Genomic DNA, 240,788 nt, shown 5'->3' with positions numbered 1-240,788 from the left:
ATGTATGTAGGGTATGCTCTAGTCGACCAACATCTAGAATTGTCAGTCATGCATATTAAGTGCGTTGCTCAACTGTTTATATATTTCAATTATTGTCAAATCAATTATAATTAAACATTATAGGGTATAATCAATAGTCGATCAATAACTAGAGTACATGAAATATGCTTATGAATACAAAAAACTTTGATATTTGCTTTTTTTATACATTAAACTTTATTATTATATATATATATATATATTTGCGTCGATCAAAGTCTGGAGCTGACAGTCACAAGACATGTATATGCATGTTAAAAGCTTTACACAATTTTGTAAAATGATGTTTGTGACATGGTAACCTTAAATGCTGATTACAGGGTATAATTAAGCCATTCAACATTGGGAGTTGACAGTCTCGAAATATATATTTGCATCGCACAAACTTTGCTCAAGTACCTCTAGTTTTAATAACAATGCAATCTTAAATGGCTATGAATGGGTATATTTAAGTCGATCAACGTCTAGAATTGATGACACAAAATATTTACTATAATAAAAGTCTTATTAAATTTCTTATAGTTTTTTTTTTTTTTTTAATTCGAGAATTATGATACATACAGGGTATGTGTGAGTCGGTTAGCTTTTTTTTTTTAACCGTTTCTGGTAATTTCGCAGTTTGAATCTTTGATGGGCTAAATTGGCAAACCACATTAAATAATTTAATTATGCAAATTTCCGTTGGCCATTTAAAGTCGAAGCGCATCTAACAACAAAAGGGCCAAAGTGAAAGAAATAAATGCAAATAATTAAACAAAAAATAAAATCAAATAAAAAAATTAAAATCAAATATAAAAAAGAAAACATTTAAAATGCAAATGAAATTCAAATAAAATGCATAAACAAAAGCCGTTTTTTAACATATGTTTCAATTATTTTCTTTTTTTATATCTGCCCTGAACCCATTGAAAATGGGAAAACAGGGTATAACAGTTTGACTAAAATGTATGTAACAGGCTGAAGAAGGCGTGGCAGTGCCCAAATATTTTTATAAATGATACGACTTAGCCCCTGCCTGATATCAGAGCCCTTAAGAGCTGTATAACTCGAGTTGGCTTACAAAATAATCTCGTTTTATTTGTTTTGATTAGAACCCTATTAAAAATTCAGTAATCAAATTTGATCTCTTATATGTTAAGAGATAGAGCTGAATTGAATTTTTCATAAATACTCATGTGTATTTTAATAGAATTTTAATGTTTCCCGTTTCCTTTCAAAATTTGCAAAAATCTTATTTTAAATACTAGAGACTGTGATTCCATATACTCGGATATTAATATACACATATAAATGTCTTTATCAGCTCTTTATTGGGCTTAGGGAATCTCGTAGTCGAGCAGCCTGGACTAAAGTTCTCTTATCTATTTAGCACATGTTTCAATTTTTACTTTTTTATTTATATATATATTTTGTAGATAGATATAACATTATTTATGTATCAAGAGATTTGTGCATTTGCCTAATTAACAAAATGCAATTCATAAACATTTGTTGTTGCTGCCTGCTGCTGTTGTTGCTGTTGTCACTAATTCAGTTAATAAATAATTAAAATGGTTTTTCTTGTCTCTTTGGCAACTTTCGCAGCTCGCTCGCATAAAATTATATGTAAATTTAATAGCATTTTGATAATGCAGTCGATAATATGCAAAAGTTTAAGCTATGCATTTTTGTTGTTTTTGCTAAATGTAAAATACATCGAATGAAACATAAATGAAGGCTGAGGGCCCAGGTGATACGCTCAGTATGATGTGTTAATTTTGCGCTCAAGTAATTATTATAATTAATTATTCACTTAATTCTAATTAATATTAATGCGCGTAGCATTAATTTGCATTGAAATGTTGCCAAACATCTGTTTATGAATCCAAACATGAATATGGCTTATTTCTTTGTGCAATCAATCAAAATACTCATGCATGAATATTTCAAGTCAAGTTAGTAAAATATTCAAATTGTTTCTTTTTTCTATGCACAATCATTCAATCAAATGTAATAGATGTCTGTGTGTGTGTGTGTGTGAGTGTGTGTGTGTGTGTGCCTGCGTTTGACAGCTGCATTCGCTTTGTCTGATTCCATATCATTTTCAGCTGTCATACAACTTCCGGCTAGGCCACAACTCACTGCATTTCTACACACTTATACTCACATATGTATGTGTTTGCTGTGTCTGTGTTAACTGACATCTATGCACGTAATTGGAATATCAGCTGTTGGCAGGCTCACATACTCCCGTCCCGGCACAAGAGGGTTGGGAGAAGTAACGAAAATGAAATAGAATAGATGCAAAGTATCTCAGTCTCAGTCTCTCTCTCTCTCTCTCTCTTTCTCTCTCTCTCTCTCTCTCTCTCTCTCTCTCTCTTACTCTTCTACCACAATCAACTTCAGATTCGCATTTTATTCTTCCATTTTATTGTTTCTGCTATGATATCTGATGAGCTATCGAAAGTGAAAACATTGCTATCGAATGCAATTGCACGATTGAACAATTGAACGCTTCTTGTATACATTTTCAAACCGAGTTACAGTTGGGCATCACCGACTGCGCTATACTTCGTTTCTACTTTGTGCCCCATTGAAAATGGAAAAAATTTTGTAGCCGACTTGCAACGCCCCAGTGGGTGCACACATATAATTTCGGACAAGTGCTCTAAAGAAGACTCAGGTAACATACCTGTAAAACTGAGATGCTTACGCTCCATTAATATGCAAGTTACAGGGTATTTTTCGAGGCGCCATGCCCCAATACCAATATATGTAGTTGGGTTATCGATAGAGAAGATTATTAGTAACTCAACTGTCTACTTTTGATATATAAGTTGGTAAGCCACGCCCCCTGTGGGGGGGCGATCTTGTATTATCAACCCTATAATAACATTTACCAAGCTACAAGCTACATCAATACTGCCTAAAATAAAGCAGAAATAATAAAAAAAAAACACTCCATATTCAGATCCGATTTGGCATTTTCTGATTTGTCACGCTCCGAGAGGGCGTATCGGGAAAATCTCTTCCGGCTACAGAGCATATTCTAGTTAATCACAAGTCAAAGTTCTAGGTTGACTTTGTTTACGCGCTAAATACATGTATAAATGTATGTGTGTGTGTATGTGTGTGTACTCGTACTAAGAGAACTGGAACAACTTTGATTCCATCTATTGGAAATTTTTTGGGGGTAGAGGCAGGCAAAAGCAGAACAAAAAGCTTTCGCCAATGGGGTCAATAAACCAGAGCACGCGTTAAGCTCGAACTACAGCTGTGGCATTGTTTGAAACCTGGCTATAGCTAGGGCTAGCACCTCTATTTATGCCTATTTTGCAAAGAGCTTTTTGGGACAAACATATTTTTATGGCAACGTTGCCATAACTTTGAATGGTTGGGGTATGTGCTAATGCGTTCCACACTTAACGACTGTAAAAGCTAACGAAATGTTTACAAGTGTAAAAGCTGAGATTTTGATGTATGTTAACAGAATGTTAATAGTTGCTTAAGCATAGACACGAACCCTGTTAAAAGAGTTTTAAATTAATTTTTTATTTTTTAATTAACAAAACAGATATTAAAATTGTTTTTTTTTTAACTTTTTTTTTTTAACTTAAATTTTATATTCATACATAATCATATATATTTTTTATTTTAGAGTTTTTAAAATTTTTTTTTGTTTTTAAAGTAAAATGTTTTTTTGTTGCACTTTAAATTTATGGGCTCAATTTCACCCGCTTGGCTGTTGTTGTTGGGAGAACCTTTTCAATCTTTGCTCTTGGCTTGCTGCTTCTGCATTTCGTGTGCCCTCTCTCTGGCTTGCTCTCCCTTCTCGCTATCTCTCTCTCTCTCTCCCATGTCCTGCCAGCCTTTCCGCTTGTCAAGGAGCAGCGCTCTGTGGCCATTGTCAATGGATTTGCTCTGGCTTCCCACTTTTCTAAATATCGCTTAATTGCTCATTAACTTAATTAAAAAAAAAAAAAAAGGAGAAAAATAATGCTCGGCTATTAGCAGCTACTCGACTGCAAGATGCTGCGCACTGCCAGAGATCTCTGGGCGAATGAGATGTGTCAAGTGCTGATAAGCCCAATGCAACGGGTCCTATGGAAGCCCAATCTAGCTTTCTGCTTGGTCATAAGACAGGGTATTCCAGAATGAAATGTGTGCCACGCACGTTCGCGCCGAGAAGCCATCGATTACAAACCTTTCAACCTTCCTTGGACCCTTGCTGCCCTTGTTGCCCTTGCTGCCTTTGCTACCCTGCCCATTCAGCAATCCATCCATCCGTCTGTCCGTCCGTCCAAGTAGTCGTCCAACCTGTTCCGCGCTTCAAGATTGCGCGCGATGTTCAATTAAAAGCTGCCAACTTTTGAGCATTTAATTATAGCAAAGAAACTTTTTCCCAGCAAACAATTTTTAACTGCGATTCCAGTGTTGCGAAATGCCTTCGCATTAAAACTTTGGGTCTATGCAGAAAACAATTTCTATTCAAATGAAATTTATGATCGATGGAATCTCAATTTAATTGATTTTGTTTGCAAGCTATAATGCTGCTTTTGTAGTGTTGGAAAATGCTTCCAAATGTATACAAATCAAACAATACTTTTTAAGATACATGTAAACTTTATAATAGTGTTAGAAAATATTTAAAAGTCAATTAACAACAAACAGTGTTGTAGTGCTGGAAAACATTTTCATTTATTTCATTTTGAATTTAATGATTGCCCAATGAGTGGATTTGCAATGTTGGAAAGCGTTAACATATATTAAATAGAAAATTAGTGATAGCCTAGCGTTGATTTGAATAATTATGAATTCATAGCTTAATTGCAATACTCGAAAAGACATAAAGATAAAACATTTGAAAGATTTAAACTTAATGCAGATATATTTAAAAAAAAAATAAACAAAAGTAAGGGTATACAGAGTTCGGTTGCTATTTGTAAAGCCACAACTCATGGAGGACCTGTACCTCTTTCTATATTTAGGAGACTTAATAGATTAGATATAGAGCGCGTGGGGCGAGAGCTTTAATTTTATAATTTACAAAGTTTAGCTGAAATTAAAAATGAAATAAAGGCGCAGGGAAATGGAACACCCCTACTAACCCTTGGGCCGCTGGAGCTGCACGTGGCAGCCGCCGCAGCATGAAATGAAACAAACGCCAAGAGAAAGGCGAGAAAAGGCGATGGAGCGATAGCAGCAGCGGCAGCAGCAGCAACAGAGGCAGCGACGCCAGCAGCAGCAGCAACAACAACAACAACAGAGCAAGCGACGTAAATCTTGCGTTTATTTGTTTATATTTCGTAACATTCCGGCTGCTGTTAGCTAACAGAGCGCCTAACAGCGGCCGAAGCACGCCGCTGTTACGGCTCGTGCATGAAGGAAGCTGTGCGGCAATCGCCGGCAGCGGCCCGTAGCAGCCCGTAGCAGCAGCCGTGGCAGCATCAGCATCAACATCAACTAGGAATCGTTGCACGTGGCTCAGTTCAGTTCAGCTCAGCTCAGTTGAAAATTGCGCTTCAGTCGAAGCAGAGCAGACAGCCAGCGAGCCAGCGAGCCAGCGAGCCAGCGAGCTAGTTGATTGTCCGTGGTCGTGTTGCCGTTTGCTGTTGTTGTTGACGTAGTCGTTCGTCCGTTTGCTCGTTCGTTCGTTCGTTCGTTCGCCTTGGCTCGACGCTGTTAGCGCCGTTAGTGCCGTTAGTGCCGTTAGCGCCGTTCACGCCGTTCAGTCGAGGTCGTGGTCTCGCATGAAGCGGTCGGACAAGTCGCATCGAGAGTCTTCAGCCAGAGCATTCACTGTAGCGCAGCCAGTTGAGTTAGTTTAGTCAGCGTAGTTCGTGCCACGTGCTACTGCGATTGCCGTTGTTTTGCCACACACGGAATCGCCGGAATCGGAGGCGCGAGGTCCTCAGGCGCAGCGACGCGTAAACATCAACTTCTTGCGGCCAACGAGAAGATCAGAGCCAAGTCTACATTTTTTTGCGCTGTGCACGCCCTGCCAAATGGTTCGTTCACAGTTTGTTGTTTGTTTGTTATTTTTTTGTTGTTCCGAAACGGTGCTTTTGTGAATTGTTGTTGTTGTCGAAGTGGGTGCAAGCTGGCGAGCAAATGAAGCCCCCCCTCCCCACACCCCGGCCACTGCCCCGCTCTGTGAGAACTCGCAACTGACTTGCCAAGACTCAGCCGCATTCCGGGCCCCCGCTTGGGCTGCCTTTATGATTGCATTAATTTTCGATTATTCTTTCTCCAACTGTCAGCACTCTGACGGGCACTTCAAAGCCACTCGCCGTAGATCGAATTAATTGAAGCCCCGCCCGGGCGGCCTAATGACTTTCAAAAGTATTTAAAACGCCAAACTCGAACCCGAGCATCACCAGCAGCAGCAGCAGCAGCGACAGCAGCAGCAGCAGCGGCAGCAGCAGCAGCAGCAGCATTTTGCCTAATTTCTTTTCGGGCCGAATAAACTTTTCGCCAAGTGCTAAACCAAAATAAGAAAAATACAAAATACAAAAATATAAATAAAAACAAATTACAGCGAAACACGAAGCAAACTCTCTCTCTCTCCCTCTCTCTGTCTATCTATCGATCTCTCCATCTCTGTCGCGCTGCCTCCGCATCTGGTGAGTATTGTAGTCCTAAGACTTTGCATTCCGTTCCGGCCAATAGCCAAATAGCCAAATAGCCAAATAGCCAAGCAGCCCACAGCCAACGTCAACTTCAAATGCCAAATATCATAACTAAGCTAATCGAATCAAACATTTGCAACAATTTCAAATAATTTGCAAGGGAAAGTTAAATAGAAGAATTTGCAAGTTTTCTGCACTTAAATCAGGCATTCGCAGTTGGAAATTCAATTTACTTCAATTTCATTATATTTCATATTAATATTTATTTTATTTTTTGCATATATATATTTATTTATATTTTAATTTTGTAAAATATATATTTTTCATTTGTAAGCTTAAGCATGAAAAGTAAGCAATTTAAAAAGTGTCTAACATAATATAATATCAAACTTATAAAAAAAAATAATAATAATAATTTTTAATTTAAAATGCGTTTTTAGATTTTTGTTATTATAATTTGTATTATATTCAATTTATATTTTAGCATTGTTACATTAATAATTTGTTTTATTTTATTAACAATTATAAGCTGAAAGCTACACTTTGAATACATAAAAAAAAGTTAATAAAAATTTCTAAAAAAAATTATGAAATTAAATTAATATAAATTGCTATATAATCAACTCAACAATGCAAAGATGCGAATATTTCATCGTCGTTTCAATTTGTTGTATTATTGTTTATTTTAAAATAAAATGCTACACAGCTAAATAAAAATTCAGATTTTTCAATAGTTTTGAATAATAAAAATAAAAAAAGCAAAAAATAAAAAAAAATATATATATATATTCATACAATTATTGAGTAGCAATTAATAATTAGTACTAAAAAATATTTAATTTAAATTTAATTAAACAAAATACAAATCCAACTCAAAAATGTGAAAACAGTTTGATTCAAATGTTTAGCGAAATAGTTTGCTGGATTGTTTGATTGGTATTATAATAATAAAGAAGTCCCTTATTCTATGTGGGTATTTTGAGCCGAAAACAGAAAACCACTAAAACTCACTTTAGTATTCCGGCGAGCTGAGCTTTAGCCGCACTTAACTTTTGTACATATATTACTGATCTTACACAAAATACATAAGTGAGCAGAAAGAATTATTGTTCAGTGTTAATTTTATAATATATAAAGTATTCAATTGTGAAAGTGAAAGTGAAAGTGTTAAGTCTCCTTTGTCAGACTTAAGAATCTGAACTGAATCACCAGGGGGTTTAATTCTTCTCATCTTTGACTGGAATTAATCTGATCTGCTTTAGTCAGCTTTATTCATACCTGATCCTTAGCTATTAAAGTAAATTATTCTATGTGAATCTTGGTGGCGTTCACCCAGATTTGGACAACGTCCCTCCAGGTTGGAGTATCCCATTCTACAGAATGGCTTGCTTTCTCTTTGTAGCATCCAGGAGATCTGCTTAGGACCTCTTCGACAGGTAGCTGCAGTTGCCAGAAGTTGGAGTGGGAGGTTAAGGTGCTTGTCTAGTCTGGGTGCCAATTATTTCACCATTCTGGTTTCTCTCAGGCGAGTGTTACTGAGTCGGGTGCCTCCCGTCTGAGTGAGCGGCAGAGGCTTTTGCTTTTTGGGGCGCTGATTCCATCTCCGGGAACAAAAGAGTCTCGGGGAATTTCTGCATCGCATCTGTTAGGGCATCTGAGTTTCTCCGCAATTTCATGTGATGTGCGGCTAATGAGTATAAAATTTGATGCAATTAGAAGGAGGCAAATCTAATCGTGTTAAGCATTCTGAGCGTTAAATATTTGATGGCGCCTGAGAGCAACAGAGATTCAGTTTGCCCCGCAAAGTAGGCAAGAGAAAGCCTCGAGTTCTCCATAATTCTTAAATTCTAAATACTTGCGCAACAAATGTTTTCTTTGCTTCTGTTTTTGTTTTTGTTGTTTCTTTCTCTAATTATGAAGAAAATGAATATGAAAATGTTTCATGCTCGTAATTTCCTACGCTGAATGCTTTTTAATTGCATTTATGCCAACTTGATATGCCAAAGATACATTTTACGCTATATATATATGTATATATCTACGTGGGTGAGCGAGCGTGGTAGGCGAGGTAGGGGGAGACAGAGAAGTAGAGTATAATAGGTGAACATGCAAATTCATGTCAACACATTTTCATTAACGCTTCAATTTCACATGATACGATTTGAATGTTCCCTAATTGTTGCTCCAGCAGCCGACTGCAAATTGCCCCAATTGAAGAGCGAAATATGCATTCAAATATGACTGCCTGCCTGTCTCCCCCTCACTCAGCCTCTCCCTCTCTCTCTCTCTGTCTGGGGCTAATGTTGGCGATTAAGAATTTTAATTGCTGCACTGGGAATACGAAAATCCGCTTGTAATTTCAACAGCTGAAACTTTAATTTCGATTCTCTACAATCTACATATATATATGTGTATCTAAACAAACGTGCAATATATATGTATATAAATTGCTATATATGCATATATACATACGTATTTATATATTTGACTAAACACTGATTTGTGTCTGCTGTAATTAAATACATCCAAGTCCAGGCATATGTGTTTACTCTCTCTCCCCTTATCTTAACCTTTCTTTCTCTCTCTTTCTGTTCCCGTCCTCCTCTGACTCTTCTGATACCACTTGACCAACAGCTTATAATGCTCGCAAATTATATAAATTTCATTTCTAAGCTCATTCGCCTTCCAATTGGAAGCATTTTGCTCTAAACTAATTAGTTTATTGATTGCATAATATATTCTTGGATATGTAAACGACTAGCAGCAGCTCAGCAATTAGCTCGTTGTCGTCGTATGCACATGTCATCCATAGCCGAATCTTGGCCCAATGTATGCGAACTGCTGTTCAACTACATATTACGTATACGCGCCGTGTGCACGCGAATTACTCGGATATGAATGATGTTATTATTATTTGTTAATTGTAGCAAAATGCATCTATTGCAGTTAGCTTAGCTGTATATTCTCAAGTAGATTTTATTGACTTGAAAACACTTCTCTGTGAAGCGGAGCATATTTGCCGTGTACTTGCACCTGTATAGAGGTGAGCTGTGCTCATGAATATTTATATAATATTTATATAAGTTATTATATGCGAATAAGTTGAATTATCGCTGATTGTGCCATCTCAATCAGCAATTTTTCACAAAGACTTCTTTTTTTTAATATTCCCTAAATTGAGAACAATTTAAAAAAAAAAAAAATTTTTTTTTTTTTTTTTTTTCTTAGAGGTGAAAAAGAACAGAGGGAAGTAGTCAACTTTTCAAGGCTGTAGCTGAAATGATTTGGAAAATATATAATCTTAGCGGAGAGCGAGAAATTCAAAAGAATTTTATAGTTTCGTTTAGTTCGTTCAAGCTCATGTATTAATTGCAGGGAACAAAAGTTGAGCATAAGCTATCTCTATATAACTTATATTTGATGTTAATGCTCATAAGCAGCTTAACAAGAAATATTATATCTAATGCTAATCCTAACAAGAAGTAGTTGAGAATCCCATGATTGTGGGCTGATATGTTTTCGATAGTTCTATAATAACTGCATATACAGTAATATGCAGAAAATCAGAACTCATCAACTCAATAATATTTCACTTTTATAAATTCTTTATCATCTAAATCAAAGGAAGACAAGAATCCCTTCTTCTAATACCAAAAAGTGAAAAAAGTGAAACAAACGCCCAATTCACTGGCAATTAAAATGTTTATATAAGAAGCAGAGGCAGAAGAGCATATAGAAAGGGAACAGAGGAATAGAGAATAGAGGTGAAGCTGGTGTCAATAGAATCGACAGCGCTTTGTCTGGCAAAATCACGAGTGAAATTCATTTATGAAAATGCGCGCAGTGTGCCCGCATTTGTTAACAAGTATTTGCTGTTACACACACACACAGACACACACACGTATGTCGAACTAAGCAGCCTCCTCAGCTCAGCTCATCAATGTGGGGCAGACGGCAAAGGGATGCCATCTCCCAGAGATCTGTGAGCCAGTGGAGCAAGGCCCGCATTGGTTGGTAGCCTGCTTGGCTGTTTCATTTCGTTTCGTTTCAGTCTCAGTCTCGTATCGTTTCGTTTTGTTTCATTTGTTTGTTTGTTGCCGTCTCTATTGCTGTTTGACTACAATTTACGTCATTCAGCCGCAAAACACCTGAACCGCCCCCTTCCTGTTCGTCGCATTAACCCGCTCTCAACCCCAAAAGGCCCCAGTCGTCGTCGTCGTCGCAGCCGCCGCCTCCTTTTCATGAATCCGCCCACCAGCCCACCAGCCCACCAGATGGCCACCTGCCCCAAGTGCCCCGCCCACAGTGCGCACTAACGCCTGTACATACATAATTAAGGCGTGTTATCCTTGTTGACTTTGTTATTAATCCACTCCAGCAAATTGTTGTTGTTGTTGTTGTAGTTGGTATTGTCATTGTTGTTGTTGTTGCTGTTGTTGTTGTTGCTGTTGTTGTTGTTGTTGCTGTTGCTCTGTTGCTCTTCTGTTTTGTGCCATATTATTATTTTTCTCTTCACTACGCTGTGCAATACTTCTTTTATTTTGCTTTTTTTTTTGTATGTGTGTGCGTGTGTGTGTGTGTGTACATGTGTGTACATGTGTGTTGGAAAGGTTTCGAATTTTATTATGCGGAAAAAGGTTAATAAATGGAATTTTCAAGTTGTTAAATTGTTTATTTAGGATGTTTATAACACACACACACACACACACACACATGCACACTCACATTCACACTCTCACACACATATAGCAACACTCATACATGTGCAGCCGCTCATGGCTTGCAGCAGACTCCATTGCCACTCTCACTGATACTCTGTAGACTCAGCTAAGCCAAGTGGGCATATTGAGCTAACAGATTGATTGACACTGATTGACGTGAAGCCCCCTGATTGCTAAAGAGTCGAAAGTTTGTACCTTCGCATGTCTCTAGCGAAGAGTTTATCAAACTCTGATTTGACTCCTTTTTCTCTCAGTTCGAATTGAAGTATTTTTATGTATTTTCTTCGTTTTAGTACTTTGCGTGGTATTTGCTAGTCTATCATCTATTACACTCTCACACTGCTATTCAACTGTTTTGTTATTTTTTTGGATTTTTTTTTCGATCGGCTGTGCACTTTCCTGTTGTGCTACGCATTTTCCCAGATTGAAACCTTTTCGCCTTCATGTGCGTGTGCGTGTGTGTGTGTGCGTGACTGACTGACAGTGTGTGTGTTGTTTGCGTAGTGCGTGTGTTAAAATATTTTTTGTGTTTCGCTGCGTAAACGGAAGGAAGCTGCTGGCAAATTTTGACACGTTGACATTTTACGGTTATTATTATGATGCCCTTTCGACAGCACCGACAGAAGGGTATACCCGATTAAGCAGCGATTTTATATTAGATCAATCAATCTATCAAGCTATGATATATAAATATTGGATATATATTTATGCATAGCACGACAAAGGTCTTAGAAATTTAAGAAAAACATTTAGAGATTGAAATCAGATAAAGTATCACTGAATTTTTTTTAGAATATTTGGTAACATCTACTGCACAATAAATATATTCATATAAAACTTAATAAATTTTTAGTTCATTCGAGAGAGAAACTAAAATTTGTTCAAAAAACTTTTTCCTATTTGACTTTAAGTTGAATATTTAAAGGACTCCAATTTTCAATTTTCGTCTAGCATGGCTTGTGTGTGTGTGTGTGCGTGTCTGTGTGTGTGTATTGCCTCCACGGTGCAAAAAAGCTTGGGGCAGCTGCAAGCAATAACGGCGCCTTTCTTTGGTTAGGGTTTTAGCTTCTGGTCCGGGCTTCCGCTTCTGCGTCATGGCCGAGGCTTAATTCGAGGCACTCACTTGATTTTTAATAAATGCTCCAGATTTATGGACAGAGATGAGACTCGAAAGAGAATAGCAATAGATATAGAGCTCGCGAAGTGCGAGAGTGAGATGGGTTGCAGAGAGAGAGAGAGAGAGAGAGAGAGAGGGGGAGAGAAGGCGTTTCAAGATTGGCAAAAGTGCGAATCAGTAAAAGTTGACAGACAAACGTAAAACTTGAGCTATAAATAAGTACAAGTGTGAGTAGCTGAGTATAAGTGAAGCGTCAAGTGGGTAAAAGCATGAGCAGGCACAGAGTTGAAAGTGACGGTATAAGAAAAGGTAAAAGTGAGAATCCGTAGAGAAATAAAAATGGGAAGCTGCAAGAGTAGAACCACTAATGAGTAAAAGAAAAGTTTGAAATGGATATACTTATAAGTAGAAAGTGTGCTGAGAGTGAGTATAAGAAAGAGAGAGATAGAGAAAGAGAGAGAGAGAAAGTGTGTGAGAGAGAGAGAGAGAAGTGGTATAAGTAGAAAAATAAATGAGTATGAGTGTGACTAGAAGTTTACGGAGTATAAGAGTATAAGAGTAGAAAGATACAAATGGGAAGAACAGTACAGTTATTAAGAGTATAAGTATGAGTATAAGATATAAGTATAAGAAGGACTCGCGTTAATAAGTATAAGTGAGAGAAAGAGAGAGAGAGAGGTGGTATATGTAGAAACTTAAATGAGTATAAGTGTGAGCAGCTGAGTATAAGCAAAGCATCAAGTGGGTAGAAGCATGAGGAGACAGAGTAGCAAGTGAGTATAAGAATAAAGTATAAGAGTAGATAAATACAAATGGGAAGCTGTATAAGTACAGTCATTGAAAGAGTATAAGTACCACTAAGTGAGTATAAGTAAAGCTTGAATCGGATATAAGTATAAGTAGAAAAAAGAGAGAGAGTGTTAAAAGTGAGTATAAGTTGCAGTGAAAAGTGGTATAAGTAGAACTAGAAAGGTGTCAGTAGCTAGCTGAATAAGAATAAGTATAAGTAGGCAGAGAATCGAAAACAGGCATAAAGAAGACAAGTGCAAAGCTATATATTCGATCCACAAATGAGTATAAGTGTGAATAGCTGAACGAATAGTAATAGTATATGAGTTAAATGTGAGTTCAAGTAGGCGAAGAAAAGTACGTATAAGAAGTATGTAGAGGAAGTAAAAGTTGAAGCCAAAGTGTTGACGTAAGTGGAGTAGGATAAAAGTAAATACAAGTATAAGTAGATATGCCTTAGTATAAGTATAAATTGAGAGGGAATCGAGCGTATGAGTAAGAGAATAAGAAAAGTTTAAATTGAGTACAAATGAAAGTTGGAACAAGTTTCTCAAGTGTGTCAGCAGAAGGAAGATAAAGCAAGTATAAGCTGAACTACACATAAGCAGGAATCGGGGGAGATTTAAGAGTTGGCGCTGACAGAGCTTAAGTTGCATTGAACTAAAGGTGGATATACATATGTATATATGATACATATGTATATGTGTGCAAGAGTAAAGACTGCCGGAATTGAAGAGGAAGAAATGATTTTGTCGACAACTTCTACTCTTGAGTTAATTTCAATTAACAATTCTCTTTCGAATCCTCTGCGAAGTTGTACGAATTGAACAACTCTTGCTCTCTCTCTCCCACAAACTTTGAAATATAACAAATGCATATATGTGGATGTAAGTAAGAAGGCAGCATAAGCACTTGCAATGTAGTTTTCAGCTGGGCTTAGCTCTGCTGGGCATTTGCTAATGGAAATATGTCACGTTTCACAGTTTTTGATTGTGAGCAGCTTTTGTGCGCTTTCCAATTTGTTTTGTTATATGCAGTCTCTATATATGTACATATACATGTATATACTATTTTTATTTCACATATATAAGTATAGTGTTAATTACTGGCTGGAATGCGCTCTTACATGGCGCTCGTCTTGCAGGCTTTTGGGGCTGTGCCCAAGTTTTCGCTGGCGAGTTGGCTTGGCCCAGATAATTTAATTAAAAATAGCAACCATTTGATATCAAACAAAATTGTGCGCAGAGCAACATAAATGACTAACCGGAAAGTGGCCCCAAGGCGCCTGCAGCCAGAGTTCTCTCTGTGCGTGTCCGTTCCAAATCTCCATCTCCAGCTTCGGCTCCTGCTCCGACTCCTCGTGTCCGTATGCTGGATTCGCGTGCATGCACATTGAGTCTAGGCTGTGGCTGGCTGGCCGCGGCGCGAGAATTCATTAAACTTTAAACCGTAATGAATACTCAACAAATTTGAAAGACAAGTAGAGAAGACACCGCGTGAGGTGTGCCCAAAACACAAACACCACAACAACAACAACAACAACACAAATACATAAACACAACATGAGCAACGCAGGAGACAGGAAAGGCAACAGCTATTGCTGACATTGCCATGGGCTTTTGGCTTTAGCCGCAGCTCCGACTTTGACTTTGGTTCCGCCTCTCGCTCTCGCCGTCTCCTTTTCCTCTAGCCTTCCCCCCTTCGCGGGGGGTCTGCCAGCAGCCAGCAGCCAGCAGCATAGGCGACAGCGCCAGGCACCTGCAATTGGAAAGTGCCAGCTTTTGGCTACCACTTGGCACCACATAATCAGCACAGTTTATGCTGTCGCCACTCGCCGGGATCCAGGCGCACTGGCCCTTCCTCCAGATGCCAGACGCCAGACGCCGGCTGCCGGCTGCCGGCTGCTGGCCGACTCCTGCGCTGCCAGCTGCACACGCTCGAGCAATATAAATATAATTTACAGCGGGTAATAATCATAAGAAGCAGGTAAAAGTGCGATGCGCAAGAAAGTATGAAGGGAGTGAGAGAAAAACAAGAAGAAGAGGAAGCAGAAGGGAAACAACGGCAAACGACCAAAACGAAATTGAAATCGAGCAAATGAATTTCCCAGCTGCGACAGCACGAATCGGGCATGCTCTACGCACAAAATTATAAATAGTTTTTAATTAATGTATATATATATATATATATATATATATATATATATATATATATATATCTATATATATATATATATATATATTTAATCTATGTACATCTTTAAATATATATAAACCGACCTTCGGTTTGATTTGAGTTGAGCTTTGAGGGTTTTGGACAGCTTAGCCCTAATTTGGCAGTGACATTTCGTAGCTAACATTAGCAACTGAAGTGCATGTGGTAGCCGACTTGCGTATACCCTGCACTTAAGATATAAACTATAAGAGTATTGTCAAATAACTATATATCTCTTTATTAGTTGTATAGCCCATTGCTGGCATGTTGAAATTGTCTGTTCGTGTGCATACTCGATACCACTTTCGTTTTTTATCGACCTCGATAACTGATCTCGATAATAGATTAAGCTTAGGTATCAGCTGTTCATTTGCCGATAGCAAATAAAGCTACAAATTATGCCAAAAAATGATAGATGTGCTAAAATGGTTCTGCAACAAGTATATCCATATATACTACTATACCTACTATCTTAGGGTTCTCCTTGCTCGACTAAGTCTAGTCAGCATCTAGCTAATGCAAGGCAACGTCTTTCACGCATCCAGCTTGCCAATTTCAGAGTAACCACTGATTGCAGGGTAGCGGCAGTGGCCGTAGGCCCGTTGAATAATTGAGGGCGCGTGTCGTATACGCAACATGCGTACGTTTTTAGTTGCTGTCGCTCATACGCCGCGTGTGGCAGTGGCATTTTTATTTAAAATACAATTTGCATTTCGGGCATGTGTAAAGTGCTTGTGCGAGTTAAGTTAAGCTCTTTTATTTATTCTTTGGGGAACAATCTCTGAATCATCGCATCAGCCGTCGTCCGTCCATGTCCACGTGCTCGTCTCGCTCATTGCCATCGCCATCGTCATCGTCATCGTCATCGTCATCGTCGTCATCGCCATCGCCATTGCCATCTTAATTGTGTGGAAATAAGCGAGTGAGTGGCCCCACTTCGTAGCAAGTTAATTGCGGGCTTTTGAGTCATGTGCTCATATTAAATATGCATGGGGGGGGCACGCCAAATGGAAATGGGCCAGGATGCGGGCCAGTCTGAGATAGAGCTCCAGCTCTCGCTCTGGAGCACGGGAATGCCAACGGCAAGCGCGAACGTGCTGCCTACACGCCCGATCGACTGCTGGCTCAGGCTGCTGCTGCTGCTCTGCTGCTGCTCTGCTGCTGCTCTGCTGCAGCTCTGCTCTGCTGTGAGGCAATCCGATTAATTATGCATGAATTTACTTAGCCGCCGCCGCTCGAAAAATATGCTCCCAATTATACAAGCACACGGCCGAGGCACTTGCAAACGCCACGGCCAGTTGAAGAGAGTGGTGAGAGGTAGTGGGTAGAGGGTGAGGGGAGGGGAGAGCTAGAGGACGGGGACAGAGGCTGGGCCATCTAGCAAGCAGCTTTACGTTTTCAAGTGCTTAACTCAATAATTCAGCAGATCCATCGCCTAATGTCCTGGAACAAAACATTTGCGGATAAATATAAAATGGCCAAGTTTTTTTTTTCCTTTTTGCTGTTGTTGTTTCATTAAAAGTTTGGTTAGCTAAAATGTAAATTTGAAATAAATTTAGCTTGTTCACTAACAAAAATAACAAACAATTTACACATTACTTTATAGACTCTGCTTGGCCATTTATATTTGAGAATTTTGAGAATGGTTTTATATCTCATATTAGTTGAGAATGAATAGTATGAATAAAATGAATGTAGAATGAAGAGAGAGAGAGAGAGAGAAGGAGAGTTGAATGTACGCACTGACTTATGAATGGACAGACGGGCAGGGCTAAAGCAACTCGGCTATATATTATGTGGGCTCTGCCACGCCTCCCTCTGCATATGACATAAACGTTAAAGTTCTACTTGAACTTAAGTGTGTCTATAGACTATAATATAGAATAATACACATATACATATAGAATTATGGACAAGCTTCGAGTCGAATCGATTTAATATTTCGTATTTAATATTTCAGAGTTAATCTGTGCACGATAAAGGGTATCACTCCGGCCGGCCTCACATGTTGCTTGTGTGATTGCCGCAAGTGCTTGCCGCTAGGGTATACGAGCAATTTAAGTTTCATGGCTGGCCATAAAACGCAGATAAAAAATTGTTTAGCAACAGCACCAAAGAGGACATTACTTTCCTCCTTGTCTTTTTTTCCGGGCTTTTTTTCTGGTTTTTACAACAAGTTGGAATTAAGCTTCGCAACGGGTTCGAACTCGCAAACATTTTGGCTGTGGCCCGCTCCAAGTGGGTCAACATTGGCATTTGGCAGATAATCTGTGCAGCCATATATATAAATATATATATTTTATATTTATTTAGTGGGTCACTTGATTTAAGTCAGTTAATAAGCTTCCATTGATCTATTTATGGTCTTGTGGCTCAGAAATATTAAGGAGAGAGGCAGAGCAAATATATATGTGAGCTAACATTTAAATTTTTGTTTGCAATAGCAATCGAGCAATAATGAGTACAAAACATCTGCAATAGCTATCATCAGTTGAGGCAGGAGCCGAAAAAGATATTCATGAATGAATGAATACTTTTTGAGCAGGTCTCGAATACAATTGTGTTATACGCATATAATATGAATATATTGCTCTCTCGCATTGGGTCCAAGGCATCATTCAGCAAAATGTTAACATTTGCTCAATCAGTGCAAAGCCCATTCGAAATGAAGGCAGTTAGTGGAGTGAATAGCGTCTATGGGTATTGTTAGCTGGTCGAGAATGGAATCTATAGATGGCTATATTTTCTTAAATAGTCCATGCTTGTCTTGCCCTTTGCGGCTTGTTCGTGTGCCGTGCCGTGCTGTGCTGTGACTGTGACTGTGGTGCGGACCGCAACAATTGCAGGCGACAGGTGGAGGCAAATAAATAAATTTGTGTCCTGCTGCCAGCAGGACTGCTGCTGCTGTTGCTGCTGCTGTTGCTGCTGCTGTTGCTGTTGCTGTTGCTGCCACAGTTGCAGCACTACTCGTTAGTATTGCTGGCAGTTGCTCCCGGGCATGACCACATGGAATATTACTCATACGCGCTATTAGCCAAACACTGCAACAAACACACACACACACACGCACATACACAGGGAGAGAGAGAGAGAGAGGGGGAGAGAGACACACACGCACACCCTCAGCTCGGTTGCATTGGATGTAAAAGTGGGTTTTCGGAATTGGATGTCGCTAAGGTTTTGCTCAGAGATGCCAGTGAGAAGAGCTTGTGCTTTGCTCTTGTTTGTTGTTAGTTGTTATTGTTATTGCTGTTGCTGTTGCTGTTGCTATTGCTGTTGCTGTTGCTTTGCTGCTGCCCAAGTGCCAAACGAAGCGTGGCAACCTCAAAACGTAAATTTTAACGTCCTTGACATTTTATGCCGTTTGGCGTTTGGACTCCTTGCAGCGTCGTGTGGCGCCTATATGTATCAAAAGTGCGTCTATATATATAGATGTATACATATAGATATATATAGCTTTACGTTTGTATATGGCATGACAATCTAATAACGTGGCCAACACACATTGGCAACCGCACTTTATAGCGCTTCATTTATTCGTGCCCAACTAATTGTTTACTTAAGGTCCTGGGCCATAACTAGTTAGGAATTAAGCCAGGTCAGGCTGGGCTAATGCCCAATGGTAGCATAAGCACAAGCACAAGCCCAGCATAACACACGCACACGCATAGACAGAGAGCGAGAGAGAGAGTGAAAGAGCGCGAGAGGGAGAGGGAGAGAGAGCGGGGGAGTGCTGCCCAGAGGATTACTGTCAGCTAACCCGGCTGGCATTCGCTCGGAAAAAGGTCAATGCACAAGATTTTACCTTTTTTTACTGTTGCTGTTGCTTTTTCATTTTTTTTGAATATCATGCAAAAAAAAAAATAAAAATAAAAATGTGACACAAATTCGATTTGTAAAGTCGTCTGAACTCCAAGCGCCAAGCCCTCAGCCTCAACCTGAACGTGAACCAGAGCCGTGGCCGTAGCCATCACCCAAGTCCGATGAGCGTGTGGCGTGCGTTAGATTTTGCACCAGGCCATGACGCGATTGCGTCTCTGATTATGTTCAGTGGCAGTGGGCCAAAACAAAACAGCAACAACAACAACAAAAAGGTTGCCCAGCTCTATGACCCAAGCACAGCCCCATGGGCCGCGCCATGCCCCAAGGCCGCCCTCCAATGCCAGCCAGTCCCATCGATACCTATATAGTATATACATACATGCATACATACATACATATATATATGTTTGATGTGGGCCTAGTTTGTAGCTATTTGTACATATGCTGCATATCGTAATATCAGCGATTTACAGTTAATCCATAGATTTCCTTCATTAAGTGGATTTTACTTTCGAATACCAGCTGAAAGCCCGAGCCTACGCTCTGCCCCCAAATTCAATGTGAGCAACGGCTGCTCCGCATGTAATGGAACTTTAATTGTACTCTTCAGATTGACAGAAAAGTCTGAATAAGAGTTGAAGCCTTTGTATTTTTTTCTATATCTATTATATTATGTATTATCTATATATATCTTTTTTATGTATTTATTAATATTATTTTTTCAATTTTATTACATATATTACATATATCTAAATGTAGATTGAGTGCTTCGGTTGGGTACCCATATGTAAAGCCGATGGAACGGGCTGCTCCTCGCAGGGTTCTATCCTGTCTAGAGCACTTTTTACTCTACTTCTGCACTCTTCTAGAAGCTGAGGTATGCATATAAGAAGCCTTGAATGATTGAAATATCAGCTCTGTTCAGGGTAACCGGTGTCTCCTAGTTTATACCCTTTTTTCCTGTGCTGGATTCTAAAAAAAAAATATATTATATATCATATTTCTGAAAAAAATTTGTTAAATTTAACTTGCAAATTTTTTTTTGGAAATATTTTGTTTTTATTTACATTTGATATAAGCTCGTATTTACCAAATTTAAATAAAATTTTTAAATAATTGTTTTGACCTGAATTTTTAATAATTTATTATTAGTTAAATTTAGGTATTTCCTGATAAATTTAACAAAGTTTTTAAAAGTTGCGAATTTTATTTGCAAATATGCAAATTTTTGAAAATTTACAATTGTTAGCCAATTTAAGCTGTTTTCCACTTTACGCCCTTTGCAGCTTCAGCTTGGTTAATTCGCACACGAAACAGCACAAAACAAGTGGGAATCTAATTTTTTGTTTGTTTTGTTTTTTTTTTTGTGAAAGGGTTGAAAGTCGTGCGAAAATTTCGTATGCATAATTCTTGCGGTTTGCTGCTTTGGCGTTTCACTGATTAAGCTTTTGTGCTTCCGTTGCTGCGTCGAGCTCTTGTCCACTGCGAGATGAGCAGTTAGCCCAGCGTGGCAGCTGCATTCCCTCCTGCTGTGGTCGTGGCTGTCGCTGGCAGGAGTCGTTGCTGCAAAGGGGCCGAAAATCGAGCTAGCTTCAATCAATCAATCATGGCGTCAAGCAGTGCATGACGGGATGCCTGTTCGGCCGCACCGCAAACAGATGCAGCGACAAGCCGCAAAGCGATGATAACTGGCCGATAGTCGATAGGCGACGATAGGCGACGATTGGGTTTGGGGGTTGTGGAATTTGAATTAGAAATGGTTTTCTCAGGGCGCTAGCGGAAGCAATAAACCTGATTTATTTCAGCTCCTCCTCCTACTCCTCCTCCTGCTCCTCCTCGTGCTCTTGCACATGTGTGATTTCAGCTGTTTTCATTTTGTAATATATTTGCAATTGTTGTTGTTAGTTTTCTATTTCGATTATCCTGCTGGCGAGCAGAGAGCAGGGAGCAGTCGAAGGGCTAGCAAAAATGTTTCCTTAATCCAAGAGGTCTCCTGCTTTGAATGCCCTTCTATGCTCTCGCCCCCTCCTACACCCTCTCTCTCTCTCCCTCTCTCTGTGTGTGTTGGCGATGTTGTAAAAAGTTTTATTTGTCGCTGATTTGAGTATCGAGGCCAACGCCTATGTAGTCGCATTCGTACTCATCCGTACGGCAGTCGTGTGTGTCTCTGCCTCCTGCTGCTGCCCCTTTTGTTTTGTTTCGCTCACAAGCACAAAACAAAAATGCAAAGTAATGCAATTTATTTGAAAACTATGCTGCCACGCCCACTCAGCACACTCCCCCTCAATTTCAACAAAGGGGAAGGAGAGGTGAGAGAGAGAGAGATAGAGAGAGACGGAGAGAGAGTGTAGGCACTAGCAAGCAACAAAAACATGCAACATGATGCACAAATTACATTGCTCGATGTACTTGTAGGACACAGAAAAAGCAACAGCAACAGCAACTGCAAAGAGACAAATAACAACAAAAAAACATAGAAAAAAAAAAAGAAAAAGGACACGAAAATTTAATGTTCTGTGTCACAGCGATTTCAATTAACTTTAGTGAACCATTTGGATTAAATGAGCACGAATCGAGCTGTTGCATATTTGATGGCATAGCTGAAATGCCCGCCTGTGTGGCCAAACTAAATTTATTTCTTCCGCTCTCTCTCTCTCTCTCTCTCTCTCTGTCTCCCTCTATTTTTTTGTTTTGAACTTTTAGCTTTGGTTGCGGTTGAAAAGCGAAAACTTTTTATGGCTTTGCATAGAGTTGAAATCCGTTTCGGACTTAAAAATTAACAGCAATTATATATACATGTGTGTGTGAGGGTGCATCTATGTGTGTGTGTGAATTTGAAATTTAAAAATCGAGCATTAGGATTTGATAAAAAGCTGAAAATAAACTTTCAATATGATTGTAAGCTTCATGTGATGCACATGAATGTTATATATGATGTAGGACCCAACAAGAGAGAGAGAGAGTGTTTTCGATAAATATAATTGAGCCGCAGTTATCGATGAATTTTGTTGTTATAAGTATTCAATGGGATTTGCCATTTAACCAGGATTCGTTATTCATTTACCGAAAGTGTGTAAATAAGTTTTAAAATTATAGAGAAATTTCGACTTGACTGTTATTTATAGACTTTCTCTTTCAGGCAAAGTAGAGCTCTGTTGAGTCTTGAATCAACATCTATACAACTATTGGGGGGAGGTATAGAAAAAATAGTTAATTAGTTAGTTACTAAGAGTATTGTAGAAGATTTAGTCGAATCAACTAACTTTTTGAATACACTTCGTATACTTAATATCATCGATGTAGTGCCCAAATTAGGAAGAGCAACAAAGGATGCTTATATTCATTCAAAATGGGAGAATTCGATAGATCTTAACTAATCTATGGTTTTTATAAGCTTAGCCTGTTTATAGAGGCTTGTGATTGGGGCTGCTGGAATGCTTTGAAGAATTTACTCATTGATTCAGCTGCTTATTCTCAGCTATCTATTAAAACAGCCTCAGCTAGCGGGTTGAGGCACTCAAGTGAATCATCAATTGGAACAATTTCTCTTTGAGTATTTTTGCACTCTGCACTCCATTAATGTCAGAGCTGAATAAGTGAACAATAACCGTCTATAATTGAAACCAAAGGCTTGGGTTCTTAAAAAGAACAAACTGAAAAGTTGCTCATTCAGCCACAAGCAATAGTTAAGCTTGAACACATAAATCGAATACGAAATTCACCAATTATAAAAGAGAGAGAGAGGGAGTGGGAGAGAGAGGAAGAGAAAAGAGGATGAAAACGAAAACCGATGAACAATAATTGCATTGGAGTTAATTGATTTTGTCTTGAATTTATTATGTTTTCCTTTTGGTATTTTCTCGTTTATTTTTTTTTTTTTTTTTTATGCGACTTTCCTAAAATTTGCTATTGCACAAGGCACAAATTAAAGAAATCCGAGTTTATTTTGCAGCTTGTGCGAGTATGCAAAATGTGTGAGGATAATAAACTGCTAAATATGCCCGAGTTGCCTCAGCTGTTGGCACACAACAAATATTTAGCACACACACGAGAGAGTGTCGGTGTGTGTGTGTTTGTGTATGTTTATACACATTTATTTCGTTTGCTTTTTGCCTACTCAACAATAGCAGTAGACCTAGAGTGAAAGAGTGTGTGTGTGTGTGTGGGCCACCTTTGTGCTTGTCGTTTCTGTGTGAAAATATTTCTATGTCCTTTAATAAAAATGATAAGTCACAGTATGGGAATAACAGAAATGTGAACACGACGAGCTGAGCTATCTGACTGACTGTGTGGGAGGAGTGCGGGGCGAGTGGGGCTCCATTGTAATGCTAAAACCTGGCAAAGCTAACACATGCGAGTGATTTAATTAAAAGACAGAAAAATACTCATACACACACACACACACACACACTAACACACACATGCAACTGTTAGCTTTTGGCCCGAAATATTCGAGATCTCTGCACATTGCATCGGTTTCAGAATTCAATTAGTATTTATCAAGCTTCGCATTGCTGTCTATGCGCTGCTGCCAGACAATGAAGTGATACAAAAAATGTTTATTTTCATCTTGTTCTATCCTTTTTGTCTGCTTGTTTGTTGCTTTCCTCTATTTTTTTTTTTTTTTTTGTGGCAGAAGTGCATGCCTGCAGGAATTTATCGTACCTCGATGTGGGCGATTGCACCGAAAAAGTCGAAAAGCCGATGCAAAGAATGCGTGCAAAAGGAAAAAGATTTTCAAAATAGAAACTGATGCTTAGATGCAACTGAATTGGTGCGATTGTATGACTTAAATATCATAAAGATTTCCATCAAAAATATTTAGAGAGTTGAAAAAGCAAATTACAGTTGGTGAATGTGAATTGAAAAAGGAATTTGGCTAGAGAAACAGAATGCATTTTTGATGAAGAGATGAAAAGCGTTTTCTGAGAGTAAAGCTTGGAGTTATTTGAATGATTAGACTAAAAAATCAGTATCAGAAATAAATGTAACATTCCATCGGTAATCGAGAGATAGGCACTAGACGGGCATATACTTGGATGAGTAAACGTTGTGCAAGTCGATAAGTTTTATCGACAGTTTTTATCGATTGCTGATCTATTGAATTGTCTATAGACAAGACTTCAAGATCGATATTATTATTATTAAAGATCGATATATTATTATTATTGCTAAATGTTATCGATTCCCGATACGTCAATAGTGAGGACAAACGTGACTCTGAGAATTCGACTTGATTGTACTAAAATGATGAGAATTCAGACAAATCGATATATTATCGACAGCTTTTAACAGTGGAGAATGGAAACGTCATTCTTAGATTTAAGAAAAATCGATAAGTTTCATAGGCAACTATCGATGGCTATTGACAGCTCCTGTCAATCGCTAAGCTACACTATGACCGCAACTTAGCCAGGAAGTAGCGATTAGAAGTCGGTGTCCCTGGTCTTAGCGCAGACATACAGAGCTTTGCTTTATCGTTTTCGTCAGATTAATGGGGTTTTCTTCCCATTTCTTTAGAATGTCATGCTCGATACACAGACTGATTTCACATGTCACCTCAAGCCATCCGGCTGTATTAGAAACGGGAAAAAGCATGACAGCGAGTCGTTAACTTGGCCCGGCCAACGCTTCGCTTCTCGCCTGCGTAATCCTAATGAACGTCCTGTCCCACGGATGTTGCTTTTGCTGTTGTTGTTGTTGTTGTAGCTGCTGTTGCCGTATATCCGTACGGCATAATTGCTGCACACTTTTTCGCCGGCTTACGGCCGAAGGCTGTGACGGCCTAAGGCGAACGACTCTCTCAGCCCTGGGCGCCCTTTGGCTTGCCAGTTCAGCGTCTTTTACGCGTCGCTGGCATCGAACAGGGGAGACGATTCCAATCCGATGCCTCAACTGATTGTGTGTGTGGCACGCGATGGTTCGTTTGGCGTCGCTTTAATTGAATAAATAACTAAATATTGAATGAGTCAGGGAGCGCGCTTTAAAGCCCGGAGAGCAAGCTGATTGAATCTAAGTTAATGGTTTATTTATGTGCCATATTGCTGCTAAAAAAAAAAGACGAAGAAAAATGAGAGCACTCTCTATATTGTCTGCTGTTGGTAATTTAGATGGGGCTCGTTTGGCTTCAGGCTTTAATCAGCAAACACATAAATTGAGCGGGAATCGGAATGCCAAATAGTCTTGTGCCGACTGCTCAATGCGAAATTAAACATAATTTTGAGGCGCATTTAAGCGAGCGACTAAAGATGATAAATGATTCACAACTGACTATGGCAACAATGCCAAAGACTGAGAAAAAAGCCAATAACGCCAGAGACCCATTGCCACAGAGTGCTAAAGACCCACAGCAGCAGCAACAACAGCAACAACAACAACAATATTGAGACAGCAATCAGCAGACGCGTGGGTGGCCCTGGCGCCCCAGATAATGCGTATGCTATACGGCGTGTCATTCAGTCAGCCATTCAGTCAGTCAGTCAGTCAGTGAGTCAGTGAGTCAGTGAGTGAGTGAAACAAATTGAGCTACAGGCAGGACTCAGGCAATACAGAATCAGCTCGTCAGTCACTCAGGAAGAGTGCGTTTACTGAAGGAAGACGCTTGTAAAACTAACGATAAGCGTCATGTAATTTGTGATACGAAACGTTTACGGCCCTAGGTGATTGGGTGTGTGTGTCTGTGTGTCTGTGTGTGTGTGTGTGTGAGCAAACTCACATTATGAGGCAGCAAATTGATTTATTGTAGTTTTATATATACAGACACACTCACGCACACATCTACTACATATATGTATATACATATATGCAAAAAGGTGCCTTCCGACCCAAAATAGGCCCGGGGCAGTGACCTATTTGGTCAGCAAACTTGAAAAACGTTCGAACAAATGCGAGCAGACATCGCATCATTTATTAAACTGTGTATGCAGTGTATGCATACTTACGCACAGCACTGTTGTTGTTTGCCATGCTAACGGCTTATCGTATTAGTTAGCATACTTCAACAAAATTACCTCAATATCAATGCACTGGCTGCTCTCCATCATTAATCGATTTATTATGCAAAATTTTAAACAATTTAGCCTGCATTATTCATGGATTTCAACTTGTGTCGTCTCGTCGAGTCCCGTCACTCATTAGATGCAATTATTGTTTGGGCAAATTCAAATTGTTTTCGGATCGGGCCGGGTCGAGCTGTGCCGGGCTGGGCCGCACCGGATTGGGCTGGTAATTATTTGCGGTTTGTCATTGGCCAGTCGCCTGGCTCGCTTCACAGTTGGCGACATGCGGTGCATTCGCATTTGCATTGCCTGTGGCCGCTCGAAAGGCCTTCGAACTGATTTTCAATTATCCAATCAATTCAATTTGCTAATCAGCAATTATACAAACCGATAATGTTTGATATCCCAGTGATAGATGACAGCAGTTTGTAGCTAGAAAATTGACTGCAACAGCGAAGACCCAATACCAAAGCGAGCAGAGAGAAGATCCAGCAACAAGTAGAACTGCAGCAACATTTTATTATTGATTTTTGGGATTTGCATTAATATTTCAAGTGTAGTCTAAAGTGCACTTTGAGCTATTAATACTTTTCGTCAGAGTTTCCTACTTAAGTTTTATTTTCACAAAATATTGCTCATCTATGGATCTACTTGGGTATTTAATCCTTAAGTGAACAAACTACTCAAAAGTAACTTTTGGCAGGTAAGTTTGCCTGAATCCATAGAGTAACTCAGGCACACATAAACTCGCACACATATACACTCACACACACCCACGCCTATACACATATAGCGGTTGTTAATGGCTTCTCTGTGCCTCTTATACTTCTTAACTGTAATGTTTATTGGTCGATCTTATTGATATGGTCATGGCATGCATTAATGTAGTAACCAAATGCATTATCTTCCTAAAAGTTCCTTGGGGAAAAATTGATTAAGGTATACAAAAAGTGGATGGGATAAGTTATACACTAAGTGGAATGCATTGTCTTTGCCTTTGGGTTTGATTAGCATTCAGAGATATAATTTTGTAATTGATCAGCGCATAATATAGGTAGAGTTACCAAACAATGTTTCGGGTTTAAGTCGACTCAGTCTCTGAATCCAGTAAAAAAGACAAAATGAAAGAATGAATGAATGATTGAATGATAGAATGATTGAATGAATGCATGAATAAATGATTGAATGATAGAATGATTGAATGAATGCATGAATAAATGATTGAATGAATGAATGAGTGAATGAATTGAATGAATGAGTGAATGAATTGAATGAATGAATAAGTGATTGAATGAATGAATAAAAGAACGAGTGAATGAATGAATGAATGAATTCATGAGTGAATGAATGAATTAGTGAGTGAATGAATGAGTGAGTGAATGAACGAGTGAAGAAATGAATGAATGAATGAGTGAAGAAATGAATAAGTGAATGACTGAATGAATGAATGAATGAGTGAATTAATGAATGTATGAATGAATGAATGAGTGAATGAATGAATGTATGACTGAATGACTGAATATGTGGATGTATGAATGAATGATAGAATGGATGTGTTCGAGACATACAATGCAGCTAGATTAAACATTTACACTGGCCTGCATAAATATCACTTATTCACAAATTGGGCATCCATAGTCAACTAAGAATGCAGCAACTGCAATAACATTAAGTAAATCAGATTTGTGTTGTGGAGATCAATTTGCAGCTGTTAATATGAATATTTCAATTGTAGCTAGGCTCAGCTTGGAGCTGATGGAAATTTAGGTTCACTAGATGGAAATTTGTTGGTTGGCTGCCAAATGGTTGGGGCTTTTGTTGCAGCTCTAACTGGATGTCAGATGCACTTTGATCCTTTTTGCTAGGCCCGCATCCGGCAAATGTGAAAATGTGTTCCTCCTTCAGTGTGTGTGTGACAGTGTGTGCATGTGTGTGTATGTATGTGTGCATGTATGTGTGTATTTATGCATTTGTAGGGCACAGGCTGCAACGTTGGCTGGACACTGATGGAGAACGATGCTGGTTCTGGCTCTGGGTTTGTGGCTGTGTGTGTCTGTATGTGTCTGCGTGTGTGTGTGTGTGCGTCCCATTGGGACATATTTTATATTTAATGCAAGACATTTGTCATGCGGTTGGCGCATTTATTCAAAGTATTTGCTGCAATTTTAATGCCAAAATGAGAGCGCAATTTCAAATACCAAAAAATGCACACGAACCGCACCGACTCGGACCGGGCTGGAATGGGTGGGACGGATGGAACGAGTCGGCCCAGCGCCTGGGCCACACTATTTAAAAATGAATTTATGCGAACATCTGTATGCGAATGCGTATATATATATAAGTGTATTTATATAGCTATATACGTATACATATGCCTTTGATGCAAAGGACAATATGCTGTCATTTGCATGTATATATAAATGTCTGCATATATATACATGTATACACATATGTATATGTATATGTATGTATATGCTGTTGACTTAAGATCATTTTAATTAAATTCTAACTGGCGACTTATTTATTTTGCGTGTTTTTTTGAATTTCTCTTTACAGAACCACTTGGAAGATGCCAAATTGAATCAATTTTGAAATATATCAAACATATATGCGGGGCAGGCAATAACCAAATGAAACTTTACAAAGCTAACGCTACCCCAAAGGGCATCAATAAATAAGTGTGCATATACTTGGAATATATATATATTATACAGATATATATATATATATTTGCTACTCTTTTTCTGTAGATGCTTGCATAGCGCAGTCAGCATAAGAAAGGATAGAAAACACAAGCAATCAAATTCTATTTCCAAATTGAATTTTAAATGCACTCACACACTCGCATTGCCATTGAGTGGGCAGCGGATGGCAAGGAGTAGGAGGGAGGCCAGCTGAAGGGACATAACGACAATATTTGCCATCAAAATCGAAATTGAAGCACTGACAAGGCTAGCTAGCTGGTCTACTTGTTAGCCAGACAAAGTAATCAAAAGCTTGCCAAGCAGCAGAAATAGAAACAGCAATAGCAGGAGCCGCAGGAGCCGCAGGAGCAGCGGGAGCAACAGTAGCAGCATTGCGGTCCGGTAAACAAGCACCGGAAGTCTACGAACAAAAAAGTACGGAAACGCAGCTTGCGATAGTCAACATCAAACAAGCGGCAAGCCGGATAAAGGGGCAAACGAGCCGAACAGTCGAAAGAGGCGTGGCTCATACATAATACATGCCACACGGACACATATAAAACAATTGTGTAACAATCATAGCAACAATCAATCAAGAGTCCGATTGCCACATAGATTTCTTTTGGCGTTGACAAGCTAAATAGTCAAGGTCAACGGCCAAAACCGACCGTACGACCGAACGACCGTACGACCGTACGTCAGTACGAACGACCAACCGGAGATGCCACAAATGTGGCCACCAACCAGCCGTAGCCGTGTCGTAGACAGAGACTGAGACTGAGGACCGAGACTGAGACCGAGGCTTAGACTCTCAAGAAACACAAACTCAAACATACATACACACACACTCACACACACACACACTTACAGACAGAGGCAGTCAGCCAGACGTAGAGACATAGCGACAAGGCTTGCCCGCCCTCGATTTCCGGCCAAATATAGCCCCGCAATTGCAGGAACCCTTGCGCCTTGCGCCTGCGCCTCCTCCTCCCGCCAGTCCGCCGCTAACAGTCGGCGTACAAAAGAACATTTTTGATAAATGGCAGTTGGAGTAAAAAAATTTGCGGCAAGCCAAAAGTAAAAGTTTACGCCAGCTTGCAAAATTGAAAGGCAAAGAAAGGTGGCACAGATAAGGGCCACAAGCAACAACAACAACAACAACAACAACAACAACAACAGCAATAAAACAATAATAACAACAACAACGACAACAACAAAAAGAACAAACAGCAACAACAATAACAACAACAACAATAACAACAGCCGTCCCATCACGAACAGAAGTGGCATTAGCAAGCGTCAGCCTCCACTTTGATAACAACAGGCGACCAAAGAGTATAAAAAACGAAAGCGAAAGGCAACAAACAAAAAAATAAAATAAATAAAAAAAAAAGAAAGAAGCAAGCAGCAAAAAAGTAAATAAATAAAAAATAAAATAAAATCGAAAGAAAATAAAAAAACAATTGCCGTAGAAAATTGTTTTCCCTGCCGTACATCAGCCCGCTCCGGCAACGGCAACGGCAACAGCAACGCCTTCGTCTCCATTTCCGCCTCCGGCAGCAAGTCGGCATACGGGTCTCGGGACAGCCGGTGTTGCTGGTTATTGATTCAGTTGACCGCCTGATCGATGCGCCATATGTCTGGCTAAAAGACGTCTGCCACAGCCACAGCCACATAGCCAGAGCCAGTTGGGCGCATGCCACAGGTTGCGACAGTTGCCCCGACTCGTATTGGAGTCCGCCTCACGGTTGAGTGATTGTGACTTTGTAGTGTGCCGCAGACACTGCTCGATACCGACAGATGACTTGCCAATCGATCGGGCTATTTAAGTAAATGAATGCTACCCCCGATTGCCATCTAACTGCAGACAGAGCTAGCGACCGAGGCTCCAGCCAGATTCCCAAATCAATACACTCAGCTAACCGGATGCGTCCCACTGCGCCCACAGCGAGAATGAGTCGTGCCACACGAAGCGTCCGCCTCCTGGCCAGCGCCTGTGTTCTGGGACTCCTAATCTTGTTGCCAGGTAAGTGGTCACAGATGATAACACTATATGATTATATTTCATGATTCGGAAGTGTTTATTGCGTTTGAGAGCAGATACTTTAAATTGAATTATTATTATTATTTTTTAATATTTAAAACATATTTTATAATAATTAAATACATGCTAAGATATCAACCAAAAATGGTTCCACAGTTGAATTTAAGCACAGGTTTCAAACGTATATAATTTGGGGAATTCTTATACTTTTTCATGCAAAATGGAATACCGTATAGAATATTTCTGATATATGTATGTGACAGAGTTTTTTTTGCTCTGTAACTCTTCTTGAACTAGTGAAATTTTTAGAGAAGAACAAGTCAGAGCGCGGTATCCGGTGCTCAACCAAGAAATAACTGTATTTTTTGAAAAGCTCGTCTCGGATGAACAGTTCAAATCATTCTGGCTCAAATTTCTATTACCGTAAATACTTGGATAGGCATGCAAAACCCAAATTTTACTAATTCTCTGTATTGATCATTGAAGCCCACGCAGTAAAATCGAAATCTTTAGTATTTGTGGATTGTTGATATGCTTAAAAAAAAACAAACGGATCGATATTATCGATAAGTGAGGTTATGAAACTAGCTATCGATAAAATGAGAAATTCAATAGAATTCGGTTATAAAGATTCCGCTCATAGCGTTTGTACGCTTATAGAGATGGAAATTCTGTTCCCCAGATAAACAAACTTCTACGGTTATAACGCCTTCCGGGTATAACGACGGTCCCTTGAATATCGCTATAACCGAATTCTACTGTACTTAAAAATTTCAAGACTGTTGCTCAGATACTTATTTCGAGGGGACAATGCGATAAAAGGACGTACATGACTAGATCCACTCAGTTCATCATCCTGCTCAAGCAGGAATATACTTAGGTGTGCTGCTACTCCTGCTTCTCATTGCTTTCGCATTTAATAGGAGGCTAGATCGACTCAACGCAGCATCTCGATCAAGCAGGAATATACCTTATGTGTGCTGCCACGCCTCCGGCTGCCTGCTGCAGATATTTTCCACTAAACTGTCATAGCTCAAATTTTAGTCTAACTTATTTAGCAACTACGAATAGAGCTCGAAAATTGGCATTTGGCAAGGCAGTTCAGGTAAAATATTTATTTGTGTTTTTGATGAACTTAATTGCTTAGTCCAATGGCAGTGGCAAATGCCAAATAATTGCATTTGGCAGTGCCGACTTATTAATTTTAATTAGCTGGCAAAAAGGCAATTATGCTTTTCAATTAACCAGCGAGTGAAATTGCAATAAATTCTATTAGCTCTTAATGGAAATACATAAATACATACGTACATGAGTATATATACATATGCATATATGTATATGTGTATATTATATATGTATATATACATTTAGCAGACTTGAGAGTTTTTCCTGATTGCTCTTTTTTGCTGTTGTTGTTGTTGTTGTGATAGCTGAATGCTGGCCCCCAGCTGGCTATTTTGGCTTGAAGCACAATGCGGCATGGCCTTAACAAATGTTTATTACGCATACACCGCGTGGCAACAAATTAAACATGACTCGCTTTGTGTTAATGCCTGGGGCGACTCGGTGCGCTGCTGCTGCTGCGGCTCCTGCTGCTGCTGCGACTCCTGCTGCTGCCACTCTCTGTCTATCTGTCCGTCTGTCTATCTGTCCAGCGCTGTTGCTGTAGCTGATGGCTGATGGGAACGTAAACGTGAATGTGAGTCTGCTGATTCTGACGACTGGCAATTTGTTTATTTGATTGCATTTTCTGCACTCACTCGGGCCAAGGGACAAGGGCAAAGGCACAAAGGTGGTTGGGTGGCTGGGTGGCTGTGTGGCTCGTGGGTGGTTGGGGTGGTTTGGTGCCGTCTGTTTGCCTGACTCTGCGCACAAATCAAAGTCAACTGCGGTAAGTGGAACGACAAATAAAGTGCAGCCGTTTTATGGTAGCAACTGCCTGCAAGTAGCCCTGGCTGCCCCACTGCCCCACCGCCCCACCGTCTCAGTGCCTGCTCCACGGCCCCACGCACACAATTGAGCATCGCTCAATGCTGACTGGCAAGCAAATTTTTTCGGCTGCTTTATGTTTAGATGCAAACGAACGGCAATTAGATTGATGAACATCGAACATCGAGCATCGAGGCTGAGCGACGCTGATTGCGGTGTCAGCAGAAATGCGAAACGCTCTCTCCGTCCAGCATAATGATGAGATTGATGGGCTACTAGTGTCTGGCAATAGATAGCATATACTTTGGCCAAGTTGCCTCATAAATTTATGATGCTCCAGCGCCGGAGGACAGCAGCTGCTACAGATAAATGATATGATGGCCGTAAGCAAGTACAAGTACAAGTAGTTTGCTAGCTTAATCCGGTTATTGTTATTGCCGCTCAGCCCTCCTCCTGGCCATCCTTCTGGCCATCGTCCTGGTCCATTTGCATAAGCTGCAACTCATACTTCATGCCACAGCGTTGATGCCCAAATGCCGCATTCTGCAGCAGAATTTGAACGTGGCTTCGGATTGCTCTTAGTTATGCATAAAACAAGTTTTGTGGCACGTTTCAATTCATTTTGCCTGAATGCTTTTGGGCAACTCAGCAGCTGCCCCTCCCCCTCCCCATCCCCATTCCCATTCCCATTCCTATTTCACTTGCCCCTCTTCCCTCTCAACCGCATCAAAAATCCTCCGAATTTTTTGGCTTGAGCCTGCTTGGAAATAATTCCTGTTTGCTTCAAGTATTTTTTTTTTCTCTCTCTCCTCTTTTTTGCATATTTTCCCTGTGTTTTCTTTCAGTTTTATGAATTTGTGCCACGCCCACGCCACCGTCGCCCACATGCAGGCCCGCATACACGTGTATGTTATTATATGAATTCCGAGCGGTGTTTTCTTTCTTTATTTTGTGTTTTTCTTTTGTCAACCCGGTTTTATCTACACCCTTGCACAAGAGAATTTTTTGGTTGCTCTCCCGCACCCGCTGCCCCCGCTCACTCACTCACTCACACATTCCCCACAGACTGACACACATAGCCACAGCCCGAACTACCTCCACATTCGCATTTAAAGTCGCATTCACATTCGGATTCTGGCGCCAGGTGCCAAACGCTGACCGCCTTCAATATGCATGCTAATTTCGGGCAGCCACTGACGTGGCCCAAAGTCCTGAACCCTGATCCGGTCTCCAGTTGCCACTCACCAGTCACCACTCGCCACTCGCCAGTCAGCAGTCTCCCATACCCCATACCCCTCACCCTTTACTCTTTCCTTTGTCCCCGTTCAGCGGTTGCCTCAATTTGATTTTAGGCATAAATATTCATGAATTGGTGTCTATGCGATTGCGATACGTTCGTGTGCGCCGTAACTGGAATATTTGCTGGCCAGCTCGCTGATAAAACAATGCAACAAATTCCCGCAATAACAAATTTCCATCGCAGCTCTAAGCCGCACCACATGCAGTGTTTGTCCATCGAACCGCCGGAACAGCGGACTCGACTGCACTTGGCTGGGTCATTCACCATGCTCGACTAGGGAATGCTCGCTCACAATGGAAGGCAATGCGTGGCAAAGCTATGTGAACTTTGCTGAATGTCCAGAGAGTCCTCTCTCTTAACAGTCGCTGAAATATGTCCTCTCCCTGCTTAACAGTCTCTGCAATACATTAGCTTTTCAATAACAGTTCACATAGTAATGTATACCAATACTTAACACACTGCATGCCTTCTTCAATGGCATGTTCATATTATATATAAAACTAATACAACCTTTTTCACACGGCCAGCGAGTATTACCCAATAATAATGCGAAACGAGTCTAGCCCAGCTTACAAGCCCTCAAAATTCAATTCAAATAATTGCATTTAGTCAACCAATAGCCATTTTATTTAGACAATTTCAATAACATTCGTCGTCGGGGTCGGTGCTCTGTGGGTATTCAAGTGCTTCAGTCAGCAGTTAGCGCTTGGCTTTGAGTGAGGCGCGCACATTTGATTCGAGCTCCTTGCGCACGCCCGGGGGCACCAGGAGCCTGGCCTTGGGTATTAGCAGCTTGCACATCTCCCTATAGGATGAGGGCTTCATGCCCAGCTCTTCCACGGCGTCGCGCGCCATAGCTCCCACCTCATCGTAAAAGCCGCAGTCTCGCAGACGCTTGGCCACCATTTGCTTTAGGTAATAGTTCGGATCCCTCTTCAAGCGGGTGGTTAGCGGCTCTTCCCTATGCACTGAATTCTTGCTGCTGCTGGATTCCATTATTTCGAAAAGTTAAAAAAAGAAATGAAATAAAAATAATAGTAAATTCTGAAAAAATTCGTATACAATCAATTCGAAGTGATTTCGAGAAGAGACTGAAGCAGACTGAGTTTAGTTTTGACTGAGTTCCTTTATTTTCAGGCGACTCTTTGACAGGAGTCGAAACTGAGCAAACAACGCAACAACGCTTTAATTGTCTTCATAATAAAAACAGAAAATTTTGTATTTGATTGCTCCAAAAGTTCTGCGCCTTCTATTTGGGCTTGGGTTCCATGAGGGAGCGCATGACTTCGTGCATATCGCGGAGTACGCGACTGGGCACCAGCATACGTGCCTTCGGCACTATCTCAGCGGCGATGTCCTCGTAGCTGACTTTGTTCACGCCGCGATCGTCGAGCAGGGCGCGTATCAAGTTGCGGATTTTTTTGCGCCAGCCGCACTCCTGGAGGCGCCGCTGGAGCTCCACCCTCAAGACTTTGGTGACTTCGCGAGTCAAATAGGGTCTCTCCATCTCCGAATCGGTGTAGGCGGAGAGCTCGCTGCTGTCATCCATGGTACCAGATCAGGCTTTATAATTCGGTCAACTGTTTAATGCAGGCTAACAACTCCGCTAGCAAATCAAAAGTAAATTTTTTTTTCTTAAATTCCCGTAGACAACTTGTCACTTCGCCGGTTTTCTCAAAAAGAAATTATGTCCACGTACATCGGGCTTGCCCTTATCGATATTCGACTAACCAGCTCTAGAGATGTTATGTTATATTACTCAAAAATCGACTGAAAGGCAAAAGCTTGCTTAGATTCTCCACGACCTCGACTTGACGTAGAGTCGTGTTAGCAATCGCCGAACGTCTCACTCTCGATGTGAGTTTTGGTCGGAGTTACTCAACACTGATTAGTTCCGACTACTGCATTTCTAGGCAACACTGTCTTTGAGTTTTCATATGTCTGTCGACTGTTTTCTTTTTTTTTTTTTCGTATGTTGATCTGTTTATCTATAGATAATACCTAAAGAATACTTTCCTTATCATACTTCCTTGTTATCGATAAGTATCGAATGACTTTATTGGCACAAGTTGATAACGATAGATGCAAATTTGTAAAATACGTCGATTCCTTTCTGGAATATTCTAAAGATGACATACATCTATATATACATATATGTATGTATGTATTCCGATATTAGTTAATACTAGGTGCGTAATAAGGTTTTTTCACTCGCTTATATTCCTAAAGTAGGCTCATTGAACTATACTTAGGGTATCTGCTAGTCATGCTGATCCCCGCCCCACCACTAAAGCCCACTTGTTCAGGCTGTGTGTGCGTGAGTGTGCCAAAATATTTGATTAAAAGCAATTAGCTCAATTGGTTATTGGCAACAAATGGCGCTAGTTGCGATAAATTGCATAAATTAGCACACATTATGTATACGCAATGTTGGCCGATTGCAGCTAGTGCAAATGACGCAGTGTTGCTGCTGCTGTTAATGTTGGGTACTCTGTGTGACAAGAGACAACAAGCGCTTTGGTTTTCGAATCAGGACATGAGCAAAGCAACATCAGCAGGCGGGATCTTGAATAGCAATAACAGTGCAAAGCCGTAAGCGTTGCGTGCGGCCACGCCCAGCCACTTAATGCCCGCCCAATTAATGCAGCTTAGCGGCTGTTGTTGCTGCTGCTTCTCATGCTGGTCCTGCTGTCAGCAGCAGCAGGAGCAGCAGCAGCAGCAGCAGGAGGAGCAAAAACGTTACTAACGCAACTTCATGGCGTGTTGCAATTAAGTATGACAAATTACTTGACAAGCGCCTCTGGATGCCGCAACAATGTTCAAGTTGCTCTCCATCGGCAACGCCTGGCTGCATCGCACTTCCTGTTGCTGTGGCAGCAGCAATGTTGCTGCCGTTGCTGTTGTTGCTGTTGTTGCTGTTGCTGCTGTTACTGCTGTTACTGTAGCTGCTGCTGCTTCTGCTGCTCCTGCTGCTCCTGCCATTGCTGTCAAAGTGCCTCGGGCGTTGATGCGTGTTTAGTTACTGACACTTGTCGGCCATGTGTCTGCCATGGCATCCATGCCTGCGCTTTATGCTCACGTTCTCTGATAATTTTCTAATGTAAGCCAATATCACGATTTAATTACAGCGCACTCGCTGCACCTGCCACACATTGCGTGGCAAATGAGTTGCGCCTGATGCGCATTTGATTAACTTCCTCTCTCGCTGCAGCAGCTAACAATGTTTGCTCTAATGTCAGCCGTTAGTTAGCCGATAATTAGCTGAAATTTCTGCGTTTCTTTGCTTGTTCGAATTAGGAAGCAGCCAGAGGGTGAAATTTCATCTCCACATGGCCTGAGTAAACTGTGGGTTACATTCTTGTCTTGAGGTCTTGGAATGTGTGTGATGGAAATATTTGCGTTTGACTAGCGTTAATGAAATTCAACATCAAACACGATAGCGCCCTACTTGAGTTAGTTAATCAAAGGCGAATCAGTGCTGATTAGTCGACTGGTTAGTCTGCTTCTTATAGAGGGAGACTAGAGTTAATGAAATTCAACATCAAATATATTAGCGCTATACACAGCTAATCAGAGCCGAGTCTGTCTTCAATAATCAACTGGTTACTCTACTTCTTATATAGTAAGACTCTCTCATCACTTGTTTGAGATCTGATATAACATCTCATTCTCTATCTATTTCTCTGACACAAACTCTAACTGTAACTATACCTTCAGTTTTCAAGGCAATCTTTATCTGAGTCTCAATCTCCAACTCAAATACATACTCTACAATAATCTCTATCTCAATCTGTATCTTAATTTCAGTCTCTGTCTTGTTCTCTACTCCTATCATAACATCTCTAACTCAATCTCTATTTTAATCTCAATCTCTACTGCTATCGTTATCTCTATATCTATTATTAACTCAATCTTTATCGCTATTCCAACCTCCGTTTCACCTCTATCGTAATTTCTATCTCCAACTCAGTGTAACTCACAACTCTCTCACTTTATTTCTCAATTGCTGCTTTGTATTACTTTTAATCGCAATTTCTAACTAATTCTTAATCTATTCCCCATTCTTATTCTCCATCATAGCTCATAACTCAATATCTATATCACTCTCACCCTCTAGCTCCATATTAAATTCAATCTTAATTAGAATCTCACTCTCAATCTCTAACTCAATATCTGAATCAATTTCAATCTCGCTAGCCCTCTCTATCTCAACTACAATATCCTTATCAATCTTAATCTCAATCTCAATCTCGATCTCTATATCAGTCTCAATCATAACCTCAACCTCAATCTCAGTCTCTACCAAAATATCTATCCTATCACTATCGTTGGCTCCTTTCGTTGGGCTCCTAAATGAAGCTAATGTAGAGCTCCTCTATAGATTATTCTACATACATATATAGACCGTATGCTATCCATTCTGAGGCATATCGAAAAACAATTTGATTTCATAGTGGATTCAAAATGAGATGTTTCTTGTATCTTTGTGCTTCCCTCAGTTTCATCGATAGCTTTTGTGCGAATGGCAGTGAGTAATCGATACTTTTTCAGCTTTACAACACTGCAAAGTGCTAGCAAATTGTAATTGATGGGGAACTGCTACGACTTTTGAGTGCATTGCAGACATCGAGTTGTTGTTGTTTGGCTGATATTTATTTCAAATTGGCAATTTAAGGACTTAGTTCAATTAACTAACAGCTAGGGAGTGCTGCTCGTGCATGCACTGCAGTAATAAGCAATTAGCGAGGTCTAATTAGCTAGCCAAATGTTCAATTATTCAGCTCAGCGCTGCCAAAAGCCACCGGGCATGGATACGGACGTGGACATGAATGGGCATGGGCACCGACATAGACATAGACATGGACATAGACATGGACATGAACATGGTCATGGAGATGGACATGGAATATGCTATGGAACTATTCCGGTCAGGTTCGGTGAAATATAAAAACCACTTTTGCCGCATTTCGCCCAGCGAATTGAGTTCAATGCTCAGTCGAGCCGAGAGCAATGAACCGAATGGCAGGCATCGCAGTTGGCACACACACACACACAGGGGGAGAAGGAGCGAAAAGAATGAGAATGAGAGAAAATGCCTGTATGCAGAGTGAGCTTTGGCTGAGCTGCTGCTAGTGTCGCCGTCGCAATGGACCGCTTCAATGTTTATGGGGAAGCCAAACGAATCTGCTGCTAACAAAACATGGCTAAGCAATGCGCCGCCCGCTGCCGCCTGTTTTCGGCAGCCACGCCTACATTTTGCCTATTGCAACGCGCTTGAATGGCCTGGGAGCGGCGAGCCGTTGCAGCTTGCCGTGGTAAATTTCAATTTGGCAAACGTGCGGCGCATTTTCCTTCAGCCTTATTTTTCTCTCATTCGCTTGTGTCTTTTCTTTCTTTCATTTTTATTTTTATTTTTTTTTTTTTTTTTTGGCTGAAACTTTGAGCAGAAGTCGGGGCTGGCGACTGCGTTATTCAATGCGTTAGCAGCTCGGCTGTTGCACGTGCACCAGCAGGAGGAGGAGCGGGGAGCGGGGAGCGGGGAGCGGGGAGCGGGAGCGCGGAGCAGCAGGATGAGCAGCAGCAGCATTCGTATCAGGGCGCGTTCCACGTTAGTGAATGCAATCATTTTGTTGTTTGTTTGCCGAGAAATGCAGCCGGACTTAGCTGACTTAGCAACGGGCCGCACTGCACTCGAGCCCAATGCGATGTCCTCGCAGCGGCATCATCAAATTTTGCAGTCAGGCGAATCTAGGCAGGCACTGGCTAAGTTTACATTTTACATTTGCCGTTTTGTTTTCTTGCTGCTCCCCCCTCCGCCCCCTTTCATACTCTGCTTTTTTTTTGCGCTCCCTTTTGAGGGATAGAGAGAATATTTGTCGGACGGCACGCGCGTGACACTAAAGCTTCCAACTAAGACCGCCTCTACAGCTGGTATCGATGCCGCTGCCGTTGCCGTTGTCGATGTCGATGTGGGCGCCCTTGCCCGGTGTTGCTCCACGGCCGAGGGGATATGTATTGCAGCATGCCTCTGGTAGCTATCAATGTCTGTAGACACACAGAGCGACAGAGGACACTGTGCAGAAATAAGTTTACTTAACAGAGCCGGTGCTTGCATATTGAAGCGCATTTGCTCTCAATGCTGCGCCATTACGAATAGTCCTGGTCTTATTAAAATCTTTTGATCCTTTGAGTGCAGTGGATCTGCTCGCCAGCTGTGTTTCAATACAAACGCCACTCGTCTCGTCCCCTCGGCACGCCACCCTGCTCTACAGCTGAGCATCTGTAGGGAGCAGATGTCTTAGAGAGCCATTGAATTGTGATAGGAATAGGTTGTCCTCCATCAAAAGTCTATGAATTTATTTCTCATATGTTAAAACTAATTGTAGTTAAAGATAAATTTAACTAAGCACTTGACCTATGTTTTGTTCCGTAGGTAGAAGATATATCAAAATAATTTATTATATATATTATAAATTATTTAAATGTGGCAAATAATAAAATAGAATTATATAGAATCATTTAAGCTATCGTAGCTATATATAGATCAATTAGAAAATGTTCTTTATATAGAAACTTTATTGAGTTGAGAGTTTTTTTATAATGAGTATAGTTAGTAAAGAATATTCTTATATACACTTTACAAATATCTTAGCCTTAATCACCTGAACATGACTCAAATGTAATTTGTTATATATATATAAAGTAGATCAACTATAGACTGTTGGCTCAACAATTGCTAATGTACTTGTCTGGAGCACTTGGGAAGGGGGCGGAAATGAGCTGAGATCGATGTTTTTGCACGCCTCTGGCAAGTGGCGTATGTAAATGCTTGTTGTTGTTGAAATGTTGTAGAGCCGCGCAGCGTTGTCTTCTTGGGCCATATTCGGCTGGCTGAGAATCATGTTAGGAATGCATGAATTTGCGCAGAGGCAATAAATTATGGTCCTGGCTGTTGCGGGCTGCGACAAAAGCATCCTTTATTATCCTGTCACACGCATGTCGACAATGTATGCGCACCAACATGTTAGCAGGCCTGCCGACACTGGGGGTGGCCACACAGACCGATCAACTCACTAACGCACAGCGACAGACGCCAGTACATGCATAACCATATAAGCATGCCCCATGGTGGCACCTCTACGAGTGGCACAGTGGCATCACATTCACGCCAAATCGAAATAGCGACTATAAATGCCGGCAGCTAAGTGCAACCGTCGAATGCAGACATGGACAGCAGCAGGAGGCGGCAGGAGGCAGCAGGAGGCAGGCAGCAGGCAGCGGGCGGCAGGCGGCAGGTCATGCCAACTCCTTTTCAGTCATCATTTTCTGTATTCTTGTTCAAGTGCACAGTGGTGCCAGAGTGCAAAAAAATGTGGTGGCATTAATATAAAATTAACTGATTTAGTAAATTGAGCTAATAAAATTCAGGCGTGAAATTAAAGAACAGAGAGGGAAATTTGCAAAGGGATGAATGCTTATAGTATTACAAATTAATATTACTATAATTAATATTTACTATATGAATTATATTAAGCTAAGATTATAGCTATCAAATCTCGCTCTTTCATAAATTTCAACTTTAATCTATATTATAAATATTTACCAGACACTTTGCCATGTATAGTGTATTCATAATTTTATCTTCAATGTATACTCTAAATTTTTGCCATACACGTTGTCAGTCACTTTATAATGTTTAGTATTATAGATGATTGAAGGGAATATCTTAGAATAATATTAATATATACTACATTAATTATTATAAAATATGTTTTTCGCTATCAAATCTCGATAATTCATAAATAAATCTTAAATCTATATTATACATATCACCATTATATATAAATATATCTAAATTTAAAAATTAAATTTAAAAATTAAAAAATTTTTTTAGTTACTTTTCTATATTTTATTATACCAGAAAAACCAATCTCGTTCGTTCATAAATTTCATCTTAAATCTATATACTAAATATTTACCAGGCATTTTGCCATGTCTAGTTTATTTATAGATATATCTAAAATTGATATTCTAAATTTTTAGCAGTCACTTTGTCAGTCACTTTATAATGATGCTATAGCTAAATAATGGAGTAAATATTCGCCTTAATTTCTTACAATAATCGTTAAATATGCAATAATTTAAACTTGTATTACAATAGCTCTCAATAGATGTCGCTCACCATTGTTATGCTGGAGTAATTTCAATCAATCAATCAAAGTGGATGCATGCTGTATATGCAGTCGTGGCCTTTATTGTCAGAGTTTTTAATTTATGCGCATAATTAAGTGGCTTGGCACCACTGTGCGGCCCCGGATTGGCTGCGGTTTAGTTTCGCGTGTATTTGATTGCCCCTTTTGCCTTGTGCCGCGGCAAAGATTGTGCTAATAAATCAAAGTGTTTTGTTATTGTAGCCACTTGGAGTGTGGTGCACAAAGAGGCGCAGCCACCAAATGCTCCCGCATTGCCCGGCGCGGCCAGCCCCCCGCTCCGGCCATCCGGCCATCCGGCCCATCCCCGCCGTCTCGGACTCGGCCCGCATTTTGTCACATGCCGCAAAGTGGAACATTATATGTATGAGAGTGCAGCTGCAGCTGCAGCTGCAGCTCGGATAGATGCTGCCAAAGCCGTTTGATGCACGTGAGATACTTGCCAAGTGCAGTGAATGCGAATTGAAATCAAGTCCAATTGAGTTGCACTGCTTCTGAGGCCGTGGCAGTTGCATTTACTGTTCATGCTCATGTTGATGTTGATGTCAATGTTGTTGTTGTTGTTGTTGTTGTTGCTGGTTTGGGTTTTGATTTTGATTTTGCTGCATGCACTCGCATGCCTTTGACAGGCTTTGGCTTTGGCTTTGGCTTTAGCTGTTGCTTTGGCCCGGCTCAAGACTGATTAAGCTGAAGATCCGACGTTCGCCCAGAATTAATCAAAATTCATTCGGGTATGCCAAAGGCAGGCAACGTACATAATTAATTTTGTAAAACTTCGGCTAGCAAACTTATCTCATGCAATATTTCATTTCCTGCCAGTTTGTGATCAGATTCTTAAAATCTCTTCGAGCAGCAGCAGCAGCAACATTATTCACATTGATTTTTGCATAGTTTTGCGACTTTCAGCGGAAACGGCGCCCGACGCCCTGCGCCGCCATGTGGGAAGCCCCGTTCGCCAAGTTGGGCAACGGGAATTTGTCAAAGTCAAAGTTACTTCCACGTCTATCGATTTTGAGCTTGAGTTAAATTGAAAGGAAAACACAGGATGTGCTTGCGGATGAGCTCAGCGCCGGGCCGCTTCCAACTACCAACTGCCAGCTTCCAGCAACCAGCTTCCAGCAACCAGCTACCAGCTACCAGCTACCAACTGAAGCTGAATGTGTGTGCCCTGCTTTAAGCAGCAATTGAAAAACATTTCGGGCAACTTCTGAAGTGGATGCTTCCAGAAGAATGTGACGCATCACCGGGGCGACAGGCGCACACAGACATCAAACGGCAGCGCCTAGCCCACGGCACTTAAACTGCTCTAAAGCTAACGTGAATAGCTGCTAAATAACCGCAAAGTTGAACCTCAGTTGAAGCTGTTGGCGGTCGATTAAAATGTCTTCAGTTTGTGCGCCCCAAAAACTAGGAACCGAGCCAAGCCCTTCTACTCTGTCTCTCTCTGTCTCTCTCTCTCTCTCTCTCTCTCTCTCTGTCTGCCACGAAAAACATTTCAGAATGGCATCCCAAATGCATTGTAAGCTAAATTATGGCTGGGGTGGCGCTGTGTCTAGCGGTGCTTCCGTTGAGTGTTGCTTGGCTTAAGACAGTCACGGCCTGTACACAATTTCGATGCACTGATTTATAGAGCAACGCAGTTGCACATCAATCTCCCATCGACCACAGGGAAACTTTTGCCACAGCGAATGATAAAAGTTTCCCAGACTATATTTAATCTCAGGCATGTACATATATGCTGCACAATCTACATATGCTCTACCCAATACTTTCAGTTAGCTCAGAAGGAGAAATTCTGAAGAGAGCCTACATGTTATATGCTTAATAAAACCTATGCTCATTTTAGTCAGTTATTTGCAATCTGTGATTGATTCAGTCAGTCTAGCTTACTAAATTTCAGTAAGTCAATCATCAATCAGTGGGTTGACTAGAGAGTCTTCCAGTAAGTCAATTCGCCATCTGTCAATCATCAATCAGCTAGTAATACAATTACTGGGTCAGTTAATCATATATGTTTATTAGTCAATCAATAATACAGGCCATCCATCAATCACAGAGCCAATTAGAACTCAATTCGCACTCCGTCAATCATGCAGTTGGACATCAAGTTAGCTCATTAATCAGAATTATAGAGCAACTAATCATCTTTCCATCAGTCAGTGAAATGATGTATCAGTCGATATACATATAGGTCAATCAATCACTTAGCGACTTCACCAATCAGTTGAAAGTCAGGCGCTCACTTATCAAATAACTTTTGAGTAAGTTAGCCAATCAAGTTATAAATCACTTGGCTTCTTTGTCTATGAGTCAGTTAACCAATCTGTCAATCATCAGACTGCATATATGCTAATTAGCAAGTCTTTAACTAAGTTCATTTCATAACCCAACACCAACGTTAATCTGTCAATCAATGAGCTAATCAGCAGTTAAGTAGCCATCAATCAATCATTCTGTTAATCAGCACTTCAGTCTATCGGTCAGGTAATCAATAATTTCACCAATCAGTCAGTTGAAAACCATTTAATAAGTCAGTCAATCACTCAATAAATCTGCTAGTATGCCAATTAAGATGCCTTTGGCAGTAGTTACTCAATCGTTTAGTCAGTCAACCAGTCAAAAGTCTTCACAGCCAATCAGCTTATTAGCCAATCAGGCAGCCAATTCGTCAATCGCTCAATCAGTCAGTTGAAACTTATTTGCATATTTGTTATGCATAGATAAGTCAACAGTCGCATGTCTTATGCTGGATGGAATGATCCAACAATTGATGCTCAAGCCACCACAAATGGAATACACCCAGTGTAGACTATGTCAATAGGATATAATGTAATGTATGAAGCTCGCATTGACAAGACAGAGGCTGCGGTAGAGGCAGGGGCAGAGACAGGGTAGAGGCAGAGGTAGAGGCAGTGGCAGAATCAGAGACAGAGACAGAGACAGAGGCAAAGGCAGAGGCAGAGGTAGAGGTAGAGTGGTAGAGGCAGAGGTAGAGGCAGAGAGAGCGGTTGGTTTGGGTAGCGATAGGGTTAGCTGTGGCGAGGCTGACGGTCGGTTGGCGCTGTCATTGTACTGCGGAGCATTTTTGACATTTGCATAAGTAGGCGAGCGCCTTGATATAGCCCAATGGCCCAGACCCAGCCGGAGTCGCATCCCCAGCCAGATGACACCGTCAACGAAGCAAACGTCTCTAGAGTTTGCCTTTGTTTGGTGTTTGTTCTTTGGGGCCTAGGCACGGGCCAGGGCCTGGGCCAAATGAGGAAGTTACTTGCAGTGCCGGAAGACTTCAATGAAAACTAAACTACAAATTTCAAGCACAATACAAAGCGGTTGCGGGCAACCTCCCGCGCACAGAGTATCTGTATGGGTGTGTGTAAGTGTGTGTGTGTGTCTGTGTTTGTGTGTGCCCGCATGGTAAGCTCATTAAAGTCTTACTCACACACACTGTGAATATTTCATTAAATTTGCATTGCTTGCCAGGGCGAGGCAGCACGTGTTTTAGGGCGTGGGGATATGTGCCAAACATTAGCATAAGCATTTCCATGCCAAGAAAAAAAAATAATGCCCCTCCTACACCGACACCGGCTCTCCCTGCCGGCCTCTGCCAAAAAAAAAAATACTAAAACTAACAGGCATGAACAGGATACGTTGGCAAAAAAGAACCGGAAAATCAAAAAAAAAAAAAAAAAAAAAAAAAAAAAAAAAAAACAAAATGAGTAAAAAACCGAAAAACGAAATTGAGAAACTGAAGAAAAAAAAAAACGCGAAAGAGCAAAAGCGCAAAGGCCGAGAATACGCCGCGAGTAGATTTGCAACAAAGGCGGGGCTTGAAAACTGAAACACGGATACGGACACGGCCGATGATGGCCCGGGCCTGAGCCCGTGCATCGCGTTGCTGCGCGGCGGCGGAGCTGCTCGTATTTAATAAATTATGCAAAGTAACCAAGCTCTTTTTTTCGCTGTATGTGTGTGTGTGTGTGTGTGCCTGAAATGAATGCAATGAAAATAAAGCAAAGTCGGCTCGCTTGCTGCCTGGGCTGCCTGCCTGGGCTTGCCTGCATGCGCATATTGGTGGCCGTCATGTGGGCGTGGCCCAATTGTATTGTAAGCTGCATTGGGCATAGGCATAGCCGTAGCCGTAGCCGTAGCCGTAGCCATGAGCCGGGACTGCGGACGTGAGCGCTTTGTTCTTTGTAAATGGTGAATGCATATCTAATGGATTAAACGGCTGCCAAGTTGGGTTCGGGGCCTGGCGTTGCGCCTGGCCGCCACTTAGCTACAGTCCCGCATTGCAAAGGACTTTGATTGACGAAACACACACACACACACACACACACACATAAGCAAACCATTTCTTTTACTCGACGGTGTCAGCTCTGCCTTGCTATTTTGCACTTTTTGTGCCATTCGCGTCTGTCAAAGCGAGGCAAACAGCGCACAACAGTGTTTGATATGCAGATACCCTGTAATTAGCATACCAAAAGAGTGCCATCGAGCCGTGCATAGCCCACTGCTGACTGCCGTCCGCTCTCTGCGCAGTATTCACATTGCGGAACTTTCGCAGGAAATGAAGATTGAATTTCCAGCTGGAGGAAGGCTCATCATCCAGATGATGAAGTAAACGTTTATCAAATTACAAGAGTGGCCACTGGCTGAATGCGGCTGGCGATTGCCTTTCACCTCGCCGAGCAAGCACTTTGCTTGCTTCCCTCGTCATCTTCTACCTGGGCGATACGCAAATAATGATGAAAAAGCGAAATTAAATACTCAATAGCAAGTCGAGTTATAGCTATCGCTGGAGCGCGTGCAGCATGAATGCAAAAGTGCGATAGAAAACTTCAGCTATCGGAATTTAATTATATTAAGTGCAAAGACTGGTGATAGTTGGGGAGAAGAAGAAGAAGAGTATGGCATACAGATACTTCAGGAGTCCATAATGTCATAATGAAATTAAGTATTCAATAGAAAAATTGAATATTACGTATACGCCGTGTGCGAGAGAGATCAAAGTGTGATAGAGAACATCAGTTATCAGAAATTAATTGCAATAAGTGTGAGAGCTGCGAGAGTTGACAAACAATTGGCATATTACACTGGACGGAGCGATAATCAGATGAACGAATCAATCAATGGGCGGACAGTTGAGTTGGCATTACGTATACGCCAGGCTATGCAAAAAAGTAATAGAAAACTTGAGCGAAAACGAATTAATTGAAATCGGTGTGGGAGCTGTGGGACTTGTGGGCGTTGACAAATTATCATGCAATGCATAGCAGTTATAATGGGAAAAAAGCCATTAATAGGAGATTACATGTACACCAGGTAGAGATGGTATGGGCTGGCAGGTGTTGTGTTTTAACGGAAAAGTACAAGGGCAAAATTTAATTATTATAAAACTTCTGAGCGTAAAAATAATTAATGGTTGAGTTATTACGTATACGCCAAGTATTGCAGAATCTATTATTCTTCACGTCGATCAGAATACATTATAGCTTGTGAGCAACAATGAAACAATGGAATATGTCAATGAAGACCAAGTTCGGTTATTACGTATACGCCTTGTAGTGCAAACGAAAACTTTGCTTATCAGAAATTAATTATAATGGAGAAACTTCTCATAGTTGACAAATTATTATATAAAATATTAAACAACTTAAATGAGATAAATTAATCAATCAGTGAGCAAAAGGCTGTGGGGCATTGCGTATACGCAAGGCATGGCAAAACTTTGGCAATGAGAGGGAGCGAGCGAGAGAGAGCGAAGCGTGTGAGAATAAATCACCATATAATACATAGCGAAGCTATTATGAATCAAAAACAATTACACAAAGAACAGTAGAATGAGATATTACGTATACGTCAAGTAAGGCAAACAAGTAAGACGAAACTTCAACTATAAGGAATTAATTGTAATAGTTGAGAAACTTGTGACAGTTAGCCATAAAACACTCTAGAAATATATGAAAATCGAGATCGAAACAATAAAGAAATATAAGATCCAGTTGACATTACGTATACGCCAGGTATGAGGCAAAGTATAGATCCGAATTGAAAAGGGAAACATCATTTAAGAAATATCAGATTAATTGCAAACTTGTAAAAAGTCTTGCTATGGATTTCAACTTTTCTTCAATTCGAGCTTAGCTGAAGCAAAGCTGGCAATTAGTTCTAATGGCAAAGTCAGTGACAAAGAGAGTGGATTTCGCATGAAAATCGCTGCAGTTTGTTGCCAAGTTATGGGATTTAAAATGTTGAGCGAAAAAAAAAAAAGAAAACACATAAAAGAAATATATGAATAAAAAATAAATACATTTGCAAATGCGCGCATATGTGTGCGTGAATGTGTGTGTGTGTGTGTAAAGCATCACATTTGGCGAACACGAAGCGAAAAAGATTCGTTAGCAAGCGAACAAAAAGCAATTTTGTATAAATAAACGTAAACGGATATGTAAATAATAAATAAAACACCCACGCACACACACACACACACACTATTACACACACATCCGCAAACAAACATATATATTGGGCCAAGGCACGGGTGCGAGCGAGTCGGGCAGAAAGAAGTATAAATAAATGACACTAACATGTCCTGCACCGTGGGGTGTGAGGGGGGAAGGGGGGGTTGAGTCAGGGGCAGAAAATTTCAGCTTGCATAAAAAGTTCCATTGAATTGAAATTTATTTACGATATTTATTGAGCATGTGGCACGGAAGGGTAACGGCCGCCGCGAGTCGAGTGGGCGACTGCCAGATACCCTGCAATGACTGCCCCACTGTCCGACTGTCCGGCAACAAATGCGCATACTACTAAGTCAACAGTGAGCGTTAAATGTGCGCGCCCCACTGGGAGGGTGCGGCCACAGTTTATGACGGCGCAGTCGACGCTGGGCCAGCAGGTAAAATGTGCAAATTGGCCAGGGAGCCAGGCCGAGCGGGCCATATCAATTGTGCAGCCAATCGATAGTCTGTCTGTCGATAGTTTTAAAAATGTTTTAACAGTTTTAACGCAAACATTGCTGGTATTCCTGCAATGAAAATGAAAAAAAAAAAAGAAAACAAAAACAAAAACAAAATGCATAAAACAGAAACAAATATAACAAGTTTACATATGCACATATTCATTTGGGAATCTGAATTCCATAAGATATTTAAAGAAAGATCTGTGATATAAAAAATATTTGTTGAATGCTGAATTTGGAAATGTTTGGAATTTTCAATGGAAAAAAAACGAGCAAAGCCATGAAACAGCTCAGCTTGAATGTATTACACACTAAAACTATTATGGCTTTACTCTGGGTCGAGCCATATCTGGGGCATTGGAGTTTTAAGATAAGGCTCAGGCTATTGGCCAGAGTCCTGGTTCTCATCATACCCTGCCCAGGCTCTCAGTTTACGCAGCATGTGAGCCGAGCAGTAAAAACGTTTCAAGTGTTTGGACTTTTGGCTGCTGCTGGAGGCCGTTGTCTGCCAACTCACATTAAGCATTTTAATGACTGCGGCGCCTTGGCCAGGCCAAAGCTTATTCACAAATGTCTTAGAAAACACCAAGCCGCATAAGTAGCTATAATTTTGCTAATTTCCCAACACACGCACACACACACACACACACACACACACACATACACACACACACACTCTCAGACAGTCGAGTATTGGTAGCAAAAAATAAAAAGCGACTTAAGTATTTTGATATGCGAGTGAGTCAAAAGACAACGGAAGCGGAAAAGCAGCACGCGTTTGTGTGTGTGTGTGTGTGTGTGTATGCCTCAACTACTTTATGTCTGCCTGCCCCTGACCCCTCACCCGCCGCTCCACACCCTTTGGCTGTCAGACATTCAAGCATGTGTTGTCCCAGCGGTCTTTAGGTCGGCCCACAGTGCGTATTAGTAATTAAAATCATAAAATCATAATTAGTGCACGTCAGAAGCTGTTTAGTTTTCGACATAAACTTTTAGAGCTGACCAGAGGGATAGATAGAGACAGAATGAGAGTGAGAAGAGTCGAGAGTAGAGAGAGTGCCGCCGGCCTAGCTAATCTCATATGATTTTATTGCCCACTTTATGCAGATGCAAATCATTTAGATAGCAATTAATTTGATTTCCGCTACAGCCTGCCTCCAGCCCCTCGCTGCAGCAGCTAGTTTTATTTTTAAAACACGTCCCGAATGAGAGGCTATGGCTCGACACTTAATTTAGCTCGACTGAAGCTGAAGCTGGCCTGAACGGAATGTCGAGCCAGCAGCGCGACATTATTAAATGTAGCCCAGGTAACTTGGCCAATACGGCGAGACTCCGTCCAGCAGCGGGATTAATTGCAATTTCGTGCATGGCGTAGCAAAAAACTAGATTGAGAAGTGCCACGAAATGAAGTAGTTCACGCTCGAACGGAAACACAACTAGGAATCGTATAAATTGAAAGACGTTTGATAAGTTGCCATAACGTGTTTTTGGCCATTGGCTTAAAGAGCAGCTCTTCATTGAAATGTTGTGTGTTTTAAAGCTTAAGTGTGTGAGTGTGAGTGAGTGTGTGTGAGTGTGTGGATGCTGAGCATATAAAACGAAATGCCTGGATTATTGCAGCTAGCCAAGCAGCGCTTGAAGTAGTTTGAACAACTGCTGCCACAGGGAGCTGGAATAGAGAATAAGAAGGAAGCAGCAGGGCTCGCGGCTAGTTAACCAGTTTGACTGTAGATATTGGTGGGGCCAAGTGCCGCAGGGCCAACGGCGTGGCGAGCATGCTCGGGCGCCAGCTGGAGCGTATTGCTGGCGATGCCAATTGAAACTGCAAATGTGAAAGCGGAATAAAAACAATTGTCCGCCAGCAGCTGGGCCAAGACTGTGTGGCTGGGCCGTGCATGCCCTGTGCTCGATAGGGCATATGGCATGAGAGATGTGAGAGCTCCATTGATTTCAGCAGGGTATCACGAAAGTCGACTCGACTCACTGCTCTTAGCCAGACACTAGAAAATATTTTTATATTTTATGTATATACATAATTGCATAATATTATCCACTGTGTGTGTGTGTGTGTGTGTGTGTGTGTGTGTGTTTATCTATACATATATGCACATGTGTGGCATTTACATGCATGCAGCCTGTCCGCAAAGCCTGCCAACATATTTATGTGGCCATCGTGCTCATTAGTCGTCGCATGCAGCAAACGGACAGTCGAGCGAACCGACTCTAATACATATGCAGTAGGCTGCAATCGCAATGCTATTCGAATGCCTGTATGTATATGTGTGGCTACATAAATTTACAGAGCCTCAGCGCGGGGCGAGCGGGCTCTCGGCGTGTGTGTGTGTGTATGCATCTCATGAATATAAAAATGAATATTCTGCATTTGACATGCAATGAGCAGAAATTTGACGCAGCCTCAGAGAACCAATTTGCTACGCTTATTTCTGTTTGTCTGGCATTAATCAAAACTCCATTTAATGCAAGTTCAGTTTGGCTTGCGGCGGGGCTGACCAAACATGACTGATGCCACTGCCAAGTGGAATAATTCAGCTGCTGTTTAAGCTGTGCCATGTGTTGAGCTGTGGCAACAATCAATGTGAGTTGGCATTTAATATTTAATTAGCTTACACTGCATGTGCGAGAAAGCATTGAACAAAATTTCATAACACTCTGACTCGGTGTTTAATAAGCAAAGTCATGGATTTCTGTATGACCCATAAACTTATCTAATTCCTCTACATATAGGGAATTATGTATATAGAAAATCTTAGCCACTTGAGTCGTCTAGAAGCTGCGGAGACTTTGTTTAAAAGGAAACTTATTTAAGACCTCTACCCAGCATTGCATATCCATACTATATTTGAGACTATGCTCTTGCTTTCCACAACTTGTTTTCATATTGTATATCAAATTGTATTCCAATATCCTTCAGAATTTCACAAATTTGGAACAATTCGAGATTAATGCAAATTTTATATCAAATGTAAGCGTAATGATATATTCTATATTAAGACAATTTTAGAAGAGATCTCTTTCTTTTAATCGTTAGAATATATTATTTTTTAGAAGATTTTATTTTCACAATAATTTAAATTTTAATTTTTTTATTTTTATTTTTTTTTTATTTCCATAAGTAAAGACAGCCAAGATTCAATCAATCATGGCAAATAATTTTTATTTTATTCATCACTCATCTTTAGATCGTTTTCCCCCACTATATACTTATATAACTGATATGTATACGATTACCCTAAAGGCTTGTCTACGTTGAGGCTTGGTCCATTCAGATTTATCTGTCGATTTGCTAGAGTTTTCATCAGCTGCTGTTAAGGTAGAGGCAATGTCAACTTTCCACAATTAGCTCGTTTTTTCGATCGGGCAAACAGGGCTGGCAAAATGATTGAAATTGTGATTCAAGCAGCTGCATGCTAATACCCTAACAAATGCACTAAGAGGCTATGCTGCATGTATGTATATGTAACAGACAATTGCTAGAGCTAACCTTGGCTATTTGCCTTTAGATTCGAAATCTGGCAAAAGCATATTCAATGCCTCAGTCAACTGTCAGTTAGGGTATTTGCTAGTCAGTCATATGCGACAAGTGCACACATTACCAGGAAGCTTTATTTTGTGTATTTCTATTTTTATTAGTATTTTTTGGCTTATTCGTTCGTTGGCATTGTCTGCAGTGCCGTTGACCCCTCGGCTCGGCTCGGCTCGGCTCTGGGTCTTGTCTGCCAGGCGGCAAGATGGCTGTCGAAATTATTGTAACGGTGACAACAGCAGCTGGAAACCATTTATGCTCTCTCTATTTCTCTGTGTGTGTGTGTGTGGGTGTGTGCCAGCACGTGACTGTGTATGCTGCTGCAGGTAATCTCAGTGCTTGGCTTCATGTTTCTGCTAGGCATGGCAATTTTGTTTTTGCTCCTCCTTCATACTGCTTTTATTTTTTTTTTAATTGCGCACAGTCAGTCGACGTCAGACAGGTGGGCGCGAGGGAGGCTGACTGGCGGACTGGCTGACTGGTTGGCCGGCAAATGCAACTGTAGCTCCATTTGTATGCACTGGTTAGAGCACAGCCGCAACTTTAAAAGATGGGCCAACTTAATGCCATGCTCGACTTGAGCATGCTGCCGGTTGTTGTCATTGTTGCCTTTGCCGTTACCGTTGCCGTTGCCGTTACCGTTGCCGTTGCCGTTGCCATTGCCGTCGTCAGTGCCGCTGACAGGTGACGGTGACAGTCGACTAATTGGCCCAGCATCAGACCACGACCCACAATCTGGACAGGCAGCCAGCCAAGCAGCAAAGTGGCCGCCATCCGTTACCCTTTCCCGCAGCTGAGGCTGACTGAGTGGGTGTTGGATGTTAGGACAGCTTACATTTACTTTACCAATGCTGCTCCTGCTCCTGCTGCTGCTGCTGCTCCTGCTGCTGGTCGTTCCACTGTCTATGATGTGACAGCCATTTTTCAGCAGGTGCCAGCTCGTCGTTTTGTTCGCTTGTCTTAAATTAACAATTCATGCGCCAATCGATTTATCAAACAATCAATTAAGCCAAATGCCCTGCACTTGCAACTGAATAAAAGTTGCTTCAATGCCAATGCGAGTCCGAGTGCTGCTTCCGCTGTTGCTCCAGCTAAATATTTATTTCTCTCCAGACTACTTCACATTCGCTACCATTCACACGTGTGTCCACCTGTGTGTGTGTGTGTGTGTGTGTGTCTATTCCTTTTCTTTGTGCTAATTTCATGTCAATGCTTCGCCCAGCTCAAGGCTCAAATTTAAATGTGGCTATGCATGGCCAAGTGGATATTCAGAGAATCAAGCTCGAATGTTCGATTGTCATTTGAGGGCGAAAAATTCTGTCTAGCCTGGCGCATATTGTTGTGCCCCAACTGTTGCTTGGCACTTGACTGGAGTGTGTCTAAGCTGACTTGATTGGTTTTCCTGGCTGCCTAGCTGAGGGCATTTGGCCAAAGTTCTTGTCAACGAACATTCTTAAGAGGGGCTGCGACTAGTTCCCTTTAAATGTCTTCGACTGGTCTGCTGAAATTTCATAAATCGACATTTTGTATTTCCTGAGCTCATTGCAAACAGACATTTTGGGTATATTGGTTCTGTTAATATGTGTATTACAGGCAGAAGGGGGCGTGGCAGACCTCTTAAAGTATGCACAGTGGTCAAGACGAAAAGCTAAGTTACGGCGTTATAGCCTTGGGCATCTGTTCGTTCGTCCTTTCATCTGTCCGTCTGATACTCCGTCCGTTCATCCATTTGTCCGTCTTTCCAGTCGATCGTCAGTTCGCCCTATATCCAATCACCGCTTCCTTCATCCATCCATCTGCCTTACTCTCCTTCCATCCACTCGTGCTTCTATCCATTCGTCCTTCCGTCCATTCGTCCTTCTGGCCGTCTGTCCGTCCGTCCCTCTGTCTGTCTATTTCTCTCGTCCCACTCCTCGTCATTTCTACGCCTTTCCGTTTGATTGTCCATTCGGCTGTCCAACCATTCATCCGTCTGTCTATAAACTCTCTCTCTCTCTCTCTCTCTCTCTCTCACACCTTTTCCTCTACGAGCTTATTAAGAACTCATTCAAAGCTTGACTCACATCGCCTAAGATTTGCATTGGATTGGAATATCAGATATGCATCGTGATTAGGTTATCTCCTAGTCGGCCACTTCCAGCCAGATCTGTCTTATGTGTAAGCGGTCTTTCAAGTGATATTATGTATGAGTACTACACTCAGATTTGGCAACGATTTCGAATCGCTTTTCAATTGGAAATTCGTTCGTTTTCAATTCAATTTTCATAATTGTTCTTCATTTGCGAGAGAAGCATAGTTCAATTTAAGTGCAGAAACCAAGCAGCTTAATATTAACAAATTCAATTTATTATACACCAAGTAGCTGAAAGACAAGGTTCGTTGTGTAAATACTTTTGACACGTACTGTCTGTTGAGTGGCATGCATACATGGCTTAAAGAAAACAAATTCAGCTGTGCTGGAATTGTTCAAGATTTCAACAGAGAGCTCAAGTGAATGTGAGAGTGTGCAGGTGTGTGTGTGTGTGTGTGTGTGTGTGTAGGTGTATTAAATGCCATAATCCAATTATCATCAAAGTAAGCGCGTTGCTGTCGCCTTTCAATTGGCTCAAATGGCTCGCCGCAACTGCCAAAACTTATTTTGCGTTTAGCAGCTTGTGAGCTAATTTTGCAGCCAGCAGCGATAATAGCTGCCAGAGGGCCTGGCTCACCTGGCAACAGGCTCACCTGGCAACTTTCAACTTGCAACTGGCAACTTGCAACTTGCAACTGGCAGCTGGCAACAGTGGCACATAAAATATTTACACGCGGCTTCAGCAGGCCGTCGCTTAAATGGGAATCCGGCATTGGGGCAGCTGTCGTCATAATCGTACGCTGGCAGTCTCGGCGCTTTGTACAGCTGCCCTCGCACTCGCACCTGTGCAGGTGTCTGTCAGTGTGCGCCGGACGGACGTGCAGCATGCAACATGCAGTTGGCAGCGCTCAAAGCGTCGTCTAAATTATTCAGAGAAGGCAAAACACTTGATGTCCTAATGGTGTTTACATGCCCGCTTATAATGCCGTGAATGGCAGCGATAATGCATTTAAGAGTCGCAGCAAATGCCAGGCAAGTGGAAACAAAGCGTTCGCAGCGCAATCACCTGCACCGCCGCCATGCAGCGCCAACCATGTGGCATCGTGCTCCAATCCTATCTATGTCCGGGCCAATTCCGTATGCCCTTTCAATGTGTGTGTTTGTGTGGGTTTACCACCCCCCATCCCCCATCCCCCTCCCTCACTCACCCACTCTCTCCCTCTTTTTCGCCCTCTATCAGTCTCATGCTGTGTGTGTGCTCCCATTAAGCCTGTTTGTGCAGCCACTGCTGGTAAATACTCATACTTGGGGGGAGAAAAAGGGGGAAAAAAAGAAATAGAAAACCTGCTGCGGCATTTATGTATTTCACTTCACTTTGTATACATGCATGTGTGTGTGTGTGTGTTTGTGTGGAGCCAAGTAGACAACGAGTGAATGTAACTGTTGATCAGGGAGGGCACAAGAGCTGCCAGCTGGATTAAACATAAAACGTTTCAATTCCCTGGCATCAGCTGCTCTTTGATTCCATTAGTTACACATATTTCATACATGTATATATGTAGGTACATATATATATAAAATATATAATTTTCTATATTTAATATTGTATTTAAGATGCAGTTAAGTAGCTTGATCTAAAAAAGAAAAGGTTTCTATTAACTAATAATAGTTTATAATAATCTCAGATCTAGTTCAATCCAAATGTCTTTCAAAAAATGTGAAACATCAAATGCTAATTTGGCAAAAATATGCACTATATATGTATGAATATGTGTGTGTATAAGTGTGTGTGTATAAGTGTGTGTTTATACGCATGTATATGTATGTGCATATTTGCATGTACATGTATATGTTTGTATGACTTTATTAAATTCAAAAACTTGACTCTTCATGGCTTAAGCTATTTTATTTCTATTAATTATCAACATATTAATATAAATTTTTGCGTTAAGTAAAGTTGATTATTATTTATTTATGGATACTAAAATTAAATTATACTAAGCACTTTATTAATATTTAATTATAATATCATTAGGTAAACTTAATATTAATATGAAAATAATATAATATATAATGATTAGTATAAATTAATTTTAATATACATAAATAAATAAATATACTTCATCTATATGCAATTATCAAGTGCGTATTAAGTTATTAAGTTTTTTAATCAGCTTAATTTATTTGAGCTATGTTTGTTGTCAAAGGGAAATGTCTAACATAGAAGACTTAGTTTATATAGAATCCTTATGCTCTGCTCGAGTATATTGAGAATGGTCGTTCTGCTTTTTATCTGCACTGCGGGAGCATTCTCAGGCCATTATCAACTCAGCAAACGATTGAGTTTGAGGTTTATGAGAAAATCAAATGCGACCTAAGCTCCAATTGCACGCCATGGGAAACTAAAGATGGGGTAGAGGAAAGGGATGAGCGGAATATGAAATTGTTCCTAGTGGATAGGGAATTTATATAGAAGACGTCACTCTGCGGAGCTGTGAGCAGTTCAGCATAAATGATTTCAAAATGAAGACGTAGAGTCAGAAGTAAAGTCAGCTATTAGCAGAGTATATGAAGTCAAGTTAATATATAGTTGTCATAGTATATAGATATATGTATATACGTATATACATGTCTATGGCTCTGCTTATCTGAGAGCGAGAGAGACCGAGTGGGACTCAACTGGCTCAAGCTGAAATAAGAGCTAGAGTCGACATATAAGACGAGATTGGACATCACAAATTTGCAATAATAGAATTGGAAATGGAGTCTTGGCTGCCTATTGGGCATATTCCCAGCCCCAGGTCCGGTATATGAAATGACCCCTAAATAAACAATAGAAATAATATTATTTCTTGGACATTTTTGCTCCATGCCAATTTGCATACCATTTGCTCAGTTTGCATATCATAAAAATTAATCAGAGCTTTAGGTCGACCTTTGACCTTCGTCCACTCATTATGAGGTAATGTAATGTAAGACATTTCAATTAAAACTATATTTAGCTGAAATTCCCTTCTAACAGCACTCAACACATTCAGTTGGCTTAGACAAATTGCAGTCATACGACAAAATTAGGCTTTCATTGTAAAAGTTTCACTCGAATAGGTGACTCCCAGAGGTAGAGGTAGAGGCAGAGGCTGAGGCAGAGGCAGAGGCAGAGGCTGAGGCTGAGGCTGAGGCAGAGGCAGGGGTAGAGGATGATGCTGAGGCTGAGGCTGAGGCAGAGGCAGGGGCTGAGGCAGAGGCTGAGGCTGAGGCTAAAGATGAGGCAGAGGCAGGGGCAGAGGCAGAGGCTAAAGCTGAGGCTGAGGCTGAGGCTGAGGCAGAGACAGAGGCTGAGGCAGAGGCTGAAGCAGAGGCTAGGGCTGGGGCTGAGGCTCCACATTTTTGCAAATTGGTGAATGCCACTTGTGAATACTTTTAGTGCCTTGAACTTTCGTCTCAGATTATTGGGCTGCTTGGGTGGCTGACTAAGGGCCTAACGAGTCCTGGGTCTATTCAATTTAAGTTTGTCAAAGAGCATCAACTATGGTTAAAGAAGTAATAAATTTCGCCTCGAAGCAGTCAAAGGTTGTCCTTGCAGTTGTTGCTCTTGTTGTTGTTGTTGCTGTTGTTGTTGGCTTCGCTCCTGGCTGACAGCCTCCGCACAGAAATTGTAATAAAAAGCCAAGCGAAAGTAAAGTAAACAGCATTTGGCCTCGAACCCAACTCGACTCGAACCCAGCTCGACTCAACCGACTCGACTCAACCGACTCCAATCGTGGCTTGTGGCGTGTTGACAACTTTGACTCGGCGACTGTGCAACGACAACTTTATAAACATCAATTTGAAGTCACTTGCCCTATGCATGTATGTGTGCGTGCACGTGAGTGTGTGTGTGTGCGTGTGCGTGTGTGTGAGCAGCAGCTGGAATATGGCATTGGCAGTGCAGGCAGCATTTCCACAAAAATTGATTCTGTGCGAATGCGAGTGCAGCTGCCACGCCCACAGACAAACATGTTGCAACAACAACAGCAACACACACACACATACACAGAGAGAGAGAGAGAGAGAGAGAGAGAGAGAGAGAGAGAGAGAGAGCGCATAGTAAACTAACCAGAGCGACCATTCTTTGCACTCATACAAGGGGGTGGGGGGTGGCATACCCCCGTCTGCTGCTCGCTCACTTTCACGCTACTTGCAACATGCTCAGCTGGCATTCAACCATCGATCAAAAAATTTTCAAACGCCGCTCATAAAAACAAAAAACAAACAAAGGAAATGGAAAAACGAAGCAAAGAAAAACTGAAGCGAAATTGAGCGTAGATTTTTTTCTTTTTGTATTCCTTTGCGCTGTTCGCACTACGTATTTGCCCACTTCACAGGGAGGGGCGAAGACTGCGTGGGGGCGTGGCTCTAGCTAACGGGCTAAGCGGGGTTTCAATGGCGAAATTTGTTGCAATATTCGCAATTTGAATTGGAAATATGCTGCAGGCGTTGCATGTTTGCCTAAGTGCCACATGGCTGCTGTGTCACTGCGTGTATGTGTGTGTGTGTGGGTGTGTGTGTCTGTGTGAGGATGTTGCTGTGTGTCAGAATATATCAAGATAAGCGACATTTAACGCATTTGCCACACGCTTTTCACGATGCATAAGTGCCCCGTGTCAATGTGTGTGTGTGTGTGGGTATGGGTGTGTGTGTGTGTTTGTGTGGTGCTGCTGCTGCTGCTGGTGGGAATGTCAAGTGTGCCGCTTGTTATCCAGTTGCACAGCAGCTGATGTTAATTTTCCCTAGCAACATTTTTGGCGCGTTGGCAAAATTTCAAATTCAAATATTCTGAGCCAAAAAGAAAAGTATAGAAAATTCCAATTCGTTCTGGTTTGGTTGGGCATGCCTCAAAGTCATGCTAAATAAGAGTATTATGGCTAAGAAAAATTTGAAATCCAATTAAGATTTGTATTAAATCTAGAAATTTATTTAGATTTAAGAGAGAGAGAGAGGGAGAGAGAGAGAGAGAGAGAGAGAGAGAGAGAGAGAGAGAGAGGAAAGAGAGAGAATGTGAGAAAGAGAGAGAGAAAAAGAAAGAGAATGTTAAAAAGAAAGACAAACACAAAGAGAAAAAGAAAGAGAAAGAGAAAGAAAAAGAGAGAGACCAGGACATAGACAAAACACAGATAAAGAGAAAGAGAACAAGAAAAAGAAAGAGAAAGAGAAAAATAAAGAGAATGTTAAAAAGAAAGACAAACACAAAGTGAAACAGAAAGAGAAAGAGAAAGAGAAAGAGAAAGAGAAAGAGAAAGAGAAAGAAAAAGAGCAAGATAAAGACAAAAACACCGACAACGAGAAAAAGGAAAAGAAAGAGAAAGAGAAAAAGAAAGACAAAGGCAAAGACAAAGACAAGGAGAAAGAGAACGAGAAAGAGCAAGAGCAAGACAAAACCAAAGAGAAAGAGAGATATAGAAAGAGAAAGAGCTTTATAGATCTACATTTTCATATCTAAAGACAATGAGCTGAATAATGTTTTCTTTGAGCATACATATATACATATATACATATGCATACATATACACAATATATATACTTATATATATAAGAGATTGCATAAATATATATATAACATATAGATACATATATTTAGTTAGGTAAAGGAAGACTTATTCGCCTCGCCTCCTGCTCTTCGGTAAATCGAAATCAACTACAAATCCAAATACCTAAATAAATGTAAAAAATGCAGTGAATTCCTTTCTGGCATCAACTTATTTCAATCAAAGTTTTTGTTGATTTCCATGCATACTTTGCTCTACTTGAGCCGATTGAAATGAGAATCGAGAATTGAGAATGGAGAGCACAAATGAGAGATAAGAATTTAATCAAGTGCAAGCGGCGCATATTTTGGCTTCGCTTCGAATACACTTTGCGAAATTTCGTCACTTTGTGCTTGAATGCTCAGATTTCTATCTCCGAGTGGCAGTCCTAGGCCTGGCCGGGCTGATTAAGTGCCGCAGTTTGTATCTTGATAAGCTGAGGCATCAACTGCAGCAGCAGCAGCAGCAGCAGCAGCAGCAGCAGCAGCAGCAGCAGTTGAATTGCCTTGACTCGATTACGCGATTCGCCATTGCAAATGCAATTTCAGTTCTGGCTCTGTCAAGCGTTCCGTCCCAAGTCGAATTACAGTTTTTCCCACTCGCTCTTTAGCTCGCTGGCTGCTGCTGCTGTTGCTGCCGTTCGTTGTACGCAAAAATGCGGGCGGGCGGACAGTGTGGAGTGGGTGGGGAGGGCAGGGGGCTCGATGGGTTGGTGGTGGTTGGTGGGTCTGTTTGTCGGTCGCCTGGTCGTTCGGTCGTGTTATCGGTTTGCGGCTGTGGCGCTGTTTGCATTACTCATACGCCACGTATGACAGGCGCGCATTTCGCGCTGCATTGTGCTGGCAATTGGCGGCAGCTGCTGTCAGCGACTTCTTCTGCTTGCCGCTTAAGTGTGCCCACTTCCGCCACAGCCGAACAGCAGCTACAGCAGCAACAGCAGCAACAACAACAACAACAACAACAACAACAACATGTTGGCACATTAATCAAGCGTATTTCATTATGTTGCGTAATTAAAAAATGGCAGAAAGAAGAAGAAGACGAGGAAGAATAACGCGAACAACAGCAACAACAGCAACAAATTAAAAACTCTTTGGCTTTTAATATTCACTCGCACCTTCGCCTTCATTATGCATTTTTAATGCAACGTTTAAAATAATGAAACACGAAGTTTTTCCACTTTATCATCATCGCCATTATTATCATCATCATCAGCATCATCATTATCAGCAATCTCAGCTGAGACTCTCGCCTGAGCAATGCCAAAAATTCCAATAGGAAAATGTGTCAGAGCTGGAAATTAAAGCAAACATTTTTGACATTAATTCTGACTGGCTTTTGTTGTTGTTATTGTTGTTGTTGTTCTTGTCGTGCAATATAATTTACCGCCAACCAAATTTTATTGCGGCTGAAACGTGCGGCGGTGCGGTGGTGCGGCGGTGTATTGCTAAGTGGTTTTACACAGCTTTGTAGATATTTTTCGGTTAATAACATTATCAATGTCATCAGGCTAACTTCCGGCACAAACTTTATGCTACACGTATGCCTATGTCTCTGCGCGTGTGTGTGTGTGTGTGTATGTGTGTGAGTGTGTAAAACTGTATAAAACTTTTCCAATTTGTTCTTTGTGCATGTCTTTCGAGTGTAACGAGCAACAGCAACAGCAACAACAACAACAGCAACAACAACATTATCAACGGCCAGCAAAGAAAATTAAAATAAAATTCGTCTGCATATTTATGGCGCTGGCTGTAGCAAAATAAAAACACACGCACACACACACACACATACACACAGAGAGCAAGAAAGACTGTTAAAAAAAGTTGGCGCTTACGCGTGAACAACTGCAGAAGCGGAGCAACAGCAGCAACAACAGCAACAACAACAACTAAAATTGTTGGTCAATGGGGAACGGTCAGTGGCGAGGGGCGGCGGGTGAGTGTTGCAAAGGGGCGCACGAAAATTGCGAGAAAATGATGCAGAATGGCAACGTGTGGCACAAATAAACCAGCCGAGAGAATTTCGCACGCGACGACAACAAAAAGCAAGTGCCCCGGAGTTTTGAGTGGAGCGCAGCGGCTGAAAAACAAAATGAAAAACAGCAGCAACAGCAACAAACAAGAAACTGTAAAAAAGCAGCAACAACAACAGCAACAACAGCGAGCGCAGGAGCTGCGGCAGAACTATCACAGCTTCCGCTTTATCAACACCCTGAACTTCCGCTGCAGACGGGACGCAGAGTCGGCAGCTGGGCAACTGTTGGCCAAGTGCTGGGCGGGGGACTGTGAGGGGGCCGGTGTATGCTGCTGCTGCAGCGGAGATTGCATGGCCAAAAACTGAACTGAGCCCAGCGGACACTGTCGCTGCGGCGACGCGGCGTATGCGCAACTTTTGTTTTGGCATTTTCATTTATTGCGCGAAATCTTTTTTGGCGCTGTTGTTGCGCCACGGCCACGGGCCATTGAACCCGCGCGCACAAGGGTTAAACACCACAATGTTGACGGCCTGCCTGACCCGCACGCACACACTCGCACACACACGCACACACTCGCACACTCACGCACATTGTTGCAAATGCATTCAATCTTAGACAAACGACCGAATAACGCACATCGAACGAATGGAAAAAGGTGTCATGAACTGTGCCACGGCTATAAAAATTCGAGTGGCAGGTGTGGTCCGGCCCGTTGCCTGCTTTACGGCGTATTTGTGAACTTGCCGAATGACTTTAATTTTGCTCCAAAACGAAAACGAAAATGAAAATGAAAGCAACAAAAAGCTAGTGTATTTTTGTGGCATACTAAACCGCCAGGCGGCAGCACGCGGCCATAAAGATAACCGCGTACGGCCATTGCCATGGCCTGCCCAGAGTGGCTGAGTGTAGGTGTTTGTGAGTGTGACTCTCTCTCTGTGTGCGTGTGTGTGTGTGTGCTGGAGTGTTGGAGTGGCTGCCACAAACCGCACAAGCCGCCAACAGCTCACCTCAGTCGGTGTGCGGCTGCATGGACAACGTTGGCGTTGATGTTGCTAATAATTTTGCCTCTCATGGCCTTCAGGCCTGGCTGCTGCTGCCGCCGCTGCTGCTGCTGCTGCCAGACGACTCTGGCATGGCGGGCCAGGCATTTTATGTGAATCAGAATCAGTGGACGCATAAATCAAAACAAGGAAGCGCCCTGCCGCATGGCTACTCCTGGCAGCAGCACGAGCAGCAGCAGCAGGAGCAGCAGCAGCTACTCCTGCGATAGTCGTTCTGCTCGCACCGTTCATAACTCTCCACTCGACCCGGCCCGGCACCTTAAGGGCCTTCACATTACATTAAGCGTTTTATTTAAGAATTTAATTCATAAATTAAACATAAATATATAAGTGTATATGTATACACACATACCTATACATATACATGTTATTTATATGTTTATACCGAATGCGAGTAGCTTGGGGCGGTGTTACTTGAATACTTTTTAGGCTGTCGAATTCAATTATTTGCCTTATTTTTCATCTTAATGGAGGACATGTTTAATGTGTGGCACATTAACATTTAGATATGCACGTTTACAGAGATTTATAAACTAACAGCAATGCAAATTTTCGACTCGAACTATGTTATATATAATTGAAATTTCATAATTGATATACCTACCTACCTAGTCGGAACATCATTTTAGCTTTAGTGAATTCCCAGTTGACTAACATATGCCAGTCCCAGTTGAAACTAACATAGCTCTAACATAAGCAGCAATAGCAGCTTTACCAGCAGATTTGCATATGTTACTACAAGGCTTTTAACATAGCTTAAATGTAAACAACATTGGCAGCTTAACAGCTGACTAACATATGTTTACATAGCGATTAACATTACAGATTACAGATTAACAGACTAACGTACAGCTTTTGCATGAACTACAATACCATTTCTTTGCATCACTTTAGCATAGGCAATATATTTTAAAATAACAGCTGCCTAACATATGCTGCAATGCAATGGCTCCAAACATAGCTTTACGCAACAATAGCAGCTTTAGCAACTGAATAATATATGTTAATGTAAGGCTTTTAATATAGCTTAACATAGCTTAACAATAAACATATGTTTATACAACGATTAAGAAGTTATAGATTTAAAGACTAACGTAAGTAAACATAGCGTTAACATAAGCTACTCAAGCAGTTGTTAACATCCCTTTAACATAGGGAATATTATCAATATAACAGCTGCCTTAAATATACTAATGGTATGGCTCCAAGCATAGCTTTAGCATAAGCTACATAGTATTAACAGATAATAATAACATATGTTAATGTCAGTCATTAAGGCCAATGGAAGCTCAGTTCACTTCTATACAAATCTATTTCAGCTCAGGCTGACCCAACAAGAGAATAGCAGAGGAATATGTAGTGCAATTATAACATTTTGGGGGTATTATATTATTTATTTTAAATTATTTATAAAAAATGTTAACTCAACTCGTTGCCATTTCAATCGATCAGTGATCGTTACCCAACAAATTTTCTCAGACTTTTCATGCCAAACAGCTGAATCTTTTCTTAGGACTGAGCTTAAACTTCTTTAACTTTATGCTTCATATATACTTAAATATATGTTTATAGCAATGACGTTTAAGATTTACTCTTTTCTACTTTTGTTACTGCTTAATTTAATTCATGTTGATTTGCATCAGCTATATATGTGTGTGTGTGTGCGTGTGTGCTGTCTTCGTTGCATAGATTATATTTGGGGTTGCTAAATCACTTATGCACATAAATATCATGGCTTGTCAGCCATTGACTCTTTATTCTCTTCAACTCTCTCTCTTCTCCCGTTTCTCTCTCTTTCTGTTCAGCTGTCACAAATGCGCATTTTGGTGCATTTTTTATGGCGTCAAGTGTGCTTAAAGTCTAACCAAAAGGCATGGCACGTACGCGCAGTATTCCCCAACTGTGCCTGTCAGCTGCTACCGCTGCTCCTGCTACCGCTACTCCTGCTGCTGCTGCCACTACTCCTGCTGCTGCAGCACAAACGGCATTCAAGGCGATTTAACTAAAAGAGTGTACAGAGAGAGATAGACAGGCAGGCAGACAGAGAGAGAGAGAGAGACAAAGAGAGAAGGAGAGCAAGATACAGACTGCTTGTTGGCATCTTATATACACAACTATTAACTGATGCTGCCGAGTCCTGGATTAGGATGAAGAGAGCGAGAGTTGAAAGAAGTTAAGACTGAGATGAAATGCTGCGCGTAAATCCTCATTAATTGCACGCACATTATGAAAACGAATTCGAATTGATGAGTTTGGCTGTAGCAGCCGGGCAGTGCTGCCCATTCCTCAGATCAGTAACGAGCCAAAAAAGCTAGAAGCAGCTAAGCATGTAACGTCTTCTTTATTATACTATACATATTTAGGAAAATTGTCGTATTATTTAATCCAGTTAAGTCCTGATATTGCGTTAGGTCCCAAATACATTTCGATTTTCATACATGAGCATTCGACTCTGAGTGGATTGATTGGATTTATAGATCCATTAATTCTTAATGTAATGCCTAACTAGAAACAGGGTAAATTTAGCCATGAATTTGTATGGTTTTCCTAGGCTTAGGAGCTGCAGTCTTTTCAGCCTTGGTTATAATTTGTTTACTATGAAGAGAATAAAATCTTTTTAAGATATTTACGAAATATGTGAGTAAATCAAGAAATTAAAAGTGAGCGATTCAAATTATTAGGGTGGATAGAGTGGATGGCTAATATGAAGAATATTTGTTGTCTAACATAAATGCTGAAGCAGCATTTCCCTCCATCAGTTGCATCAAGTGCGTTTAAGGACTCTTTAGGTACAGGACATTCAGTTTCATCTCACTTTTCATTCATAATTTATATTCAGAATTCAATACATTCACTTAAATACCTTGATTGAACATGAAAAAACATGAAGCTTTGAGTTTGTGCCGCTACTTTTGTTACGGCTAGAAAAAGGCTATTAACGATTCAATATAGCTACAATAGTTACTGCCAGCTGCTATTGCAAACCTGAAGGAAAAATGGCCAGGCTGGCAGCACTATTTGTAGCACACACACACACACACATACACACATAGACTTATGCATATAACAAATCAATTTGACGAGCTTAGCATGTGAATTGCCTGGTTATAAATGCGGCAAATGTTTGCCTTTGTTGTGTGTGTGTGTGTTTGTGTGTGTGTGTTTGGGTCGTGTCTTGTTGCCGTGTAACAGCTGCCAGCTGGCCAAGTACCTACATTTTTCGTGGCCCGAAGGAGGCAGCAAGTGAAATCCTTTAACAAATGACTTGGCCAGGCCCAAACAGCTTCTCTAGCCAGAGCCAGAGCCAGACCCAGAACCAGAGCCAGTGCGAGTGCTAGTGCCAGACTGCAACTCAATCTCAGTGTGTGTTTGTGTGTGTGTGTTACCGTCTGCTCTTTTGCCTGCATGATTTATGCACATTACGCTCCAAGCTAGCACACAGCTGACTCTGTCTGTGTGTGTGTGTGTGTGTGTGGGTGTGTATCTGTGTTGTGTAATGCAAAAGTGCCTGAACACAAAGCCAAAATAATGCGCAGCATTAATGCCAACAATCAGTTTAGCACTGAATGCTGATGCCCAGTGCTCAGCTGTAAATAGAAACTGAGCCTTGGCTTGACTCGCCTCCAAGCTGAATCTGAGACAGAATCTGAGCCGGAATCGAATACGGAATCGGAATCGGAATGGGAATTTAAGTCTGAGGCATGTGCATGACTTTAGTCGTTGCATTTTTGATTGCGACACGTTGACAAAATTGCTGGCATCAGCAACGTAAACGTATTTGTGCAATGCACAATTCATGTTCCGCCTCCTGCTGCTGAACCTGCTACTCCTGCTACTGCTGCTGGTGGTGCTGCATTCAAGTGCCAACTGTGGTGCCACAGCTGTGGCATACACAATTCTCCTCCTGCGAGCCGCATGCAAATTTTGAATGATTGGCAGCGTTTTGTTTGTCAAAGACTCACTTTGCAAAATGCAATAACAGCAGCAGGAGTAGCAGGAGCAGCAGCTGTACAGCTGCCCCAAATGAAGGCGTAACGGCCCGCTGGCCCGCTGGCCGACTGGCCAAAGTGATTGTAATATGGCAAATACTATCTGGCTAACCACAACTGGCTCTCCGGTTGCATGTCAATGTAAATGGCTCGGAAACGCTGCAGCAACAGCAACAGCAACAGCAACAGCAACTGCAGCTACAATTGCAACTACTACAATCTGAGCCCCGTTTGGGGGCAACAAATTTGCTGAGCTGTTGGGATGCCTTAAAGCTTTTATCTGCATGCTGCTTGACCCGTTGCTGACTTTCATGTTAGTTGACAAAGAGTTAAAGTTTTACTGTCAATGAAATTGGTAAACTTGTTTGCTTGTTGCGGCAACTGAGGCTGCTGAGGCTGCAGTGGCTGCTGTGGCAACGCCCCAGCCGCAAACAAGTCAGCAAATATAGGCTTTAAGGTTATTCAAGGATCAGCATATCTGGGTGATAGCTAGTCAAATATTTGACAGCCATTGCGAAATCTGACAGCCAAAAACTAACGGTCGGCCAATATGTTGGCCCAATCTGCATATTAAAGGCATTATTAGGCTTGACAGTGACATGAAAAATCATTGAGTCAAATATTTCCTGCAATTGTTATTCACTTTGGCGTCGAATTAAATGGGCACACATGTTAGATTTGACAGGCAGTTAAACTTAATAGTTTATTGTGATAATCTGTTTCTTATTTTATTCTGTTATTCGGTTATTATTCACATTGCTGTGATTTTAAATGTGAACTCTAAAGTGTCTATTAAATTTGACAGCAGCATGAAGAAAAGATGCCTTAGATAGGCACTGCAAAGGATTTACTGAAGTTGATTTAATTTAAAATGATTTTAGCTTTAAATTTAATTGACAAAAAGTAAACCGTTTGATAAATTTGTCAAGCACTTGTAGTTAAAAGTCAGACAAAGGTAGTTTTGACCTGACATTCACATTGTCTCTATACTTTTCTTGTGTATATCAATTCATTACCAATCCAATTGTCAATTTTCTTGAAGTGAGCTTCAAAGTATTTGTTAACTTTGACAAGAGCATGGAAGAGCATTGCCACTTACCTAATTTTGCGTATTCCTAGGGGACTGTACGAAAGATTTATTGAAGTAGTTTTTATTTTAATTTTTCAGCTTTAAATTGTAATGTCAAATATCAAACTGCTTGTTAAATTTGACAGACTCTTAGGTAAGGTAATAGTCAGCAAACTAGCTCTGACTGAGGTAATCCACATTAGCTTCTATTTTTTGCATCTGCTTCTATATATCATCAATTTGCACTTCAAACCGTATAGCCAAACTTGAAACATCTTGTCAAATTTGACAGTGAGTTCAAGTTAAAGTTACTCTGACTGAAAATCATATTTCTTTTGCGGACTCCAACTCAAATGCTTCTAAATTTCAACTTCAAAGTATATTGGCCAACATTAAATCGCTTGTTAAATTTGACAGGCAGTTAAGGACAGGCGCACAATACAATAGCAGCTGTGGCCGGCCACTAACTCGAGCAGTCACGGAGAGCGGAAGAGAAAAATGAATGAACTTATATTCTAATGTGATTTCATAAATCATGCGCAACTTTTTCTGCCTTCGCTCAGAGTGAGGGCAGCTAAGTTGAGTCAAACTGTCGACTCTGTGCTGAGATTTGCTGAGATCGGATGTGGCTGCGGCTGCGGATGCGGATGCGGATGCCGTCAGACGGTCTGCATGTGTGCGTCCACATGCGTATGTGTGATTATTATCATTGATTGCAATCGATGATGGGGTCAATTGTTAAAAATAGTTATGAATGTGGCTCGGGGGCAGTCAGCCGGCCCAAACATTCATAAAAAAATATTGCTGTTGGGGTTGTCGTAGTATTTCTTTTGCTTTCTCAGCTTCGGAATAGATTTTTATTGCGGCGGCGGCGAGTGCTGCTGGCTCGACCGTTTGATGGCGCTTATTACTTGCAGCATTTGGGGGCGCTCGTCCTGTGGCAACGACAAAGGAATTCATAATTTCACTTGCGCCAACAAATTGTCTGTGGCACTGAGTTGGCGAGCAGCTGAGCTGAGCTGGGCGAGGCGCCGTTGGCTGGCCATAGGCAGAAATGGCAAAAACACTTAACAAGTTTATGAAGCAGTTGGGGCAGCAGCAGCAGCAGCAGGAGCAGGAGCAGCAGCTGTAGCAGTGGTGGCTGCTGAACGGACACATAAATAACTCAATGCGCGTTGAGAGGAGTCGTGTTTCGCGACTGACATAAATTTTAATGCCGCACTTGAAACGCACGAAAGGCGCTGACTGTGCCAAAGATGGACAAACAGTTGCCAACACACACAGAGCGAAAGAGAGAGAGAGAGAGCGAGAGAGATACAGATACAGATACAGATGTAAAGCGGACAGTGGGAGTTGTTAAACTCAACGGCATAATGCCAAAATGCTGCACAGCAACCTTAACTCGACCGTTAAGCGCATAAAGCGACCGCCGCCTGCCTCGACCGCGTTTGCATTTTGCGGTCCACAATTTGGCCCCCGCAATCTCACCGAATCCCTGTGTCGTCCCCAGCCGTTCGCTTCCGCCTTCCGAGTCGGCTCAGCCAATGCCATAACAATCCCATTCCCGTTCACAATCCGCATTTATCGCTGCATGGGCATTAAACTGTGACTCTGACTGTCACAACAGGCAACGGGCGACGGGCGACGGGCGATGGGCGATGGGCAACAGCGTCCGCACATAATGGAAATAAATATTCGTACATATACATATAAAATGCCCAACAAAATAAATAAACACAAAAATCAACAGTGTGGCAACGCTGTGCCCAATTGTGCTCATTCTGCTTCTCTCTTTTTTCCTTTTTTCCTCTTCCTTTCTTCCTCTCTGCTGGCGCAGTTCAATCAATTTAGTAAAGGAACAAAGCTGGGGCCACTGGCTCCACCGGCTCCTCTGTTGCCTATGATAAATAAAAATAAAAATACAACTATCTCGAATCAAACTAAACGGAAATACTCTTTCAATTATGCGCCCTGTTAAGAAATCTATAAAAAAAAAAGAAAACAATAATAAGAAGAAGCCGAAGAGGAAAGACTATAAATTAACTATACTCTTGACTGGGTTTCAGTGGGGCTCAGCGATAACAACTGTGGGGGGCGACAGCACAAAAAGAAGAAGAAGGCTGCACATAAAACATTTCCATGTCGATTATCAAATGGACCAGACTTACGGGGAGGCCAGCGGCTCTACAGAATACTAGATGACGGCAGATTGGAGGGAGAGTAAATATATGGCAACTTCAACTGGCGAGAAGCTCTTTGGATTATGAAGAATATCTTCCAATATATCATTATTATTAGTAGAGATTTACAGAAAATAAAACATTTACTTTAAAAATGTATTATTAAAGAAAACTAAATTAAATTAAAGGGAAAATATTTAAGAAATAAATAAGAAAATTGTAAATATTCTTTCACATTTTTTTTTCTATTTTTTCATTGTTGTTTTATTCATTAAAAAAGGTGGAACATAAGAAAAAAATAAAATAATAGAAGGAATTTTTTAATAAATTTATTTTTATATTTTAAAAATTATTAATTACATAGTTTTCGTTTTTTTTTTTTTTTTTTTTTTTTTTTTTAATATTTCTACAAATTAATTTTAAATTAATATAAAAAAAAATTTTTTATTATTATTATTATTTCTAATAATATTTAAAATTTTATTTTTTAATAAAAATATTGACAGAATAAAATTTGATAATTTAATTATTTATTGAACAAGTAAATATATTATAAATTCTTAGAATTATTAATATTGTCTTATGAAATAATATTAAAATCAGATATATATACAAGTTCTTAAGTAAGGCTCTTGTACAGGGTATCTGTTAGTCGTTCACATGCTACTCACACTCACATTATTTGCTTTATTTGAGCACTCTTTGTGGCTTCAAAGCGGTTGAGGCAACAAAAGAAACAACTCCGTCAAGCCATAAAAAATATTAATAACGAGTAAAAATGTTGCAGATAAAAACTGGACAACAAACAGAACGAGGAAAACAAATAATGCACACACATCCAGAGAGAGAGAGAGAGAGAGAGAGAGAGAGGGGGGGGAGAGGGAGGGAGAGGAAAATGGAGAGTTTTGCATTTTAAGCCGATTTCTGTTGACAGTTCTGCTGCCACATTTATTGTGTTGCAACAAGCCACACGCAGAACGTTGTGTGGGAGCCGTCACACATTGATTGGCTTTGGTGTTGGCCCTAATTAGACTAAGAGACACAGCGAGAGAGGGAGAGAGAGAGAGTGAGAAGGAGATAGACTTGGTAAATAGAAAAGCCTTATTCGAGTCGTTAGTTCCGCGTGCTGTGCGGCTTCAATTGAATTTGCCCATCAATTTGCGAGCAGGCAAAAGTTGAGTTGAGTCGAAACTCAATTTGGGACTACAGTTTGAGTTGTGGCCGGCGGCTAGACTCGAGCTTGCCCTGTGCTAATGTGAGGACTGCAGCGCATAAATCCATTAAGCTAATCACAAAAATTGCAAAATATGTTGGCAAACGACGACGGCGACGTTGTCGGGGAGTCCCCCAGCCCCGCCAAAAAGTGGAGCAGCAAAAGAGCTCAACGGCTCAGCAGAGGCAGCGACTGGCTGGCTGGCATGGTCAATCGCACAGCTTAAGCCATACAAAGCCATGATATGCAAAAGGAGTGGCTATCCAATCGCAACATCACCCCCAACAACCGCCCTGCTCCCTGCTTCCTGGTCCTGCTGCATTTGCTGTAGCAGTTGCTGCCAGCTCGCCAGCATCAGCATCAGCATCAGCCATCTCACTGAGCCGCACTAAGCCGACATTTAAGACTTTTCCATCATTTTATTTCATTTCATGTGCACCCGATTTTCCGACAGTCTCCCTCTTATCCGGGCTCTTATATATATATTATATATATGTATATACATACATTTTTTTTTTTTTTTTTTTTGAGAAACTGTTCAAGCACTTCGCTTTTAATCTTGCAGCATTCAGCATGACAGCGACAGCAACAGCAACAACTGCGCTACTTGGGCACAGTGGGACCAAGCGATTCGCTTTGGTATATTTTAAAATATTTATTATTTATATTATATTAATTTTTTGTACATTTTCATTTTATTTTTTATATGATTTATAATGAGATTTCATCATGCACAAAAATGAAATGACTATATTAGCTTTATGCAATTTCTGTTGATATTTGGAACATATACTTGTGTTGAATTATTTTACCAATCATTGGAGGCGTGTAGAATCGGGCAATAGGTTTTTCTTCTTCTTCTTCTTCTTCTTCTCTAGTTTAAGAGCTAGAAAGATTAAACAACTAAATTACTTTAAGTATTTTAATTTGACTTGCACGAAAATAATATATATCTGTCAATTGTGGGCGTGGCAGGTCGGAAAGTGAATTTCGCAGCGTTCGAGCCGTGAATGAGTATTCTATAGTCGATAACACCCGACAGCAAGCTTTCTCTTATTTTTATGATAACAAATATTATTCATACTCAGAGAGATACTCACATATGATAGGCTATGATATTACTCAAGTGATGCATGTAAATATTTATTGTCTTCATTTATCAATCTGGTACCACTGTGCGCTGCCTGACCATTGGTTTGGCTTCGCCCAGCTGGCGTGGAGCAAGGCGACTTGAGGATTTTTGAACAATTCACTGGATGCCAGCCCAGGGTAGCAGGGCAAGCAGTGTGCTAGCAGCCAGGGGCTGAGGCAGGGGCAGGTGCAGAGGGGACGGCTGGTTGGCTTGGGCATAGTATAGGCATATAAAAATTACATAAACCAAGATTAAGTAAGAAATTTCTGCACATTGAGGCTGAAGCGGAAACGAAAATGAATATTGAAATTGGTTTGGCAGCTGTGCATGTGTTTTTTCTTCTTCTTTCGCCCGCCTCCCACTCCTTAACCTTCTGTTGTTGCTGCTGAGCATTTTTTGTATGCAGCGGAATCCCCAGTATGTGGGTGTGGCAGCCACATGAAAGGCTTACAAATGCGGCGCCATAACATATGCAGCGCACAGCACACACACAGCAGGCGAGCCAGCAAAGTGTGTGTGTGTGTGTGCGGCACATGGCAGATGGCAGATGGCACAGGATGCGCAGGACACTGGGCTGGACTGTGGCCTGTGGACTCGACTGGAGCTGGGCAAAAATCGGAAATAGGCTGACCAAAGTCACGAAAGCTACAACCGTCTGGCTGCTCGCTACAAATCTGGGTTCCATTTGGCTACTCGCACTTACGTGTACATATGCGGCCACGCCCACTGCGCCCACAGCCCACAGCTCCCAGCTCCCAGCCGATGGGCCAGAAGCAAAGTTGCACAAAAATGCTCATGTCAAAAACTAATGCACTGAGAGATGAGATGAGCATCTCTCCCTCTCTCTCCCTCCCTCACCCTCTCTCTCTGTCTCTGCTTGCTGCTGCTCCTCCTGCTACTGCTACTCCTGCTGCTGTTGTGCACATTTTAATTATGTGCCCGACTATAATGTCAGGGCAGAATTGCAAAAGGCGTGGCCATGTCTTTGCCTATACGAGCATAAAGTTTGTCAATCATGCAACAATATTGCACAGGGACCGTAACAGGAGCCGTATAACTGGAACTGGGCGGGTTCAGTGGGGCTCTTTGTGTGCGGGTGTTTGTGAATTTGCCAGCCAAATGGCAGGTAAGCAGGCATTAAAATGAAATGGAGACTCGACAGAAGATCAGACAGTTGCCTGATGCCTTCTCCTGCTGCCTTCCCCTGCTGCTGCTGCTGATGCTGCTGCTTGCTGCTGCTTGCTGCCTGCTGCTGGTACTCATTTAGTCGATTAGAATCTCTTCGAGCTGTCGTTGACAACACCCAGTTGTCGTAATTTAATTAACGCAGTCACAGCAACAGCAGCACACGATGTCAACCATCTGCTGGCCGTAACAAGCATTTATGGCCAGCATGAAAATGTAAATGAAAATGGAATTGCGACAGAAGATAAACACGTTTGGCCAAATTACATATTTTTGCCTTTGTATTTTGTTTTTCTGGATTTGTATTTTGCATTTATAACCATCTATGTATATCTCTGTATATCTATCTCTGGTTTGGCTTTACGATGGATGAAATAAGCGGTTTACGACCCAATACTATTTGCCAAACACTATTCCAGCAGCAAGTGCTAAGTCTTATGTTCAGTGTACTTAAGTTGATGAGCCATAAAGCTAAATCTCTATATGAGGATTTAACTGTTATTGGCGGGCTGCTAGATAGTTGCGCAGGTAACCATACGATATACGATAAGCTAAGATTGTAACACACGGTATACGATAAACTGCAGAAGGTAAAAATACGATATTCGACATACGATATACGACATACTAAATACGATAAACTAAGACTGCAGCAGGTATGAATAATTATTGATGATAGGCAGCATACAAATACGATATACGATATACGGTATACGACATACGATAACCAAAGACTGCAGTAGTTAAGAAGACGATGCACGATATATGACATACAATATATAGCATACGATAAAAGACATACGATACATGAAATATAGCATACGATAAAAGACATACGATATACGATATACAATAAGCTAAGAAAACAATTGGTAAGAATATGATACACGAAATACGAGGAATCACATACGATATGCAACATACGATATACGATGTACGATATACGATATACGATTTACGATATACGACATACGACGTAAGATAAGTTAAGAATGCAGTTATAACAGAGTACTTACTGTAGGATGAAATTCAATAAGAATATGATAACAGTTTTCATTTAATTTCATAAATACGTCTTTCCACATTTACAACTTATCAGTAGAAATAGGGTTACCAGAAAAGGAATCACCGTTGATGGGTGAACTCACAGTTGCTTTGGCCTGTTAGGCATATGGGAATGGAAAAAACTAATTTGGTATTGAAACCTTACTAAGATGCTCGCCAAGAGCCGACGACTTTCATCCCATTTGAAATGTATTGTAATGCTTGAGCTGAGATTTCATTCCAGATAATAATAAGTAAAAGAGCTCTGATGGGGCTTTCGCCTTTTTTTTTTTTTTTTTAATGGCATCTACTCGGTTTACCTTTGCATATTTGCGGCTGCTGCGGTTGCTGCTGCTGCTACTGCTGTGCCCACAAATCTTGAGGCAGAATCAGCTTGCAGCTCGCCCGCTCATAAAACGCAGCCTAAGGGGTGGGCCACCACCCCCCGCCGGTTATCGTAAAAAACTAACCAGCCATTTGCATGCAAATACAACCGAGACAAGGACACTCGATTGGGCTGGCCTGGGCCGGGCGGCAGCCTGGAGGGGGTAGGCGGTAGGCGGGGCTGGTGTGGTGGGTGTGTGAGTGTGATCTGAGCTTGACGGCTGTTTCCGGCGGCAGGTTAGTCTGGTTGCCTACGGATGCTGTTGGCGATGATGATGATGATGATGATGGTGCTGATGATGGCGATGATGAAGCTGAGAAGCCGTTTGCCTGTTATTAATTGCGCTGTTGCACTTCACAATTCGGCTTTGCATGCAGAGTGCATGGCAGATGAGTAGCACTCCATGCCCAAATCGCGAACAGCCCGCCCACACACGCACACACAGATAGAGCGAGAGAGAGAGGGTGGGAGAGAGTCACACAGACAGACAAGATTGCCAAGTCATTTGCCAACTGTGACTCTGTATGCAAATTACTTTTGCGAGCATCCGGATGAGCGTTGCGGCTGTGACACAGAGCAACACGAATGGAGGCAGCGGAGAGGCAGCAGGTGCACTCTATAAGCTAATGCATGGCACGGTGCATCAACAACTTGGCCAAGAGAGTCAGAGAGAGAGAGAGAGAGAGAGAGAGCTAAATATCTGTTTTGTTTGTCTGGCGCGAGCCAACGGCAATGAAGTGCAAAGTATGTAAATTAAAATTGGAATTTCGATAATCTGCGTATCAAATGAACACCCGATGCTGTATCAGCGGGTGGTATTTATCTCTATATGTGCTGCAATAGCCACAAACTATATACACACGCACACACACATACGTATTTGTATGTATATTTCAAGAGCTTTTAAGTCCCTCTCAATGTAGAAACTATGCGCAGAATTGCGCATATTTTTACAGCAACAGCAACAACAGCAAAATCTCTGCGAATTTCGCGAAAAATATGCAAATGTGCAAACGCCGAGCCGCTTAATAGCGGCCACGCCGGGGACAGCAATCGAACTATTAACTTAATTTGAGTAAATTAGAGTGACCAGGCGACGTCCATAATTGCAAAGCTCATTGGGTGGCCAAGAGCCTAAACCGTTTACGAATGGCAAGCGCGTTGACAAAGAGGTAAATACTAGTAGGTGTCTCTTGAGGATCTAATTCGATTAAAACTTATCGATAATGTGAAGATGGCTTCAGGAAAGTCAATTTACAATATGTATGGGTAGTCTTGCACCATGTCATGTGTCGTAGTCTAAGTACTTAATCAACTGCAGGATATTCGATTGCCAAGAGTATCGATAACAAGCTATCAATAGTATACAATTCTGTTCTACAAAAGCTAATAGCAATACATATATCACTTACCCTCTCAGCTGTCATCATTAACTACAACAGTGTATCTGCTTATCAAAAGTATCGAGCATAGTTTATCGATAACAGAATAAGCGCCTCTAGAGCAACTAATTAAAATACTTGTAGCGAGCTCAATTTTTATCTATACTATACTATACAGAGGCTATCAGTTTATCAAAATTATAGATGAAAACTTATCGATAATATAAAAATCAGTTCAGCAACAGCAACTAACAGTACAATACAATTATCGATATCATATTAAGCTATAGAATAGAAGAGAATTACAAATCATAAGAGTCTCTATAAATGTTGTGATTTATTGATCTAGAAGTGCTTTTAATATTTCCCTCAACTACAGAGTATTAACTTGTTCAATCATTCGATAATACATCGCTTTTATAACAATATATATTTATAACAATTAAATACATTTCAATTACATCATTTCATCGGTCATTCGTCTGCCTGTCAAAGTCAAGTTTTTACTAATGCTTATTTGCTTATATATAGTATCGATCATTATTTATCGATACCATAAAAGTCGCTTCTAGTGCAACCACAAATAACATTGCCAGGCAGCCCGCCCTTCCCCCGTTATACGTCACAGTCAAGGCTTACAATCCATTACCGTAAATCTGTTGGCCATGCTGCAAGCTAAGCTACCCCCCCGATAAGTTTTCTGATGCATTATTTAATTACGGCCCGACTGCAAACAAAAGTTGTGCAATTGTTAACTGAATTAGGGCCTGTACGGCCTGCCAAAACTTGAGCTACTTAACTGATGCTGGCCAGACCGCAGCCTGCTCTCATTTGCCGCACAACAACAAGCTGGCTGAGAAACAAGAGCCGGCCACAATGGAAGAATTGCAGCAGAGCTCGGTACAATTGCAAGAGCAGCAACTGTGATTCCGGCGCGGGCCGAAAGCATTTCAATTTCTATAAAATAGAATCGCATTAAAACAAAAAACTAAACTGCCAGCTAGCTGACTATGGATTACCCCCCTCGGCCCCTTCCTGGGCTGGGTGGTTGGGTGGTTAGGTGGCTCAGCCCAGCCTTTGCTTGTGCTTTAAAAATCGATGACAGAATCTGCCGCTGGCCGTCTTTGCTGCCGCTGCTGCCATTACAAAGACTTAAAATTTTTATGCTAATGCAATGACAAAACCGACATGAGTTTGTGCTCTCAGTGTGAGTGGGCGGCTGTGGTGTGAGTGGTGCGAGTGGTGCGAGTGGTGCGAGTGGGGGCGGCAGGCAATTTAAGCATACGTATATTGCATAACATTTATGTAGAAGCGCCCGATGCAACCGGCCCGCCGACAAGGCAGCTGCTGTCATTCGAGTCGACATTGTAATATGTACAAATAAGTAGAGCATATGAGGCGTATGATTAATATTTAAATCATGGCACAGAGAGAGAGTGCGAGAGCGAGAGAGAGGGAGAGAGAACACAGAATGAAACGAAAACAAAAAACCGACTGTGGCCGCGATGTAGTTGAATGCGAATGTAAATAAGAATGAGAATGTGCAAGCAGAGCACAAAAATGAAATTGAAATGAAACAAGAGACTTAAGTAATAACTGCCGTTATTAACAGGCAGGACTCTGGCAGGACCCGGCCACAACTAACAAGTTTCAGCTGTGTGTGTGTGTGCGTGTGTGGTTCACATTTTATTGCCTACATTCGAGCGTCTACATGTTAATAATGATGTTGTGTCTGCCTGGCTGGGCATGTGTGCGTATGTGTGTGTGTGTACATTGGAATTGCTGCCAACAGGAAAACCTACTTTGCAAACACAAGCAAACGCTTCGCGGCAGCCGCAGCAGCAGCAGCCGCAGCAGCAGCAGCAGCAGCTGCCAAATAAAAGACATCAGAGCAGCAGAGCCAACAACAAATTGCTTTTGGTCAAGAGCGCGTTTCGGCAGATGTGAGCATGACATACTGTATAATAAAAGAAGCCAACTAGACTCCACTTGTCTGAAATTTCTCTTTCGCAGCTGGGACGCTGTCGCCCAAGGTGAGCGCGCTGCGCAGAGGGAAGCGCATAAATATTAACATTTCTGAGATAACAAATCATTTGTAGTGTGCAACTGTTTGTTTATTTATGCGGCTCTCGCCCTCTCCCTCTCTCCCCCTCCCTCTCGACCTCTCTGTGCTGTTTACCTCTTAATCTGCAGCCAAGTCCCAGGACCCAGGCTGGGTGAGGGGGGCGTGGCCATTTCGCCACTGGCCTTCGCTTCATGACGGCCGCAACTGCATTTGCTATGCGCCGCATTAATCATACGCACCGTTGTCCGGCTGCTGCCAGGCACATAAACACGCCAACAAGCGAATGTCAGTCAGCTTGCCAGCTCTGGGTGTTTAAGAAGAATGAAAGAATGCAAGAAAAGAAAAGCAAAGCAAAGAGAAGAAACTACTAGCATCATGGCAAAACTTTATAAGTTCAGCAAGTAAAGAATTATATGAAGTACGAGTTGTGCTTTCGGCGCTGCTGAAGTTAACGTTCAGTTGTTGTTGCTGTTGTTGTTGCTGTTGCTGTTGACTGTTCAGTTATTCAAGAGTCTTAGTGTTTGCGTCGAGTCGACTTGACGCGACGCAACGTCGAAATGCAACTCCTAACAAAGAAGGGACGAAAAAAAAAAATGGGGAGCACAAACGGAAGCCGGAAAATGGCAAAAGCGCAAAGCGAAAAAAATGAAAAAGAAAAATAGGAGAAACACAAAATTAATGTAAATGTAAATAAACTCATAGTTCAAGTTGTGCCGCAGCCAACAGCAGCCAAGAGCCAACAGGCAACACCAGCAGCACACCCAACAACAACAAATGGTGTGTGTAAATAAAATGGCATGCATTTAGCATTGCCGCTAAATTAAAACCAAATAAAGCGTCCGCAATATGTTGACCATAAAAAAAACATCAGGCACCGTCTGCAAAAGTGAGCAGCCGCCGCACCAGAAGAGCAGCTCGAATTGTGAAGGAAGGAAAGCCAACTTGATGCTTGGATTACATTTAGCTTTTAGTTGTATATATCATACACATATATTATGTATATTTGTATATATATATAATGCATGTCTATGAGTAATGCATTTGAATCATAAATTTTGGCTTGGCATGTTGAAAGGCTTTCGTGAAATTGATAAATGCATGGCGTGGCATAATATATTTTTGATATATTATTAAAAATAAGTTTTGACGTCAACTAAACTAGAAAATTAAGTGTGCTTTTAAAAGTTGTGAGGAGCATGCGGCTATCAATCAGTGAGTCCATCAAATTGCTAGTCGGCGTCTAGCTGCAGTATTAGCTACTCACTTCGCCTACAATGAATCACTCAATTCGTCGGTCAGGGAGGCGTCTATGAGCCAGTCAAGTGGTCAGTCAGTCAGTCAGTTAATCAGCAGAGAGTCCGTTAGTCGAATTAGCCAGTCAAGCAGATAGACAAATCGTCCATCAATCTGCTATTCAGTCAATCAATGTGGTAATCAAAAGCTATAATTTCAGTCAATCAGTTAATCGATTGGAAATCAACGCAATCACTCAATCAATATGCCAGTCAATCAGAAATTGAAAAGTCAATCAATCGCCTAATCAATGGGTCAGTCATTACATCAATCAATATACGAAATCAAATAATAGGTCCATTCATGAATCAATCAGTCAATGAAACTGTCAATCAGAAATCAATCGGAAGTAAAATAGTCCATCAGTCAATCACTTCTTGGATCAGTAAATCAGTCACCCAGCAGCTAAACAGTAAGTCAGTCACTGGCTAGGTGTGAAGTCAATCATTGAGCCAATCAATCAGTCAGTCACTGAGTCAATCAGTTAAAAAGTTAGTAATTCATCAATCAATCAATCAATTAATCATCATCATCATTAGCTACTTAGCTCCTCAGTAACTGAATCAGACTGTCAATCGATCAGTCAGCCTGCCTCTGAGTCTGTCAATCAATGAGCAAACTGTACAGTCAGTCAAACAGTTAGCCAACTACTCCACTCATCTGTCAATGAGCCAGTTTGTAAGTCCGTCAATCTGTCAGTATCACATCAATCAGTCAGCCTGCTGTCTGTCAATCAATCATTTCATCTGGTAAACTGCACAAAAATCACGCCCCACTGCTGTCCACATGAATTTTTATCAAAATCTGACTGTCCAAATATACATAATATATATATAGGGTATATATCACATCATCACATCAGGCAACAAACGTGACCCAGTAAATATAATTGTGCTTCAGAAATTACAGACATGGATTATGCATACGCATATATGTATCGATAAATCGCATTGATATGAAGTTGATGTGCTCAATGTCAAATGATTGCAGTGGCCAGGCGAAGCTGATGGCAATCCAATATTTTCATGTGTGCTGCTGGGCTGGGGCGGGGGAAATTGACCCATTTCCTGCTGCTGGCAATACAGCACCGAAAACAATGAACAGGAAAAACAGCTTAATTTTCAAGTTCATTGGCGCGCAGACAGGATCAGCCAATGGGGATCAGGGGCAGTAACGCAGACACTCTACATCATTGTATAGCTCTCGCTGCGTTTGGGACAGGGAGAGGGACAGTGATAGGAGCTGGGGGACATGGGGCAGGGGGCAGGGTACAGGAGACATGGGGCTGGAACGTGTGGTATGCCACTTAATATTGCGCCTGAATGGCTGAATGGCAGCCACTAAACAACTTCCGCACTTGAATGGCAGCTACAAAACCGCAGACAAGGCTCATGCCACCAGCAGTTCGAGTAGAGCTCTGGGTGAGGTGGCATGTGAGCCGTCGCTCGAAAGCCAACTTAAAACAATATTCTGCAAAAACAAGATGGAAAAAGAATAACGAAACAACAGCAGCAGCAACAACAACAACAGCAACAACAGCAACAACAATAACAACAACGGCAACGGCAAATCTGTTTCACAATGCAGCAGCAGCCAACAAAGGCACTAACAATGGTAGTTGCATGCATAATAAACTCCTCTAGCTGGGGCTTTAAGGTTGCCATCTTACTGGAGCGAAAGAAGGCAGCAAAATAGAAAGAGAACACAAGCGATAGGAGAGAGAGAAAGGGAGGGGCGAGAAGGAGAGCTGAAGGTGGGGATAGAGACGCTGGTAGAGGCTGAGGTAGAGGCGAAGGTAGAGGCGATGGTAAAAGGAGTGGCAGGGCGAGCAAGCAGGCGACAGATGAGCGCCAAAATGCAGTCGAAAAGAAAAACCGCTAAGAAGGCGCGGCATGCAAGATGCACAACTACAAAATACCCTAGATAGGGTATATAAACGTAAAAGCTTAATATACAAATATGTGTATTCCACTTATATATTTCATAGAAATTTTGTTTTTTTGTCATTATTAATTAAATTCATAAACATATGAATAGCAACACAACGAGTTAAGACTGTAAGAGAGTTCCTTTTATGCATTGCTAGTGGTAAGGAAAACACATCGAAAATTCGTACTTCCTCTCTAGACTTCTTCTTTACTCTTGAGACTGTCACTTTCGTCTCTTTCGCTGCTTCTTTGTCACTCATTGTGATTGGTCTACCATGGCACATGTAAACATATATACCCCTCTCCTGTAAATATCTGCAAAGGGTACAGGGTATATAAACAGAGACAGCGAATAAGACTGGGCACTTGAGCACAAAAAGAGTCAACGTCAACGCATTTTGAAGAGTGTGCCATTATGCACTACACACACATACACACACACACACACACATATAGTGAGAGAGAGAGAGAGAGAGAGAGAGAGAGAGAGAGAGAGAGAGAGAGAGAGAGAGAGAGAGAGAGAGAGAGACGCAGTGGCATCTGTGAGTTTTAAGCTGGCTTTTCCTAAGCGTATTAACATTGTTGTTGTTGCTGTTGTTGTAGTTGTTAGTGTTGTTGTTAGTGTTGTTGTTGTGTTGCTTGTCAGCCAAGCAGTCGCTTATTGCTTTGCTCATTGCCTGCAATTGCATAGTTGTATGTCAGCTTGCCATACACACTCTCACACACACATACACATGCAGTCGCACATCCGTTATGTATGTATATATCCGCTTATCAGCGCACGCCTGCCTCTACTGGGTTTCAAATTATTAGTAGCTCTGTCTATTTGACTGGCTTGCTCTATATACATATACACACACACACACACACACATGCGCAGCTCACTTCAGACGCTTATCCCCTGTGCAGCCCGTTCGCAATCCCTGTCTGCTCGCCTCACCTCTCTCCCTCTCTCTCTCGCTCATCGTCGCTTGGCAGTGGGTCGCGTCTGCTGCCATCCACTTGACGCGCTGTTTGTCACGGTTAATGCGACACTCAAACATTTACAGCGGCAATCACAGTCGCAGTCACAATTACCTGCCCGGTCACAGTCACAGTGACTGGCTAAGAAATTGGCGCTGGCTTAGATACCTAAAGATGTCTTTACATAAACAAACTCACACTCACACACACACACATCTATTGGCCTAGTCGCAGCTTATGTGTGTGTGTGTGTGTGTGTGTTTGGGGGGCTTCACATGCCTTGCTACACTCGCCACTCGCAACACTTTGCTCGTTAGGGTTACATTCATGTCATACGCTAAGTGGCTAAAACTTGTATGTGTGTGTGTGTGCGCGTGTGTGTGAGCCGCCAAGACGTTTAATAAGTTTCTTGAACCTTGATGTCTGTCAACACTTTTGCTGTACTAAACAAACAACACATCTTTAAATGAGTTTTCCGGCCACAGTACAAATCGATTGTAGCGCATTCATGAATCAAACTGTAAATTGCTAGATACATATAGAGAGCTGATCAGTTACGATATGATAGAGAGTGTCAGACATAAGCTCAGATTAAATTTCATATATAGATTCAACTCAGCTTTTAGTTTCTCTCAGATCAAACTATCACTGCAACTTTATCGGGTATCAAACTAGACGGATATGCCCCTATAAATACTCTACTCTAATAAAATAGGCAACTGATTATTTGATATGTCTTGTATCTAATCATAATTACTATATTATTTTTATCATTATTAGTTAATTTTATAGCAAACTCTCATTATGACTTTACCGGGTATCAAGCTAGTCGAACATGATCCAATAAATACTCGATCTACTCTAATAAATTGCTTTGTATATCGGATAAACAGCTGATCATTTGATACACTTCCTTTCTAATCATCATTGCGCTGCATTCGCTAATTTCATTGCAAACTCTCATAACGAATTTACCGGGTATCAAGCTAGTCACGCATAGCCCTATAAATACTCGATCTACTCTAATAAATTGCTTTGTATATCGGATAAACAGCTGATCATTTGATAAATTTCCTTTCTAATCATCATTGCGCTGCATTCGTTAATTTCATAGCAAACTCTCAATACGAATTTACCGGGTGTCAAGCTAGTCAGGCATAGCCCTATAAATACTCGATCTACTCTAATAAATTGCTTTGTATATTAAAAGAAAATTTTAACAAATTTTCAATTAGCGAAATAAATTGTTGCCGCATGGCTGACAGCTTGAAGATCGAAATCGCTAAATAAAATGAAAGAGAGAAGGAGAACGGGAGAGAAAGAGATAGAGTATGTGTGTGTGTGTTGTGAACAATGGGCTAACTGGCAAGACGACATTTAAAGTACAAGAACGTGGCAACAGCACGAGGGTGCAAAAACTTTTACGGCCAACAACAAAGCGCGATGAGAAAGATAAAAATTAAATATTTTGGCTCTAGGAGGGCAATCGGGTGTAGGTGTGGGCGTGGCGGGTAGGGGCGGCTAGAGTGTGGGTGTGGCAGCCGGAGCTGGGGCACGTGACAAAGTGAAATTGTTAAATTGAAGGCTGTTAGCGATAAGCGAACACGCAAACAGACAGCCGAAAAGGGAAAGGGAGAAGAAGGAGAAGAAGAGAAAAAACAGGCATGCAAACAGGTGAAAAGGAGAGAAAAGGTGAGCAAAACTTTGGCGCAGCTGATACGAACAACAGGCAGTGACAGGTGCCAGAAAGAGAGAGGGAGAAGGATAGTGGGAGCGAGAGAGCGAGAGGGAGACAGACGAGGTAAGATGTTGCCGTGGCGCATGTGACTATCACTTAACCCGTAACCCGTAGCCCGCATTGCAGAGTCTGTCAGCTGTTGCTACTCCTGCTACTCCTGCTGCTGCTGCTGCTTTTGTACTCGTGTGTGAGTGTGTGTGTGTGTGTGTCTGCTGCTAGAAACAATTTAACCATTTAACTTGGCTCGTTAACATTAATTTGGCTGCCCGTTTCCGGGACTGCTTGACGGGCATGCCCCAATGCCAGCACACCTACATTGCCACATTTTGAGGGTCGCCGCTGGCCAAAGGCAAAGCACACTAACGAGTTGTCATCAACAGCAGCAGCAGCAGCAGCAGGAGCAGCAGCAGGAGCAGCAACAGCAGCAGCAGGAGCAACAGCAGCAGCAGGAGCAGCAACGCCTGCCCCGGCGGAAGCTGTTGAAATGCTTGCGGATGTTATGCTGACGGATGTGACGGAAGTGACCGTTACTTGCGCCATCCTGGCCAGGCCATTCCAGCATGTGAAGCGTCAATTTGAGTGGCGCCAGCAGCGCGCCTCGAGCAGCCTCGACTGCTTAATCTGGCCACGCCCCCACATGCCAGCGTCTCGGGAATTGGTAAAGTGCTCTATGCAAATGCTTTTGATACACCCCCAGCCCAGGCCATGTGCCACAGCGCCTAGATGCCGCACAATTATTATGCGTATCTAAAATTAAATCAGTTGCAGCTGAAGACAGCAAGGCAGCCACAAAGAGTGAGAGGGGGAGAGAGAGAGAGAGGGAAGCAGAGAGGAAGACTGCAACGGGGCAAGGCCAGAGACAGTCGCCCACGCAAACAGCAGCGAAACTATTTAGCAATTGTCGTCGTCCTCGTCCTCGTCGTCGTCGTCGTTCTGATTGTTTGTTATTGCGTATTGTGGTGTAATTTATGTGCGCCTGGCGGTTTCTGTTTCACTTTTGGCAAATAAACGCAATGGCGTAGTGGGCGTTTGGCAATAAATATTATAGAAATGTTCGAGCCTTGAAGCTAGGTAAGCTAGCAACACGACAAAGATGGAGAGAGCAAGTGAAAGAGAGAGAGAGAGAGAGAGAGAGAGAGAGAGAGAGAGAGAGAGAGAGAGAGAGAAGGCAGACAGAGAAAGAGCCAGAGCATAGAGTCTTTGCAATAGGACTATGAGAATCAATATGAGAATATACAAATATTTACACAGAGCCAGGCGCTCGAAATGTAAATTCAGTTTAATAAATATGCTAGAGGTATAAATAGAGATTTAAATTATTAATTTTATTTATTTATTTTTATTTTTTTTATTTTCACTAATTTATAGTTATTTTGGGTTTCATTTAAACTTAAATTATTATCTGTATTCAGTAATTTAAAACTTCAAGTACAACTTAATCAAATACAAAAGCAAGCAAGAGCTTTGCTGTCGGTTGCGATGCTGTAAGATAGGAGAGAAAGAGTTATTCTAGATGACTTTATGCAGATGGGAGACGAATCGGCAATACCCTGCGATTTTCATTGAACCAATTAAAATTTCGGGTCATCAGTTCAACTTACTGAGATTGAAAAATATTTATATTTCTGATAAAGATTTCTTTAATTAAACTTGTGGAAAAAGGGAATGTGTGTTCTCGAATTATCCGGTCTAGATATGGATTTCCGCTAGTAGTAGTAGTAATAGTAATAGTCGTAGTAGAAGTAGTAGTATTAGTATTAGTAGTAGTAGTAATAGTAGTATTAGTAGCAGTAGTAATAGTAGTAGTAGTAATAGTAGTATTAGTAGCAGTAGTAATAGTAGTAGTAGTAATAGTAGTATTAGTAGCAGTAGTAATAGTAGTAGTAGTAATAGTAGTATTAGTAGCAGTAGTAATAGTAGTATTAGTAGCAGTAGTAATAGTAGTATTAGTAGCAGTAGTAATAGTAGTAGTAGTAATAGTAATAGTCGTAGTAGAAGTAGTAGTAGTAGTAGTAATAGTAGAATTAGTAGTAATAGTAATAGTAGTATTAGCATTAGTAATATTAGTATTAGTAATAGTAGTAATAGTAGTAATAGTAGTAATAGTAGTAATAGTAGTAATAGTAGTAGTAGTAATAGTAGTAATAGTAGTAATAGTAGTAATAGTAGTAATAGTAGTAGTAGTAATAGTAGTAATAGTAGTAGTAGTAGCAGTAATAGCAGTAGTAGTAATAGTAGTAGTAGTAGTAGTAATAGTAGTAATAGTAGTAATAGTAGTAGCAATAATAGTAGTAATAGTAATAGTAGTAATAGTATTGTTAGTAGTAGTAGTAGTAGCTGTTGTTGTTTTATTTATATCCTTTTCTAGACCAGATGATTACAGAACATACATTCCCCTACTACTCATACCGTATTCAATATATCGATAAATGCCACGTTAAGACTTGACATTAAGGCAGACTTAACGCCTTGGCTGACTGGAGAATCTGAATTGCAGACTCGAGATTGTCTGGCTCTTGTTAACTTCTGGCACGTCTTGGTGGAGCCACTGGCCTCCGTGAAATACATACAGATATTGATAGTGTTGTGATAGACACACCCACGCGCACAGTTATATCTTTGTAATTATATACACACACACACACACACACACACACAGTCACCCGAATATAATTACAATGCTATCATAGAGACCTTTGTGGAAGCAATGTGGGCGACATAGGCCAAGGCAAGCAAACAGAGACTCGCACAATTAGAGAGAGAGAGAGTGAGGGAGAGAGAAAGAGAGAGGGAGAGGAAGAGACAGTCACACACAGGGCATTTCGATTAAATTTCTGGCACGACCGCGACTTATCGGTCCTGGGCGGACGAGTGGGCGCTGGGACAGCGGCTGCTATCTGTTGGGTGCGACATTAGTGGCTGCTGGGATGCTGGGACGATGGGAAGCTGGGATGATGGGCTGCTGGGATGCTCATTTAAAGCGCCATCCAAAGGACATTACATTTTATTTGAGCAGCGCGCACGCTCTCGAATTAACTTGCGGCCTCATTTATTGCATTCCGAAAATGATTTCGTATAATTTTGCCGTTAACGCGTAAAATTTTAATGCGGCGCGAACTCAACTTTGGCCGATTCACAATGGGCGCAATGGCCGTTTCATTTGGCATAAACTCTAAATGTGGAGTTAGAGATTTGTAATGTTGTATGGTGCTCTTGAGGCAAAAGTAACATTTTGAATTTTTATTCTGAAATACTATTAGTTGACGTCCTAGAGAGCTGCACTTTGGCATGTAAAGGAGGGCGTGGCAGATCGAAAAATAGATCTGACAGAGTTTGGGCCGTGAATGAGTATTCTGCAGTCAGTAATGCCCAACTGCAACTTTATAGCTTGTTTCTAATTTATTTATACTTTATTTGAATTGAATTTTTTGTCAAGTTATATATCAAGTAAAAAATATTTAATGAATAGGAATTATATTTAAAAATAGAATAGGAAATAGGAATTATATAGAAAAATTGAAAGTTTATAAGGAATCAGAAGCTATTTTTCTGGCAAGGATTTACATTAGCTATCATAACTTATATAATAAATAATGCAAAGGTTTACCCTAGTAATTGCAGAGATTCTGCCAGAAAAATTCTTCATTTTCGCCACTGTACGGCGGTTGGTGGCTAGCGGCAGACGGCAAACGGAAGGTGGTGTATTTGGGCCAATTTCGAGTTATAGTAACAGTTTTTGTATTAGCTGTATAATTAGCTAACCAAATCAAGTTGTTTTTAATGGCTAACAGCAGCTGCTACAGAAAGATAGAGAGAGAGAGGGAGAGAGAGAGAGAGAGAGAGAGAGCTCTCAGCCTGAATTGTGCTTGGACTGAAATATTAGATCAATTGGTATGGTAATGGATATTATATCAAGTGCTTAACGAGGTGAGGGAGTGAGAGGGGGGCAGACAGAGCAGACAGAGACTCACAATATGGCATAGGTAATCAAATTTATTGCGATTATTACATATTCTGCATGATAATGCAGTGCCACTTGGCACTTGCCACATGCCACATGCCACATGCCGCTGGCATTTGCCACGGGGGCCACTGCCACTGTCAGTGTCAAGTGGTATGTGTGTGTGTTTGTGTGTGTGTGTGTGTGTGGCATGCATAATTTATGGCAAACAGTCTTTAGCTGCGGGGCCACTGCCTGCAGTCATGCAACTTGGCCACGCCTCCCCCGCCTCTGTGGCTAGCAAACAAATGCACAGCAGATGCGTCAATTTTGTGACAGGCAAGCTCAAGCCGAGGCCGGGCCCGAGACCGAGACCCAGAGCGAGACCAAGCCCTTGAGCCCGGGCGCACTGTTGTGCCGGGGCGTGGCACTTAATTGAGCAATTAATTGCAATTAGCCATTAAATGTTGTTGTTGATGCCAGCCGCAGCAGCAGCAGCAGCAACAGCAGCAACAGCGCCTGGATTTGCAGGGAACTCAACTCAGCTCAGCTCCTGCTGCTGCTGCCTGCCACTAGCTGCTCTGGCACATGCAACCGTTAATGGGCGACACTTTAGTGCCTACAAAGCTTCGATTATGGCCAAGAGCAAATGGCGACAAGGCCGCACGTAGTCCGCTAATGGCATTCATTAATATGGCCACGACAAAGAGATGCTGCTCCTGCTACTGCCCCTGCTCCTACTCCTGCTGCTGCTGCTGCTGCTGCTGTTAGCCAAATGGCAATCCACACTTGCCACGGATAATCAGACATGTGGCCAACTGAGGCGAGACTCTAAACACTTCAAGGCGTCGCCTACGTGATCTGATTTGCTCGCTTTATGGCCACCAAATACGAAATTCAACGAATTCATAGTTGAGCATGTCTGTATATGTGTGTGTGTGTGTGTATGTGTACGTGTGTCAAGGTCAGAGAGCGCAAAGAATTGCGTATACGCATAACTGAATATTTGAGTATTTATTATAGTCCATACAAACAACATTAATGTTGAGCTCTTCAATGGATGACCGTTTAGGGGCGTGGCCAGTCGAAAAATACCCAGTAATTTTTCACAGCTGGGGGCGTGGCACGCTGGGGGTGTGGCACATCGAATCTGACTATAATCTGGTTTTGCAGATGCAAATGGCAGTCTCGAATAGCTGATGCAATCAACTTTAAAGAGCAAAACTATTGAAGAATCAAAGATTTCGATTTGGACCTGCACATAACGTGGGAGTTACAGATGGCTAAGCACTGCTGGAGTAGAACTCAGTGGGGTGCCATCTCAATAGATAAAAGTGAGTTTTATGGGAAAAGAAATGTTTACTTGCAAAGAGAACGTTCCCAGTTGATAAGAAATCTAAATAGAAGATCAGTCCAATGCAGCTAAACTCAAACACAAACACTATCGCTGCCAAAGCTCTCTCGCATTTGGTTCATTCTGTGGCTGAATTCGTTCTGGGAATGCTAATTGAAATGCCGAATCGATTACGAAACTAATACAGTTTGCAAACTACTGCAGCAGAAATTATAAATGCGTTGCCCCTGGGCGTCAGTCTATATGGCAGCAGCCATTAAAAGTCTATCAATATTTGCAGAGCAAATAAATTTATGTAGATTCACACACACACACACACACATACACACATGCAGACAGGCACACACATACACATGCGCGTACTTGAAAACTTTTGGCCTATGATTGCTGCTGGCTGACAGCAGGAGTTGAGGTGAGTTGAGAGAGTAGAAAAGGAGATGAGATGAAGTGTGGTGAGGTGGAGTGGGCTGGAGTGGGCTGGAGTGGGCTGGAGTGGAATGTGGTGAGCTGAGCTAAGCTGGGCTGAGTGGCAAATAGTTATGAAGTCTGTGCATGTGTGTGTGTGTGTGTGTGTGGTGTTTGTTGGTATTGGTAAGTGCGAACAGTTCTGAAGGCAGTTCAATGCCGTTCAGCGGCACCGCCGGCCCGCCCCCCTCGGACAGCAGCCTCACGTGCTCCAGCATGATGCAAAGTTTTTGGCACATCAATAAACTAAACTTGAATGGAGTTTGGGGCGCGCCGACAGCTGGAAATGTGCCTTAAGCACGCCATGAATTATTTAGTTTCTGTTTACCTTCCACTCCATGGCCGTCGGCCGCTTTCATTTTATTTCGTTTTGTTGCCAGCCAGTTGCAACTTTTGGCCAATTGCGAGCACGTGCCGCACTGGCCACACTCGCCACACTCGCCACACTGGCCGCACTGGTCGCCGCCTTCTTGATTGTCCTTTAATATGCACCGCAAGGCGCCGCAGTTTGCGCCGTTTGCACTCTGCTTCCTTAAGTAATTGTCCTAATTGACCCGACGGACTGCCTCCTGGCTGCCAGCTAGGCCGCCTCTGGATGCTCCAAATTACCAGTCAAAGCTATCAAATTAACTATCCAATTTCCACAAAGTTTCGCCAAGCCGTCCGGCAATCACAATCGAAATCACATTAAGAAATTCGAGTCGCAGTCGAAATTTCATTAGGAAATTTCGAAGGACGAAAACAGCTGTTAAAGCTGCTTCAACATGCGCTCGAGTGCAAGAGAATCGCATAAAGAGCCGTAATGGTATTAGTGCATGGAAAAACGCAAAAAAAAAAAAAAAAAACTTTAAGAAACTATCAATACTTGTAGATCTCATTGGAGTGCAGGACTTACATAGGGAAGTACTAATTTTTTATTGATATATCAATATAGGTCTCTATTGAGTAAATGAGAATCACAGAGAAAGGCTCTAAAGTAACATATGTAGAAGAGCTATTTTATAATTAATAAATGGAAAGCGTAATAGTTATATGTGTCATTAAAAACCTCACTTGCATGAGAATCGCAGAGATAGATAAATACTATAATGTAAAGAGCTTAAAGAGCCCCATATACATATATAACTATATCATCTTTCTCTGCGATTCTCATGCATGAGAATATAAGAGATATATGTAAGTATTGATCTTAAAGTTATTTATAATATTTATAGTCCAAACTTAAGTAGTAGAGAATCGCATAGAAAGGCGATGCAGTTATTTATTTACTTGGAAAAGCTTTAAGATTACCAAGATTATTATTAAAAACCTTTGACAGTCCAAAATAATCAATAGCTAAGGGCTTATTGAGCGAATTCATAATTTTGAAAGCTTTAAAATCAAAAACCCATTTCTAATTTGGCACCTGTGGCTGGGCGCACCTAAGCCTAGGCCAATTTAAGGGCTTACACGCTGTTTGGCTTCTAACAACTACACATCCTGCTGCCGCATGCCTCCCCCTGAGGGCTAATTTAGATGCCGGCTTAAAGTCAATTGTGGGGCTTGTGGTGGGTCACGAGAGGGGGAGTGGGAGGCGGAGTGAAATACTAAGCTCATTGGCTTCAGCTCAAGGTCCGATCTATGAATATTTTTCAATAGCAGCGCAGACCCACCAACAATTACAAATGTCAGAAGCCGTTGCAAAATAAGAAAAAATAATAAATAAATAAATAGAAAGAATCCCCTTGCCAGGGCGTGCCACGATGCCCTTTATAAGCTGCAGGAGCAACATCAGCTGGGGCGAGAGGCCACAAAACGCAGAATCAGTAGCCAGGTGCTATTGCTGCTCCTGCTGCTCCTGCTGCTGCTGCTGTGGCTGGGACTGCGGCTTTGGCTGTGGCATAAGCTGTTGGGGCTAAAGCTGTTGCCAACGTCAAGCCAAACCAAAGCCACTTATTGGTTGAACAAATTTAATTGGCAGCAGCAACAAGCAGGGCCAGCATCGAGGGGCGCACGCTAGGGCTGGGAGCCGTGCGCCCGGAGGAGCTCGGGGAGCTCGGGGACCTCGAGGAGCTGGTGGAGCTGGGGGCTGTGACAGCTACAATGCCAACGATACGTTAATGCAGGCTAAACTGCCGCCACGGTTGGCTGGCCCTAAGCCCGGCAGAAAGTCATTGCCAGAGTTTCATAAAATTCAATTGAGCTGCAAGTCGAAGTTGAAACATTTTTCTTTTCTCTTTCGCTCGTTTTTATTTTTCTCTCTCTCTCCTTTTAATGCTCCAATGACCTTAGCTGACAACTCACCTGGCCACACACACATTTAAGAACTTCTCGATTTCATCTCCTCTGCTTGCAGCCTGCTCAGCTGGACCGCACGAGAAGCGCCTCCTGCACGCTCTGCTGGACAACTACAACAGCTTGGAGCGACCCGTGGTCAACGAATCCGATCCACTGCAATTGAGTTTCGGTCTAACACTTATGCAAATCATCGATGTGGTGAGTACACACTAGAATAGTTTCACTCCATCTCTGTGCCGTGTTGTTGCAACTTGCAAGTGCACGGAAAATATAAATCGACGTAAATCCAGACGGAGTCAACAATCGAAACGTTATTTGAATGCTGTGTGATTTCAATATATATATCAAAATATTATTATTATTATTCTTATTGTCTCTTATTCTAACTGAAGTAACATTGAACAATATTTGCAAGTACTCCCAACTCTCGAAATCTCTTGCTTTAGCTAAATCAATCGCCGCTCTATGTGATTCTCATATTATATATGAATGTTGAATTGAATTTTTTGAATATTGATTTAGCGTGGCATACATATATTGGCAAAAGTTTCTATATTTCTCCCTTAGTTGCCTCTTCCTCTTCACCTAATCTCCAACGCCGCTCTATGTGCTTCTCATATGGTGTTTAAAGCGTAGCAGCCTAATTTTACTTGATCAATGATTATTTCTTTCGGCTTAAACTATGTTTCATATATACAGAGTATATTCTAGCTAATACAAACTGCCGTTCTATGCAATTCTCACACCTTATAAACATATATACAATTATTATATAATATCTCAAATGAAAATTTTCAATTTTCTATAGGCTTTCGTTTTTTTTAATACATTCAGAAACTTTTCTACTCCGTTCTATGTGATTTTCATATAGCATAAAGAGCATAAGAAACTCCAATGTCAAATTTAAATTGCGTTCTACCTACAAATCAGCTTATCGCCTACAGAATGTTTGTTAGCTACCGCTCTATGCAATTCTCATATAGTATTTCTTGCCACCTATGCGAGTATAGGGTATATTCTAGCTGATCAAGCTAAGCGACCAAGCTGAACCGAACTCGAATTTATTTTGCTGCGCGTCGATTTTTGGCTTGGCTAAAAGCTGAGCTCAGCTGACAGTCGGCAAACATTTGGTAAAATGATGGCACGACACCAATATCTGGACTGACATAGTGCCCCAGTACAAGCTACACTCTCCCTCTCTCTCTCTCTCTCCCTCCCTCTCTGTGCGTGTGTGTGTGTGTGTGTGTGAGTGTATTTATGTGCTTTCTGCACAGGCTTTGCCGATAAACGACATTATGCGCCAGAGATGCCAAACAACTAGCAAAGAGCCCGAAAACTCCAGCGACGCGTGCAAGACAACGGCACAAAATTATGCCATGAGTGCACATTATGGCCATTAGCCAGAAGTGCCAACTTGCCACCGTTGCTGGATTATTGTGGCAGCATCAGCAGAACGGAGCCCAAGTGCCGCCACTTGCCGCAAGTCGCAAAATTCGACAATTTACTCACCATGCTCGAGTTAAGAGTTGAGCCTGAAAGTATCGCCCATCTACCCGGCTCCCTAGAGCCAGGACCACAGCAGCAAATCGCCCGACTTCAAAAGTTGCCGGAACAATTCACAAATGGAGCATACGAGATGCTTTCACATCAGTTAATGGCAAACGGATTTGAGCTGAAACTGCTCTCAGATCTTTAATTATAGGTTGATGGCATGCTCAGATGCTTCTAGCCAGGTATTGTCCTAGTTGGATTCTAATTGGAGTTGCATCAAGTGGAGAAGCATCGACTCACTCAGCAAGAGTCATTGATGACCATTACTTGGGTAATAATTGTGTTATCCATAATATTTATATGCTGGAATTTTGTATAAGATATGCCATTCAATTAACAAATCTTAATTTTTTAATGAATGCTTCAATATTCAAACTGCTTTCGAATGATTTGAATACCTTAACAATTACTTAAGTAATGAATAATATTTAAATGCCTAAACATTCAAAATAAATATTATTATGCGATTTAATTTAATGGCATTTCATGTCTAAAAATTGTTCAAAAATATTATCAAAATTCCTATTAAATTTCATTCAATGTTGCCAACTTTAAATTGAAAATAAAAATCAATGGCAAAATATGGCAGCAAAATTAATGGAATCATCAACGCGATGATAGGTTGAACTTTTAGATGCCGTTGGCCTCTATTACACTCGATGGTCTCCTGGGCTATCTATATCTGTGTGTATGTGTGTGTGTGTGTTTGGGTGTTGCACTCGTGTATTTGTGAAATGTTGCAAGTTTGTATAAGCTCACCAGCTGAATGCAAATAGTGACAAAGCGACCGTAATTGGATGAAACGGAAATGAGGTAGAAGGAAGCGAACGGACGGAATCTCTGCTGCTGGTGGTGGTGCTGCTGCCCGCTGTGCATTTCACCTGATAAAGTGAGCTTCGAAGTGCGCTAATTAAAAGTGCCGTTACCCGCAAAAAACAGCTGCTCACGCCCGCTCACCTGGGCGCGCCCCTATTCGCCACAATTTACAAACGGTTTTTGATTACAAAGCAAGCGTTGAGTGTAGACTAAAAAAAAAGAAGAACGCAGGGAGATGCTGTTGCTGCTCCTTATAATCGTTCCCAGCTTTAGCTAGACAAAGGTGCACAGGCGAATGAGAAGAAGAAGCGACAGCAGGTGGAAAAAAACATGGCAGACAGCTTAACAAAACCACAATACAGCAGCCGCACGAGCGACGATAACGGCTAACGAGTAACCAGAAGCCAGTGTAGAAAGTGGAGAGTAGGAAATGGAGAATGGAGAGTGGAGAGTTATTGGCGGTTAGTGGAGAATTTAAAACGAAGTGCCGAACGAAGAGTGGAGAGTTCAGATTGGAGAGTGTAGAGTTGATAGTTAAGAGTGGAGTTTGGAGACTGGCTAGTAGAGAGTGGCTGTTGGAGAGTAGTAAGTGAAGAATGTTGAGTGGATAGTGGAGAGTGGATAGAGGATAGTCTGAAGTAGAGAGGAGAGTAGAGAGTGGAGAGGAGGTAGTTGATAGTGGGCAAGGGAGTGGAGAGTGGATAGTCGATAGTAGAGAGTGGTAAGTGAAGGATGAAGAGTGGACTGTGAGGAATGGAAAATGGATAGTGGAGAATGTAGAGTGTAGAGCGGTTCGTGAAGAGTGGTAAGTAGTAAGAGGAGAGTGAAGAGTACATAATGGATAATGGAGAGTGGAGAGCAATTTGTCGAGAGTGGCAAGTGGAGAATGGAGAGTGGATAATGGAGAATTGGAAATGAATAGTGGAGACTGGAGGGTAAAGAAGGGTTAGTGGAGAGAGTTTTGTGAAGTGTTTGGTGGAGAGTAATTAGTGGGAAGTGGAGAGTGGAGTATTCTTTATTCCTATTTCCTTCCCTCTCACTCTCTATCTCTCTCTCTCTATCTCTCTCTCTCCAACAGTCTAGTGAAGCAAATGAGCTTCTCCTTGGGAGCAATGACGGTCAAGTGTGTCGTGGGAGGCCAGCGATTACACGCAAAGTGAAGATAGCATTGTGTGCTTGGCCTTGGCCGGCTGCTAATTAAGTTGGAAGCCTGTGCCGAATCCCAGAGCCAGTTAATAACATTTCGCGGGCTGGAATTGAACGAACGTAGGCGACGGCACTTGACAGTGCTGTTGTAATGTGCTGTGCCAAGGGACAGGGCAACTGGCATTGGGAGTGGGGTTGGTCTGGGACCGGAATTGGGTTTTGGGCTTGGGTAAGCGTTTTGGTTCTCGAATGCCCGCCAATGGCAATTCAGTGCTTTGACTTTGGCTAATAAAAGCATCGCATTGTTTGACAATTTGCCATTGCAGACTTTTGGGACTTGTGTTGGCCCACTAGAAGGCAACACTCGCTCTCCCACTCCCACTCCCACTCCGACTCGCACTCCCACTCCCACTCTCTCTCGCTCTCTCTCTTTTTCACTCTGCCATTCTCAGTGTAGTGCACTAGTAAATTACAAACATAAATCACTTGATAAGTGACGCTTACGCTGCCCCCAGGCAGCCGGGCTGCCAGCCTGACTGGCTGCTGCTGCTGCGGCTGCTGCTGCTGCTGCTGTTCGTGCCGCATGTGCAGCGGCTTGTAGGAGCAGAAACTTATCAGCTAAACAGCAATCAGGTCAGCAATAGCAACAGCCAAGTACTCATCCCAATGGCTATATGTGGGCGTATCACATGTGCATATACATGTGTGTGTGTGTGTGTGTGTGTATGCGTGTGTGTCTTTGTGCAGTTGCACATCTTTTTGTTAAGTTCACTCGAACATAAATTTCTTTAGAATTGTCAATGGTAGCAGCTGCAGCGCCGAAAACCCGCCAGGTCTCCAGTGCGTGTCATACTCTCTCTCTCTCTCTCTCTCTCTCTCTCGCTTCGATTCTTGCCTGAACACATTTATATGTAGTATACACATATATATATGTATATATATATAAATACTCTGTGTGTGCTTTGCTACATACTTGCCTTTTTAGTATCCACCCACAGACGCGCTGTCATTTGTGCAGCACTTTTGTTGCACTTTGCACTTGGCATTTAATGGATGCAGCATTGTGCTGCAAAGAGAATGAAACTAAAAAGTAAATGTTGCAAGTAGGTGGCAACTGGCGACGACGACTGTGCGGTCGCAGCCACAAGGAACCAACCGAACATGCTACACGCTGCGTATGAGTGATTTTTATGCATCAACAATATTTGTCACACTCGAGATGACTGCGACAGCTGAGCCCTGCGTAAGTGCGTGGGCGTTGATTGTTTAATGACATCATTCAGTCTAAATGATTTTTTCACTGCTTGCACTCAATTTTGTATTTATTCTTATTTTTTCGGTGCAGCATTTCTTTCGTTTCACAAAACATTTCGCATCGATTTTGAGTGCAAATATTTAAATTTAGCTTGCGGTCAAGTTAACTTGTTACTCCCAGCTGATGTCCCGCTGTCAGTGTCTATGTCCTTCTCCCTCTCCCTCTCTCGCTCTCTGTCTGTCTGTCTCTTTTGGTGGGTGGCTTTATAGCCTGCGTCATGTCTGCGGCAGAAAATTGTGTGTGTCTCTCGGCTCTGTCTGTATTTTAAAGTAATTTTTATGCTGCTTTATGTGGGACGTGCCTTTTACGCAATTTGTCTACATTTAGACCACCCCTGCCGCCACCCCTGCCGATGCCAGCCTCCTGCGCCTGATGGCCGCCCTGCTGTTTGCAACACCTGCTCGCTTGTCGGCTTTTGTTGGTTTATGCCGCAAATCCCAGCTAGATGAAGTCCATAATACCGAAAAATACGAAATATTTGTATCCGTTTCCGCCGCTCATGCACCATCAAAAACAACACGTAGGAGTGATCTAGTCGGCACTGACCGACTAGGAAATGCCCTTAGCCTTTCAATAAACTCGAAAATGATTTGTCTCGATAGAAAATGCTAAGGAAATCATGGGGACGAACAGACAAGCGGACAAACAGATAGACGGACGGATGGTCGGACAGTGGAATGGAAGGAAAGACGAACAGATGAACGGACGGAAAGACGCACAGACGGATGGAAGGACGTATGAACGGAGGAATGGGTGGTCCTAGGGTCGGATGGACAAACGGACGGACGAACAGAGGGTCCGATTGAAGAATGAACGGATAGACGGATGAATGTTTAGCGTATAAGCGGATAGACGGGCGGACGGATGGACAGATGTACAGTTGAATGGAAGGAAGGATAGACGGATGATCGAAAGGACAAACGGACAGGCAGACAGATGGACAGACAGACCAACGGATGGTCGAATGGACGAACGGATAGACGGGATGGATAGATGTACAGAAAAAAGACTTACGAATGCACGGATAGATGAATGGTCCAACGGATGGACGTATGATCAGATGGACCACCGGACAGGATTACAGAAGGACGCACGGCTAGACGTAAGAACGACCTCTAGGACGGAGAGCAATTTGTAATAACTAGGCTCCTCTATATACATATATGTATATGTGTATGTATGTACTCTATGGGGTCTGACTCGCGTCCCTCAGCATATCGTATACATTAGCACAGAACCAATATACCCTACATCACATTTTCTATATGTTTAGGGTATACAAATTGTGCGTAACTCTCAACCCCAATTCACCCACTTACCCCGCTCTGTCTCTCTCTCTCTCTCTCTCTGTGTGTGTTGGTATGTGTGTGTATCGAGCGATAAGATGCAGAGCTTCCAACAGATTTGCTTGTTTTTTATTGTGCTGAATATGTGCGTTTAGCTGCCGCGTTTGGCAAATGCGGCCTCAATGCGCTGCCTCGTTTATTTCATTTTTTTTCTCATTTTGGCACATATATTTTTGGTATTTGTTTTGTGTGTGTATGTGTGTGAGTGTGTGTTCTGTTTGTTTGTCGAGTTAAGCCCAGGAACTTGGATTCGGCACCCCCTCCATAGCAGCCCAGCCACCGGCGTATTTATTTCAACATTAGCACAGCAGCTGGGCAGCGGCTCGAAGACGCCGAGTCGTCGTCAGCCTCCAGCTACGCGCCATTATTGCACGGATGCTGACGTATGTTGAATACTTGTCGTATTTCCGCCGATGACTTGCCATTGATCATCAGCGCCACGGTGCGGCAGGTCAGCTCCAGCAGGCCGCGCATGTCCAGATAGTTGGCGGCCAGCATCAGCTGGAAGAGCATGGGCTGGTCCACCTTGCTGATGAACTCCTTGTCCCAGGGACTGATGGCGCCCTGCTCGGGCATCTCATTGTCATCCGTCAGCGGATCATCGTTCTTGTGATGTTCCGCCCAGAAGAGCACATAGCGCAGCGTATTCGAGCTGACGTTGGAGAGAGACACCACCGTGTTGTCGTCCTCGTCCAGGCAGCAATCCTCCAGCATTGTCTTGAGGGTCATCGAGCACTTGGCCGCCTGCACATCTGTCTCGAAGATTTCCCCCTCCGAGGACTCCAATCTGATTCGCTCCATTTATGCCCTAGCGAGTCAACTGTACAAAAATCTGATGTTCACTGAGCCCGTGTATACAATTTTAGATCGAAATTTGTTCTCGTTTTGCTTGTATATATTTCAAATATTTCATATATATTTCGTTGACTTAGTTGGCATAGGGTGCGTCTGCAATACTCACACCGTCTCGCATCATTACCAACTGTGATATTAGCCTTTGATTTGCCCTGATATCGAGAGCCCCCGGCCTACTACATCTGGTATGATGGATGTATTATTACGTTGTGCTTGTGGCGACATTCCAATGCACATCACGTCGCACACCTCATGCCGGCAAATCACTATAAGCTCTCACACACACACACACACACACACACACACACACACGCGCACACAAACACAGAGAAGAACACAGAGGTTCGGCGTTTCTTTTTCCTGGAGTGCAATGGCTTTCTGGCATACGCAATTTGCAACTGCTTGGGGCTGGTGCCAGCCGTATTTCGACATTAATTGAGAGTGTTATATGCCAGGCACACACACGCACACACACGCACACTGATTGAACTTGGTTTGCCGTAAAGCCTCTAAATATTTGCCACAAAGGGAGAGCCGCGTGCCCGCTGTAAACAAAATTGTGTATAAAAATATTGTCTGTGCTTATGCATATATAATAATAGTATCTGCCAGGCCATAAATAAACAAGCCCGAGTGGGTGAAGTGCTCGACTAGGAGATACCCAGACGCACTTCACACGGTATTATATTTCAAGCTTTGCCCTGGGCAAAGGGTTAGTGAATAGCTGCGATTATATGTGTAATATAACAATGGAATGTGGAATGAAACACAATGGAATGGAATGTGGAAACATAATAACAATGATAGTTCTAACCTTTGGAATCATATTGAGTCTTTAGCTCCTGTAGCTGCGAGGCAGACAAACAGGTGAAGCAATCACAATCACAAAACACGATTCAAACGATTCTATTTCTTTATGCAGGGTAATTCACAGTCAAGTCCTCGATGTCCTTGCATATTTAACAAGGTTTTTTTGCTCTTTTTCTATCCATTGGCAATAGAAAGGCCGGGTATAATGGGTATACTGTGAAAATGTGTGTAACAGGCATAGCTCCATATGCACGAAATGAACGACATGGGTCGAGTAATATTTCAAATACTACAAACTTGAGCACTGTCAAACCGCTAATGACTGTCTTTATCACAATATGTAAGTTGTTAAAGAAACTCCATCGAAAAGAAAAATAATTATTATTCTAGATTCCCATGGTAAAGTCAATAAGCTCGGCCCAAGCTGAACCGATGTTTGGTCTAAGCTCAACGCAGCCACTATGTATTCAGGGTGTCTCCTATGGTATATCCTAGTCATGCATTCCCAGTGCTCTAGCACTCTTTCTCATTTGTTCCGGTCGTTGTGACTCCTGACACTTGCCACTTGCCAGTCTTGCACGTCATATTGTCGCCAGTGCGCCCCAACTTTCGCAAACACAACGATAGTGGGCGTGGCAAGGGGAGATGATGGCCTGGAGGCGATGGTGGTGTGTGTCATTGAGCAGGCAGCTAATTAATATGTTGAAGTAGTATTAATTACGCTGCCGTCCGCACTGGTTTGAGGGCGTTCAATCAACACAAGTGACAAGTGACTCTGGGCACGCACGCACGCACACACACACACACGCACACATACATGCATAAAAGCTTGTCCAGCAGACAGTTGAAATATAATAATAAACAACTAGTTAATGCCTCACATATCTAATTGGCAATTAACTTGATGCGCCTATCGTTTTATAACGAATGACTATTCAAACAATAAGCCCAATTTAACCAGCAGACATTGAACACGCCCCCCACTCCACAAATAAAGCCAAGCGAGCAGACCGAACACCCAGCCACCCATTGGTTAAGATGAGCGCAGATGCTGCGGTCGGTTGACCAACGAAACGAAATAGTGATGGAGAGAGAGAGAGAGAGAGAGAGAGAGACGGAGAGTGACTGTAGTGGAGATGAGTACAACTCTATCTATCTCTCTCACTCTCTTATGCCATCTGCTCTGCATATGTGTGTGTGTATGTCTATTGTGCACGATTGTAATGCAAATGTGGATTGGCAACTGTACGTTGCATGCCCCAGAAGGGGGCGAGCGGACGGGCGGTCGTTGCAAATGTCGTAAATTGTGCAAAGTTGAGACTGTCAACTGTTGACACTTTATGTGACAAAATAGCAGCATTTATGTTCACTAAAACTAATGTTTGCATGTCGCAACTGCTAGCTCGCACTCACACACGCACACACACTATTTCTATCTATTTGTCTCCCTCTCTCTGTACAATACTGCTTCACATAATGCATGTAATTGCTCTGGCACGCACCGTTATGCTGCACACTCGCAGCCTGACTTTGAGTGACATAGCTTAAAGTAATGGCTGCTCCATGGCATTGTCTGGCCCATTGGCCAATCGATTAAGCAACAGTCAATGTAGTTGGCATAACAATTTGACCATGGTATAAAAGCCAGCAAAGACAGCAAAGTCTCTGATTGAGCTAGCTGATTCGTGGGAATTTATATGCGTATGTGAGTACCAGATTTACGGTCTTGTGCTTGGTTATGGTTTTAAGTTTGCCTTAGATAATTTGTAGATGATTTCGTATACTAATATGAATTTCTGAAAGTTGAAATTGGCTTAGAGCTATTCACATATCAAATTTGTGCTGTCGTTTGCCATTTTCTGAATGACCGTTTCTATTCGTTTTTTTTTTCATACAATAAAGAGACCAATGGTCATAGCAACACTCTCGCTCAGCAACACGATCGACTGCATTTAGAAACAGCTGTGCTTGTTTCTCTTCCACTTTCGGCATGCATCGTCTGCTGGGATACTTGTGCAATAGTTGGTACTATCTTTATCTCCCTCTTTCTCACGTAGTTTGAATTAGGAGCTGCTGTGATACTTGTGCAACAGCTGGTAATATATTTATTTCCCTCTCTCTCACGTAGTTTGAATTAGGAGCTACAGCCCAGCAATGCGCTGTGCTGGACAGCAGCGCAAACTCAAGTTGATACAATTCTTAGCTCTCAGCATCACACTAACACAACTCCATCAGTTGCAGCCAATTAAGAAGCTTTGAAAATGTAATTTTCATTTTCGTTTCAAAGATCATGTCATAATATATGCATCATATGAACAGAATTGTTCAGTTTTCTATCAATCCCATAATCTGGTCTTATTTTACGTGTTTTGAACTCTCTCCCCTTAAGAAGTAAACTCAAAATGCTTTGTAGCATATTTGATTAAATAAAATCTACTTTAATAATATAATCAATTAAATCATTTACATATTATGGAGTTCATTATCAAATTTTCCAACACACAAAAAAATCTATAATCAGTCTATCACAATCATTGAATTTTGAATAATTTACCAATATAAATTCGAGTAATTATATAGAGCGCCCACGGCATAACAATATGAATAAATTCGTGAACGTTAATGAATTACTCTGTATATTTAATGACCGCTGCCCGATCATAATTGTTGGGTCGCTCAGGCGGTCGATTCGCTTTTGCCATATGAATTCATAATTTCGCGAGTTGCTCTCTCTTGTTTCATATTGCACATGTTTTTGCTGTTGTATTATTTTACTTTATTATTTGTGTTTCTTTTTGCTGTTCTTTTTTTTTTTTTTTTTTTTTTTTGGGGGGGGTATTCCGGCTGGCGGCATTAAAACAATTAAATATGCATGAAAGCACGTTGCTGAAATATGCTTCACTAAGTGTCGAAAAACTTTGGCATATCAAATTACGCGACGCTCTAACAAATAGAGAGCACACACACACGCATACCTCCAACTGTGCGGTGCCACATGTCCAGTTGTCTTTGGTTGACCACCGCGAAACCTATTTGCCATATGCACATGTCAGGCAACTGCTGCTCCTGTCTCTCTCTCAATATATATATATATATATATATATATATATATATATATATATATATATATATATATATATATATATATATATATATATATATATATATATATATATATATATATATATATCTCTGTCTGTCATCTCTGTTTAACATATTATGGGCATAAAAGGCATTATTAAAGCACACACGCAGCCGTCGCAGATAAGTATGCTACACATTTTGCCGGGCTTCATATACACGTGCGTAAGTTTCTTTCTGTGTGTGTGTGTGTGTGTGTGTGTGTGTGTGAGTATGTGTGTGTGCGCTTATGGATGCATGTCAGATTGTCAGCCGCATATGATACTGTGGCACGCCCACCGCGCAAAATGGCCAACAACCATAAATTATACAAATAAACAAAAGCACTTTATACTACAAGCCGCAAACGCCCAAAAACTCGTCACGCCCACCCCAGCACGCCCCATTTGGCTGCTGCAACCCACCTCATCAGCATCTTTGGTTCTTGCAATTGAAATGCGCACCAGCGAAAAAATACCATATTATTATTTTCTTTTTTTTTTAATATTTTCGAGCTATTTGTACCCTGTTAATTATACAAATGCAACAAGCGGGTATGCTAATGAATGAAAATATACATAATATAATGTAGTATAAATAGTATTATCTAAATAAAATTAACAGTATTTAAGCCCGAAAATAAAGTAGAATTTATTGAATAATATAATGATTAAGGAGTATCATACTGTCTATATAGACAGACACATATGTACATACACATCTCCATACATATGTATGTTTGTATTGCATATGAATCTGTTTTATATGTTTACTGTCTGTGTGTTTGTTTGTGTGAAGCGTTTATTAACGAGACTTTTGCTCGACTTGTAAACCAAATTTGTGCACAATTCATGCCATTTTCAGCAGTTCTTGTTGCTGTTGTTGTCATTAACAGCGGCCACTTGTATTGTATGTTTGTTCGAAAAAGAAAAACAACCGAAAAAAACAGCGCATGCACATATTTAGCATGAAGTAAAGCAAAAAGTTAATATCATTAATTAATTGCATGCCAAGCGCATAAACGCTTAAAAGCCCATTCACTTACTTATGCCATATTCCATTTTTATTTTTCATTTTACCCTGATGGGTCAAAATAGTCTGTAACAGAGCTATAATAGCTCTTTATGTATATTCAGTTTACGCCATTTGTCATGGGATTTCAAGCACTTGAGAGTGAAAGAGAAAGTGCGATCAGCCATCAAAATTTATACATGCAAATATTAACAGGCATCTTCATATATGGACATATTCATAGCAGCAGCTGTCTGCACTACTCCAGCAATTGACAGCAACGCTTGAGCAGTTAATATGCTTGTCCCGCTCGCACACATTCAACTGCCAATGGGCAGTAATCGCAGTAAATGTGCAGTCGAATTTAGTTTTGATCGCGATAAATCTGAGCAGAGCAGACATATTTGTGCTGTATTATGTACATATAGTATGTTTACTACAATGTTTGTCTCGCTTCCACACCTATAAACATGCAACTTCCAATGGGCAAGCAATAATTGATCGGTACGAGCCAGACTAGAGCACACACAGCTGTGCAAAATTTCATACATAGTTTCTGTAAAGGTAGATACAAAATGTTTAATTATAAATTTTTAATTTGAAAATGCAACAAAACTATGCAAAGCCAATTCCTTAATTCGCCATCTGATGAGCTTTTATACCAACTGTAGCTAGCTCTCTCCAGCTTCCTTTCTCTCTCTCTTTCTCTCCTACTCTACCTCTTCTTCTACACATTAAACGTTGACCGCAGCATCTGTAAGTATGTGTGTGTGTGGGTATGTGCGGTCGTGTGGTTTGTTTACCGTTCTAATTAATTGTTGAGTTGCTTTCACCCACTCGCACGCCTTTTCGCCAGCGTTTCTGCCCTTGCCTGTATGTGTGTGTAAGTGTGTGTACATGTGAGTGTGTGTGTCTGGCAGCTGCTCATTTAAAATTGCATTTGACGCTGAACAAAATGCGGGCAAATTACAAAATATTTATCGCCGATGCCAACACGTCCGACGCAATCAACTGACCCCTCGCTGACCATCACGTCGGGCCGTCCCCTATTGAATTTAGCATATATTAGTTTTATGCAATGCCACAAAACAAGCCTCCTTACCCCGGTGCACCACTGCGGCCCTGGGCTGCCGTTCCATGCTCCTGCCCCGTTCCATGCCCAGTTGTCTTTTGCCATTTGCCACTATGCATTTGCAGTTCCAGTTGCAGTCCGAAAAACAATCATTTCTGTCAGCAAGCATTCCATTCCATTCGCCTGCTTCTCCGCCATTCTCCCAGCACTCTTGCCCAGTATGTCGGTCTCGCTCTAGCGCTTGGCAATGGCGGCGCCCGCCTCGTATTTGCGTTTCGTTTCGCTATTTCAAAGTTTGCTTTTTTCTCCTCTTTTTTTATTTTGACAAATTTGCTCAACAATTTGAACTGCTAACTATGGAAATTTACAGTACGAGCACACATGCATTTGTCAGGATGTGCGGTGTGGGCGTGGGCGTGGGTGTGGGTGTGTGTGTGGGTGCGTGTGTGAAAGCTTTTAATTTAGTGCATAATTGCGTAATCATTGTGGCGGGGGCAAAGACAGGGCAAGCAATGTTGGCAAAGCTCGTCCATCCGATTTGTGTTTCTTTTTTTTTTTTTTTTTTTTTTTTTTTAGTGCGGCTAGAAATAAATTCAATTAAATCCAATTAAAATAAATAAATAAGCCAGTTTCGTGGCGGCGTTAAATTAAATTTTGGCACAGCATCAAACAGAAAGGCGCAGGGAGAGGGGCGCTCGATCCGGAACAAGTCCATGAATAGTTCGAATGTGGCACAAATTATTTCTGAATTCGGTTTCGTATGCACAATTTCTCGCCTGCGCATCCCATTCCGCCTTCCCCTTCCAGCAGCTACACAATTATGTGTGAGTGAGTGTGTGTGTGAGCATATATGTATCTATCTACCGCTAGATAGACAGCTATGTCTATCCCACTCTCTCTCTCTCGTCCTCTCCCCCAATTCCCTTTGTGTGCACTCTTTTAGGTATTTAATTAGTTGTTTTGCTTTTGCATTCCTTTTTGTGTTGCGGTTTTTTTCCCCAGTTTGAAAACGATTTACACAATGCAATCAAAATCAACATTTGGCAATAAAAATAATGATTGTAATGACAGTAATGATGATGAGCAGATTGGTTAGATAAGATTATTGAGAAATTAAAAGCAAAAAAATGCTGATTTTATTTGTAAATAATTAAAATAATACTTTAAGTGATGATAGTGAATTTGATAATGTAAACGCATGAATTTTAAATCAGCTTGAGTAAAAACGGGATGTAATTTTACTACGATTCACGAAATGTTTTCTAAAAAAAAACTGTAATCATTTCAATTTTAATTTTAAAAGTAATCTTAATAAATATAATAATCAGACTAATCATGATAATGTTTGTTAGCTGCAACTAAATTCTTAATGGTCTTGTTTTCTCATTAATTAAGGCACTTTCATTATATGTATGCAACGCCATTTGATATCAAAGCTCTCAGCAGTGCCAATGTCAATGCACTTAAATGCTTGCCAACACTTCTGTCAGTGTTTTGCACAGTGTACTACAAACATGCATAGAAGCATTCAAAAAACACTGTAGCAATCAGATCCGCATACATATGTTAGCATGTATGCAGTTGTCTACTTCCATGTGCATCTGTGTGTCCTCTCTCTGTGTAAGTGTACGTCTCTGTGTTTGTGTGTGTGTGTGTGTGTGTGTGTGTGTCTGTGTGCACCTTACACAAGCGAAATAGGTCCGTAACATAAACAAAGGCGCTATTTTTAAATAAAGCGATGCCGACACACTATACACACGCACACACAGCCATTCACAGACACAACACAGCACACACATACACACACACACGCACACTCGCATAAATACACTTAGTTTCATTCAATTAACGTTGGCCAGAAAACGAGCTGCCGCGGAATGGGAGCGCACGAGTGTGAGTGCGAGGGAGTAAGCTTGTGGTTGAGCATGGCATGCTGAGAGCATACTCTGTCTGCTCTGTTGCACTGCTCGTCTAGAGTTTCGCTTACTCGCTCACTCTTCCCACTCTCCACACTCTCCATACTCTACACACTCTTCACACTCTCCGTACTCTACACACTCTTCACACTTGCTCGCTCGCTTGATCCATCTCTCTTGCGCTACTTACTGCATCTGCGGCTTGGTTTGTTTGTGTGCAATTCTGCTGCCGCTGCTGTTGTTGCTGTGTTTGCTGCTGTCGTGGTTTCTGCCGTTATTCAGCTTTGCATACGCTGCGTGCCGTTTTTTTTTTTTTTTCATCGTTCGCTTTTTTTAGTCTGTCACTGGTGCTGCCACTGCTGCTCCAGTTTGCATGTTTTTGTTTTTGTTCTCGCTCCTCGTGCAGTTGCTGTTTGCATAGACAATTGTAAAACAAAGCCAGCCAGCAGCACGTGAGCTTAAAGAGCCCGACGCACCGACAGCGACAGCGGCAGCGCTGTCGATGTCGATGTCTGTGTTTTAGCACTGTAAGCGCTTTGATTGTTTATTTGCGTCAGCTCGCACAATACTAATTTCTCTATTCTTACTCTCAATACATGCACATGTATCTGTCTCCCTCCCACTGGCGCGGCGGACGACTGTCTGGTTAGCTTTTGCTGTTGCCTTTGATTTGCATAGTGGCCGCAGTGGTCGCTGCCGCAGAGTCTTAAATGCACATGTACATGCAAATATATACATGCATATGTATAAAGATTTTTATATGTGTTTTTACGTTTGTGTGTGTGTGTGTGTGTCTTTACCAGTCGCACATTAAATGGTTGGCCATTTATCAGCTGCCAATTGGCTTTAAAGCTGCAGCGCTCAACTTTTCCAATAAGCAACTTTTATCGCCAGCTTGTGTTGCCATATCAGCTGCACAAACACACACACGCATACACACACGCACATTTGGCAAATGTATGTAACTGGGGGCACACAGGTACGCACGCTGTGAACTCGACCGAGTCAAGGTGAAGGCAAATGTCAGCAGCCCACACACAACGGAAGTGTGCAAGCAGCAGCAGCAACCGCTGCCACCGTCGCGGCCGTCCGCCTACCAAATGCGGCGCTCCTCGTTTCGCTTTTAATTTCCTTTGAAGAAAACTTATCACCCAGCACGAAATGCCAAAGAAATAGCAATAAAAGAGAGAGAAAAAAAATATATATAAAACGAAATGCCACCGGAACTTAAAACCTAGTCCTGCTGCAGAGCAAGAGAATAACTTTTGCTTTTTAAGCAGCGACAGCAACAGCAGCAGCAGCAGCAGCACAGGCAATGTCAATGGCAACAACGTCGCTGCCGACGTCGACGCAGCTGTGTGTGTGTGTGTGCGAGCTGAGTTTGTGATTTAAAAAGTGCATTTGATACCCGTGGCAATGGCAATGAATTCTGTCTTAGCCAAAGCTTATTCTCTTTGCGTGTGTGTCTGAGTGTGTTTGTATGCCTTAGCCGCCCACGCTCACACTCTTGGCCTCGCTCTTGCTCCTGCTCCCGCCCTTGCCCTCTTCATTGCCCTTTCGCTTGCCTGCTTATGTAGCGCTGTCATTTGCACGTGGCCAGCGGGCGTGCGCTGCGAGCTTTTGTTCTCGTCTTACTTTTCTTTTTTCCTCTTTTTTTTTTTGTCAATTCCACTTCTTGGTGGCCAAGTCCTGTCCGCTTGTCCAGCGGCAAGGCCAACATGATAACGTGACTGGACCAGCAGCTCAGCTAGCTCAGCTGGCAATCGGATTCGCTTGGCTCATTAACGAGGCGCACAGCAGCCAGAAATCCGTTCATAGGTGCATTAAATGCCATTTGCTGAGAATATAACAAGAAAAAAATTGCATTTCAAAATTAAAAAATAATAATAATGATAAATGAAATATTGCAATTTTGTATGCATTTCATACACAGAGATTTAAGCTCAATGGTTTCAAAAAATTATGAAAAAATAATTCAGAAACGAGGTCTGTTCAAAGAGTACCGGAAATGTTGAATGTGAGTGGACTATGCATATTCGATTTACGATAAGCGATTTGCGATAATCTATTTGCAGTATTCGGCATTCGATTTTCAATATTCGATATTAGTCATTCGATTTTCGGCATTCGATTTTCAATATTCGATATTACTGATTCGATTTTCTTTATTCGGTTTTCGATATGCAATTTTCCATGCTTGGTTTTCGATATTGGATTTTCGAATATTCTATTTTCAGTATGGCTCTTTCGATATTTTATATTCGATATGCAACTTCGACTATCAATATTATGATTACTTTCAAAGGGATAAAACTGATACTGTTAAATAAATGAAAACAAACAATTCAATTTAAACTTAATTTTAAAAAATATGAGCTTCTCCAATAGTTTTTGAGTATACCTGGTACATCTACATATACATATATATTGTATGCAGCTATTAGGATTGTGAGGAAAAGTCATCGCCTCATCGAACATTTTAAATAATTCATAGCGACTTTAATGCCGTTCAAAAGGACAAAAAAACAAGCGACAAACAACAAATAATAAACAACAAATGAAACGCGCACGCATCAATGAAATCGTGTAATTCCGTGGGCATCCGCCAACAGTGAATAAATTGAACAAGCAAATGCTGTTCATGAATTAATTCAACTGCTAGTCGAATATTCATTGCACTCGTTAATTGAGCGAAACAAGAAATAAATTTGGCATGGATTTCTCGATGATTGATTGACGTTGATTGATGATCGCGGCAAGCAGACCGAGCAATAAATAATAAATAATAAATTAAAATATATATATATGCCATGATTTAGTGTTTGATTGAGTGATTGATGATGTCCACATCCTTCATCATCAATCACTCAACAAGCGAACAAAAAAATAAATAAATAAAAATTTATAAATTCATATGAATATTCACATATGCATACTGTATTGGAATTCGATGGATTGATTGATGATTGACCTAGCAGACCAAATTATTATATATGAAAACGTCATCTTAACATTGTTAATTTTTATGTATGTACATATTATAAAGTATTAAGCAACATATAGAACTATGTACATATATTTGCTGATTGAATGATTGATTGCTAGATGTATGTAGACAAATTATTGAAGACGACTTTATAAGGATTGAGTTGTATAGTCAAGCAAAAATAAGAGTAAAGGGAACTACATTATGTTAAATGTTACTTTATGATTGACTGATTGATTGATAATGGACCGAGTAGTCCAAAGCCTTAGGAACTAGGGCACATAATGATGATTAGATTGCAAAATAGTAATTTGTCAATTAAAATATATATGTTCGTACATAAAAGTATATGTCCAAATGATTGAATAAGTTTTTGATTGATTGAAGCTAGTGTTTAGAGGCCTTTAAATATGAGCTAGAGCTTAGATCTTGGTTTCAATCAACTAAGAGAAGCAAATGAATAATTAATAATCTTCGATGTGATTATTACATATCATATACCATGGTCTTTATATTTGAGAGCAATTTGATAGACTGCAGTGCTTTTGCTCGATTGACAATTGCTTAGCCGACAATTTTTGCAATTATAACTAAATGCTCCACATTCAATAATAGAAAATACTTAATGCACACACTGTATAGCTAAATGTGTGTGTGCGTGTGGGTGTGTGTGTGTGAATGAGAAATGTGACTGGCAAAAAGGCAAACAAATTTTACGTTGATTATAATGTGTGGATGATTTATGAGATGAATGTGGGCAGGGGCTGTGATGAGGCAGTGGCAGGCGGGGGTTGAGGCCTATGTTTGATGACGAATACAACATGTAATTCGCATATACATGACAAATGACTTGCCATTTATGGGGTTGGCAACAACAGCAACAACAACAACAACAAATTGTGACAACGTTGACACAAATAAAAAGAGCCAAATGTATCGATAATCATTGTAAAATCAGAATCGAAACTCATGAGAGCCAAGCAACAACAACAATTAAACCTATGGGAAAGGGAGAGAGAGAGAGAGAGAGCGAGAGAGTGCTGCGTTTGTATAATATTTTAATGACAATTTGCAATGATTATTTTCATGTTGCAACTGTTTCACTTGCCGCTGTTGTGGCATGCCCCACAACTCGGCCTAAACACTTAAATTGTTTGTGCAGCAAAAGATAGATGAAATATTGAGTGTATGACACTCTCTATAAGAATGAATAAGCTGGACCAAGATATATCCAAGATATATTTAGCATGCATATTTTCGAAAAGTTCCTTTCATGCGGTATGTTGGCCTCGTTGCCCTCTATTTGACCTCTGCTTGAATTTGATTTCAAAAAGTTTTTGTTTTCTGACTCTTTGACGAATTTCTGGTCAGCTTCATTAATCCATTTGGCCATTAGCTGCCATCAGAACGTTGATTTTTGAGGGGCACTGTGCTATGACGAAGATGATGAAAAGTTGCGCAACTTGAAAGTTTTTCATATCAAAATCTGGAAAATAATTAATAACCGTCTGGGAAAAACATTTGTTTATGTCTTGTATAGGAAATGAAGAATTTTATGCAAATCTTAATGAGGGCTTTAACAGCTATATGTATATGAATATAATGTTCAAGAGTGATAAGTGATAGAATTTAAATTTAATGGATTGAGCACCTAAAATAGAGATGAAAATGTAATGCCATCAAGAAAAGAATTTACGAAAACCCAAATTCCTGCATCTCTCCAGTTTCATCTCCATAACAATCGTCTATATCTTACTTCATTCAGTTAGTTTTATTTCTTCAATAAATTAAAATTAACTTAAAAATGAAGCACTTACAATTGTGGCCTTGGGCTGAGCTAACTTCATTTTCAATCGAGGGTACAAAACGAACTTTTATTTGTTTTGCTTGGCTCAACTTAAATTATAATTAGAATTAGTTCAGAGTTAACAAAACCAAACTGTAGACACAGGTAAATTTAACAAGCACACACACACTCACACATACATACATACATTTTCAAGCCTTTGCTTTGATTGTGAGTTGCACATTTCAGGATTCACCTCATCCAAATGCCAATTTGCTTTGCTATTGCGGTCATAAGGGTGTGTTGTATGTGTGTGTATGTGTGTTTGTGTGTGTGTGTGTGCCTGCTTGGAGTTGAGAAACCTTTTTACAATTTATAACAGATCTTGTACAATTTCCTACTCATGCTCTGGGGGCCACGCATACTTCCGCCTTTAAACAGCAACATTGTTGTTGTTGTTGCTGTTGTTGTTTGTTGTTGCTGCTGTTGCTGTTGGGTTTGATTTCCTGTTTTTGGGCAAGCGCTTTTAGTTTGCCATTTAACAAACCGCAAGCACACATTCGTCACCTAAACTGAGGATTTGGCCAGCGGGCAGAGGGAGGAGCCGTTGGCATTTGCCTGCTTGTCGATTTCTGTTGTTGCCACTTACAAATTGGCTTCTGGCCACAAACTGCCCTCGTTTGGTCACAAGCAGCAGCAGCAGCAGCAGCAGCGCCAGCGCCAGCGCCAGCGCCAGCGCCAGCGCCAGCGCCAGCGCCAGCATCTAATAAGCCAAAAGGTCAAACAGTGTTGCCAGAGAAAGGGAATGAAAGAGAATCGTGAGTCCAGAAAACGCTGCAATTTGGTCGACAAACAAACTTTGAATGCCTGGCACGAAGGGCACATCATCATTGGGAGGAATTCATTTTTTAATTTATATGTTAATCATATCGAGCTGGCGTAGCGAACCGACTGAGCCAGCTGAGCTTCAACTGTCCACACGGTTTGATTATGAAAATGTCATGTAAACAGTCAACAAGCCTGTTTGTTGGCTAAATGAATCGAATGCTGCCAGCGAACGCCTCGAATGCAATTTAGCCAGCTCATTGTCTATTTTGATTTCCGTTCTTTAATGAGACACAAACAGCAGCAGCAACAACAACAGCAGCTACAACAACAACAGCAACAACAGCAGTAACAACAACAATCTCTGGCCCTGACAGACGCTGAGCCACGCTTTTGTGTGCGCTCTCATCAATGCGTCTAACGGTGCGTATACATAACCGAATGATAATCATTGAATTCGAAATATATTGATTCACTCGGCAAATATTATATTTAATCTAGAGCATCAAAGTCAAGCAATGCCTCCACAATTCAATGGAGCTCAATATAAAAAACAAAATTAAAAAAATTTCTTCTTCTGGTTTTTCTTTTTACTCTCTCACTCTCTCGCTCGCTCTCTCTCTCTCTCGCTTCTGGTCTGCCTCGCCTAATACCATTAGCAATGTAATTCAGTAATTTGCTTGAGCTTGTTTATTTCTTTCCGAGCTATTTATGTGTTTCACAAATAATATTGAGGCCAGGCATGCGGCAAATTGTGCACAATACTTGACAATTCTATAGGTGAAGGCGGCAAATAGAGCGCAAATCGTAATAAATAACAGACAGTGCAAATATGTACTTATATATGTATGTATGTGTGTCTGTATATATGTAGTTCCAAACAGCAATTATCTTAACTTGCGGCTTATTAACGCAGACATCATTTAAGTACAAATATATGCCGAAGCTGGCTCTGGTTGGGCACTTTCCATATTCAGATATATATATATATACATATATGTATATCTAACCAGGCTCTATGACGAGTTGCCTGTGATTGTTAAGCCTCTTTTCTTAGCCCTCCCTATCACTTGCTCTCTTTTGATATCGACTCACAATTCTTAGCAGCTTCTTTTGTAACGCTCTTTTCGTAAGAAACCTTCATGCCATCTCCTTCTCTTCTGGAACTTGGTAAACATAAAAGCGCCCTTCTATGTGATTCTGTGTGACTCTGAGTGGTGCCACAGCATAACTTTGCTTTGATCCTTTCCGTCTTAAAATTTGATGTGAGCCAGCAGGAGTAAGAGTAGCTTCCATAAGTATACTCTAGCGCTGCTAAAGTTATCGATAACGATTAGTTATCGCTTATAAAATTATTATGAAAACTTAGTAGTCCTTGGGAATACAAACATACACATAACATAGAATCTGTTCATTTCGATTCAGTTCAAAATTATGTGTACTCAAGTGAGCGAGTAAAAATTGTAGAAAAAATTTTGAAAAATTTTGAAAAATTTTTAGTAGAATTCGAGCAAATTGTATAAAAAATTACCTTTTCATATCCAAATACATGTATCCCCCAATTGCAAAGGACACAGAAAACTTTTTATAAAAACGAGTGGTTCAAATGGAAAGTACACAGAAAACGGACTTAGCCGGAGCTGTAGATGCAGTCAAACCGAGTCTAAGGCACATGGCAGGACTCCAATTTCAAGACTCATGAGGGGTAACACCTAGTTCCAGCGCTCCAAGGAGGTGGTCACAAATGGAGAATAGGAAAACTAAACATTTTGTATGAGCTGTACCAAGCTGCCTGAAGGTAAATGAATACACTCATGATGCCGAGCTGCTTGATAAGGCAATGCAGCTCGCCATAATGAGTTCAGTTCATATATCGTCAAGTGGCTGGATGGCAAAGGAAGAATCTTCTAAATTATCCAGTTGAAGTGATATGCTGATAGTGGCATAAATAAAACCAATATGAATAATGAAAATTACAAAACAGTTTTTTTTTATAATCAATTCTTTTGCAATTGCTTTTATTTGGTCTGGCATTCTGTAGGTAAGATTAACGAGTTTGAAGATTTTCTTAATTACACTCACTGTTGGCATTCTCCTCTCTCTCTCCCCCCCCTTTCATCCCCTCTTTATGCACTGACAAAGCCCCAAGCTGTGAGCCAAAGAGCTTTGCTCGTTCGCTAATCAACCTTGACTGGCAGGCAAAAATTATTTAAATGCACGTCAAGCAGAGATGAAAATGAAAATGAAATTGAAATTGAAGTTGCTCAAAAGGATGTGAAAATTGCAGTTTTACGCTTTCATTGGGGCTGAAGGCGGATGTCAGCAAGTGTTTGTGGTAAACCGTTTGAAATTAAACAAGATTCAGTGATCAAAGTTAACTTGAATCATAATAATATTCGATGTGCCTTACTCTCCCTGCCTCCCTCCCTCCCTCTCTCTCCTTTGACAATGGCAAAATGTTTGCTAAATGCCAATCGAGAATGTTGAAATTTCATTTGCATGCCATTAACTTCGAGTGTGTGTGCAGAGGACTAGGCCCGGCGCTATTTTGTCGAATAATTTCGATTGACTTCGCTCAAGTTGATTTCAATTTGTCCACCTTGAGCAGACAATGTGGGAACAATTGTTTCTGTATGTGTGTGTGTGTGTGGGTGCGTGTGAAAACTTTTAAAGTCATTTCAAATTGTCATTTTCATAGATTATATTGACGACGTAATGTCTACGCATTCATTTTCAATTTTCTCATTTCTCTGTTTTTTCTCTCTCCCTCTCTCTCTCTCTCTCTCTTTGCAGGATGAAAAGAATCAGCTGCTCATCACGAACATTTGGCTCAAATTGGTAAGTTCGAAAGTCGTTTAAACTTGAAGTATTAAACAATATGGAAAAGAAGCATTAGTCAAACCGAGTGACTCTAGCTTTGTCTGTCTCGCTCTCTCTCATCGGCGCACATATGAGTCTTGGCCAAAAGAGATTTGTTGCCATTCGAGCCATAAATTTGCCTCGGCCTAAGGCCTCAGTGCAACAAATGAAATTGCCGCAATTTGTCAAAAGCCAACAACAACAAACATAAGGAAATATATATATATACACACTGAGCAAAAAAAAAAGTGGCACTTGCCAAATTAAATGAGAGAAAGAGACATAGAGATAGAGCTAAAGAAATCACTTAATAGCTTGAGAGATGCGTAAATTGCGTAAATGCCACAAATACCAGCAGCCATGGCATTTGTTTACCCGCTCGCTTAGCTTTTCATGCGTTTTCCCGCACATTTTCCATTCGCATTTGCATTCGCAGAGCCAGCGCCACAGCCGTTCGCTAAATCCTTAGCCCACAGCTAAATCCTTTCTATCCCACGTCTTTTCGCCATGCTCATCCTGGCGAGCTGCGGGCGAGGGGTAGCGGCATGTGGCATATGGCATGTGGCAACTCAGTTGCAACAAATCAAAGGCCTTGCCACTTAATTGGCAAATCATGCGGCAACATAATTAGCCCGCAAAGTGCTGCTTTCATTCAGATATATATATATATATATCGATAATAAAGTCCGCTCGCTTTTAATGCAGTTGCGCAAATATTTTCAGCATATTTGCAATAATTGCAATTGCCCAGAACTCAAATCTTTATTAAAATCACTTCAAAGTTTGTGCAAATATTTCGTCAAATTGTGCATGAAATGAATTTGTCAAATACCCAGTAAAGTTGGGGACATACCAGGGCAGAGCAGAGCTAAGAGGAAGCTGGTGCAAATAAGCAGAAGCTGAAATAATTATGATAATATCTGGATAGCTTCGAAGGGGAGTTGTCTGTATCCATTAAAAATAATAAATCTGGCCATATTAAAATGTATATAGCAGCAGAAGAAGGTGAGGCAAACCGCAGAAGATTTCGCTCTATTCATCTTTGATCGCGTCGATCTCAAAATCCTTCAGAGTTAGAGACTTGAAATTTTTGCTATAGATTCCAGTAAAGCACATCCAGATCGAGTTTATTTCAAAAAATCGATAACTATTTTCGTTTTAGTGCTATCCACTAAAACCTTTAACAGAAAACAGCTATAAAATTATATATCTAATATATTTAGATTTACAGTGTTCTGCATATAGACGCATGTATATTTTATATTGATAATGTATCTCATATTTCTTGCCTAGGAATATTCACTGATTCATAAGTTAGATATCTGTCCAACAAATTATGTGCATTTAGGTCTTCCTATTCGACCTAGGGTAACTAACAAATCAGACATTAATTTCATATAATTAAGCATGGTTAGCACTCGTATAAAGCTTCTAATTATTGCTATTATTGGATTAAATCTATATACACACATATATAATGATATATTTATATAGATGTGTATTTGGATGGCAACACTTTCTGCTCAGACAGCACTTAAGAGTTTTGCCATCAAATTAATTATAGTGCCTTTGGACTTAGAGCGTCTGGGGCTTACTGGGCGACGTGTCCGGCCGTTCCGCTTTCGAGGGCAATCAGAGAAGCGTTTACGTATGTTTGAATGATTAATATTTGTAATTATGCGATAGGTAAATGGATGGCAATTGCTTCTTGTATTGATTAATCGCAGCGATCAAATGCAAACACGACAATTTCTGCACATTAGCAATGGCCAGCAAATCGATGCGCTAATCGCCTTAAGCGTCACAAAAGCAACAAATTTAATTACGATAACGGGCCATGCGCCAAAGAGTATACCAGAGCACACCAATACACACACCAACAGCCACACACTCTCTCACTCAGGCGCAGCCATAAATGCGCACTTAACGATGATTGATGATTAACACACCTTCCTGCCATTGCATATGGCCGATCAATGGGACGAGGTGTGTGCGTGCATATATATATGTGTGAGTGTGTGTGTGTGTGTGAGGGTATTAGAGACTGTGCTGTGTGTAATTGCCTGTGTGTGTGCCTGTGGTCACGGCTAATTGATATTTTGGTTGATTAAAAACTCACGGAATACGCTCCAGCATTGAACAACGCATTTGATGCGGTGCTAAGTACCGTTTGGAATTACAGTTTGAAAACTGCATTTGATTGAGGAAGGCTTTCACCATATCATACTCAATTACCTCTGCCGTTTTCTAGTCTTGTTAACATGATTTTGTTGTGTTACTCTGTCGGTCAATCAATCAATCTGCCTCTCAATCACTGCATCAAGCATTGTGTCTGTTAGTCTAACAATCAATCAATTATTTAGACAGACATCAATCAGCTTGTACATTAGTCGATTTGCATATTGGTTAGTTTCTCAATCATTCAATCAGTCTGTTATCAATTCAATCCATCAAATTATTTATCAAGCACTCAATCATTATATTTGTTTATATATTATCCAGTCAGTTAGTCAATCTGTCAAATTGTTAGATGTCAATCAGTTGGTAATTCAATTAAAAAGTTCATCAGTCTGTCAAGCAGTTAGTCAATCACTTACGACATAAGTCAATCATTCAGTCTGCCAATCAAATCAATCAGCTGATCTCTAAGTCGTTTAATCAAATATTATTTCATTGACTCGTTCAATCAGTAAGCTAGTAACCCAATCCAACCCTGTAAATCTTGCAGTCAATCTTCATCAATCATTTTTTCTTATTGGATATGGGACAGGATGTTTTGTCATGTTAGATCAATCGGTTACATATTGCCTCTAGCTGGCAGTAGCTCAATCTGTAAATGATTCAGGTCATCAATCAAACCTCTATTTCAAGATGACTCAATCAAACATTTTGTCTCTTATTCATTTCATCGTTCAGCCTTTCAGTCAAGCAAACTTTTATTCACTTTTATTCAATTAGTCCACCCTTTTTTTAGAAGTTGAATCAATCACATGTATATGGAATTCCATTATACTTACCTTGGCACAATCGTATTATCGCTTTAAATTGAAGTCTCGTAAAAAATCAAAATGAAAAACCCATTTGGTTAGCATAAACAATTTGCATCGTAAAATCGTTTCGTTTCGCTTCGTTTTGTATTTGCTTTGGTTATTTCACAAATGGACTCTAATTAATTAAGTCGGACGTCAGTGACAGAAATCCTTTTGTTGCTTGGCATTATGACCCGCTCTCGCTCCACCCACTTCTAAAGTAAACAAAAGGCCGCACATCAATTTACTATCTCAATGCATTAACATTTTCCTTTTTCTCTTTATTTTTTTGTTTCTCTATTTTATAGGAATGGAACGATATGAATTTGCGTTGGAATTCCAGTGAGTTTGGAGGTGTAAGAGATTTACGTATACCGCCCCATCGATTGTGGAAACCCGATGTGCTTATGTACAATAGGTGAGTGCAAAGTATCTACTACGCAATCTATTTGCATTATTGAAATACTGAGTGAAACAAATAAAAATAAATAATTAAATAAATGTAAAATAAATATATATAAATCTATATATCTTTAGTATATCATAGATATTACAATAATTAATAGTTGATGTTGACAAAATAGAGTTGAAATAATAAAGTTTGTTCAATAACGCCTTCAACGTAAAACACACAACTAAATAATAATAAAATTAATAATAATAATAATAATAATAATAATAATAATAATAATAAAAAAAAAGAAAACATTTACTAAAAGCAAAATTAGGCGTGTCCAAGCCCAGCTAGATTGTATACATAATTCGTTGGTAAGAAATAATAATATCTATCTTTATATAGCGCAATATCCCTTTCTACTCCATGAAGTTGAAATAGAACTTCATCTGTTTAGGATTATCTTCAATGGTCTAATGTCAATAGTTCAGAAATACCTGCTGATCATTTCTCTCTTTCTCTCAAACTTTGTAAAAAACTCAGAGACTAGCTGATTGCATTGGTTCTTCAACGAGATCGTTCGTGATTGAGCAAAGTAGGTTATGTGCCAAGCACATCGCTCCCGAAACGATATTCGTTAAAAAAGCGTCATACGAATAGATCAAATCTAGGCGATCAACTGAAAGCCAAAACGAAGAGAATCCAAGAGTCTTCGTCAGAGCGAGGAGATTGAATATGGATTCTTTCGAATCACTCAGAGCTCACCTCACCTCACCTCACCTCACCTCACCTCACCTCACCTCACCTCACCTCACCTCACCTCACCTCACCTCACCTCACCTCACCTCACCTCACCTCACCTCACCTCACCTCACCTCGCCTCACCTCACCTCACCTCACCTCACCTCACCTCACCTCACCTCACCTCACCTCACCTCACCTCACCTCACCTTACCACACCTTTTCACAGTTATTTGATCCCATTTCCAATACTTCGCAAGCTCAAGTAATAAAATGCTAAGAATGATATTATTTTCTGATATCTTATCTTATTACCAAGTCAAGTCGACTCCCTAGAGTACTTGAGCACTTTCACTTATTTTCCACTCTCAAAGGCTGTCAATTTCCAATTCTGGCTGCAATTGTATTTCTATCCTTTGTCTTCCTTTTTGCTCAACATGATATTGACTTAGATTTAAGATGCGAATCGAATTGAAGTCCCCTGATTTATGCACAGGCATTATTTAGTAAATGGCTTTTCACTTACTACTCGACTGATTAAAGCCCCAAAGGGTTCGCCTAATAATATCAACAATTGCAATTGAAAAAAACAAAAAAAACAACAAAAACAAAAACAAAAACGGAAAAGGCAAATAATAATGACATCAATGAGGACAGGCAATAAAAATGATTGCGAGTCGATAAGGGGAGGACAAGAGTTGCCGCACACCTGTACTCGGTTGGGTGGGGGTGAGGGGCAGGTGATGATGATGCTGCCACCTTGATAGACGGCAGCCAATTCAATTCGAGTTTCTACTCTGTTGTCTTTTGGTTTTCAGCTCCTTTTATGGCTCCTGTCCGCTCCTCCTCCCCACCGTGCGATGCTTTATAATTCTGCCATAAACGAGAAGAAAAAATCGAGCGATTATTGCTGTAGCCGTTGCTATTATTGTTGTTATCATTATTGGCTTTGTGGCTGAGGCTTTATTGCTTTATTCATATAATTTTATTTGCATTCGCAACTTGTTTCTCTCTCTCACTCTCTCTCTTTCTCTCTCTCTCTCTCCCTCTTGCTCTTTTGATAATAACGAAATTGTGTTTATTTTGGAAAAATCCTTTTCATGTTTATGAGCTGCCATTTGTTTGCCAACGTTTCGGCCTCGGTCGCCCCCTTCGACCCCCCTTCCCTCACGTTGCGCTCTTTTGTTGTTATCAATTTTATTGTGTAATAGCGCTATCCCTTCTGTTGGCCACGCTCAAGCCCCAATTTATCCCAAATTGTATGCGTGTGCGTTACATATATGCTTACGTATATGTAAATATGTTCAAATTTGCTAAAAATTACGTGAGAGTACACTGAAAACAATGCGGTAGGCAATGCAAAATCAGCTCAATTTTTATGGCAATTTAATGAACTATAAAAAATATATAAAATAAAAATAAAAAAATTAACTAGCAAAAACTGTATTTATTTTAATTATAATGGCAAAAAATTTTAAGTAATTATAATAATTATTTTAGAGTTTATTTACGGATGTCTTATAAAAACTTTAAATTACCATGCACGCCTTAAATACCATCCAATAATATGGGAATGAATTAGCTCAGAGTTGATTAAATTAATTAATTAGATTAAATTAATACTTGAGAGAAAAAGTATACCTATACAATAGACATATATATATTCCCCAATTTCCCCTTTTTAAATAGGCTCTCAATACTTTTTAAACCAACCTCGCTTAGGCTCTACTGCTGCTATGCAACATTCAAGCTAACTACTACAGAGTTGTTTTCAGTGTAGTCACGGCTAGCTGAATTGATGAATTTAGCATATTTGTGTGCAGTTTTCAAAGTTGGCCCAAAACTCGCTTTAAAGCCAAATATTTTGTTGTATTTCTTTACTGTTATTTTTCAGCTGTGGCTCGGCTAAAAAGAGTGTTTAATCTATTGGCTGGGCAGCTGGACGAATAGTCTTTAAATTTTGTTGAGTTTTTATGGCAAATAATAAAGAGCGCCAAGGCTGCCTCAGCCTAAGCCGAGGCCGAGCAGCTGGCAGCGCAGTAAACGCACAAATTTTAATGCGTATTTGGGCAAGTTTTATGACAAAGTAAATGACTTGCTGGAACAATGGCCGAGTGGCCGGAGGAGCAATTAAGAGGAGGGGGGATGGCGCACTTAAAGGGGCGACACAATGCCAAATTGTAGCAGTAGCACAACACACACAACACACGCACACACACACACACACATAGTAGCAAAAGTATTTTATGATAGCTACTTGCATGTGAGGCGAGGTCTGGGCGTCTCAAGATGGCTGAGATTTTGATGATGTGCCTACAGTAGATGGCACGCCCGGCATAATGAATCATAATTTAACTGTTGACATGACCAGCCAAGCGAGACGGCCAGGGGCGGAGTAGCCAAGGGGGCTGGGCTTTGACTTGTGAAAATAATGACAGTGCGAAGAACAATTCACAGCTGCGACTGTTTGGGCACTTAGTGTCTGAATGGACAATTCAAACGGTAACGATATACCCGGCAGCACAGCGTGCGAATTGAACTGGGTATAATTAATAAATATTAAATAAGTTCTGGCAGCGCTAAAAATTGAACCGTACAAAATGAGCAAACGCCGCTCACGCGCCGCACTGCCTATAGATTAATCATTAATCAGTGCCAGGCGAACGCACACACACCAGCACACGCACATGCGGCAGAAGGAGCGCCCAGCTGGCAGCAGTGCTGCCAGAATTTTGAAGGCAAGAATTGCTAGAATTTCAAAAAAAAGTTGCGAAAATTGCTAAAAAATTTATTAAAATTGCTAAAAGAAATGGCCAAATTTTGTTAAAATTTTATATGTTAAATTTATTACTTTTATTTATGATTAAGTTTTTAAATGATGGTTAAAATGTCGTCCAATTGTTCCAATATACTTTCTTCATCATTAATAGCATATTTGGAGCTGCATCTGCTATGCATATCGCGTCGCCCACTTCAATAAGCTCAAGGCTTAGAAATGTTGAGACAATTGTGCCTTTACTATTGCTGAAATAGTTAATAGCAACTCCTAAAGATTTAAGAAAATTTAAACAATTCATCTAGCAAAAGACTGAATCACCAATATCAGCCCGCAAATTTTCCGCAAAGTGCTCGGCAAGAACATTTTTTATTATATGACTTCTCTTTGTTCTGCCCAATTTTATGTTTGCTGCCGATTGGCAAGCTGCAAATTGGTGCGCACATAATTGCGACAAATGATCGCTTGTCACTATTGCTGCGTGTTTTGCAATGTATGTATAGGCACAGTGCAGCCTCATGCTCCTCCGTCTTGTCACTTTTTACAACAAAAGGCAACTTGTTTTTTTTTGTGTACACGCACCCATCGCACTTATATGTTTTTTTGTGGCAGCGTGGTGGCGCACATCATAAAGCTTCGCGCCAATAGTGCACTTGCAATAGGCGCAATAGGCCCTTGTTGAGTCTGTGTCATCCTTGCGAATCCACTCTTTAAACTCGCCACTCAACCACACATCGCGAAATTTTTGGGTATACGTTTTTGGCGTATTTTATAAAACTTTTAATGAATCTAACAAAAAGGCATACAATTTAAAGCTCAGCGCACTAATGACACTCGATCACTTTCGATGAATTTGTAAACTACTTATTGTTCACAACTATTGAACTATTGTTCACAAGTTTGTGCATTTATCGATATTGTTATGATTTTGAACAAGTTGAGTTCTTTTTAAGATGATGTTATTGTGAGATCACAAAAATCACAAAATTGCTAAAAGTTGCATAATTTTTTTTTTAAATAGCTATATTTGTGGCTAATAGCAATTTAAAAATAAAATTGCAAACTCAAATTCAAAATTGCTAGATCTAGCAACTTAATGGCTAAAATGGCAGCACTGGCTGGCAGTGCAAAAATGATTTATGCTAAAAAGTATGCTACATAAATTTCCATATGCGCCGCGCCAAGTATCCGACTGTAAAAAAGGGTCTTATTAAAAGCGTCAACGTGGCCAGCACGAGATTCTAACACACACACACACACACACACACATGTACCATACACATACACACACTCTGTCATCCAGCCATACCATATGAGATTTAAAGCACCTTGAAGCCCATGACTTATGCATTGCCTTTGCATTCTGCTTGCAGCGCGGACGAAGGCTTCGATGGCACCTACGCCACCAATGTGGTTGTGCGGAACAACGGCAGCTGCCTGTACGTGCCGCCCGGCATCTTCAAGTCCACGTGCAAAATCGACATCACCTGGTTCCCCTTCGACGATCAGCGCTGCGAGATGAAGTTCGGCTCCTGGACCTACGATGGCTTTCAGGTGAGTTCAGCGGCAAACTAACACCTGATTATACCAGATACATATACCAACCTACCATATATGCATATATAACATGTATATATAGTATTGTGTGCGCCTGCAACGGGCAGCATGTAATAAATATGCTGTCAGCTCTCGCTTGGCACTCGCAATTAATATAAATCCCATGCATAAGTCAGAGCAACAGCGAGAATATTACAAATAAATTAATTACGGGGCAAGACGGAATCATCGTGAAAGTGGAAGTCATAATCTGAGCTGATATTAATGACTTTTGCAGCGGCTGGAAAAAGGCAACGAATAGAGCTTAAAAATCCATATAGCTTATATTTCATTTTTGTTATACCCTGAACCCATTGAAAATGGGAAATCAGGGTATAATGGTTTTGTGAAAAAGTATGTAACGGGCAGAAGGAGGCGTGGCAGACCCCACAAAGTATATATATTCTTGATCAGCGTGACGAGCTGAGTCGATATAGCCCTGTCCGTCTGTCCGTCCGTCCGTCCGTCCGTCCGTCCGTCCGTATGAGTGCGTCGATCTCAGAAGTTATAAGAGCTAGAGAGCTGAGAGCATGCATACTCGTGTGTACCATACGCAGTACGAGTTTGCTTTATTTTTTCGATAAATCGTCCGATAACTTTTTTATCGAGAATAATCGAAAAATTGATTTTGTTTTTTTAGCCTAATTTGAACACTTTTAAACCTGGAGTCTTCAAATTTGTGTTGTATATAAAGTTAATAGATACAAAGATATTGTAATTAACAGATTTTGGATACCACGCCCCCTTCTCCCCCAATTTGTAAAAAACGCATTTCAAGTACTAGAGACTTGTGCTTTGGAATGTACACACATTATAACCATATGAGTACACTCTGAAAGTTTCATTAAGATCATATGTTTACATAAGAAATTATTCGACAAATAAATTCTCATAATATTGCCCACACTGCAGCGCAGCCCAAGCGCAGTCGCTGCTTACTGCGCAGTTAGCAGAGCGCAGGCTTATGCGTGCGTGTGGATGCATCTGTATGTATGTGTGCATAAAAGAAGTGCAGAATGATTAGAATATCAGCTTGGAGGGTTCAGGGTATCTCCTAGTCGAGCAGTCTCGACTAGAGTCTTCTTACTTGTTTATAATTTGATTTAAACTCGTCTTAAATCTGGTTTTATTTTTGCTTTTCTTTACCATTTGAAGTGCTCCTCATCTAGTTTAGGGATAGAGCACATCTACAGTAACTACATTATCAAAACTTGGAACTTCCTCCATAGAACTTTAAGAGTCAATCCCATGTGTTCGAAATTTCAAGCTCTTAAGCTCTAAATAAAACAGAATTTTATAAATCCCTATATAGTTAGATCCAATAGTCCATGTCCTACCCTTAAAACTGTAGAATATATCGCATTAGATGGTTTGATGATGCCCCCAATGAGCGGGTTTCTGCGATACCGGAAATAGTATTTACCGAATCGCCACGCCCCCAGGGAAGGCTACAAAGCAATAGTTGAAAAGTCAAGACCAGACAGGAACCAGCCTACATTTATGAATACAATAAGCAGCCCTCGTATATGTCTATAGTAACTGAACTTTCTCATTATATAACATCTATATACAATTCCTATCCAATTTATGCATGTAAATTTGAACATTTCTCTAAGCCAATTTGAGAGAATCGTAGCTAAGGCAAAAACAAATTTACTGTTACCGTTTACTCTTTATTCTCTTCATTCATTTCTCTATGTATTTGCTTTTATCAGACAATTAAATATTTGCCAATCTTTTTTTTTTTTTTTTTTTGTGCTATTGATAAAGCTGGCAAATTAATTTAAATAAGTTGCCATCGATGCTAACATCAAGATGTCGGCTCACAAATTAATTAGAAACGGAGCTTGATTTATTTTCTTATTTACTTTCGATAAGGGCGCTCATTAATTATGTATGTAAAATATTCACATATATGTAGATCTATACATATATGTGTATCTGTGTGTGTGTGTGCTAGCAAAGATTCACTAGAGTTAGTTGAATTTATGACAAATTACATTGGCTGCCATTTGCGACTCTTGTCCGATTTCATGGGCAATGAGTCAGCTTATTCATGAAAACAAATTGTTATTGCATTAATAAAGTGACCATAGCGAGTGGCCACTGTGTGTGCCAGCGGCGATTGGCCAAGGGCAAACTGTAATTGGGACAAATTTAGATCAATCTATAGACGATGAGGCGATGCGAGTGGGAGAAGATGATGATAGAATGTTTCTTGAATGAAGTATTCAGAGAGCATTTAATAGGATCCAAGGACAACTATATCCATTAGAGATTCAACAGAGAACAATGCAGTCGGACGTAACCAACTGCAGAATACTCATTCGCCTTTTGCCATGCCCCCAATTGACATATGCGTGTTATTTATATTGAGTCCTATGAAGAGTTTAATTGTAATTCGAGGGCGGATGGAGGGACGAGCATGAATAGATCTACCTCCTTAATATATAGAGAAAAGAATCCTTTGTAAGGCAGTCCTATATCTCGCAGACATCTCTCTCTCTCTCACTATCCCTATTTTTTATCTCTCTCTCTTCCTATCTTTCTCTCACTGTCACTCTCTCTATATCTCTCTCTCTCTCTTTCATTCTCCCCATTTCTGTCTCTATCTCTACCTTCATCTTTCTTTCTCTATCCCCCTTTTAATCCAACTCTCTCTCTCTCTCTCTCTCTCTCTCTCTCTCTCTCTATCCCTATCCCTCTCTTATACCACTCTCTCTTCTTATCTTCCTTTCACTCTCTCTCTATAGAATCTCTCTCTATCTCTCTGCCTCTATCTCGCTCCCTCTCTCTCTCTCTCTCTCTCTCTCTCTCTCTCTTTATATTTGTTTCCCTATTCCTCTTTTTATCCAACTATCTCTCTCTTTTCTTCTCTATCCAACTTTTTAGCCAACTATCTCTCTATCTCTCTCTCTCTCTCTATCTCTACCACCATCTCTATTTCTATTTCCCATCTCTTTTCCCAATTATCTCTTGTTGAGCGAAAAAAGAAATGAAAAAATACACGAAGCCTTAATTCGTATTGTGCAACATTTAATTAGAAGCTGATGAACGCAATTTGGATTGGCGTCAAATTGTTAACAACCGAGTAAACTAATGGCAAACGCAATTTATTTAAATAATTTAATTGTGGACGCGTCCACATTTCAATTGGCCTTCGATGGGTGCTCGGCGCACCCGTTGACAAATTAACAAACATTTATTTAAATAGTTCACTGAACAGGCGGAACAACTCTAGCAAGTCGCATGTGATGCGAATGCGAAAATATCCTGTAAGGATATCGCAGCGCGATATGCATGGGGATTACTTTGTGGGCGGAACGTGATGCAGAATACAAAGTCCGATGACATGACGTGAAATGAACGTGTTTTTCAGAAAGATATACATATATAGTTGCCTACAGACGAAAGACAAACTGCGGCAATGTTCTGGAAACACCGCCATCGCTGCCGTCTTTGGGATCTCAATATTGAAAGTCGAATATAGAAAACCGCATATTAAATATTGAAAATGGTATAGGTAAAGTCGAATATCGAATGTCGAGTATGGAAATGGAATATAATATATTTCTAATTGTATATAGAAAATTAATTATTGATCATCAAATATCGTAAGTCAAGTATACAAAATGGAATATCGTCTATTAATAATTGAATATCGAATATCAAACGCAAAATACTTATTAGTGTATATCGCAAATTGTTTATTCAAAATCAAATATCGAAAATGGAATTTAGAAATGGAATATCGAAATATTAAACGGAAAGGAAATTAAACATCGAAAATCGGTTATAATGGAAAGTCGAATTTAATTAACCGAATCTCGAAAATCAAATATCGAATATATGAAATCAAATATCGCAAATCGATTATTTAAAATCAAATATCGGAAAAATCTTGAAAATCAAAAGTTGAATATGGAAAATGGATTATCGAAAATCGATTATTTTTAACTCGAATATCGAATTTTACCATTGAGAACGGAAGCCTACTTTTAGTAAATCGCGTATATACAAAGCATTGAAGCAAAAGCAAGTCAATTTCATTTAAATAATACAATTTTATTTAATAATACACACTTATTTAAATAATACACACTTAATATATACCCATAATAAGTTAAATAAATAATTTACTTGATTGATATGCATATATTACATTAGCTGACGCATCACTCCAGCGCAGCGTGTATACCCAACTTCAGACATCGAATAATATTATACAAAAAAAAAAATAAATAAATAAAATTAATGCAATTCCCATTAATAATTGACGCTATATATAATTGTATGGGGCACTGATTAAATTATTGAATTTGAGAAGTTTGAGTGGGTAGAGGGATTAAAGCGGATTGAACTGGCAGCTGCATTAAATGTAAACAATACAATTGTATTTAATGGCAACGATAATTAAGCCTGACATTTTGGCAAACACACACACAGACGCACACATACGTGTAATTATATACCTTTTAAGGATCACACACATACGCACTGAGAGAGACAAGCTACTTAGGCATATCTCATTTACCGAGCACATAATTCGTAATGCCGGATATCCGGCGAGGCAATCTATAAATATTTTGCAGTCGCATCGATTTCCTGCAACAGCCAAAGCCTAATGAATATAGTCGAAGCGGGGCGTAGGGCGTCCCCAAGGGGGCGGGCTTCGGGGAGCTTTGCCCCAACTGCACTTTCAGAGCCCCAAGATTCAAGTTGATGCTTTGATATCGTTGACTCGTATAAATGAAAATTGAAGTATTTAAATCGTGCTTAATTAGTTAATTGGCCTGGCCGGCCATTGGGCAAATTATGATAATTTATGCTGCGGGCTCTTCGACTCGTAAATGAAGTCGAGAGTCGATTGCAAGAAAAATGTAATTCGATTAATTAAATTATTTATTTATGAGCCGTAGCGCGGGTGAGATGTGTAGCTGCGACTAGCACATACCCAGTGCTACTCTCCAGCCAGTCGAATGGTCGTTAGGGTAGCTGCCAGTTGAGCGTATGCCCCGCCCCACCCCACCCAGCCAGACGATGTTTATCCGCATTATTATTGTTGCTTGTAAAAATCAATTAAGTGCTTGGCCGAATAAAATGGCCAAAAATGCAAATATTTCAGTTGAGTGCACAATTTATAATGGCCACTAAAACGCACAGACACACACGTGTATATACATATACATATATGTATATAAATGTAGAGAAATAAGTAGGAGAACTCTAGTTGAGATTGCACGACTAGGAGATCCCCTGAACCCTTGGAAGAACTGATATTTCAATCATTCTACACTTTTATATACATTATGTTTGATATATTAAGTCAAACTTTCAAAATGTGATAATAACATTCAAATGTCGATTTGCCAATGCACAAGTGTCTGGTATTTGAATAATCGATTATTATCGATAAAATGAAATGGTAACCTATAATAACCATTTGTAGCTTACAAGATACCCGCGCTCATACGGACGGACGGATAGATGCACAAAGGGGCAGACGGACACACGGTCATGGCTAGTGCTCGAATTATCGATTATTATCGATAGCAAATTGAATAATGTATTAAAAAAGTGATGACCTTTACGGGATCCCTGCGCACATACGGACCAACGGATAGATAGACAAAGGGACAGACACACGCGAAGCATACGGACATGACTGAATCCACTCAGTTCGTCTAGACTCCGACCAAGATCATTCTTCTGCCTGTTACATAGATTTCCCCCAAACCATTATACACTGATATTCCCTTCTCAATAGTTCTAGGGTATAGTTAATTGAAAATTCAATATGAGTTTGTATCTAACGAATGTGTTTGGAAAATGTACTTGAGAACTGCAGTGAATATATTTCATAGTCATCAAAGGCCTCAATTTGCTGCTTAAAATATATGATATATATATATATTTGAATAAATTGAAGAGCAGAGCAAATTAAGCTAAAAGACGCTACTGAATATTTTACAATATATAATTTTTCATTGAATACTGAAGAGCAGCGAAATGTGGACTAAATGAGGCTGCGATAAGTGAGTGTGCTATAATCGATACAGCTGGCAGGCATATATATTAATAAGCTATTCATATGTATATAGTCGCATACTTTATATTTTATTAATAATATTTTATTAGCCAAGTGGACGAACAGGCAAAAGCAGCTACGATTCACCAAGCAAAATCAATATACATATGCGTATACTTAATATTTGAAACAAATTTCGATTCTGGGTAATGCATCATAGCCGATTTTTATGTGTAGAGCTGACAAATCAAGGCTATTCATAATATTCATAAACTAAATATTAAATAAAAGTTATTTGCCATAAAATTTCTGCACTGAGTATATACATAGTTAATCTTGTCTTCCGATATCAAGGAAAAAGCGGTTTTTACAAAGGCCTCAAGAGTGATAATTGAAGCAAAAAATTCCTTAAAAATGCAGGAAAACGAGAAAATACCAAAGAAGCACAATATATGGAAGACAAACAAAAGTAATATATAGAGTCAGGCATGGGCTTACGATTTGTTGCTAAATGCCTATATGGTATATTCAATCAGTTGTTTCATGCATTTGCAGGGTATAGTAGACCTAGTAAAATTTTAAGTAATAGCAAAAATTCGACTTTAAATCAAACACAAAGCAACACTCACACATGGAATTACAAAAGGATAGTCAAAGGACTCATGTGCCAAGCAAGCAAGAGATAGAGCGAGGGTGAGGGAGAGGGGGATATGAGCTAAATGCAAATATGCAGTTGTATGTGTGTGTGTGTGTGTACTCTAATCAGCAAAATTTCATTGGCAGAAAAACTGGCAGCCAACTTGGCATGGCATGCCAAACTCAAGACACACACACACAGACATACACACACACACACACACATGCAGTGACTCGTCACATACCATCGCACAGTGCATTAATTTGCATGGTAAGACGCGGACATGGGAAGGCCAACGAGCCAAAAGTTCGCTGCCAACTCAAAGTCAGTGCCGGAAAGACACACACAGAGAGAGCGAGAGAGAGAGAGAGATGGAGAGGGAGAGAGAGGGAGGAAGAGGGCCAAACAGGAAGCTAGAGTGTCGATTCGGGTGGGCGTGGCGAGGCTGAAACCGCTCATAACCATCTACGCAACATTGTTGCCACCATTCTCTTAGCCCGGCACACATTTTTTGGCACACAAAAGTTGACACGTAAAATATTAAAAAAAAAAAAAAAAAAAAAAATTAAAAAAAAAAATATATATATATATATAGGGAGCGTTAGCTTACAACGTTTTTCAAAAGTCGTGTGCAGCCTCAACTATGCGGTTCGCACTCACACACACACATGCACACGCACATAAAGCAAGCTACATGCATTCCGCGTCTTGTGTATTAAATATGCCAAAAAGGCCAGGCTACCAGGCAGTCAGCCAGGATGGATGCCAGAATGCGTTGAGCTGCTTTGGCTCAGCGCGGCCACCAAAGAACAAGCTAAAGAAAATGCCAAAGGAATTACACCAGAAACACGGAAAGAAAGAGTGGAAGAAAATATAAAAACAGATTTGGCACTAATATAAGATCTAAGCAGTCGTTAATCTCTGCCAACAAGGCCAGCCAGCCCAGGCTTAAAACAATTTACACCAACAAACCGTAATTCATTTGAAAATACCCTAGAATTAAGCGAGACTGTCTAGGCCAACATTTAAGCATACATATTTGTAATAGAGCGGCAGTCAAAAGTCAAGAATTGTTTGAGTTCTTCATTTTGACTCATCTATAAAGAAACAGCAAAGATATTTTGACAAGCAAATGTTATCGATAAGTTTAACAACAACTTGAATATTTCTATAAAAAATATGACTACTGTTGCTTGGCCTGTCTTTGCAAGAAGAAGACATGGACTGCAATATACATAGCATATAAGTAAATACAGTCGCACCCATCTAAGTCGAAAATCGGGATAGATCGAAAAAATCGATCGCCTTGAAAGAAATTCATTCTCAATAATTCTCGATAAATTGAATTTCTGTGTAAATCGGAAAAAACTGATCCATTTGCCATTTCGAATTATCGGGATTCTACTGTATTATATAAACCATATGAAATTAATATATTAATATCAAATGGAAAATCATTTTAAAATGTTATGTTATCGATAACTTTAACAGTTGCTTTTACGTTGTTATTGGAAATAGTATCACTCTTACGCGGTCAACCTGTAGTTGCCAGAATGAAATGGGCAGTAAAAGTATTCTCCCATTATGTGCAACATTAAACATTACTGAAATAACTTGAAGCTCTTTAAATTGAATGAAATATTTTTACATATAAAGAGGAATTCGTTACCATCTCAGACTGCATTTTATTTTCTGTAATTGGCTGTTATCTCTTCTCTCCTCATATGCCGACTCTTGTCTCTCGCACCGTCCCTTTGCTTGCGCCCCCCTTTCGATTCCTTTTACAGCAATAATTGTGCCTCCTGTAGTCAATGTGACTCTGTCAAGCCTTGTCAAGCTTCGACCTCGCCTCTTACTACGTTTAAGATTGTCCTTTAAAATTATCATTGGTGCGTCATTTTTTACTTGTTTTCCTGAGGCGAAATACTACTCAACGAATAGTCGAAACTTGTATAACATAAAACTTATGTTATGCCAATATTTTATGTAAATTAAATAACTCTCTGATATACCTACGATTCTGCTCAGATTCTGTTCTGCTCCATTGTCTGGAGCTGAAGCTATTAGCCTAAGATAACTGAGCAGATAAAGCACAGGGCGCTCCATGGTAAACTGAGAGTTGTTCGCTCTCTCTATCTCCCTCTTTCCCCAGGACTATACACAGCTGTTCTATATAAATCTATGTATATGTACATATATCTATAGACTAAAGTCTGATGGCCTTGTAGAGCGGAAATTGAGTTGTGTGAATCAGAGTCGAGGCGTCTGCTCAGGCTGCTCAGACTGCTCAGACAGCTCAGCCTCAATTTGAGCAGCTGAGCCATTCAATTTGGTGAGCCGTCCGGGCGGAGATACCTTGACTGTGCCTGTCTCTCGCTGTGTAGTTTTAAATGAATCCAATTATAATGTGCATTGATTGACACTGATGGAAGCTACAGACGGGTTGCCCGAGGCTCGCACTGATGCCATCAAATCGATATTAAAACTAAATATTTAATCTGCATAAGCCATTTGGAGTATGAATTTATAGTTGTCGGCAATTGTTCGGATATTGATTACGATTCATATGATGCAGCTAAGCTGCTTAGCAATATATTTATAGGTATACCAATGTTTTTGTTTTTGTTTTTTTCTATATTTTTTCACTTTTGTCAAGCGTGCAAAGTTAATCAAAAACAAATACGAGACAAATACATACAGTGAGAGTGGCAGGGAGAGAGGGAGAGGGAGACATTTTTGCATGACAGGCAACCAAACGTGGCAGTCCGAGCAGGTCTCGGCCTCGGTCGTTCGGCGCTGTCAAGTATTTTAATAATATCAACGTAAATATTACATTTATCAACTGGCAAAAGGACAGTGGCTGGCAGAGGGGCAGGAGCAGGAGCAGGAGCAGGAGCAGGGCCCAGGCAGGGCAATGTCATGCCCAGCTGCGGCTGGCCGACAGCACACCTGACATATCACGAGGCGTTGGATGCCGTCAATCGAAACGAGTTGTCGGGCTCAACGGGCGATATGCGACAGTCGACATGCTTAAATCAATATGCAGAATAGTCGCAGCCCGGACCAGGGATGCCAAAAACTTGATAATCAGACAGCAGTCGGCAGTCGGCAGTCGGCTGTAAAGCAATTGCCAGTTGCCGCCATTTCAATTTATCGCTGCCTTAAATCGAGCACTGACAGCAGCAAAGTTTATTCAATAAATCCTTTAGCCAAAGTTATTGACAAAGCTTTTAATTGCTTTCGAAAATGGCAGCGAGCGATGTCAGCTAAGCCAAACGCCCACGGGCGCCCACAGTTAAGCCCACCCACTGGCCTTCAGCTAACGGCCTACAGTCGACAGCAGCCCGGCTCCCGCCTCCTGCCTCCTGCCTCCTGCCTCCCACCCCCTACCTACTGCCTCCTGCCAGCCGTCTTCCGTTAGCTGCATGTGCTTTTGCCTGCCACGTTTTTAACTAATTGCAATAAAATGTCCGCCCCTCGCCGCGCTCATGTCAAAACTGTTAGACAGTTCGTCAACGACAGAGACAAAGGCAAGAGCCCCAGCCACGCCCCTTCATACCCATCAAATGACAGCGCAACTAGGGTATTCACTGACATCTCGACACGGAAATATTAATGCCTATAACAATCCTAGCTCCATATAGCGGAGAGCACGGCAGACAAGTCAATTTTGATGTGAAATTCTCTAATCTTATCTTATTCCTCTTTATTTACTTTTTTTTTTTTTTTTTGGTGGCAAATCTGTAAAAGTGAAATGCGAAAATGGCTTCAGCAGCCAGCCAAATGCGCATCAGCACAATGACATTGCCAGTTGAGCGGATATGCCATCCACTTCGGTTTATTGAAATGAAAGTTTGCCTTTGACTCCGATTACTCCTGCTTTTGCTCCTGCTGCTGCTCCTGCTCCTGCTGGTGCGCTGGCACAGCGCATGTGACTCTGCGGCTGTCGTCTGACATTAGCGCCGATTAGTTATGTTGGATGTTGTGCGCGTCATGGATGTCATACAAACAGATTTTCGGCATATTGAAGCGACAGTTCGCTCTGCATTATGCATGGAAATTTCGTTTGCTCTGTTACTGTAATTTCTCTCATTGGATTTGCATAGAGTCGAGTATGGCATCGCCTGCCACGCCTCGAGACATATTTTTAACCCATTTGCTCTTTCACTTAACTTTTAGCTTCATAATTTCCAACTAGATACCAGTTGGCTAAAGGAAAGGAGGAAGAAGTAGGAGCAGGGGCAGAAGCAGGAGTGGGAGCAGGAGCGGGCAGCACTTGGAGCCGTGATCATTTCGTGAGCAACTGCTGGGCCGCACCCAGCTAATGCCGAGTGCCTTAAAAGGTTTATAAGTTATGCCCCAAAAGGGTCAACATCTCGTTGGCGCTGCCGCCATGGGGAATTGTCAGCCGGGCCGAGGCTCGTAAAGTACGCACAAATAGTAGCTAAGGCATAAGGGCATAAGCACGAACGGCTCTGTGCTGTGCCGGACGTGCTTGACTCTTATAATAGATGGTCAACACGTTGTTCGCAGCTCCCAACTCACAGCTTTCAGCTCTCAGCTCTCAGCTTTCAGGCATTCGGCTCTCAGGAGCATTTTTGGCAGTAAATGGACCGCAGGGCCGTCGCCACTTACTGGCGTTGCCTTTATGCCCATACACTCCTTAGTTTACGCCGTGCCATGTCGAACGCACGCACACAGTGGATAATCAATATCAATTAAAGGTGCCCGTTGCACTCACCAAGTACTAACGGCTCCTTCGCCGGCTACAAATTATGGCCTCTCAACCTGAATGCATTGATCCTAAAGAGTCGAGCACTAGAATTCGACTAGATAGCTACATACATGGAAAGGAAATCAATATCAGCTATATTTCAGCTGCACATTCAGATTTCCAATTCGATTCATTCACACATTCATAATGCCAATAGCACAATTTCCTATACGTAGTTATTTTGAAGTTGTTGACTTTCTCTGCGATTCTCATAAATTCAATTAGCTTACCCACTTTTGAGGCCTGATTGAGCAAATATTTTAGTCGCCATCAGTTTTCATCGTCAGTTATCATATAATCTGTCAAGAAATCAATCATTCAGTCAGTTCAATTCAATCAATTAATCAAAACAATCAATCATATAATCAAGCATATCGCCAGTCAGTAAGCCAGCGAAGGAATCAGCCTATCATTCAGCTAATCATCAGATTATAAATCAGTCAGTCGATCTGTCAGCCAATCAACCATACATCAAATAGTCAGTCAGTCAATCAATCAAGCGGAAAGTTGGTCAGTCAGCTAGTCAGTCCATTAGTCATTCAAATAATCAATCATTTCAACAGTCAATCAAACAGAAAGTCAGTCACTTTGTCAATAAATTAATCAGTCAACCACTCAATCAAATGACCAATCAATCAAACAGTCAGTCAGTCGATCCGTCAGTTAGTGAACCAGTCAACCCATATATTAATCAAGCAGAGAGTTGATCAGTTAGTCGATCAGTCAGTCAGTCAATTAACCAATCAAAAAAAAATAGTCAATCAAACAGAAAGTCGGTCAATCGATCAATCAATACAAAAATGTGTCAGTAGTCAGTCAATCAAGTAGTAAAACAGTCAGTCAGTTAATCAATCACCCGATCAATCAATTAATCAAAACCCCTGTCAATCAGCCAATCACGTAAGCCCAGCCTTAACACGTTCTGTCTGTGAAACGAAGCAAATTACATATTTCCCTCAACTTCAGCTCGTATTTGACTTTCTGTCGGCATCCGAGGAGCACTGACAAAGCTCAAATAAATGGCGCACAATGGCACGAGTGGAGCTATATGCTTTATGCCTGCTTAAATGGCAAAAAATAAATAAAATAAAAAAAAAACAATTTAAAAACTGGCAATTACAAGCCAAAAACTTTTGCAGAGCCCGCATTTGGGAAATGCTTGAAACAAACACAGACACAGATACACACTCCCATACACACACACACACACACTCCCACACATACACACACTCTCACACACACACAGTTGCCAGGCAAAAGTCATCTCGTTACACATACGCCGCGTACGCCGTCATCAGGGCGAACAAAGCGCAGTGCCACGCCTACGCTGTGCGCCCATTGGAGCTCAGTTGGCGGCTAATTAGCAGGCGGCAGCCCGAAGATGGCGCTGCGCATAATTGCATGTTGCATTAAATTAAAAAGCTCTGGCATAGGCGTCCCACACACACACACACACACACTCAGACACACACACATACGGACAAAGTTGAAAACAACAGTAACAGAAACCAAATTGAAAATTATGAAAAGTGCAGAATAATATTAAATTGTTGGCAGCAGGGGCAGCCGCTTCGCTCAGTTTCGCTCAGCTTCGCTCAGTTGGCACACATTGTGCGTTGAGTTGTACGCTTCTCTCTCACTCGCTCACGCTATTGGCGTCTCGCTCTATGCTTTCTATGTTTTTGTTGCAACAGTTAAAAAAGTGAATGCGAAATGCTTAAATCAGCCTCGAGATTATCTGGGTTAGTGGAATTCGCGCGCATTTCCTGCTCATTTCAACCGCATTTTAATGTGACAGAGAAAATTATAATAACACAAGTAAGGGAAGAGAAAGCGCCGTAAAGCAAAAAGTGAATACTTGCAAGACCACAACACATAGTCGACGGGGGAGTGCGGGGTAAGGAGTGATGGGTAGGGGTAGTCAACAACACACACACACACACACACACACAGGCTCAACAAATTACGAGCAACGAGTATTTTTATAATTTACACTGACTTTTTCCCCAGCACCAAAAACGGAACAGCCAAGGATCGAGTGGGCGCAGACGGGGGCTGTGGGCGGGGAGTGGGGAGAGGGGGAGGGGTAGACTGCTGCGACTGCTGCTATTGTCTTTTTCCGCAACGCTCCGCAAAAATTGCATCGGCAACCAAGGCAACCGGCTCGACTATGTACATGTATATGTAAGTGTATGTGTATTTGTATATGTATATGTATATGAATGAGCAGTGCCAGAGTATATGAAATGGGGGTGGCAAGTAATCAGGCGCAAGCAGCAAACTTTTACTTATAGTTAAATGCTGCAGCTGCAGCTGAAACACTGACAAAAAGTCTCGGACAGACCAGAGAGCTGCGACGGACGGATGGACGGTTGGACGGTTGGACGAACGGCTAGGCGGGCAGGCGGACAGGCGGGCATTGGACAACGGCCGCTGACAGGAAATGGTAGCGAGCAAACGGGAGGGGGCAGCGAAGGGGCTGAAGTCGGACCGACAGCCTGACTGCTGGCATCATCTAGGCATATCCCATAGCCCAAACTATCATTTCTATTCCCCAAAGCCGACGCTGTTTGGACTGCGCTGTGTGGCGCCAACAAAACAGTCATTAAGCCCTTTTGCCAGCGCAGCCCAACGCAAAGCATTAACGTATATACCCTTACATATATATATATATATATATATATATATATATATATATATATATATAGACGGATACACAGTCAGATAGAGGCACAGTGCAAATCTGTCTATAATGAACAACAACAAATCCGCCTAATGCGAAATGTTTTGAACTATATGCAACACTGGCCCTAAATGCAAAGCTCTTAAAGCCAAATTGGTGAGTCGATATAGTGCTAGAGGGAAAGAGACAGAGAGAGAGAGAGAGAGAGAGAGAGAGGAAAAAGCGAAAGGAATGAAAAAGAAAGGAAACCGTACAAAGATTAAGCAAAAAATAGAAGGATAGAAAGATCGAAGAGGGAAGAATAAAGTGGGAGAGAGAGCGAGAGAGAGAGAGAAATAGAAAGAGAGAGAGCTAGAGTAAAAGTTAGAAAGAGAGAGACAGAGAAAGAGAGAAATAGGTAGATAGATAGAATGACAGAGAGCTAAAGATGAAGAGAATTTGAGGACGAGGAGAGTTTGAGAATGACAAAGGGAAAATACAGAGAGACGGGCAAAATGGGAGAGACTGAGAGAGAGAGAGAGAAAGTGAGAGAGAGAGAGAGAGAGAGCTAGCGAGAGAGATAAAGAAATAATGATGATGAGGGATATATAGAGCTAACTCACAGCCAATGAAAGAAATAAAGGAATAAAGGGCGAAAGATGAAAAAATAGTGATCTGGAGAGATAGAGTGAGGGGAGTCACAAAAAGAGAAAGAATGACTTAGAGAAAAAAGGAGAGGAATAACAAGAAACAAAAGAAGAGATAGAGCTATATACTCTGAGAGAACCTCAGAGGAGGAAACCGAGGGTGCTATCCTAGAAAAGAAAAAAGAAAATATGGAAAGAGAGAGAAAGACATCTCTCTTTGTCTTTCTCTCTCTTTCCATATTTTCTTTTTTCTTTTCTAGGAGAGAAGGAGAGAGAGAAAATATAGATCTGTTTTGAGTACCTTTACCAAAGAGTGATACCAATTACGATAACTATATTTTATAATACTAAATAGAGCTAACCCAATGATCATAAACTGTCTCCTGCTAAAAGAAATTCATGAAATTCAAATATCAACGCTTTGAGAGTGACTCTGTATATAGAATAGCCTTATATCATTTATCAGTATTACTGATGTATCTATAAAGTATGCCTGCATATTAATTATCTCCAGCTCTGAGATTGCTGCCCAAATTGATTTGCAACAAATAGAGCTCCCGAATGAACGGATGCGTCGCTTGTTTATTTATTGATTCTATAGATTAAAAAGTAATGTAATATAAATATGATAATTTCAATGCACACACACACACACACACACACACATATGTATATATACACATGTACACATGTATAAACTGTTTATGATTGGCGGCTGTGAAAGTGAGTGGACTAATTAAATTGAACTGGTTAAACATGCAAAAGTCAATATTTTGTTTGCACACCAATAAATGCAGCATGCAAACAATATGCAATTCTGTTATTGTAAGTGGAATTGCAATAGCGCCTGCGACGCATGTTCCAGTTGCTAATCCCACTCCCATACTCATTCCCATTCCCATTCCCATTCCCATTTTCAATCCTCTTTCCATTCTCATTCTCATTCGCTCGGTCAACTCAGAAATGCTTGAAACAATGCCAATGTCGGTTAGAGCCATGCGGGCATGCTGGCCAACCAAATGCCAACCATAATGTTGACATGCCAAATGTGTCATAAACAACTTTGTCTGCGCACTCTCTCTCTCCCCATCTCTCTCTCTCTCTCTCTTTCAGCCTTACACCCACACACAGACAACAACTAGTTTTGGCAATTTCATTTCGAGTTTTATTTTGTGCCTCTCGTATCGCATATTTCCGACCAAGACAATTCCTAAGTCATTTCATAGACCAACTGTCGCTGTAAGCAGCGCAAAAAGTATTTCGAAAAGTCCACTGAGAGCCAGTTGGAGTAAATATATATACATAGATTTCTATATGTTTGTATGTATATATATATATATATGAATAGATATTGCACTTGACCATCTGTGCGCGCAGTTTTTGAGACAGCTCCACAATGGGCATCGAATTATGTTGTTCTATCTATAATCCCTCGTTGATACATTTGTCAATTGGAGTGAGCGAAAAACTGTGTAAAGTTGGAGCTGTAATTCCTATTGGAATTCTTTTGAATTGGACTCGAACTGCAGCTGAATGAGTCAAGGTACGGAGTGATGTACCTTTAATTATTCAATACATCTGCATTAATATATACACATATACATATACATATACATAACTATATATCAAAGAGAAAGTCGAACGTATGTGGCGCAATTATCATCGTAACAGGCATCGAATGTAAGTCACGAGCGGAGAGACGGTGCGTGAAGCAAAAGTTTCTGTTGGCATACGAAAAGAGAACAGATAACAGCCAATTACAACTCGCTGCACTCGGAGCATAATTAAATAACGGGAAGTAAAATGGAGTCTGGAATGGTCACTGGGAACGCATCGGAATGACTTCCGTGCCTGATATATGAACATACATATGTATGTGTATATACACTTGTCTCAATGTGAAATCGTACACAAATGGATAAGTTGATACGAGGTCTGTTCGAAAAGTATCTAGTAATTTGTATTATTATGAAAATTATTCATGACTATTTGAAGTTCTCCTAAGTAATGGCCATAAATTATTTAGTCAAATTATTCTATAATTCAAGTTGCGCCCATACTGTTCCTTATCTGCTCCCATTGTTATCTATCCAATATCAGCATACCACTATTCTTTTAGAGAACTCTTCCGCTCTACCGAATACAATAAAAGTCGACACAGCATGCTCAGATCTATCCCATACTTTGTTTCCCAAAAATGAAGCTAAGAATCTGAAGACAAAAATGATTAAATGAACTGATTATTTAAATTGACAAACTTATTGGCACTTGAGTATTATAATGCTGAAAATATATCATGTCTATGTCTAGAATCCCCATCTATCCCCATATCCACATTTTTCGCCTTTATTCTTGAGAATAAACAGAACTATGTACATACTTATCATCCTACAAACAAAAGGGACTATCAATGGTTCCTTAAAGCGGATTGCATCCATCATTTATTCTTAGATAAATTTCGCTAAACTATCGATAACTATCGCTAAATAGTGATCGCCACTATCGATAACTCTCCTCCTCGAATGACTATGGGCCTGCTAGAATGAGTAAACAGCATTCAAAAAGCAACCCAACATTGGCTAATAGTCATATTAGAAAAAGGCCAGATCTGTCGAGAAAAAGGCTAAGGTAACATCAGTGCTGGCTATACTTTTCAAGCACACCTCTCACACAAATGGACTCGAGACGGTCACTACTATTAATTCCCTTCAATAATATAAAATATGTATATATATGTCTTTAAGAATCAGCGATTATCCTTAACGCACTGCCAAAATCCCCGATACCAGACTCAACCTACTCAAGCTCTTTTTTCCCCCAGATAGTTGCAAATGCGGGCCTTAGTTCTGGCTGCCAGCCGCAGAGACGAGTGCGAGTAGTTATAATTTTTGTAGCATTCTTTTGCCTACAACTTTTTGCTGTCACTTTTGCTTGTGCTTGCGCTTGTGCTTGTGCTTGCGCTTGTGCTTGTGCTGCTGTTCTCTCATTCAAGCGCACTTGAACAAATAAGCACTCTTGGCCATACTCACTTAGCCACTTATTTACAGCTGTTGCCATTGTTGTTAGCATTGTTGATGCTGCTCCTCTTCTTCTTCTTCTTCTTCGTCGTAGCCATCGTCGTCATCTCGTTGCTGTTGTTGTTGTTGTTGTCGCAACTGTCACACCCACAGCTTTCAGCCATCCACGAGCATTATGTGTGCCCTATTAGTGTAACATAATGCGGCGACAATGGCTATGGACGTCATTTTGGTTAAGTACTTTTGCCAGTTCACATGCTTCCCCAATTACACATCCGCAATTCAAATGCACATGTGTATGTGGGTGTCTGTGTGTCTGTGTGTATATAGTAAATACATCAAATTGAACAATTAATACGTAACATTAGCTACGTACTTTTCATTTACCCTGAACCCATCAGGGCATAAGAGTTCTATCGAAATGTATGTAACAGGCAGCAGGAGGCGTGGCAGTCACTATAAAGCATATATATGTATATATGTACATTCAGAGCGCAGGATGATCAGCTGGGTGCATATAGCCTTGTCCAGCTGCCCATCTGTCCGCATGTAATGCCTTACGTCCGACCTATCTATACATTCATTTATCTGTGTGTATGAACAGCGCGATCTCTGAACCTATAAGAGCTAGAGACTTGAAATTTTGTGTACGTCCCGATATAGCGCCAGTTTATTCCAAATAATCTATTTATATTCGATTAAAAAGGCTTTAAGGTATATACAAAAAGAATTATTAAATCATATATTTAAGAAATAAATTCAGGTTTTTCTTATTATTTATTATTACAAACGGTGTTGGTAGAGCTAATGCGAGTTGCCTAAAAGTAGTAGGCTTAATTGCCGATTTTCTGTTTAAAATACAATTTTTTTTTACTCAAACATTTTGATATAGTTTAAGGGTATCTCCTAGTCGGCCATTTGCTACTATTATACATTATACATTATACAAATTGTAATGTGTCTTTGTTCGATTCCTGTAAGGCTTGAAGACAAAAGGTAAATGGGCTTGAGTCAGATTGCCATGGGTACAAAAAGCGACATTTGATGCTTGAAGCATGCGTTTTAGAGTGTTTTTTTATTAAAATGCCTGATGCAGATTCAATGTAAATGAATTCTATAGAAAATTTAAGAAAAATCTTGAAAGCGAAATTTTTAATACAGTTTCAAGGCAAATGGATTCAATAGAAAATGTAAGAAAAATCTTAAAAGCAAGATTATTAATGCAGTTTCAAGGCAAATGAAAATCAAAGATAAATCTCAAAAGCGAAATTTTCAATGCAGTTTGAAGGTAAATGAATTTCATAGAAAATTTAAGATAAGTCTTGGAAGCGAAATTTTTCAATGTAAAAGAACTTAAAAGTATATTTAAGAAAAAACTTGAATTTGAAATTCTTAGTTCAGATTCAATGCTAATGAATTTAATAGGAAATTTCAGATAAATCTTAAAATTTTAAATAGTTTTGATTCAATTTTAACGAGTTTAATAGGAAATATAAATTTTAACATTGAAATTTGTAGTTCAGATTCAATTCTAACGAATTTTTTAAAAAATTTAAATTAATTAAATTAATAAATTAATTTAATTAAATTTAATAATAAGAAAAATCTTGAATAAGAAATTTGTAACGCAGTTTAAATGTAAATGAATTTAGATGAGTCTTGAAATTCAATTCTTTAGTTTAGATTCGATTTGAATGAGTTTAATAGAAAATTTTAGAAAAATTTGTAAATAGAAATGCAGTTTGATGCAGCTTTAATGCAAATGAATTCAATAGAAAATTTTCGATAAAAATCTTCGATTCAAGTTTACTTAAGATACATATGCACATACTATGTCTCACTCTCTCTCTCTCTCTCTCTCTGTATATCTATCTCTCTCTCTCTCTATCTATCTATCTATCTTTCTCTTTCTCTAACTCTCTCTCTCTCTCTGTCTCGCTCTCTATATATGTATCTACGACCTTAGCAACCGAGATTTTGGCAGCTCTTTAGTTCTGTAGGAGCTAAGCAAACCGCGTGAAATCTAGACTCGAGTAAATAGAACTTGAGTTGCGACTTGCGTTGCGATGCGTTCGAGATGCCAACGAGGCTGAAGCTTTGTTGCTGTTGTTGTTGTCCATTGAATGCGCTATGTGGAATGCTGGTGCAGAGCAAATTGTAGTTTTTGGTACTTAAGAAATTTGTAGTGAAAACAATTTTGATGTCTTCTGGAAATTAGAAAAGCAGCAGCAAAGCTTCTTACCAAACTGGAATGCGTTCGCTCAGCAGCATCAAGTGCTGGCAGCATAGAATGCGAGCAAAACTTTGCTCGGACCAATTTAAGTTACCCAATTACGAGTCGGGCGATGAAAAATGTGTATGCAAATATCAAATAAACCGAGAAATAACAGCAAAATCAACAAACGTTGCTAAATAAATAGAGCATAGCCAAGGTAGTCAACAAATTTGTGCTCTCATTCTCATTCTTGTTGTTGTTGTTGTTGTTGTTGTGCGGGCACTCGAGCCTTTGGCCGGGCAAAATGTTGTCAAGTCCGTGGAATTGCTGTAATAAAGGCAATGGCCATAGCCAACTAGCCGACACTCTTTAGCATAATACAAATTATTGAAAAATTTCCTTATTTATTTCAATAGATATCAAGTGGGCAGAGAGAGAGAGAGAGAGAGAGGGGGCGAGAGACAGAGAGAGGGGGATACCTCGAATGGAATGTGAAAATGTTGTCGAGTGCTTGGCAGTTTTCTACTTTATGTGGGACTTGCCCCGTGACAAGCGAAGCGTGTGCCACAAGATAAATATGCGACAAGTTGGGCCTCTCCAGTGGCCCGGCAACAGCGACCTTGAGTGGCCGTCCACCAAGGCCCACGGCTGTCCAGTGCAATGTGCAAGTAGTGTCGTCAAATATATGTACTTGCCTTGCCAGTTCCTTGGATAAGTGCTGTAGTTGTTGCCGTTGCTGTTGTTGTTGTTGTTGTTGTTGTCGCTTGCTTTTTGGAATTGCAAATGCATTATGTGGCCCCGGGCCAGGGCGTATGCCACAAAAGTCTTTTGGCCAAATTTAATTGTTCCAAATGCTTCGCATTTCCACAGCACAGCTGCGACCAGTTTACATCCTCTCTCTCTCTCTCAATCCTGCCCACTCTCTCCCTCTCTCTCTCTGTCTCTCTCTCTGTTGCTCTCTGTTTGTGCTGGCCCGCAATGCTGCAATACCAATCTAAGACTTCTTTCAACTCTTATTTACATAAATTAATTATTTTGCCGCTGACGGCAAGTTTCGGCATTGAGCTCGAGCTGCCTCCACAAACTGTGTCCTTGCAACAAAATTCACATTTACACTGGTTCCAATTGCCAAGTGCCCCAGGAGCCTGAACTACTTCGGCCTCATTGAGCGCACCAGCTAACTGCTAAATGAATCTGATAAATATAACTGACAATATCTTGGATCAGATATCGGCTATAGCTTGAGATATTTATCATTGATATTCGATTTCATGCTTGGATTGAAGTGGATTGAAGCAGAGCCTGACCCAATAGGAGTGACAACATTTTCGATAGCTATACCTACTCATTTGTGCCAGTTATCGATAACAATCGAGTTTTATCATATTCAAAAAGACGTGACAATTATTTTTTAATTATTGAAAATTGTTTAAATGTGAAAAATAATTATTTATTATTAAATTTAATTTAAAAAATTTTAAATTGTTATCATTAAAATTTACAGTATTTAATTGTCATTTAAATCTGTCAATATCTGTATATAACAAAACTTTTTTATATAATGACATGGATATACAGTCGAGTCTCGATAGTTTGTACCCCGCTAGATCGAAAATCGCGATAAATCGAAAAAATTGAATCCCTTTGAATATAATTTGTTCCCAAAAATTCTCGATAGCATGATTTTTTGCGTATATCGAAAAAAAAAAAACCATTTTGAATCATCAGGATTCCACTTTATAATATTTGAAAAATATTTTATTTCATTGCAATTTCTTTTCCCATTGCTCCTCCTATATAGGTTCTGTATCAGACTTTTGATATATCAAATTTATTATTTTATTCATAGCGGCTTACAAAAGACATAAAAAAATCTGAGATAACAAGTTTCTAGATAATAAAGTTTCAGTTTTATTGCAATTTGATTTACTACTAACCTTAGTGGGTCACTTTATGCTTCAATGCTCTCCCTTTTTTTTTTTTTTTTTTTTTTTTTTTTGTATAAAATGTCTTTGGTATAGCATTAATATTGTATAAAGTCAAAGGCGATTCAATTTCTGTACAACTTTTCTGTTGTATAGGAATTTCTTATGCTATATTTCTCAGAATGGATCACGGTCTATTGTTGCCCCAACTCCTCCTCTCTTACTGCTCTCTGCTGTCCCTCAAACAGCTGTCGTTTATTAATATACTTTCAATTTATGCAAATTTGCATAGCAATCAATTTTATGATTGCTCTCTCTGAATATAGCATGAAAATATTTCAGTTTATCATCGGGCCGCAGCTTTAATCGAATGGCATTACTTTAACTATCTTTGACCATTAACTAAGCGCAGCTTTTCTTATATAATTTCTCACACTTAACTCCATTATTATGGCTAATATTGCCAGCAATTGTTAGCTCTTTAACTGCGACTGTTGCCTAGACTGATACCGCTTGGATTTGTAGGGTTCTAGGTTTTTTTTGTTTCGCCCGACACAGCTATTGTTTCTATGGATATTACAAGTGCCACGCCCAGCTGCCTTAGTGTTGCACTGGTGATGCCATTGAAGTGCTACTGTGCAGGCAGTGTAAACATCAAGAGCTCGCTGCTGCTGGGCTCAAGCAATTGCAATTAATTCAATGTCAGTTCAACTGTAGCAGAGACAAAGGCTAAGCTCTGAATGTGGGCCATGCCACCCAGCCAGCCAGCCAGCCAGCCAGCCACACCCAACGCCCCTCTGCGGGCCAGATGGCAAGTAGTTTGGCAAGGCGGCGTCATTCGAAATCGCTAAAACTTTTTGACAATGGCCCCGACAGCGTCGCAGTCGCAGTCGTAAGTGCTTATCTGTGCAGCACAAAGTCGGTGCCTCAATCCATTTGCCGGTTGCCCCAAATGCCTCCCCCTTTCCTCCCTCCCTCCCTCGCCAAAAAAACTTCAACAAAGTCGATTTCGATGGCGTTGCCTCTTCAGCGATTAATTCCGCCTGCCGGCAGCCGAACGTTGACGATAGATAGACATAATGATGAACACGATGAAGAAGACGCTCAGAGTTATGATGATGACGCCGATCATAATGATGTTTGCCGCTGACGATGACGTTGCTGCCAAAGGCCAGTTGAGCGCCTGCATTCCCCTAACTGGAGCAGCGCGACAAGGAAATATATCAATTTCTCTCAGCTACAAATTGTATGCGAAATGAATTTGTTGTTCAGCTCAGCTGAAAACAGTGAAAACTGATATGAACGCTGAAATTGGGGCCGATTGACAGAATAGTGCTCAAAAATCTCATTCAATATCGATGTCTTCTATGAGAACAAAATGTGATGGAAAATATTACAGCTAATGAGACGAAGTCACATATGTGAGTTTACTTTACGAATTTGTGATATTCCTCTCAAGTATGCTAATGGGCGAAGCAAATTAGGGATAATTGACGCTCTATTATAGCCTTTTGACTTAACTGTACTACACTCTACTTCTCTCACTTTGACGAGTACATTCGGCCTCTCTTCTACTTTAAATTTAGTTCCTACATTCGGTCTCTAAATTTTACTTAACTGTTCTACAATATTTTCCTTCACTTATTCTCTCTCCCTCTTTTCTGTCTCTTTCACTTCAATTTACTTCTTTTAAATTCACGCTCTCACTATTTTTAACTGTTATACATATATCCTCCTCTCTCTCTCTCTCTCTCTCTGTCTCTCTCTCTTCGACTTTACTTTCCTGAACTGTCCTACATGGCTTTCCCTCTCTTTGACTTAACTGTTATACAACCGATCGCTCATATTACCTAACTGTCCTAAACTGATCTAAATTGTCCTAATTTAGCTCTCTCTTTTTAACTAGTCGTCTCTACACTCGCTAGCTCAGTTTGCATTGAGTATCGTAAATCCATTCTCGCTCTCTCTCCCTCTCCCTGATTCTCTCTCTCTCTCTCTCTCTGTCACTCTTTCTCTCAATATAGCTCAGTTTGCCTAATCTTAAACCGGATAAGACTAGCCTAATTTGTGTTGCTGCAACATTGTCTAGAGTAGAGAGAATCTGAAAGAGATATGTACTATTTTTTAATTTTTTTTTTTCATTTAAAAATACTCTTCACGAACACGCTCTTCTTCTTCTCAGCCCTTTCAATAAACATGTAACAAAAATACATGTTAATACAAAAATACATGTTAATGGGCTTTTCTGTTGAGCTTAAAATTAATTGCACTACAGACACCTTTTAAGTTCTGGTGCTGGGTTTATTTAATGCCATTTTTTTCAGTGTACCCCTCACTAGTTTGCGTTTATTGCACATACGATTATTATGATTGAGGTGCGTGCGATTAGTGGGCTTTCATCGCTTGGCTCAAGTTGGCTTAATGGCACCCAGCAGTCCAATATGCCGTAACAACAATGCGCAGCTTTAATTAGTGTTTAAAGCTAATTATATGTATATGCTCGTAATGTGAGCAATTGTTGTTGTTGTTGCTGTTGTAGCTGTTGTTGCTTTGGGGGCCATTTGGCATTGGCCATAAAATGACGTCGACGCTGTCAAAGGCAGCCAAATGCGAAATACGGAATGCGAAATACGAAATACGAAGTACGAGGAAATAGGAAAACTTTAAAACTGCGCACGGCTACGCTGCGGCAGCAGCTGGCTTACAATGCCCTTTAACCCCATTTACCCCATTTGGCCCAACACCTTGTTCCGGGCAGCGTCGGCGGCGGGATGGGGTCGGTAAAAATACCAAAAAATAAGTAAACGCAGCTTAGCAAATTGTGCGCTGCCAACGACTTGAGTTTTATTTTTATGTTGATGCAAAAACTTTACGTGCTCAAGTTTATTGAGTGGCTGCTGTATATGAAATTTAGTTAGCTGTGCGTGCGTATCTCCCTCTCTCTCTCTCTCTCTCTCTCTCTCTCTCTCTCTCTCTCTGTGTGTGTGTGTGGCACTTAAATGGGCAGAAAAGGGCTAAGCTTGTGCTGGGTTAGGGCCGAGCTAATCAGCAACTGTCTGCAACGACAACATCGAGTTTGAATGTTAAATAGAAAACCCGATTTGGCCAGCAGGCAGGAACGGGATTTCATCAGCAGCTCAGAAACCTGTAGATGGGTCGCTGGCGATTTCTTTTGGATCCTTTCGTGAGCAAGAAGTCATCTTTCATCATCAAAGAATGAATGAAGTAGAGCTCAGGTGTGGGTCACCTGGGCACGCACCCATGTCAAGGGCATTTTAGAAATTCCATTTGGGAAACCCTTTAAGCGTAAGCTTGAATCCATTTGTAGCTCAACTAAAGGCTCACTCAAATTCGAAATGCATAAAAGCTAATTTTAGCCACATTAATTAGAGAGTTGCAGCGGTTGCAATGGATCGCCTGGGCGATTCCTGCTTTGCATATTCATTTGATGGTGGAAAGTGGATAACGCCCGTTATGTCAGATGCCGGCCAAAGTAAAAGTCTTGACTGCGGGCGATTCAATTTTTAATGAAGCCAACGCAGCAGCGAACACCAGCCACGCCTTTGCGGCCATAAAATGAAATGGAAAATTGGCGCCAAGGGGCTAACAGCTGCTAAAAGAAAGACCAAAAATGTTGCATCACACTTTCACGGAGCTGGGCGAAGGGCATTAGGCAAAACTAACACCAAAGTGGGCCAAAAGCCGCACGCACTAACCGCACTGCACTGCCACCTTCTGCCCAACAAACTGTTCCCAGCCCCAAGATCCACAGCTGAGTAACTAAGTGCCAACATTTAGCTGCCAAATTTGAGTCCTCTTTCAACTTCTTGCTGTCATTGGCTAACCAAACGTGTTTTCCCATTGGCATAAATATTTAGATAATTTTCAACTCGTACAGCAAGTTTATAGCCCCTTTGACGGCCTCTCAAAGTTGGCCAGAAAACTTGAGCTAAACTCAGCTGGTAAAAGATTCAAATTAGAGTAGTCACTGTCATTGTCATTGTCATTGTCATTGTCATTGTCATTGTCATTGTCATTGTCATTGTCATTGTCATTGTCATTGTCATTGTCATTGTCATTGTCATTGTCATTGTCATTGTCATTGTCATTGTCATTGTCATTGTCATTGTCATTGTCATTGTCATTGTCATTGTCATTGTCATTGTCATTGTCATTGTCATTGTCATTGTCATTGTCATTGTCATTGTCATTGTCATTGTCATTGTCATTGTCATTGTCATTGCCATTGTCATTGTCATTGTCGTTGTCATTGTTATTGTCATTGTCATTGTCATCGCCATTCTTACCCTGACAGCTCATCAGCCAATCAATTCTAATTTATCAATTTAACTACTTCAACGTTAAAATATAAAATGGATCATTGCACACCAATTGAGAATATTTTATAGGCAACTTTGTACGAAAACATTTACTTATTTAACTCGGTTAAGGTGTGAAATGGATCATTGGAGGCACAATAATTATTTATTCGAGCATATGCGGTGCCTTTCATTTACAATTTCTATATTTGTGGTTGAATGCTTGAATGAATGCACAATTACGAATGTGTTAAGGGCTTTTTAATTAGGCCGCATTTGAAATTTGAAAGATTTTTGCCAATTAATTAATATATCACACAGGCACACACACACACGCACAGACACATATGATATATAAGAAGCTTAAATACTTTTAATTAGAGCTCGTTCTATTTGGTAGTTTCTGGCATATTTGGCCTACGCTTTTGGCATTTCCTAGAGAACTCAAAAAACAAATATTAAATAAATGAATGGATTCGAGCACGTGCATAGACAACAGGCAACTTACCAATACACGCACACACACGCGAGCGCGCTCACGCACACCAACTACAATTAAGTTTCCATATTTTTGTTCTCTCTTATCAGCGAATGTTTGTGTGTGTGTGTGTTTGTCTGCTGTACGTGCGCATTTATAACTGTGTGCGTTTAAGTGTTTGCCTACAACTACATTAACACTTTTTGGCTTTGACTTGATTTGCACAAAGCAGATGAGATGCTGCTGTTTGTCTAGCGCCCTCTTTTGTTTGGAACATTTAAATGAGAAAACTTTTATCTAGTTTCCTCCCCATTCCCTCGAATACCTATCACTCTTACCCCAACAGAGGGGGGCGAGTGGGGGCGATAAATAGTAGGATGAGGGACTCTTTCACCCATAGATACATAGAAAACATCTCAGACTGAACTTAACAGTCAAATGACGCACGTTGGTCCAGGCACATCACAAAATACTTGTATTTACCCAAAAAAAAACAAAAAACAAAAAAACAAACACAAAAAAAAAGTCAAGTAAAAGCGATTTTCGTTTTCGTTTTTGTTTTTCTTGTTTGTTTGCTTTTCTGAACTGTACAAGTTACACACACAAACACACACACACACACACACACACGGCTACAAGTTATGCGTGAGTTTTATATGACTTTTTATTGACAAAATGACAGCATTATGTGGCTAGCATTCACATAATGATACTATACTACGATTACAGCACACTGCATATTTTAGTATACCCTGTAAAAGTGAATGAAGCTAATAAGACTTAATGCAAGGCTGCAAATATATTTTAAGTTTAAAGTTTGAAGCTGAAATCAAAACCAAAAAAAAAAAAAAAAACCTTTTAAAATATTGAGGTAGGCTTAAAATTGCTTTACTCAAGTAGAGCACAAACAAACTGTTACATAAAACTTCTTAATCTGTTAGATAAAGCTACCCAATGCTAAATTTGAATGAAAACATATTGATTTAATTATTTGCTATGATCAGCTTCAATTTAAATGAAATTCTTAGTTCAATATTAAATATTTTCAAGTTCCTTCATTCTTGCATGACTTACTTAAGATCATTAAGCCAGTTAAATGAGCTAGTTCATTCCATGAAACTTTTGAATGCCAAAAATTAAAGTAAATGCTTTTGTGGGTATTCGAATGATTCATTCATGATTCTATGATATACAAAAGATCAATCTGCATCCTTCCAGTGATTCAAATTCTAGTAAAATATAGTTAACATGAGCAAAAGGATCTGGCAGCACGCTTATTCCTAATCGATACTATCGATAATAAATAATCACTCGCTTTACCGTCATTAGATAATAAGAATTGTGATCTTACTTTTTAAGCACGTTCATATATCGTAACATAATAAATATACTATGAGCTTAATTAATAAAGATCATATCCCTGTAGACACCCAACTCCATAAAGTCATTGAAAGAACCTTTTTCCAGATGAAGTATCTAGAAGTCTAGCCGTCTTTGAGTCACTTCTTAGAACTACGCTTCAGTAAATTCCCTTGGAATTTCTATCTTAAAGTTAATTGTTCAATATGCTAGCAATTGAAGCATAAACTATATATATATTTAGATAAATATACATATATATGTATGTGTGTATATCAAATGTCCTTGCTTAGCTCTGCCTGCAATCTGCGCAAAGTTTACTTATTGTTTGACTGAATAAAGATAACTATTTCTGTTATGTGCCGAACCCAATGGAAATGTGCGGGTTTGTTCATTCTGCGTGTGCATGTGTGTGTGTGTGTGTGTGTACTATGCTTGCCTTGGACAGATTGCAGTAGCAGCAGCTCTACGACATGTGTGCCAGGTATCTCCTAGTCGTTCACTCCCTCTCTAGAGAGAGGACTCTTTCTATCCGCATATATACAGTTTTTGTTGTTGCTGCTCTCACTTTTCGCCGCACTCTGGCTCTTGTTACATAGTTGGATGTGAGCAAGAGTAAACTTGCTGTCATCGGCAGCACATAAAAAACTTTAAGCAACAAAATCGCATAAACTGTTGTTAAGTGAAAGTGCGATAAATCAATTTGTAATTGGGGCAAGTTTGCCTGCCGCCCTGGGCCTCGGCCTGTGTGTGTGTGTGTGTGTGTATTCCCCAGAATAACATATACAGCGACGCGACTTAACCCAAGCATGTTATACTTTGTGTAGTTATTGGCAAATACATATGTGAGGCTGTCGAGGACTTTGGTTGGCCAAGCTCTGCCAGCCACATCCATAGACAATCGGCTGAGCTGGTTGGTGTGTTGGTATGAGTGTTGTTATGGTGATAAAATTACATTTTGCAGCCTTTCATTTTTGCTGCTCTTCTTTTTTCGCTTCTTGGTCAACAGCTTAAGCTGGTCTGTGCCGGACTTTGACACAAATCCCTATGAAAAATACATAAGAAAAACATCTTACACACATGTATGTATGTATATTTATATATGTATGTGTGCAACACAACTGTGGAAACATTTAGGATTAAGTATTTATTATATTTGCAGACACACACACACACACACACACACACACACACGCAGAAATCTCAAGAGCTTCTTGTTTGCTTGATTTTATTTACAGCTGGATTTGCAATTACAAGACGAAGCCGGCGGCGACATCTCGAGTTTCATAACAAACGGCGAATGGGACTTGTTAGGTGAGATTTATGTGTGAAATATGTATTTCATATAGATGCCGTTAAATATTCTATTGAAAAAAAAAAACTAAAAGAACGAATCACACACACACACACAATCAACTAAAACCAGAATTAAATAATGTTTGTAAAATGAAGTAAATCTCAACATTAGCATAAATAATTTCCAAAATAATTTACTAATTAATGACTATCAATAATTCTCATTCTCTTTTCTGCATATGCTCATCTCATTTGCACCAACAAACAACAACAACTACAACTACTACTACAACAACAACTCTAACCACATCACAAATTAAAAAAAAAAAAAAAACAAACAAATTGAATAAATTCAACCAAAAATTGATCAGGTGTGCCCGGTAAACGTAATGAAATCTACTATAATTGCTGCCCAGAACCTTATATTGACATAACATTCGCCATTTTGATACGACGCAAAACTTTATACTATTTTTTCAATTTGATCGTGCCGTGCGTATTGATCGCATCGATGGCACTGCTAGGGTTTACACTGCCACCAGATTCTGGTGAGAAGCTATCGCTTGGTAAGTGTCCGTCCAGAAAAACACAAAAAAAAACAAAAAAAAATGACAAAAAAAAAAAACAGAAAATTAAAAACAATATCGAATTAAATACAACACCAAAACCAACAGAAACAACAACAACAAGTAGCAATTGCAACTCTGATATTTCCCCGCAACTAAATAGTAAATTTTACTACTACTAGTCTATGTTCCAAAAGTGTTTCGTATATATTTAATTGTTGACAAGTTTGCTGTAGGATTTCTTACTTGCATGCTCTCTCTCTCTATCTATCTTTGTCTATCTCTGTCTCTCTCTAAATCAAATGAAACCAAACACACACACACACACACACATACGTATATATATTTATATATTTATTGTGAAACGGAAGCCCATTCGCTATAAGAGGCTGCCAGCAGTAGGACACAAGTTGACTGCCACACACACACACACACACATACATACACAGATTACGTATACGCCGCATAGAGCCTTGACTAACTATGCAAATGCAATGCAATCCAATGGCCGACGGCAATGGCAACAACTCTGCCAGCGAACAAACAAAGCGCACGAGTGTTGCAAGTGCAAAAAAAAAAAAACTAAATAGGAGAAAAAAAAGAAAAAAAAAAAAACAGCAGCCGTCACCATCATTTGTAATCAAAGTCAGCGCTAGCAAAAGTGAAAAATATGGCACAGCTGCTGGCCCACCTTTCAGCTGGGAGAATAGGACGCAAATGCAGGACGACAGCCGACGACAGACGGACAAACGGACAGACGGACGGACGGACGGACGGCAAATGAGCACAGAGCCTTGAACCCTTGAACCTCACTCGACAGTGAGCCGCTCCCTAGTTAACCATGTCAAGCAACGCAACTCAAATACAAATATTTACAATCAACTCACATATATATATATATATAAAACTATATATGTATGTATGTATTATATGTGGCACTGCTGCTGCCTAATGCATTCAGGCAACAAGAAGCACAGCCTTTGCCTTTGCCTTTGCCTTTACCGTTGCCTTTTGTGCTGCGAGTTGATACATTTTCGCATCGTTCGCCATTGATAATAGAAAAAAAAAAAAAAAAATAAAAAAATAAAGAATAAAAAAATAGAGTAAAGCTGCATTTTAGTCCTTTTAGACTTGATTTATGCACTCGATCTGTGTGGGCCAAGGCCATGATTGAGTAGCTCACAAACTCTGTTCAAAAAGTAGCGCAAATTTGTTGCGTTTATTGTATTTCGCTATTTATGAATATATATCGATAGTAGCTGCACGTGATTGCTGCAACTATCGCTGGTTGCCGGCTTTCAATACTATCGTTGCTTGCATCGATCACGCAACTGCTTTAATTGTAAGTCGAGCTGCAGTGCCCAGCCCTGGTTTCAATCATCGATACTATCGTTGCTCTCATCGATCGACTTAGCAGCTCTAATTCTTATGAGCTCTCTTCACTATTCTCTTTGTAGTTTTTCAAGCATTCGCTATTAAATGAATATAACATAATTGAATAAATGAATGAGTAAATGAAAATAAAAATAGATATTCGAAACTGTCTTCAGCTGTGATATATACCTTGAGCAAAGTTAAGGCGGCGCATTTCGTTTCTTTTCTTGGCTCTTTCATAGATATGACTATTATGATCTGTTGATCTATGGCCGCTCTGTTGCCTCTCATCTTTCGGCAAACAGCTCTGACAACTGACAAGGCACACCCACGCACACATTAAGCTGAGAAAGTTATGCGAAAATGTGGCAAAATGCTTTGCAGCTCATATACTGAGCATGTGCCTCACACACACACACACGCACAGACACAGTGGAACATAGCTGACACAACGACAGACAGACATTGGCCGTGGCTATGACGATGGCTGTCGCTGGGGCTCATCACGTACTTTCAACATGCAGCATATGGTGCATGCCAAAATTTATACAATACAGCTATACGAAAATACTTATATAAGTATGCTAGATATAAATATATCGCGTTTATGAGCGAGAGCGGCAAAAGTTTTGCTTGCAGCTGCTAGAAAACAAAACAACAACAACAACACATTGCCATATTTTAAAAATTGTTCATAGCAAAGGAAGCCCCAGCCCCGCTGTGCCATGGCCATGCGTGTGTGTGTATGTGAGAGTGTTCATGTGTGTGTGTGTGTGTAGCAAAACGCATTAGGGCTGCCATGGCTCATGCATAATAGACAAGTTTGCGTAAAACCCTGTGGCTAATTTATGTTTGCCCGACACTTTTGGCGGCTGCCGCCTCCGACCCCCTCCGCCCCGGCACCATCACGAACCTCCATGACGCTCAGCCAGCTGACTTTTCACATAATTTATATAACCTCAAAAGAGCAAGAGCATAAAATATGCACAGGACACACAAAAATAAATATAAAAATATATAAAAGAAAAATAGAAAAATAAAAAAAAAATAAAAAGAAAGGGAAGTACAAAATCTTTGATAACGCTAAGCACTCGAACTGACAAGCGCCAGCTGGCCAAAAGAAAACCCCAAGCAAAACCATAAATAATGATAACTTCCATAAGGTGCCGCAGGACCAATGACAAACGTATATGTATGTGTGTGTGTTTTTAGTTATGCTTTTATTTCGTATTGAAAACTAGTTTTGTGACACTAGAAACGAAACGAAATTCCGACGGACAACGAACGACGACGCTTGAGGTTCAGCGCAGAGAATACGGTAGTAGTTTTTTATTCACCAAGTGGGACAATTATATCATATAAACGCATCCATGCATCAATGCAGCAGCAGCAGCAGCAGCAACGCTGGAGCAGCAGGCAGGATCAGCTGGAAACACAACTCTTAGCGAATCAGTTTAAAGCTAATGAATATAATATGAATAATAATGCTATCTCTCTTTCTCTATCACAATTGCTCTCTCTCTCTCTCTTTCTCTATCTTTTCTTTTTCTTTGCGTATGTAACTCTCTCTCTCTCTTTCTCTCTCTCTCTTACACACCTACACACACATACCAATGCCTACACACCGTTATGCAATAATTTTGTGCTGCATACTTGCAGGAGTTACTATTTTACTATCGCTCACAGTCTTCCTGAATATGGTAGCGGAAACGATGCCAGCTACATCCGATGCTGTGCCGCTGTTGGGTAAGTAGAGGCAGCGCCATCTGGCGCTCGTCGGCTGGGCTAATTGCCCAGCGCTCGCTCGCTCGCTGTCTCTTTCTCTCTCTCTCTCTATCTATCTCTATAAATATCGCTGTCTTACTCGCTGACTTCAAATTAACGCACATTCAACTCTGCTCAACAAGAACAACAATAACAATATTTACTGTTACTACTACGACTATTTTAATAATAACAACAGCAGCAACAACAACAACAACAACTAATCAGCCAAGATTTTTACCTTCCGCACAGCCTCGATAATTGCCGCCAAGCTAATTTGCTGCATTTTTTTTATGTATTTTTTTTTTTGTCATATTTCGTTTTGTTAACTCGTTTTTATTAGTTTTCGTCAGAGCTTAGAAGGGGATGCCTAAAGCTGATGCTTAAAGCTTTACAGTGTGCGCTGTCAGTATGCACACATAGACTTTAAGTCAAGCTAAATACTGGTAAAAAGTGCGACTTGGGGTGATATCTAAGCAAGCTTATCTAATATCCAAATGATCTATATTTTTTAGCAGTGTATAGTAGGACTAGCAGCTGAATTTAATCATATATGGGCTAACCACAGAAGAGTTATATTAAGAGAAATTACAATTATATATAGATAAACATATAAATGTATATTTATAAATTTAATATTTATATTTGAAAGCTTTATTAATATATTCATATACTTAATATTTTTATTTGAAAGCTTTATTCATGGCATTTTATGTCCAATGAAATATTATTATAATAAGCTTTCAATATATGCTCATATTTTAAATGACTCGCCTTATCAACTTTTCTGATTCAATATCTATAATTATTTATAGTATGCATAAAACTACTACTAGGAAATTCCTGTAAAATATTTTACATAAATATCAAGTAAATACTACAAATGGCAAAGCTTATAGACTACGTCAACAACTCAATATTATTGATTGCATAAACAGCTGCTGAAATATAGCTATCAGAAGTATTATCACTCTTGCTGGTTGGTCACGCCTCACATGGCAGCTGCTTTGGCTAGATTAACTTTGCTCTACAGTCACGTAGGTATATATATGTATGTATGTGTATGTGTATGTGTATGTGTGCATGTGTACATGTGCCTTGCAGGCATGTCAGCTACACACAGCTGCAGAGCTGATAGTCCTCAATTGTTGCTAACTCAGATGAAATGCGAGCAGTTTCAATTAACACGCAATGAATGGACTCAAAGTCAACAAGCATATTAAATAACATTGAACGTAAAGTTCCCGGCTCGTATTAATTTGTCCGGCAAGAGTGAAATCAAAGCTCGTCGAAGATTTGCAGCGCTATTAGTTTCAAATTTTGAAGTTTCGCTAGTTGCCTCCTTGATGGCCATAAACACGTACAACAATAGAGATTGCCTCGTTTCGAGTTTCATGCAACACGCGCACCTTCGCGCCAGGGGAGCGAACTTTGGCCACAACGAGCGAAAGAGAGAGAGAGAGAGTGAGAGAGAGGGGGAGGGGGAGGGAGAAATGTTTTAGTGTCTAGTTTCTGGTATTTGTTTGCACTTTGTTTTCTTAATATTTCATTTAATGGCCGGCAAATGGAGCTGATGGCTGATGGCAATAGCAATGGCAATGGCAATGGCAATGGCTGATGGCAATGGCATTGGCTGATGGCGATGGGGACCCTCGCGCGCCTTTGGGGGCCGCTGTGATTTAAACGTTTTCATAAACTTTGCACAATTTATGCGCCTCGCACCAAAAACACATCCCAAGTTTGGCTACGTGCATTGAACTATATACATATATAAATATATATCTGTATATCTATATATATGTATATAGTAGCCCCTGCAATGCATTCAAAAAGTATTCAGCAAAGTGTTATAAATATTAAGTTAGATTTAGAGCTAACAATTGCAGCACGTAACACACACACAGTGCCCATTAAAAGTAACTGAACAATAACAATTCATGTCATTCGAATACAACAATGAACTAGCTCAAGTTAGTCGAAATTCCAATTGGAAAATGTAGCGATATACAAGCCGTTGCTAGTCGCTATGCAAATAATATGAGATCATAAACAATTAGTTAGAATCACATCAATTAGTAGTGTCAATCGCATATACTCTGTTTGTATGTAGCGTGTATGTGTGTGCGTGTGTGTGAATCGATGCATAACTAGCAATTTTTAGTGATATAGTATATTTTAGTTCACTAGAAACTAGTTCCACCCACTCACGTTCAGAACTGCAAAGACAAAAAAAAAATAAAACTTTTTACTAGTTCAACTTGGAGTCTTAAATGGAAAACCTGTAAATGCATCAATTGCAAATTTTTGACTCACAATTGAAGATTAATGTAGAGTTCCTGGTGGATGCTTGCAGACTTTTCCCATTGTCAGTTATATACCAAAATATTGTTTGTAAAATTACCTTAGTAAAAATTGATAAATCAATTTCAGTTTTAGCTAAGAGCTTCTTGAAAAAAATAAATAAATAAAAAAAGATAGAGAAAAAAAATTTGAGATTCTGCTTAAACTTGCTGAAATCGAAATATAAATTATTATTTTGAGCCAGTGCCCCTAAAGAGCTGAGAACTATTCAAATGAGCGATCATTCAGCATAACTCCTAATCTATCAAACTAAAGAGTTTTCAAAAACCAGTCAAGTTTTTAATATGATCTCTCTAATGTAACTCAGGAATATTTTGATAGCAAATCAACAATTATACATACGTTATAAGACAATTTACAGCTGTCTGTATGTGTGTACATGTGTGAATGCTATAATATATTAGGATCATTCAAATGTTTGTATGTGTGTATGTATGTATGTACATATACATATGAATGCACATACGCAGGTATTTATGTATGTAGGCATACATGTATATATACATACATATGTATGTAGGTGTGTAACCATATATTATCCAGTATGTTGACACCATTTAGTCACCTAGAGTATTAGCAATTAGGTAGACTCGCATTAGCATAACATTAGTTTAGATGCGTATTACTATAACTAACCAAATCCATATTAATAAATCAAGTCCATATCAGTGTCATGCATAGTAAAAACAAAACAAAAACAAGTTTTTTGTAATGATAGAGTAAACATTAATTGGTTTAGCATAGTACTACTGATAATAACTTATTGAAGCATGACAATACCAAGAGCAAAAACCACAACAACAACAATAACAACAACATTCAAATACCATATACTAATAATCCATAAAATAACAAATGTTCAGTGTTCTAATTCTATCATTTGTAGCCTAAATAGTAAGGTAAGTCTCATGTGTAAGTCATACTAACGTTTTTTATTGACCGTATACGTTCATTACTTCAAATTACTTACAAAACGTTCAATTTTCCATTTGGATTAACTCAAGATTTCGAACATTTCAGATGTACAAAAAAAAAAGAAGAAAAAAAAAAGAAAAATAATAATAATAAATAAAGAAAGCTTCACCCATTCATCCATTTACGCATGCCGGGCCCCCACCCCCCTCCGCATATATAACCAATAATTTCTGTATATTTAGTTCACCCAAGACATATTTAGTACATTTAGTACAACAACAGCCAATGCACAGATTTACAATGAGTATGTATGCAATACACACACACACACACACATACATACATACACATACACATAGCAGTTGCAGACATTCATTCAAGTTCACACACACACACCTATCAACTGTAGTTGTGTACTTTTGAATATCGTATTTTATATATACCTATATATTTTATCGTATCGAGGACTGGTATGGCAATCAAACTCACAGCATGCACTCTGGACCTTTCGATATACAAACTCCTGTAATTTGGTAAATCGAAAAAAGAAATAAAAAATTAAAAAAATTAAAAATGAAAATCGAATGAAAAAAATAAAGAAAATTCAAGGCCAGATTCATGAGTCGGGAGTCGAGAGAGTCGTATATTGGGCAACTCTGCCAAGTTTTCTGCTTCCTTAAGTATCACTCTCTACATATGTATATATGTATGTGTATACATACATACATATATATAAGTCTTTTATATGTATGTATGTATAATTGTATAAATATTTTTATTTTTTGTTTTTTTTTTTTTTTGTTTTGTTTTACAACTTGTGTAGCGCCTTGTTTTTTCTTTCGATTCTGTGATTTATATTTTGGATTCTATGCGTACAACGAAAAGTGGCTCGCATTATCAATGCCGGTGTCAGATGCATATGTATGTATTTTAGCCAAGGACCACTACCACATAATGTAAAAGAAAAAACGTTCTTGTTGGCATGCAAGAACACAAATGCCTACAAAATTGTTGACATGCCCACGCCCCCGCCCCTCGACCACGTTCCCCTCCACGAACACAAACATAGACATGTGAGACACAGGCCATACAAACACACATTCACACACTCACACTCACACACACACACACACACATTCACACGTTCATAACTGAAACAATTGATGAATACTATCTCATATAATGTTGTATTGCACATTCATAGAGAAGCCCTGAATATGAATACAAATGTGAATGAAAAATTGAATATGAATATGAATATGAATATGAATATGAATATGAATGTGTGGCAAGTATTCCAGAATTCTATGGGAATCGTGCAACGGGGGCGAAATGGCAATGTCAACCTCAAACTGAAACTGAAACTGAAACCTCAAACTGAAACGGAGGCCGTTAACAATTGGAGCTAGAGCTAAGCGCCAGCTGGTCACACTTGCCCCCACTCACACTCACACCCACTAACACACACACACACACACATTCACACACCAAATGGGAACAGCTATGTAAATATCTATTGAAACAATTTTAATGTCCGTGATAAATTTATATAAACTAAAAAACAAGCTAAATTCTGGTCTCTTTGTCTCTTGCTTTACTTCACTCTGTCTCTCTCACACACACTTGCTCTACCCCGCTCTTTCTCTCTAAGTCTGTCTCTCTCTCTTTGTCTCTCTCTCTCTCTCTCTGTCTCGCTGTCTCACGCTCTGTTTTTGTTATATATATGTATATGTACCCATATGTATATGTATGTATATATATAATGTATGCAATGTCTCTCTTTAACTGTTAAAAAAAAAAGAAACACACACACACACGCAAATTTTGTATAGCAAAATTAAATGTTAAAAAATTAAAAAATAATAATATTCATGTTTTGCATGTGAAATTGCAAATGTTGAAACACTCAGAGGGGAAATGAAAGAGTGTAACGGGTTCAATGGATCAGTTAATATGTTGTATATATGTATAGGCATATCTCTATCTCTATCTATATCTATGTATATATGTTCTCTCACGGGCTTTAACATACGTTTTTCTGTACATATTTGACTTATTAATTTGTTTATGCTTTTTCTTCACTTATTTTGAGAACAAATTGGTTTTAGTTTCGTGAAGTAGTGTGGTAGCAACTCTCTCTCTCTCTTTCTCTATCTAACTTCATCTATCTCTCTCTATCTCTCTGTCTCTCTCTCTCTCTCTCTTATGTACCCCTCAGAGCCTCATACAAAATTATTGCTAACTGCATATCACATGTTTTAATATATGTTTAATGGTGTTTCGCTTCTTTAACATATACAAACACACACACACACACACACACACACATACACATACATCATTGTATCATACACAATTAGCCGAAGAAGAAGAAGCAACAACACTTGTAAATAAAACACTGCGAAATATATATGTATATATCTCCTTCTTTTTTTTTTTTGTTTGGATACCCTTAGCATACATACTTACATACATGCATATGCATATGTACGTATGTATATAAATGCATATACATACACATATGTCGTAGAATACCGTACATGTGTAGGTACGTATGTCTGGCTTGTATGCAAACATTAAGGTAATTCCATGAATATCAAATATATATGCATATGCGACTAGTTGCTGTATATAAAAACCAAAAACCAAAAACAAAAGCAAAAAATATTTTAAAAAAAAAAACACTTACATTCATTCATATGCTTAAAGCGCCTTATAACCTACAATTATGTAGTGCAGTGTATGGGACCCAAAACAAAAACAAAAACAAAATAAAATATTTAATCTCAAATCCAACAAATATTATGTAAAGCTAAATGCAAAAATCTTAACTCATATGCACAGTGAAAAGGCAAACAAACAAACAAAAAATCTATTTTCATTAACTTTTTGTTTATTTTATCACCCATACATTCACATATGTAAATAGTCAATGAAAGAAATGAAAACATTTTATAATTATATTATTTTTTTTCTATATATTTTTCGCTCCTCACTGTGCATAACCTAAATAAATGCAATTAAATAGTTTAAGCTAAATATGTATATGTAAATCCAAAGCAGTAAAAAAAAAAAAAAAAAAAAAAAAAACAAAAAAAAACAACGCACTGATCCAGCCAATAACTCAACTAACCAGTTCCATTTCCTATTTAATTGCCATACTAAAATACTAAAAAAAAAAAAAAAATTACTAACCACAACCACAAGTACTACTACAACAACAATAACCGTAGCCATACAGAATACCAAAACAAAACCCAATCAATACCAAATCAAAACACCTTTGCCCGAGACCCAAAGTCTTTCATCAATTTACAGCTCAACAATAATGAGGAACCGAATCAGATCTCGATTTTTAACTCAAAATGATGATTGCGGATAATTGGTTGTGCACAAAAAGCGACAGCAAACTAAAAGAAATATTGAAAAAGTAGGGTTATGCCGAAAAATACCAACAAAAACAAAAACACAGAGTACAAAAATACCAAAATACTGAGCTAGCAAACACTTTTTGAAAGTTGAGACGCACACAAACGCGCGGTTCGGTTCAATAGAGTTACAGTTCCTTTGGTTCAAAGGAACCGAACCACTCCTTGAATCGGGCCACAAGTTTGCAGCGTCAAATATATTGAAATAATTACTGAAAAAAAGAGGAGGGGGGCGTAAAAGGAAAGGAACTACGTCAGTTAGTATCTAAGTAGCACAGAGCTTTTTCCAACTTTACCTAAACTTATCTCTTTAACTACTCTATTCCATATATGTATATGTATATGTCGGCGAGGCGTACACCTGTAAAATAACTTTAACTCTCTCTCACTGAAAACTAAAGTAAACTAAAATCAAAAAAAAAAAAAAAAAAAAAAAAAAAAGATATTGTTTTTTAAATATATACATACATAAATGTTAATATATATACTACCACTACTACTACTTACTACTACTAACTAACTTTTTTTAAATACTGCTTTGAACTTTTTCTCTAACTCTTACTTCCACTTGCCACAAAGTTAAGTTTTAGTAAGCATTACGAAAGTACCGAACAACAACAACAACAAGAACTACGAGCTAAACAACAATCAAAATTACTATAGTCGTGTTGTTGTTGTTGCCTTTCGATAAACCACAAAAAATAAATACGATGCGAACTTTTTTTGTATATATATACATAGATCAGCGCGAACTATCGAAATGTGTACAAAGTTTTTTTTTTTACTAATAAGAAACCAACAAACACAACAACAAGAACAAACAACAACACACACACGCACTCACACATACAAAGCAAAAGAAAAGAATTGCTTAACGATAACGATAAACGATAACCGACATCAACGCTCGATATCAGGGCAATGGGGCAATAATAGGTGTGCTCAAACATAACGAAGAGCAAAATCAAAACCAACAAACGAAATCTAACCAAAATCCAAAAATATATCTAGCTTAGAATGAGCGTGAAGCGAATTCGCACCAACAATCGATATAATTACCACAATGTTTGTGTAATTTTTGTGTCCTTCTAGGAACTTATTTCAATTGCATTATGTTTATGGTGGCCTCATCAGTTGTGTCAACCATACTTATCCTCAATTATCATCATAGAAATCCAGATACGCATGAAATGAGTGAATGGGTAATATTTATATTTAAACTAAACTAAACTTAACTAACTTACTTGCTAACTACTTACTACTTACTTACTTATTTATAAAAAAAAAAAAAAAAAAAAAAATGAAAAGAATACAAACCAAAAAACAAAAACGAAAAACAAGCTATTTCTCCTACCTACCTACTTCTTTTTTGCTTTTATGTTCTCTTCTTCTCTACATTTACATAAATTCATTTCTTATTCTTTACTTAACTCTGCGAATTCCGAAACGTTTTCAATTTGCCTTTGTTTCAATATGAATATCATTTCAACGAAACAATCAAAACATCCAAAATATACTCTACAGCTCACACATACACACCCAAACACCCAAACACACACACAGTCCAAACACCACCCCATTGTATATACTTATTATGCCCACATACACGCCTAATGTCCTACCAAACATCACTCTCTCAACTCTTAGACATTGAAAACTGAAAACTGAAAACTGAGCAGAGCAAAATACACTTGCATACATATTTACTCACCATTCATATGCATAAACTACTAGCTCTTCTTATACTTTTACACTATGCTGCATGCAAAATATATTTGCAACTCATGCAAAAACCAAAAGCAAACATATTTTTTCAATAAACTTATCGATTTACATATACGAAATGGAATTTTTTAAAATACTGAATAATATTATTATAATAACTATGAGCTTGAATTTCTCATTAAATAATAATAATAAAATAATTACATATGTCCCTAAATATATAATATACAAAATTTTACCGATTTCTGTGTCAGAATCAATTTAAATTTCAAACAAAATTTTAACATAAACATTTTTTTTTTAATTTTGGTTTTTTTCTTTAAAAAATCTTAATTAAAAAAATATATATTTATTAATTATTAAAAAACTTAAATTTCTCAAAAAAAAAAAAAAAAAAAAAAAAAAAAAAGTAACATTTTTATACTCATTCACAAAGCGAAATGAGTATATTAGTGTTGCGCAACATCCGTTTTGCAGTCCGTCTGTCCATCCGTCTATCTGTCCGTATAAATTCTAAGAGTTTCTAGGCTATTCAAGCCAGAGATTTGAAATTCGAACACACATCGAAAGATAACGTCCAAAATTTTCTGAACTGCCCATTAAGGGCGTGGCAATAAGGAAAATGCATTATCTCTTCAGATATGGTGGATATGTCTTCGCCCATTGGGGGCGTGGGAAATGGGGTAGAACTGTATTTTATAATTATAGGGCAATAATTTCATAATTAATCGACAACATTTATTTTAGCCTCTCTTATACGCGCCCTTTGGGGGCGTGGCAAATCGAAAAATGGATCGGGCAGCACTTGGGCCGTGAATGAGTATTCTGTTGTCGGTAATGCCCGACTGCAAGGTTCTTAATTGTTTTTAGTAGCTGTATAACATTAAATTTTCTTTTTTTTTTAATTTAAAAAATTACTTTAAATAATATGAAGTTAATATATAATTTAATATAAATAATATTTATATACATCTTAACAAAATTTGAATTTATTTTCTATGTGGCATATTTAATAATAATTTAAAAAGTTTTCTTTAGAAAGCTTAAAGTCTAAAAAAAATATTACACACAACAATTTTAAATGTTCAAACTTTTAATAGAGAATATATTTTTTTAATGAAATAGTCTAACTCGAAAAACTTTCTTAACTAAACAAAATAAAATGAACAAGACTATATTTTTATATCTGTTTGAAAACAGTCTAATTTGACAGACTTAAAAAATAAACTAATTTTTTTTCACTAAAGTAAAAAAAAAACTAAATTAATTTCCATTAAAAAAAAATGTTAACCTAACACCTTAAATGTTGCATAAATTCATATATCAATGTTTTTCTTTATATCGTTTTGAATCTTTTTTACCAAAGTCCACATTTATATACCTCTATATACATACGTATATATATGTATATATGTAAGCAAATTGTTTTTGTTTTGATTCAATGTTCTGCTAAGAACTTCTACTCCTCTCTCTCTCTCTGTCTCTCTTGCTATCACTCTCTCTCTCTCCCTCTCTCTATTTAACTTTATATTAATTGCATATTTACATATTCGAGAACCAAAGCACAAATAATCACACCGAATTTTTATTTCTCTAACAAATACTCTGGCCAACTACAACTACAACAACAACAACTACAACAACAATAACTACTACAACTACAACTACGTTAAACTCTGGCAACTCGCAACGCAAACAAAAAAAAACTCTACTCAACAACTCAAATGCCTCTTCAACTGTTTCTTTTTCTCCTCTGTAACTAACTAACTAACTAACAAACTAACTAACTATATAACTAACTATCTTCGCAAAACTGACCAAAAATACCAACAACAACAAATTTTAAAATACATAAAAAATATATAAAAATGTCTATATACATAAATATTTATACGAACTACTTCAAATGTGGCCAAAAACATTCGGTTTTTATGGTCTCTATAACGCGTGTGCTGTTGCTATCCTATGTCAACACACTTTGAACAACACTCTTAACAACAACAACAACAACAACAATAATAATATAAACAACAACAACAAAAACAATTCAATAACCAAAATTCATAAACTAAATACAACAAATAAATAAAAATCGAACTAAAAAAAACCTTTTTAACGTTATCAATTTGCCTTAAAACTATAAACTAAAAACTTTAAATGTAAACAATTTAAACTCTCATATATATACTTATATATATAAACTGTCTATATACATCTATATATTATATATTTTGTGTCACGCTAAAATTTCTTATCCAACAAAAATATCACTTCATTTGATCAAATCCAATGAAAAAACTATAAAAAAAACTGCTTAAAAAAAACAAAAACCAACATACTCATTTCACTTTCGTTAATGAGTATAAATACAAAAACTTTAACAATAAAAAAAAATATATATACTATTTATACCGAAAAAAAAAAAACCAAAAATATACTTATTGCTATTATTTTTAACCGCATTACCCAACAAACACCCCGTCTCTCTGTCGAACTCGCACACACAGATAAGAGTAATATTCCTTTATTGGTTACCTTGCATATTGCGCATGCAAAGACCCGGACAGGTTGGCTACGAATGCCCGCCGCCGCCGTCGTCGTCGGGCTCCTCGACAGCTGGTGACAAAAAGCAACAGATCCAAAACGTTGAGCTCAAGGAAAGGTAACCGACAAAACATTCCGTCAATTCTCTCACTCACACTCTAACTAGAACCAACTGTCCGACTACTAAGTACTAGCCGATCGACCATCGATATGATAGATATTCTCTACTAACCATATACAATACAGTTCACTGATCTATTTACCCACCATTCTCTATTGTGTGTGCTGTGCCATCCTCATCCACACCCAACAGGTCCTCGAAATCGCTGCTCGCCAACGTACTCGACATTGATGACGACTTTCGTTGCAATCATCGCTGCACTAGCGCCACGTTACCCCATCAGCCCACATACTACAGGACAATGTTCAGGTAAAGTCAGAGAGTTAACTTTTATTACAATGATATCGTTTACGGTTAGGTGATATATTTTCCGTCAATAAATATTGCTTAAAGTTAAATCATATATTAGGATAATCTGCCATTGAAGAAATATCCCCATTAAAATAAGGATAAATTGAAGGATTATCTTATTAATGGATATCCCTACCAAGATACGGATGAATTGAAAGAATATCCCGCTAAAATCAATTTAAGTTTTTGACTTGCAGTATCAAAGCATTTAATTTAATTTCATATAAAAAAATTAACAAAAAAAAAATCTAAAACAATTCCATTCAAGGCATATCCTCATTAAGATAAAAATAAATTAAAGGAATATTTCCATTAAAAGCGCTAAAATCATTATCAATTTTTCCATTGAGGGAATATCCCTAGTCTTTGACTTGCCCCAAATCAATAAATGTAATAATATATACTCTCTATGATCAATAGAAGAAATCGTTTCACAAACTGAAAGCCTTTTGCGCAAGCTATGGTATAAATCGATATATATCGATATAATAAAAATGTATACAATATATAAACTCCCACCTCAAATAGAGACGAGCTGTGAGCCAAGAAAATCCTAGACTCATTTAAGTTGACAATATATACTTTCTTTAAAGGGTATCGATAATTATTGATCGATATCGATTGATATCGGTTTTTGACAAAAGGCTTTCTCAGTTGTTGAAATGTGCATGATGTAAGTGATAATTAAGCTGATCTGCAGAAATATATATAGTAGCATATATAATTATTTATCTTATACAAATTATACCTCTATTTATACTACACTTTACGAGGCTATTAAAACGCACTTGTTTAAAAGAAAATGTAAGGAAAATAATAGAAAATGACAATAAGAAAAGAAGCTTCAACAAGACGCATCCGCATTCGCATTCAGCAAGCCTCAAATGACAGTCAATGACAATGGCAATGACAATGACAATGACAAGATGTGTGCCTCAACAACAACGAAACAAAACAAAATACATGCACAAAAAAATAAAAAATAAATAAAATCTGAGAAAATAGTGGCAAGTGGCAAGGACACGCATTTAGTGACAAGCAGAACGCACAAATGCGACGACTAAGAAAAGGAACAGGAAAAGAAAAATACATTCGTAATAGAAAACGCTTGAACAGTGAGATGAACATCTACATCTACTGGCACGTGTCTCAGCCTCAGGCCCAGGCCCAGACTCAGGCTCAGCTGCTGCTTAGCTGTTCAGCTCGTCAGATGCTCAGCTGCTCGGCTCCTTTCACATGTCCTCTCGCACAATAGACCATTGAATTGAGTCAATAAACCAACAGTCACAATTACGTTGTCCCTTAAAATATTGACTTGAGTTGAGTTGAGTTGGGTTTGGGGCTGCATTGGGTGCCATCGATAATTCAGTTCCAGCTCGGGCTTGAAAAAAAATGCAACGATTTGCAAAAAATTTGCAACGTCATTTGCTCCATTTAAAATATATATATGTATACATTCTTGAAGCAGAGATTTAACTACTAGAGAATGTAGTTTAGCCAGCAACATTAATATCAAAGAACCAGGCATGAGTAAAGGAGTAAAGTCTGTAGTCGTAAAGCGGAACAGCTCTACATTTGCCAAACTGAAGATTCTAGCTGATCTAAGTACTCGACCTATATACCTGAGAGTATTTAAAACTCCAGTCTGTATGAACGTAGAGATGTCGTAAAAAACAAATGCTAGAAAATTTAGTGATACATGTAGTCTCATGCATAGCAAGAGCAGAGCGAGTTTAATATAATTTTTCGATAAGTCATCCCATGTTCTTATTATCGATAATAATCGATGATTTGACCTCGCTCTTAAAGCGTAACTCGAATGCTGTTGGAGCTGAAGATTTCAAATTTGCAATGAAGCAATACAGAGAGTATGTAGAGACTAGATTTTTGATACCACACTATATATACTATATATACCCTGTACTAGACAGTTCCTGAATGCTCATCCACAATCAAGGGACGGCGTGATAAGGTTGTCATTAGGCTCATGTTTCAACACACTTCTCAGAAGCTTGAGATCAAGTAGTATCTAAATATATACATATATATAAGATGAACAATTCGTATAGTATACAGTAAAAATGTCTATAATATATTGATAAAACTATTGCAATGAGTGCTTCGTGCAGGCAAGGCGACGATGGCAGCGTGGGTCCAGTTGGGCCCGTTGGTCCAGTGGGTCCAGTCGCACCTGTGCCCGACTCCCGCATGCACGAGGCCATTTCCCACACCTGCCTCAGCTCTTCGGCGGAATACGAACTGGCGCTGATACTCAAGGAACTGCGCTGGATAACCGATCAGGTGCGTAGAATACGAACAACGCATGGCATATTTCAGGTGAATCCATTGACCCATTTCATCAAGCAGCTGAAGAAAGAGGATGAGACAGGCGATATAACGCGCGATTGGAAATTTGCCGCAATGGTCGTGGATCGTTTGTGCCTTATTATTTTCACGCTCTTCACAATTATAGCCACGCTGGCTGTGCTCTTCTCGGCGCCACATTTCATTGTAAGTGAACGAGGCGAATGCTTCCTCCTCCTCCTCTAGAGATCATCACAATTTCTATGTGCCTCTTTCAGTTCCCATAAATGATTCACTCTGACGGTCTACGTAATTGCTTCAGTTTTGGCACGAGTCGTACAAAATATTGTTTCTACTTTTGTAAAATACTCAATATACTTCAAATACTTAAAAATATAATAATAATAATAATAATTACATAAACAGAATAGAAATTCAATTCATGTAAAGAATACATAAACAAGTGAATGCTTTTCAAGTTCTTTTCAATTTCAATTCTTGTATATTTATAGTCAAATAGGAATTGAATTGTACGACGCGTTTGGTATTGACTTATTTTCATCCTCCCCACTTTCCCTGCCCCTACTGCCCCATCCCCCACACTGCTACAGACTTCATCATTTTTTGCATTTGTCCATTTTGGTTCTCTTGCCGAAATACTGTAAAATAATTCATTTCATTTATAGTATGGGATAAGTTCTCTTTGATTTTCATTTTTAGTATGTAAAATAGTGTATACAAATATGTTGCTGTGATAGAAAAACGTATGAACAAAACGGAAACCAGTCACAATAAAATTTCAAATTCAAAGTGAACAAAAACAAAAACAAAATAAACAAACGAGAAATCATTGACAAATTAATAAAGAAAAAGGCACATGAGAGTCGGCTGTAGTCGACTGTAGAATGCTCGTTCATTGGATTTTAGGGAATTCAGCAATTCTGACTGGCTATTTCACTAGAGAGACGGTGTTTTCACCTGACTGTCAATCTGACTGTTAATCTGGATATTAATCTGACTGTAAATCTGAATGTCAATGTGACTGTCAACCTGACTGTTAATCTGAATGTTAATCTATCTGTCTTTCTGAGGATCTGCTTAAATATCTATGTATAAACATTTCAAGACTCTACCTTTAACCTTTTACCCAAACCTATTGTTTCCATATTTTATAGTCCTATAGTCTCTATAGCTCTTATAGTCTAAAATCTATAGTCCCATAGTCTCTATAGAATATGGTCCTATAGTCATAACGTCTCTATAGTTCTTACAGTCCATAATCTATAGCCCTTTAGTCTCTATAGTCTATAGTAAACTGTCCTATAGAATATATACATATATATAGACTATAAAACAGACTATATATAGACTATAGTCTGTAGTCCCTGTAGTCTACACTCTATAGTCTATAGTTACATGGTCTATATAGCTTAAGTGCTATAGTTTCTATAGTCCATATTCCTATAGTCGCTATAGTTTGTAAAGTCTCCAGAGTCTCTTCCTAACCACCATTTGAACGAGCATCCCAAAGGCACACACACAGGACACGTTTCTTTTTCGTTCTGCATGCAATTGATTTGAATTCGAGTTACCGTTAAAAAACTTCGGCTTATTAACACTACGAATTGGCGTAAATATACAAAAAAAAAAAAAAAAAAAAAAAAAAAAAAAAACAAAGAGAAAACCCAAACTAAAGCAATTTGTTTATGTATATCTATCTATCCATCTATTGAAGGACACGTGTTTAGTGTTAGTTTCTTCTGCTAGATAACTTTTTCTGTTCTTTACATTTTTGCCAGAGGATTTTCAACAATTTTGAGCACTCCAACCAGAAATTTGTTAAAAAAACTAAATACAAGAAACATCAACAAGTTGAAGAAAATCAATTAGAATGAAAATTCGATTTCGAAGTTGTTTAACTGAAATACAAAAAAACAAAAGAAAGAAAAAAAAAACATGGCCAATACCACAACAATAATAAAACGAAAAAGACGCAAAGCAAAACTGAAAACCAGCTAAAAGAAATGGAAATTGTGCAGCACGGCATAAACGTTGAGGAAAGGGGTCGAAGGCAAAGTATAAAGTTAACTATTTTTAAATATTATATATATACATATATACGAGTAAAGTTAAAAAACAAAAGCAAACAAAAAAAAAACATAAGCATGTAGCATATTGATGCAAAATGAACATTAGATAAATAAAATGCTTCGAAAAAATTTAAAAAAAAAAAAAAAAAAAAAACAAGTTAAAAAGCATAAGTAAAATTAAAATAAACTACAATATTTAGATTAAGTAATAGTTAAAGCATAGATCAAGCGAGGTTAGTCAAATATACATATGACAAATACTTAAGTTATAAACTAATATATTAATAAACAAAAAAAGGAAATGAATTTTTAAACGAAATTTCAACAAAGAACAGCAAAAAGTTAACAGCAAATTCGTGCGTAGCGTAAAAAAAATCAATTCAATTACAGATATACCCTACATACAAGGAAATTAATACTAACAAAATACTTGCCCACACACACATACACAATCACACGTTTATATGTATTTTATTTTGCATACAGCTTACAGAACGAGCCGAAACAAAAAACAAAAAGAAACTATAAGAATAAAATGCATAAATCCTCCAGCAGGAATACCCCTCATGCAGAACCCATACCAATTACGCTGTAAACGAATTCTAATTTCTTGTGTCACATTGACATGCTTCTTATATAACAAATATTATACAATTAGTATATATGCGATTAGTATATATATTAGCATTAGATCAGGGCATTATCATACACTTAGCGAATCAAAACAAAATACAATAAATATATACATATATATATATACACATAATTTTTTTTGTTAGCCTCGTAAGATTTTATAGTGTATGCAACTTACACACACACACACACACATACACATACACAGCTGCTAAGGGCTATGCACAAATGCAAAGGTCTTCCTTAATCTTAAAAAAAAAATAAATGAAAATACCAATAAAAAAACACACACACACATAAATATATATTAAATCAAACTTACTTACCTAAAACTAAACACAAAAAAAATTTAAACCAAACTTAAAATATAAAATTAAAAAAAAAACAAATTTGCATGAATATTTAACTAACTATTTGAGCTAAACTGTTTTTAACTTAAAACGAGCAAGACATAAATATATATAAATATACACAAATATATACACACACACATATATGTTTACATAACTGTTAGCCGTCTGTTAAGCAAACACAGCAGAGCTTTTAGCGTCGTCTAGCGACTGCACATAAAGCTCTGCCCCATCAACTACAGCTATAAAACTGTTCTATTCTTTGTCACAGTTGGCAGAAAAAAGCTCAACAGCCATAAAACTGTGCTTTTGGTCTAAAGCTTGCGCAATCCAATCAAAAAAGATGTCGAAAGTGAGCTTTCGCTATTGTAACGGTAAACGAAAAGAGAGCGAAAGTGTTTCATAAGCTTTGCGAACTTTCAGCCAAGCCTTTTATGATTTTTCACTTTTTTTTTATTATAGATTAAATTTTTTCAATTCGATATTATTTATTATTTTTTATTTGTATTTGTCATTTTATATTTTATGTAAAATTTTAATTTCTCTCGTTCTTTTTTTTTCTTCATTCATTTATCGCTTTCATGACAAGCTTTAATTTAGCATTTTTTCTATTGCCCTTACACATATAATTTTAGTATATTCTGTTCTTTTGGTATTAGCAATTGGTGATCTTATTTTTGACCTCTACATATGGACTTTTCGCAAGCTTTCCTTGGACCCCGTTAGACGGCTAACATCTGAACTAATTCTCTACTTATAAATACTTGTTAAACCAAACATTTAAATTGCTTAAAATATGCACTTAAACTAAACCCAAAACTTAAATAAAAACGAAAACTAAAAACATACACAAATAAAAACAAAATTAAAAAAAAAAAAACTTTAACTTTAACTACATTTTGCTTAAATACTAAAGCCAAATTAATGTCAGATTGCATTCAGGCTACTGCGAATTTACTACCAAAAGCAATTAAAATAAATAAAATTAAAATTAAAATTAAATTTTCTAAAATTAAAAAAAAAAAGAGAGTAAATCTGAAGCCAAACAGAATCAATAAAAAGAAGCAGAACAACAACAACAACAACAGCAAATAAAGGGTAATTTTTCCTCGTAGTATTTTTGTTGTACGATTTTTTTCGTTTCGAAACCTAATTGAGATAAGTTATTTAAATTTTTATATGAAATGTAACAACAACAAAAAAGAAAAGCATAAAAACAAAAACTTAAATAATCGTTTTTGATGAACTTTTTTTCTAGTCTGAGGTACATTTTAAATATATGTATGTATTAATAATGTGAATGGTTTCATACAAGAAAAAATAAACACTCACACACTCACATAAAGTATTCCGAAACAATAAGGAAATTCAAGAAAAGCCCAGAGATCGAATTTGTAGTTGAAATAAAACCAAAAATTGGCCCTAGAAACTCTGGAAATTGACTTCAGTTTTCCGTTTAGTTATCCTCACTTCTTTCTCGAACAACTTATGAAGTAACTTTCATATACATATTACGAGTATGTATAGACAATCGCCCGATATAATATGAACTATAAATATCATTTTGACAATAGTGAAACCAAGAGCAGCAAACGTTTATGAAACTACTATTTCTAAAATCCTATCTATATACATATATATATATATAGTGAGTAAATCAATTGAAAAATTATGATTTTTCAATATTCATTTCACTTTTTTCTTGATACTTTCGAATGATTTCATTTTGAGAAGGATTAAAAACAAAATTAATAAGAAAAAAAGAAACGAAAAACTCGAATGGCATCTATGAGTATTTGTAAAAGGCTTACTCAACCAACTCAATGAGCACCTCAACTTTATTCGGTTTCCAACTAATGAAAAACAAAATCTATGAATATGAATCAAGTCTATTGCTATATATACCTATATATACATACATATATGAAGTGAGGGAGAAATTGAACTTGCTTTACGTATAGTATTGCCACTGAGACATGGCAGTTGCACTCTCGCTCACCAGGCACTGGCTTAACTAATACGTGTACCTATACTTATCTCTATACTCAAAACACGATCTGTTGATCTATTCAGATAGGCGAACACGCTTTGCTTCACACACATACACACACACACACCATATCTCTAGGTAGAAATGTTCTCTTTCAATACAGAGTGATTTGGCAACACGTAATGCCCAAATATTTCAAATTCATATAGATTCAAGATCTATAACGATTTCAGATTCATTGCTCAGATTTAGTTATACCATTCTACTCATATATAGCAATCTTTCATAGATTCTAAAAAGTTCAAGACGTCTGCATAACGAGCTCAGATTCAGAGCTCCGTTTTATAGGAGATACATAGAATCTATATATACATTCCATCTGTTAAAATATAATACCCATGCTTGATGCACAATTCATAGATTCCAACATTCCTATAGATTAAAGATCCAAAGCGATATTCAATACTCATATATTCATTATGCATCTATTTTTTGCATCTATTATTATTATCATCAGATATATATATTTTTTTTGTTGAGATTATCTTTGTTCTTTCTTGATGATTCGGATTCTTGGCATGTTATAATCCCCATTTGAAATAAATAGAAATATACTAAAAACGTTGGTGTAAAGCAAATATCTAAACTAAATCTATAAGATGACAAATACACACACACACGCACACAGAAAGAGAGAGACACTCAAAATGTATATAGTATTAGTGTGTGTGGTTTTTTTTTTTTTTTTTTTTTTTTTTTGTTCGTGATGAGTTAGATATTAAGCATTAGGCTAGGCCGCCTACAAGACAAGTGTATTAGCTCTAAGGCAACTTCATCTGAGAAAAGAAAAGATAAACAATGTTTGCAAAAAAATTAAGCCTAAGTAAGTGCTAAATGAAAACAATAAATAAAATGTAAAAGCCAAAAACAGAGCAAAAGAAAAGAAAAGGAAAACAATGTAATTTTAATATACTCACATGCATATGACATAGGACATACAACTAAACATTATTTAAAAAAAAAAAAATGAATTAAAAAATACACTTAAGCACAGTCGCTCGCTAAAAAAACAAAAATAGTTTAACACAGTAAACAGTAAACTCTTGAACGAAATAGCCGTAAAAAAAAATAATAATAAAAATAAAAAATATTATGTTAAACTTAACAGGCTAACAGACGCAACTGAAAGCCAGATATATTCTCTATATATATAGACTATATATTTAGCCAGGAATTGAAGCTAGACTCAATTGAATGTTTTCTTATTTTCATTAATATGCCCAAAACTCAGCAGGCAAAAAAAAAAAATAAAAATAAAAATTTTTTTAATGAAACATGCGGAAATTTCAATATTTGTGGTACTTCGTTGACTTCATTCGTATATATAAATAATAAGAGCCAAGCCTCATTTTGCAATGGCTTTTCCAGATTTTGTAAAGCTCATGAAAAATCATTATATTTAAATTGTATTTTAAGCACATTTTCAAGTGAAATGAACGCGCGAAAATTCAAATTTACTTTGTCGCCTTATAGATATAGGGACATTTCTTCAGTCGTACTTTTGTGCCAAAAATTTTTTTATTTTAACAAATAGTGAATCTTATAGCAGTTGATTAGCGCTATAATTAATGGGATTATAAAAAAAAATAAATAAATAAATAAATAAATAAAACCCCAGATAGTTCTCACGCTACAAAAGAAAACTTTTCTAGGATTTAACTTGCAAGATTCTACTTTTCCTTCTAAAATTGCTATTTTCAAAATGCAATAAAACATAAATTTTAAAATTCTTCTTTATATACACACTATTTGAATGTACCAAACATTTATTATAGCATAGATCTATAGACGGAGTAATGTAAACATAATAGCATGCATAAGCATGTGTGTGTATGTGTGCGCATGTGTGCGAGCAGGAAAAGGCATTTAAAAGCCATCTATGCGCTGAGTTCCGGGTATGTGTTAGTCGGATACTTTCGACTTGGGCACTTTTTTACGTACATACTTGTTTGTCATTTCGGAACATTATTTCTGTTCTTAATTTTTTTTTTTTTTTTTTTTGTTAAGAACAACAAAAGAGTATGCTATTGCCACTTCACACTGGTCTAGGACAATAAATCGAGACAGCAAACCAAATGCCTCAAATTGCAGTTATTCACACATTTTGATTTATTCGATTGAAGTGCATGATAGCAACAACAACAACAACAACAACAAGAACATTTTCTAGCACTCATAGCAATTTCAGTAAATTAAAAAAAAATAATGGTTGTATGAAAAAAAAAAAAAAAGAAAATAAATTCAATACCCAAGCCATTCTCAAGTTTAATAAAAAAAAAAAAATAAATAAAAAACATTTTTTTAGAATGCAAAAGTCAACAAGCGACAAAACAAAATTAAAACAAAAACTAAAAGGAAAAAAATTAAAATTTAAACTTAAATACACGAATTAATTAAAAGCAAAATAAAAGAAAAAACAATTACATACACATACACGCATTATTAAATTTAAAAATTAAAAAAAAAAAAACTAAATGAGAACAAAGCAAAGAAAATATAAAACTAAAAATAAAAAAAAAAATTTAAATTAAAATGCCAAAAACTACTAAAGGGCAAAAATGTTAACTTAGTAAATAAAAACAAAAACAAAACATAAGAAAAAACACGCAAGAAACGATACAATATGCAATTACATAAAATGTTTTAAACAATAAACAAACAAAAAAAAAACAAAGAAAATAAAAAATAAAGAATGCAGATCCATATGGAATTCAATAAATAAATGCAAAATATTCGTTTTTTCTTTTACTTTTTCTTTTTCTCTACTCTCGGCTCGCCTTATTATTTATGTAGATATATTTAATAAAATTCCACGCATTTCAAACAAAACAAATGTTTTTACTTCACATTAAAATTAAGGGGATTAGGGATAGTAGGTCTTCTTGAAGCGACCCTCGCGATTCTTGCGGCCGCCGGGTCGCTCCGCCTTCGGCACGTAGACCTTGTCGTGCTGGTCGAGGGTGCGGCGCCAGGGATTGATGTCCCGTTCGAAGAAGCGACGACGCGCCTCCAATGCTCGCGTCTTGTTGTCAATCTTGTAGATCTTCTCCCACATATAGACCTCGGGCAGTTCCAGGTGCCTCGGCCGTTTCGATGCCAGATGCTTGAATGTATGCTCGAGAAATTCGCGCTGCTCCGCATTCTCGTAGTCGGCGGCGCGTCGCAGCGCCGGCCCGCCCATATAGGGCAGCAGCTCGTCCGCGGTGCGCCGAATGCTCGGCGCTCGGATATACAGCTCGAGCAGCTGACGGAGCGTGTTATCGTTGAAATCGACGCATTTGCCCTCAGTCGAGATCTCGGCGTATAGCGGCTGTGGTGCTGTGCCGCGACAGAAATTAACCCGCGGATTCGTGTCCACATACGCGCCATGCACCAGCAGCGTATTCAACTGATATTCATAGAAGCTCCATTCACGTCCGTTGGTGATCACGGTCTGTGTGTTCCAGGGATAGGTGAGCTCGTTGTAGGTATTAAAGCCATGGTAGTTGGCCTGCGCCAGCAGCCAGGCATAGGACGACTGAATGGCCAGTGCATGCAGTGCCTCGAGGTCGTCACGCTCGCCACAGGACTTGGGCCGCAGCTGTAGGTGGGCGCGCGACTGAAACGAGAGCATGCCAAAGTTGGGCGCATTGGCGCTGGGCCAGTAGCCGGGCACATTGACTGCGTGCTGATATTTGGTGCTGTAGCCTAAGGTGCGTGCATCGATCTTGAAGCGCGGCAGTTGCTGGGCGAGCGTCAAGTTTTCGCTCTCCTCCGGCGACTTCCATGTGGGCAGTTGATGGCGGTGGCGGAGTGCCAGGTAGGGCTGGCCTGTATACTGCACCAAACGATCGCAACTGTCGTGCGCATCGTCCTTCTGCCAGGGGCGGCCCTCCTTCGATTTGACCACGTTCTTGGGCGGATCAACACCGCCGACGGCCCAGAAGGCCTCGTGACGCGGATTGTAGTCGATTTCAACCTCGTTCAGGTGGCCATAGTCGGCACTGAGCACCTGCAGGGCCGACCGGTTAACCAGCTCCACAATGATTTGCGTCAGCTGCTGTTCGCGCTTGACGGCATCCGGCGGGGTTGCCATCAACTGCAGCTGATGCCTGCAACAGTCATTTGGATTAGGAATATTATCCATAGCAACATATTCTACTTACTTGTAGACATCGTGGGCATATTCCAATGCCTCGATGATATCGTCGCGCGCCATCTTTACAGTCGCATCCAAGTCATCCTTCTTGTCCTCCGTCTTAGCTTGTGGCGTCGGCAGCTCCTCCAGCACGGTGCGCGTGTAGTGTTGCGTCAGCGGCAGGGCATTGTAGGGTATTTTGGTGTCGTTCAGGTCGACTACCTTGTAGCCATAGTAGCGCGGCATATTCACCTTGATCATTTTTTCCTCAACGGTGGGCAGCTGGCGTATCTGCTCGTGCCACTCGGCCGCCGTCTGCAGCTTGCGGCTCTTGTACGAGAGATCCCTGATGACGGGATACTCTGGCTCTGCCGTGTATTCGGCATCAGCCACTGTCACTGCCTTGGGCTCCGCTTTGACGGACAGATAGCGGCGGCAGGCGGCATTTAGACGCGCACGTAGCTGCTCTCCACGTCGCAGCGTCAACATTTTCGCCGGTCTACAAATTTAATACAAGACTTATTTAAGTAAATAAAATACAACCAGCCGAGCCAACGAGGTTATGAAATCGAATCGCAGGCAGACCGATAGCGCTGCATTCTATAAAATCTATCGACAACTATTGCCGCAATATCGATTACCAACAGCGTGAAACATCGGTGACTACATCAGCGCGAATACATGAGGCTAATATGCAGCTCACAATTTGCAAACACACACACATAAATTATGTATGGGTGTGCTTGTGCAAATATGTTTATTATTATTTTATCTAATCAGTTTAATTTGAGAGAATTACTGATATACATATTTTTATTGCAGACAATAATCAATTGTTGTGCATAGTCTAGTGGCCGATGATTTGAATATCGATATAGATGCTTGATATTTAAAATAAAATATTGCAGTAAGTAAACTCTTTTTGAAATATATAATAAATACATAAACTGAAATGTAATTTAATAAGTAAAAATAATTTATTTAATAAATATAATCTGATCAAAAATAATTGATTTGATAAGGTACTGTAAGCTATGCCACGCTATGCATATGAGTATCGGTTTTGCTCGCTATCAGTTATCAGCATACCAGTTGCGATATGACGATCGCTTTTGTTTTGTTTTCGCACAATATGTTAAATTGGATATAAACAAGTATTTGCATGTATTGAGTATTTAGTGTTATTCCCACGTGAGTGTGCTTCCCAAAAACCGTGTTGGCATTTGAATAATAGAAGAATCTGCGCTGACCACGCAAATCGCGCCCACTTCTTATCTGCGAAGGCCTTCTCTCTTAACTTATCAAAGAAGTATTTATATACACATACATATGTATGTATATAATCTCTAATATATAATAATATTTATACGCAAACCTAATAGACAACGTCACGCGCTCATCAAACCAAATATCGTGAAGTGGCATGCACAAGAACATGTCCAATTTGACCACATTGTCTGCAGCTCAAGAACGCACACGGGAATGGCTCGCCTCGCAGGAGGATGAACTGGAGTCTTTAGCTGAGTCATCGGTGGTGGACAGCTTGGACGATTACAAATACAGTGAGCATACGTTTACCGAACAGGAGGACGACGACGACGATGATGACGACGATGTCACTGGCGAAGAGGTCAGCACCATTGCGCTGGGCACGCGAGAAGGTGAGTCAACACATATGCAAATATGCGCATATACGTACATATGTATACATTTATTTATACATTGGTAGGCACCAGCAAAGGCGGCATCATCGGCGACACACTGCGCGATCTGCTCAACTCGATCAATAGCATCCAAACAGTGGGCAATGTGAACATTAGCAACTCGACCAACGTTCACATCGGCAATGTGACCAACATCAATGGCAACATTCAGATCATCGCTGAGCATATGAAACATCCGCGCAACAAGCGCCGACAGCGACGCAAAGCATCGATCGTCGAAGTGTCCGAGGCAAACGAACAAGATCATGACGAAGGAGAGGAGCTGGACGAGTCTGAAGAGCGCGTCAGTGCGGATATGTTTATTAATAGTCACAGTAAGCAGAAAGAGACAGAGAGAGAAAGAGAGAGTGATTTACTAACTCATATATTTACAGAGTTCAAAATACCACAAGAGCTGTGCTGCATCATGCCGCGCCACTCCTGGCTAGCCCAAAAGCCCATGGAACCGCCCGTCCAGCTGCAACGGCCAGTCAAATACGTAGTTATATGTACGTGTACATCTATATATATATATGTTAAATATGAAACAGTTAAACCAGCCAGATATGATTATATATAGCTATATATAAGCCTTCATCGAGCCATAGTTTGGTTAAGAGATTGTAACTATTGAGTTTTGAGCAATTCTTTATAGATATATAAGCCTTTCTCAAACTCATAGATCAACTACGATCATAACTTTCCTAAGAGAGAGTATTGAGTGAAGTAGAAGATCCCTAAGATCTTAAGGCATCTCTCTCTCTCTCTCTCTCTCTCTCTATCTGTCTATGTATTAACCAGGCGATAGTTTAATCAAGAGATTGCAGCTCTCTTAAGAGAAAGCACAAGCTTATCAAGAGAGAGAGAGAGAGAGAAAGATCTATGACACCCTAAGGCAGCTCTTGAGGAAGCATTTTATCTTATAAGTAGACCACTATCCTATATACATATATATAACTGATATGTATATATTTTGCTAATCCACAGCACACACTGCCACAGAGAGCTCAGAGAAGCGTGCGATCAACGTGCGCCTCATACGTGACATCCAGGTAAGCTCGAAGCCTTCACTTGACATGGATTTATACTCATGCAACTCCTTCACCACGAGCAGTGCTTCCACATCGAGAGTCGCGGCTGGAATGACATCGCGTACAATTTTCTCATTGGCTGCGATGGCAACATATACGAGGGGCGCGGCTGGGAGGCAGTGGGCGCCCACACCTTGGGCTACAATAAGATGGCGCTGGGCATCAGTTTCATTGGTTGCTTTATGCGCGAGCTGCCCACACCGCACGCCCTGACCATGTGCCACAATCTGTTGGCGCGCGGCGTTGAGGATGGCCACATAGCCAAGGACTATCGCCTGATCTGCCACTGCCAGTGCAATTCGACGGAGAGTCCGGGCCGTCGTCTCTTCGAGGAGATACAAACCTGGCCGCATTTCTACAATCTTGCCCAGGAGGGACAGTAGTAGCGTATTACATGACTAGATTCGATATCGAAACCGAGATTCGATATATTTATACAGTTTTTGGTGATTGTCTTGGACAAATATTTTTAAGTATTTAAACTGTTTGTCCGCTTCCTGCACTTTTTTTCCTGTTGTGTTAACTGTTTGGTTTATTTTTTTGTTTCTGTGCAATTATTGTGAAAGAATACACGACTATAATATACGTTTCTTTCAATATATTAGATTATTCGACAGACTTTTTGTTTGTTTTGTTTTCAATTTAATTTAATTCGTAAATTTTAATTATGGAAACAACTCAACATTTTGCCCACGCATCCTGATGGCCGCCAGTTGACTTGGTAGCGCCTAAGCAGAGTCTGATTGACGAGCTGTGAAAAGAAATGCTTCGATTAGTACAAAATTTTACAAAAGATTTATATGTATATAAGTAACACAATTAGTGAAAAACACAAATAGAGGCTCAGCTTGCAGTGGGTTAAACAACGTAGGCAATGTCTGGAGTAGAAAGAGAATGCAATCTCTGTCTGCTTTCAAGGTATTGAACAAGTATTAATAGAGAGAGGCTGGCTAATTAGTATTCGGATGCATCATAACTTGGGTTTCGGGCAACTCAAACTCAACTTACACCTTGCTACAAAACTGACAGAATAATGTTGAAGCAATTAGGGCTTCTCATCTGCAAGGCACAGAGAAACGAAATAAATGTTTAACTAAAAGTTGAACCGTTTCGGAGAGACTGGCATCAAGGCCAGGAGCAAAGAGCCTTGTGTGCATAGCTCGCGTTTACATAATGCACAAATGAGCTAGTTCGTTTCTATTGGCTGGAACTGTTGATCTGTATAACGGGATCTCCGGCATCTCGATTGCACAACATTCGCTCGTTGCTCGATTACTTACGTGCGGGTCTGCCGTTGGCCCAGGGAGTGAATTTCACGTGGGTCTCGTTGCGCTTGGCGGCATCGGCACGGAGCTCGGCGCGCAGGGCATTGCGCAGCACACGGGCAGCAATGTTGGAATATTGGATGTAGCTGCAAAGGAACCGAACATTGAACGAGAGTTTATTAGATCATGAAGAACTTTTCTCGCTGTGCGTGCGTGTGCCTTAGAATAAATTGCAGCAAACAACAATTACGTAACGTACGTAAAGTGAGCACAATCAGCATATAGTATTTACAAATCATGAATTAAATTTGTTATATTTCAAATTTAAAGCACTTACGTAAGTCCAGCAGCTCTCCAGGCGTTGGTCATCTTGTCAAATCTTTTTGCTAATTTTTCGCACAGAGAAACAGAATTACAGACCTTTGCTAGTGCAGGCGCTTTCGGAGTTCGTGATGAGAGCTAGTGGTGCGAGCAATTGAGCGATAATTGAAACTATCGGTGCGTACATTTATGCAGCACTGACAATTATTTATATCGATGCTAATCAATTTTACAACTTTAGTTTTTATTTTAATATATTTAATGTATTTTCGACATATGTATAGGTGACTTAAATATAATAATAATAAATATATTTCTTAATAAGTTTTTCAGCTCAGTTGCAAACGACTGTCAGGTTTATGACATATTGAGTAGGGAATATCCACAATTCTCGCTGAAATATCGATATATCGATCATTTGCAGTATCACCAACTGAGCTTTGTTTGTGTTGTGTCTCACTTGCACATGTGTAACAGTTGTTGTTTAATATTAATCTTTTATTGGGAATAACTAATCCCATCTATTTATCTATAAGTTAGTCGAAAAAGCTTTACATGAATAACGAATTTTAAGAGCAATGACTGAACAGGTGTACAATATGTTGTAGTCCATTTAATATGCATGTATAGCGAATGTATTATAGGGAAAACATGTGCCGCTAACTTATCCAAAGGTTAAGGTTAAACCAAGCGCATTCATTAATTGCACAACTCTTGCTTAGCCCAGGCATGACGTCTGCCAAGCCGCAGATATTAATTATTGAGCCCTTTTTCGGAGGCAGCCATAAGCAGCTGATCGACACATTGGTCGAATGTGAGTATGGAGAGTCCAATCAGAAACTTTCTTATCAGATATATACATATTATTTATATATTATAAATAGGCTTAAATCTGGCTGACTATGAGATCTTTAGCTTGCCCGCTAAGAAGTGGCATTGGCGTGCACGCACCTCAGCGCTGTATTTCTCGCAGCTGATTCCGCCGGAACACGACTACAAAGTGCTCTTCACCAGCTCCGTGCTCAATTTGGCGGAGCTAATTGGTGTGCGTCCGGATCTGGTTAGCTGCCGGAAGATCGTCTATTTCCATGAGAACCAACTGGTCTATCCGGTGCGCGAGGTCAAGGAGCGCGACTGTCAATACGGCCTAAATGAGATTCTTACTTGGTAAGCGAGCTAGATTCGTATTAGAATTTCAATTGAAATCCAGTTGGACTCTTGCTTTCAGCCTTGCTGCGGACGTTGTACTCTTCAATTCGAATTTCAATCGCATGTCCTTTCTGGACAACGTGCAGCCCTTTCTCAACATCCAGCCGGACTTCAAGCTGAAGCACATACGCGAGCGCATCGAGAAGAAGTGCGAAGTGCTCTATTTCCCCATCAAGTTCCATGCCTTTCCCAACAAGCGCCACATGATGGATGCTGAGCTGAGCACGGCGGAGCCGCACTGCCTGCATCTGATTTGGCCGCATCGCTGGGAGCACGACAAGAATCCCAAATTACTGGTCGAAGTGCTGATGGAGCTGAACAAGCGCCAGGTCGACTTCAAGGTGACCATCTGCGGCGAGAGCTACCAGGCGATGCCCGAGGCCTTCGATGGCATACAGCAGAAGCTGGGCGCCAAGCTGATCAACTTTGGCCACTTGACGCGCGAGGAGTACATCAAGGCGCTGCTCACCGGCGACATTGTCATCTCGACGGCCGGCCACGAGTTCTACGGCGTGGCCATGCTGGAGGCCACCTACTGTGGCTGCTATCCGATAGCGCCCAACAAGCTCGTCTATCCGGAGATCTATCCCAAGGAGAATCTCTACAATACGTCCAATTCGCTAATCAAAATGCTGTACAACTGGTGCCGCAATCCGGATCTCTTTCGCCGGCATCGCGACAAATTCTTCGACTACTTCAACTTTGAGCGCTACTCGGCCCAGCATCTGGTGCCCAAGTACATGGAGAAGATGCGCATTACGGTCTAGCCCCGAGTCCGGAGCCGCAACGAATTTAGTTTTGTAAGCGCACACACACAACGAAAACTTGACCAATTTTGTTTAGATCTATGTAGTAGCTGAGGAATGCCATGCGCAAGTGTGGGGTATATACATATATACATAGATGTATACATAGGATACATAAGCTATTAAGTTCAATGTTCTTTTGTATATTTAACATATACACAGACATATATATATATATATATATATATATATTGTTAATTTGAGTGCCAGTTGTTAGCAGCGTATTTTGTTTAGCTGCGCGTTGTTGTCATCAAATATGCATTTAGCTTAAGTTGCCTATTTTTCTCCTTTTTGTTTTTTTTTTTTTTTTTTGTTATAATTACTAGGAATGTAATGATTATATATACACACATGTTTGTTTACCATCAATTGCCTTAAGATATTGCATTTCCAGTTCCATATTCCATATTGTGTATGTCTCGCTCTAACTCGCACACTCTGTCTGTCTCTGTCTCTGTCTAAGTCGTAATTTAAACCAATGGCTCTCTATAAAATATGGAGTTTTAATACATTCGCATTATATACACAATTGAACTACACTGATCCAGAACTACTTGAAGAGGGGGACCGCGGGAACAACAAAGAGGAGAAGGCGAGGAATAAAGTATATTAATGAGTAATGAGTAATCAACATAAGCAAAAGCAGCCATTAGAAGTGATTCTCCTTGAACTTGGGCGGAGCACTGTACTTCTCCTTGTGGTGTGCCCGGTAATCCTCGTCGTCGTCGTGGCACTCGCGATAGCACGGGGCACAGAAGAGCTCGCCGTCGCAGCCACGGCAGCGGTAGACGGCATCCTCGTCACAGATATTGCACCAGGGCAGCTCCTCGTTGATGGCCGCATTGCTGGCCGTCGACAGCTCCGACTCCAGGGCATTGGCAGCCGGGGGCAGGCGCGCCTCAGCCACGTACTGCAAAGGAAATGGAAACGGTAACTTGAATTGGACATAATTGCTCAAGCTAAAGCCAAGTCGCGCGCACCTTCTTCATGATCTTCTGGAGCACCGTCTCATCGTTCTCGTCCTCGTTGTCGCTGGGCGTATTCGTGGCCGCTATGCTGGTGCCCGTCCCTGCTGCCGCTGGGACACCATCAATGGGCGCATCGCGCAGCGCACGCAGACGTTTCTCAATGTCGCTGATGGCATCGCTGCGATCGGCCTCCACACGCTGATCCAGCGCCGTTTCGCCCATGAATTGCTGTAGCAGATCTTTGATCCTATCCTGATCGGTTCTTTGGTCGGTGGACAGCAGCAGGTCCTTCTTATCGTAGTTCTTCTGGTGCGGCATGCCGCTCAGATTGGACAGACGCGCACGTATCTCATCGTCATTCGTCTCGACTGCCTTGAGATTCTGCAAGCGCTTGCTAATTGCACGGTCTAGGTTCTCATCTATATCCTCGGTGCCCGTGGCCGGTGCTGGAGCTAGAGCTGCGGCCGCCTCGCCAACGCACGCAGGGCTGCTGGGCGAGAGCACAGCGGCCAGCTCCACCGAGGGCAACAGATTGCTGCAGTCAGAAATACAATTAGCGGACTCGAGACATGGACTTCTGCTACTTGGGGGGCTCTACTCACTCGAAGAGCGCATCGGCCGCCTCGCTGTCCGGCGGGTTGTGGTTCTTGTGCGGCAGACGCTGCTTGGTCACCAGCTCCCCGGGCAGAGCCTCGCAATCGATCACCTTCTCGGCCTCGGCATTGGCCTGCATCTTGGACACCTTGTCGTAGCAGATGAGGCACACGTTGAGCACCTTGTTGCCGTGGCGCGGCACTGCAACTGGGCGCTTCAGGCATTTGGCACAGTACGAATAGCCGCAGTTGGGGCAGCCGTACTGCAATAATGCAATTGGGATTAGCAACAAAACAGAAACTAGCCTGGCTACCCATTCTCACCTCCTTGCAGAAGAGTCCGTATCGACGGCTACAGCCGTAGCAGCTCATTGTGTGGACAGCTGGCAGTCAAAATCAAAATTGCAACTAAACTAGGGTTTTTCGCTTTAGAATTTGGCCTGGAATAGCTGGAATAGCAAGTAAACAAAGACCTCTAATTAGACCGTTGACTCACAATGTTTTGTATATCGATGCTATCGATATTTGTGTTGCGCTTTGATCCGTTGCTGAGCTGCACATCAATAAATAATTGACTATAAATTTCGCAGTGTTTTATTTTAAATAAATAGTTTAAAAATCAATGCTAGACATTTTGTTTTAGACTAACTGTTTGTATTTTTGTTTTGTCGATTTGCCCATATGTACTTATCGTTTTACATCAAATTTCAATGTTTGACTTATCGATTGCAGCGGTGCCATCGCTAGACGGGCGCATTTAATAGTTCAATTCAAATTGCAATATTGTATAAATAGAAAGTAAAAATATATTTATATAGTTAGTTTATATAATTAGATTGCTTATAACTTTTCCCTTTTTCAATTGTCCTTCTTCCTCATATATTAATATATATTTATATATGTATTCTGCTTCTTTTTGGAGTAGTTGAGAATCGCAAAGAAATGTTCCTGGTTAGTAATAATTCTGCGTTTTGAGCTTTTCATACACAAAATGTTTTCATTTATTATTATACATGTGCAAAAAAAAAAAAAAGAAATTAAATAGATAATATTTCCGAGCTCAAGGCAGCTCAACCGAAGTAACTTTTAGCTGCCGCATATTAAATATTCTCTTAGCTTTTCTTTTTCTTTTTTTCTTTTTTTTTTTTTATCACCTAATGCACGTGGATTTTCTTTTCTGAAGCTTACTCAAAATTTGTGATGATAAAAAAATATGATTATTTTATAAATATATACGTATATATATATTGGTAAGTTTCAGGGAATGTTCTTGTTGTTAATTTCTTCGTCTCGAAACTTAATTCGCATATTAAATTGTTATTAATTATGTATTATTATGTTGTTTGTATGTAATTGTAATTATCTTTTAGTATAAATGCAAAATACAAAATGTTCATGCGCGCATTGTGTGTGTCTTCTATATACTTTTCTATAGACTTTAATCCTATGAATGAGTATGGGAAATCATATATGTATATATGCATATATATATAAAGTTATATATATATATATATATCGTAGCTATGTAAGGTGTTTAAGGAAACTTGCGTTTGTTTGCTCTTGGCTCTGTTGTTTGGGTAACAATAAACCAAAAACTTGATACTCCCGTTCAATAGACGAGTAAATACTTTCATTGCTGCAGATCAAGCGGTTGGGTTGAGTGTTCTGGATTTCCATTATTGTTGTTGTTACTGTTGCTGTTGCTGTTGTTGCTGATTGTTTTCGTGTATATTGTGAGTTATTCGGATGGTGTGAGATCGCGTTCCAGTTCGTTTTCATTGAGTATCTGCGATAGCAAATCATGCAATGGCTCGAGTATCTTTTTGGCGCCGGTATTGGTCAGACTCTTGTAGTCGAACATGTCATGATGGCTAATGCTGCCGTCCGTATGCACCAGCCCCTTGTCAATGGCGACAGTTTGCACACGGTCCATGCCCTTTGTCCTCTCCTTGATCAGCTCGTTGATCTCCTTGTTTTTGTCGCGCAGCGCGTTCGGCTGCTGGCCGCGTGGCAGAAGCGACTGCAAATCAAATATCAAATTATATGTATATATATATACATTATATGTATGTGTACACAGTCCGATCAACTTACTGGTAATATGATGTAGGCGCCGGGCAGCTTTTCGCGTATCTTGGCCACGTTGGCGAGCAGGCCCTCGGCCACCTCGGCGGCGCTGTTGCTGGTGTTGTTCGTGCCGACGTGCAGGACGACGATCTTCGGATTGACATTGTCCAGAGTGCCGTTCTCGATGCGCCAGAGAACGTTCTCGGTGCGATCCTCGCGTATGCTGAAGTTGAGGCAGTGCAGCGGCGCAAAGTACTGATTCCAGGTGTCGGTATCCTGCAGCGTCTCGAATATACAATCTCCGAGGAATATCACGTCCGGATCCTTTTCGCGGCAATCCGAGATAAAGCGACGGTGTATGCTCAGCCAGCGCTTGTCGCCGTCAACATCGGGCACGGGTGTGGGCACAGCACAGGGATTCATGTTGCTTCCGCTGATGATGTTGATGTTGCTGTTGTTGTTGTTGTCGCTGCTGCTGCTGTTATTGGTGTATTCAGCATGCGGTGTCCGCTGTTGCAGCAACCTTGCAGCAAAAACACAAACCTCCTAATGAGCTCAGTTGAAAGAGGCAATGCTGGGTGTTGCGGGGCAAACTTTGCGATCGGTTGCTATTCGCCCAGAGGTTCGTTCAGCGAGCGCAGATGAAAATAATTGTAACTAAGAGAATAATTGACAACACAAAATAGCGGCGACGATAGTGATGTGCACTCGCATCGGCCACAAATCGCAATCATCGCACAATCATCGAAAGATCGCGAAAGAACTGCACGCAATATATCGGTAAATCTTGATATGTAAATACACTTAAAAATCCACAAATCTTTTATTTCTCTATCTATAGTCGCACTAACCACTGAAAGTAGTTTGTTATAATTTAAATAGACACTTATTGATGGATTCGGCTTTCAGCTTCAGCTTGATAGTGCACTTTGGAGTTAAGTTTACATGCTTGCATATTAACACACACATGGTATATAATATTTAAAATAGATAATACTGTATAAAAATAAGTAAATAAATAAATGATACATATATATTATACTTAATTCTTACACATTAAATATTAAAACCTATATAAAATATCATTTTGAAGCATAATCTATACCACTACGAAGCTCAGCAAACATTGTGAAATTCTTGGCATATGTGAAAGATTTTTCCATAGTTCTGCTGTAGTGCAATAAAAACAGCAACAGAGCTAAACTGAAAAAAAAAACTAAAATAAAACTACAAACGTTTTAAAAGATTGGTTTTGGACAAAAATATTGTAGCAATAACCAGTCGATAGTTATCAGATATACTATCGATATCTAAAGCAATTGCTGTGCAACCCTGGCCGCCGCTTGTCACTTTTCCCTGGCACCATACGAAGCCAGCTTATTGCTTGCCGAGGGAGATTGACATAGAATTTTCTCTCGAAAGATTTTTTTTGTGCATGGAAAGGTGCAATTTTTAAATTAATCAATTAACAAGAGCGCGCCGCGCAAATCTATCACCATGGACGTGGACCTCAGCCTGGACGAGATAATTGAACGCAAGCGCGTAAAGAATGCCACACGGGGCGCCGATAAAAAACAGTAAGTGTTCGAAATCCAAAAGAAAATGGCGCTGATTCGCTATAATTTGGTGTTCCCACACCATTCATTGTCCACAGGCTGGGCGTTCAGATGAAGCCGCGCAAGGCAGCTGTCAAGCAGGGCCTGAACACACACACATACGACGCCCGCAACAAGATCATCCAGAAGACGCGCGCAAAAATCGTGGACGCTCGCGACATACTCAACCAGAATATTCGCGAGTCCGGCATCGATGCTCGCAACGTACTGCTCGAGCGCAAGAAGGAGCGCATGCCGATGCCCCTGCCGTTGCCCGTGAAGACGGGTCGCTCGCCGACTCGTGGTGTCGGCGGCGCTGGCAGTCTACAGAAGAGTCGGTTTACTCAACGGATTATAGCGATGAACAAACCACCACACGCCGTCATTCAAAGACTATTCGATCTGAAGAAGGATCGCGCTGGACTTGGCTACAAGCCGCGCATCTCGAGCACTTCGGGCCTCTCGTATCGGCCCAGCCGACTCGATGCAAACGCCACGCCGTTTGTGCCACGCGGCTACGTGGACTACGACGATATGCAGAAGCAGGAAGATGGTAAGGGAGTGTACCACTAATCTCAATCGCTCTCTCTCTCTCATTCTCATCCGTTCTCATAGAGGAAATCGCACAAACTCTGCACCTGGCTAACATCCATTGCCCATCCTCGAGTGCTGGGCCACGCGTTCGCATGACCCGTGGCTACGACGACTATGACCTGGACATGGACGGTGTGGAGATCACAGCCCCAGGCGGCAGTCCTCTGTCTAATGATCCATTTTCCGTCTACGAGGCGGCACGCAATCGTGTGGAGCGACCCGCCATGCCGCCTCCGCCATTGGGGGGCGGCCGTAGGGAGGGCGTGGACAAACTGTTCGAGCGACGCCAGCGCAATCTGGTGGCCACATCCAATCTGCCGGACGCGCTGCGTGCCCGTCTCTTTGGCAGTGAGCCCGATCGTCGCGTCTCGCACGGCATCTACGCTAACGAGAATGGCAGCGGTCAGTCCAAGGGGCACATGGAGACGCACCATATGTCCTCGCGGTCCATGCACCAGCGCCGTAGTCCACCGAACGTGTCGATGTCGTTGCCACTGAGCGTGGTCAACAAGCCCGGCTACCGTCTGCTGGTGAGCAATCTGCACGCCAACGTCACCACGGCGGACATCCGTGAGCTGTTCAATGACATCGGGCCCATGTACGATGCCCACGTGGTGCGTCCCGGCACGGCCGAGGTCATCTACAAGTCACTGGAGCACGCCGAAATGGCCGTGGAGGCGTATCACCAGCGCGAGTTCGATGGCCAGCCGATGCACTGTGTGCTGGTCAATCCGCACTCCTCCAATCGCTCCACGCACTCTGTCAGGTTAGTGGATATGAATATTGAGTTACGTCTGCCTCGTGCTCCAACTCTAGTCTCTAATATTCCCCGATTGCAGTTCACGGACCGTGACCACAAACTCGTCGGGCGTTGAGGTTGACATCGATGCACTGCACTCGGTGCTCTTCCGCGATCGCTAGGCCATCCAGCCTGATCCACACACCCAGCATAAGCGCAATTTAGGCAATTACTAAGCGAACGATTCACCTAGACACTGACATTAATTCACTGAGTACATTGGCTCCTCATCTCGATCTACTCTGATGGCCGCACCTTAGACATAAGCTACTTTTACTGTACTTTCGTTTGCATATTTATATGTGTTGGTCACACACACGCACACACCTCGAAACACTTCGGAGCTCACTTAGTCACATAGTCAAGTTTTAATCAAATTTTGTTTATTTTTTATACATTCATAATCGAATTACTCGGTTTTTATATTAGACGACTAGACACCGTCTGTAGCTCCTCTATGGTACACCTATTGGACCCTGTGTACTCCCTTCTCCCTCTATCCATTCATTATTCTGTGTATACTCAAGAGCATCTAGGAATTAATCAAATATATACTTGCATAAACTGCGGCAACTACAGCTAATTTATACACTAATCAGTATATTGTACTACGGCTAAAATATGTTTTAGTCCAGGCTTGCAGCTGCTGTTCAACTCTGATTAGATTAGATACCACATATACATGTACACACACATACACTTTAGTCTGGAAGTGACAAATAAACTTGTATTGTTCCGCGAAATATATATTGTTGTATTTGTTGATCTCTCCTGGTAATCGGGCGCTGATGGAGGAAATCTCTTTCAATCTCATTGTAAATCCCAATTGGACTGCAGTTGCATATATTTTGGATCGGATTTATTGCTTAATATTTGTTTACAGAAATTCCAGCAGCCCTGATTCTGCTTGGATTACGTTTCCGAGCTGCGATTGATTTACCCATTCCAATTGGATTCATGCATCGACTCATGCAAAATCACAAGAATTTTATAGTTTTTATATGAAGACTGACTCGTAGTTGTTTAATAGGTTGGTTAATTGGAATACCAATCGGAATATACGTTTAATCCGCTAGCATTCCGCTTGAATGCCCAATGCCAATTGGATTTTGATGCGGAATTGGAATTTTTACTTTAAATATGGTTTTTACGTTTTGGTGGGGCTTTATATGCAAGTTCATCTGGCGAATCCGGCTGGATTCTGATTGGCAAATATATATACCAATTGGATGTCAGTGTAATATATAACTTCATTGGATTGGCGCATTCCAATAAGATTTTGATTAAATTTCCCGTGACATCAGAATTGAAATTTGGTTTTTATGTAATTTATATTTTTCCCAGCGTAATACTGACATGCAATCAGTTCCATTCAACCACATGCTGACTGGTTCAACAAGATACCAATTAGAATTGAATGCTACTGAGGCCACCAGCAATCCCAATTGGATCAGGTAATTTTACATTTTATTTTGTGCCACATTTATTGAGTAAAATTTTGTAATTTTTGTGAATCAGTTCAGGCGAATTGTGATTCACAAAACACGTTTTGATTAGTTCAACGAAATTCCAATTAGCACGACTTTCCAATTGGCTTTCGCTGTAGTTTCACGTTAATTCAATTCCATTTTATCGCTTTGTTTCTTGTTTTAATATTTATTACATATTACATACAAATGTACAGTAAATATTTTAAGATCGATAAAATTAATTCATAATAATTAAGTAAAAAAGCAGGATTAAGTCAGCAATTGAAGAGGTGCACAAAAAAAAAAAAAGGGTAGAGACCGGGTGGGGCGGGAGGAGGAAGTGCTTGAAATCGATTGGTGGATAGGACGACGTGGGTGCTCCGTCCGTCTGTTGCCCAGCTCAGTTGTCCCGGACGCCGGTGCCGTAGTTGGCGCCGCCGGCGCGATTCAGTGCCTCACGGAACAGCTCGATGTCCAGCTCCGCCTGGACGCCCGCCTGCAGCTCCACGGCAAAGTTCTGCAATGACAAGATGATGAGAGATTAAAGAGAGATGCTCGGATAGAGCCGAAAGCCACGGCACTCACGTTCAGCACGTCCTTGATGAGCGCCTTGTCCGTGGACATTTTGGCACGCTGAATGACGCCCACCTCCTGGCCGATCCATGTCAGAAAGATGAACTTCTTGCGCTTGGACATCTCGTCGCCCATCTGTATGCGGATGTAGCCAAAGGCGCGCTCCGAGTCGCCGAACTGCTCGCGGAACTGCTCGAAGCACTGGCCACGCCCATGCACGATTATCTGCGCCCCATCGAACTTGAACACCGCCCACTCCGTGTCCGTCAGATCCGAGCGCACGTCCTCGTACGCCTCGCGGATGGCGTCCTTGTCCAGTGACGTGGCCACCGGCATCTGCAAGGTGAGCAAGAAGACCACAAATGAAGCAAACAAGAGAAACAACAATTTTCACATATACAGCCAATACGGAAGAGCTGCCACGCCCACTTGGCAGTTTACATTTGGCTTCGTTTCGCGTTGCATCCGTCAGATACTTTCGCTTTCGCTTCCGTGCCAAGAGCCAGCCAAGAGCCAGAAAGTAATAATAGCAACAGTAATAGCAATAACAATAACAATAGCAATAGCAATAACAATAAAATTATGAATCAATCACGCCAATGCATTTTGCCTCCACAAAACTCTTCAATTTGTTCAGCTCGAAATGCTGCATAAATTAAAAGCGCGCGCGTTGCATGCGAATTGAATAACTAAAACAGAGCGAGACAGCAACAGCAGCAAAAAATAAAAAAAAAATATTTACAAATCCATATATATACTTATATATACATCATAATTGCATTGCCTCAAGGCAAAAAGTAGCAAAGTTTTCATATGAGAATTGTGTTTTTTTTTTTTGTAAATTGTTTTAACGGAAATTGTTTTCATTCAATTGATAAAAATTGAAACACAATGTCTCGTGCGTAATGAAACAACTACTTCTATATCATGTTGTCTTCGATCTCAGATAATACGCGGAAAGTAACATCGACACAGACGTAAACATGGCCGTAGATAAAGCCACAGCAAATTCGAACATAACCTCTAATTGGTGCCGTAGAGTTGAAAATATTTACTAAGCCAGCTAACTCTAGATCTCTCTAGAACTCCCTCGCTCTGCTTTGCTTGCTCTCTCTCCCTCTTTCTTTTGATCACTCTCCCTCTCTTTCTTTCTCTCTCTCCCGCTCTCTGTCTCGCTTGCGCTCTCTCCATTTCTTTAACTATATCTTTATCTTTGTCCCCCTCTCTCTCTCTCTAGTCTCCTTCCATATATCGGTTTTTGTGTATCCTTGATCTGCCTTAGTATTTCGCTTTCTCTCTCTCTCTCTCTTTACATATATATCGCTCCTCTCTTATTTATATCTCGTTCTCTTACTTTGTATTTACCTCTGTCTCTCTCACTGTGCATTTGTATCTCCCATGTTCTAACAACGACACACGCTATCTCTCTCTCTCTCTCTCTTCTCTATTTCTCTCTCTTCTCTCTCTCTTATTTGCATTTGTATCCTTCACACTTTCCTTCTTAATCTATGTATATCTCATCCTTTCCAATTCTTTAAAACACTTCTCTAACACCCTCTCTGCCTCTGCCTATATTTCTATTTCTCACTCGGCCTTTATCTACTCTCTGTTGCCATATCTACTCTCTCTAGTGCCATATGAAAGATTAGTAGAACCCAAAACAATAATTATTATATACATATGCACATTATTATCTAGCACTCCATTTATTTCCCTCTTTCCGGGAACTTCAATGAATCTCAGGAAGAAGAAGCTCTTCTTCTATATATACTTATGTATGTATAAGTATGTATAATCTACAGCTGCTCTATAATAATCTTAATTTTTTGATGTGTATATCAAAAAGCTAATTTGTATGCAAAATCAGATGAATTTTAACTTGAATTAAAATGTAATAATAATATTTACATATACATACATATATCTCAATCATATTTAACCCGATAAAAATGCAATTGCATTTGCATGCGAGCGTAATTTGGACTGATTGAATGAATGAAGCCTCACTGACCGATTTGTGCGTGAGGCAAATAAACAAAAATAAATTGTTAATGTTTTTGCGTTTCCGTCAGATCAGTTAAACGCGTAAACGCGGCTTCATTTATTATTGCTTAATTTAGCTTGCATGGGGGATGATGCATTAATGTGTGAATTGTGGTTGTTGTTGGCCGTTGACTTTCAATGGAGACTGTAGTAGTTTTCGATATCGAAAGTGAGTTCGTTCGCTTTCTGCCTCGATTTATTGCTGGATACTTTCAAGCGGGCAGATACAGATACATATCTATGTATGTATTTATATGTACATACATACATATATGTATGTATGTTAGTTTTCGATGTCGAAAGCCATCCCACATCGTATACGACGCTCGAATAATTCGAGCGAGTTACAGCTACTTTGGAAAGTCATCGAGAGCCGTTTGGGTGACAGCTGATCGGGCGTCTTCAATCGAGATTTATGTATTGTTTTGTTTGTATGCGCTCCATTTGAAACAATTTAAACATCACAATTTTCAATCAGCAAAACCGTAGCCAGCAGCAGCAGCAGCAGCACAGCAGCAACACAGCAGCAACAACAACGGGAAAAAGAAATATGAAAAAAAAAAGAACGGTCTACAGATAATTTTGTGCGGCGGCTGAGATGTTGGCAGCGACAAAACAAAGAGCATAAAATATAACAACAAAACTGTCGCCATATGGAGCAGTGCAGAATGAGCAGATGAGCAGCAGTAGCAAAACGCGTGAGTGCGACAGAGAGGGAGCGCGAGTAAGAGAGCGGCTGGATCATAATGCGTTCGTTGACCGAAATTGATTTTGCTTCTATGAGAGAGATTTTGTGTGCCTGTGAGTGTGCGTCTCTCTGTGTGTGTGTGTGTGTGTATGTGTGTATGAGAAAAATCAATTAGAAAAGCGCAAAGCGATTTAGAAAAGTGCGCTCTGGAAAGCAGAATATGATAACAAATTGACAAACAATTAGAAAGATCAAAGAATAGAAAACGTTTGGCCTCCGCTTAGACTTTCACGACGATAAAAACTGTAATCTTTTGATTTGTATTGAATTAATTAGAGAAAAATAAATGAGCAGCCAAACATGCAAAAACTGTGCCAGCTGACAAAATACAGACAGACAGACACACACACATGCACACATGCACACAGCAAAGAATAGCAGAGAAGTGAAATAAAACCGTTGCCATAATTTGTGCGCTGCCGACAATTTGCAATAGGAAACAGCTAATGCAGAATAAGAAGAAGAAGTGGCAACAAAAGCTGAGAGAATTCTGGATTATGTATGCATGTATGTATGTATGTATGTTTGTTTGTATATGGCCAGCTGCCATAATTTCGAGCGCAAATTAACGGCTTTTTGTATTTTTCTTTATTTATCTGATAAGACATTTCTCTCAACTATCTCGCCGCAAAACGAATTGGCACACACTCAGATGCGACTGTTGACTGGGCATGCCTGATAACTAATCATGTATTGCCGCAATTACAGCGCATGCTGTTGCTTTTGTTTTTTCCCCCTTATTTTTTTTTTGTCCTGGGCTCGGCTTTGGGTGCGGATGCGGGCGACTCTGCGTATGCGTAAGCGGGTGCAGCAGTGACGCAAGCCCAATCGCTTGCTCTCTGTCTAACACGTCTTGCGACTCAGATAAGCCGAGGAGCATGTGTGAATCGAATTTTGATATACGCCTGCCCTCACACATGCACGCACACACACACACGTTGCCTTGCTGCTGCTTATTGCACTTGTGTTTGCTCTTGTTCTTCGCTAGTTCTTGTCTTGTGCAATCTGAGTAATCAAATAGTTCCAGTTCATTGCAACTATGTTGTTGCTGTGAACATGTGTTCGCCAAGCCATTTGCAAACGAAAGTAAAAGTTATCGATATTCGTAATCATATCGGCAAACATTTATTGATTGCCATCCTTATCGCAGTCTGGTTTGCTGCCAAGTGCATACATATGTATGTATGTACATATGTATATTTGATATGCATTTGTATATTTAGAATATAAATTTATATTTAAGTACTTGTTTAATCTTACATTTTGCCGTTACTTTTATCTAATCTCAAGTCAACAGCTACTGAGTTGATCGCCTGATCCGCTTTAAGCAAATGCATTGTGTGTAATTCAGGATTGTGTGAGCAACGGCTACTTTTTACGGTAAAGCAAGCAGGGATGAGTGGCATGCTAGACTAGAGAATACCCTTGCTAATTGCATATTTAAGTGCTTGAAGGCGATCAGCTAAAGAGTAGCTCTACTCTGAGCTGTTAATGATCAAGTCTCTATATAATCTATTGGTTCTCAGCCACGTCTCCTTCTGTCTATGCAATCGCAAATTATTGCGAGTTGAAAACTATATATGAAATATTAGTGAATATTTCTTTTCTTTTTGTTTTTTCTTTTTATAAATTTTTAAAGCATTTCAGCATATTTTTCGTATTTTTTACATTTAATTCTTATTTGTTTAACGCAACTGTAAATATTTTATTTGTTTGATGTATTTATTATACATTTATGTATGTATGTATTATATATAAAACACGGAAATCTTTTTTGTAAAAACCGCATTTTTTTGCAATTGTGTTTTAAGCCATTTGCCAATTGGCGGGCATAAAAAGCACTGTAATGACCTTTGATAAGTCAGGCGATAAAAACTGTACACACAAAATTATATACAAAATAAATTGTGTGCCAATATCTATAGAGGTCGATATCAGCGCACACAACGTGCACCATATCAGCAAATTGCTTTAGCCAACATTTTAAATGTGGCCAGAAAAAATTCGAATGCAGCAACAAATAAAGAAAACATTAATTAAGGACGTTGCAGTGGGGAGTAACCGACTGCGTGATGCTTTGTTGTCGATTTGCCGCAACCCAATAGATAGATATACCAATCGTAGATATATCCGCCATATCTTATTGATATTGATATTGATATTGATCTTGGAAAATTCGAACACACTTTGTCAGCCGAGGATATACACGAGTATAGGCTCCACATTTCAAATCTCCAACTTTATAAAGACAGACGAACGGACATTGCGCAAAACCAATATACTTCTTTTACCTTTGGGAACAAAGCATATAAAAAATTTGCTAACGATAGCAGAAATCTAAGGAACGTATAGCAGGTGTTGTTACAGTAATAAACGTATATCTTTATATATATAATAAATAAATGTATATATACTATAATCGCTTAATGTTGACTAATGCCATTCCAGATACGCAACGCTCGTCGCTTACTTATAAAGTTCCACATAAATCCAGTAAAAGTTTTCCGCAAAATGAATGCCAATCTCTCAGTGTGTGTGTGTGTGTTAGAAATTAAAAAAGCAAAAGAATAAGTAGAAGAAGTAGAGGTAAAACTATGAAAATTGTGCGTCAAGTGTGTGAATCACAGATTGAAGGAAATGCTGAAACAGACTGAGATTCTGTGAATACCCTGTAGGAAATATGAGCTGGGTATGAGTGTGCTATGCCAATTTTAAACAAAATTTAGTTTTAATAATTTTTCATTTTACTTAAAAAATTTCACTAAATAAGTTTTTTCGATATTGATAAATATTCTAAAAATTCTAAATAAAAACAAAATATATTTATATATAATTTTTAAAAATTGATTTTGGAGTTTAATTTGCACTACTTATAAACTATATCAATTGTTAAGTATTATGGGAAATTTAAAATATAAAATATTATAAATTTAAAAATGTATTAAATCATTTTTTAATTCAATGTTAGAAAATTTATCAAATTATATTTTTATTATCATTCTTTTTTTTAACTTAAAATATGTTTAATAATAATTAAAAAACTTTTTTTTTAGTTTTTAGATTTGTTATCTTTAAAAATAAAATATTACCGGATATTCAATTCAATAATTGGCTATTTTGTTTAATTTGATTAATCATCGTCATGCTGACTTTCAACAAAGAGAAAATACGCCTAATTATTAAAGTTTGATTTCGATATTAGTTCGATTACCATGCGAATGAGCTGCTAGGGAAGGGGCAGGGGGGCAGCCTAAGGAGTACTATTCACATGTGTTTTAGTTTTGCTGTTGAAAACTCTTTGCAATCTTTTTTCGAGCACGAGGTCGAACAAGAAAAGCACAATGCAAGGCATGAATCAGCGCCGCGTTCATTTGCTCCGTGACTGGCGGAAGGAGCGACAAGTGTGGGGAGAGGGGAGAGTGACGTGGGCAGAGCAGGTGGTAAGGGCATCGGCAGACGGCAAGGCTGTTAATTTTTGTTTTATTTCGTTTCACGCGCTGTTTCAGCTGTTGTTGTTGTTGTTGTTGCTGTTATTCTTGTTGCGCTGCATGTATTAATAATTCTGCATTTTTGCAATGAAACAAAGAAACGTCGTTTATTGATTTGTGTGCGTGACTCATTAGTGAATAATAAATGCGAAAAATGAGCAAAGAAACAAAAGAAAAGAAAAAAAAAAAAACAACAGCCAAATTTGGCGCATCAGGAAGCGCAGCTAACTTAACAAAATTGAAGAGAGGCCATGCGTGCAAGTGTATGAGTGTGTGTGTGTGTGTGTGTGTGCCTGTTACACAATAGCACTAGCTAACACAATACTCGCTTTCAATTCTAACGGTAATGCAATGCATATCGAATGCAGCTCGTTTGCGGGTGGATGGTTTGGGTAGAGATTTACGATATTCAATATTATTTATTGCCATTGGCATTGATTTGAGGTGTTGCTGCTGCTGCTGTTGCTGCTGCTGCCGTTGCTGTTGTGGCATCCACTCGAACGTATTTTCAGTTTCGATTTCAGTTTTCATGGCTTTCTGTTTGACTTATTGAATTGAGTTATAACCGTAAATGGTTCGTCTTTATGTTCCGACAGATAAGGAAAGAGAATGTGCATACACATGGGTTTATATAGATATTTTATGTTTTTGAAATTGCACTCGTTTGCATTGAGCACGCTAATCGACTGTATATTTGTTGAACTAGTTCAATTTATGAACATTTTAAGCTAACTTTGGCTTATGTGAACATTTAGTAGTTTGCATTTTGAATCCATGCTTTTTCTTCTTCTTGTTCTTATTTTCGTTGCTTTGCAGCAACTGAACAAACGAACGCCTGTCTCCCTCTCTCCCCCTCTCTGTCTCTTTCACTGATTAAACTTTGAGTCATGCCGCTTCGATAGCTGCTTAATATAGTAGGTAATTGAACTGCAGCTGCGCCCGGTCTGCGTGTATGTGTGTGTGTGTGTGAGTCACAGTGAATCAATCGAATCACCCAAAATGACTCACACACACACAGCCAGCGGGCCATATATCACAGATGTCAGAATTACTGTTACACAGTAGCTAAACAAATTTGATATGGAACTCAATGTAACCGCAACAATTACTCGATACATGCTCGATAAGATACAGATTGAAAATCTTACAACATGTGTGTGTGTGTGTGTGTGGGTGTGCACACACATACATATACATATGTATGTATATTAGCTGCTATGCTCACAAGTGCGGCGGCAGCGGCGGCGACTGCGAAGCCGTTGCGCACTTGAACTTGATATGCATATTTCTTGTTGTTGTTGTTGTTTTGGCTGCTGCTGTCTAATATGGCCATACCCACACACGCACACACACACACACACACTTACGCCTGCTTATCTACCCCTTTGGCTGCTGCGCTGCATGCTGCATCCGCCCCCGCACTTAAAAAGCATAAGCAAGATATTCGCTCTTTTTTTTGTTGTTTCTTTTTCGTGTTCTTTTGCTGTTCTGTGTTTTCTTCTTCTTCTTGTACTTTATATTTCGCTGTCTGGCACCGGCGTCGGCACCGGCACCGGCACTGGCTTTGCCTTTGCTGCTGCTGCTGCTGTGACTGCGACTGCGACTGGGGGTACTGGCCCTGGCCCTGGCCGGTTCTTGTGTGTGGAGTCACAGTTATTTAAAGTTCAACACTCAGGCACACATACAGGCGCAAGTACATGCACACTAACACATACGCACACTTGACTTTGGGCTGGGGCTCCAACTATAGCGAGGCTACGCTGCCGGACTCTTCCCTCTTCCTTTTTGGCCTGCTCTGCCGCTCGCAGCTTTTGCGCTCGCCTCTCACACTCACTCTCTCTTTCGCTCTCTATCTCTCCCTGTCTCGCTCACGCGCGCGCTATCTGTTTCTGCAGATTTTCTTTTGCGCTGCTGTTGCCGTTGCTGTGTTGCTGTTTAACTGCCCCGTTGTCGCATCTCTTATGAGTCTAATTCTTTTTGTTTCGTCTTGTGTCGCACTTAATATTTCCTTAATACATATACCAGATACAAATGTGTGCGTGTGTGTGTAAGATTGCGTTAAAAGTATCTCTCACCCTTTTCGGCTTGCTCTCCACAATTTGTTCAACTTCAATGCCGTCTGACATGTTGCTGGCTGGCTGAATGGGATGCTGCGGCTACTGTTGGGTTGCTTCTGCTGCTTCTGCTGCTTCTTCTTCTTCCTCTTCTAGTTCTTCGGTTCTGCTCGGCGTTGGTGCTGCGGCTGTTGCTGCAACTCTCGAGTGACAGTTCAGGGAATTTTTTACCGGCTTGGGTGCTTGGTGCAAATTTTGTGAACACAACACGCAAACGCTTAACGACAAGTGTCACGATAAACAACAACAAAATTAATAAAAAAAAAATTCTATTTATATTAATACATATATGTATGTATGTATGTATTACATTAATAACGAAAACAAAGACAAAGGCAAAAGGCACACAGGCTCTAATCGGGAGTGACCAAAATAGCCAACCGACTCCGTCCGACTCGCACGAATTGTTGCTCACGAATGCGGGCCGGCAGCGCGTGCAACTCCAACGAAGTGGCTGACGCAGAAGCAGCGCCAACCAGCACAAAGCATAACGACGAAAACGAAGCGGGCAGCGCAGTCGGCGAGCGAGCAAGTGGGAGCACCCCAGTAGGCTGACGAGCTGATGAGCGACAGAGACAGAGACTGAGAACGGAGCAACGGCGACGGCGCCGTCACCGCATTTGGTTTTATTTTCAGTTTCAGTTTCAGAGTTGAAAGTGCGCGGGCAGCGACGTCGACTGCGCCGTTGACAAAATGTTTGACACCGTTGCGCGCAAGCGCACATATGTGTGTGTGTATATAAATAAACATACATACATACATTCTTATATAGGAGCATGGTTTAGGATGTAAAGCACTGTACATCACATTTATTTATTATACATATGAATTTACTCAATGCTCTTCAAATAAATGCACTGTGACAAATCTTCAAGCAATTCCGTAAACTTGATTAAGCCTTAAAATTGAAATGGACTAGAAACTTTTGAGATTTTGTGGGCATATGAAAACATACGTACATATAAGGATATGTGAGTATAGTTGGTGATAAATGTATATGTATGTACATATATAGTATATGATAATTGGTAGAGTAATAGCTTATAGATAACTAACAAATTATCTAAATACATATATGATTATGATATACCATGTATAATATACATACATACATATATCAATATTTATTTATTTATTTATTTATTTTTAACTTGAACTTATCTTTGAACTACGTATAGTCGGAATTCTATTAAACTTATCTGAAGTTCCACATAAACTTTTTCTATCAGTATAATGTACACAGTATAGTAATATCTAGTGCAGTATATTTTATAGAAATTATCATCACATTGAATTTGAAATGGTGTTAAACAAATAGACGCTTTATCTTTTCATGAAGTCATGCCCTAGCGATAGATTGAAAAATTTTTTTGGTCAAGAATTGATTTATTTCACTTATTATTTGTATTTATTTTTTGTTGGATACTGTTTTTCGCTAGACTGGGGTGGGGTTGGGCTGTGTGTGGGGGTAAGGGGGTTCGTGTGGTGCAGCCTGTTCCCAATCAACCGGTCGAACACTTGCAAGTCGAGGTGTAGGCTTAACGGCATCTTCGGCCAGCAATCTGTGCCGCATCAGCCTTGCCTCAGCCTTGAGGAGCGCTGCCTAGACCACAGCCGGCTCTCTGCCGCTGCCACTGCCGCAGCCGCAGCCGCAGCCGCAGTCACAGCTGCAGTCACCGGTTGCTGAGGCTGGGGCACGTTGCAATTAAGTGCGCACGTACTAGACCACAATGTCTCTCTCTGTGTGTGTGTGTGTGTGTGTGTGTGTCTGTCTGCTGTGTGTGCCTGCAAAATTCACTTCGGTTGGGGACTGAACGGGAGAGACGGCATTGGAGCTTATCCGGTGCAGGGCTTATCGTCGCCAGCGTCATCCACGTCGCTTTATCAGGCCGCAAACAGCGCAATGTGAATCAAGCAATCAGTTGGCTGAATTACCCGCTGCTCGGCAAAAATGGCTAAGATATATTATAGAGCGTGAATGTGGCTACAAATAATATCGAATGAAATATACTGCGAACAGGCGAACATCTATACAGACATACATATCTATATAGTATATCCCAGACATTAGTCTGACCTGAATGTGGCTGAGCGAGAGATTGTTTGACTATTCTATTATTCCCATTATTATATAATAATTATAATAGAGCAACAGCAATGATGCTGGAGAAGGTTCTGGGACTTACCACCAAAAGATGTATTGGCCATATATTTCATATTATCATATATTTCATATACATATACATATATACATATATATATAGTCGGAATTTCGAATCCTGATGCTCGTTACCTAGTTTTCTAAACATAGCTCAAGTTCTTAGACCCTAAACCAGCTTAAAATTTAGTTTCAGGGTATATTAGTTATATGAAAATTATATAACACGCAAAGGAAGGCGTGGCAGATGCCATAAAATGAGACCCAAGTGATATGATTATTAATTTGTATACCCCGAACCCATGGAAAATGCGATTTCAATGTATATTGGCCATATGAATATGTAGAGGAGGCGTTGATCAGGATGATAAGGTGAGCCGATACAGTTAAGTTCGTCTGTCCTTCTATCCGTTTATTTATCCATCTGTTAATCCGCTAAGAGTATGTAGTAAGAGTTTTTCAGATAATCTATCCGATTTTCTCATTATAGATCAAAATCGATAATACTTTTTAGTTATATAAGTTTAGTGTGAATAGCAATAAATTTACTGTGGGGGTTGGTCTGCCAAATTTGGTATAGCTTGAGCTTCGGATACTTCTTCTTAACCTTTGCTAAACCTTTCTACCTATACCTCCCTCTCTGTGCCTAAAAATTGCAATAAAAAATCTTTCAAAAAAAAGTAGAGCTATCAGACGAGTAGACCTTCGCTTCGGTTCAGGGTATTCCCTAATCGGGTACTCCCGCTTAGCTCACGCACAGTTCTATTTATATACTACTCTAGGTCTAGCACTCCTCAATTATTCGGTTAGATAAGATTGATTGCTTTATCACATATTTCCCACTAATTGGCTCTTCTTCGTGTATTTAATGGTCACAGATATGATTATGCCTATTGGGCCTGTTGACACTTCCAATTTAGTGCCAAAGCTGTTTCGGCTCGGCTTATCATAATACGAGTACAGAGTAATGCAGATAAACCACAAAATACATTCGCATGCGAGCCGTCTAAGCAAACAGTTGTCATAACATGTGCAAAGGCAATAAAAGCGAATAAACAGATCCGAAACAGAACCATCAAACCAGTTGGCCTAGAAAGTGCGTTTAGAGATTCCGAAATGCCGTACGGTGTTTGTACACAGAAACAAATATGTTTATGGCTGATCCAAAGAAATCAAATGCTTCTTTAGTTATGAATTTTCGATTTGAGGAATTTAGCCCTCCCCAGTGCATGTTGGTATGTGTATGTGTATGTGCAATAATAGCAAATGTCTACCAATTGCAGTTACGTTTTACGCTCTTCCAGTTAATGTCGTTCTCGGCGATTCTCATCACCTGATGCGAGAGTTGGTTGCCTTGATTTTTATAGCTTATATGCTATATATGCAGATGTGCTCTTTTTATGGAGAGATTATTAAGAGTGTGCATGTGAGAGCGCATGTGCATATGTAAACATGTCTGCATATGTATGCAGGCATGCGAATATGAATGCTTACATACATAAGAATAGTGTCTCTACATAAGTATGCATGTATGTATGTACGTATGTACTCATGCATGCAAGCATTTATGTATGTAGACATGCATGTATACCTTTACATGTACAAATGCATGCTTCTGGACATGACTGTACATAAATAAACATGCATGCATGTGCATTCATGCATTTGTGTACACTTACATTGATGCATATGTGCGTATATGTACATATGTGTGAATGTATGTATGTGAGTGTGTGTGTACATATGCATGTATGCATGCGTGTACGGATGTAGGGATGTATGGATGTATGTATGCATGAATGTGTGTACATCATGAATGAATGTATGTATGCATGAATGTGTGTACATCATGAATGAATGTATGTATGCATGAATGTGTGTACATCATGAATGGATGTATGTATGCATGAATGTGTGTACATCATGAATGGATGTATATATGCATGAATCTGTGTACATATGCATGTATGTATGGATGTATGAATGTACATATATATGCACGTATGGACGTATGCATTCATGCATGTATGTATGTGTGTACATATACACGTATGTATGGATGTATGAATGTACATACATACATATGTGCATGTGTGTGTATACATATGCCTTTATGTATTAATGTATTCATGTATGCATGCATGTATGTATGTATGTAGGTATGTGTGTACATATGCATGTATACAGGTATGTATATATGTATGAATGAACGTCAGCATGTCAGCAAGTATGCCATGTCAGTATGCGTCATGAAAGTCAGCATACGTGCATATTAGCTTCAATATATTCAGGCATGTATGTTTATACATATGTACTAATCCCCTGACATATATGTACATACATATGTTTATCTCTGCATTCATCGACATTGATCAATTCACATGTCTCAAATATAAATTTATGTGTGGTTTTTTATTTATTTATTTTTTAAAACCCTTCTTAACGCAAATTTGCAGATTTAATTAATCTCGCTTACCGAAAGGAAAACATATTGAAATTTATTTTATGCCGCCACCGAAGCAGCTCCATAAAATATGAAAATTGAAAATGAAAGAAAATCAACAAAATGTCCACCATTCAATTTGCAATGATTAAATCAATAAAACACCTTATAAAAATAAAATCAAATAAGATTTGTGCGATGTATTTATGAGTTGCGTTGCTCGTGAAATCAACGAGTAAACATTTACTTTAAACAATTTAAAAAACAAATTAGTCTTAAATATTGAATATTAATTTGAGGAACATAAAAATATTAAATAGAGTTAAATATAAAATTTTTAAGTTGAATTAAGTGAAGCTAAAGAAGTAGTTAAAAAAAAAATGGATACAAAACGAAGAATATTGCAAAAAAAAAATAAAATAAAATAAAATAAAATAAATAAATAAATAGGGGAGAATATAAAAATAACAACACGTAAAGGAATAATATTGGAAATAATTTTGAGCTTGGGGCGAAACTTTAAACAGATGTCTAAAGGGATAAAAGTTGGAGAGGACGCCAACTCCCGCTCGCCCTTCATCAGCTGGCAAGTTTGTGGTATGCGAAATTGTACTTCAAGTATATAAATGACTTTGGCGTTATTCGGAAAGGAGCTTAAGTGTTCCGAGTTATTTTTTTGTCCACATTTTGCTATGGCTTTTATTTGGATTGGCGTGGCTAGAACTTTTCGAACAAACATTTAAGTCTGGTTGGATAATAACAAAAGTGTTGCTTTATAACAATTTTCAGTTAGATTTCAGCGATGCTGTGCGGACTGAGATAGGATGATCATCAATCAGTCAGTCAGTCAGTCACTCAGTCAGTCAGTATACAAAATTCGTACTATTTAGACTGCCTTAGTTTAAAGCGTTATAGCCTGAATACTTCGCTTGGAGCTTCGATAATCAATCAGGTCACACATTGAGCCTTGCGCATCAATCAGTCAGTCATTTCATTAGTTAGGCAATCGATTAATCTAGTATAAGTAATCAACCAGTTAGTCAAATAATTAGTCTATCAGGTAAATAATTATTCAATCAAGCGAGTTCAAGCAGTCGATAACTCAGTTAAACAGTCAAATCAATAAGTCCATCAAGCATTTAGTTATACAATAATCAATCAGTCAATCATTCAGTTAATCAATCAGCTGATTAATAAATCAATCAATCAGTGAATCAATGCATTAGAAAATTGTATACTCAGACCGAAAATAACCCATATAATAGGTCAATCAATCAATCAGCTTAATTGTTTGGATTCCCTTTATAGCTTGATTTGTGATTTAATCAACAGTCAGTCAATCAATCGATAAGCTAGTAAATCAGACAGTTGATCGATGAGTGCGTAAGCCAATCAATCAATCAGTCAGTCAGTCATTTAACTAATCAGTTTGTCAGTCAATAAACAATTGACTATAATCAGACAGAGAAATATTCAGTTAAATAAATGTAAATAGATAGCTAAGAAGTCAATGATTGGTCCACAATCAATCATCAATCATAAGCAATTAATTAATCAGTAAATCGCTTTAGCAGTCAGTCATTCAGCCAGATAATGCATTAATTCAGTTAAATAGTTAGCTAATAGGTCAATCAATCATTTAGTCAATCACAAAGCTCAACAGCTGGGTCAATCATTCAGTCAGCTAGACTGTTTGACTGAGCAGTTTAAGCCAGTAACCTGTTAATGTTTTCTAGCTCCTATGGCTTACACTGTGCTACCATCATCAGTCAATCAGTCAATCAGTCAATCAGCCAATCAATCAGTCAATCAGTCAAGCAGATTTACTGCTACTCTTTATTTCTTCAGCTCTTTAGCTTCAGTAGCTTCAACTCTATTTTCATTCTCAGTCAGTGCCTCATCAGTCAGTCAATCAGTCAGTCTGTCCGTGAGGCAATTTGAATCAGTTTAGATTGCTCGCAGTCTTCATTCCCAGACTATTTGCAGCCACTGTGGACATGGAGGCTAGACGCTGGCCGTTGCATATTAACGAGGCGCCTTTCGCATGTGGCTAGCAACATGTTGCGCTGTGGCATGCCCCGTGTTGCTGCTGCCTGTGGTGAGTTTCGCGCAGCCGAAACGCAGGCGCCACGCAGTTGCCCCATCGGCGGCGGTTGCCAGTTGCCAGCGATTCGTTCAACGTAACGGTAACGGCTAGGCAGAGCGAAGCGCGCCAGCAAACGACGTCAACGTCGTGGGCGTCGCTTGCCTCGTATACGTATACTACGACCCGTACCCAAGTACCGTTAGTCGAGCCGCAGTCCACGGATCGTGTGTGTCTCCATCTGTGTGCTTGTGTGTGTGTGTGTGTGGGTGATTCTCTCCAGATCCTTTCTTTTTGTTTGTGTTTTTGTTAAGTGAAAGACGGTAGTGAGTGACAGAAATCCGGAATCCGGAATCCGGACCCGGTAGTGGCCCCGGCACCGTCACCGGCACCGGAACTAGATCACGCCGTGGCCATGTACAGCGCCAGCGCCGAGGATGCAGCCCGTGCGGCCGACACCTACAAGGCCTTGGTGGACTACTACGCGAACGCACGGAGCGCCGCCAGCCACATCGTCTCGCTGACGCTGTCGCCGCTGAACGAAACGCTGTCGCTGGGCCTGGCCGACGCCGGCAATGGCAGCAGCAGCGGCGCTGGCCCGGGCGGCAACGCCAGCAGCAGCGCTGATGACGACATGGATGCACTGGGCGCTGGCCAATTCTTCTTGATACCCGATGGCGCCTCAACAGAGAGGAGCATTGGAGCACCCTCAGCCGCAGCGGCAGCTGGCGGCGTTGGCAGCGTTGGCAGCGGCAGCGGTGGCAGCAGCACCGCCAGCAGCGCCACCGAAATGCCCGCCTGGCTAATACCCAGCTACAGCCTGATCCTGCTCTGTGCCATCGTGGGCAATCTGCTGGTGATATCCACGCTGATGCAGAACCGCCGCATGCGCACCATCACCAATCTCTTTCTGCTCAACCTGGCCATCTCGGACATGCTGCTGGGCGTGCTCTGCATGCCCGTCACACTCGTCGGCACGCTGTTGCGCAACTTCATCTTTGGCGAGTTCCTCTGCAAGCTCATTCAGTTCTCGCAGGGTAAGTGCGGGCCAATTCCCTGATTACAGTGCTCCAGCTGGCCTTGGGGCGGGCGGCCTGCGGCCTGAGGGTCGTCGAAAGTGTTGTGAAATGAGAATGCAGCAGGCAATGTGAAGTGCACGCATTTCATAGTCTACATTGGCAACATTGTGTGCGGGTTATGGCGCCATCTAGCGTCGAGTAGTGCAGGCTAACTGCAGTGCGGGCTTAAAGCATCAGTGAAAATGCTACGAAAAACTGAAAAAAAAAAACAATTTTTTTTATTTTTTTTATTTTTTTTTATTATTTTTTTACAGTGTATAAATAAATATATGGACAGTTTACAAAAAATAGTCTGCTTGATAAAACATTTTTTTTTTGTTTTTTAATTGTCTCTACATATACAACTGTGAACAAAAACTACTCTAAATTTATTTTGCTTTAATTTTGCAGCAGGAACAATTTACTAAATATATTTTGGTGTACAAAAATCATTAACTTTGATAAATTAATTGTTTGTCAATATTATTATTATTTTTTTATTCATTTTTATTAAGTTTTTAATTTTAGTTTTCATGCTCATTCATGAAAGTGAAATGAGTATATTGATTTTGTGCCATGTCCGCCTCGCTGTCCGTCCGTCTGTTGGTATATTGCAGCTACAGACTTACACAGTGTCCAAGTTAATCCGATCCTCCCACTAGGGGCGTGGTAAATCATGGCAAAATGCATTTTCCGGTATATCAGCAGCCCTGGTAGTATAGAGATGTATAATCGCTCGCACGTACACAATCTATCAATATCTACGCCCATTGGAGGCGTGGCAAACCGCAAATGTTTTTAGCTTCTACAGTCTGCGAGCTAGAAATTTCCAAATTGGACTCAAAAGTAATTACTATTCCCCTTTGGGGGCGTGGCACACGAAAAATACCCTGTAATTTGATCAGTTTATGAGCCAAAGCATTAAAATTTTCATAAACACCTTAGGGGTTTATCAAAAATTGACCACGAATGGCATGTCCATGACCACCAGGGGCGTGGCAAGTCTGGGAAAACTGCAGTTTTAGAGGTAGCAAATAAAAACGTAACGATATTTGTATTCTCTATTAAATTTTATATATTATACATATACAGAATGAGGGCGTAGCAGAACGTAAAATGGCACTGGTATATGAAGGAGTGAGCTATAGTCGGTAACACCCGACTGCTACGCTCTTTGTCACTTTAGACATAGAAGGCAAAGTCTGCTAAAAATATTCCTATATATATACATGTATTTTATTTTAATGAATAACTTAATAAGACATTGACTAGATTTCTGATTTCCAAATTTCGTGAGCTTTAAAAAAAAACTATATATAATTTATCTTGCATCAATTTGGCAGCTGCCAGCTGCCGACACTTGGAAGACAACTGTCAAATTTCAAATTTATCGCCGAGCCGAATACTTTTTTTTTTTTTTTTTTTTTTAGATATTTGGACAGTTTAATAAAAAATTATGAATACATGTATAAGGATAGATTGGCAGTGTCTGGCTGTCGCACACTTAGTAACATCTGCGACAGCGGCTGTGGCTGTGGCTGTGGCTGTGGCTGAGACTGTGCGAAAAGTTGGTCAATAAAGCGCATATGCTTCAATTGAAGTTCTCATCATTTGTGAAGGGGCCAGCGCAGCGGCGCTTCCATTACAAAATGCGACCATGAAAACTTGTATGCTGCCAGCTATAGTTTCAGTTAGTAAATAGCAAATGACAGCGGCAGGTCGGGTGTCACAGACTGCGGAATACACTGTTAAAAGGAATAAATTGATGGAGAATGAGCTGATATGAGTTCATTTAGTTTATCTATGCCCAAATATTAGCATTCCCACGAGCAATTCTTGAGAGCATTCTAAAACTAATATGCTCTTAATTACTATGCAAACAGTGTATGCAAATCGCATACATAAAACTGTTCACAGTCTGTGCTATACATACGAAATGAGCAAAGTTTCTATTTTCCTGCATATTAAGAACAAGTGAAACATCAACCAACTGAACTTTCATCAACTTCTATACTTATTTATATGTATAACTATATATATATATATGTATTATATATGCGTATATAAATATCTGAAATGTATTGCGTACCACTACAAAAGCTGATAATTTGAAATTGTTGAACGTGGGCGTAAAATAATTATGGCACAAAATATGTTTATTAGAATATCTATGTATACATATACCTACTACATACATCTATATATGTATATATCCATATTTGTGTAAATATTAGAATATCAAAGGAAAAGTTGAGCATTAAAGGGCGAAAGTGAAATCCTCTACTATAAATATTCGCATGGGCCGGTGTTACGAGGAGGTAAATCAGATTTAATGAGATTTAGATTTAAGCAACAAACAGGGAGAGTGGTCCAGTGGGGAGTGCACGACTAGGTGTCACTTAGGCCACGATCAGAGAGTATTATATTCTGCTACAGAAGTCAAGTATGAATTTCTAGTCTCCTTTAAAGCTCACGGGATTTATTAAAGCATTCATAAAGCGGTAGACACAAAGCTGGTCGCAAACACAGACAGAGATAGATAAATTGCGAAAGTGACAGAGATAGCTAGAGTGATTGACGTGCTTACAGATGGACCAAGACGCAGTACAGGTTATATAAATGAGAGTATAAAGAGAAAGAGAGAAAGTTGGGGACAGGCAGAAGGGAGTGGGCAGAGAAAGAGCAAAATAAAGAGGATGAGAAATAGAGAGGGAGATAATGAGAATGGGAGAGAGAGAGCTAGGACAAAATTATAGCGATAGAAACAGTTTGAAGCGAGTCAGTGAAAGGAAATGAAGAAAGAGAGAGGCAGGGAGAGAGAGACAGTTACAGAGTCAGTGAAAGAGAAAGTGAAAGACAGACAGTAAGAGAGAGAGACAGTAAGAGAGAGAGAGAGAGAGGCAGAAAGAGAGAAAGAAAAAGGAAGAAAGAGTTGAAGAGCAACAGATACAGTGAGGGTAAGGCAGAGAATGAGAGAGACAGGTAATTAGAAACCGGGATGGAGAGAGAGAGGGATGGAGAGAGAAAGGGGGATTCAAAGAGAGAGAGATGGATGTAGAGAGAGAGAGAGAGATGGATATAGAGAGGGAGAAAGAGACACAGACAAGACAGATAGAAACTTCTGTCCCTTTATCTGCCTTAATCCCTTTGAGAAGAAAAAAGCCAGGACGATTGCTGCGGCTGAGCTTTAAAGTATATCGCATCGAATCAGATAATAGAGTTCCGCACAACAGAATATGAAATAATACTTCCAAATGCCGAACTAAGCTCTTTATGCTAGCGTAACTCTATCTTTGTTTAAGGATACGGAGGCAATCAGATGGAAATCCCATATTGACTGCGTATTCAACCGAATTTCTTCTTCCTCTTCTTAACTAAATACCTAGTTGCTTGTGAAGAATAAAATGATAAAATACATAATAAATAAAGCTATATTTAGACATACCCACGCAAGACATTTTGTGAAATAAATTTGAAATGTATTTACAGTGGAATTAAATTGATTTGTTTATTTTTGTGCTTGTGCCTGAACTGAAATCGAAATGACACTTTAATAACAATAACAACAAGAAAGGTGCGAAGATGACCGACTGGCAGATACCCTGAGCCCTGAGCTTTATAAGTATATCTCTATGCACACACATATGTGCATATAGATAGGCTTTACTAAAAAACTTAAAAAAACTAAACTATAATGATAGAGATGGATTGAGTTTATTAGTAAAACATTTGGATGTAAAGCACAAGTTTCTAGTTACTAAAATACGTTTATCGATTATTATCGATAATGGCGAAAAGTGATTTTTGTGATTATGCGTTAAGGTTTTAAGATACTGATACTCAGATTGAACGGGTCTAGCGACGAATGAACGGACAACTGGACATTTCGATATATATCGACAAGTATCGACTCAGCTAGTCGCCCATATCAAAGACCACGTATGTATTTTGGCATCTGCCACGCCTCCTACTGCCTGTTACATACATTGTCACGCCACCAGCATGCCCCAAATTCTCACTCTCAATGTGTGCAGGGTATCAAAAGGTAGTCGCCATGAATCTATTGATAACAATTCTCAATTCTCAATTATCTTATTTCTTTGACAACAAATCTCTTGCTATAAAGTTAGAGCAAATAGATTGCTAAGCCTTGGTGTATGCGTGTGTTTGTGTGTGTGTGTGTAGATTAGCTAATATAAAGTGAAAGCTGAACAATAAATAGAACATATCGTTTCACTACTGCAAGGGTCGCTGCCATCTTAATTCACAATTTTACTTCATTTAATGGCTCCGCGCGTTTGTCTCTTTGTGTTTTGTTGTTGTTGCTGTTGTTTTTTATTATTTTTTATTTATGCCATGCAGACGCAAATAAATAACGCTTTTCACTTTTCACTTTTCACTTTGTTAGCAGCAGTTGTTCTTGTCTGACTTTTACAATCTGGAAATTTTTCTACTTTTCATTGCAGAATTTTTTTTTTTAATTCTTTTCTTTTGGGAAATACTCCAGAAATATTGTGCCTGGCATAGCCGTGAAACTATGGGCTAGTTTAGAGTTCTACACTTGAAAAGTATAAGACAAGAAGTGAGGGCTTGATTTGCTATCTGGGAGTCTTCGACTGCTAAATACCCGGCAAATGAGAAGTTACGAATGATTTGAAGGTTCGGTTTAAAAAGTTTCTAACCGATGGACGCACATTGGCCACAAAAGCCAATATACCCTTATTATATACTGATATAGCCTTAGAGCTGAAAGTAAAGAACTAGAAAGAACTTTAGTTGACTTTCCCTTGGCACTCGCAATCCAGGGTATTTGTCAGTCGTTCACTTCCCGGCTCATGCACAATTACTCATTTATTTTTTTTGGTATTTTGTTGTCCTTTAGACTCGGACTGCCGCCCACTCGCTTTCGATTCCCGATGCTCCCCAACTTATTTTCGGCGCCCTTTTGTCATGCAAATGACATGCAAAACGAAGGCGGTAGATGGCACACAAATAACATGTAGCACAATCATATTGAAACGAAAGCAAAAGCCAGAGGCACAATGCAAAAGAATAAAAAAAACACAGTTGAAAACAATGATAAATTGCACAGAAGAGAAGAGAGAGGAGAGGGCGTACGACTACAACTCATCGAACTGCTCTCAAAGGTCGTCCATGGCTTCTTTTATATGAACTCAAATAAAATAAATTAATACATATATATATATATATACGTTTTGTAAATCTGATTTATATGACAGCTTCTCCTATGGCAGCTTGAGTGAAATAGTGAAATTTATTCAAGACATTTTCAAAAAGCAAATAAGAGTAGCTCTCTATGACAGCTTTATATAGATTTATTGATACACGCAACTATTCATGGCAGTTTGTTGCATCTTCAAGTATTTCATATATATTATTATTATTCGTGAATAGGTTTTTTTGTTCGCTTTCAAGTAAGCCCCATTAGATACTACACAAATTGTGCGAACTATTTTGCTTGGATGCACTTGCTCTGTTCCTGTTTCTGATGCTGCCCTTGACTCCTCAAGCGATGGGTAGAACCTCTCCCTCTCTCTCCCTTCAGGACCACGAAGTTCAAAGCGTGAGCGGCAGAGTAGACTTTCTCCAAAGTCTCCATATTCTTTACGGGTTTCAGTCTATACGGAGTCAGAGTCTCCAAGATTCTCCACATTCTCCACAGTCACCACTGTCTCCAATTTCTCCAAGGTCTCCACAGTCATTCACGATCTCCAATCTATACGGTCTCCAGAGTCTTCATAGACTCCACATTCTCCACAGTTTGCAAAGTCTCCACAGTCTCCACATTTTTCACAGTCTTCACACCCCACAATCTCATTAGACTCTATATTCACCGAAGTCTCCACAGTCCTTAAAGTCTCTACACTCTACACTCTTTTTCTACACCCTGTACAATCCCTACACTTCCCACAGTCTCTACACTCTCTTCTCTACATTCTACAATCTATTCCTTACACTCTCTACATTCTATTCTCTACACTCCCTACAATTTCTACACACTCTTCACACATGCTCAACACATTTCGTGGAAAAATTATGATATCCTCTTAAAGGGTATAAGGGTTCGAGATGTGTTGCTTTGCCACAATTTGTGTCTGCCTCGTAAGGAGGCCTTCACGGTTCGTCCTACTTGGCGGAATGAATGCGTGCAGTATTCATGTATTCCGCCGTAATGTGGACTTTGATTAAATCTGTACGCGTATTTTTGTTGCCGCCTTATTTCTGGCGTGCCACACACGAAGCCTGGCAGCATTGTAATCATTATGGCTAGCACTTGGCGCATGCCGCATGCCACATGCCACTTGGCACTCATTAACGTAGTGGGCCTATAATGCTAACGATTTCACGTCTGAATATTAATAACCATATTCCATAACATAATCAGCCCAGCTAAAAGTATGCGTAATTTTCAGTGTATTATGTCGTACCGGAAACGGTTCTTAGAGTTTTTTCTTTTAGTTTTCTATTAGCTGGAATATACATACATATAATGTTTAGAGGTTTTTTTTACCCAATCAAATTTACATATTTAAAAAAATTGTAGCATACTTTTATGAGCGAACTGAAAATATATGCATAGGCTGACCCAACAAGAATAGTGTAGTGCTTGATGATGGTAGCTGTTTAAGTAGGGGCTCAAGTAAAGGTGGGCCATTCGAGAATTAATTATTATAATTCAGCTGAAAATGTAAAAAAAATAATAGCAATTTTACTGTTGGTGGTACTTGAATTACCTAGCATGAGCTAGGTTCTTATACCTTAAGCCAAGCTGGAGATTTGTAGGGTGTAAAGTAAAGCTATAATAGAAGCACAGATAGCAGAAAGTTTTAAATTAAATGTGTTAGGAAGTATTATTGATAAATACTCAGAGAAGTTTTTGTATTAAGGGAGCTCATGCTCCAGGCAGGGCTGGCATAGCTGATATAATATGTAATATCAAAGTAATATCTGTAAAGTAAATAATTGCAATTTCTCTTCGTTTTACTCTGGTTGTTTGGTCAGCCTGCTCAATTTATCATAAATTTCAACCTATGCAGCAAATGGAGTTCCAGTGTGAGACCTCAATATTTTCGTGTTTGTTGAGCTAAACTTATTCCATTTGATTCCAAGCTTCAGGGCAAGGCATTTGGGGTATTCCCACAGAAAAAAAGCTATTGATTGCAATTAGCATTCCCTGACTACAGAGGGTATCTACATATCACAGAGCTGCTGAGACCTCTCTGGGGAGAGACCCAAAAGAAAATCGATAATCTGGGTCTACAAGGTATCACACATTCGCTGATGCCTGACTGCATAGAGGCACTCTCTCTCTCCCTCTTTCTTTTTTCTCTCTATTTATTATGCTCTTTGTTGCTGTTATGCAATGCGCTTACATAAGTTTCTAAATAAAATTTGCCGCTGGCCTTGGGCAGCCATGAATTACTGCCTTAAGTTTGTGCACACACACACATATATATATATATATATATATATATATATATATGCATGCCTGCCTGTGTGTGTGTGTGCTTTCGCTAATGCGCCTACAACATAATCATAAACATAAGCAACAATAAGCAGCGAGCAAGTCGACCTAATTCCGCCTAATTGTCTTCGCGCTGCCAGCCAGCCAACCGGCCAACTATCATTTTCTTTTGGCCAAGTCCGAGTCCGCCTTGGGTTGACACAAGTGTGATGCCAAAAATTGCTTTGACACCCACACAACAAGACTAGAGATTCGTTAAGTCCTAGCCTAGGCAGACGACGTAAAGTTCTCTCGCAAATATCATTTTAATAGGCTCCAAGGCGACGGGGTGACGGAGGACGGGGCGACGGCGAGATAGGGCGACGGACAAGTGTTTGATTTGAAATTATTTGATGGCCATTTGGCACATGGACACATGCTTATAAGTCTACAAGCTTAGCCACCGCAGCCCATATATCACGCGGCCATGGAGCGTCTGGCTTAGCGCGGCTGCGATAATATTGCCACCGAATACTTAATTCCAATAAAGCACAATGAGCCAGCCTCAAGACAGACACAGCACACAGCACACTTACACACACAAACACACGCTCTATGTGGAGCAAGGAATTCGATTTGGAAGCTGTTTCAGGATCTGAGCTGCTTCAGTCTCAGGAAACTTTTAGAATAATATTGTGAATGGATTTTAGACAAAAGTGGATGTGGCTTGGGTAATCCCTAGAACTGAGCAGGTTTCTGGCGTATTTCATACTCAAATATCAAACCAAGACCAAGAACAGAGTTTATTGCAGTCTAAGCTATGGCTTCTGTCCCTAGAAGTGTCGCATAGCAATGCCCGCAACTCGTCTGCAAAGTGAAACTTGAACTGGAATAAATAGAAGCAGTATATATAGTCTTTATTCTATCCCCTTAGATATTCACTAAAGACTATTATAATAATATTTAATTCTATATAGAATTTATCTATTTGTATATGTACTCCATCTATATGTACTCCATCTACATCTTACTCATTCTATATACATGTACATCGTACATATATATACTGATATTCACATATATATATACTCCATAGAGATTGTATATATTGTCATAGGGACATACTATCTACATACTCTAATGATACACCCTACCATATTCTCTAATTATACATAATATGTATCCAATATATACACTATATATATCTTACTTATGGTGTCTGTAGAATTTCCATATACCCTCTATATATTCTATATATACCTTCTGTATATATTCTATATCCTCTACTACATTCGTACTCTGTATATCCTCTATATATACCCCATAAGAACCTATTATATACCCTACATATACTCTGTATACTTATTCCATATACTCTATATATGTATACTGCATAGAGTATCTCTCTCTATCTCCTATATATATCCTATATAGTATATGTTTTCTTCATTCATTTCATTCCAAGCAATGCTCATATGCAAATGACTTTGATATCTCCTATGACTAGGGTGTATACGACTTTGTGCTCTACACAAGCCAAGTTTCAAAATACTTTAAAGAACCAATACACTCCCATTCCGCGCGTTAAAGAGTATAGGAAACAATTTGAGTCGCAACTAACTAAAAGCTGGCTAAAGACTTTACCCAACTTCAGTGTACCGAAGCTCTGCATGCATTCAAATGGAAAACTCTGCCTGCATTTTGCATGCCTGATAAAGCCGGAAAGTATGCCAGTTAAATATAGATCGACGCTATTTTTTTTTTTCGCTGCTGCTGCCTCTGGTTAAACATTAAAAAAAAACAAGAAAAAAGAAAAACTGAAACTTATGCCAAACAAAGTGGAGCGAAAAAACAGCGAGTTGTCTCCAAATTTTCCGCATGTGTGGTTATCGTGTGGGTGTTGGCAAATATACATATGACTTTGTGTGTGTGAGTGTGCGTGTGTGTGTATTTATGTGTGCGTTGTCTGCCATTGCTAGTTCGTGCCCGGCAAAAGTCAATAAAACGATTCATATGCGCATATAATCATAAAAAATGATTTTAATGGATATACACCTACACCTACACACACACACACACACACACACTCACGACCTCCCCTCTCTTTATATCATCCTCACTCTCTCTTCATACGCATTATGCTCCGACATATTGTCTAAATATTTGTGAGCTTGGCTAATTGAAGCCTGGCAGCTAAGCTCCCCACAGACTTGGCTAAAACTAAAGTAACTGTATTTAAGTGGGCCATTATTATAATTGGCTTACACTAGCTGCCAGCCATAGGGCGGCATGTTAAATGCCAACACGCTCCAAATTTAGTTGACTAGATGGCTCAATGCGTTCAGATGGGTATGTGAAAAAAAAGAATGGTATATAAGAATATGAATATGAATAGGAATGTGAGCATATAAATATATGATTTCATTTTGTTTTATTCATAAATGTATAATATATTATATTGTTCATAATTCATATGACTAAATATAAATATTTATAGGAATATAAATATATATAAGTATATACATATATTTGTATAGTTTGACCATTTTTAATGCTCAGTTAGGTTTTAGGATCTGCTTCACTTGGATCTGACTGGATTCATTTTAAATTTTTTTCTACTCCCAAAACCTATGTAATAAATCTACATCAAGTTTATATTCGTTCAAACTTCGTAGTTCTTAACTTTCCATAGTTAACGCTCTCTAAAGCTGTTTTATGACTTTGCGGCTCAACGAATTTCCTTGAACTTGGTCCATAGTTATACCCATTGAATGTGGGAAATAAGGGTATAAGGGCTATGTGATAATTGGCGTGGCAACCACCATACAGTGCAGATATTAATGATCAGGATAGTGAACTGAGTCGATTTCTCCTTCCATCCGTTCTCCTCGTAAACTAATCTAACTATATAATGATTGATATATATAAATCATTACATACCTACTATGGGTGCTAAAGACTTGGAATATATTCGTGAAGGCCGCCTTAATTCAATAAGATATGGTGAGTATTTCTACGCCTATTGGAAATCAGGAAAAACTGACAGTTGATATCCTCTATCGATATACCGATTGGGGGCGTGGCAGATCGAGAAATAAATCTGGCAGCATTTGTGCCTTGAATGAGTATTCTGCAGTCGGTAAAGCCCAACTGCAACCTTTTGACTTGTTTTTCATAATATATCTTAAATCTTGTTAAAGTTCTTATAAAAAGCAAACTAAGTATTCAATAAGGTTAGCCATTTAAATATCAGATCATTTAATCTCCAACAATTGGAGTGAAATAGTAGATTAAAACTAGATCATAGACCATAGATATATATAGTAACTACTGAAATTGCTTTAAATTATATGAAATTATTTATTTCATTCATTTATGTAAGGAAACATAATTGATTTTAGTTTATGTTGAAAATCAGCGTAAATTGATTTTTATGAACTTTTGATGTGAATATAAAACTTAATGCCTGGAAATGGAGCTGTTTTGATAGGGGCTGCGTTTTGTTAATGACTTGGACTTAAATTTCATTGCCTGGGCCATTTAATTATAGTTAATGTGTGTAGGAGAGTGTGAGGTGAAGTGTGTGTGTGTGAGAGAGAGAGAGAGAGAGGGGGCATCAGTTCTTCACGTTCAACGAGCGAACTTAACCACACTAAGCGACTGTCGTAATCGCAGGCTTAGCCTGAGTTGGCCACAGTGAATGTGTGTGTGTGTATGTGAATAAGTGTGTGTGTGTGTGATATTGAAATATAGTAGAAAATGGCCAGCAGAGCAACAAGCACAAATCTTTTGCCGCCAGCTAAAAAGTCATTAGGCAAATTGTGCAACCTGCCGAGCACTTTTTGGCCATTTTGCTCGAGTGGGGGCGCGGGAAGGGGGGAAAGGGGGGTTGCAAAGGCAGTAGCAGCAATTGCCAAAAGTAAACAACATGCAGAGCTCTATGCGCTGTTTGTCATCATGCTGTTGTTTAATCCAGCCATAGTTACGAGCCCGAATATCCACCAAGCAGCAAGTTCTTCTATGGCCAAATCCCAGGCTGTCAGCCTGGTCGCATATGTCGTGTGTCCACTTTTCCACATATTTCCCGCACAAAGCTGGTTAGAGTGCTTATGTGTGTGTGTGTGCGGGTGTGTGTGTGTGCGGGTGTGTGCGTGTCTACGTTTGTCCGCCATGTTAACAACACAGTTTGCATTTTATGTGCACGTTGCCAGGGCATTAAAACTTTTGTTAAACACATTCATTTCAAATCGCGCTGGAATATAACAAGCAACAACGACAACAACAACAACAATAACAGAGAGCACGAATATTTCATGCTCTAAGTAATCCTTAGTGTGCGGGGTAGCAAATAGTAACATGAGCGGAAACTCTATAATTAAATCTAACTAAATAATTATCTACAAACAATAAGAGAGTTGACTTCAAAAAAGTTTTGAATAGAGTTTTGTCACGATTATTTAGCCAAACGATGCTAAGCTACATGAGAGTGCTGGGAAGGTGGGTTTAGTTGACTGGAAGATGCGTTGACTATGATAGGAATATCTGCTAATATCTATAGATATAGACATATACATGTGGAAAGATGGCTTAAATAGAAGATCTATAGATATAGACATATATTGAGTGAAAGATTCCTGGACTATAAGACTTACTCCGTTTATTATAAGAATATTTATCTGTTATCTATAGATATAGACATATACATGTTGACTGGAACATAGCTTTACTAGAAGATGATCTTCCTAATAATATTTATTAATATCTATAGATATAGACATATATTGACTGGTTGACTGGAAGATGCCTCTACTAGAAAATTTTCTCAGTTTATAATAAGCTTATCTATTTAGTAATACCGACAGATATATACGGTTGTTGACAATATGATATATTCTCGATGGGAAAGATATCCAAAAATTAAGTTCGTTTGGTAAGCAATAGATGGAGTATGGTATATATTTATATATACATAGCTGAGCAGATAGTACCTGGTATTCAATTTAATTATGATCCAAAAATTAGAAGTAAATAACTACCTATATATATATACCTATATATATATATATATATATATAGTTCCGCGCTGAGCGCAAAACTTTAATTTATAGTTATTTAAAGCTCGGCTAAATGCAATCGCATTAAGGCTTAATCTGGTAAGCTCTATTAATTGGATCATTTAAGCGCTGCCACGTACAGCCAGCTAGCTGCTGTTCTGTTCAGTTGTTAAATGATTTTTCTCTTCATATTTACATTGTAGTTGTGAGGAGCACGGCTCCACTATGCTCAGATTCTTGGGAAAGTTTTAATTTTGTTTTTTAGTTGTTCGGTAGTTGCGATGGATGGATGAATGGAGGATGGCTAGAGGCCACGGAGTAGGTGGCATGGGGCAGGGGCAGGGGCAGGAGCAGGGGCAGGGGGCAAAGTGCCGTAGGTAACACGGCAAGACAATGCAATGCCCTGATTGTTCTGGCTAATGACTCTTCAGGGCTGAATGCGTACTGTTAGCCAGATTGTTATCTCTATATATTCCATAGACTTGGTTGGTGAAGTTGATGCCATCGGGATTTGGTTAGACGAAAGTTTTTAATGAATGCATATTTGCACCCTGCTCCTCTCTTTCTCTCCCTCTCTCTCTCTCTCTTTCTTTGTCTGTGTATGCAGCGAGTCTGCAAGCTCTATTATAATTCGCTTGAACAGTTTCGGGACTCTCGATAGACATGAGTTTGGTCTAGAAACCAGCTTAGCTATATCAAAGTTTTCATACACAAGAACACACACACACACACGCATAAATATAAACACACGCACACAGCTTTATGTAGGCACTTTAAAATACTTATTTAATTTGATAAAAAAAAAAAACGCGGGCGTCGAGCAGTCTCAGCCAACTTTGTTTCACTTTTGAGTTAAATAGAATTTTCAAAGCATGCCAAGAGACTGGTATTCGGGCACGTTCGAAAGTTTTCGCACCGCCGTAACCCTCCGGCCATTTGTCGACAGTCCGCCGCAACCGCTGTGATTGTTGCGCTTAAATGCTGGCATTTACTTATGTGTTAAATCCATTGAATCTAAACGAATTTGCCAGCTCGTTGTTGCTGCGCAAAGTTTCAATAATAGCATTAAGATCTACCCGGCACGATGTGCCGCCCGTACATTTTCAAATAACGCAAATAAAATTAAAAAATAAACAAAACAAAACTTTGTATTATTTTTGTTGTTCCCTTATTTTCGTCTCTCTGGCAATTCACATTTTGGAACTTTTCCAATATAATTGAATGAACACCCAGGCTAGCCATGAAGCATTGAAGAGTCTTTGGCCAAAAAACGGGCGAAATAAATTGTCTTTAAGAGAAGTAGAGTAGAGTAGAGTATTGTAGAGTTGAATAGTGTACAGGATTGTAGAGTTGAATAGAGTAGCGTAGAGTCAAGTAGAGTAAAGCAGAGTAGATTTCAGTAGAGTATAGTAGTGTAGAGTAGAGTATATTAGTGTAGAGTAGACTTCAGTAGAGTAACATAGGGTGGAGTAGAGTAGAGTAGAGTAGAGTAAAGTAGGGCAGGGGAGAGTTGAGTAAAGTAGAGTAAAGTAGAGTAGAGTAGAGTAGAGTAGAGTAGAGTAGAGTAGAGTAGAGTAGAGTAGAGTAGAGTAGAGTAGAGTAGAGTAGAGTAGGGTAGGGTAGAGTAGACTAGAGTAGAGTAGGGTAGAGTAGAGTAGAGTAGGGTAAACTAGAGTAGAGTAGGGTAGAGTAGAGTAGAGTAGGGTAAAGTAGAGTAGAGTAGATCATAGTAGAGTAGAGTAGACTTCAATCGAGTATAGTAGTGTAGAGCAGAGTACACTTCAGTAGAGTAATATAGGGTAGAGTAGAGTAGAGTAGAGTAGAGTAAAGTAGAGTAAAGTAGAGTAAAGTAGAGTAGAGTAGAGTAGAGTAGAGTAGAGTAGAGTAGAGTAGAGTAGACTTCAATCGAGTATAGTAGTGTAGAGCAGAGTACAATTCAGTAGAGTAATATAGGGTAGAGTAGAGTAGAGTAGAGTAGAGTAAAGTAGAGTAGAGTAGAGTAGAGTAGAGTAGAGTAGAGTAGAGTAGAGTAGAGTAGAGTAGAGTAGAGTAGAGTAGAGTAGAGTAGGGTAGAGTAGAGTAGGGTAGAGTAGAGTAGAGTAAGGCAGAGGAGAGTAGAGTAAAGTAGAGTAGAGTGGAGTAGAATAGAGTAGGGTAGAGTAGAATAGCGTAGGGTAAAGTAGAGTAGAGTAGATTAGAGTAGAGTAGACTTCAGTAGAGTAACATAGGGTAGAGTAGAGTAGACTTCAGTAGAGTAACATAGGGTAGAGTAGAGTAGAGTCAAGTAGAGTAGAGTAGAGTAGGGCAGAGGAGGGTAGAGTAAAGTAGAGTAGAGTAGGGTAGAGTAGAGTAGAGTAGAGTAGAGTAGAGAAGAGTAGGGTAGAGTAGAGTAGAAGTAGGGTAAAGTAGAGTAGAGTAGGGCAGAGGAGAGTAGAGTAGACTACAGTAGAGTAGAGTAAGGTAGAGTACATTAGACTTTACTTTAGTAGAGTAGAGCAGAAAGGAAAGAAGATTACAGTAGAGTAGATTTTAGTAGAGTAGAGTAAATTCAAAGGAATGAACTACAGAAAGCACAGAAGACAAGCAATTACCATTCCCATCAAATACGGCTTCGCACTTAATACAAGTTGCACTGTGAGGCGTCGTTCATCATGCACTGGTCAGCATGTGGCAGGACGGCGCACTTACCCGCAGCTTATCCGTCGTAGGTGCAAATGACGTGACGGAGTCTCAAATTAGGGGGATTGAGTAAAGAAATAACTTTTCCACCAGCAGCTGCAGCTGCAACCAAGCCGACAATCCTTGAGCGCCAGCAGCATGAATGAAAATAATTAAAGCAAAAGGAAAGCAGAAGCAAAAGCAAAAAAAAAAAAATAAAAAAAATAGGACGGGAAAAAAATAGGAAAAACTTTGCTGCGTCTCAAGTGTCAACGGGCGAAAAGTTTCTCAAGCTTTGCGCAAATTTATAATTCGCCGTCTTCCAACTTAAAGTCCAACATCAATCTGGAGCATGCAAATGTCAAATGTAGAAGTTCAGACATACACAAATATGTCAATATATATGCATAGATATATTAAAAAGTCGGAAAAGTTCAAGTTTAAAATGACTTTAGCATTCGTTCAATATTAGATTGATTTTACTTATTCACGAACTGGATGAGTACATTACTTTCCGTCCGTTATGTGCCTCCGTCCGTCAGTTTCCAGTCTGTTCTTCCGTCTGTTGCCCAACTGTGCGTCTGTACCCGCGTCTTATGAAATGTGTTTTCGGTTTTTTTCCGATGAACCTGCTACTACATAGTACCCTAATCGATAAATCTAACCTATCTATCCGGGGACCTGTATAATCACCGGATTGTTAGGTTATAACAGCTAGCACAGTATTTCCTACCACATAAAGTGTAAATGAAGTGCAATTTTCGGTACTGCCCGACTGCAGCATTCTCTCTTGATTGCACTTACTTAAGATCATATCGATTAAGACGTATCGTTGAAGTTTCTTAACATTCCAGCACCCGAAAGTGAAGCCAACTTTATGCATATTCACTTGAGGCGTCTTATATCAAATTGATAACGATAAAGTTTGACAGAATCCAAATTTACTGTTTCCACTTTAAGCATTACGAGCAAAGTGGAAAAGGTGATGCAGCATTTTTCTTAAAGCTCTTCCATTCCGCTATTTATACCCTGAACCCATTGAAAATGGGAAATCAGGGTATAATGGTTTTGTTGAAATGTATGTAACAGGCAGAAGGAGGCGTGGCAGACCCCACAAAGTATATATATTCTTGATCAGGGCGACGAGCTGAGTCGATTTGGCCCTGTCCGTCTGTCTGTCTGTCCGTCTGTCCGTCTGTCCGTCTGTCCGTCTGTCCGTCTGTCCGTATGTTTGAACGCGTCGATTTCCGAAGATATAAGAGCTAGAGACTTGAATTTTTTTTTAAAATGACCGTATATACAGCGCGGACGTCGAGTTTGCTTTTAAAATTCGATAAATCATCCCGTTATGTTTTTATCGAGTAAAAACATTCAAGTTCAAATCAGGTGCCTCTATAGCTAATTGTGAATGATTTTTCTTTTTTCAAATTTCTCAAATATTCAATATAATATGTAGATCATATGCTGAAAGTTTCATTAAATTCCGTTCAGTCAAAAATTAACAAGTAAGAAAGCTCTAGTCGAGACTGCTCGACTACGAGATCCCCTGAACCCTTGGAGTGCTAGCTATTTCAATAATTTTTCGCGTCTTTCAGCTTAGACAAGAAACACACACACATACACAAACACATACACACACAAGCACCCACGCATAAACACGCATGGGCTGCAGTGTGCGCTTACTATGAGAACTTAATTGCTTAATAACTTTTTTTGTGGACGTACGATCTTCATGAAACTTTCAGATTATGATTATAACATGAATATGCATGTAATTGCCAAAGCACAAGTCTCTAGTATTTGAAATACGCGTTTTACAAAAGTGAGGGTGAGGGGGTGAATTTAGAGGTGGGGGGTAAATTTTAACAAAAACCGAAATTGTATAAATTGCATATAAGCATATATAAAAAATTTGGAGACTCTAGCAATAAAGGTGTAGAAGATATAATTTTATAACTGGTTTTCGATAAGGTTTTTCATCGATAAAAAAAGATCGGGATGAGTTATCGAATTTTAATGATAAACTCGATATCCGCGCTGTAATTACGAACATTTTACAAAAAATTTGAAGTCTCTAGCTCTTATATCTTCGGAAATCGACGCGTTCAAACATACGGACAGACGGACAGACGGACAGACGGACAGACGGACAGACGGACAGACGGACAGACAGACAGACGGACAGGGCCAAATCAACTCAGCTCGTCACCCTGATCAAGAATATATATACTTTGTGGGGTCTGCCACGCCTCCTTCTGCCTGTTACATACATTTCAACAAAACCATTATACCCTGATTTCCCATTTTCAATGGGTTCAGGGTATAATAAAAAATAATCAAATATTTCGCCAATTAACAAACGCACGTGCAGCAGCTACAACAAAAACATTCGTTTAATCACATCAGCTGTTAGTTTCGTTTAGTTTTGGTAGATGGCGCAGCAGCAGTGAATCTATTTGAGTTTTGCCAGCGCCACCAGCAGGAGTGGGGTGGCCTAGTGTGTTAGATGCATGACGCTCGATCAAAAAGTCGCGGTTCGAATCCCGATCGGTGCAACACTGATGTTAATTTTTTTTAATTGTTTCAAAATATTTTTATATTTTCATAAATACGTTTTCTATTTAATTTATATTTTTAAATACACCGAAATTGAAATTTTAACTATACTTTATGTGCGTTTTTAATAGTTTGGTTATTCTAGCAGATTCTTAGAATCACATCAGCAGTTAGTTTCATTTAGTTTTGGTAGATGGCGCTGCAGCAGTGAATCTATTTGAGCTTTGCCAGCGCCACTAGCAGGAGTGAGGTGGCCTAGTGTGTTAGCAGCATGACGCTCGATCGAGGAGTCGCGGTTCGAATCCCGATCGATGCAACTGATGTTAATTTTTTTTAATTGTTTCAAAATATTTTTATATTTTATTAAATGAGTTTGGTATTTTATTTATATTTTTAAATACATCGAAATTGAAATTTCAGCCATACTAAATGAGCATTTTTATTTGTTGGGTTCAGGGTAGTATCTAGTCGAGCACTCTCGACTAGAGTTTTCTTACTTGTTTTCATCAGAGCTCATTGTAAATTATCGATGCAGGCAAAACAACAATTTGAACTCCCTGCGGATGGGAAATGGCTTGGAAAAGTCTCTCGCTCTCTCTCAGTGTGTGTGTGTGTGTGTGTGAGTGTGGGAGTGGGACGGAAACTTGTTCAATTGAAAGCGTCAGCATCTTGAGAGTCATCAATATTTCAATTAATTTCGCACCTAAGGGAGTTGAGTTTTTCTTCTTAATGCGCCCGCGAGTATGCAACGCGCTGTGGACGTGGAGTTGCATACTTTTAAGGCGCACTGTGGAGCTGTGAGGCGATGCAGTCTGGCGTAAGAATGGCTGAAATATGCCGGGATTATAAACTATATATATATATATATATAAGCGGATCTGATGTAAGAGTGTGTGTGCATGGGTAAAAGGGGTGTGTCTGTGTGTGATTTTGTCTTTCTCAGTGTTTGAGTGTGTGTGTGTAGTGAGGTTTGTTTGTTGTTTAACTTAAGTGTGACAACTCAACAGCTTGATTGATTGGCCTTAGGCGCCATGACAACTAAATCATTTTAAAATGCGCGCGTGTGTGTGTGTGTGTGCGGACGTAATTCGATTGGCAAATGCTAAAGTGACTAGAAGGCGAGCAAGCGACAACCGAAAACGAATAAACATTGAGCACAAATTCAATTTTATGCTTTCTTTATTTACTTACTTATGCATATGCATGTATTTATACCCACGCACACACACACACACACACACACACGCACTGACATTTATCTATACCTGTATGTGGGTGTGTTGATTGAATTTGATTTGAGAACGCGCACGCAGCATCTTTAAGTCGTCTTAACAGTCAGCAACATAAATCCAAACACACGATTTGTGGATCTCACATAGCTTTAGCAACAGCTCCTGCTTCAGCTCCTGCTTGAGCTCCTGCTCCTGCTACAGCAGTCGATTTCGAATCTAGCTGCTTGATTTGGTCGACGTGTTGAGCATATTACGTATACGACATGTTCGCGCGCCAGCTAAGGAAAACATAAATAAGTATGCGTAGCTTGGCGCTGTGACAGCCCCAAATTTATAAGCGTCAGTTGGGCGATAAAATTTGATTGCCGCAAATAAAAACGGTTTGGGCGCGTCTGGGCGTATGGGCGGCCGGAAAAACAAGGCATAACAAGCATCAAGAAGCCAAATACCACAAAATTTGTATAGCCGGCCTAATACAAACGAACCCCATTACAAACGTACACGGCAAATGCCACTGGCTACAACAACAAGAACAGCTACAGCTACATCAGCCAAAGTCCAAACTCGATGACATATGGCCGAAATGTGTGCGTGCTGTTTAAGTTAAGACCCCGTTTTCGTTTCTATGATTACAAATTTAAGCAGCCAATCCTACATATGGCCCAAAGAACATCAATTCGAGCTCCCCATTCGGCTACCTACCTCATCGCCAATAGACGTAACGCCACCCAGCCCCATCCCAGGCAGCCGACACGTTCCACTTTATACGTATGTATGTGTGTGTGTCTGCTGCTCATATGCCAGCAATTTGGTAATAGAAGCTGGCACGCCAGCGCAAATTTTAATGTGCAGCGTTTTACAACACTTGATAGATAAATTTGGCACTTAGAACTGATGTCGAATCAGATCTCGTCCCTGATTGGGGAATACTACTATAATATCTAACTACATACATACATAGAAATGTATACGTACTACTACTGCTCATAAGATACTACTAAGGACTATTTTACTACTACTCTATTACAACTACTATGCTATTATGTAATACTCTGTAATATTATTCTACAATTCGCTGCTACTATATTACTACTACTCAGCTGTTATTCTACTACTACTTCGACGACTCCTCTACTACTATTCTACTACTACTTCGACGACTCCTCTACTACTATTCTACTACTACTTCGACGACTCCTCTACTACTATTCTACTACTACTTTATTATTATTCTACTATTACTTCGACGACTCCTCTACTACTATTCTACTACTACTTTATTATTATTTTACTACATCTTCGACGATTCCTTTACTACTATTCGACTACTACTTTATTATTTTTCTACTATTACTTCGACGACTCCTCTACTACTATTCTACTACTACTTTATTATTATTCTACTCTTACTTCGACGACTCCTCTACTACTATTCTACTACTACTTTATTATTATTCTACTACTACTTCGACGACTCCTCTACTACCATTCTACTACTACTTTATTATTATTTTACTACTACTTCGACGATTCCTTTACTACTATTCTACTACTACTTTATTATTATTCTACTACTACTTCGACGACTCCTCTACCACTATTCCACTACTACTTTATTATTATTCTACTACTTCTTCGACGACTCCTCTACTACTACTTTATTATTATTCTACTACTACTTCGACGACTCCTCTACAATTATTATTCTATTATTCTACCACTATTCTTATACTACTATTATATTGCTACTTACTGTACAATTATATAACTACTGTTCTAATACTATTTCTACTACTACTCTTTTTGTACATCACTACTATTGTCCAATGAGGATACTTTCAGGCAGACTTCATGTCATGAATGCTTAATGTGCTTTATAGGCAGCGCCTGGCTCTGCTATTTATATAGACAATAATGGCATTGACTTTGCATACCAGGGCTATATATGTCCAGGGGTATTTTGCCCGCTTGGCCCTTATTTGCTTTTGTGTTCAAGTTAAAAAATGTGCCCATTTAATAGAGAATTTGATAAGCAGGCACACGCTGTCCTTTTTCCCTGCATTTCATTTAATTAAATTATATCTTAAGCTTTCGTGGAATCCTTCAGAAAAATGAAACAAACAAAAGGCTCTCGAGATGCAAAGCCAGCGTCCACCTTAGTATCCCTAATTATAAATAGCATAGCAAATACACTGTAAGCAAAGCTCGGGCACGTTTTGACAGTTATGTAAGTGTCAAGAGAGTCTATAAAAAAAAAAAAGGAAAAACAAAAGGAAACAAAAATGAAATTTCGTAAAAATAGCTTTTCGTTTTCTCTGAATCCCCAGCTGCCTCTGTGGCCGTCTCCTCCTGGACCCTGGTGGCCATCAGCTGCGAGCGTTATTATGCCATTTGTCATCCGTTGCGGTCGAGGTCCTGGCAGACAATTAGCCATGCCTACAAGATAATCGGATTCATATGGCTGGGTGGCATTCTGTGCATGACACCGATAGCCGTATTCAGTCAATTGATACCAACGAGCCGGCCAGGTGAGTGCGTTGCTGTCGATGGCCAACTAAGCAGCTGTTGTCGAATTTGTCGCAGGTTTCTGCAAATGCCGCGAACACTGGCCCGACCAGGGCTACGAGCGCTTCTATAATATTATGCTGGATCTCATTCTGCTCGTGCTGCCCCTGCTGGTGCTCTGCGTCGCGTACATCCTAATAACACGCACTCTCTACGTGGGCATGGTTGTGGGCAAGGATGTGCGCACATTGCCAGCGAGCAGTGGCAGTGCCCAGACGATGGCAACGGCGGCGATAAGCGCTACGCCTGGCAGCAGCAGCTGCGTTCTGGTCCTGAATGTAACGGCCGACTACAATGGTAAGTGGCGCGGTATATTCTGCCCTACAATCCCCAACAACCCACTCAGCACCTCCTGCCCCACCATAAAAACCGAATTGCACGACAACAAATGCGCATTTTATGCCCAAATTTTCGCAGAGAGCAGCAGCAGCAACAACAACAACGCAACGCGAAGCACAACAACAACAACAGCAGCAGCAGCAGCGGCAACAGCAACAACGACACTTACAACGACAACAACCACAACGACATTGACAACCGTTACGCCGGCAAAGACCCCAACCGCCTCGCCAAGTCTACGCATCCACGACGCGGCGCTGCGCAGGTGAGCTCCGTCCAAATAACCCTTGATCCCCGGCTAAGCCCAGTCCAGACCGGCCTAGCCCTTAGCTGCGTATTATCATATATTAGTCATGGACCCAAATTTCCGAATTGGCATCGCCATAGCCCAGCACTTAGCATAATTAGCTAGCCGAACTAGCGAGCCATCTCGCTTATCTGCTTACCAGATATTAAGAAACATTCCAATGAACGCGACTCTGCCGAACGAAATTATGAACGAATCTAAATGAACTGAATCTTCACGCTGCACAGTGGGGCAAAGAGATGCATTTTAATGACTGTAAATTGATACATGCATCTACATAATAGAGAATTGTACAGGGAGCCAGAATCGAAAAGGTTCCTTAAAGTCATAAATAAATAAATAGTAATAATAAATTTAATATATTTTGTATTATTAATTTAAATATATATATATATATATATATTTTTTTTTTTTAAATTTAGAAAAAAGTATAACTAATATACAGAAACAAAAATTAATTGGAAATTAATGAAGGTTAAAGGTATTAAGCCATACGACGGTAGATATATGAGTTCTGGATACTGCCAAGTAGATACCACCTGATAAGCTCTGGATATATACTATTATAAATATATATATAGATTAGATCTTAGTTATAGCTAAAAGTAAAAAATGTAATACAAAAACAAAACCATTATACCCTGATTTTCCATTTTCAATAGGTTCAGGGTATAATTAAGGTATATTTGAATAAATACTACATATATGCAAGAAAAATACCAAGCAGATACTAAATATTTACTAGAATCAAATTAGAGATATTATAGAAACATTTTATATAAAATCGATTTCTGATCATTTTTACCCCGCTAAACCGAAAATCGCTATAAATCGAAAGAAATGTTATCCTCTTGATAAAAATTCGTTCTCGATAAATCTCGATAGTTTGATTTTCTGTGTAACTCATAAAAAAATCATCTTGATAATTTGAATTATCGGGACTGGATGTATATACAAGATATATACTAGATGAAAAATAAATACAGGATATATACTAAATCGATATACAATAAATATATATACCAGATAGATGTAGATACAACATAGATATGAAATATATACTAGATATACACTATATTTAACAAATACAGTATATTTATTGGGTATATGCTAGACAAATACTAAATAGATGCAAGATACTTTGAATTCAATTTCTTACTTGATTTATCTCTAAATAAGACCGTCTTCTATCATGTAGAAGTTTTCTTATGGCCAAGTTTATCTGTGGCTCTTAATTGCAAAGGCTAGACCATACCCTTTTCCTTTAGATTAGGATCTATACAGCTTATATTATCAGTGCAAAAACTAGAATCTACCTTTCTCAAATACCCAGTGATGGATGGTAGCGAAAACTCAAATTATCATCTGCTTGATCTCTCAACTTCCACAGATCCAACGAGGCCAAGACGCTGGAGAGCAAGAAGCGCGTGGTGAAGATGCTGTTCGTGCTGGTGCTGGAGTTCTTCATCTGCTGGACGCCGCTGTATGTGATCAACACGCTGAGCATGTTCATCGGGCAGGCGCTGTACGAGTACATTGACTACACCACGATCAGCTTCCTGCAGCTGCTGGCCTACTCCTCCAGCTGCTGCAATCCGATTACCTATTGCTTCATGAACGCCAGCTTCCGGCGCGCCTTTGTTGACACCTTCAAGGGATTGCCGTGGAAACGTGCCGGCACGGCGGGCGGCCAGCTGTCGGCCAGCCAAGCGAATGCCAATCCCGGCCTGGTCATGGGCCTGGACACCTGGCGCACACGATCGCGCCACGATCAGCAGGTGAACTCGGTGGTCTATACGAACAGTGCCGTTGCTGCCGACAGTCCGCAGCTCTAAGGCTCTCTCTGCTGGCATCGGACCCACGTTTGGGATTAGTTGTCTATCTAGCTACTAGATATATATATATATTTGTATATATATATTGCGTGTAAATATGTAAATGTCGCTTGGGTTTTTTTTTTGGTAGCTTTTATTTTTACATAACAATTTAATAACTAAGTATTTTCGATGTTTCAATTACATAAAATTCCTAAGGGTTCCAACAATAAATAATAAAAATCAAACTAATAAAATACCAACATATGGATCGTTAAATATGCGAGTACAACGCGGGCCTTTTCCTTGGTCAAAAACCAGATCCTGCGTGCCCAATACTTTATTTGATGGATGGTGGGCAGGCGTAGAGTCCGGGCCTCCACATAGGGACTTAATGCGATTGCGTTATAGTTATAGTTGTTGTTTTGGTTGTAGTTATAGTTATAGCTAAAGTTATAGTTATAGTTATAGTCATGGTTACGGTTATAGTTGTAGTTGTAGTTATAGTCATAGCCAAAGTTACGGTGTCGGTTATAGTTATAGTTATCGTCAAGGTTATAGTTATAGTTATAGTTCGGGGAATACCAGGGGTCTATGGTCTGATTGTGCTCATACAGGCGGAGATGCGGATCGACGCGTGTAAAGTAAGGATCGTTGGACATTAGCAATCTGCTCACATCGAAGTGGGTTATATTGCTGGCATATTCGCAATCGTAGTCAAAGTCAATATCATCATCATCAATATCATCATCAATATCATCATCATCATCATCATCATCATCATCATCGTCATCATCATCGTCGTCGTCGTCAGCGTCGCCATCACCCCCTTCCTCTTCCTCCCCCTCATCGTGATCATGTCCCTGCTCATCGTTATCGTTATCATTATCATTATCATTGCTAGCACTATCACTAGTATTATCATTATCACTAGCATGATCCCTAGCATTATCATTATCATTAGCATTTGCATTATCACTAGTATTCTCATTATCATTAGCATTCCAATTATTGTCCTCATTGGAGTCACGTTCAGAGAGAGGCGTGATTTTTAACTTATGGACATGTTGCACACGGAGCCTCTTCATCTCCGACTTTTTCATCAGGTCACATTTGAGAACCACGATCTCGCCAAGGAAGGAGATACGTCGGTTTTTAAGGGTCAGGGCACGCAGCGTGTCGCGCGGGTCCTTATAGAGCACATAGAACGCTCTGTCGGTGACGACGCGCATTGTCTCCAGCGTGCCCACCTGGGTGAAGAAGTAATAGACGATGTGATATAGATGATCCGGCACATTGGACACACGCACATAGCGACCAGCCACGCGCATCAGATGTTCCGTATGGTATTGACGGTAAGCTCTTAGTTTTGGAAGTGTGTTCAGTTTGGGTAACTGTTTCTTGATAACCTCCTCTTCCTCTTCATTTTGCTCATCATCCTCTTTTTCACTCTTCTCCCCCTTTTCCTCCTTCTCTGCCCTTTCCTCCTCCTCTTTATCCTCACTATCAGCATTATCCTCATTATCCTCACTATCTTCATTATCCTCATTATCCTCGTTTTCCTGCTTTTCCTCCCCCTCTTCCTCCTCCACCTTCTCTTCTTCCTCTTCCTCGCCTGTTTCGTTCTCCTGGTAGTAATTGTCTTCGGGCTGCAGAGTGGCCTTAAATACATTTGAAATCACCCGCTCCACCCTCGGCCTACGCTTGGCACTCATAAAGATCTCATCAATCGGTCCGCCAAGGAACGGAGGAAGATAACGATCATGGGGATGATCCTCAATCCAGCGCTCTTCAAAGGTGTACAAATTCATTTTTGATAGAATACGGTTGCTTGGTACATATAAATAACTAGATATATATAAATGTATATGCGCTATTTATGAATTTGGAAAATTTACTTTTTATTTTTTTACTTTTTTTTGTTTTTTTGTTTTTTTTTATGAACTAACTTGAATTGTTGCTCCAGTGAAAATGAATAAATTTCCGAAACGATAAAGGCTATAGCCACAAAAATTTGAAAGGCTGACTCGATCGTTTATTTATTTACAAAAGTTATATACATGGTTTCACTTACATATTATGAATTTACGAAGTGTGTGAACGTGGCGATCTCATAACCTATCAGAGCTAGAGACTGGAAATTTTTGTTGTAGATCCCTGTATAGCACCTACAGATCGGATTTGTTTAAAAAAAGTCTATGGCTATTTCCAGTTTAATGTTATTGATAAGAGACCTGGGTATATAAATTTGATTATACTTTTATTATATTATAATTTCACTCTAAGGAAAGTCCCGTACAGCAATGAACGAGACGTATGCAAATATTTGCTTAAGATTAATTTTGGCAAATCCTCTTGAAATATAATCCGAGGAAAACATCTCGACTGTCCTACCAGCAGCTGGAATAGATCATAAAATTACTTGTTAACTACACTTGACAGAGTGACAATGTACATGTAAAATTTCTGTAAGGCCTAGGTGATGGGTAGATGAGTGCCTGTTGCTGTTGTATTAAGCCATTGTTGCTGTTAATTAAGAAGTACTCCTGGGCCACGAATAGTGTTGACTGGGATGCAGGCAAAGCTGTCTGTCTTGTGCCAAATTCAGTTGCTTGAAATACAGCAAACAGAGGGAGAGAGAGAGAGAGAGAGAGAGAGAGAGAGAGAGAGAGAGAGAGAGAGAGGGAGAAGGAGAGGGAGAGAGTGGCAGAGCCTGCTGTGGCTCTTTTTTGTCGCCAGAGTTGCTTTTAGTGGACGAGTGCCGAGCTTTTGCTCCCGGCTCGAATGCAACTACCCAAATGGTTGACCGGGCCAACCCTTGTCCGGGCCGGGCCGTAAGCGGCTTGGGCTCGACGTTTGCTTTTGCCGCTCTCGTTGAGCTTGCAATTAAAATGTTCATTTCGGCTGCATCAATTATAAAAAATAATAATAAAAAAAAAAAAAAAACGAAAAACACATACACACCGGAAAATGAAAGATGAAAAATGAAAAATGTGAGCACAAGCAAATAGAGAGCACCAAGCACTCTGAGCGGCCGGACATTCGGCTAAGACTTTTGAAAGCAATTTAAGCAGCTTTGCACATTGTGCCATTAAGATAAAATACGTTAATTTCCGCATCGAACTGAAATGTCATCGAGCAAAGTCTCCTAACCAATTTTGGCTGCCTCAAACGAGCTGTGACAAATGCGCCTGGGGATCAATTTCAAATTAGAAAGCCCGAACATGCTTCGACCCGCTGAAGAGCTGACAAAAGGTGAAGTCGAAAAACATTTCCAATGCGATTTCCCTGTGGAGAAATTAAGCTGACTTTATGCCACAAAATGAACTGAATAGAACAACTATTACCTATATACTATTTCAGCAATAGAACTCGAGCTGCTGTCAAGCGCCTGCAGAAACACTTCATCTCACGTTACGTTCTCTGAGACTAATTCGAATGTGTTGCGAGGCCATGTTAAGTTGTGTGTTCTGCCCGCCGTGTTAGGTGCTTGACGTCTTATTGAAATCTATTGTTATGATATTGCCGGGGACGGGAGGAAGGAGGAAGAGCTTGTCAGTGTGGGCTAAATTACTTTACGTTACGTTACCTTGTGGCGTGTTACGTTAAGCTAGTTTTCGCGAGTTTCGCCTAACGCTAAATCACAATACAGAACTTTGTATTACTTTATATTATATTAACAAGCGTTATATTACGTAACAAAATGTTGCATTACGTTATTAAAGTTACGTTATAGTACGTTTAATTACGTTAGAGAACGTTGATTTACGCTATGAACGTTACATTATTATAGGTTAAATTGCGTAACGGAGCGTTGCTTTACGTTATGATATATTAATACGCGTTAAATTACGTAGCAAACGTAACCACACGTTGTGTTATACTCATTCACCTTAAATTACGTAACAAAACGTTATAGCCCATTATCGCAATTTAAATTACGCAACAGAACGTTGCCTTACGATATTTTATTTTATTTTATCTAACGTTATATTACGTAATGCGTATTACGTTACGTTATATTAACACACGTTTCTTTGCATTATCTTATTTGAGTTTATGTTACGTTATGTCAGTTACTGAACGTCATATTGCGCTATCGTACGTTACGTTATTTAAATTACGTAACGTTAGATTTGATTACCTTCAATTGCAGAGCGTTAATTTACGCAATTATGCATTACGTTATTTTGTAGCTTGCGTTACGCCACGTGAGATTTAAAATAGATTATGTTATGTTATATTATGTTGAATTTTGTCATGCTCCGTTATGGTATGCTTATATACAACTGCAGTTTGAAAGTGTGAACAAAAAAAAATATGCAAATGTTTGCGGGCCTCGAACCACTGTGCATTG

General features: G+C 39.9%; 12 protein-coding genes and 1 pseudogene across 27 annotated transcripts; 5 read left to right on the top strand and 8 right to left on the bottom strand.

The window, feature by feature from the left end:
* The first annotated feature begins 5,506 nt into the window (after window positions 1-5,506).
* Window positions 5,507-179,141, top strand: nAChRalpha7 (nicotinic Acetylcholine Receptor alpha7). 9 transcript variants are annotated; one of them, XM_089474686.1, is made up of 17 exons: window positions 5,507-6,026; window positions 6,279-6,641; window positions 28,865-28,986; window positions 29,059-31,018; window positions 93,312-93,451; window positions 116,602-116,646; window positions 120,005-120,114; window positions 124,981-125,161; window positions 154,503-154,578; window positions 154,932-155,126; window positions 158,160-158,246; window positions 166,061-166,170; window positions 169,201-169,355; window positions 169,551-169,667; window positions 171,839-172,010; window positions 172,077-172,220; window positions 172,292-179,141. In XM_089474686.1, the coding sequence occupies exons 4-17, from the start codon at window positions 30,826-30,828 to the stop codon at window positions 172,298-172,300; spliced, it is 1,734 nt and encodes a 577-aa protein (XP_089330812.1). In that variant the 5' UTR covers window positions 5,507-6,026; window positions 6,279-6,641; window positions 28,865-28,986; window positions 29,059-30,825; the 3' UTR covers window positions 172,301-179,141. The 9 variants fall into 9 exon arrangements, with proteins under 9 accessions (XP_089330812.1, XP_089330813.1, XP_089330810.1 ...); XM_089474687.1 differs by having other exon boundaries at window positions 28,865-29,427; window positions 29,949-31,018; XM_089474684.1 differs by having other exon boundaries at window positions 28,865-31,018.
* On the bottom strand, window positions 34,870-36,081 carry LOC108620002 (enhancer of yellow 2b transcription factor-like). Its single transcript, XM_018016850.2, has one exon. The coding sequence runs from the start codon at window positions 35,812-35,814 to the stop codon at window positions 35,515-35,517; it is 300 nt and encodes a 99-aa protein (XP_017872339.1). The 5' UTR covers window positions 35,815-36,081; the 3' UTR covers window positions 34,870-35,514.
* LOC108620001 (S-phase kinase-associated protein 1 pseudogene) lies at window positions 99,481-100,405 on the bottom strand (annotated as a pseudogene).
* A 211-nt stretch (window positions 179,142-179,352) lies between the features above and the next one.
* mRpS30 (mitochondrial ribosomal protein S30) lies at window positions 179,353-181,870 on the bottom strand. Its single transcript, XM_018016302.2, has 2 exons — window positions 181,282-181,870; window positions 179,353-181,227 (listed from the first exon to the last, which is right to left on the bottom strand). Exons 1-2 carry the CDS (start codon window positions 181,740-181,742, stop codon window positions 180,000-180,002), a joined length of 1,689 nt encoding a protein of 562 aa, XP_017871791.1. The 5' UTR covers window positions 181,743-181,870; the 3' UTR covers window positions 179,353-179,999.
* A 144-nt stretch (window positions 181,871-182,014) lies between these two features.
* Window positions 182,015-184,663, top strand: PGRP-LE (Peptidoglycan recognition protein LE). Of its 4 annotated transcripts, none has more exons than XM_089474694.1 (6): window positions 182,015-182,160; window positions 182,636-182,914; window positions 182,983-183,291; window positions 183,352-183,465; window positions 183,944-184,008; window positions 184,071-184,663. In XM_089474694.1, the coding sequence occupies exons 2-6, from the start codon at window positions 182,677-182,679 to the stop codon at window positions 184,428-184,430; spliced, it is 1,086 nt and encodes a 361-aa protein (XP_089330820.1). In that variant the 5' UTR covers window positions 182,015-182,160; window positions 182,636-182,676; the 3' UTR covers window positions 184,431-184,663. The 4 variants fall into 4 exon arrangements, with proteins under 4 accessions (XP_089330820.1, XP_017871799.1, XP_089330819.1 ...); XM_018016310.2 differs by lacking the exon at window positions 182,015-182,160 and adding an exon at window positions 182,295-182,444; XM_089474693.1 differs by lacking the exon at window positions 182,015-182,160 and adding an exon at window positions 182,308-182,584.
* Window positions 184,631-185,810, bottom strand: sun (ATP synthase subunit epsilon stunted). 2 transcript variants are annotated; one of them, XM_018016320.2, is made up of 4 exons: window positions 185,650-185,810; window positions 185,328-185,458; window positions 185,056-185,106; window positions 184,631-184,798 (listed from the first exon to the last, which is right to left on the bottom strand). In XM_018016320.2, the coding sequence occupies exons 1-3, from the start codon at window positions 185,679-185,681 to the stop codon at window positions 185,093-185,095; spliced, it is 177 nt and encodes a 58-aa protein (XP_017871809.1). In that variant the 5' UTR covers window positions 185,682-185,810; the 3' UTR covers window positions 184,631-184,798; window positions 185,056-185,092. The 2 variants fall into 2 exon arrangements, with proteins under 2 accessions (XP_017871809.1, XP_017871808.1); XM_018016319.2 differs by lacking the exon at window positions 185,056-185,106.
* Window positions 185,811-186,055: 245 nt separating this feature from the next.
* Window positions 186,056-188,187, top strand: LOC108619625 (tRNA-queuosine alpha-mannosyltransferase). Its single transcript, XM_018016306.2, has 3 exons — window positions 186,056-186,447; window positions 186,518-186,800; window positions 186,862-188,187. Exons 1-3 carry the CDS (start codon window positions 186,363-186,365, stop codon window positions 187,607-187,609), a joined length of 1,116 nt encoding a protein of 371 aa, XP_017871795.1. The 5' UTR covers window positions 186,056-186,362; the 3' UTR covers window positions 187,610-188,187.
* On the bottom strand, window positions 188,132-189,852 carry LOC108619627 (abscission/NoCut checkpoint regulator). Of its 3 annotated transcripts, none has more exons than XM_089474695.1 (5): window positions 189,706-189,852; window positions 189,534-189,658; window positions 189,219-189,472; window positions 188,629-189,151; window positions 188,132-188,558 (listed from the first exon to the last, which is right to left on the bottom strand). In XM_089474695.1, the coding sequence occupies exons 2-5, from the start codon at window positions 189,579-189,581 to the stop codon at window positions 188,298-188,300; spliced, it is 1,086 nt and encodes a 361-aa protein (XP_089330821.1). In that variant the 5' UTR covers window positions 189,582-189,658; window positions 189,706-189,852; the 3' UTR covers window positions 188,132-188,297. The 3 variants fall into 3 exon arrangements, with proteins under 3 accessions (XP_089330821.1, XP_017871801.1, XP_017871800.1); XM_018016312.2 differs by having other exon boundaries at window positions 189,534-189,649; XM_018016311.2 differs by having other exon boundaries at window positions 189,534-189,852.
* A 76-nt stretch (window positions 189,853-189,928) lies between these two features.
* On the bottom strand, window positions 189,929-192,010 carry Paf-AHalpha (Platelet-activating factor acetylhydrolase alpha). The gene is made up of 2 exons (XM_018016313.2): window positions 191,304-192,010; window positions 189,929-191,229 (listed from the first exon to the last, which is right to left on the bottom strand). Exons 1-2 carry the CDS (start codon window positions 191,697-191,699, stop codon window positions 190,948-190,950), a joined length of 678 nt encoding a protein of 225 aa, XP_017871802.1. The 5' UTR covers window positions 191,700-192,010; the 3' UTR covers window positions 189,929-190,947.
* Window positions 192,011-192,607: 597 nt separating this feature from the next.
* On the top strand, window positions 192,608-195,007 carry LOC108619623 (uncharacterized). The gene is made up of 4 exons (XM_018016304.2): window positions 192,608-192,853; window positions 192,931-193,424; window positions 193,487-194,231; window positions 194,305-195,007. Exons 1-4 carry the CDS (start codon window positions 192,774-192,776, stop codon window positions 194,384-194,386), a joined length of 1,401 nt encoding a protein of 466 aa, XP_017871793.1. The 5' UTR covers window positions 192,608-192,773; the 3' UTR covers window positions 194,387-195,007.
* An 893-nt stretch (window positions 195,008-195,900) lies between these two features.
* Window positions 195,901-205,150, bottom strand: LOC108619631 (coactosin-like protein). Of its 2 annotated transcripts, none has more exons than XM_089474696.1 (3): window positions 205,010-205,150; window positions 196,319-196,642; window positions 195,901-196,250 (listed from the first exon to the last, which is right to left on the bottom strand). In XM_089474696.1, the coding sequence occupies exons 2-3, from the start codon at window positions 196,640-196,642 to the stop codon at window positions 196,134-196,136; spliced, it is 441 nt and encodes a 146-aa protein (XP_089330822.1). In that variant the 5' UTR covers window positions 205,010-205,150; the 3' UTR covers window positions 195,901-196,133. The 2 variants fall into 2 exon arrangements, with proteins under 2 accessions (XP_089330822.1, XP_017871805.1); XM_018016316.2 differs by having other exon boundaries at window positions 204,661-205,144.
* Window positions 205,151-211,354: 6,204 nt separating this feature from the next.
* Window positions 211,355-237,173, top strand: CCKLR-17D3 (Cholecystokinin-like receptor at 17D3). The gene is made up of 5 exons (XM_089474691.1): window positions 211,355-212,420; window positions 233,734-233,934; window positions 233,990-234,268; window positions 234,389-234,575; window positions 236,008-237,173. Exons 1-5 carry the CDS (start codon window positions 211,799-211,801, stop codon window positions 236,450-236,452), a joined length of 1,734 nt encoding a protein of 577 aa, XP_089330817.1. The 5' UTR covers window positions 211,355-211,798; the 3' UTR covers window positions 236,453-237,173.
* LOC149267843 (uncharacterized) lies at window positions 236,680-238,242 on the bottom strand. Its single transcript, XM_089474692.1, has one exon. The coding sequence runs from the start codon at window positions 238,240-238,242 to the stop codon at window positions 236,680-236,682; it is 1,563 nt and encodes a 520-aa protein (XP_089330818.1).
* Window positions 238,243-240,788: the final 2,546 nt, after the last annotated feature.

The sequence above is a fragment of the Drosophila arizonae genome, chromosome X, assembly GCF_054131065.1.
Source record: "Drosophila arizonae isolate 15081-1271.41 chromosome X, UAZ_ARI_1.0, whole genome shotgun sequence".
Lineage (NCBI taxonomy): Eukaryota > Metazoa > Arthropoda > Insecta > Diptera > Drosophilidae > Drosophila > Drosophila arizonae.
This window is presented reverse-complemented; position numbering and strand designations above follow the sequence as displayed.

Bases quoted from the DNA above. Each gene is read 5' to 3' on its own strand.
- nAChRalpha7 (XM_018016847.2), top strand. From the start codon at position 30,826: ATGAATGCTACCCCCGATTGCCATCTAACTGCAGACAGAGCTAGCGAC. The intron at 125,162-154,502 runs GTGAGTTCAGCG...TTTTATTTACAG, and splicing joins GGACCTACGATGGCTTTCAG to CTGGATTTGCAATTACAAGA. The intron at 155,127-158,159 runs GTAAGTGTCCGT...GCATACTTGCAG, and splicing joins TGGTGAGAAGCTATCGCTTG to GAGTTACTATTTTACTATCG.
- LOC108620002 (XM_018016850.2), bottom strand. From the start codon at position 35,814: ATGGATGACAGCAGCGAGCTCTCCGCCTACACCGATTCGGAGATGGAG.
- mRpS30 (XM_018016302.2), bottom strand. From the start codon at position 181,742: ATGTTGACGCTGCGACGTGGAGAGCAGCTACGTGCGCGTCTAAATGCC. The intron at 181,228-181,281 runs GTAAGTAGAATA...TGACTGTTGCAG, and splicing joins TATGCCCACGATGTCTACAA to GCATCAGCTGCAGTTGATGG.
- PGRP-LE (XM_089474694.1), top strand. From the start codon at position 182,677: ATGCACAAGAACATGTCCAATTTGACCACATTGTCTGCAGCTCAAGAA. The intron at 183,292-183,351 runs GTAAGCAGAAAG...ATATATTTACAG, and splicing joins TATGTTTATTAATAGTCACA to AGTTCAAAATACCACAAGAG. The intron at 183,466-183,943 runs GTACGTGTACAT...GCTAATCCACAG, and splicing joins AGTCAAATACGTAGTTATAT to CACACACTGCCACAGAGAGC.
- sun (XM_018016319.2), bottom strand. From the start codon at position 185,681: ATGACCAACGCCTGGAGAGCTGCTGGACTTAC. The intron at 185,459-185,649 runs GTAAGTGCTTTA...GTTCCTTTGCAG, and splicing joins TGGAGAGCTGCTGGACTTAC to CTACATCCAATATTCCAACA. The intron at 184,799-185,327 runs GTAAGTAATCGA...TTCTTTTCACAG, and splicing joins GGCCAACGGCAGACCCGCAC to CTCGTCAATCAGACTCTGCT.
- LOC108619625 (XM_018016306.2), top strand. From the start codon at position 186,363: ATGACGTCTGCCAAGCCGCAGATATTAATTATTGAGCCCTTTTTCGGA. The intron at 186,448-186,517 runs GTGAGTATGGAG...TATTATAAATAG, and splicing joins GATCGACACATTGGTCGAAT to GCTTAAATCTGGCTGACTAT. The intron at 186,801-186,861 runs GTAAGCGAGCTA...TCTTGCTTTCAG, and splicing joins CTAAATGAGATTCTTACTTG to CCTTGCTGCGGACGTTGTAC.
- LOC108619627 (XM_018016311.2), bottom strand. From the start codon at position 189,581: ATGAGCTGCTACGGCTGTAGCCGTCGATACGGACTCTTCTGCAAGGAG. The intron at 189,473-189,533 runs GTGAGAATGGGT...GCATTATTGCAG, and splicing joins ACGGACTCTTCTGCAAGGAG to TACGGCTGCCCCAACTGCGG. The intron at 189,152-189,218 runs GTGAGTAGAGCC...TTCTGACTGCAG, and splicing joins GCGGCCGATGCGCTCTTCGA to CAATCTGTTGCCCTCGGTGG.
- Paf-AHalpha (XM_018016313.2), bottom strand. From the start codon at position 191,699: ATGAATCCCTGTGCTGTGCCCACACCCGTGCCCGATGTTGACGGCGAC. The intron at 191,230-191,303 runs GTAAGTTGATCG...TTTGATTTGCAG, and splicing joins GCGCCTACATCATATTACCA to TCGCTTCTGCCACGCGGCCA.
- LOC108619623 (XM_018016304.2), top strand. From the start codon at position 192,774: ATGGACGTGGACCTCAGCCTGGACGAGATAATTGAACGCAAGCGCGTA. The intron at 192,854-192,930 runs GTAAGTGTTCGA...CATTGTCCACAG, and splicing joins CGGGGCGCCGATAAAAAACA to GCTGGGCGTTCAGATGAAGC. The intron at 193,425-193,486 runs GTAAGGGAGTGT...CCGTTCTCATAG, and splicing joins TATGCAGAAGCAGGAAGATG to AGGAAATCGCACAAACTCTG.
- LOC108619631 (XM_018016316.2), bottom strand. From the start codon at position 204,711: ATGTCAGACGGCATTGAAGTTGAACAAATTGTGGAGAGCAAGCCGAAA. The intron at 196,643-204,660 runs GTGAGAGATACT...CTCACCTTGCAG, and splicing joins TGGAGAGCAAGCCGAAAAGG to ATGCCGGTGGCCACGTCACT. The intron at 196,251-196,318 runs GTGAGTGCCGTG...TTGTCATTGCAG, and splicing joins TCATCAAGGACGTGCTGAAC to AACTTTGCCGTGGAGCTGCA.
- CCKLR-17D3 (XM_089474691.1), top strand. From the start codon at position 211,799: ATGTACAGCGCCAGCGCCGAGGATGCAGCCCGTGCGGCCGACACCTAC. The intron at 234,269-234,388 runs GTAAGTGGCGCG...AAATTTTCGCAG, and splicing joins TGTAACGGCCGACTACAATG to AGAGCAGCAGCAGCAACAAC. The intron at 234,576-236,007 runs GTGAGCTCCGTC...CAACTTCCACAG, and splicing joins CACGACGCGGCGCTGCGCAG to ATCCAACGAGGCCAAGACGC.
- LOC149267843 (XM_089474692.1), bottom strand. From the start codon at position 238,242: ATGAATTTGTACACCTTTGAAGAGCGCTGGATTGAGGATCATCCCCAT.